Genomic DNA, 284,497 nt, shown 5'->3' on the forward strand with positions numbered 1-284,497 from the left:
TTCTTCTTACAATATACAACGGTCTTTTGTTAGGATGTGGGAAAGCAGGATATCGCAAGCGGAGCGTCGAAATTGCACCTCCCGTCGATCTTGGCCGGGACCTTTTATGGTCCACCTGGTAAAAAAAAAAAGAAAAAGGGAAGCCTCAGTACTAATCCAATGATTGGCTAAACCGTTTCGTGACGTCACACCAACATCGCCTCGCGAGGGTAATTCAAACCCATATCCTTCTTGTTAAAACCTAGGCTGTTTAGCAAAGTTGACCAGTAAATGACCGATGACCGGCCATGACCTGAACCTTAAACTTGACTTGATCTTAATTAAATCAATACTTCTTATAACATCGCCATTTAAGTCAAACCTCGGCGAATTTTTGCAAGATTCCCCGAGCCCCATAAAACGGGATTCACGGCGTTCCGGTTGCGGTGGACGCGCTTATGCTAATTTCCTACTTCTGCCAACAAGTTTTTTTTCCCCACCGGGGTGCTGCAGTGGTAAGACGCCCGACTATTGTCCGGAGTTCCCGGGTTCGAACCCGACCTCGGCGGCTGCGTTTCGATGGAGGCGAAACGAAGTGGCGTCCGTGTGCTGTGCGATGTCAGCGCACGTTAAAGATCCCCAGGTGGTCGAAATTACTCCGTAGCCCTTACTCTCTTTCCCCTTTCACTCCCACCTTCATCCCTTCCCTTACGGCGCGGTTCAGGTGTCCACAGAGTAAGTGTGACAGATACTGCGCCTTTCCCTTCCTGTGAACCAATTATTATTATTATTAACAAGTTTTACTTTAGGGCGCTTATTGTCAAGCGCGAAATGCATGGCGAAATGAGACTTCAGCTAGCGTTCCATGTGCTACGACTATCTGCCCCATCACAATGGCAGCAGCCGCTCGAAAATGATCGTTTCTGAGCAATTACACATTCGCACTTTCCAGCTAGCTCATTATGCCATGTACGCGTTAAACGCGATTCCACTAAGATGGATTGGAAAGAAGCGACTAAATCAATTACTATGTGGCTATGAAGGCCACCCTGAGACCCCCTGCCACCCCCACTTTATGGCAATAAATTAGCCTCTGTCTCTACATTCCGGATTCTAAAACTATAGTCCATACTACAGGTGTCCATACTAACTGGTCTAACTGGTTTAATTGGAACAAATTCCCAATTGAATTCCAATTGGGAATCCATTGTTATCCAACTGGGAAGCAACTGGTAAGAACTAGAAGTTTGTTGCTAAATTAAACCAGTTAGACCAGTTAGTATTTTTGCCTGGTGCACAGGTAACTGCAGCTGCTAACAATTTGCGCTGTCTAGAGCAGTTTCAAACGATATAGTATAGTTATGGCGCAGCTAGGTGGCTTCAGAGTCTATGGACATATTTGAACTAGACAGGACGTTGTGTCATCGTCACGAAGATGTCCAAAGAGTTAGTAATTAACCACAGTTACGAATTTGAGTGGACTTAGCACTTGGAGAACAGTTTACACCAGGCCAATGACATGTCCACAGCAGGCACCATAATCAAGGGGGATTACCTAGAAAGCAGCAAAGACCTTTTTGTTCGATATAATGTACTGCACACACACATTTGGGGTATGTGATAAAACGTACAATATAAAAGCTCACTTTTAATAACTAAGTCCTCAATGATTGCATGTGACCCCTTTGTGGACTTGCATATGTTAGTCTCTAATATGACTTATCTCATCATTCATTTGTATTGAACAGCTTGATTGCTAATTTACATGGGAAATATTTCCCTCATCACTCATTTGTATTGAACAGCTTGATTGCTAATTTACATGGGAAATATTTCATATATAGAGGCACCATAAAATAAGGCATTCCTCGCAGCAACAGCTTGGCTTTACTTAAAGCCTCGCATCACTGCCTTTACCCCAAATAATGCCAGTAGTTGCAGTCTTCAGTGGCGCAATATGGCACACTTGTTTGTTGGTGTAGAAATCATGCAGACAGTAAATTTTATGACAATTACATTTATGGTCCAAAATTGTATAATACAATTTTTTCAATTCTCATTCGATTTAAAAGTGCATGCAAAATCAAATGAAGCTCATCGTTTCATCCATAGTTTTCATATTTCATGTCAAATATTGAGTCTCTCACAATATCCGTGGCATTCATTTCCTTACAAAATGCTGTCCACGCAGTGATCCAGTATGTCAGGAAGAGCACCAATGGTTGAAATCCACAGTGATGTACTGCACTAGGACTCTAGATAGTTAAGGTCCAAGCTCTTTAATCCTACTAGTTGCAAATCTCATAGATCCGCATATACAAATTGTTATGATACTCGTCAGTGCAAAATTAGAGCGCAACTCTGCAGTCAATTTTGCAATATATGCTGAGGTGAAGTGTTTGAGACAGATGTTTCTATATGCAAGTAGTTCGAGCTGCCCCCCATAACCATCCTTGAACTGGCACTCAATCCTTTTCCAGCATCCACCGCATTTCGGTGAGTTCACCTCGAGTGGGGCATATGACATTGGCGCATTTCTGCTTTGTGCAAACACAGTTTATGTATAACTTGAGCATTTCTTAAGTGCCGGCATTAAGAACATTATATGACCTATGCTGCTCCCCTTTCCGACATTCCTGCTCAAGCATTTTCTTACCCACTTCCTTGCACAATTCAGTTCCACAAATTAAGAATCTACACCTCTACACTCTCACTGTATCAAATGTCCTCTCAAACCTAGATGCCATACAGTCGTAAGCTGTGACATCATCGCCTAACATGGATAGGTATAAAGCGCCTCATTTTAAAACAGGCTTTTTGTGTATGGGTACGGCATCCAAGGGCACCGGGCACAATTTCCTTGTCACCTTCCCATCCGACGGCTGCCCACTTGGCAGATGAATTGATGTACAACGTACCTGCCAACTCCCGCATGCTTATAGCATATATACTCCTGATTTTTCGTTTACAACACCCACTACCTTACACTTCCACGCTCCTCTCTTTAGCCGCTGCACACCTCACTCTCCAGGCGCCACGGCAGTGCCGTTCACACTGCTTGCAATAGCTTGCCTTACAATGCTGATACAAATCCCAGGTAGATTGCTTCGCCTTTGGGCATCAGATGCGTAGAGGTAATGGGTTCCTCAGGATCCCAACGCTGCCATTTGTCAGACTGTCTGAGATATCTATAATGTTCCGGACACGTTCCGGATGCCAACGGCAGGTTGCGGGAGGCCAGGCAGAATATCTTGTGTCCTGGTTAGGTTGACCAGAGTTGTGATATGTGACCTCCTGGACTGGCTGTGCCCTCCAGTTACAGCAGTGCCACTCACGGCAGGAACGGATGTCTGAACTTCACTATGAAATGGCATTTTGATTGGGTAGACAACAACAACAGACTTTACCACGATAGCATTAAAGCCCCGCCGTTAACTGAAAATCTGGTGTCAGTAGCCATCTGTCGGCAATGTGAGCAAAAAATCACCAACGTAGTGCTGGCAAGTGGTACATACGTGGCAGCTGAAATGGCTGCGCACCGACTGGATGAAGGTTTGCCTGACATTATGTTTGGCAGGAGCTGCCAACTCGGAGCTCTCCTTTCATATGGGAGTGCGATACGAAAAGCCTGCCAGGACCGTTGCATTCATGTTACCCCTAGGCCATGCAGGCGTGCACGTTCGTACAGCTCGGTTAAAGTGGCGCTTATGTGTGGGCCGGTAGCATACGCTATCGCATCATACCCTTAAAGATGGAGATAGGTTTCCCTCATAATTTTATTGTGTTTAGGATTGTGGCAATAGACCGTTGCCACTAAAGTAAACTGCACAGCTTTGGGACTGTTACGCACAACCGCATGTTGACAAAATTACTCAAACACATATATATATATGCAGCATAAAAAATTGTGGGTTTAAGCATGGCTTGAACCTATTGATAGAGCGAAAGCTGCGAGTGTTGCAGTGAATATTTCTGCGGACACCTGAACTTATAGTGCCGCCGTCACAACGTTCGAACGAACCTTCTGTTCTAGTAACTCACTGTTGTCGTTGTTGTTGTTGTTCTCCTCTAATGTGATGGCACATACCCACACAGGGGGATCGGCCAAGAATTGGGGTGCAGAGATATTAGATTTTGAGACGTATAACTACATCGGAAAAAAAAAAATAATAAATGCTAGGGAATAGAAAAGGAAATGTAAATATGATAAACCAAAATATATGAGTAAATACTAACGCACGCAGAAGGAGAATAGTAAGATTTATATGTACTGATTAAAACTTCAAAGCATATTAGCCAGGTAGACGTTTTGTTTCTATTAAGAAGTTTTGAATGGCTTTGAAAACATACCTGTGGCTGTACCCAAGCATGGTGGCACCGAACGATAATAAAATTTGGCTGCTCAAATTAAGACCCAGCTGTTGTAATGGCTTCTCTAAGTACCGCTTTCTCATCATGGTAAAACGGCGGCAAAATATCAAGAAATGGTCTATTGTCATTCGCCTTTACCAACTACCAAGTTCTCTCTTCTTCCTCTTTTTATTCTTCATCGTTTTCTTCGTTTTCCATGGTACCACGCTGACGGTTTGAAAACTTACAGTAGTGTAGCTTTCGCTACTAAGGTCATAGATGTATAACGGTGCAAGAGATAATTAAAAGGCAAAAAAGAAATGCTTTTTGCAAGACAATGGCAGGAATAAGGGCTAGCCATTATGGCTTCTTCTGGATGACACCATTGTCTGCAAGTATTCAAAAAGTGACTCCTGGGATGTCTCTTTTTGAAGCAGAGCTTCCCAGCTGGTATGATCTAGTAACTCTGGTTAAGGTCACCTTGACATCATGCAAATGATACATTCTATCCCAGATATATCAAATTGAGAATACTTCTTTGAAAATTGCATGCAAAAGAATAGCAGCTTTGTTCGTGTTTGTCGAACTGCTGTTCAGCAGACATTCAATATATCAAATTGTGCTTTGTGCCTCTGCAAAGGTCGCAATTCTCCTAGCAGCTCTTTCAACGATATAACTTATTGCCCACATAGGGTTGGCTGCGGGGCCCTCAGCCCCTGCTGGCAGTGCTAATGTTGTAGAACCACTTTGACGAGAAGGTTGAGTCTGTTTGAAAGTGGCATTCGGTCTGGGCACGAGTGCTAATAGCTTCCTAGCCTGGCGCGTTTTCTTTTTATTTCAACACTACTGTTATGCAGAAAAGGCAACGTTTTGTCACATGGTTGGCATACTGTGGAGCCAGCACTGCTGACTAAATGCTTGAAGTGGTTCTCACTAACTATAGCTGCTTTATTGCTGAAGTGCAACGCGCGAATGAATTGTACGGGAATTTCAATTGAGTAATTTGAGTTATTTAATTGTACTTAATTGGTTCACAGGAAAGGAAAGGCACAGTATCTGTCACACTTGCTCTGTGGACACCTAACCGTGCCATAGGGGTAGGTGGGAAAGAGGAAAGGGGTGCCATAGTGGGGGGCTTCAGAGTAATTTCAGTAATTTCAACCACCTGGGGATCTTTAATGTGCATCGACATCTTGCCTTCAGTTATCAGTACAAGGATTAGCCCTCTAATGATTAACTGTGATGACTTTCCCAAAGTGCAGGCTATAGCAGCTTTAAGTGAAGCGAGCTCAAACTCCAATGGCACTTCTGTTTGGTTTGGCCTATGAGGTTTAATATCCCAAATGTTAGCAATTCAGGCTATGAGATGTCGTAGTGGAGGGCTCCGGAAATTTCGACCATGTGGGGTTCTTTAATGTGTACCAACCCAACGCCACACAGGTGCAAATGCCTTGCTTTTCGCTTTCATCAAAAAGTGGCCGCCAAAGTCAGGATTCAATCCCGCACCCTTGGATACAGCAGTCGATTGCCCTAATTACTGCTAAACCACGACAGCTCCAACTTTCGGTACCTGTGACATGCGGCACTAGACACAAACTTCGACGCCCTGGTCTGTCCTCAAGTTCCACAAGTGCTGCAAACCATTGGCCCAACTTTGAGTGCGTTGGTAATGCCCTATGTGTATACAACTAGTGCATTGCTAACATACTCAACATTGGTTCACCTGGGTCCCTGCCACATATTCGACGCATGCATTCCCACCCACAGAGTGGCATATGAAGGCGCGAAAAGTGTACTCCCCTTTTCGATGCCTGGTGAAAGGTTTCTGCTTGGCGTGCGGGTGTGCGAACGTCGCCTCAAGGATCGATCAGCGAACTTGCAGTGAGCGGTGCTAACAGGCAGTGCAATGCTAACATAGGTGCACCATATTCACACAATTCTGGAATACATAAAGGCTCATCTGCTGGAAAGTTTTATATATCTAATTATCAATATGCCAAATCATTTCACGATTAACTTTGTAAGTTTAATATATCCAGGATCGACTGAAAATTTGCATAATGTCATATGACATGCTCAAAAAGTATGGTGAAGGCAGTCTATTTGTTAGCAAAGACAAGCACTTGAAACTGATAGTCTGGTAGAGACAGCAGGTTTCCCCAGTAATTGAAATTTCTATAGGGAAGGTAGGGACAAGTGGTGCTAGCTTCGGCAGATACCAGTGTGAAATAAAAACTTGTGAATTAAGCAGGTGCTTCAGAAAAACAAGGGCAAGTGTGTATAGGAAAATCACTGAGCACAGTGCATTGTCCATTACAAACACCAAGTAAATGCCTTGCAAACAAGCTGTTATGTATGTATATATGTATATACAGACACACACACACCTATACACACACTATGTGCCTGCACCGATACCTTAATGCATGATGAGGTCTGGTCTGTTTTAATCCAGCTATTGCCATCAACAGCTACAGAGTACAATATTGGCCAAATCATATACTGTCATTATCACCTCATGTTTATCTTTATCCCACAATGTTTTACCATTGCTGTTATTCTGCTTTAATAATAATACTTTGCAACGTCAAGCATTTTTCACAGAAGCAGCAAAAGAAGACATTCAACAGACTGAAAACCATATTTATTTGTTGTATATATCTTTTGTATATAATTAAGAAAATAGAATATTTACAGAGGACACAATCTCAGACGTAAATGTTTAACAAGCACTCTGAATAAAATTTCACGCTGCAAATGTTCCCTTTATGCTGCATGCAGAAACTTAATGATAAACAAATAGAAACTAAAAAACAAATTACGATGTGGTCGGCCTGAGTGATGGATTTCTTGTTTAACAAGCATATATTAACAACACACTTGAAACTCTTCACCACTCTCCCCATATGATAAAGATGTGCTTGAAGAGAGTTGTATTGCTCCTATGAAAATAAAACAAAGTCCATGGCACTAGACTTGCAGCCTATTCACATGACACAATTGATTTGCTGTTGGCTGAAGGGTTGTGTATGCCTGTGCATAAGTTATTGTTATCACAAGCTTTTGAATACCTATGTAAACAAAAGACAAGTAACATAGTATGAGCACTGCAGGTCCATTAACACCCCAATTATACAAAGCCTTCATCCGTAGGATATCAGCAGCTATCCCCAGTTCCAAACAAGTGTGGCTCCAGAGCATGTCTTCACATCCTCAGTTGAGAAGTGAAGGCAGAATTGCAAGCGACATCTTCACAGCTTTTCTACACCTGTAAAAGAGAAGCAAACAAAGAGAAAAACATGCATCACATAAAATACGAGGAATGTTCCCATGCACCTGCCTAACATGGGAAACAGTTATGCCAGACATAAGCCTTCATAACTAGTACAGAGTCGTCCACTTCTAGCTAAAGCATGACCACTGTCTTCAGAGCGCCACTGCGTCCAACGTGGCTGCATGTAAAAGCAAAGTGATACAAATACAGAGCAACCCGACAGTGGTGCTTTGCATAGCCTGCCACTTAGCTTCACTGCGCCACCAGGTCATGTTCCATCTAGAAGTGGCGATTCTGTACACATACAATCGGCAACAAAAGATCATGCACGTTGTATGTGATGAAAATAAGCATTATTATTATTATTATTTTATTTTTGTTATTGAAAAAGAAAATAGAAACAAAAAAGATTAAAATACTATGTTCGAGCTGCTGGTACACGAGGCAACTGGGCCATGAGGCCATGCTGTAATAAAATTATCCCCAAGGACACACATCATATAAACTTTTGCCAGCAGCTGTACGTGCAATATATGTGCATCCACATGCATGTAATTTGCATATAGGTCTACAAAAACTAGCTTTCTATCACCTCAACAAAGCTTTGGAATCCGGCACCAGGCATTGGCCTGTTGAACAACCCTGTTGAACAACCCTGTTGAACAACCCTGTTGAACAACCCTGTCTCCTGTTGAACAACCCGGCCGCATATATACTGCTAGGTACAGAGCCTACATCGCTCTCTCCTCAACCTCACTAAATCAGGTAACCTTTTTTTATTCAGTCAACACTTCCTTTTTTTTCAATGAACCTCTTTTGATGAAAAGCTATAAATAGTGCTGATAAAAAATTATACTTAAATAAGACAACACAGACTTTGTAACTACTGATGTGAGAATCAATATATTCTCTTTCATTTAATTTATTTTATTCTCAGGGCTTTCGCATTAAAGATGGGGATGGGGGCAGTGAAACAAAGGCAAGTTCAAGAAGAAACACAATACAAAACAATACTGTTGAAAATAGCTAAAAACGAAAATGCAATACAAAAAAAAACACAGGTATACAGGAGTCAATAAACAGCAACCAAGCTTTACTCTGTCTCTCACTACAGCAAAACTTGTCTTACATAGCATAACTGTAAAATGGCATCATTAAAATTTCCAGCTTTCATGTATGAATGTATTTATGTTCAAAGGGTTGTGCTATTCAAAATTTCGAATAATTTTAAATCAGTATTTGCTATTCAACTCAATTTGCACTATGCTCTCACTATTCAAACCCATAGGTCTTCAGAAATTATGAAATTCTCATCTAAACTGGCGGCGAAACATCACAACGTTTCGCCACATCAGAATCTTCGAGCAGTCGCCATGTGCGTTAATGTGCTCTTTCACCGCTGGACTGACTGCCAGCTCGTGGCAAAAACCCATATGTGATAATGGAGAGTTGTAGCATAGCGCGATCTACGATCCATGACCATGATCCTCCACCCTAATCCGTCACCGCATGTTCTGCTGTACAGGCCCAGATTTCCTTGACAGTGCCAGATGACACCACATGGTGGACGGTGGCACGCAGGCATGCAGCATCAGAATCAATCAGTGTATGAGCACTAGTGCTGCGCGATAGCGGGTCACGGTGACGTTCACGGATTGAGTTACACTACAACTCTAATTCACTGACCGCCATCACGAGATGCCTCTGCATGCTATAGTGTTGGGAAAACGAAGCACAGCACCACATGCACATCAGTGTGCCTAGCAACGAAGTAGTTGACAAAAGGCTGTGAGCCTCCCTGGCTGCGACCCTCTCATTTTAGACCACCATACACATGTACATGGAAGCATCTCAGTTTATTGAGGGTGGCAGAAAAAATGATGCTCCAAGGGGAGGAAAGTGTAACAGAGGGCAGCAGAAAGTAAGGTAGGTGGATGAGGTCAAGAAATTTCCAGGGGTCAAGTAGATGCAGCTAGCACAGGACTGGGTTAACTGGAGGAATACGAGAGAGATCTTCATCCTCTAGTGGGTATACGCCATCTGCTATTGCTGCTGATGATGAGTGTCCACGGAAGTGTCACACCTTGCTGAGGGTGGCGGAAGGGGCGATTTCGTGCTTTGCGCTCGCTGCTGTAGTTGTTTTGTGACAACCTCTTTGGTCAATCTGAATTTGTAGTTTATTTAAGCCACAGAGATTAAGAAAAAAACATGTGACAGGAGCACTTGGCTTGATGATGAAGCCCACCCAACCGCATAGCGTACACGTAATGCGCAACATATGTGGCACTCTGCCGAGTTCGTCAAGTGAAAGTAAGCTTTTACGTAACACACTGTACTGCAACCTGCCCACAACATGGCATTCAGCCAAGTTCGTTGAGTGAAAACAAAGAGCACTGCAGCTGACCCCACAACGTATGTGGCACTCTGCCAAGCTCGCCAAATGAAAGTTTTTTCGAAACGCAACAAAATGTCACCGGTCCCGCAGGGAGGCACTCTGCTGAGTTCGCCAAGTGAAAGTTTTTCCAAAGCACTGCACTGCTACTGTTCAGCAATATGGCACTCTGCCAAGTTCACCGAGTGAAAGCAAGGAGTACTGCAGCTGCAACCACAACGTATGTGGCACTCTGCCTAGTTTGCCAAGTGGAAGCTTTTCTGAAATGCACCGAACTGTCACAGGCCCCACAGTGAGGCACTCTGCCGAGTTCGACAAGTGAAAGCAAGTTTTTATGAAACGCAGCACTGCTACCACCCAGCAATATGGCACTTTGCCAAGTTCACCGAGCGAAAGCAAGGAGTACTGCAGCTGACTCCATAACGTATGTGGCAGTCTGCCAAGTTTGCCGACTGAAAGCAAGGAGTACTGTGGCTGGCACACATGTGGCACTCAACTGAAGCAAGGAGTACTGCAGATAGCCCTGTTACTTATGTGGACCGCTGCCAATTGCACTGAGTGAAAGCAATAAGTACTTAAGCTGTACCCACAATGTGTGTGGCACATTGCCTAGCTTGCTAAGTGAAAGTTTTTCTGAAACGCACCGAACTGTCACGGGCCCCATAGTGAGGTACTCTGCAGAGTTAGCCGAGTGAAAGCAAGTTTTTATGAAATGCTGCAGTGCTACCGCCCAGCAATATGGCACTCTTCAAGTTCGCCAAGTGAAAGCAAAGAGTTCTGCAGCTGGCCGTGCAACGTATGTGGCACTCTGCCAAGAGTTCACAGCGTGAAATCAAGGAGTACTGCAGATGGCCCTGCAATGTATGTGACACTCTGCCAAGTTTGCTAAGTGAAAACAAGGAGTGCTGCAGCTGGCCCTACAGCATATGTACTCTGCCAAGTTTGCTGAGTGAAAGTAAGGAGTACTGCTACAAACTCTGCAATGTATATGTGGCGCTCTGCCAAGTTCGCTGAGTGAAAGCAGAGTACTGCCACCAAGGGGGAAAAAAATTAGTTGTGGTTTGCCTCTGGTTAACCATAGTTGAATAGCGATAGCAATGGCGGAAGCTTCTTTTGTCTGCTACATTATTCATTATTCCCCTATCACGCCCCATCAGTGTAAGGTGCTAAATTACTGGGGCACTTAAGCTCATCCTTTGAGAGCATGACGCGAGAGTGTAAGCTACCAGCTCGCATATAAATGAAAAGGGTTCAATGCTGCTTCAATCAAACGTGGAGCGAAAGCATTAGTTGCCGGTGACTGAGCGTTCTTCTTCTTCTTCGTGGCTCTTCAAAGGTCAAACGTGGCCCTTTCCAGGATGACGCGATGGGCCGAAACCTGGCGCAGTATTGCTATCGCAATAAAACTAAGGAGGGAACGCGTGGCGCTACCCTTGAAGCCTAGCCATAAAAAATAAAAGGGAGCGAGTCGTACCCCATGTGATTAGACCACATGATAGCATGCGTTGATTTCTACTACCACTGCGCGGCGCATGTGAGCGAATCGGCGCAATGTGGGGTCTGCCACACGTGCAGCACTGGAATCAGCGCAGTAAAACCTATGCATACCCATGCTCATTACAGCAGACAGTCGCACGCATGTGCCAGGGCAGATGCGCGCAATAAAACATACTGACATCAGAACATTAGGGACTAACTCGGAGAGAGAAAAACGGGGAAGGGAACGGCATTATCGGCACTTGGCTTGCGAAGATTGGCTGCGTGACGTCACGCTCTCTCCCGAGTTTTTTTTTCTACCTCCATGACTGCCGCAGGCTCCGAAATGTACGTGGTACTCTGCCAAGTTTGCCGAGTGAAACAAAGAATACTTCTGCTTGCCCGGCAACGTATGTGGCACTCTGCCAAGTTCACCGAGTGAAAGTAAGGAGTACTGCAGATAGCCCTGCAGTTTATGTGATACTCTGCTAAGTTTGCCTAGTGAAAACAGGGAGTACTGCTGCAGGCCTTGCAATGTATGTGGCACTCCACCAAATCCGCTGTGCAAAAGCAAGGAGTACTACAACTGGACCCCCACGTATGTGGCACTGTGCCAAATAAAAGGAAGGAGTACTGCAGCTAGCCCAAAAACGTATGTGGCACTCTGCCAAGTTTGCCGAGTGAAAGCAAGGAGCACTGCTACAGGCCCTGCAAAGTATGTGGCACTCTGCCGAGTTCACCAAATGAAAGTAAGGTGTACTGCAGCTGGCCCTGCAACATATGGCACTCTGCCAAGTTTTCGAAGTGAAAGCTTTTAGGAAACGCACTTCGAACTGCCACCGGCACCGCAGTGAGGCACTCTGCCGAGTTTGCCTAGTGCACTGTTACCGCACATCAATATGGCACTATGCCAAGTTCACAAAGTGAAAGCAAGAAGTACTGCAGCTGTCCTCGTAAGCTATGTGGCCCTCCTACAAGTTCGCCAAATGAGCAAGGAGTACTTCAGATGACCATGCAATGTATGTGGCACATCTGCCATGATCGCCAATTGAAAGCAAGCAGTACTGCAGCTGGCCCCACAACATATAAGGCACTCTGTCAAGTTTCCAGAGTGAAAAAAAGGAGTACTGCTGTTGGCCCCACAATGTATGCGACACTCTGCCAAGTTTGCCGAGTGAAAGCAAGGAGTACTGCTGCAGGCTCTGTAATATATGTGGCACTCTGCCGAGTTTGCCGAGTGAAAGCAAGAAGTAAGCTGCAGGCTCTGTAATGTACGTAGCACTCTGCCAAGTTCGTCCGGTGAAAGCAAGGAATACTGCTGCAGGATCTGTAATATATGTGTCACTCTACCAAGCCAAGTTTGCGGAGTGAAAGCAAGAAGTGCTGCTGCAGGCCCTGCAATGTATGTGGCACTCTGCCAACTGTGCCAAATGAAAGTAAGGAGCACTGCTGCAGGCCCTGCAATGTGCGTGACACTCCATCAAGTTCGTCGAGTGAAAGCAAGGAGTACTAAACCTGGCTCCACAACGTATGTGGCACTGCCAAGTATGCAGAATGAAAGCAAGGAGTACTGCTGCAGGCTCTGTAACGTATGTGGCACTCTGCCGAGTTTTCCAAGCGAATGCAAGGAGCACTGCTGCAGGCCCTACAATGTATGTAGCGCTCTGCCAAGTTTGCCAAGTGAAAGCAAGAAGTACCGCTGCAGGCTCTGTAATGTATGTAGCACTCTGCCAAGTTCGTCCAGTGAAAGCAAGGAATACTGCTGCAGGCTCTGTAATGTATGTGTCACTCTACCAAGTTTGCCGAGTGAAAGCAAGAAGTACTGCTGCAGGCCCTCCAATGTATGTGGCACTCCGCAAGTTCGTCGAGTGAAAGCAAGTACTACAGCTGACCCCACAACGTATGTGGTACTGCCAAGTATGCAGAGTGAAAGCAAGGAGTGCTGCTGCAGACCCTGCAATGTATGGGACTCTGCCAAGTTTGCCGAGTGAAAGCAAGGAGTACTGCTGCAGGCCCTGCAATGTATGTGGCACTCTGCCAAGTTCGCCGAGTGAAAGCAAAAAGTACTACAGCTGACCTCACAACATATGTGGCCCTGCCAAGTATGCGAGTGAAAGCAAGGAGTGCTGCTGCAGACCCTGCGATGTATGGGACTCTGCCAAGTTTGTCGAGTGAAAGCAAGGAGTACTGGTGCAGGTTCTGTAATGTATGCAGCACTCTGCCATGTTTGCTGAGTGAAAGCAAGGAGTACTACTGCAGGCCCTGCAATGTATGTGGCACTTTGCCAAGTTCGCCGAGTGAAAGCAAGGAGCATTGCTGCAGCCTCTGTAATGTATGTGGCATTCTGCAAAGTTCGCGAAGTAAAAGCTTTTCCGAAACACACCGAACTGCCACTGGCCCTACAGTTAGGTACTCTGCCAAGTTTGCCTAGTGCACTGTTACTGCCCAACAATATAGCACTTTGCCAAGTTCACCAAGTGAAAGCAAGGAGATTGGAGGAGGTTTCCCTTAGAAGGATAGGAGCTGGAGCGGCCCTTACCCCGTCGGTAAAATGCCGATGGGAATCGCAAGCAGATATCGGACCAACAACATGCCCGAAATGTTCCACACCAGCTGCAGAAGTGGATGTTCGCCACCTGCTAAGGACTTGTGCAGGGACAAGGGCATCAAGGACACAGGTTCTGCACGAAGTGGGACTAACCATAACAAGGGAAGAGGACTTTTCTAAATGGCTCACCGACAACGCTAAGAGCGGGAGCCTGCTCCAGTTCCTCACGGAAAACCATTTACATGAGTTTATATAATATGCCTTATGGCAAGCTTGCGTACAAAAAAAAAAAAGCAAGGAGTACTGCTGCAGGCCCTGCAATGTATGTAACACTCTGCCACATTTGCTTGAGTGAAAACAAGGAGTACTACAGCTGACCACACAACATATGTGACACTGCCAAGTATCCAGAGTGAAAGCAAGGAGTGCTGCTGCAGACAATGCGATGTATGGGCACTCTCCCAAGTTCGTAGGGTGAAAGCAAGTACTGCTGCAGGCTCTGTAATGTATGTAGCGCTCTCCCAAGTTCGCCGAGTGAAAGCAAGGAGCATTGCTGCAGCCTCTGTAATGTATGTGGCATTCTGCAAAGTTCGAAAAGTAAAAGGTTTTCTGAAACATACCGAACTGCCACTGGCCCCACAGTTAGGTACTCTGCCAAGTTTGCCTAGTGCACTGTTACTGCCCAACAATATAGCACTTTGCCAAGTTCACCAAGTAAAAGCAAGGAGTACTGCAGCTGGCCCTGCAACGTATGTGGCACATCTGCCAAGTTCGCCAAGTGAAAGTAAGCTTTTTGAAACACAATGTACTGCTACCGCCCCTTGAGATGGCACTGTGCCAAGTTTGCCAAGTGAAAATAAGTTTTCCCGAAACACACTGAACCACCATCTGCCCTGCAGTGAGGCACTGTCTAGTTCACCGAGTGAAAGCACTTTTTCCGAAATACACTGTACTGCTACCGCCCCACAATATGGCACTCTGTCAAGTCTGCCGAATGAAAGCAAGCACTGCAGCTGACTCAGCAACGTATGCGGCACTCTGCCAGGTTGGCCAAGTGAAATCAAGTTTTGCAGCTAAAGCTACACTAAGCTAGTAGAAGCAGGTTTCACCGTGCCTGCCATAGGCTACAACTGGGCATGCTCCATAACCATGGCATCCAGATGCGCCGTTCCAGAGATGCTCTACCACTGCGCCGCGCTGGTCTCCACTGCTGTGCCACCTAGTGACGTCACGTGTCTCGTTATGCAGCCTCATTGTGCATAAGCAAAACGTTTGCCGATCCACTCCGCTGCACCGAGTCCCCTTCATTGTGTCTGACTCCATATGATCACATGTGCAGATAAACATAAAAGCCTGAGCATGTGTGCTTGCTAATGAGATGCGCCATAGATGAAGAAGCGAACAATGCATGCACGTACAGTAAGCAGCACCTTCGGAGACTGCGAGAAGCCGCATTGGATGACCCGGAAATCATTGCTTGTCGTGAGGGCACCCGACAGCATACAAATAAAACTAAAAAGGCTAAGCGTGTGTCCGAGATGTCAAAAGAGCAGGAATAACATCTTACCAAGCAGCGTCAAGATGCAGAGCGACAGAGATTCCAAGCCAAGCTTTCGCTACGTATATGTTGGCCTAGCTGAGCTAAGCCATTGCTGAATTTTTTTCCAAAAACATCAAACCGCCACCGACCTCACAGTGAGGCACTCTGCTAAGTTCGATGAGTAAAAGCAAGGAGTACTACTGGTCCTGCAATGTATGTGGCACGCTGCCAAGTTCGTTGCTAGCCATCACAGCCAGAGCTAAGCTGTCAAAACAAACTCTCCACGCATACGCTGATGCGAGTTTATTGTGCTTCCAAGGTCAAATGGGGATGCACCAGCTGAGGCACAAAACCGAAAAGGAAACATATCTAGGTCCACATACGTCTTTCCACAACCCTCGGAAATTGAATGGCAAGCCATCTTCAGTTTTTGCAGCGAGGGGATGTGACTCCGAGTTGGCCAGGGGATGATCAGGGTAGATTCAGCAGAACAAATTGCCTTGGCAATCGTGAACTAGTAATAAAAAAAGATATGAATTGGTTTATAAGAAAGCAAAGCCACAGTAACTGTCATACTACTGAGTGGACACCTGAGCCATGTGACAAGGAAAGAGGGTGGCCGTGAATGAAAGGGATAAAGGAGTGCCGTGGTGGAGGGTTATGGAAAAAATGTTTTCAAGGCTCTTTAAACCACTAAGGTGCGATGAGGCGAAAGCCTTTGTTTAAAATGCCGCTGATTCCTGCTTTACTTCATCTGCTTCTGTACGCTGTGTGGTGTGGCGTTTGAGGAAGTGCCAAATAAAAGGTGCAGCATGGACACCTGGATCGGACGCCTGGCAGGTTCAGCTTCGTAATGTGTGAATTGCCTGGTGATATCTTCGGTCATGACTAGATGTGATGTCATGATGATGTCACATCCGTTCATGGTCGATGACATCACAACTTCGCAATATCCCGTGGAATCTCACAAAGAAGTGTGACACTTCTTGCGGACGGACACCCATGAGCTTATTAAGGCTTTCACCTTATAATCTGGACCACATGGTGAACTTTAAGGTGTGGTGACACTGCACAGCACACAGAAACCTTTGCCTTTCACCTCCACTGAAACGAGGCTGTTGCAGTCAGGTTCGCACCCGGGTACTAAGGTTTAGCAGCCGAGCGTCTTAACCACTCAGCCACAGTAGCTGGTAGACTGGTGGTGATGTAGGGTTGGGTACAGCACCTGAGCGGCCAGGTACTGCTCAATGCCCTGTGCTCTTTCATCGTAGCCAAGTCGAGGCCTGATGGGAGTTTCATATTCTCCGGCATGATCAATGGTGGCAGGACGTGGCTAAGGTTCCGGCAGTGGTAGCAGAGTAGGCGTATATTGGACATGCGCCACATGTGCACTTTGCTGAAAGCAGTGCACAGGCATCGCTGGGATGGTTTGGGCTTGGCAGAAAGGCAGAACGGTTGCGACACAAGTGCAGGCAGGAGAAGGGCACCACTAAAACATGATGTACAGCTCCGGTGAGGTGCTGGTGGAAGTTGTACCAATCTCCGTACATGGGATAGTACACCACATGGCGCTACGAAAATGCCACTGACAAACGTATCTCTTAGAACAGCCATTTAACGGGACAAGACTTACAGAACAGCAGCACAGATTTGAGAGGAAGACGAGGATACACCATGCACTATGCATGTTGGCGGCTGCAGAGTGCCAGCAGTGTGGCAATATCAAGGTCAACCACCATGTCGCAACATTTCATTACATGGAGCTCACAAATACACATGCTTTAACCGGAGTAGCACAGGGGGAATAGAGAAATTTTTTAATTTATAGGAATTCACTACATCGAAGTTCGCTATATGCAGATTTAACTATAGTTCATCATGCCTTGGGAATTCTTACAAAGCTATGTTCACCCAATGGCAAAGAAGCAAACGAGGCCATGTACGTTGTCATGCAAGTGTGAATTAGCTCACCATGCACTGATGCAAATAAATGAATGCACAGCTTAGACCACAGAAAAACATCGAACCTGTCATCATGTTTTAGACGTCACAACCGCAGCCCTTCTGTGAACTGTCCGCTCAGCATCCAAGACACAGGGAGCCGCTCTGCATGTAGCCAACACTAGAAAGGGTGGCACAATTCCATTGAAAATTCTTTTCGGAACAATGAGAGGCATGGGTAGCCTTTAGGAGCTGTTAGGATTTTTCACTCTTTCTAACAAGCTTCGAAAACGGTGCGCACCAAAATTGATGCCTACTGAGCAAGCATTCCACCAAAAGGAGGTGTGCAATTAGGCTCAAATTACACAAAATTTGACCTCAAAACGTATCTTGCAAGGCAACATTTTTCACCAAAGCAACGCATGCTGCGGAGGACAAATACTGGCTGCAGCTTGATCATGATGCAGCAAGGCACAATCTCATGCATGCACATGCCAGCAGAAAAGCCACAATACCTAGTATGGCTGCACAAAGCATGCACGGAACAGCATGTAAGAAAGCACATCACATTCTCAAACAAAATGTTGCAGGCAAATACACACACTTGCAAACAAACAGCTCAGTTGCACATGGGGCACGCACATTTATATATACTTACTATGCATCAGCTACACCTCTTCACATCAGTGCTTTGTAAAAAAAGTGTGAAGAGAACGTGTCAGATGTGCCATTTGGCCACAAAATTTTCATCTATGAAGTGCAGTACCATAAATTTAGTGTAAAGCTTTACAATTCAGCAAACGATTTTCATTCATTTTAGGTCTTCCTTCATTTCGGCTAGCTAGCTATTTACTGCTGTTGATATCTAGCCTCGAATGCAGATAAAAAAAGCATAATAAATTCAATTCACAAGAACAGTTTCACCATCAGGAGGGCAAGTATCTAATTTTCACGAGGTGATATAAATACTTGCTTTATAAAGGATTTAGCCAGTCAATCAATCAAGTCGATAACTGCACATGCTGCCTTGGTTGTACCAAGTGTTCAAAGACAAACATGCACTTGCATATATTCCTTATAGGTTAGCTTTCTACTGTTTATGTTCACAGCAATCTGACCACTCACCAGTAATGTGCACATTTCATCCTCACTGCTGCCTTTATAAGAAAAAAGCAGAATTGGTACAGCACACTTCCATCAGTCATAAAAACAGTTGAATCAACACTGAGCATCAAATGTACGCCAGGTTAAATCGATTATACCGCGAAAGCAGGGAAGCTGCAGTTCCAATTGTACATGTGGCGCCATCTGGGAGATGCCGCGACAGCAGTTTAACCATGGCCTCTGCGATCAGCTGCATTGCAAGAGTGCCCTAGATCTTAGAGGCCGCAAGTTTAAACTGACTTGTGGCATCGTTAGGGATCCGTCCCGTCAAATGGTGGATGCTTAACTCCGGTTATAGCGGGCGAGAGTACCTGCCAGTGTCTCAGCGGTTACTCGGCTACTGACCCCGAGTACCCAGGTTCGAACCCGATTGATCGAAATCTGCTCCAATAGTTTTTTTTATTTAGCATGAAAGTGTTACCAGAGGTCATTGGTCAGTCATAGACTTTATCACTTGCTCTGTTGGCTGGCTAACTTGAAAAACCCATCAGGGAGATTCGTGCATTTGAGCCGCTACAGCGGACCGAGTTTAAATTACTCGCATGAGGCCACGTGGTTGTGACTTCGCAAAACAGCTTAGCAAATTAGAGCGATGGCACAAACAAGATCGGACAAAATTCTTGTTCAGTGGTGGTGAGCACATGAGTGCTAGCACACTAAAAATGCTTCTATCCTCATTGGACAGCTGTATGCCTTTCCTTTGTAGCTGTTTGGTTGCACATGGATGGATGCTATAATGAGTAAATTACTGCCTTGTCTCACAAATGGCGACACATCAGCCATCAATGTTCCATCATCATCATAACAGCTACATACTGCCTACACCTGCTACGGAAAATGTCAACAAGTTGCAACACAATTGTTGGATTTCATGATATAACCCTGTGCTAACATAAAGACATTTTTCTGTAGTTTTTTTTCTGCATTATTTATTTTCCAGGGTGACGTTCTAGTCCCTTTAGGACCGCAAAATAAGCTGAAAGGATTCTACTCAGCTGAGGTTACAACTGCGATGCCGCAGTGCAGCTATCTCATGCCGCAGTGGTATAAGTGCCGGGTTAGGAGGCACACAGTGCTAGAACAGGAATAACAATGTGCACTACAGTGCTGAGAAAACTTGCATGTCTGTGCTTCTATCCTCTTCCTAACTGACATGCGCACACACAAAAATGCGGATACACAGTCCCTAAATAAGCTTGACAAAAATTCAATGCGGAACGACTGACTGTGTAATGAAACAGTCCGCTATCAGCAATTACAGTATGATTGATGACAAAGTAAAGGGAGTAAACCAATGAGCAGACTTGCATAAATTTGGGTGCTCAGGGAAGGTAGAAAGCCCTTCCCTTGAAGGAGCCCAAGGGTTCTATGCATTGAAGTTTGAAAACTGCTGCTATCTGCCACAATGCACATCCATTGTTATTTAGCCCTTTCCAATTTTTTGGTCGCACTGAGAGCACGCTGGATGTTTACTTTTTCATTCTTGGACTGCCGATGTTATCAGATTTCTTTTACATGGATCTAAATCGCTGATGCTCACCAAATGCCAGTACCATTTTCCATATATCAACTATGATAGCTTGTACCCAGCAAGCCAGAATATCTAAGACATTTACAAATACAGGAGGCTGTAAAAAAATGGCACTTCATATTTTTCGATTAGGTGTTGATAGTGATTACTGAATTTCTTTAATTCATGAACTTCGATAAGCAGCCTGAGCTGCTTATCGAAGCACATGATAAGTGGGATTCAGCCTTCTTCATTAATTTTCATACGCAGGTGGCTTTGGGCCAAACTGTTAAGACCCTGCATGACAAAACACTGCCACATCTCTAAAAATATGAAAAATAGCCAGAAAACAGACAAATAACCCAACAAAAGGGGCCAATACGTACATGGTCCCTCGGCTGAACTCTCATCAGGGGTGGTGTGGCTTCGATGGCGCCGGTGCTCGACGTAGGTCTGCCACTCGATGATCCAGAAGCTGAGTGTGCCCACGGTGGCCGACACCACCAGGATGAGCAGCTGGTATGGTAGCAGCAGGTAGTTGGAGTAGAAGAAGGCAATGGCAGCTGCTATCGCCTGACACGGTAGAAGGAAGGGACAAAACAAAATTACGACTGTCGTCTTTTCATATTGGTACTGTTCGGCTTGAAAGTGAATGAACAGGCTAAGCAAAGAGAAAGTCCACAAAATGCTGAAATAAAAACTTGTAAGGATGATTACGGTACTCCCCAATACAAAATTTGAGCATGGCTACTAAGTGTTTTGCGATATATTGAGGCGAAGAATTTCACAGATGTTAGCATGTATGTAGGTACAGATACAAATCACTCTTTATTTCTCTCGCAAGCCAAGGAAACTTTCTTATAATTCTCTTTGGCTCACGACTTACGCCTGGCTCCCTTTTGTTTGGTTGCACCGGAAATGGCACCACCAGCGACACGGCTCAAATGCCGAAAAGGTGCATAAGAGTGGTGCACTAAAGCTTTACTCATGTGCTATGTGCTCCCTGCCATAGATGTAGGGGGAACCAACTGTACTTTAATGTTATTGACAAATTATTTTATTTGCAGTGTATACTGGCATCATGACTGGACATGTCTTATAAGAGGCAACAGCTAGTTCCAAAATGTCATTCACTGTGGATTTGATGTGCATGACTTTAGGCCTAGCAATGCCTAGAAAGTGGCACGTCACTGCAAGAGGCGCATCACTAATGTGACTGCAATGTATTAACTTTTAGGTCGCAAACAAAATAGTCTATTGCCATTTGTTTTATATATCAAACTATTGTATAACAAAATATTTGCCATATCGTTCAAGTTCAATATATGCAGATTCGACTGCATATATAGTCAGCTATGACCATAAAGCATAACCAGGAGCTCACAATAGGTAATCTCTGCCAGGCACTTTTAACCTACAAATAGCTTTAAGTGGGCTCTTCAAGATCAAACACTCAAATGGCTCTTTTTACTTAAAAATTTTACTATAGGCAGAATATGAAACAGATGAGAAGAGGAATTTTCTAATCAGAATTGAAATAAGACATTTTCTTGAAACTACGTAGGCCGCTGTAAGAAAACTAATATTACACAATGTTTAATATGTCAGTAACTAGTAGCCACTTCAGATATGCAGTAACTAGCATACCCTTCGAGTAAATAACAGCTATGAAAGCTACGTCAAGTGAGGCACATATAGTGACTCTGCTGAGTAATAATGAGTGACTTGAGTGAGTCAGTTGTTAGCGAGCAGGCATAAGTAGATTTTCAAACAATGGCACAGCGTGCCTCCGCACTGCACACAGCACCATCAGTAACCTGCAGTTTGCACACTTTCGAGGCAGAAAACTTGTACATCTGGACAGGTTTGCATTGTGAGGTTAGATATGTGTCAAAAAAAATATTGCTATGTTACTACATAAAATGCAAAGTTGAATTTTGCTTGCACTTGCTATTTCGGTGGTCGCCTTTACGCCACTTTCACTGCTTCTGCTAGACAGCTGAAGAGCATCTGCCCTGCAATTTAAACTGTGGAAATGCCACTTCAATTAATATATTTTGAACTAAAAAGTGTGCATGCAAAAGTGGAACGAACACATGGAAATTCAAGCTGGTGCTCACAAAGCTAAGCACAGCAGTTCTCAATCTTTTTAAGGTTGAGAACTCTGAGCAGCTTTCTAGAGATGCTGAGAACTGCTGCATAGCATATGTCCCTTCCTGCCTAAAATGCATGCAGAAAAGAGTATGCAAATATGCAACAACCCTCATGAAATACCAAAATTCAATTACATTAATGACTAGCTGAATGTTAAAGCAGTTTGAAATAAGCAATTGCAGGCAGTCTCAAAATAAAGGTGGAGGTTTAAGCATGCACACTTCTCAGGGAGCCCAGTCTGCGAACCCCCAGCATGCAACAAAGTTGTTTATATGGTCACAACATCATAACATACCTGAATGAATTTGAAGATGGCGAATGCTGGTGCACTGTCATCCGAGTACACAAATCCAAGGATGGAATAGATCTGCAAGAAAGTGATTATTCCCCTGAGACAGTTAGAATGGACGAACTGAAAGTAAGTGCGATAGAAGTGTTGGAAATGTTGAAGTGAGACAATTGTTGACTGTATATTCCTAGATTTTTCAAAGGCGTTTGACAAGGTTTCTCATCAAATGATTTTTTTGAAACTAAGTAAAGTTAACCTTGATGTTAACATTCTTGCATGGCTGCATTCCTTTCTCACCAACCGTTCATAATTCGTCAAAGCTAATAATAGTTCTCCCTTCACTTCTCCCGTTCACTTGGGTGTGTCACAAGGCTTCGTGCTGGGACCTTTTCTTTTTCTCATCTATATCAATGACTTACCCAACTGCGTGCGTTCATCAATTAAACTTTTTGCAGATGACTGCGTCATATACCGCGAAATTAACAGTGACTCTGACGTAAGTCTTCTTCAGACCAATATCAACAATGTTCTCAACTGGGTTAACAAGTGAAACATACAATTTAACACTAATCAATGCAAGCACATGCGCAATTCTCGTCATAATACTGCATTGCCTTCATATCATCTTAACACTAGTAACCTCGAATCTGTGCCGCTACAAAAATTTAGGCGTATATTTCTGCAGATCTTTCTCGGGAGAAGCATGCAGACCACGTAACCAATATAATGCTAATCGCATGCTGGGCTACATACGCTGCAATTTACATCTTTCTTCCCCCTGAGCGGATGAAGTTAGTAATTAAAAATGCACTGCTTCTGTCACTTATTGAATCAATGTCAAGGTACACCCTTGCGTTTTCATCTTTGCAGTCATTCAGGCGCTCGTAGCTAATCACGTAAATGCTTATTACAGTGTCATAAATCAGTGTAGTGATGCACTAATTAAGGCACAAGAGAGGCTCCACGCGTGTTGCCAGCAACCGCACATATCTGCCATGCTGCAATGATGTGCTATCTTTGTAACAGACAGACCTGAGTGTTGTAACAACTGTCTCCAAATCCGAGCAGGAAGCTGCCCACAAAAGCAAGGTAGAGGCTGCAAAAAAGAAAGAATAAGAAATTACATCATTCAAACAAAGACATTGTCATAAAAATAAGGAATAGACAGATAAAATGTTACCCCTTGCAGCAAAATTCCAGTCCACTGTATATTATCGAAAATAAGTGATTGTGTGCAACAACACAGGTAGACTCAAATCAGGTAGCACCGCCAGACAGCACTGCACTTTACAATGACATGGGAACAGTTTCACGCTTTTCACATACTCAACTCGCCATTCTTGTTTGCAGACACCCTGACTCTCGCAGTGTAGCCTGCAATGTAACTTCTGATAGTTTTAGTGAAGCCAGGTAGTAATATGCATGTACGCATCTGCACACACAGCATCTGGCTTATAAGCAAGGAAGCACGGGAGGCAGCAAAAACAATGGGCCTGCTGAACAATGTGCGAATAACAATGTATTCTCACAGAAAACAACAAAAGATGGAAATAACTATATGAACCTGAGAACACACATTACCACCACCACCTGTAGGCTGCCACTTTTCAGCCTCCAATGATCACATTATAAAAACTAATTAAGCTTTTATAATTTAAAATAACTGAGCTTGCTCCTTGCCAGCAAGATGACTGGTTTAAAGAAGCATGGCCATTATGGTTGAATTAGAAAAAGGCACAATCTTGCTCAGTGCAATGTATTTCAAAAGAATACGCTGCAGTAGATTTCACTCAGAGCCGAGCCCTGGTCGCTGCTGCAGTGACTTACTAAGAAGGCCTTCTTCCGTATGTGTTCTTGTAATGCGGAAAAACAGCTCCTAACCCAACGAGGCCTTCAGCATTTCCCAAACCAAGCACCTTACACCTGCTAACGTAGTAACAACACGTTCATAGAATGTGAAAGGTCGTTGACTGCAAAGTCATGACCATAGGTTTGGAGAGTCTCTTTTCAGAGTGTTTGTTGCCTTTTTTTGTGAGCTGCATCAAAGTATAGAAGGGACGCACTTGCTCGTGATGTAAGCAGGCTCCGAGGTTGGTCCCAGTGGTGAATTTGCCGGCAGGTTTATGAAGATTGTGTAGAAGGCAGCGATGTGCACGAGGTAGCCGAGAAGAATGATGGGGTCCCTACCAGCCTTGTTGGTCCGCTTGCCCAGAATACTGAAGAGCAGCCCACCTGTGTGGCAACCGCACGGTTTCTCACAGGTGTGCAACAAATGCCTTCAGGTGTCACTCAACATTCCTCTCTCAATTGTGCCACATCTTAAAGGGAAATAAAGTTCTAGAATTCAAGTTATGATGACATGCTATGACTGACTCAAGAGTTACCTGGAGCTTTTGTAACAAGCTCTCAGAACCATCTCAAGCCACACATGAAAAATGAATGTAGAAAATAACTTTCAAGATGAATCCCTCCACATTTTAAGGTAACATTGATAACATATTCTGGCGAGCACATGTTTTTGTTTGCTTTTTCATGAACAGGAAGGCTTCAAAAAGCCTCAGTGTGGTGATTTATTTACGTAGTGACTTCTCATGGTGTGAATAAGTCAAAAGATGCACAACGAAAGTCCTGAACACAGTAGCTGGCCACACTGTAGGCCCATGAAAAGCCGAGAGAAATCGCGTAATTTATCACCTGGGTGGATGAGAATTTCTGCTGTGAAACCGCGGCACGTTCTTGCAAAACAATGAAAATGTGAACAAAAAATTTTTTTTACACCATAGGTGATCAGCTGTAATAGAAGTTGATGGTGTGAATTGGTGGCTGCAAGCTTACCCAGCACATGGGCTGGAAATGGCGCCAGCTTAGGGTCAGCTTCTTTTTCTTGCACACATACACATCCAATTAACGAACCTGGTTTTTTACCTAGCAGCTCAAAGTAGTTAGCACGTAGAAGATGTGAGTTTATCCCTTCTTTGTGTCTCAAATCAAGAATTGTAGCTTTCAGAACAGTAAAATGCCAGCTAGCTCATGAAAGTTTCTTTTGACATATGGCAACACGAATGAATGTTTGATTTAATTAGATGGTCAACAACAAAAAAAATGACAAAAGACCAACATTAGGCACTAAAGGATGTTACCAGCAAGTTCTGGCACCACCTGCGTGTGTGGCCCGCTTCCTACCTGTGATTTCTCCAGCACCAATAAGAAGCCCATTGATGCCAAGAAACTTGGAAGAGTCCTTGCCAAAGCTTTTTGTGAAGCCCAGGCAAGATCCATAGACTCCGCTGAAGAAGGACAACTCCAAACCTGAAAAATTGTTCTTGTTTAGCCATTGGCAATGGTGCACATGAGCATATTCAAAGACAATCAAGGTTCCATGCCAGCTAAAGAATGTTCTAGAAAGGAAGACCTTTCTATGTACGCCAGAGTTCAAGCTATTTATGTATAACAGGTGACAGAGTAGAATTTCCTGCTGAAATTATTATCGAATTTTATTTTCTCCCACTGCAGATTATAGTATACTAGTATACTATAGCAATTACGTAACCACAATTTTTCTTAAGAAAATGAGACGATGTTACTGCATTCTGTTCACATGAATGATAAGTTTCTTCAAAAAGATTGTAAGGAGCAACGGTCAAGCAGTGTTACAGCAAGAAAAATCCAGGATGTGAATTGCTACGCTGATGCGCAACCAGTTAATTTGAACTTGGCATTCTCTAAGAGAAACTAAAAAGGAGACTCACCGGTGTAAAAAAATGTAGCACTGAGTATGAGCATCTTGCTTGTCTTCATAAGCTTCACTGACTGCACTGCAGAGAAAAGCCACTTTAGCACAACTCCACAGTAAACAACAAAATTGTAGTTGCACTGTTTTCAAAGTTTCAGAACAAAGTATTAGTGCACAAACATTTCCCTGAAAGTTCAACAAGCCTGCCTGAGTATTTAAATTAGCTGAATGCATTTTTACGCTTTTTTTTGCCTCCTTTTTTGCATCTACGAAATTAGGAGTTTGCCTAAGCAGCAGTTAGGACCTCCTACTTTACTCATTTTCTAACTAGAAGGCACTAAAATATGTTTTTATCATTATTTTAACAGACCTTTTACCATGTCAAATAAATCAGTCTAGACAGCGTTTCTATTCCCAAACGACACATTTTCTCATCCTTAACCTTAATGTAAATATATATGTCCTTCAGGTTAGTCTCTTACAATGTTCTTAATCCTTTAAATGGGGCCACGTTGCCTGTACTTACATAATGCATCAATGAAGCCTGACTCTGTGTTGAGCTGCCTGGTGTCCACTTCTGATGCGGGACCACTTTTGTCGTCTCTGCAAGAGCGGTAATCAGCTAGCCATTAGTTCTCAGATTAAAATATCTTTATGCAGCAAGAACAGGACTAACAAATGAAGAACAATAACAAAGTGTCAGCAGACAGTTTTGGTGCTAGTTTCTCACATAAAATAAGTAGTAATCTTAAAACTCAACATTAGTGTTCCAAGGTTTAGCCGCTTTCTCATGAAATCAGCACTTCTTGAGACATTTCTTGTTTTCCATGGGACCCATGCAAAACGACACTAATTTTCTACTATATCATTTGAAAGAGTCAACATTAATCTGCAAAACATTTTAAATGTGACAAGCAAGGTATTAGAGAACTAAGCACTTCATTGCCACCAAAGGGACGGCGCAGAAATCTGCCAAGTAACACTGATAACAGCCTTGTCTCGAATTTAAGCATGCTCATTTGCTGGAATGCCAGCACTATATGCTGTAACTCTTTAGCCATACCTGTGTGCCCACGAGCAAATTTTTCATAACCCTGATTCTACACCCACAATAAAAATTAAGGATGCTACCAAAATCTCTTTCTCTTCTAGACTTTTGCAAGCATGGTATAGAGCAAGAAAAATAAACCGTCAAAAGTCGCAGTATTCCCTCTGAAATTGGCCTCTCTAGTGTTTAACATGGTGCTCAGCAAATTTCAGAGCAATAAGTTAAGCTGCAGCGATTGCGATGCCTCAGTGTTAAAATAAGAGCTGCTCATAAAAAGCATTGCGAACACCCACTGGCAGACTCCTCATCATCATTCTTGTGCTTACATTTCAATGTGTCCCTACTTACGTGGTGCCCCCTGTGCACGAAAAGAAAAGCGTAAAAAGTTAATCTGGGCGTACTTTTTCCGGCAAGCTAGTTCACCTCACACAGTACACACACACAAAAAAAAAAGAGTCCATGACTATGGGAGAGGAATGATGAAACAGTTCACTATTAATCAGTACGTATACAATAAATTTCTTACAAAGAGGAGAAGGGGGCAATAACTGTCTCTCTTCTAGGCTGTCAGCTGAACCACATCATTACGAAAGCCACAAAGAAGTATGAGTGAGGGAAGGAAGAGAGATAGCAGCATCACAGTGAAGGCCTCCACTTAAATTTTAGCCCTTTTTGGTTATTTAATGTACGCCAACGTCACACCACACGGGCAGGTTTGCATTTTGCCACCACCGTAATGCCGAAGCCGGGATTCAATCCCACAACCTTGGGATCAACCGCTCAAGACAAAAGACACTGCGCCACTGGGGCGTGATACCACTAATCATCAGTTCCCCATGGAATAAGCATTTAGGGCTGCCATACATGTCCTGAAGGCTCCAATACAATGTCTAAAATTGTTGCCATAGTGTGACGACAGCAACAGAGCACAAAGTGCATTCTTCATGCACATGTTTTCTAGTTGGTACTCACGTTTCCCGCTGACTGTTTCTGCGGCGGGGGATGCCACCTCCCCGAAGCAGCAACAAGAGCAGCATGCCAAGCACTCCGATTCCAGTCAGTGCGCCGTAGACCGTGTATCGGCTGTGTTGGTCAATGTGCTCACGGCCCTGGAACTGGATGTACACAAATATGTTGCCCCAGATGAGACTGAAATGCAGAAAGAAAAAGCAGAGCAGAGGCATTTTTGCATTGTCTTACATGCACTACTCTGAACAACCTTTTTTGTGCGTGTATGCGCATATGTGTGTGTATGTGTGAGCACTATGTTTCGTGGTTTCATTTCCAGTAGTTAAATTGACAATAAAATCATGAAAATGAAGGCATATCAAACAAAACTGCTTCTGTCACCAAATTTTCATGAGCTGAAAATGGTGTCTGATAACTAAACTCTCAAGAAAACAAAAACAAGAGTGTTATACCTCGAAGCTTAACTGCAAAGTAACCTATGCTGTGCCCACCACATTTGTGGGCGTGACTCGAGCACCTTCAGCTTTCTTATGCACGAGGCGCAATGTCCTCCAATGTGGGTGCGACAGAATATGCAGAGGTCTGAAACACGGACGCCATCACATATTAACCCAAACATGCAAGATAAATGGAAGGTGAAATCTGAGAAAATGTGCTGATTTGTTTAAATAAGAACTTTACACAAACAGAATCGGTAAAAAGTGTGATCGGTACTTTCAAAAACATTTTGGGACTTTACATGAAAATGTGAGGAGCAAGCGGAAAGATTATAATTATCAGAGAGGTTGGGAATTTCTTCTGTGGATTCTTGGCATGATCCTTTGAATTAATCCAGAAATTTGAAAAATTTCCCTCGCTGCATAATAAATAGTTCTTCAAGGGGACACAACATACAGCAAACGAAACCAATGAGTAGTAATGCCGCAGAATTGCGTGTAATAATTAACAGAGGTGAAATCCCATGAGTAATGCCATAAGTGGGCATATGCAAAGGGGTGAGATCCGCAGCAAGTAAGAAGAGGGAGTCAATTATCAGATCAAGACACTGATGGGGATTTCCACTGGTCGCTCTGGAGCATGCGTTCTTGCCCCAGGATGACAATTTTGAGTTGCACTGGTCAACCGGGATAGGTTGCACGTATTCCGCTGGTCGTCTGGAGCTACTCGAGGCAAGGTTAGGCGCTCTATCTGCAAACCAAAGTTGGACCTCACCGGAAGTTCTAGCCGGTGATGTCGTCACTTCCAGAATTTTTTGGCTGTTTTTAGCGATTTTTAGAGATATCGGCAGAGGACACTCGGCATCACCGTTTTTTTGCGCTAATATATCGAAGTGCGTCTATTGAAAAACGTCTACAGCATTAAAGTTATGCGAAAGCAAGTTGCAGAAAGCCGCACTCCTGCATATTTATCAACCGCAACAATTTCGCCGCAGGGATGCGACTTCAACTTGCGGAACTGGCTCAGCATTACTTCCGCCGTGCACTCTGCACGTTCCGCTGGTCGACCAAGGGTGATTCGCTCTGTAGCAGTTTAGGTCGCTCTATTCCGGTTCGGGCACCCAGCTCCAATCGACCAGTGGAAATCGCTATGAGTATAGAGGTGCCTGCAGCCTGATCATAAGGAGCAGGAACTGCTTCCTCTGACGAGCAAAAGCAAGCGAAGATGGTGCATTGTAGTATAAACAGCATACAGGCACACAGAAGCTGACTACTGAGAAACAGTGCTTGACGCAGAAAATTATTTGACCAAGCACCACACAGACATGGCAAAAAGATATTGCAACCTCTATGACAGTACAGACTAGAAATTCAGTAAAAATTAAAAACCATCACACACAGTGTCCAATGCACTGCTGCGCTACATTGACATCACGATGGGCGAAGATGGGTGAACTTGAGCATATTAAAATTTTACCTCACTTTTATTTATCTAACTTAAGTGCTGACTGCTAGATGTATGAGAACTATCTATAGAAGTTTTTACTTTTCCATGGGCCAAACCTTTAAATTTGTTCCATATTTGAGTTTCGTAAATTAGCAGCCATTACATTTCCCAATATAGTCAGAACAAATTTTTGTAAACTGCTGCAGGTTTTATCGAGGCAAATTGCCAAAAGAATAACTGGCATTTCTGTCACAGTTAGCAGCACAGGGCTCTTAGCTAAGCCCCAACTATCAAACACCCTCAACATAGTTAACACGTTCAAAACAGCCATGATGATTCATTTTATCTGCTAGCATCCTGCACATAAGCAAGAGGGAGTGAAAAAAATACAGAACAAAGCCAATATTTACGAAGGCGAAAAAGCCCTCATTACCTGCTGGATGACAGAACTGGAAATCATGTCCAGTTGGAATGTTCCAGTTTCCAGCTGGAAAATTTATGCCGCCAGTCAAGCTCAAACTGAAAATTTCCAGCTGGAATCTCATCCCCTTCAAACTGGAAAACAGCAGTCCAGTTGGAAACTCAGCTGGAAAGGTGATTTTCCAGCTGAAATGGGTACACCTAAATAAAGTCTACCGAGTGTCTATTTTTCATGCTGGAGGGCAATCAAGTCCCTGCCTGCAGCATACCTTACTGTCACACGCACAAAATCTAACAGAGGCATGCAATCAATCTATTGCAGTGATTTAATAACAATGCTGCATTCCACCAACATGGACCAGCTTTGATTTGTCCTCACTGTTCCTTTAAAATCCATCAGCAGTACTCCTCCAGCAAGATTTCCCACAATGCAACACTGACATGCACGTACTGTGCGGTAGAAGCCTGATACATAGAACTAGGTGCACTGCTGCGTATGACTTGGAGACACTTGCTGCCAGCTCACCTACACTGCAGCATGGCCCAAAAGATGCCACTATTCCGGGACATGGTGGTGCCATCGGAGTTGATGGTCAGGAAGTTTCCCTGGCCCGTCCATATCACTGCACCCAGGGGGAAGCGTCACTTTTCGCATCTTGACACCAGAGAGCAAGCTGACGTGAAGGTCAGTGCAGGACATAAAACTGTGCTCTGTATTTATGCTACTATTGTATGATATTCTCTCCCTGGCACTGACAAAGTGTAATCTTCTTTTCTTTTCATATGTTTTTTTTTTGCTTTCTTTTGTCAAATGTTTCTTCTTAGTATTTGTTTCAAGTTCTATTTTTTTTTCTTAGCATTCTATTTGCTCCAGTTGTTTGCTCCATTATCACATTTAGCAACCAGGGTAACTTTTTTAGTCAGTACATATATCGCATATCCCTCTATAACGCCCAGCAGGCACGAGGGGATTCACCCCACTGCACTGTCTGAAGATGCGAAGGGTGTCGAAAATAAACAAAACTAATAAACCTCACTATATAAGATCACCAAAGGCATCACTGCAAATAGAGGTCTGTAAACAACCAGAAAAGAGATGAGTTTGCTAAAAATTAAGAGAACTAATTAGCGTAACACTAAAAACCAGAACACTATTACGGATGAATATTCTGCCTAAACGTTAGTAAACAGGCTTTGTAAACTTACAGACAACATTTTCAGTTACTACAAGTCAGGTATGTTTATGATGGCCCATCATATGCTGCCTACACTATAAAATGGCTAATTAACTATGAAAAGCATAGAAAAATATAAGAAAACTTTCACCACTCGTTTCTCACAGCTAAGCTTTTTCCACAATTTTCTAATCACTGAGCAGCCAAGAAAGATACCATTAGTATTAATAAAGCCTCAAAATTTCAAGTCGAGCTTAGTCTCTGAAGATAAGGAAAACTGAAAATGCAATCAGCTACTGTGCAGTGCATACTCGTTCTGCCAGTATCAAGAGTAAAACTTACTTGCAGCGCCCACGCCAATGGCAACGGATGCAGCGTACAGGCCCCATGTGACAGGAAACAGGAACTGAGCTATGAATATACTGAAAATAGGGGAGGGGGGAATGTGTACAACATAGCAATAAGGCAGCACAGACATCTCATGATGGATCTGCCGTTATGACAACATACTGTATTTGGGCCACAAAAGTTGCATGTCATGCAAAATGCCTCTAAATTTAAAATTGCATCGGGAGATTAAAGCAGCTTTCTGCACACTGACTGATGGAACTAGCACCTGTCCCTTCCTTCACATTACTGCGGCAAATAAAGAAAGAAATAAACAAAATCATACATACTTGTACGTGACGGCACCAAACAGCATGGTATACTTGGGGCCGACAAAGCTGATGATTGACGGTGCCAGCCAGTTGGAGATGGAAAACACAGCATAAATAACAGCCAAACTGCAATAAAGAGAGAAAAGATGCAAGAGAAATAATGAGCACGCTAGTCTGAAATACACCAGTTGTTCCCAGAAAAGGTCCGATGGAAAACCTAAGCCATCGCATTTTGCTGCGGAAGATGGCGATGATAAATTTTAATCAGCAGCACGGTACAAGGATCGCATGAGGTGGGTCAAGCACTTTTTCTTGGGAGTTTCTCCCCTTAGCAAGCCAAGCACCATGCTAGGAGAAAATTTGCACTTAATGAAAAACTGGTGTCAGCACTGGGGACTAAACTGTCTAAACCTGCATTCTCTTCAAACATGGAAGATGTGCTCAGGCACAAACATAAACATGAAAAAAAGTTGTAGCAAAACAACAACAGTGACATTATTTAGCTCGGATAAGAAACAAGAAAGGATGAGCATACACAGACACCATCAGTATGATCGCAGGTTTTGTGTATGGCTTAGAAATGCTCAAGAAGGATATGTCTTGCTTAAAAAGAAAGAAAGGGACCATTGGCTAACTGTCCCTTGCTGTTTTGTGAAACATGAATCAGGGCCATACAATGAAATTGAGCTGGCACTGCCTTACTGCATCTCCTCCCAAGAGTGGCTGTCTATGCATGAGCGAGTAAAGTGAAAGAAAGTCCTGCCGTGCAGTCTCCACTAACACTCAGAGTATAGAAGGCAATGGAATAGACTAACTACAGTGCTAACGGCTTTAGTTTACTCTTCTTGGATAGTTCAGATAGAAAGAATGGCCACAATAACTGTGGAATATGCTTTGAATTGTACTTTCATTTCGATGCAAGAATAGTAACGGTAGGACAAAATACAGGCAGCACAGTATGCGGAAAGTGAATGTGGGCACAATTTTTCTATAAGCACAATAACTTTTAGGACAAAAAAACAAACAAGCAAACAAACAGTATGAATGCTTACCTGACATATCCATCTCCCGTGTAGCTGGGATCTTCATCGTGAATACTGTCTAGGACGACTTTCTGTAATGAAAAGAAAATGTAATGCTTTTTAATGAAAAACCCTCCAATGTAGACAAAGAACTTCTCTGCCATACCTATCAGATTATTTGTGCTTAGCAACAACTGATAATTTTTTTTTTCATATCCACTTTGGTTGTGCTTATTTTCTTAAAGCACACTACAGTTCTTCAGCCCCAAAACTTGATACCTTAGCACTTTTCTTCACTACAAAAATTTATTTCTGTTTGTTCATTGTGTGCAAATTCTCTCATTAACTTTTAAAAAATGTAAAAGCAAGAGACAATGAACTAAATCCTGCCCATCATGGATAGTTGTGGACCACTTCCCCTGCAGGAGTATATGCGTTGTGCTAAGTGGTAACAAAATTGATCTGTTGTTCAATATTAAAATTACAATATAGCTCTTGCCAGCTTCCACGCATAAGCAGAAGAATTTTAGCCATACATTTAAGCAGTTACAGATAATTAGTTTATGACAGATAACAACCCCATATGTATGCTGGCTAACACTTATAGTCAAACATAAAAACATCATGACATAAATTTTGACAGTTGTACAAGTTCAGGTGCATGTCAGCAATAGACTACCACAGCACAAGAAAGCATAAAATAAAAAGAAGGGGTCAAAGCACACTTTAATAGGTGCTCTACAAGTTTCTGATGCAATGTATTTTGTGCCCTCTACCAAAATGTGCACCAGAGTATAAGTTCACCATCTGGCTAATTAACGGGGAAATGCATGGTCACTGCACAAACTGTGCTAATTGTCAGCCACTGAAAGGAGATGCATTTCTTCGTCCCTGCTTCTACACAGCTACAAGACACAAATTATATTTTTTTTTCTGTGAACAGCCTGTGTAGGGCTGTGAAAGGCACTCAGATTTAAAAAAAAATAAAGATGGTAAGCTCAGCTGAAGACGCTTTCAAGGTGCCCTTTGCATTGTCTTGTGGCCAACCATACCATGTGATCTGGTGTGAGTGGTACTTATCGTGCTTGTTTTGCCACCGTATTGCTGTCTTTTCTGTCAGTTAGCCATGAACCAAGTAGACTAGGCAAAAGTCCTGATTCAGCTTAAGAACAATCTTGTGAAACAGAACATCACACCACTGTAATAAATTCAGCAGAGAACACATGTATAGCCCATCCCAGATGCACACGCATACACAAGCAAAAAGTGAGCAAAAGTATTGCAAGTAGGGGTGTGTGAATACAGAACAGTAACTCTCGAATCGAATATCAAATTGAATCAAGAGAAAAACCCTCAAATATCAGATCAAATATCAAAGTTTAGAGTAGCACCTTCAAGGGGCCTTCATTCAGTTTTCAAGAGACTAGGAAAAGCATGCTCGAATTATCCGAAAGTTCAAATTATCGAATAACACTAGCAACTTGGCTATGACGTCACACCAAAAGCTTTCATTTTGGACTTGGAAAACTGAAAATATGGTGCCATTTCGTCATATGACATCATAATCACGTGGTTCCACTTCTATCCACCATGTTGAACCGTGACATCATCGGCACCCGAGCTTGGCAGCCATCTTTGATTTGTGATTCCGTAACTATGCCGTCATCATCGGGAAACTATGCGGGATTATGATATCATAATTATGTGGTTTCACTTATATCCCCCATATTCAAATATGAAGTCATGACTGGCACCCTACTTGGACCATCATCTTGAATTTGAGATTCCGAAACTATGCCGTCCTCTTCGATTATGACATCATAACCACGTGGTTTCACTTGTCTGCCATCTTGAATTATGATGTGATAATTGGCACCCGAATTTGGCCGCCATCTTGGATTAATTAATGATGTCATCAATAACCATTATTGACCGACATATTGGATTTATAAGTGATGTCACCAATCGCCAATGGGGTTGTTATTGGTTTTATGGGGCCGCCATCTTAGATGTATCGGTGACGTCATCGATCGGCGGCCATCTTGAATATATCAGTGACATAGCCAATCACCAAATGGGTTGGTATATCGATTTACTATGGGGGCCACCATCTTGAACTTCACACTGAAGGGGCGAGAAATGTGATGAGTAAGAGCTGATGCTCTTAAAATATTCTCCCTCAACCACACCACACAGCCAGGTCACCAAAGCCGGGACCCCATCGGATCTAGACTACACGAAGGTGTTGGGAATTTTATAGGGGAGGTAGGTCTTAGGAGGCGAGCCAGATGGGCAGCGATGGCGGTGGCGGGCAAGTGTAGGCAGGTGACTGGAAGGCTGTGTGGCATTGTGTCAGGCAGTGTTGTATATTATTTGTAGATATATGGTACCGGTATGAATGAAGTTTGTTAGGTGTCTGAAGAACACGCTGAAGAAGCAGGTAAGGCTCCCAAAGAACCACGTGGTGGCGCTGCTGCTGGATGGATGGATGGATAAAGCTGAACCCTTTGAATCGGGCGGCGGTGCCACAGGCCGCCTAGCCGTGAGTAGTAACATTGTTTGGACCTATTCTTGCCTTGCTTTCAGCCACCAATTTTTCCTCCATTATCCTTAAACCCCGATGCTTTGGCTAAATCTGCCCCATTGCCTTGAACTATAGGACGGAGCCCTTTACAGGAAATTATTAAGTGTTCAGCCGTTTCCTCATCCTCCGCACATCTTAGTCCGCAATACTCCTGTCCTAGCCTCGAGCAACAATGAGCTGCCGCTAGAATGATCGTAAATGTTTTCCTTTGGCTATTTCCTGCTTGAAAGTTCTGTACATTTCCAATGCTGATTTGGTCTCCATCTCTGTTTTCCACAGGCCCCTCTCTGTTTCTTCGGTTGGTTGGTTGGTTTTGGGTATAGTGTACCTAATCTAGTACACTATAGTTTTGGGGGGGGGTTAACGTCCCAAAACGACTCAGGCTATTAGAGACGCCGTAGTGGAGGACTCCGGAAATTTCGACCACCTGGGGTTCTTTAACATGCACTAACATCACACAGCACACAGGCGCTTTGCTTTTCGCCTCCAACGAAAAGCGGCCGCCGAGGCCGGGATTCGATCCCGCGTTCTTGGGAACGGTAGTCGAGCGCCGTAACCACTGTGCCACCCCGGCGGGGCCTCTCTGTTTCTTTAACCTTTTTCTTAATTGATAATTCCTGGCTGGTTCCCCTACTGCTGTCCAAATATTTGCTTGCAAATTTTCTTGTCCGCCTGCTCCACCTTGTGTCAACATTCTTCATGTAGAGGTAGCTGAAGACTTTCCTAGCCCACCGCTTTTCTCCTATTTTTCTCAATCGTTGCTCAAACGCTATCTTGCTGCCAGCTTCCCTGCTCTCAAAAGAAGACCATCCCAGGTCAACCTGCACACTCTGGTTTGGCGTATTCCCATGAGCTCCCAAAGCACCGTGTCCCAAAGCAAGCCTGGATGAATGGATGGAATATAGGAGCGTCCCCTTTGAAACGAGGTAGCAGTAGCTATCATGCTCATTTTTCTCCCTATATTTTTCTCCCCCTGCTCTTGACAGGACTCCTGACAGGAAGCGCCATCTGTGGCAGAAAAATAGAAAGTGGGAATATGAGGGCAGCGCCAGCCATGTTAGATACATGGAGCGTTTTTGCCGCGTCAAGCCGGCGTTTTTCGCCCGACGGCGAGCACTCGGCGCCCGGCGTCGGAAAAAAACGGGCGCCGCCTTGCTGCGGACGCGAGCCAATAGAAGCGCGGAAAGCTGGCATTTCCGGTTTGAGCGGCCGCTAGGGTCCCTAGAAACTCTACGGCTATGCTACGGCCGCTGTCAACATGACCGTCATGGCCGACGATGTGTGCGGCAGTACAGTGCCGGCAGTTTGGCCGCAGAAATGTAATTATCAAAAATAAACGCTTTATCAGGCACGGAATGTCGCTTTTTTTGTGAATATACGACCTACGCTCGGATCGTAATGTATGTTTTCTCCTTTAAGAGAAATGTGTAAAAAAAAAAGAGAGAGAGAGAGAGAGAGAACCGTGCCGCTAGTATCCGAGCGGGTATTCCGAGGTATCTTCGTTCGTTTGAGCACGCCAAATCCTTGTGCGACCTATGTACGCTTTCTACATTTAGCATTGGAATAAGCCTCTTCGCTATTTTAACACAAGGGACAGCATCGCTTCTCTCACGTACCTCTCTTGGTTATTTCTGCTCACTGATCCATGTGCTTTCGCATCAAGGGATCCGCGGAGGCGCTCGCGTCGCTTCGTCCTTCCATGTATCTCGAGTAGAGCACTGCACGGGCCTGATTTTTCGGCCCAGGCCCAGCCCGGACTTATGGCATGGAGCATGACATGGGGCATGGAGCAGGCCCGAACCGGGCCCGCGCTTCTACGACTATACGCTCGCCTCAGGCCCGGCAAAGACAGTCTGTTCGAACACTTTAAAATGTGCAGTTAAGGCGAAATAAAATGCTTAACTCTTCTATTCCATCATAAGTGATCTAGTCCTGATTGACAAGTAACAGCTATATATAAAAGAGTTTACATCTAGTCATGATTGACAAGTAGCAGTATATAAAAGAGTTCACATCCAAAATAGCGCGCAACAAGAATTTCAAGCCCGTAAGAAAAAAAAAAACATTGTAAAAAATGTATTAAGTATTCTTTTTTTTTTTATCGAAACAGCGCGAAATTGTAATAAATAAACTGACAAATAGTATAGTGTATGCAAAAAGCTCTGAGGGAATTATCGTCTCTTATCCACTTGTAGATGTGATGTTTGTGAACCTTTTTCTTTGGTTATGACTATTTTATGTGCATTTTTTTAGTTTAGTACTACGTGTGTACTTTTGATGTAACCAATCCACTCCTATCCAAGTACTGAATAGGTTTGATAGTAGCGTTAAATAAATAAATAAAGAATGCTGCATAAAAGATACATAAGAACAAGTCAAGATGAGAGGAAAATCTTACACGAGATATTCTACTCAGCAGAGTTAAAGCACAGGCTGAAGCAAAGGCTTGGTCAAGAAATTTTCGGCATCAAGCTACCGTGATCAATGCACGTTTAAGAAGTATGAATAACCAACAAGTCCACCCAAGACTAAGCAAAAGAGAAACATTTTGTAATTTTAATATTTACTGTTTATTAAAAGAACTGCATTCATAAGAACGGTTCTGTTTTACTTAGCTACTAATTTGGCTCAGAGTTTAAATGGTTTGGCTACTTTTAGCTTCAGTTCTGGCTCTTTTTGAAATCCTCCCAGCGACAACCATGGCCGGTAGACAGTCGCCGACGCTATCAACGCGTCGGAAACATTTTTTGTTTGCTTTTAGTTTCGAACCGCCCAACGTTATGGCGTCATGGCGTCTTCACAGTACAGCGTAATTGCCACAACTGCCGCCTGCTAAACCTGATAGCGAATAGGGTCTATAGAACGGCATGGTTGCAGTAGTTCAAACGTGTCTGGAACCAAAAACTGTATGTTGCTGAAACACGGAAGACATTGTAAGGCAAAACATTTTATTCTTTGTTTTGCGATAATGGTGAACCTACAATTGTTGTCAAAAGTGCAGAGCCCAGGAGTTCTGCTGCTGGGCCACTTCGTGAGGCTTGTAATGCATTTCCAATGTTCCGAATTTTTTTGATGACAAAAGTATTTGTCCTACCCTCTCCAAAGGGAAGGACCTCCATGGATGGATGAAATATAGGAGAGTCCCCTTTGAAACGGGGTGGTAGCAGTTGCTATCATGCTCATTTTTTCTCCCTATATCTTAATTATTGTTTTAGATTGGTTAACTATACCATCATTCCACTAATGCTCACTCAGGGCCACTAGACGGCACAGAAGCAGACCCCCAGAGCTCTACACTTTTACAAAGGATGTACCGTCTTTGCCAAAAGTAACCAGGCAGCTCCGAAGGCTGGCGGAGCAAGCACGCGGCCATGTGGCGGCGTTGCGCTTGCTGTAGCTAAAGGTGTATCCACACGACGGACCACGGACTGGTCCGCGGACCGGTCACGTGGCGTCGATCGCGCTCGGTCCGGCTAGGTCCGGCCCGCAACAGCATCCACACGGCGGGCCAAAATAGCAGCCGACAAGCCGGACCGCAGGGCCGGTCGAAGGTATACACTATTTACTTCGCCGTTTCGCGATGCACTCGTTGGACACTGCCTCCGATTTTTTGTTTTACATTATTTCCCACTGCCAAATTTGGCGTGCATTTGGGCAATATTCAGGTACGGCCTTCGTCTATAGGGGCTTCATATAAACATGGACGCACCTGTGCCGCCCTAACAACGTACCTAAGTTGACAGCGTTCCACTTAATCCGTTTAATTCCAGATGCGAAGATGAAGGTGATAAGGACCACATCAGCATACGCGGACGCCTTAACTGTGGATCGAACTTAGTCGCAGTTAACGCGAATAGCAGCTCACCACTGCTGCACAGCGCGCAACCGTTGCTATTTAGGCGATCAGCATAACAGAGCTGCGGTTACAATTATCCTAATTATTTGTAACACCGTGCGTGGGGTTACTTTCGACTCGGAATAGTGCGCTCATGCATCGCCCTATCCGCCACGTCGAGGCGTGCTACAGCAGCGGCGGATATCTCTTACGTCAGCGTGCGTAGGGAAATAGTCTTTCCTATAGAATAACAAGCCTCACATAAAGGCGTAACCGAACTGACCACTTCGGGAGGATCACTGTGATAACAAGTTTCTGCATAACAGCTGCCGCATGTGCAACGCGCCGGCTCACCCGGTCTTCTTATAAGCTGTCTCCGCTGCTAAGGCCTCGCCCATATATGGCCATATTTTTTATTTTTTTGTTACAAGACAGTCGGCAAACCTCTTTTTTTTTTTTTTTTTTCACTGGGCAGGCCATTTACAACAGTGCTGGTCAAACCGAAAGCACCGTTCGCGGTGGCTTCGATGCGAAACAATCTATAGGCCTAGTGACGACTAGGGAGTATTGCGCCGTCGTCCACCGCGCTTGTGGCGGCACCGCTCCGGCAAACTCGTGGCATTCGGCGTCGGACGTGTTCATTTGGGAACTTTTCTTTCATGATGTAGCTGGGGTCCGATGTTTTTTGACGCTTTTCACTAAACACGCCGCTGTAAAACACTCGTCCGGGACGTGGCGGGGCAGCAGTACGTAGTGCTACACGTACCGTGGTACGCGGTACTCGAAGGCTGAATAAAAACACCACCGTACGCCACTCTAGATACTACCTATATTTTACTTGGTGCTCTTCAAAACGTGCTCAAAGTGCACTTTGTTGATGTGGGCTAGCTCATGCGCTTTAATCGGGCGCAAACGCGGCTCCTCCGTTCACAAACACCGCCAGGTCCGCGGTCCGCGGTCCGAGAAAAATGCCCAGCCATTTTCGCCCGCTCCGGTCCGCGGACCTGGCGCGGACCTCATAAACCGGAAGTGGAACGTCACGTGACGCTTGGTCCGCGGACCAAAACAGGTCCGTGGTCCGTCGTGTGGATAATCGGTGCTCGTCAGCTTCGAGGGTAAAACAGTTAACGTAGCTTCGCACCCTCACTCTCGCCTGTTGGATGAGAAAAACTAGGCGCTGCGGTTCCAGGCGTGCGAAGCCTGGTTGTGCCCAGCGAGGGCGCTCAGTATAGCGACGGGCTATCCGCTCTGCTCGGCAACTGCGGAAAACAGAAAAGCAGGTGATAGTAGACACTGTGCGCTCTTGTTCGTTTCTAGGACGAATATGTGCTAGGTTTGCCAGACAGTGTCGCCCTGAAATGAGGGTTCCGCGAGCGAGAAAGCAATCATGTGCATATAATGGGTAAGCGTGAGGAAGGTTTCATTTTAGTTCTTTACTTAAACCAAAACTTACCTACAAGCAAACGCAAAAATTAGTTGCAATCAATCATTGCACGTATTTTTAAACTGCTACCCCGAGGGGCTGACACAATTTCCAGAGAGATAAGGTGACTTTAAAGGGTTCGCAAGCTTTCTCTATAGTTACGACCCGTAATGTGGCACATACGCAAGGCACCTTGAAGAAAGCATATTGAAATTTCGAGGTGCGATGCACAGGCGTATCAAACACACAGGAAAGCGCAATTCTGCTGGTGCGTTTCAGCAGCGGATTACAGAACACAAGCACGTACAATTATACAGCGAGAAACGCGACATATCTGCTTCAGGGCAGTTGCCAAGAAGAGCGAATAGCCCCGTCGCTATACTGAGCGCCCTCGCTGGGCTTAACCAAGCTTCGCACACGTGAAACCGCAGCAGACACATCATGCGCGCCTAGTTTTTATCATCCAACGGGTGAGAGTGAGGCTGCGAAGTTACGTCAGCTGTTGTACCCTCGGAGCTGACGAGCACCGATAAGCCACAGCGAGCGCAACGCCGCCACACACGGCCGCGCGCTTGCTCCGCCAGCCTTCAGAGCAGCCTGGTTACTTTTGGCAAAGACGGTACCTCAAATGAATAGAAATGAAGCATAAAACGTAACTTGACAGCCACAACTCAACGAGTGCCTCTGAATGTGAAGGCCTCTTTCTACGTGAAAGCGAGCACTTAGGAGCTGAAGGAGCTGGACGGCTGCGGCTCCCACTCGGTCGGGGTAGTGGTGGCGGTAACTATGTCCCTCGTTTCCGCGATGGAGCGAGTGATGCGCCCGAGCTCGCCGGCCGCCTCGTTCCTCGTGAGCGACTTCTCGACCGTGCGGATGGTAGTCCTAGCGGACACCATCCTGCGGTTGAGCAGGCTGTTGAAGTACTTCTGCAGCACGTCTTCCTTGCCACGCTTGGCGCCGACAGGCGCTACAACCGCCGCTTCTTCGGTGGGCAGCCCTGGCATCGTCGGCTGCTGCTTGTTCAGCAGCCTCTGTAGGCGCGTCAGGAACGCCTGGTCGTCCTCGGCCACGACCACGGGAAGCTGAAGCGGCTTGCGGGTCATGGGATATGTGATCACCTGCGAGTAAGGGTCGTCCGGCGAGGCCGACGTGATGTTCTCGTACAGGATGGCGATCTTCTTGTCGCTGTCCCAGCCCGAAGGGATTAACACGCCGTCCTTCTCGACCACCAGCGCGGGCGTCTTGAAGGGGAAGCCGTAGATGCGGTGCACGAGGTACTTGTACAACAGGTCGCAGTTCTTGTCTTCCTTCACCGAGGTGTAGAAGAGAGCGGTGCCGTAGCGCAGGCAGAACTTGCGCACCGCCTGCTGGATGAAGTCGAAGTGCTCATCCTTGAAGTCGTAGTTCTTCTCCAGCGTGCTCATGTAGTCGGTCTTAGTGATGACTACGATGACGTCCAGACCCAGGTTGTTGGTGAGCGTGTCGTCGCCCAACGGCACACCGGCATCCAACCCGCTGTCGTCGCCGACGGTGACAGAGGTCCTTCGCAGAGGCGAACTGACCCCTTCGATCTCGTCTCCGGGCTCGATGTAGTCTTGGAAGCGCCGCAGGATCCGCACTCTGTTCTTCTCGGCTGTGTTGGGCGGAAGGCGGAGCCTCGTCAGGTGCTCTTCTAGTAGCGTGGCCCAACCCTGCAGCGAATCGAGCAGGGTCCAAGGCGTCGTCATCGACGCCGTCAGCAGCACGGTCGTGTTCTCAATAGTCTCCTCAGTGAGCACGAACTTGAGGAGGTTGCGGTGCCAGGGGTCTCCATCGAGAACCCACACGCCCAGTCGAGTCTGGTCCTCGCAGAACTCGTCGCGAACGTTAAGGTAGTGGTATTCAAGGCCCGAACCTTTTTTGGGGTCGTCGTTGCCCTGTAGCTTGGCGATGAGGGTTGTCTTGCCGGATTCGTTGTCGCCCAGCACGAGAAGCAGCTTGTGCGATGGGAGCTTGTTGGGAAGGCTCGCCTGCACTTGCTTCAGGATAGACGACCAGATATTCTGCCTCTCGTCATCCTCCTTCGTCGTGCCGTCCGTCTGGTTCTGAGTCGCCGTAGCTTCGCTGTTCCAGGCCATGGGGATGGTTTTCTGGTCACCCGGGCCGTCAAACAGTCAAGGAATCGAAGGGAAAATGCTGCCACCTGCTACTGTATGCATCGGTGAAACAACGGACAGCGCAGGTCAAGGCGCACAAATGAATGCAGACATGCGGCTGCTGGCTGGCTCATTTATATGCCGCGAACGATTGCGCGCTTTTATCACTTTCGTTGTAGCACAAGATGCGCCGAGATTTCTCTCGAAAGATTTCAACCAAGCTAGATTGCTTCTGCATTGTTCCTGGCTGTTCTAGCTTCCTTTTACCACTTTATCTTGAAGTTTTTTCGCCGACTTTAAAAAGCTCGACGACAAAAGATCGCGTTTGTTGCTATCGGCGCCGCCGAGTTCCTGATTATTATTTTTTTCAGTAGCAAGTCGGCCTAATAAAAGTGTTCCTTTCGGTGCAACCATGACCGTTTCTTTTGTTTCCACCACCAAGTGACAGTAATAAGGAAATGGTTCCTGCACGTCATTATACATTACAGTGACGCCATTATATAACTGCACCACCGCGGTGTGACTGGTAAATTAATTGCGTTTATGACAATATCCTAATGAGTGCGTGTGAGATTACCGATGAGCTAATTTTAAAGTAGTGATTGAGCGTCAGTGACACATGATTGTATGCGAACAAGAATTCGGAATCGCTGACGAGCCGTGAACACTGTGACGTCATACCCGTAAAGGCGGAGCTTAAGCGTCGATCCTCCAATTTTGTCTTCCGCGATATTGTTAATGCTGTGTAGCTCTGACCGACTGACCCGGAGAATCGGAAAAGCTGTTCCCTTCCACGTTAGCTGTGTGTGCGTAATAAGGCAGGTAAAAAGACTAAGGAAGTATGCAATGAACGCAATTTATTCGCGTCGAAAGTAATCAATCCCGACATTTGGTAAGCATTACTTATCGCTATAAAGGGTCAGAGATCACTAGAACTCCTTCGTTATCGATGACAGCATCGATTGATTGATTGCTGAAACGAAGTCGATGTGCGCTCCCAGTGCTTCCCATTCATCAAGTGCTGCAGTTTATTACGAGGCCGCAAAATCAGCTCTTCATTGGGCCCCGATTGCTTTCTCTCGGATTCAGGTCAGCAGAATCTAGTTCTCTTATATAGGGAACCAGAACTGACTAGGTGACGCTGTATATGTTCCGCAGCGCGCCTGCAGTCGCCAAATACACTGCAAAGACGTTGCAGTCACCTTCTAGCCCCGGCGTGCCAGCCATAACAGACAGAGCTGTGACCCCCAACTCGCGGAGCGAGGTCGCCACAGCGGCGGGTTCAAGGCAGAGGGGACAAACATAGAGTTACGTACTCGAACAGGCTTTATTATGCCCGAGTAATGGCAAGGCACAATTAACACTCAAATGGCAACCGACGTAGCGAGCGAATGGGGGTGAAATGGGGTTAAGCGCACGCGAAAAGGGGAGAGGAACGTTCTGCTCACCACGCGTGGCTTCGCGCTCACGGCATGCTGCGGTAGGTGCGTACGATGACTGGGCGCCTCGGTGACGGCGGACGGTCTCTCCGGCGGAAATCATGAACCGCGCCCGTGCACGATCAACCGCCGAAAGACCGGAGACAACTGAGAGGCGCGCACGTCTCGGACTGTGGAGGGTAGGTCTCCGATTTACGCCGGGAGGAAAAAGGGAAACCCGAGGTGGCGTCGCTGCGGCAGACTGGGAGGCATTGGGGGTTGGCCGGTGTGGCCTCCTCGCCCATCCTCCCTAGCAGCGCGCATAAACTCGCGGGATAATTACGCGCAGCCGTTATAAGGTGCCGAGTGCGCAGTCCGACTGCGGTCGGCCCAGCTCGCGAAAACTGCATCGCAACGCTCTATATACCCCGCACGCATCTGGTACCGAGACAGCTGATAGGCGACCCCCTTTATTTGCGAGCGCCTCAGGTGGTAGTTCCTCTCAATGTGCCGTGCTTCTGTTCGACGAAACGCAGAACGACACCGCTGGAGCGCGGAGCTTAATTGCGGAGGTGATTTTTTTTTTGTTTTGTTTTTCATTAGGCTTCCACATGGCGCCCATCCGCGGCGCCGGCAGCCATGCTTGAGGTGCACGGAACAGGCGAACTCCAGCCAGTCCTGCCCCGAAAATGTACTTTCGTCGTGTTACGGTGGCTCGCGTGCCGTATTCATGTGGTTGCTTCGAATCCCTATGCATCGGAAATCGGGCCTGTAGTTGTCGAACGCGAAAGCTCCATGAAAATGCGCCGTAAACAAACGCCACCGATGGTCACATGAGCTGGTTAGCGCTGTTCTAAGGAGTGCCCCCTTAAGGGCCGCTGCCGTACCCGCCGTCCCTCCCTGTACAAAAAAATAAATGTTTTTCATCATCATCATTGAGACGAGGTCGCTAAAAGGGCGCAGCGACGAACGTTGTTTGTGGATTCTTTTTATTTCGGAATAAAAGTTCGGCCAACGGTGACAACCGTGAAACCGGAAAGCTGCTTGCGGTTTAAGAACACTAAAGGGGAAGAGGATGAGATTAGATGGCTGTGGCGGGCCTGCGGTGTTGCAATTATTCTGAACGATGTATCTGCGCAGAATCCTTGATTTCCATCTCTATGCTACATATGTAACCAAGACATGAGTGTGCTTTAGATTTTAGCCTCGTAGTCACCTGCGAACGTTTTCGACGAGGTGCATCCGGGATAAGCGCAAGAAGGGCACCAATTAAACTTGGCCTAAAGATACACATGAACCATATGTGACCAGGTATTTTGGACCTTGAAATGAGTCCTTGGGGCATAAGCTTTGCTTCGCAGTGATGTTGTAACCACCTTGGCGATAACTTTTTTCTTGTACGCTGCTTCTTGCGTAAGGGCGATAAGCTCGTCACCTAGCTCGGCAACCTGCCAGTTTAACTCGGTCACTGCACCGTACGCGCGCTGCGCTTACAGATGCCAACACGAAAGACAGACCAAGACATGGACGAAGCGCGGACTACCCAGTATCGGCGACAGACTCGCGCGTGTCCACTCTTGTCAACACGCACGGCACACAGTGCAAAAATGAACCACCACCATGTACTTGGCCCAGTTTGGTGCCTTAATGAGCGACCATTAATCGCAAATATACAAGGGTATCTTTGTGCAAAAAAATATATATTTTTCTAGCATGGTAACAATAAGGCTTCTAAATTCCGGCTGTCCGATTTCACGGAAACGCTGCTGCCACTGACCACGCGCTTTGAGTGAGCCTACTGCTTTATTAGACCCGTTTCTCGACATCGGCTCGAGCAGCTGTCCATCCGAAGTGGAGTTCATTTGTGACGCAGTTTTCGGCCGAATCTTCCGTGCTCGTGCATTCCAAGCGGCAGTCTGAATGTGCCGCGCGAACTCGTCTGCTGCGTGCACTGCAAGCATGGCGGCCAGCGGAGCGGTTGGGCGCCATGTGGGTGCCAAAGAATATTTTACCTATTTTCCTGGCCGTCTTTCGCGCGTGTTCAACCGGTCGACAAAGCATCCCATATTTAGAACCACACTTGCGTCCGACTTCATGAGTTGCAGGATGCAGCGCAGTAATTTTTCCGCGTTCTTTCTTCAGTAAAGTTAGTCGGTTCTTCGTGTTCTCTTACGCTCTGAAATGGCTCCCGTGATATCAAAGGAGGCGGAACATGTTAATAGAGAGTTTTAGCTTGCCGTAATCCGCGATCCGCTACCGTGATCCGCCACCGCGCGTTCCACTGCGCATGCCCAGACTCCCTTGACGCCGATAGATGGCGCCACATACTGGATGTCGGCATACAGACCTGCCGCGTCGGGACCAACCAGCTTGAGCGCCCCGCCCACGCGCGGTAGAGAGTCACGGTGGCGGATCGCGGATCACGGTAAGCTAAATTTCTCTAATATTCAAGGAATGTCTCAACGAAACACAAATCATCAAACTGGCCGGAAGGCCTCTAAAGGAAGCAAGCCGAATAATAAATGTCTTCCGTGAAGAGGAAAGAAGGTTACGCAGTGTCCGGCGTATATCGGTAGACGTCGACAAGCAGAGATGAGGCAAGCGGCTTTTGCGGACTCTTTCTTTGCGCTGCAAAAGACATCCGCGTCTGAACACTTGTTTTGAACAATTCGGTGGAGGCCACGAAGTCCGTCTGGGAAACCACGTCTGGCTGAGAGCGATGTACGCCTCGAATTTGGCAGAGTATGCAATGCGAAGGGAAGATAACCGATGGTCGCTCAAAATGGATTCCAAGGGAAGGAAAGTGTTAGCATGGGGCGGCAGAAAGTTAGGTGGGCTGATTAGGTTAGGACGTCTGCAGGGTGTCAAGTGGATGCAGCTGGCACAGGACCGGGTTTATTGGAGGAATATGACAGGGGCATTCATTTCCCAAGGACGATGACTCGAACATTGGAGTGTGGAAATAACTGGTCTTCACTTACGAATGCATTTCTTTCAACCCGATGGAACAAGCAGCAGCAGCGTGTTTAGCGACAGCGGCACATATTTTAATGTTTTCTCTCGTGTTTTTCGAAATTCGATGAAATTAACTTCAGCTTATCTGAAATTATAAGCGGATACCTATTTCGGTGAGCTGAATGTCGTTTATGCAGGCTGTTGAAGCTGCGAGATGCGTATTTCAAACTACACAGATATGCCACCTTGATGGATCGACACTTCGACGCCATTTTCTTTTTTTTTTTTTCTCCTTTTGCACAACAAAAGCCCAGTTCGCAGAGCAAGAGCCGTCACCTCCTTTCCATTCGGACGCTAGATTGGCCCCCTAAAGTTTCTGCGGCCTCGTAATGAACTGTACCACCGACAACACTAATGGGTGGGAAACACCGCGAGCGCACATCAACTTCGTTTTAGCACTCACTCAATCTATGCCTCACCATACAGCTGCTGTCATCGATGTCTCGCGATCTCTGATCTCTTATACTGAGAAATATAATGCCGGCCAAATGTCTAGCTTCATTACTTTTGACGCAATTCAATTGCGTTTATTGCCACTATGTTCACAGATTTCTGTCCGCAGACCGCGTCCCAGATAGCGTCGGCAGGCCGCGCCAGCAAAATCGTGTCCGCAGCAACTGTGAGTAATTGAGAAGAGGCAGATGTTAGTGAGTGGTGTCAATCGATATAGGGTGACGTAATGTTGTGCTCAAAAATAATTAGGCCAATAAGTTATTTAGGTAATTATTTAGAGGCAAAAAATGCAAATCGTGTCCGCAGAAGTTGTAATTGATTGAGAAGTGGTAGAGGTTAATGAGTGGTGTCAATCGATAGAGGGTGACGTAATGTTGTGTCCGAAAATATTATTACGCCACTAAGTTAATTAGGTAATTAATTAAAGGCTAAAATGTAAAAGTAAAGGCGAAAATGGTCTCATTAACCAATGGCTTGGCGCCACATTTGAATGTATCAAATACTATCAGCCAATTAAGGTGACGTCACGAAACCTGAAGTCGAATCAAAAAGGGCATAGCAAGGGATTGGCGCGCAATTTGAAAGTACCAAAGACTAAAATGGGTAAACAAGAATTAAGCAACTACAAGCAAGCAAAAGCAGCATCCGTGCTTTCGCATTACTCCAATGCAGATCGTCTGCAGTGCTCTTTAATTTTTAACAAGCGCATCTCTCTATTCTCACACACACTCATCAGCATATTGTTATAAACGCAATTAATTAACCAGTCACTCCGCGGAGCTGAATTTGACGTCACTTCATGTCACCTGCTGTTCTACTTCTGTATGGCGAAGGAGTCGGCTGCCTTACTGCCACGTGGTGGTCACAATGGCGAAGGAAACAAAAGAAGCGGCCATGATTGCACCGAAATGAACGCTTCATTGGGCCCACTTGATAATGAAAGAGGCATTCAGAAACTCGGCGGCGCCGATAGCAGTAAACGTGATCACAATTGTCGTCGAGCATATTACAGTCGGTGAAGAAACTTTCGAGATAAAGCGGCCAAAGGAAGCTAGAACAGTGTAGTAGAACAATCAGAAATTGCAATCGAGTTCGGTTGAAACCTTTCGAGACATATATCTCGGCGCATCTTGTGCTACAACGAAAGTGATAAAAGCGCGTCTCGGCTACTATGAGAGCGAAAAAAAAAAAAGAACAAGATCCTTCTAAACGCTGGAATCAAAATGATAAGGCTGCGCTCCAGCGGTTGTTGGAAGAAAAAAAAAACGTCACAATCGTTCGCGGCATATAAATAAGACAGCTAGCCAGCCGCAGTCTGCGTTCATTTGCGCGCCTTTACCTGCGCTGCCTGTCGTTTCATCGCTTCATAAACAGCAGCTGACAGCATTTTTCCCTTGATTCCTTGACGGTTTGACGGTCCGGGTGACCGGATAACCGTCGCTATGGTCAGCAATTCCGACGTGACAGCGGCTCAGAACCAGGCGGACGGCACGACGAAGGAGGATGACGAGAGGCAGAATATCTGGTCGTCTATCCTGAAGCAAGTGCAGGCGAGCCTTCCCAACAAGCTCCCATCGCACAAGCTGCTTCTCGTGCCGGGCGACAACGAATCCGGCAAGACAACCCTCATCGACAAGCTACAGGGCAACGACGACCCCAAAAAAGGTTCGGGCCTTGAATACCACTACCTTTACGTTCGCGACGAGTACCGCGAGGACCAGACTCGACTGGGCGGGTGGGTTCTCGATGGAGACCCCTGGCACCGCAACCTCCTCAAGTTCGTGCTTACTGAGGAGACTATTGAGAACACGACCGTGCTGCTGACGGCGTCGATGACGACGCCTTGGACCCTGCTCGACTCGCTGCAGAGTTGGGCCACGCTACTGGAGAAGCACGTGACGAGGCTCCGCCTTCCGCCCAAGACAGTAGGGAAGAACAGAGTGCGGATCTTGCGGCGCTTCCAAGACTACATCGAGCCCGGAGACGAGATCGAAGGGGTCAGTTCGCCTCTGTGAAGGACCTCTGTCACCGTCGGCGACGACAGTGGGTTGGATGCCGGCGTGCCGTTGGTCGACGACACGCTCACCAACAACCTGGGTCTGGACGTCATCGTAGTCATCACTAAGACCGATTACATGAGCACGCTGGAGAAGAACTACGACTTCAAGGACGAGCACTTCGACTTCATTCAGCAGGTGGTGCGCAAGTTCTGCCTGCGCTACGGCGCCGCTCTCTTCTACACCTCGGTGAAGGAAGACAAGAACTGCGACCTGTTGTACAAGTACCTCGTGCACCGCATCTACGGCTTCCCCTTCAAGACGCCCGCGCTGGTGGTCGAGAAGGACGGCGTGTTAATCCCTTCGGGCTGGGACAGCGACAAGAAGATCGCCATCCTGTACGAGAACATCACGTCGGCCTCGCTGGACGACCCTTACTCGGAGGTGATCACCAAGCCCATGACCCGCAAGCCGCTCCAGCAGGAGCCAGAGGTTCTAACCGATGGTGACCAGACGTTCCTGACACGCCAACTAGCGCTGCTCAACCAGAAGAAGCCGATGCCCGGGCCGTCCACCAAAGCGGCGGTTACAACACCCATCGGCGCCCAGCAGACGGCTGAGCTTCGGGGTCGCTGCCAACTCAGTCGCAGGAGACTTAGTTAGCTAAGCTGATCCAGGTGGATGGCGCCAAGGGAGGCAACGAAGACCTGCTGTGCACGACTTCTACAATAGCCTGTTCGATCGCAAGACTGGGCCCGGCAGTGCCCGTATACGAACGACAGATCTCTCGCGAGGAAGGAGGCGGCCGCCGAGCTCGAGCTCCGCCTGCAGAGGAAGACGAATTGTCCCAGACGAAGACAAGTCCACTTGTCGAAACGTTGGCTCGACCTGCAAACTGAAGTTCTCCCTCAACCCTTGTTCAGGGCTCTTCCATTTAGTCTTGTGAGCAACACGAGGGATACCGGAATTTTGCATGCTGACGAGAGAATTCAGGTTTACCTTATACTTTGTGCATGTGAAAATGTCATTGGTACAGTAGCCGGAATGTAGCGGAAATAAAACGCCTTGCCTTACAATGTCTCCCGTGTTTGAGCAGCATACGTTTTTTTTTTTTTTTTTTTTTGTTTTGGTCCCAGACACGTTTGGGCAGACACTTCAACCTATGCTCCTATTTGAATTGATGTTAGACACCACGCGCCACATATATACAACTGAAAAAACGTTAGAGGACAGAACTCATGAACGGACCGGAAAATTTGTAAGACACACCCCATTTTCGAACGTGGGGGTGGCCAGCAAAAAGCAGGCAAACCAACAACTAGCATCTTAGATTTTAGCTCGCGCCTTGATGCAGACATGCGTTTGTAGCTGGTTTTGTTAGCAGCGGTATTTTTTTACCGATGCTCGCAACAGCAGCAAATATGTGCGCAGCAACTTCAGCGCACGATTTTGCCGATGAAGACTTCATAATAAGCATTCATTCAGGTTCGACTACCATCGCGACATGCTGTTTTCTGCCGGCCACCCCTGCTTCTGAAAATGGAACGTGTCCGGCATTCTCACTATCGGCGCTTGTGTATACGGGACCAATAGCGCCGCGTATCGCAGTTTTTTTGCTCCGATCATGTGTTACTTGTGCTTCAGAATCGTCTACCGTTGCAGCCGTTCACCTGGCCCTCTGAAATTTCAACGAAACATTAGTATTAATCTAGTGGCATAGTAGTAATTTATATCATGTGTTGTGGAAACTGGCGATATGGTAATTTCCCAGTGCTCGCTGAATGTTCCGCCCTTAAAATGTGTCATGAATGTGAATAAATATCGGATATGCAAAACAACTGCCACTACCTTGAGTTCCGTCGAAGCTTCGCTGAAGGCACAAATTTTACTTTTTCGGCTATCGACTCAGTGTCAAGCTTTAATGCGTAAAGTTACAGGAATCTTGTGGAGGACAGAATTGCACTCGGTTCTACAGCCTTGTGTTTCAATAGTGCATAGTCATAAGCAGATTTAAGCTCACTAGACACGGACATTAACGATCCAAGCATTAAATGGTTTGGCTTGGTTTGTGGGGTTTAACGTCCCAAAGCGACTCGGACTACGAGAGCCGCCGTAGTGGAGTGCTCCAGAAATTTCGACCACCCGGGATTCTTTAACGTGCACTGACATCGCACAGCAACACGGGCGCCTTGCTTTTCGCCTCCATCGAGAAGGTGCCGCCGAGGCTGGGATTGGATCCCGCATCCCTGGGCACAGTAGTCGAGCGCCGTAGACACTGTGCTACCCCGGCGGGGTAAGCATTAAATGTTTCTTGCTGGTTTTCAAGATATACAAGGCAACTCGATCGCTAGTAGCATACCGCTACTTGTTTGCAACCATTGCGAATTTCACAAACTTTAAATTGCACTCACATGCATCAAAAAAGAATGAAGTCAGTTTTTAATAGTATCAAGCGCAAACCTAACTGTACCAAAGCATGTGACATCAATGCCAATCATACACCAAATTTTTCATGTTTTTTTTTAGAATGTGAGGAATTAAAATGAAGTGCTGTGTTCAATTTAACATTACGGTACGAAATCGGATACCTAGAATGGCTAATGCATTATTTTCTGGTAGTTATATATTAAAGTACTCCTAAGTATGTATAGCAGAAAGACCGCATTATTAACGATTACTAATTATTCAGTGACCGTTCCTCTTGCGTACAGTGTGATAGTGGATCCACTACTGGACGAACACCATATTTTCGCTATGTCTCTATTCCGATAGCCTAGCTGAAAACCGAGTTTTCAAACATCCCCCGCGCAGCTGGAAAGTACAACGACCTACCTTTAATCGCGCAATTTGCAGCAAGAAATCAACTAAAGCGCAGACAAAATAACGAGTCCAAAAGTATGCCATTTATATGTGAGGACGAACCATTATGGAAATCACCAGCACGTGCTTTTATTTCGCAGGCTTTAAGCTCGGAAAAACATATGTAAGCGAACTTTTCCTTATCGCGAACGATGGAGTATAGTGATTTCCGCAGGTACTCCGCAACTTTGCAAATCACATTTATTGCGTAAAGTCAATAGTTAGTAATCGTTAAAAACTAGTTTAGTCAATTAAGTGTAAAACACCAAATTGCATGTGGTGCTCAAGACGGCTGGCAGCTGTACTCAACTGGTTTCCCTCACCTGCCTCAACTATATATATATTTTTTTACGCCCGGTGCATATGTATATTCAACAAGGTTGACGACTGGGCAAGTTGGTAAGGGTTCATACTTAACCAGCCAAAGGACGAGACACAGGAAAGAAGAGGACAGGTAAGAAGAGGACAGAGTCCAACCTTGTCCTGTCCTCTTCTTTCCTGTGTCTCGTCCTTTGGCTGGTTGAGCATATGTATATATCGCGCATTTCTGAGGGCTCGCCCTTAGGCGTGGCAATTATAAGGAGAGAGAAAAAAACAAGGTGATTGCGCGGTGATTTCGGCAACATGTGAACAGGGAATAAATACTGCGGAAGGAAGTCGGACTTTTACAATCAACGCTACGCGCCAGCTACGCTGCTTTATGTCGACAAAATATTTTAAGACTGCATGTTACAGTGACTCATACGCCGCAAAACAAAACTGTACAGAATCACCGACTTCTTTGGTGTATTAAGAAATCCAGCATAGTTGCAGATTGCAAAAAGCTGTAGGGCATTCAGCAATAAGCGGCATTCGCACAAGAGGTGCCATATCAAACTGCATCTGAAACCGCTAGGCGCATTCACAAGGGCCCGCAGAGGAAAGAGGAAAAAAAAAAAAAAAAAAAAAAAAAAAAAAAAAAAAAACGCTCGCGTAAGGTCTGCAGTCGAGGCGCTATAGCTTAAATCACATGACCAGTGCGCACACAAAGCTTCATCCGAGAGAGTTCTGCAGAGCAAGCAGATTTTGTATTTCAGACGCGTCTCGGAGATTTTGAAACGGAGCTCCTTCACGTGGATTCTTTTATCTCCTTCAAGCTGCTCGAGCACAGCGCAAATACAACTACTGTGTAGCTGCTGCACTGCAATCGCACTGAGGTGACTCACGGAGAGCGTCAGGCGCTTGTCAGACGCATGCAGGTGCCTCTGAATATCTCTGACTGCGATCATGTGCAGCTGTCCCTGCTGAATGTTTGTTTTCGCTTTCCCGCACGTCTGCAGAGGCTTCTGCTTTGACGGTAAAATCAGACGCGATCTGTGAAAAGCCCACAGCTTTTACGGATTAGTTGCATGTAGTCCTCGCATTTGGACACAGTGTATTCTGTGAAAGATTAAAAACTTCACTCTGTATTGTATGAAATAGTAAAAGCTTCACTTTATATAGTGCTGCGAAACAAGCGTGAAATCGAAACGGTAACGTGGGTACATCGAGTGTGCTCCATCTTCCACAGGATAACAATAAAAGGATATTACAGTGAACAAAAAAAAAAGCCAAAATTGGAAATTGGAAGCAGCGGAGAAAATCTGAATCTCGCGTCGAGCGGTGCGCTAGCATGGATGCAGAATTTCACCCACACATTTCCGGGGAAAAAAAAAAAAACAAAAAAAAAAACGAACAATAATAATACAAAAATAAAAAAACAGAAACAACCCACCCTCCCCCACAGGGCTTACTATTCACTTGAGGAACAAAGCGTGAATTCAGAAGTTGTAGACGGCCTGAAAAACAGCTAGCTGCGTTAACATCAAGCTACGATGTACGTAACTTTACCTTCAAAAAGAGCTGTCACGTGACCAGCTGCTATAGCCTAAATCGCACACAAAGCTTCATACGAGAGAGTTCTGCAGAGCAAGCAGATTTTGTTATTTCAGACGCGTCTCGGAGATTTTGAAAGAGACCTTTGTCACGTGGATTCTTTTATGTCGCCAGTTACCCCTTACCAGCCGGCAAAAAAAAAAAAGAAAAAAAAAAGAAAAAAAAGCTTTACGTAAATCGTAGCTTGATGGAACAATGTATTTAACCATTTCTGATACGATTTACAGGTTTTGCACAGACACATCGTTCCTCAAATCAATCATTAAATGTTGGCTGATTAGTCTTTACTAATTAATTACTTTTGCGGAGAAAAAAATATGCCGCATATAGGTCAGGCGACTCTCAACAGTCCTCGGCTGTTTGGATACCCAGTTGTAAAAAACCTCAGAAACGTGTCAAAAATACGACAAAATATTCTGTAGTGTAGTGTAGTAGATTTTTCTGGAGTTCAGCACTTAGCTCTGTAATTCTGTCGTAACTACACAAACTCTGATGTTACTACACAAAGATACGTTACCACAGCAGGTTTCCTGTCAAAAATGACACAGAAATTCTATCGTGACGAATTAAATTTTCTGTACATTTTATTTTAAGACTGGGTATACCGCACATTTCTCAAAATTTCAGTAACACTTAGAGGGTCATCTGGCATATAGAGAGATCGCTTCAATTACCGGGCTCGCGGCATTCGCGTACGTATAGCGTTATAAGGCAATGGAATCTTTCCACCAGCTCTGCTAAACAAACGGGGCACAAAAGGTTTCCAGCAGAGATCGCGCGCGGGCCGGTTATATTAATGGCGTGTATCTGAGAGCACTTCAACATTCAGGTCAAGCGATGTTGCATGCATATACATACACACTGCAGAAGCCTATACGAACTTGTCATCTATATAATATCAGACGAGGGAGAAAATATATGAATACGCCCCGAAAAGCACGCGCTCGAATTAGCGCGCGTGTATATACAGATGACACGTGCATGCCTCCCTTTGATACACACACGTAAACACAACCACGCGCAAAAGGGAGTCATATCCGCATGCACCAGCAGCATCCACACGGGGTGTGAGAGCCGTGACACAGATGTACGAGAAGGCGAATCCCTTTCGCATTCCCCCCAACAAAAACAAAAAAGCGATGCGGAATTCCCGACCGCGCGGAATCTCGCTTCTGCGCAGTACATACGTACCCATGCGCGGAATGCGTCACCTTCTTTCCAGCCTGTCACTGCAGTGTTCGAAATATTGGGCGCGCAAACGGGTTAATTGCATGGCATACGCTTGACGGGCTCCTTCGTCACGTACCACACCCCCTCCGCCGTGCATAATAAGCGCTCCAGTTATACGTCTCTATAAATGCATGCCGCGCTGAGGAAACTGTAAAGCTACACGTGCGGTTCCTGATCGAACGAGTAGGAGAGGACATGTGAGCGAAAATACCTCGTCGTGTGATGAGCTGTCAGTGATTGGCCGGCTATGGTACCGCTTCATTGACCAGCGATGAAGGAACAGCGGCCAATCATCATAGCGAATGATCGATACAGCGGCTTTGATGCGCAATCCAATGACCAGAGACGGACATATATCTAGGTTAAATATAAATGGGTGGATAACTAAGGCACATGTAACGGCCCCTTATAAACACTAGCGTGCCCCCCCCCCCCCCTCCCCCCTCCGCGGTCGACGAAAGAAAGCAGGCAACGAGAGAAGCGTCCCCGTTGAGGGACAGTAATTCTCCGATTACGTACGTGTGACAAAGCGATAGCATAGCCACTACCCGTATAGACACCCATGTCATGTCTGCATGCACAGAGTGACCCACCCACTCCCGCAGACACCCTTTGTATGTTTTAGTTGACGGTACGACCCCCACGCAATAGCTAACGCAAGTCGCGACTAGCAGTTCCGTGCTGTTCGTCACGCAGATTCTAATGGCACCAGTTCGGCACCTATAGGGCATGCATATTGGAAGCCCACAACCTTTGCTTCAGAAAAAACCGTCTCACCGAGTGTGACAGAGCCACACATCAGCGCCGGAAAAAATGCCTCAACGATCTCCTACAGTGCTAATGCATATTAACAGTGCCGCCACCTCCTATACATACCCCTATCACGCGCAATTCGATCACAAGACCACGACGAAGTTCCATTCTCGCCGAACAGAAAGGATCAGCCTGCAAGTATGGTTTCCCATAATCCTCTACGCATTTTCACTGAGATGCAAACCACTACTGACTCGTTTTCCTTAATCTTTTAATTAAACCGCTTCGTTTACACCACCGATTTCTCTTCTACTACGACTACTACACTGTTAGGATGCCTCGGCTTAACCCACACGCCCTACAGGTAAAGAAAACCAGCGATACCGCGGACAGCCTTTAACTGCACGCTTTTAACGACTTGGGGAAGACGGGCGCAAATGCCGAACATGTTGCGTGCGTGCAAGGGGCCTTGCGCGTTTCTCGGAAACAGGTTTAACGCAGTGCTCAAGATTCAGTGGCCTGTCTCAGGTGAAATCTTACGAAGCCTTGCATGTTACAGTCAGCGGGTCATCATTAACTATTGCCCCTTTCTTCTGCAGTACATATGTAAAAAAGAAAAAGATAAGGAACGCCTAGGAAGTCCTTGCCCAAGTGCAAAAGGTGTAGCTGAAACTTCGCTCTTTCAAAACCGACAGACGACAGCCGAGTAACGACGCAAGGAGAAAGTGCGACTGCGATTTGCAGCAAACTCATTTTCTGCCCCATCTGGAACCTGATAGAGTAAAACTTTAGCTCCGAATTGCAGGCTACGGCAGTTATCGGCCATGGGTGCGCAAAAGTTCTCGCGACAGCCGGCACGAATTAAACGGATTCTACACACTTTGCCGAGAGGAGGAATCGCGAGCTCGGCTCCAGCATCGCCCAACGTTAACATCCACGTGCACGGTGCGATTATAGTAGCCATAGTAACCAGGAAAGCGTATCAACGCCTACTCTGTATCGTATACCCCGGGCAGAAACGAAGGAATGCGCACCGCTGCACACGAGTACAGCACGCCACATTGAACCGCGTCCCGCAGGACTTTGACGCACTGCATACTAAAGCGCAGCTGTCGCAGCAACCTACACAGCGACTGCAGAGAGTTTCTTTGTAAGTAACACTAGATAAGACGTCAATGGGCTCAACTGTGAAGCGAACCATTATTTGCCTTTCTACTTTTCATTTCCTGTTTCAAATCTATCTCTAGCGGCAGTTGTATATCTACTGCATCTCCTATGTTAAAGCGAAAACACTACTGCCCCGTTACACGAAAAGCCAGCGTTCGTGCCCGAGATACGACGACATAGCAGCACGCCCGGCAAGAAAGATGGACGACGTTGTCAAGCGGCCGCATCGCACTACCAGACGACGAGTCGAGCCCCCACGACGCAACATTCGGGTATATATCCAGACAGACCATCCTGCGACTGACGTCACTGCCGCTTCCTGCACGTGGTGCCAGGGTTCCCGATTCTTTTTTTTTTTTTTTTATCACCATCGCAGCTCAACCGTTTTCCGTAGAGTGTTCCGGGCGGTGTTATATGGTTTATTGTTGCATGCAGCATACATCTGTTAGTCATGTTGGAGAATGCTAGCTTGCGACAAGTATTCGAACCAAAGATGCATATACCTCAAGTTGCCTGCTTTCAAATCGAGGTTTCGGAGAACGCAGCTCCGAGCCAAACAAGTATTCCCAGCAGGTAACCATACTTTACGTGAAATAGGGAAACAGGCACAGCAGAGGAAATGTAAAAAGCTATACTAAGAAAAGAAACACCTTTAACCCGCGGGGCTATAATGGTTTGGTTTGTGGGGTTTAACGTCCCAAAGCAACTCAGGCTTTGAGAGACGCCGTAGTGGAGGACTCCGGAAATTTCGACCACCTGGGGTTCTTTAACGTGCACTGACATCGCACAGTACACGGGCGCCTTGATGGCTTCGAATTTATACACGCAGGCAGCCTTTCAAAAAAGTGTCTCTGCCGAAGTTTTTCTCCGTTTCTGCTGCCTAAACACCGCGGAAGTCGAAGGAAAACACACACACACACAAGCTGCTTTCGTTTTCCACTGCACAAAGCAATTTCATCTGACGGTTCCAATCACCTGCACGGTATGTTCTAGACTAGACACACCATCATCCCCAAGCCTTTCGCACGCCCAGAGAGAGAGAGAGCTAACAGATGCTAATCGCATGCAGAAACAGGCCGCGATCGATACGACGCCAATTAGATCGCGGGATCGAATTTCGGCAGGATTGTCGCATTTCGGTCCACGTGAAACGCAAACGACGCCTCTGTATCAAACTGCGCGTTGTTATGGCAAATGTTTACCCTCAGACTGTCGAAACTAATCCGTTAATTCGGAGCATTCCACAACTGAGTCAGATGCTTGGGGCCCTATGAAAACACACACGCTACCGCTAATCACTTTGAAGACATTAAGGGCGCCAGTGAAAGCCGAGGGGAGACGCGATCAGATAGCGGCGTGCAAAGATAAGGGATTAACAGCCCGCACCGGAAGCGCACTACCGACAGTGCTGACCTTCAGCCGCAGATAAGAAACCCCATTAATGCGAATGTTTATCAGAAAGATCCGCGGAAAACATATATGAAGACTTTGCGAGGCGCAAAGTCTTCCCGCGCCCACTCCTTTCATCAGCATCCCGACTCCACCGCAGGTGGCTTCCAGTGAACGTCAAAGTTACTGCGTCTCAGCTATAGCTGAAAGCTTCTATAGCGACAGCTCATTTTAATGCGTTACACATGCGGCGCTGGCGACATTGTAACCGATGTTACACAGCAGCGCAGAAAGCCACTCAGAGAAATACAGCAGCGTGCTGGGCGAACGCGCGAAGTAAGGCTCTCCACTTCTGCGTCCTCTGTGTGCCACAGCTACTAGCACATGTGTCACTGTTCCCCCATCTGCAACATCGCCATGAAGTTCGGTGTTTGTGCAGATTCAAGGACGGGGAGAAAGGTCGTACACGAGTTAAAACACGCGAGTCCCAGCAGCGGGCTGCGGCCAGCCTCAAGGTCAATCGGGAGGTCGCTTATGGTATCCGGTTTCCTCCGCAAAAAGTGCACAACGCCGGTGCGCTTGGTGCTTGGCGACGAACGGGCTGACCACAGCGGACAACAAGGGCTGAAGTATAGCGGCGCAGTAACTTTTCGGACAGCCCAGGGCGACGAACCGGCGTCCAGGGCCACGCATATAGCAGTCGCTTGAGGGGTAACAGATCGTCATCCCACGTCGTAATGGTCACCGTTGATCTGTTGCTGACCCTGCTGACGCCTGATTCGTTGTCGTGCCAGTCACCGTTGAACAAAAATGGCGACGCCGAAGTCAGGTTCACTCTCAGGATCAAGTATCGAGGAATTTGATCCGATGGTTTATGCTCTACATCAACATACATGGAAAACATGCCTGCCAAGGTCCTGTTGTGGCTTTCCACCAAGCCATTTGTTTGGGGGTGGTAGGACGTCATATGTCTATAGCGCTTAAGATTGAGTGAAGCCGGCCGTAAACGCAGCTCTGCGGCAAGAGAATGATCGATCGCTGCAGGAGCGCCATGACGCAGGACGATGTTGTGCACAAAGGATTTGGCGCGCTAGGGCAGCAATCCGTCCTGACCACAATTCAACCGTGCCCTATAGTGAGAGACCTCGGGAAACGGCCAAGATCCATGGCCGCTTGCTGGAAGGTGGCCTTTGGTGGCGCTATAGGTTGCAGAAAGCCGGCTGGTTTCAGGGAAGGAGACTTCCGGCTTTGGCAGTCGCGGCACGCTTTAACGTAACTACGCACTGGTGGCAGTAATGTGAGCCAACAATACTACAACGGAATTACTGCGAGCGTACGGCTGACTTCCAAGTGGACGGCGGACGGCTCATCGTGAGAACCACTCACGTTTTTTGGCATAAATCGGAAGGCACAAGTAGAAAGAAACCTCTCCTCACTGCTGTCATATATTGCGTTCATAAGGAAATGTCACCTCGCATAATGAAGGACTGCAATTCATGGCGATCGAAAAACACGTGGAACGCGAGCATTGCAGCCTTCCAGGTATTAGCGGCGCCGACTGAGGGTCCGTCCTTCGAAGTTGTGCCGGGAATGCGCTAAAGACAAAGGATGGGGTAACCCGGCGATTTCTTACGAAGCCGGGTCAACGGGAGCACCTGATAAACAGTCTGCATTCCTCTAGGTGCTGGCGACCCGACTTGCAGGCGACCGTTATGTCGTACACTGTTGGAAATGGAGGCGATTAACGGCTGCAATGAGGTCACATAAGCATATCTTAAATAAATACGAACCTCACCTCAGCAGTTCAAACCTTATTTTCGGTCTGCCCCATACACGCGCCTTCTCAAGAGTTTACCGCCATAGTGTTCGGCGCATAGCTGTGCAATCCCCGCATTGTCGTGTAACTGAATAAGCAGGATGTCGCTGATGAAAAGAGTATACCTTCTAACGAAACATTCTGAGCCCCCGGCGTCATTTCCCAACAGTACAAAAAAAAGAAAAAAAAAAGGCGACAAATATATAATGCCGCAAAAGTATCCCTGAGCGAGAAAAAAACAATACTGCGTTCCAAATCGAGCGCAAAATTCGTAACAGCGCATCGGGCTTATGTGCACCAGTTTCACATCCAGCTGCCGTACGTTCGACACTGGACCTGGGCATGGTCCGGGTCCAGTTTTTATTACTTCTCGATCGGGAATCAGCCGGTCGTTTCCAGTTATATATGTGCACTGAGCTGTCGCTAAAGTACAAGTTTTCATCTACTAGGTTTTTGACCAGCTTTGAGTATTTAATTTAGCTGCAATGACATATGCTCCGTTTCATACATCAGGTGCAATGCAGCGAAGGCTACGCAAGTAGTCCGCAAGGAAAAAAACAGAAAAGGAGGCGTATCAATACGCGCTCGGTTTGTGGCCGAGTGGTTTCTGCGGAAATGGGCTCTATTACGAGCATACACGTTTGCAATAACTTGCTTAGCGTGCCTGGACATCTTCGCAGTGCGGATCTTATAGGAAAGAAAACTCCGCTGCGAAGAGGCAGTCGAGGTCGCTGCGTTGCGCAGTGCGGAGGGCACAGCTGGCAGGGTTGAGGGGCAGCGAAAACGCGACACGAACAAAAACGACAAACAAAACATACAAATTCACTGAATCCGATCCTTTCTCTCTAAAAAAGGTGCTTTTTATCAAGTCGATGGCAAATGTGAGATGTATTAAGCTCGCAAAGCAACAATTTTTTCCTCTCGTCAAGAGCAGGCACTATTTTTCATCGCGGATGCGGGGAGCGCAAACAAGAGCTCTAGCTTTGGCAATGTTGCACTTGATGTATGAAACGGAGTATAGGTGGCACAGCAGTCCACTGGCTTCTGAAGTCCCTGGCTTCCATTGTCTGGGCCAATCAGCGCGCAGAACTATGTAGCCAGCTCTGTGCGTCGATCGGCAGGATCAAACATCTCTTCACCCACGCAGCGTGTGACGTGCGCGCTGGTACAACTCCCTTTTTACTCCCAAAGTGGGGTAAACGCGACTGAGCACACGGAGTAAACTTCCATAGAAGCCACTGTCCGTCCATCTTTTGAGATCCCAGCGCCTATTCCTTTCATGGCGGCCGTAGGAAAACCTGCTGGAGTGCTGTATAGATGTCCTGATGTGATGTCACGTGGTGTGATATCACGGACACACCTCCGCTGCGCAACCGCGAGGAAAACAGCGCCGCCGGCTACGCGCGCACCACACCTGCAGAGGGGAAGCGCGGCGAGTCATGTGATATGAGGTCACGGACACGCCTCCGCAGCGCTACTTCACGCCGGAAGATGACCTTCAGGTCTGGCATAGGAGAATAAGAGACTATAAAAGTGATTTTTTTGAGTTCTGGGGGTTGTATAAAGTGCGTGGGCGAAGAGGACAGACTATCACGTACGAATATTCCAGATCTAGGTCGAGATCAATCAACCTCCTGTTTTTGTTTCTGACTGAATCTTTACATGTTCACTTTCTTTAACCACAAAACAACGCTGCAGGTGTGCGACGTCGTAGCAGTAGTTCAAACTCGCTGGGCTACGCTTCGACAGCTCACGGACACTGTGAAATGCCTTCTTGCCGAATAGAGTTAGCCTAATACCTCAAAGTCTTCAACAGGCCTAGACCGAGTGTCGCTTTATTTTAGCCTTCTTGACCGAAAGGAGTAACGGTATTACAACGTTTTTGTACATATTGAGAAGGCATGCAGTCCCGCGTAGCAGCACTACGTGCCTCAGTCAGTTAATGTACAATATACAGGTACAGTCTTTGTTAAAAGTGTAGAGTCCAGAGGTCTGCTGCTGAGCCACGTTGTGCGGCTTGTAATGCATGTCCAGTGTTCTGAATCTCTTGATGGTAAGATTTTTGTTCTACCCTATCCAATTGGAAGGACCCCCACAACTGGTAAATCAGCGCCACTACACGATTCAGAAGCACACCGCCTGGGCTCTCCACTTTTGACAGAGGCTATATATACATGACTGAGTGTATCCTGCGAAGGAAATATTCAGCACGTATCAACAAAAAATGCAACATACAGTTAAACACAATTTCATCAGTGAATTTCCAATTGAAACTGAGTGGCTAACTTGTAACTGACTGAAACTCGGTAGAAAAAGTCCCGAATTGTCTATTTGGATCTTGCAACGATCTAAATCGTTCGGTCCAAAGCCATTTTTTATTTTAAACTCAATAGCCATTTTCGCAACGCATATCTGCATGTTCAAAACACGATCGATATATGTGCGCATGCGCCCAATGGGAACGTTCTCGTGCCTCGACTCGACATAACAAAAACAAACCTCCCAGCAAAATTGCGTGCACCGCAAGAAACACGCCCACTGTGTATACGTGACGGTACGCGATCTGGGGCAAGGTCGGTTAGGAGAACGTCACAAACTACGTCGTGTCGCTGCACCCCAGACCGGATATTGCATCCACAGCAGGAACTCTCACAAGGGATTACCCGCGGCAGGTATTTTCCGATACCGAAGGCTGCTCACAGTCTACCATTCGACACCCATTACTGGGCGACGTCGCCTGCAGGGTTTATTTCTGGGAGTAAACGCCACATTAACTCCTCTGTCCACTGTGTGTCGTATAGTGTTCCTTTGGAGTGGTTTCTATTCCGCCATTGCTTCGCCTTTGTTACAAATGCGCGCTATCTGACTGCACTGCAGTGTCCCGCCTTCCCGATGCCTCCAGTAAGAAGAAAATGGTGAAGTTTTGGATAACGACGATGTCGGACCCATATGCTCGAGATAAGATAGCATGGTAACTGCTGATGTGATACCAACGCACAATGCATATTATACGAACGAAGTGCTATTCTTCCGGACCTTACCCGCACGAGGCAAGTACACATATATACGAAACATTCCTTATCACTTCTCCACCTCATTTTTTTTTCTCCTGGAGCAACTATCTTGGAAGTGGGCGTACTCAATAGAAAGCTATAGTATTTACGATTACGAGGGCGTTATCGATAGGAAAATGTGTCACACGCGTAGACCTACTAAAGCAGGTCCCATTTCTTCGCTTCCATTAGCAAGGTCCCTGAGAGAGATAAGAGTGAGCGGCGGTGATCCAAGAACGTCATCTTCTGTGAAGTGCAGAAAAATACCTCATGAACGAACTTTAGGTATACTTTTCAAACAATGTTCGCTAAATTGGAATGAGCTAGTCAGGTCACTTTTGATCAACCGAAGTGATTTTCAAGCATTCATAGCGCCCCTAACAACACGTACAGGGTAGGCTCTTAGGGTGAACAACCGAGCATGAGGTTGCTCTCTTCGAAACGCCATTGTGTCCGACAGCGTCACAGAAAGAAGCAAAAAAGCGCAGGCAGTGAAGGTGATGAAGGTGGTTCTTCGCAACTACAACTTCGCTTCCATGCGCGGTCGGGTTGGACATCATGGGGCTCGAGCGAGCAGATCAACCGATCCTGTATCGCATAATTTGAAAACTCCCGGCACATGCATTCTGTACAACGCAGTTTTGGTAAAATGCTGCGATTTTCTTGTGAACACGCTTCTGGCATCGTAAATGGGAGCGTTTTTTTTGATGCTTTTAGGCACCTATTTTTTTTTTTAATTAATACATGCTGGACGGCACAGGCTGCCAACTTCTGTAGAAAAAATTAGTAATAAGACTCGCTGCTTTTCGCATTCAGGAAAATTTGCGCGTTTATTTCTTCTTGAAAAAGCTGTACCTCATCCAAAATGATGCATTCTGACCCAGGAAACGTTAATTTGGTGTTTTTCAAAGAATATACGCACATGTTTGTTTAAACGAAACTCGGGAACTCTCGTCGCTTTGTAAATAAAGTCCAAATATCGCCTGTCTGGTGAGCAATGAACACGCAAACACATGAACTTTCGGTGATTTCAGAAACATTTGCAGCGAAACTGCAGTCACACAAAGAATGACGCTTTCACATCCTCATGCGTAAGCAGTCTTAAGTGTGTCTACCTTTTTTTTTTTTTTTGTTATTGTCGAAATGTTTGTTTTCCTTTACTTTTCTACGAAACTTTTGGTTCTCTTTTATACTTGGTTCATATACTCGCTTTGTCGATTTCTGTTCCTAACACGTCAGAGAGAGAGAGAGAGAGAGAGAGAGAGAGAGAGAGAGGGGGGGGGGGAAGAAATAACATTTATTTGCACTCGTCTAAAGGTTGGCGAGGATTCGAGGCGCAGCTCTGTCACGGACATTTCCTCCCCCTCCGCCGTCGACCTGGTTCTCCTGTATCTGAACAGCGGCCAGGGCGAGACGGATGACTTCACGTTGTCCTTTTTCGGACATTTGAGTAGTAGCGCCTCCCAGGACTCATTTGCTCTATCAGGTTAACCAAATCTAGGACACTTCCATATCATGTGGATCATGTCCGCTATGCCCCCGCAACGTTTAAACCTAGGGCTGACATTTTCCGGGTGCCACTTGCTGTAAAGACGGGGGTTCGGGCTTGTAGTTTACGCCACATAACCTCATCGCTTTTGGTGAGTCGCTTACATGCTTTTGGAAGTACTGCATTATCTGCAGCACCCTACCGACTCCCCGTTTTCTCTAGTTGTTACCGAAACGCGTACCGTCCGCGCATTGTGCAGCATCTGCATACAAGACGTCTGCCCTCAAAACGGCTTCCAAGTCAAAATATTTTCCAATTACACAATGCCCACGGTATATTACATTATTTACATACATTATCCACCTTCCTTGATTCCTATATCTTTACGTCACGGCGAATAATTGATCTGTTCGAGCCTAAACCTAACCCTGGCCAATACCTCACCGCGGGTAAATTCCTTAAAAGGCAACAACAATCGCGCTGGCCCGCGAGCAGCCACGTCTGAGTAAATAGTGGCCGCCCACATTGGCTGATGGCACCTCGTTACGCTTCGTGGAAGTGTCGGCTCTTCTCATATATACTATAGACTCAGCGATCCTATACCTAGACTGCAGACATACCAAATGACAGACACCACGACCCAACTTATTGGCCCGCCCCTTCACACCGCTGCCATCTGTTCCGGTACGGTGCGGAAGCGCGTCCCTGCCTTCTTCAGCGGCAGGGACGACACAGATGTGGAGGACTGGCTGTCCTTGTACGCACTTGTGAGCTCTCATAATCAATGGACTGGTGGCACTAAGCTCACCAACGTTACGTTTTATGTAACCGACGTCGCAACTTGTGGCCCTGAAACCACGAAGCAGATATTTCTACCTGCGGGCGGCTCTAAAAACTACCCCGCTCTGCCCAGGGATTTCGCGCGCGCCTGAATTTATTTTTAGACGAGGCTGACAAGATCAAGCACACTTTCAAGGGTATCGAGGGCGATAAATTTCAAATGTAGGTCCTCAAAAAAAAAAAAAAAAAAAAAAAAATACCCGAACGGTGTCTAACGGCATCCCTGTGTGTCAGAGACAAAAACAGCGTCTTCCTCACTTGCTGTATCAGCTGCCCAAATTACGCACTTTTGAGCCCGACTCTTGATGACTCTCTTCGAGATCAGCCTGTCTTTCTCCAGCACATCAAGCAGATTATGTGGGAGTACGCCGCCCGCCAGTTATCCTCGGTTACCTTCTTGGCCAATTCCGCGCGGAGCAGGTTGCTGAGATCTTGCCTTTCGCAAATCTGCCCTCATCGGTCCCAGCTGAAATGACAACTGCCGTTGTTTCTGCCGACTCGTCATTCAGCACCGCCTTCACTCGGTCACACCTCGCACATCCTGTGTCATCAGATCCATCGATCCGCGGTCTATATGAAACCATGGCGTACGCAAGGTAACCGGCCAAATGACTATGCCGTAGTTGACCACGTGGCTCGATGGAGCCGCACTGGCAGATCCGGCCCTCACGACCACCAGCGCGCAGCGGCAAACGAAATTCCTATCCCTGAACCCGCCTATCCTTCCGTTTCCGAACCCCTATATTCGACTCGTCCCGGTTCCCACACTCCAAGCGGAAAACCATGGGCGCCGCAGTTCCGGAGGCAAAAAGTACGCCGTCAGCGGCAGTCTATCCTGCAAACATCAGTGAAGAGTATATTTAAGGTGTTTCACCCAATGAGCTTCCTGACACTGGTTCTGCGCGGTGTCCGCCTGTGCCACACACTGGAAAAAGTGAAGACTCTGATGTCACTGCGGACCGCCAGCACTGAACTTATTCGGCCTCCACAGCAGCGTGCACAGCCCACCTCATCATAGAAAGCGTCTTTTACGTAACTGAGTTCATCGTTATATTGCTCATGATGCCATCCTAGGATGGAAATTTGTACAAGCATCACACCGACTGTACACGTGCTCGCATTGATATGTCGCCACTGAGTGACGTTCTCTTGGACACATCCCCTGTTCCCACCTAGCATATCCTCGTTAGCAGAAGAACGCTCGTTGCCTTTCTCCACCACTTTATAAACTTCGAAGAAAGTCGCTTGGGTTAAATAAATTCCGGGGGTGCACGTAAGTCTGCTTAGGTGCAGTAATGCGAAAGCATTGCAAGTTCTGTCGCGCCATCTGGTGGATTTGCACGACACTATACTAGCGCATCTCGGCCGCACTCGGCTAGATGGCTTGCGTTCACGGCATATTTACATATACAGTTCATGAAGACGTCGATGTTCGCTGCACAGCGCGACAGTGTGTTCAGGTAGGAACTTGACGAAGACGACGGTTTTATTACCGCACAGCGCGAGAGTGTGTCGAGTGTGTCGCAGCTTCACATGAGGTGTGATCGGATGCGGCGATAGTATAGGCTGCTACGAATGCGACACTACCTGTGGCCTTTGGCGATCCAAGATGGCTTTCCGTCATGCAGACATTGATGCGAAGACAATAAGACAGTATTTTCGCTATTCCGCTGGCAGTGTTATTGACGGCTTCTATTCACAAGACCCAGTGCCTGAGTGGCTTTCGAGAATGGAAGCATCGTTACGCATGCGCGAATTTGAATGAATCATGCAGCCCGAAGTGAGAGTGGCGGGATGTTTTAACCCCCGTTCTGTTTGTCGCGTATCATTTTGTGTGCCTAAAATGAGGGTTTGAAAGTAAAAAAAAAAAAAAAGTGAGACCATCAGATGCTTTTTTTTTTGTCTTAGTGCGCAAGCAGTCATACGGACACCAAAGGGAGCAAGAATCTTGCCCCTGACTCCTGATTGGCCCGTCAGATCGTGACGTTACAGCCCACGTGTCCCGGCGCGGATCATTCAAACAGTGCTTTAGTACGGTATGCATCGCGGTCTAACCAGGTTAAACCCTAGACCTGGAACCCTAATACTTGTGCTGCTATCGTATACTTTGCACGTGATCCGTCAAGATGGCGTCTTTTCACCCGGGGCCATTGTAACATATCATCATCATCTGCCTGACTATACCCACTGCAGGGCGAAGACCTCTCCCATATTTCCCCAATTAACCCGGTAATTGTAAGATATGCTTGGCACTGAAGCAGAGGTCAGTGCCAAAGGAACAATTGTATTGGAACAAGACGAAGCACTGACCGCTCGCTCCCAGAAATGCTGGCCTACGGAGCAGCAACGTTTTAGTAAAGTAGTAGTAGTCCTCATTATCTGACTCGCCTCACTAAAATATACGAAGCATACGTTTAAAACCAGAAAGCCTTTGAGAAACTGATCCATGCCGTGCCTCTATCGCCCGCAAGATAGTTATCCGTACTATAAGCGTGAAATATAACGCGAACTACAGAGTTTAGAAGAAACAAGGTACATCTGCTGATGTACAATACTACTAGGACAGCTGATTTTCATTTAGAAATTCGAAGATCACTTTTTGGAAGCGATAATGAATTTGCCTGTATTTTCACTCGAAAAGATAGCTAGCCTTCGTGTCTTTGTGCCGACGTTTCAGTTCTGTGCGCATTTCATTCAAACAGTGTAGCCTTTCACGAGTGCAGAAAGAAGGCTCAGGGGGCAGTTCGCTAAATCGAGGATTTAGTAAAATTGTAGATTACCCAACCGCGGGTTTTATGCGAGGGAGGAGGCACCTAAAGTGTATTTAGAAATTAATAAAGAAAAGATGAGAGAAAACGATCGGCTTACAAGGAGACAATGTGGTTTCGTTTTGTCAAACTGGACTATAACACATTTTTGTCTGTGATCAAGGGGCTGTTAGGGGATTCAGGGAAGCGGTCATAGCCATGTGTGGATGTCATCTGGGAGGCAAATGCGTCTGCGCAAACCTCGGACGTCGGTATGCTTTCGAAATGGCTGCCTCAAAGTGTTTTTCTTTTTTTTTTTTTTAAATACTCGCAATATCTTTTAGGCAACTGGGGAACGACTACGGCCACTTCTTTTTCCTTGGCTCATGGCACATACCCACCATGGGGATTGGCTAGGTTTCAGTGAGGATAGCCTAAATTACTGCATATACTTGATTAGTTTAATAAATCAACGATAGACTTAAAAATAGAACCTATGCACGATCATACTTATAGCAGCGTCATCTTTCTCTTTTATGCCAACTAATTAAACCGGGAACTCAGTGCGCCACCACAGAAATTAATCTCCGACACAGGTTGTTGAGAGGTCGTCTTTCTCAATAATTTTCTCCGGTGACAGTGACCTTATGTCATCAACAGCCCTGGAATCCCGGCTTACAGACATAGCAAAATAGAAAGAAATCGCCACTTCCTTTTTTACTATTCCACGGCTCCTTCTCACATTGTCACACGTGGCGTGTTCGATCATTACGAACAGTTCACAGTTCAATTTCCCGGATACTGCGATTGCAAGCCTCAACAGAAGTTGTTTTCTTCTTTCACGGAGTCCGCAGTGTTTACAATTCGTCAAGAAAATGCTCCTCATTTTTCTTCTCTCGTGTGCGCTATCGATACACATATGTAGCGGAAGCCGATTTTGTGGCAACGAACAAGACCGCTGCATTTTCACACAAACCGAAACCCAAGGAGGCCCCACGCACGCTGAGGAATGCAGCACAACTTCCAGACAGGTTGCGCGCGGACCAGGCACGTGACAACAGAACTCGTCTGACACGTTTTAATGGCAACAGGTACGCTGACCGCGCGCACGACCACATGATTTCGTACACTCACGTTCGCGTACAAACTTCGACTGACACACGATTCCGTAAGTGAGATCGGGGAAGGCACACTGCAGGACTTTCGCAGGTGTTTCGCGTCGCCCGCGAAGCGTACTCCTTTGACGGCACCCAGAAATGTCACTTCCAGATGTCATGCGCGCGCTCCCGTAGAATCCGTAATTGAAACGGTGCTTTAGGCGCCGGGACATATTCAAAGCCTGTAAAAATCTGGAACGATCGAAGCAGAGTATCGTGCAAGATCTGTTACCTGTATTAGACCACCCGTCTGGAATGCGGTGAAGATGAACATGAAGGCGAAGCCCAAGAGAATGACGTTGAACATCCACACGTTCATCGTGGCAGGTGTTTAGTTTGTACAGTACTGTGGCGAATTCCAGCGGCGGCGACCGGGTGCGCTTGACCTGAGAGAAGGCAGCTATCAACACGGGAGATGCCCCGCAAACTGATCAGCTGGTCGTCGAAGCACAACGAGCAGTTTTCGAGCGCCGGGCATGCCTCCCCAAATGCGGTCGAACGCCTCCAGTCACGATAACACATGCACGCTCCGAGCTTCGTCGCCCTGACAAGCTCCGATACCCTGCCGCCTATAACACCAACAACTCTGACGCCACACAGGACGTAGAGCGCGCTCTTATGGATTTTGCCGTTTTGTTTCAATTCGTGTTTGTTCGGGTTGTTTTTCTTTTGTATTTCTGCCTTGGCTACGCACTTAGCTTGCGTTGGCTTGGCCAGGTCTTCATTTTATTTTCTGAAGACTGTGCTCAGAAATATTTTACTGTGTGCAGTATAATCAAAATATAGTAATGAAACTAAATAAAATAATTAAATATTTATTGTACTTTTTTAAAACAGTCTTACGTCATCATGCTCGCATCGACTCGTTCTGACTTTGACACGGGTGACACAGCCAGCCAGCCATTGATTTGTGCGCTTTGGCCTGCGGTGCCCGTCGTTTCATCGCTTCATAAACAGCAGCTGACAGCATTTTTCCCTTGATTCCTTGACGGTTTGACGGTCCGGGTGACCGGATAACCGTCGCTATGGTCAGCAATTCCGACGTGACAGCGGCTCAGAACCAGGCGGACGGCACGACGAAGGAGGATGACGAGAGGCAGAATATCTGGTCGTCTATCCTGAAGCAAGTGCAGGCGAGCCTTCCTAACAAGCTCCCGTCGCATAAGCTGCTTCTCGTGCTAGGCGACAACGAATCCGGCAAGACAACCCTCATCGCCAAGCTACAGGGCAACGATGACCCGAAAAAAGGTTCAGGCCTTGAATACCACTATCTTTACGTTCGCGACGAGTACCGCGAAGACCAGACTCGACTGGGCGTGTGGGTTCTCGATGGAGACCCCTGGCACCGCAACCTCCTCAAATTCGTGCTCACTGAGGAGACTATTGAGAACACGACCGTGCTGCTGACGGCGTCGATGACGACGCCTTGGACCCTGCTCGATTCGCTGCAGGGTTGGGCCACGCTACTAGAAGAGCACCTGACGAGGCTCCGCCTTCCGCCCAACACAGCCGAGAAGAACAGAGTGCGGATCCTGCGGCGCTTCCAAGACTACATCGAGCCCGGAGACGAGATCGAAGGGGTCAGTTCGCCTCTGCGAAGGACCTCTGTCACCGTCGGCGACGACAGCGGGTTGGATGCCGGTGTGCCATTGGGCGACGACACGCTCACCAACAACCTGGGTCTGGACGTCATCGTAGTCATCACTAAGACCGACTACATGAGCACGCTGGAGAAGAACTACGACTTCAAGGATGAGCACTTCGACTTCATCCAGCAGGCGGTGCGCAAGTTCTGCCTGCGCTACGGCGCCGCTCTCTTCTACACCTCGGTGAAGGAAGACAAGAACTGCGACCTGTTGTACAAGTACCTCGTGCACCGCATCTACGGCTTCCCCTTCAAGACGCCCGCGCTGGTGGTGGAGAAGGACGGCGTATTTATCCCCTCGGGCTGGGACAACGACAAGAAGATCGCCATCCTGTACGAGAACATCACGTCGGCCTCGCCGGACGACCCTTACTCGGAGGTGATCACCAAGCCCATGACCCGCAAGCCGCTCCAGCGGGAACCTGAGGTTCTAGCTGAGGGCGACCAGGCGTTCCTGGCGCGCCAACTTGCGCTGCTGAACCAGCAGGCGCCGACGCCCGGGCGGGCCACCGACGCGGCTGCGGCGGCGAGAACACCCGTCGGCGTCCAGAAGTCGGCTGAGCGTCGGCTTCCGGGCTCGCACGGTGTGCCCAGCCCGGGAAAGAAGGAGACAGAGTTCGCCAAGCTGAGCCAGGCGGACGGCGCCAAGGGAGGCAACGAAGGCGTGCTGCAGAATTTCTTCAACAGCCTGCTCAACCGCAAGACGGGGCCCGGGAGCACGCCTATCCGCACGGCCGACAAGTCGCTCATGAGGAACGACGCGGCCGCAGAGCTCGAGCGCATGACCCGCTCCATCGCGAAGAGCAAGGGCCTCAACCCCGCCGCCTCCCCTGCGGCGCCCGCCGCCGCTGCCACCACCCCGACCGAGGAGGCTCCACCGCCGTCCAACTCCTTCAGCTCCTCTTAAGTGCTCGCTCTCGCGTGGACTGAGGTATTTGCGGTTTGATTGGCGCGGGAGCGTTTCACAGGGAGATGCAACCAAAGAGCGATGCAGCAAATGCTTCTTGAAAGGTTTTCTTGCAGCCATTGGTAATTGCTATGATGTCACAACCTGTTGCTATGATGTCTCAACTGTTGACCTGCTAATAGCTGCTAGCAGGTGCAAAGCAGTCGACTGCGATGTCAGAGCAGTAGGTTGATGCTTTTTAGTTGGAAGATATTCTTTGAGAAACGTTTGCTGCATTGCTCCTGGTTTGTGCTTGTGGTGGAACTGAATCTGGAGACAGGGATGATTGGATAGTGTGGCAAAGAACAAGGGACAAAGTAGAAGCTTTGTGGTAAAAGAGGTCTAATTGTGAGAAATTACAAGCAATGTAACCTTTGTGGCAAAACTACACCGGCATGAAAGAAAGGAGAAATGGTCACTCGCATAGATACCTAGCCTATGCAAAGTGACAAACGTGCCGTGGTTCTAGGTTTGTGGCATGGAAAGGGCCTCCTCTGTATGCTTCTCGACGAGACATACAGCAGAAGAGGTCTGCCTCGTGATATGTCTGCTCTGGTCACTTTGTTTTTTCTCATTGGGAAACTGTAGGCGCAATCTATGCCACATTATCTGAATCGGCAAAGCCTCCACACGGTCCCTTGCACCTTGGCACCATGCTATCATTCTTGCCATCAGATTGACTAGCCCACTTGTAGAGGCGCTGTCGGGGATGGTGCGCAGAGGACTGCAATGTTTGCTTTCTGCTGCTGAGCATTGTATCTAACTTTTGACCGCTGTGCCAGTGCATTCAGAGGCTCAAGTGTCAACACTCATTGAGTTGTGGCTGTCTAGTTCCCTTTGATGCTTCTTTATTTATGTTTAGTTAAGGTATATCACCTACTTCGCTTCACTGTGCAAATTTGTCAGCTGGCTCTACAAAAACTGTTCACATTCCCTTTCACAAGATTTCAGTCTTGTTAACACGAGAGATACCGGGTTTTTGCACGTTGGCAAGAAAGCCTTCTCATCGATGGGCAGCTTATCTTATGCATGTGAAAATGGCGTTGGTAGAGAGACCGGCATGTAAACATGGAAATAAAATTTTCCAAATTCAGTTTTATGCACACAAGAAAAATCATCGTTGCAAATGTAGCAAAGCTGACATAGAAGAAAATACCTTGGTTTTACAACTTCTGCTGTGTTTGAGATGTGGTTTGAAAAATACTTTGATCTGTTCTTATTTGAGTTAAACTGTTTGCATGCACAACAAGTCTTGCAAAAGCTTGTATCTTCGCATGATGGCACACCGAGAAAACAATGCTGTGGTGTAAGACAGTGCACTGCTAACAAAAAAAAAAAAAAAAAAAAAAAAACATTTGAACTTTATTTTGCTTGCTCTAAAATTTGCACAAAAGGTTAATGAATCTAGTGCCATAATAAGCTTTATTTCTGTCAGTCTGTTGGAAATTGGCGATATGGTCATTCGCCTTATCGAATAATGCTTGTTGAAATTTTTTTTTCCTTTAAAGTATGGCATGAATAAAATTTCCTCCTTTAATGAAGACATTCAGCGTTATCAGACATCATGTAAATCTGTACAACTTTTGTAACATTACTTTTGGAGCAGTAAAGTTGTGACAAAATTCTTTAATAGCAAGACTGATCACCTGTTTTGTCATGTTCTGAACATTTGAGGCTTTTAGCATAGCACATAATGCCTTGGCTACTGTGCATGTGGAGATTGCTTTTGCTGCGCTAGTTGGTGGCACCTTGTGGCGAGCTGCATCTAAGCCTGCTGCACATGAGCCACAGAGCACAAGCACACTGGATGCACATGCTAGGTAGCAATGTCAGAGTGGTTTTGTTGAAGGCAGAAAAAATTGCTTTGCTGTGAACTCAGTGTCAGGCTCTGATGTGTGCAAAGAAATCAGCAGAGTTCACCTGACTGCAGACATAATCCTAGCTGTGACAAATTATCTACGCATTAACTGCTTCTTGCCAGTCGCAAGATATGCAAGGCAACTTGTGTACTGGAAGCATATTGCTTCTTGTCACAAGCACTGAATTTGACAAAATTTCAATTGCACCGACCTTCACTAAACAATGGAGGCAGCTTTTCACTGTACATGCATGCCACAGTGTTACGCAACTATGGTCGAATCAAGAACAATACAAATCACGGGGATGCCTTTCTTTATGCAGAATTTGGCTAATTTCTGTAGTAACTATAAATTCTTGTTTATGCCTGGGACAGTAAACGCTCTAGTTTTGGCTCACCTTTTGTGTAGAAAACTGTATGTTGCACCAAGAACCTGTGTGGGTAATCGGCTAAATTCAGTTTGGTCGTCTCTTGTGTTAAGATTTTTCAGCACATACGTGTCTATGCTAGATCTGGCCGTGTTTGGTTGATGTAAATGCAAAACGCTTTGATCCAAGACTACAGCAGCTGTTTTAAATTCTGTTCATTGGTGGTCTCGCCTACTAACGCAAGGAAGTCCAGGCTTGAACTTATATGTCCGAAGGGTGGTCGCTGCAGTGTGCAGGTCAAGAATCTTGCACTTGATGACTGTGTTTGTTGACTGCCTCGAAAGCAAGTTCCTTCATGACTTCCAGATCCAGGAACTTCTGCAAGCACCTCTGCTTGCAGTGAAAAAAGCTTGTTTCATGCTGTTTTTGATTCCTCTTTGTGACACACAAAGGAGATTACTGGACCATTTCAGAAAAGCTTTTAGCCGTGTACGACTGCTTGAGACAGATTATTTGTTGTAGAGGGAACAAAAATTTTGTTGTCTTGGAGCACTCCTTTCTGTGGACTTTGCTGTAGCAGGGCTTAACTAATTCCAAGGTGTTTATGCATGGGCCCTGGAAACTTCACAGACAGTGCCGATATATATTTGTTGTGTAGTGGGCTCGTCACAAAATACTGTCTCTTGCTGCCACAGCTGGTAGGAGAGAATGAATCGCACAGCGAAAAAGATCTCTAGAAAAGAAAAATTTATTGTTGCTTTTAATCATTGTTCAAGTGCACAGTTCACGTTTCCACTAATTTAACTCTTTCGGAAAAAGCAAGAAGGAATTTCTTGTGCACTTAGAAGCTATGTTGGCCGTTCACGCGATCCACAAATAGCCAGCAAGCCATTTGAAACTATGCATGGCATCCTATGAAGAAGAGCAGCACCCAGTGCCACAAACACCGTAGCGGTCTAGTTGGACGAGCTGTTGACAAGGGATGGTGCTTCGTGAACATAGGCCAGGTTTCAGAGAATGAAAGAGCTTCATACATCACTGCACTGCCTAATTTTTCAAGCAAACTAAACTGGGCACGTGCTAGGAATCATAGTTAATGCTGTCGGATTAGAAATTGGGCCCAAGTATAGTGGTAAAATTTTCATCTGACAAGAATGATGTTTCACCATACCCGTTGTTGGCAAACGCATTATGAAAGCCCTCACAAGCAAACATAATGCAAGATTGTAACCGTGTGCTGGATGTAGGTGCACGGAGGCAACTCTTTTCTGGCAGAAGAAACTGGTCTGGGATTAGTACCCGTGTTGTACGCCAGATTCTATGCCATGTGGTGAGCACTGGCAGTCGATTTTGCAAAATTGACATTTTCACAGGGCTAGCTTGTTTTATTCAGATGTGATCAAACATGTAAAAATATTAACACTGTGTGCCGCATTCAAAATGTGAACTAGACTTTCAAAGACATAGGCCAAAACACAAAGTGACAGAACAATCATTCCACTTTAACTTTACGGAACAGAGTTCGACTGCTGTAGATCTGACAGCAGTGCCTTAGCAGTGAAGTTCCTCATGACTTGTGTCTTCACTGCTTCTACGACTAACACTAGAATCAAATTTACTCTCAATGTAATTCTAATCTTTACGATTAGTAACTATGCCTTGCCAGTCCTCTTGGATCCAGACCTTGAGAGCACGAGATTGGACCTTGGACCCACTGGATGAATACCATATCTTTGTCGCACGTCTCTCGATTCTCTTAGTTCCAAAACGGGGTCAAAACATCCCCAGCACCAAAAAAATTGTCGATCCCTCCCTTTCCCCCTAAGCTGCATTAGCTGGAGCAAGAAACTTCAACCAAAATGCAGAGAAAATAAGAACTTCTAAATGTTGTTGTTTCTATGTGAAAACGCCTCCTTATAGGTTCGCCCGAGACGCATCGTACTTGGGCAGCTCGAAAAGGGGATCCACAGCAAGCACTTTCAGCCACGTCTTGACATTGCTGGGTGCCCCGGATGACAGGTTAGCCTGCAGCAGGGCGCTCCACAGGGCGATGTCAGCGAGGCCCGGTGTGGATCCTAAGATGTAGGGTGTTTTGCCCAGTTGGGCATTGAGAGCTTTGAGGACTGCCTGTTGCTCCTTGTTCTTGCCATGGATGACACCATGGTGGGCTAGCGAGAGCCAGTGGTCCACATCGGTTACACTGGCTGCGTCGGCCGACTCGTACGAAGGGCTCAGTAGGCGTCCGAGGTATCTGCAACAATAATGTGCCAGGCACGGGCTAAGGATTAAAAATTCTCACCTTCTTGCCACATCTTGCAAAAGAACAATGGTGACAAGCAGTGCATGGCATGCTCTGCAGTAACCCACTGCTTCACACAAACTATGCACAATTGCACTGGTAGACATGCCCTTGAGCACTGTGCGAAATTTATTGCGAGTGTGTCCCTAATTTCAAACAGGCAATAGGCACAATGAGGGTCTTTTACAAACCCCGAGGCCTTTTTGAGGCTGGTTTTGTGTTAATGTTACAACTGCCGTGCAAAGTCGCTGTGTTCAGGGCATCTTCTATAATAACACTCATCTTCCGAACACAAGGACGTGGGATCAAATTCATCCTGTGTTCTGCAGCATTCACCTGCTTGCCGCAAGCAGACCGAATGCGTTCGCAGCCATTTCGATGGTGGTGAAGTGCAAAAGAGACCCGACACTTGTGCGATGTCACCACACGTTAGAACAACTCGAGTTGTCAAAATTCAGTCGAAGCTTCAGACTACAGTGCCCCTCTCTTTTCTTCTTTTACTTCCTCCTTCACCCCTCCCCCTCACAGTGTGGATGAAGTGTCCACCAAAAAGTGAGACAGTTGCTGCACCCCTCCCTTTCTCTAAATCTCGCTTTTCTTATTACTTCCTCACTACACGGCTGAATTGCCAATCAAGTCCAGAAGATTGGTGTGCCTGCTGCTGCCACATGAACACACGTGGGCTATCGCGACAAAAAGAAGCAAAAAACAGCAGCACAGTATGGATTGGCATTAGTGTTACCACAAGCTGGAGAAGTCACTGCTGCTGATGTGTTCAGACTGTGTGAGCGGGTGCCATGATCTGGGCATCCTAAAGCTGACGAATTGAAAAAAAGAGGTAATCCCAAAACATTTATTCCAACCCAACGTTTCGGGACCAACTCGGTCCCTTCATCAAGGCTGACTTGATGCACATGCCAGCTGCTGTAGCAGGCAGCAGCCTTCACCTCCCCTTTCCCAGCACGCTGAGTAGTCCATTGGTGTAAACGGAGGATAGCGTTTCCAAATTTCTATTCAGTTGCCGCTGTGAGTCTGATGAACCGTGACTAGATGTGTCACCTTTTGAAAGGAATGGGCTCTACGGCCAGGCTGCTAACCTTCTTGAGGGCGATTCTGTAGTTGCTGCGTTCACAATGCTCGGCGAGTGGTTGCTTGCTAGACGTCTTTTCTATGCTGCCTAATTTGCTGAGTGAGGCTTATTGTTTCGCCAGTACATGAGGCCGGCCACTTGGAGCAAGTATGAGATTTTGTAAATGATGCCAGGTTGCTTTCTCTAGAATTGCAGTCTTTTGGTCATGGTAGAAACCGGCCAATGCTGAATGCAGGCCAGCACCTCAATGGTGCACCTCACTTGGAGAAGCAAAATGCGAGGGCGCTTCATTGTTTCTGTTCTGACTGGCTCCTTCGTTCTCCGAGCCTGACGACGCGAATCAAGTTGAACAAAGGCATATGTGTAGCTTTTCCGTTGGCGTAAGGTTTCTTTTGTTTTGTTTCAAGAACACAGCCAGCCAGACTTCTGCCAAAGATGTTCTCGTTCAAGAAGAGGTGATATTTAATATGTGCAAGGTCAGCTTGGCCAATGGGGGCCATGGCTAATGTTGTGCTTGGGCTGCACGAAGCGGTGCCAAACACACATCTGTCCAAGCATTTCACCCTGGAGAAGCCAAGTGAAAGTCGCCAGAGGAAGCTGAAATGGGCAAGCTAGAGTTGCCCTTTGTGGATGGAATGCAGTGCCTCTAAAAGAAAGGTGAACGCACACCAGCAATGCAGCCGAACTACCAGACCAGGGAACAAACCCTGCACTTTCTGCGCAAAGGAGGAAAAGACAATATGCGCAACTCCACTAATAGATTCTTGCATCTCAAAGCTCCCATGGGGATTATGAGACACTGCAGTGGAGGGATCTCAGTTAACTCCAAACACAAAGGGCCATTAACAGGGGAAGGTATCTTATGGGTTACTCTTGGAGGGGTCACAGTTTCACCAGGATTTCTAATCAAGAGGGGGGGAGGGGGGGGGGGGGCATCTACATTTCTAGGGGAGGGATGTTGAGCATAGAGACGAAGTAGTAGTCACAAATGGTAAGTGCAAAAAAAAAAAAAAAAGAAAGAGCAACTTTGTAGCAAATTCAGGGAACTCCTTAAGAAAAGCGAGGGAAGATAAGGAACTCACTAGGCGGGGCACCATCTGAGCCACATATTTAGTGCACACTTTTGTCCACCATTATTTTGGTCTAAGAAAATTTTTCCTTCGGGAAAAGGGAGGACTACCCCCTCTGCCCTCTCCATAACTCCGTCAGTGGTTTTTAATGCGCATTTGGCCGGGAACTCTCGGTGCACACGCTTAAGGCCAGACAGTAGCAGGCAGCTCAAGGACATGTGCAGAACTGATTTCACATTCTTCTCTCTTCCTTCCTCTGTGTAAGCATCGCCAAACCTAATCTAAGCATCAACCCAAGCATCACCCAACCTTCCTTCCTACCTTTCCATTCCTCTGTTTCTCTCTCTCTCTCTGGCTGCCACGACACTGTGCAAACTTGTGGCCTAGGGTGAGATAATGACTGGAAGCAGCAATAGCAACAGCTTCAGAGACAACAGGTCAGGTTATAATGCTGAGCGTGAGGAGTAAGAAAAAAGAAAACTTCCAATATGGCTGCCGTGCAAAATCAGAAATAGTGGGCAAGTTTTTTAGGTTGTATATTTTACCATCGGCGAGGCGTCAGAGGCGTCGCAGATGCTTGCCAAACTACAATATGGTGAGGAAGCGGTGAGTTGTGACACCATAGTTTGGATTCCAGCTTCGTAAGCAAGAAATGGCCTGTTCGAAATGCACTGCTGGATGGCGAGTGGATGCGAAAGCAGGTATAGAGATCCTTCCGCCACATGATGACAAACCAGTGACTTCATTGCATCGCGCTCTCCATCGTGGCACGAAAAAAGACAGTCGAGACATACTTTGTCACCACAAATATCACGTCCTCAAGTGAAATGGGCAGTTCTCCGTTACAACATAATTCGCAGAGAACTGATCACAATTCCATAAATTGTACCCGCCGGGGTGGCACAGTGGTTACGGCGCTCGATTACTGTGCCCAAGGATGGGGGATAGAATCCCGGCCTTGGCAGCCGCTTTTCGATGGAGGCGAAAGGCAAAGCGCCCGTGTACTGCACGATGTCACAGGACGTTAGAGAAACCCAGGCAGTCGAAATTTCCACAGCCACTATGGCGTCTTTTACAGCCCGAGTTGCAGTGGGATGTTTAACCCCACAAACAAGTCCATAAATTGTGGAAAACCTTTTTGATATAGCTGTTGCTATGCACAGAAAAAACAGATACATTATACTAAGACAATCTACCCTGCAAAGTGACATATAGTTAACACACCTTCACTGAGCTAAGGAGTGTTTTAAAACTTGGCCCTTCGTTTCGGCTTTTGTGAGATTTGCAACAGACCAAGGCAGTGCTGGCAAACGGGCACACATCAGTCAGCCACAGTGCACCGTTTCGAACACAGATTAGTGGTCCTGCACGCTTCTCTTGTTTTCAGCTGCGTGCATAATTCTCTGCGCGAGAACTGCGCTCAGGTGTCACGCTGCATGTTGTGCAGTCAGGTATCAGCGCGCCGGATTTGGGCAGGGGCGGCTCTGACCCCATCTGTACGTCATTGTTGGTGTGATAAAGATCTGCCAGTGACTGACAGGTGCCCTTACTGTGACACTGCACCTGAGATCTGTGATATGCGTCACTTGTTGTGGACTTGCTCAGCAACGGCTCCAGTTAGACAACGGCTATTCAGGAAGGTGGGCCTGCGGTGGAACCGCGATTGTGATTATGAGAAGTGGACAATGGACAACCACTGCAAACCTTTGCGAATACCCAAGTGCACATGGACTTCACTCCTTCTTTTAACTTTTTATCTCCTGCATCCCAATCCCCCTTTCTCAAATTATGCCTTGTGGCAAACTTTTCGAAAAAAGAGAAAGAAAGAAAGGAAAAAAAAAAAAAAAAAAGCTTTGTCGCACGTGATGCAACCTCTTTTGAGAGGGTACCAACGCTACCGCGTCACACCATCAAGGAGGCAGGAGAAGGGAAAGCACTAAAATAGCCACTATCACCCTGTTGTCATGCCGAATGCAGACTGCCATTGCCCAGTTTTTCAACAATTAAATATACCACAATGCAAGCAGTTCAAATCAGTTTTCTTTTCTTTTTTTATTTCCTCCATGTTTTTCGAGGTCATTCGCTGCTACGTTTTTTACGGTCCCTTGATACTAATGAGCTTTTCTTGCAGTATGAGAAGAGTATAATCCATCGCAACAGACTTTTGAGAAGTTTCGCCATCTCACCTGATGAGGTTCACCTCTCCCACTATGGCAGTCTGGAGCAGTGGGCTCACCATGACCTCACAATCCCAGTCAACTGAAACAGAATTTAAAAAATGTGAGCCCTGGATGTTTACACTAAAGCACAGCGTGGATGTATGGCTCTAAAAAAGCAGACGAAATGACCACAGCACAATAAGCTGAGAAAGGAAGACATTACAATGCTCTCATCTAGGCCTTTCACGGAGCACATCTGAACGATTTGAACTGAACTTCTCTAATAAACAGATACTAACTTTAAACTTTCCCTTTGATTTCTAAGGCTCACTTTACCAGACATTTTCCCTTTGCCTTCCTTTTTTTTTTCCGACCTAAACAGCTGCTTGTTCATTTATTTATAGCCTGGCTCTTAAGACAGGCTTAAGTAAGAGCTGGAATGAAAAAGCAGCAATTACAGTGCTTTTTTTTGTATGCTTGATGTTACCTCAATCCATCTTGCACGTCACAGCTACTGTTCAGCTATTAAAACCAAAACAGCATGAGAAAAAATTCATCTCTGAATTATTGACAAGTCTCAGGCAACTCCCAAGTAGCAGTCTATATTTAATAATGCAAAAATGTGAGCTCGGGCAGAATGCAACTTGGCTATTCTTTTATATAGATACTGTTATATAAATAAGATTATTGAATGGAAAGGCAGAGAGGTCGGCCAGAAAGTTGAGTACCTGACCTGCTACTCTACACCAGGGAAGGAAAAAAGGAGAAGGAGGAGGGTCCTGATGGGTGACGATGTGATGACAAGAGGTATGAAACAAATACACGGGCACAGTAGCTTGTCTCACAAGCGCAAGTTCAATCCCGTGTCGCTCAAGGAATGGCAAAAAGCCTGCGTTTCCTGCAGATCTTTCCATTTGTCCCGCCAAGAGCCCAGTAGTAAATCCTCTGAGAGAGGCCTGCTGTCCAAACACTTCAAGGAAATGGCGAGCAATATCCTTTCGCACGCATGCACTGGACACACCACTAATATATGCTCCATGATCTCCGTAATACCACAAGTGGAATATTCCGGGGAGTGTGCCTGTCCAATTAAATGCAAGTATTCGCACGTGAAAACCATGTTTAAACGCAATCTATGGATGAAGCATCCATGATGGTGCAGAATTCCATTCGGAACAGGAAATGACAGTGTCTGATCTAGACTTTTGAGACATATGTTTCAGGTGTCTGGCTGGGCCCAGTAATCAGCTGCTGCACTCCTCATACAGCTCAAAAGAAGACGCGTGGTAAAATGGAGAGTTACATCATCAACAGCCTAACTGTACCCAGTGCAGGGCAAAGGCCTCTCCCAAATTCTTCCAATTAACCCGGTCCTGTATTAGCTGCATCCACTTGACCCCTACGAGCTTCTTAACCTCATCCACCCACTTAACTTTCTGCCACCCCCTGCTACGCTTTCTTTCTCTTGGAATCCAGTTTGTTACCCTAAGCGACCATCGGTTATCCTCTCTTCGCACTACATGTTCTGCCCATGCCCATTTCTTCTTCTTAATTTCCACTAGAATGTCGGTAACTTGAGTTATTTCTCTGACCCACTCTGCACGCTTCCTATCTCTTAATGTTACCCCTACCATTTTTCGTTCCATAGCCCTCTGGGTTGTCCTCAACTTAAGTAGAACTCTCTTGGTTAGCCTCCACGTTTCAGCCCCATAGGTGAGTACAGGTAAGATGCAACTGTTGTATACTTTCCTCTTGAGCGATACCAGTAAGCTGCCAGTCATAATCTGGGAGTGCTCGCCAAATGCGCGCCATCCCAATCTTATTCTTTTTGTTATTTCCTTTTCATGGTCCGGATCTGCGGTTACTACCTGTCCTGAGTAGACATATTCGCCAACTACTTCCAGTGCTTCGCTGCCTAACGTAAAGTGCTGTTCCTTCCCGAGGCTGCTGATCATTACCTTAGTCTTTTGCATATTGATTTTCAAGCCTACCTTTCTACTTTTCCTGTCTAAGCCATCAATCATTCTTTGCGGGAGAGTTACAATTGAGCTAACTGGTTTCAACAAAACCAGGATTCTCTAAAAGCACACAGATAAATTAACAAGGGGAAATCAGCGGCTTTTCATTTCCAAAAACCAAGACTAGTGTGCAAGCAACCCCTCTGTAACCATTCATAACTGTGAATTCATATATCTTGGCCCAAATGATTAAGTTTTCAGAATGGCTTCTGGTGTTGCACATACGCTGCTGATTGCGAAGAGTATATTTTGCGTGTTTCTTTCTAATAAACCTTCAGTTGATAGTCAGTGCCAGTCCTGTCTTCTTCCTTTGTCTCAGAGCTGTTATTCCCATCGTTAAGACCCACGGTATCCGCTCTTGGAAAAGGCACAACTGTATGGAGGCCAGTGCCAAGAGCGTTCTTTGCTTCAGCATCTGCCTGTTGCTATTTTGTCATCGCAGGTTTGCCAGCAAGCTGGCCAGGAATGTGAAAATGACAGGCTCCCACAGAGAATGAAATGAAAAGCAAATTAATGAATAATGGTGCTTTAAAATACTGTTCAGGGCTAATTGATTCACTGCAGAAGTCGGCAGAGAAAAAAAACAGCGCACACATAGGGCCTTTCTTGCCATCATTTAATTCCACGGTTTCGTGCCTGTTCATTTCTGTAATGAAACTGAGTTTAGAGAGAAAGCTTCACATTTACAATACCAATGAAGCAGCAGTGGGTCATGCACTTTTTAGCACTTTGTGAAAAAATAATATAAACTCCTATACACCATTTTATCACAAACACAACAAAGAAAAAAAGAAAGGAAAGCAAGCATTTGCCAGCGCACCTTTTTTCCAGACCAGGGTCAGTGCGAGGTCATAAGATGTGCGCGAACCAGACGGAATGCCATTCTCGGCTCCGGCAGCCAGAGAGGAGAGGTGTGACGGCAGCCCATTCACTGAAGAGTGCGTGTGGCAGGAGAGCAGCACCCGCTTCTGCCGGGACAGTAGGCGGTGCAGCGGCCACAGACTCCATGGCGGGTTGTCGGGTGATGCACTAACGACGACGTCAACGAGAGAACCGCCCCTCTTGTCTGCCACCGTTGATGCACTGGCCGACACTGCAGCCACCTGTCAGTTGCCAAAGGGATGGCAAATTTGGTCAGTGCCAGCCAAGGGTTCATCGAGAGCTCTTACTCTCACTGAAACTTCCCAACAAGTTTCCCAACTGAGCCAGCCACTATGACAAGCACTAGACCTGATAGATGGGAGCAATTTGCCATTCTAATACAAACTCTTGCATGCAAGAAGTGTTTTAAGTTCGCCTGCATCGATAGATTACTATGTTCAAATGACAGACATTATTTCCACTTAAAAAGAGCTTTTGTGTGTTAAACAAGGCTAAAAAAGAAAATAAAAAAATGAAATGCAGGTGTCGCCGTTCCAGGCCGTCTCCACGAGCAAAGCTTTGGTGCATCGCAACTGCTTCCACGCAGATTGTGAGGGTAGCCCGGGTAGTCGTTCACTTCCAAATAGAGTGAAGAGTTTCTTAGTCCCGAAGCAGTCACAAATCGGAATTCAGTGGCGGGAATGTATGGAAATAAAGTTTTCTTGGCCAAAAAACCAAATCATTAGTGGCTGAGGAAGCATCAACAAAAGGAGGAAGAGCCACGCAAATCTATTTTTACTAAGAACAGCATGCTTAGAGCATTGTCTTCAAAGTCCCTTTAGAAATAAAGGTACACAAAACCCATTATTCGCACATGTTTGCATGCAGTAATGGCACAATTTTGTTTCGACTGACAAGCTATGCACACTGTAGAGTAATAATCATGTCAACTTCTTTTAGGCTTTCCAGAAAAAAAGGCTGTGTCCTCTAATCAACGTGGCACCACAGCACGGTCACACCCAGGTAAAAAGTGAAGCTCTGCCATAGTGTAATGAACAAGCTTGTGGCTATCAAAATGCAGTGGTCTTAATTTATTTTCAGAAATTCAGTTTATGAGGTTTAACGTCCCAAAGCGACTCGGACTATGAGAGACGCCGTAGTGGGGGGCTCCGCAAATTTCGACCCCCTGGGATTCTTTAACGTGCACTTATAGCACATTGCCACCTGCTTTTCACCCCCCTCAAAAAGTGGCCACTGCAGCCAGCATTTGATCCCATATCCTTTGGTATAGTAGCTGTGCGCCGTAAGTACTACAGCACCTCAGCGGGGATATTTTCAGGAGTAAGCACGACATTTTAAATGCATTTCAGATTGTGTGAGAAGTGTCGTGTTAAAGCAGTTCTATTGAACTTCAGTACTCATGAAAACAAATTTTGTTGGGGCAGCATGAGTGGCTAGAACTTCTGTTATGCAGCCAATTTCAAATTTAACGACTTGGTGTTGGGAAATCAAAACAAGAAGAAACAGAGAAATTCAGATTTTGGTGCTGTAGTAACATTAAATAAAAATTAAAACCATCGCAATGAACCACACAGTTTCATCTCAATTGTTTTCTTTCTTTCTTTTTTAAACAGTACAATAAAAGCTGGTCTATTTTTCATTTATTTTTCTGCGGTTAAAATCCCATGCAAATTGGTGCAACTCAACCACAACCAAACCACAAAATTATCCTCATCTATAGTGAACTGGCATAATGTTCTTTATCACAGTAGTAGAACAGTGTTCTAGCAGCTCGTTTCCAGCGAGTCGGCTAAGGAACGCAGAATTGCCGTTATGTATACAAAAGCGAACAACAGCCCGCTTGTAATAATTCAGCTACAATAGGCAATTTCAGCGTCGATTATATAGCACACTAATTCGGTAAACCTGATTCCGAAAATATGCAACTCCATATTTTCATGAACCACTGTTTATAAATAACAAAAAGAAAAGAGCACAATGTGACGAAAACCGCTCACATTCATTAATCGCGTGATAACGCGTCTGCGCAACTACATGACGCAATGAAAGTAAGTTGCAACGTCGACCATAACCACAGGATGTGCACTGCTCCAACGCCGAATTACGCTTACCGCACTGACCATGGTGATAAAATCCTGCTGTTTATGAGGCTGGCTGGGTTTAATGTTCTCGACGAGCTTCTTCAGATGGCTCAACCTCTCGAGCAGTTGCTGCTGACGCTGCTCCAACTCGGCCACCAAATCTTGGGTATTATTTGGTACCTACGGAACAGAACTGGTAAGTCTTCTTTGTCGCAGCATCTCTCGCGGCAGTCAGCTAACCATAACCACGTTTCAGCAGAGTTTACGTACCACTACCCAGGATGTTCGTTCACTGTGTGCGCCAGTAAACGTAGTTGGGACGAAGTTGTGCTCACTCCGAGCGAGTGTATATTTAGATACAGCGAATTGCTATTTATATACAGATCGGAGGCGAGCAGCTTCTCAGTACTGTCAACTATCTATACAACAAATAGTTGCCCCAGCAAGTAAAGATAAGCAGTGTAAATAAACAAGAGACGCGCGGACACACGCTCGTAAACACGAACCGTGTAATCATGAGTACAGAGTGCGTCGGGTTGGCAGTGGCACTTACTTCGCCGTTTGGGACGTTCGCAGCGCAAGTTTCACCGTACATACTCGGAACACGGTACATGCAGGTAGGAATTTCGACAGAGGCAATCTCTTCGTAAATCGGTTTGATTCGGTACATGCAGCCAGCCGGCACGGAGGCCATGTTTAAAGGGACTGAGTGCGAATTCTTCGCACCTTGACAGGTGGCGCGCGTTTTCCCGCCTGTTTGAAGGGCGTGTTCTGATTGGCTAAGGAGGCCATTATTTTGGGATACCAGAAGGATTGCTTTTTTAATGGCTGATCTCGTTTGCATCGCAATTCCAAGCCGGTTGATTAAAGTCTTCCCTTTCACTGGCCGGTCTGAAAGCACGACCGCCATTTCACAGGGGAACATTAGCGTGAGCGGCGATCTTTCGCATTTTGAAACGGACATGGCGGCGGCCAGTTTGGGCCAATCAGAGGGCAGCCTGACGCCAAGAAGGGTAACGCAATATGTCGAACAACAGAGCTGTGTGCCGCGGTGTCTTGATCGATTCCGTGCTTGCGTGACGCGCGATTTTGCCGAACGGCATGGTGGTGGTGTGATTTGTGCGTCTAGACAGTGCGCTTGAACGCTTCGTCCTTCACTGAATGCACGGATGTAAACGGCGAAGCGACGTTGTCAATGGGTAGGTCACGTGATCCCAACGGCAGTAATGGCGGCTCGCAAATTGTAGACCCAGTATGGACCGTTTGCAGAGAAATCTCGAGCCCCAGGTAAATATCGGCCGCATTTCGGTCCGAAAAAAGCTTTCCTAGCAAGTTTGTGACGGCACCAAGGCCTTCCAATGTCCTCCCGGGGCCGGAGAGGCCGCGGGCGGCCGCCCAAGTCGGCGGTACTCTCGCATAGGCCTAGCTTGCTCAAGAAGCCTCGCTACCTGTACGCTGGCTCCAGCACCCAGAGCTCGCGCCTGGGTCTGCAGTTGCGCCAGTACGAGAACAGCACTCCGCAGCCCCAGCTCAAGCAGCGATTGCGGGAGAAATCTCAAAAGGTGCGCTCTTTCATTCAGACCGTGCTGGGCGGAGACGACGAGGACAATGACTTGGAGCCTCCGTCCAGCGACGAGAGCGACTACCAGCGCGCCGAGGACGAAGAAGACGACGACGCGGACTCCGTTGCCAGCTACGAGTCGGACGACGTGAGTGTCTACTCGCAAAGCAGTTACAGCACCATATCGAGCTCGACTCCAGCTAAGCGAAAATGGACGCGACGGCCTCACAGTCCAGTGTTTCTGCAAGAGCGCGAGATCCCGCCGCTGACGCTGCCCAAGAGCTCGGAGGATCTCATCCTACCCACGTGCCACATCATGCGCGCCCTGAGCATCTACGAGACTCTGCGCCACTTCAGGAACATCCTGAGGCTGACGCCGTTTCGATTCGAGGACTTTTGTGTGGCCCTGATGTCAGACGAACAGTCGGCCCTCCTGTCGGAGGCGCACATCGCGTTGCTGCGCGCTATCCTGCGCGAGGAGGAGGCGGCCGGCACGCAGTTCGGTCCGCAGGACCTCAAGGACAGCATCAACGTCCACCTTTACATGGTGGACCCGGTGACGTGGCCCGCGGTGCTGCGCATGTACCTGACAAGCGACACCGAGTACAGGCCTATGCTGGCCGCGCTGGAGCGATGCGAGTACCCGTTCACGGCAGTGGCCAGCAAGCTGAATGTGCTCGAGTTTCTGTGCGACCAGTTCCTGACCACGGCGCAGGCCCGCGAAGACATCACGAGCGAAGGCGTGGCTAAGCACGACGACCACTGCCGTGTGTGCCACAAGCTGGGGGACCTGCTGTGCTGCGAGACGTGCCCGGCCGTCTATCACTTGGCCTGTCTCGACCCGCCGCTCGAGGACGTGCCCACCGAGGACTGGATCTGCACTGTCTGCCAGGCCAACCAGGTATACACTAGAGGGCGTACGACCAGCAAGCGCTGGTGAAACGAGCTAGCATGTGTGAATGGAGCGAAGCCCTGCTCAAGTCTGATCGTGTGCATGTGAGCCCAACATGATGACGGATGTGTCGGTGGTTTTGACGTGTGGCTCCTGGAATGTGTGAGGTGCTTGCCTGCCAAGGCTGGTGTCAAAATTGTGAAAAGTTTTTGTTGGGCAAGAATGGTCCCGGGTTGTCCCAGAAGAGTGTGGTTGTGTGTGATTGTTCTGTCGTCAGCGTCGTATTCACATGCAGTGACACAACTTAATCGGTGCAGAGCATAAAGTTGTGCAGTTTACCTTACGTGAAGTATCTCTTATGAGGACAGAAAAAAACAACGCAAATGCTCGTAATGATGCTTGGTCTGCAGGTGCTTGGGATTGCAGCCCTGATCTACTTTTCACCGTAGCTGTTATGCAGTCACATATTATCAGAGCCGTGGGAAAATGTAAAGACCCATACATTACTGCTACGTATGCGTTGGTGGCCAGAGTGTGAAGTACTGTGCAGGCGCATTCAGAATAGGTTCCGTTTTGTTTATTCATTCTTGTTATAAAGGAATAAGGATTTGTCTTCCCCTAATATTGACTGCTGCAGCATTTTGTGTTCACTTGTGTCGTTCTTGTATGGCTTATTGTCATCGTGCTCCTATGCTTACATAGTGGTATTACTTGCAAGAGGGCAATGCACTACTTACTATTTGGTTAGTTTAGAGTCCTTGCTAGTTGCCATGGTTACCCAGCAAACTTAAGGTGGCCTTCACTGCATGACATGCAGTGAACATTGGCTAGTTTTGTCAATGCTGCAGCAATACTAACATTAGTGGCACATTTATTAAAATAATATTTTTTGGCACTGCATGCTTATTCTGTTCATAGATGGAACTATTTTAAAACTTATTTTTTCCTTACAGAAGCGTATGACACTGAATCGTGTGTGGTGTGTGCATGTGTGCACCTTGACTTGCCTGTATTGCTGAATTTTTCGCATTGCACTTCAAAACGGATAGGTTTGGCTGACAACATTGACCTTTGGAAAATTTCTTCTAAGGACATATTGTAGCCTGTAATATAATGCAGGTATTTCCTGTCCAATCACTCACTGAAAATTTGTTTCTTTTTGGCAAAAAGCAGGCTTGACTTACAGCGTCAATCAGCACATTATGGAAAGGCTTTGTCACCAGTTTTCTCGTGCTGTATTGAAGATTGGTCTGCATGTGTTATTTGGAAGCATTTGCATATTTGCGGCTTCGTAGTTGCCATTGGGCTGTTGAAACGAAGCAAAACTACACGGGAGAATATTATTCACTTATCTTCACTTATTATTGACCGACCAGGTGCAAGCAGACTCCACAGGGTGATCTGTATCTGCTAGTGGCTCATTTGTCTTTGCAAAGAAATGTGCATGCAACAAAAACTACACCGTTAAAGATGAGTGGTGATGCAGCGTGCCACGGCAGCTTGTGCAGTGTCGTGACAAGTAGTCAGGTGGTGAAGGGACGTATCTTTTTTAGCTACTGTTGCAACTTTCCTTCGTCTTGTGCTTGACTCTTGAGTAGCTGGAGACAGCTGATAGTGAGCAACGCGTTCGTTGGCAGACAAGGGTCGCAAATGTCAGCTGTTTCTTATCGGCTTTTCTAAATGCGTTCTTCCAGTGAGCAGACCTCTGCTGCCTGTCCACCTTCTGCCCCATACAGTTTGTTTCTTTGGTATTAAGAACACACTCCCAACTCCTGTGTTACATGAAAAAAGCAAGAGCTCTTTAGAAATTATTTTGCAACAGTCAAAATCGCAGGTGCATTAACTAGTTAGATGATGCATGGTGAGTGTGCATGCATCAAAGGTTGGGCAAAAGTTCATGAAAGCTACGTTGCTAGTAAAGGGTTGTTGCTGGATGTCTTTTGTGGTGGATGGGGTCCAACCAGCAATCTGTAAACAGTTCCTGACAGTGAGCCAATGTTGCTCTGCTGCGAGGGGTCCTGCCTTCCTATTCTAGCACATGTTTTGCTCGTTTGTTGCTGAGCGTGGGAAATTTGATGTTATTTTAATTTTCATCTGTTTGTGAATATAGCTCTGATTTCATCTCAGTTTTGGTAGGTTTGTTTGGATGTTTCACTAGTTATCGATAGCTTGCATTCATCAGCTCGGGGCACAGAGCTTAGCTTCTGAGGCATATTCTACAGCAGATGGTGATAAGTGTGTTAGAAAACAGTCTAGTTTCTGTGCGGGCCAACAGAGATTAGTTGTTCAAGCATATAACAAAAAGGCACTCCGCTGGCCTTGCTAGCACTGCTTGGAGTCGATAGTTAAAGTACATTTGTTTTGCTCCTTGGAAAGTAAAGCTTCAGGCACACAGCCTTTGTGCATCTCGTGGATGTTACTGAGACTAGCAGTAGCGCTCCTCTGTAATTCGTGCCTGCCTTTTGTTCATTTCATTTTTTCTTTTTTTATATACATATATATATATTACACATTGCTCTAAAGGTGGCAATTGTTGAATCATATATGTATTAGTAGGAGCAAAGTACTTGGATCAGCCTACATATTTACCATGTGCCACTAGCAAGCCTGTCACAGATCTATGATTGTGGACATCGTAGATCAGGCTGTTATGATTCGGCTCTGCAAAACGGTAGTCACATAAAATCTGAAAGGGGGTGAAAATTCAGATCAATGCAAGTTAGCGCTCTCTTTTGACTACGCCAAATGACTGCCGCACCTTCTAAGAGCAAATCGCATCTCAATGGTCTTTCACCCTGTCCACGTGGAAATTCGCCAGTACCACTAGCCGTGTTTCGTGCATGCCACTGGACGTGGTGCAACGTGGTTTAAACAATATGGGAAGGGGACAGAAAGAAAGAAAGAAAAATTTTGCAAGGCAGGACCATGACATAGGAGTCCAGTGCACTCTGCAAAAGATGAAATTGCACTTTTTATTTCTTTTTTCTGCTCGTGTTTCTGCACACAATTCATCCTTCCCTCCCAGCGTGCAAACAATTGTTCGCAATATGCGCCCTCCGTACGCGTCCATCTCGACCTCCCTTGTGTGCGGCATGGTGCACGGCGCGATGCTGGGGAACCGACACTGCGTGTAGCCGGTCAACCAACTTAAGGTGCGAGGGTGGCGGGATCGTGGGGTCATGACGTTGCTGAGGGTAGTTGTGACGTCACGCCCGCCGGCTCACAGTTGGGAGCGCGCTACCTCTGACCCGGCGGCCGCTCAGAAAACGTAAAAAATACAGCCATCCGCTCAAAACTAACCTGAATTATGTGTCTACTAGTGTAATTGTGTCTTAAGAATGCGGTTGTGGTGCTTTCTCAATATTTTTGGATATTTGTTGAGTATACCTTTAAAACAAATTTTTTTACAGCCGTGCTTTCCAGAGCCTGACAATTGCTAGAGCATTGCAGATTTTCGGCTAGGGGATGGTCGAGGCCATTTATGTGATAATCCACTGCATGCTTGTGACTGAAAATTGTTGCGCGGCGTGGCATGCCTGTACCCCTCTAGCTTGATGTGCCCTTGTGTCGGTGGATGAAAAATTAATGCTGGGTCAGGGAGAAGGTTAGCGTTGTATTCCTTTTTTTACTGTTATTGATTTTCAGTACATCTGATGTAACAAGTTTGGGGGCTGCTTTTGCAAAGTTGCAAAACCACTACTGGAAGCATTTTCTTTGGCCTGCATGAATTTCTTATTGTAAACTAAGTCTGGGTTCATTCACCTAGTGCGAAAATTGGGCTATTTCCAAGTCTTCAATCTGGCCTTCTGTTGTGAAGAAGGCTCACACTGCAAGTGTGATGCAGATTTGTGTCATGCAGGAAAACCAGCTTGGGGTCTCTCAAGAAGGGTTACTGGATCAGAGTAAACACTTAAGTTTTTCCAGACTATTTCCAGTGAATTTTGTGGTGTGTAGTATGGCTTTGAAGAAAGTTGCTTCTTGTAGTTGTTTTCCTTAACCCCTGTGCCTGTACCTAATTAACTTTTTTTTTTCCCCTCCTTTGCAATGATGTCTGTAGGTCTCTGGCGTCACGGACTGTATATCAGACATCGAGAAAGGGGGCCTTCTAAGTCGACAAGAATGCTTGGGCCTCGACCGGCATGGCCGGAAGTACTGGTTTCTCTGCCGGAGGGTCTTTGTGTGAGTGGTTCTTTTTCCATCCTTGCATTATTCAAAGGATCCCGGCTTAGCACGAAACTAGTGTCATGCCAGCTGACACTGCGTGCGTGCCATTGCGGGCTTGCACTTGGCCTCTGGCAAGTAGTCGTAGTAAAAGAGTGATGTTGAGCCTTGTAACTCATTCAGGAAATGTGTACTCACACAGAATGTTCATTTAGGCAAGTTGGTAGACGTTTATAATTGTAAAACAGCGCGAACAACGGTAGACAAGAACGAGAAAGATACTGGACGAGCGCTGTCCCGTGTTTTTTCCTGATATTTTTTGTTCCAATCTACAATTCTACAACCCGGCAGTGATCGTGCCACTCATCGCAGTCTGTGTCTGCCAAGCCAGGAAAGCATCATGGTACGGGAAGTTAGGAGTGACCCCCCCCGGAAGCCCTTGCCATCTGTGGGTTTTTGCAACCGTCCACCGGGCACAGCAGAAACAGCGCTCGTCCCATGTCTTTCTCGTTCTTGTCTACCGTTGTTTGCGCTGTTTTACAGTTGTGAACAGTTTTCTTGTTGTATCTGTTCGGATGCAAGTGCTTCATTTTCATACGACCGTCTTGCACATGCTCGCCCCTCCCTTGGTTGAAAACGAACTATTAGTCCCACCTGCGCATGCGCAGTTCACGGTCACTGCGATCGGCTCAGCCGTGGCTGAACTGTGGCTGAACGCGGAGGCCACGCGCAGTTCGTATTTGTGACAGGTAGGTAGGTATGTGTGACAGATGCCTTCAGCTGTCACGCTCACACATCGCCACTTCGCAGGCCGAAGAAACGTCTGAGTCTCTTAGGGGTTCAGCCTCTCCTCAGAGGGCACCACAGCTTGCGAAAACAGCGGATTAGCATCTCCTAGGATGGCTCCATGATAAAAATAGTGTGATTCGCGGACTGATGTACTACTTTGGAATGAAAGCCCCCAAAGTGGCAGTATTTGTACGTGGAAGATGGGTTTTTTTTTTTTTTGCTTTCTTTCTTCTTTTTTTTTTTTTAACCCAGCAACAGTAGTAGCAATGCTTGTAAATAGGAACTGGGAGTGAATTGGTGTTCGTGTGCTCATTTTAACAACTGTAGCATGTCGCGAAATGTTGCTGTTTCGATATGATGTGTCACGGTCTAGCAACACTGATCTGCGAGCCATGTTGTGCCATATTTGCAGGGACGGGGAGAACAACGAGGCGTTCTACTACTCGACACCGACACAGCTGGACGAGCTGCTCGACGTGCTGGACGCCGAAGATCTGGAGCTGGACCTGTGCCGGACCATCGCCGAGTTCCGCGAGGAGATCACGCGGCACATGGAGCTCACCGAAAAGCTCACAAACTCTGCCAAGGGGAGCCGGAAAACCTACCTGGATGCAGAGAACGGTACTTAGACGCTCTAATTTATTAACAGCTTTAAATTTGCCGAATTACAGGACTGTGCGACACTTTAAAGTGTAATCTGGTAGGGGAGTGAGATCAATTCAGTTGCACGGTTGGAGACATTAGACCACAACCTAACCGGGGAGCCACAGTCTCTCAGAGTACGGTTGTGAGCATTCTCTTGCAAAGTACCAACCCGTTCTCCGAACACTTCGTGCGGTGCCTTTTGCAGCGGCTCTGGCCAAGGTGCAGGCTGAACGGGCAGTGCAGCGAGCCAAAGAAGAAGAAGAAAGAAAACAGCGGGAGGCCCAGGAAGCGGAAGAAAGGCGCCGGATGGAAGAAGAGCATGCGGTAAGAGGCTCCCAATGTGGCTTGATCTGATCTCTCAAGCCTATTTACTTCTCCTCTTGAAGAAAGGACAGAAACTGCGTATGGATTGTCCATATTCACGTCTTCTCTTCAGTCGATGAGTAAAGAACACCTGGTCTTTGGCTTGTAGACAGGCCTGTTCGCTGGCCTTGGGTGAAAGGTGTTGTTGGCAAACTTGAGACTTCTAGTGAAAGACGTCACCTTGTATGCCACTTGCTTGATTTTCAGTAAAAGTACAGTTTCAGTGTGGCGGTGGTTAGTGTTGCATTAGCTGAATAAGGTTAGTCAAAAATTTTTCACTGTGGAAAGCCTTTCTCACTTATATGCTTCTGTGATCCCCAGGTGCATAGTTTTGGCGGGAGACAGACACTATCTTTTCACTTCTAACAACCAATTACATTTTTTTGGTTGATAATAATGTAATGTGAAATTAAGAAACGGTGCGAAATAAAAATGATGGTGCAGGATGATAGCTAAGGTGTTGCTGGCTAGTGTGCTTGCTTTGCTCATGCATTTTGTTCAGCGTCTATTGCAAAATAACTTTTTAATAGGGGCACTTCAGTTTGGGTAGGTTGAGCTTAAAAGGGGTCACTTCTTTATTTATTTTGCCCATGTTTGATCAGCTTGAAAGCCCCCTGGTGATGTAACGCAACGTGTACCTATGTGGCAGCGTTGTCTAGAAGGAATAACGTGAGAGTCCAATCGCCAGAGGGTGAAGCCACTTTAGCTTTCTGGTACATGCATTGCTTCGTCACATTATGACCTTCTTTCAGAAGTAAAGACAATCAAAATGCGTTTGCTTACAACCTGCGTAGGAAGGAGCTTGTGGCATCAGTGGAAGGTTTTAGTCCCAGAGGTGCAAGGTTTCGAAATCCGTTCACCTTCAGCAGATGGGTAACCCTCATAATGTGTGGCAAGGCACAGAGTGCTGCTTAGTGTAAAACTTCTTGGGTCTCTCGTTTTGAAATAACCGTATGTGTGGATTGAAATGCCCTTATACCCTTATACATCTGCAGGCGCTGGCAGCAGCCCACCTGGAAAGCGAGACACGGCGGCTGTTCAACTCAGATGAAGATGGCTTGCTCATGCCAGCCCCGCTCACATCCGAGGAAGCATATGCCCGCCTGAACGCGGAGCATCAGGAGGTTGTCGAGGAGGAAATGAACATCGTGTCACACACAAACATACTGGGAATGGACTGTGAACAGGAGCACCAGGCAGGCCTGTTAGAGCAAAAGCTAGAGCCGAAGCTGGAGCCAATGAACACAGAGACGGAACCTGTTCCCATGGAGGCTGAAGAGGTGACTACAACCACTGTCACTACAGTGGTAACCACCATGACCACCAGCACTAAGACTGTTACAGTGGGTGAGTTAGAGTCGAAGTGTTTTATATTAGAATCTTGTGTGCCGCCTGGCTGGCTGCATTAGTTTCTTTTAGGGACCAGTGTGCTAGTGGTGCATTTTACTCTCGTTTCTAAGTTGGGGGCAAGAACCGAATATCGAACATCGTTTTTATTGTGGTGTGTCTTGAACCCGAAATATTTCGATTTGTACTCCTTGCATGGTCTTCTTGAACTAAGTTTACTATTCGATTTGATAAATTTGTCGCGTGTGCTGTGCAGTGGGAAACGTTTTGGTGGGTCTGTCACATTTGTGAAGCAAGGCACATTCACATTGTCTCTATGTGCGTGCCTCTGTTGGTCTGGCGGCTAGCTGTGGCGTTTCATTTACAGGCACTTGTATTTTCTTCTTTGTCATGCGCTTTACTGACGCTTGTTCCTTTGTCTTCCGTGGTGCAGTGAAAGTAAAAGACGAGATGAAGGAAGAACCGGTGGAAGCTGAAGCTGACCCCAAAGCACCCGAAACCAAAGACAGTGAAGAGAAAGATGCCGATTCGGGAGAGTCTGGAGTCAAAGCTGAAGACGGGGCGTCGGCCGGCAACAAGAAGTCATCTGAGGAGGAGAATGCAAAAAAGGCTGCAGGGAAAGGGGCTATCAAGGACGAACCCGAAGGTAGACACCGTTGCTCTTGCCTCGTGTGCTCTGGCCTCATCTGGTGGGAGCTTGTACAGGCAGTTGATATGCTCATGGCCTGATATATATGCTCATGACGATCTCAGCCTCATGAGCGCAGGTGACTTTCGAGTTGGGTTGGGGACCTGCAGCCGTAAAAATTGTGTGGCGGTATAATTTCTTTCCCCTTAAGTCGGCACTAATTTTGGTGTGAGCACTCTCACACTGCTTTGAATCGGTGAACTTGAATCTCGCTAATAATGTTGGTTACTATTTTTGAGATGGAACTGCAAATAAGCGTAGAAGCAAATTGTCAGAGCACCATTGACTTACAGAGGAGCAGTATTGTGTGTTTTACACCTGCAAAATGACCGCTAGAATTAGCCAGGCTCTGAAGCTCATTTCCTTTACTACTGCTATGATATGTGGCCCTAACTCGGCCCTTCTTTTTGCTTGGCAGGCCCGCGCTCCTCTATTGTGACCCGGTCCAAGACCGGGGCACTGGTCCCCCGGAGCTTTGCTTATGACTCGACGAGGTCCTCAACAGGGTCCGCCAAAAAGACAGGGGGTGCCTCGGATGGTGACAGTGACTCGGTGCTGGTGCTCACCAAGGACGGGGAGATCTCGAGGGTGACGCGGGGCAAGGCAGGCAGCGGTGCAGTGCCGCTCAACTCGGGCTCGCTGCTGTTCAAGCTGGGCATGGAGGGGAACTACCGCAGCTTCACCAACCAGTACAACAGCAACACTCTGGCCCTGAACAAGCACCAGCATGCCGAGGACAGAGACAAGCGGCGACACCTGTCCCACAAGTTCTCACTCACGACGGCCTCCGAGTTCAAGGTGACGGTCCGGACAAATCCGTGCTAATTTTGCTTGGGCTGTGGTTGCAGCTCTTGTTGATGAGGGTTTGAGAATAAGGTCGTGCGAATGTTCGAAATTCCCTTGAAACTTGAATTCACGAGATTTTGCTTTAAATGTAACCGTCCTGCAGGTAGTGACTGGAGGGGGGGGGTAGGAGGGACGGTAGCAGTGGCAGTGCTGTGATCGACTGTGGCGTTGTTGTTCCAGTGGGGCGGTGCAGTGCACGGGAGCCGGGCGTCCCTGGTGGGCACCCTGCGGCAGACGCTGCTGCAGCTGGAGAGCAGCATCCCCGCGGCGCTGCTCCACCCCAACTGGGCCATCCACCGGGGCAACTGGCTGCGGGCCGTCAACATGTGCACCTCCCCACGCGACTTCTCCCTCGCGCTGGCCATCCTCGAGGCCTCGGTCAAGCCCGTGCTGTTCAACGCCTCCTGGAGCGACTCACTTGGTACGCTTGACCTTCCCTCATGCGATCGGAGCAGTTTCGGGGCCCTATGCAGGTGTCTGGCGGTATTCTGCTGCCCAAATGATCATAGGTTATCTAGTTAGGGAGATTTTTGCCTCCAGTGGTGTGTGCTACACACTATACAAGTTTTGCAGTTTTAATACAAGTTTAGCAGTTTTATTTAGTTTATGGGGCAGCTCTTTTAAACATGAAACAATGCGGAGGAGGGGTTATTGGGATCATGAGAATTTATTGTTGAGCGTGTCTTATGTATGTGACTCTGTGACGGCAATTACCCAATGGGGTGGGGCTGTGGTTAGGGCACTTGACTGCTGTGCCCAAGGATGCGGGATCAAATCCCTGCCGCGGTGGCCTCTTTTTGATGGAGGCGAAAAGCAAGGTGCCTGTGTGCATTAGTTAAAGAACCCCAGATGATCGAAATTCCCAATCCCTTCACTGCGACGTCTTTCATGGCCTGAGTCACTTTGGGATGTTAAGGGGAGCTGGGTTTTTGTGGCCAGAAATGGGTCAGAAAATTGGATGTTCGATCTCCTCACTTTTGCGATCCTGGTATCTTTCCACAGCTACTTCCGAAGTTTCGTTGAAAAATACTGCCTAATTCGCGTGTTATAGCGTTCCAAAGACGAGAACCTGCATGCTTGGCCCTTTAAATTGAGGCCCTTTAACTGCCGCATACTGGCACCCTAATCGTGATGGTGCAGATGAGCAAGTGATGCCTAAGCAGCTTTCAAATCTGGGATAGATCGCGCTGTGAGGCAGTGCCGCGACCGGCTGCAGTGGCAGTCTCGAAACGGCGTCCCGTGACACGCAGAATCTCAAACTCTGTTGAAATAATATTGCTTCGATATGTTACGCGGTGCGAGGCGAGAAACGACTGCTTATCACTAGTTACAGGCCGACTGCATTTACAGCATGAATGTGAGAATGGCGATCGCACACCAGAACTTGGCAACTTTTGCGGAGGTCGCAATGCAAACGCACTTCTCTTAGTGGTGGCCTCCGGACCATGCATTCTTTCGAGGGCAATTATATTGATGGTAATTGATGCATTGGCATCGGAAGCCAGTCAAAACCCACTTTAATCAGTTACTGTTAGCTTTGGTGCTTAAAAAAGTTTGCCAATACATTTTTTTCTTTTTTCTCAAAATTCCATTTTTGAACATTTGCCATTTTGGACGAGCTATATCAGTGGTTCTGTATCAGCTATTGTTATGAATCTTTTTTTTTTCTAGAAAGATAAACTCATCCGCTGTGCAATTTAACTCTAATCCACTGGCTGGTTACGAAAATTTTCAAAATAAATAATTCGTCTAAGTTGCCAAAATGAAAATTTTATCTTTCAAGTTTGACGAACTTTAACTTTCATCTAAATTATCCTAGAATGCTCATTTATGCTTATTGCACTCCTTGGTGACTCTAGATAATTTAGAAATAGAAATCTTCTCTACAGGATCTTATGTTTAGTTACCAAGGCTCCTCCAAACAAAAGACGTGCTTTCTTTACTGTATCAAAATTTATTTGCTGTAGAAGAAAAATGTTTGTAGTTTTGGAATCAGGATATTATAACTCACAAACTCTGACAGTTTGTTGTAAATCTATTCATAAATAGAAAAATAAAATTTAAGACCAGGGTGCCCCTTAAAACCCCATAAAGCAAAGCAATCTACGACAATAGTTAATCTATAAGCAGTTTAACCGAGGAAACTTTTAATACTGATTGCAGTTTTAAAGACGCTTAAGCTTTGTGTTGACAAAAGTGGCTGCACGGTGCACAGCGGACGTTCAATACTGGCCTCCAGATGTTTGCTCATAAAACCAGGCTCCCTGTTGTGTAGTTGTCACTTTGCATACTGTGGCTTGGGAACTTGATTGAGACTTTCCCTCGAATAAGGCTTAGGATTTAAAGCTGGAAAGGAGTAGAGCACTTCAGGATGCCGCCGCATAGAAAGGCCTGCGAGGCAAACTGTCCATGCTTCATTGAACGCTTCGTTGTTGGCGCTCTTGTTTTCCTTCTGTTGAGTGCGCCCTTGTGCTGCAGGCCATACGCACCTGTGGCGGACTACAGCAGCCGAGCGAGAAGAAAAAAAGAAGCTGGAAAAGCGAGAGCGGCGGGAGCTCATGGAGGAAGAAGTGGACCGCAGCGTGTGGGTCAAGTACACGCTGGGGCTCAAGCACCAGGTGAGTTCTGCCTTGCTGTGGAATATTTGTCAATGGCTTCATAGTGTGTGGCCAAACGTTGAGGGAGGGGATTAGAGATTTGACCATGCAGCCGTTGACCTTTTTGGTGACTTGTGACGTGCAGGTGTGGAAGCAGAAGGGTGAGGAGTACCGCATCACGGGCCAGGGTGGCTGGCAATGGCAGAGCTGCACACGCCAGGTGCGCCACGTGCCGGCGCACACAGTGGGCCTGCGGGCGGGCCCCCACAAGGTGGTCATCGCACTGCAGCGAAACGCCGAGCCCAGGGCCAAGGTGGCCACCACTACCGAGGTGAAAGAACTGCCTCACTCAGCGCTTTTTTTTTTTTCTTTTCTTTTCTTTTTGTTTAAGTTCGGCGCAGTAAAACCCATGTGGTACGTAGCATTAAGTGGGGAGGCTACCCTTGAACACCAACTTCATTTCCTGAGATATTTGAATGAAATTTCATAATTGTATGAATAAGTTTCATTGAGCTGGGCTCATTGGTTCTCAAGTGAGAGGAGTATATTAAGGGGGGAGGCTACCCTTGAACACCAACTTTTTTATTTCTTGAGGTACTTGAATGAAATTTCCAGGGTATGCTCATAGTACACACATTTGAAGAACTACCAAGTTTCATGGAGCTGGGCTCATCGGTTCTCAAGTTAGAGGAGTATATCAAGATAGTTTACATAGGTCCCTAGGGGCGGGCCTGGAGAATTTGCAAAATGTGCTAGCAGTGTGAAATTTGTAGTGGTCATTCCTGGATAGTTTCCCCAGGGCAAGACAATTCCCTTTTTACAAATTTCCTCTCTGAAAAATTTTAGTACAGCCCCAAATTTAGTGTTCAAATTTACACCTGACTTAACGATATTTTAATTGACTGCCCCTAATTACACATGAAATATTTTGAAAAAAAAAAATGAATTGTCTTGCCCTCAGAAATTTACTTAGGTATATAACAAAAAAAACCTCATGAAAATCCAATAAGTGGTTCTTGAGCTATGACTTTCCCTAGCAGCCACACCGTGCAAAAAATTGATTCTGAGAAAACGGCTCTCAAAGGTTAACAGAACAATAACTTTTTTGTTTCTCAAGTTATCATGATGAAATTTTCAAGACAGGCTCATGACATTAACAAATGAAAAACCACCAAGTTTTATAGAATTGTGCACGCAGGTTCTCAAGTTACAGAAGCATATCAAACTGGTTCGAATAGGTCCTTTATATCAAGCCTGATCTGTCGATCCTGTGCTCTGCAAGCCGCGACAATCGGCATTTACCCCTAGCATGATGGGCGGCGCAGACGCAGCAAGCGGTTTCCCGGTTTATCTATCGCGGCATCTCGCCGGAGGAACGAGGAGCGGCCCAAACGCGACAAGCGACTTCCCGGGTTATCTTCCGTGGCATAAGCGCCGAAACGAACAGAAAAAAAAAAAAAGCTAGCCAAGTCTGCACTGAATGCGTGTCGCACCTCGAGGCATCGTGAGCGACCACGCAACGTTTATCACGTTGCACGAAACCGTTCTGAGGGCACGACGAGAGATCGTAAATCCGGCGATCGCAAAAATGGCAAAAGGCGAACAGAACGTACGAAGTACAAAGACAGTCAACGACGACAGCAAGCAAAGAGCCGTAGCAGACGACGCGGGGATGTAGCCGGTGGAGACAGACGCGTCAGCGGCCGCAGCAGCCAATAGTAGTCGCCCGATCCCCCACGTTCTCGCCGAGCGCGCGCTTTGCCCAATCGCAGCCTTGAATTCGAGCTCAGGAAACTTGAAAGCCGCCATGAGGCTCCCAATCGGAAGCATCGACCGCGCCGCCGTCGCCGCCGCCGAGGGTGGCAGAAGAAAGTGCAAGAATTCACAAGCAAAACAAGACCAAAATGGCGGCGCTCAGTTCAGCGGGAGAGGAATGGTGCGCGCTTGAAGTTTGGGAATTTTCGGCGCTTGCTCGCTGCTTTGCGGCTGCCGCCGCTTGTTAAATAATTAATTTCGAGTATTTCTACGGCGAGTTGGGCATTGATAATTACAGATGTGGTAGTTTATAAGACATACTACCGGAATATATAATCTTCCAAAAATCGACTGTTCCGTGATTTTTCGGTTTTCAAAGGTCGCGTCCCCCCTTAAGATTGTTTACATAGGTCCCTTAGGACAGGCTTGGAGAATTTGCAGGGGTGGAAGTGCTGCTCCATATGCTCTATTCTGCTCCAAAACACAACATTGCTCCAAAACTGCTTCAAACTGGCTGCCTTCATGTCTTGCCATCAAATTTAGCAGCAAATGGAAATATTTCACTGCGCCGGGGGCAAAGATATAACGCATCTTGCACTGGGCTTAATAAGAAAATATTTATAAGGGAGGGAAGCATGGAGCATAGTGAAATTTTGTTCGCAAGTAAATTTAGTACAATTATTGGGAGGGAATTAATTCCTATAAATGATACACTGTGCTTGTGGCATTTGAATCGAGCAAGAGCAGCAAGTGAAGCAGATAGCGCAAACTACTGTGAGCCATTAAGAAACTTGTCCAACTGCAAAAGACTGCATGAGTTATTCTAATGCTTTCGCCGTGAAAGCAGGAGGTACTTCACCATCGAGCCTCTTTGTCAGTGACTAGCATGTCAGGCCTACGGCAGGCAGAATCATACTTGAGGCGTAATGGGTTGGTACGCAAAAGGTGTCAATCACTAGGAAGTTTATCAAGAGTGTTGGAAAGCCATACAGGGCCTATTCCCAAGATGTTAAAAATGAGCTCCAGCATTGCTCAAGCAAAAGAATGAACTATATTGGCAGGAGGCAGTGAAGCAAAGAAGATGAAGGATGAAAAGGCTATCCTTCAGTCGGCCATCTGGCGGGCGCCAGATGATCGACTATTTGGGCCCACTTTGCAGTGCAGCACGCCAGCACAGTTTTTTAACTGTCTCTGTCTAAGATCGTTGATGTCTAATAACACCCCTGTAAATTAGGGGTGTTGAAGGCTCAGTAATTTGCTTGCCGTTCAGCACGGCTCACTGGCAGCCTGTGTGAATAAATTATTTACAATGCAAATGGATTTTGGCAGTTTATTTGTGGTCGTTTGGTTTTTCGACCTTGGGATAAATCAGGCACCTTTCTGGTCCCTTACGAAGTCTGAATGGACAATGGTTTGACTATATGAGTGGGCTGGGCCTACAGCTACAAAGAAGGCTGCCTGTCCAAATGTGGGTGCAACAGGTCAGAAAGAGGTCTTTGGTTCTTTCCTGCTGCTGGGCTCTTGAATGCATATGAACTTGTGGCTTAAGCAAGAAGCTTGACACCAGTTGGCTTGCTTGTGAAATGTGGGTGAGTAAGCTCCCAGTATCGAATGTGGGACAAGGACTTCACTCGTAACTCTGCGAATCTGTGTAGGCTGCGAAGGAAGGAGGGGAGAATGCCGAGGTGAAGAAAGAGGAAGGTGCGGCCGGTGAAGGTGCAAAGCCGTCTTCGGAGTCGGTGCCCGAGACCACGAGAGAGGTGAAGATAACAGGCGAGACCCTGCTCAAGGCGATGCTGGCGTCCCGTGCCATGGTCGTGGAGCTGGTGGACGTCTCGGAGTCCCTCTCGTCGCCTGTGCGGACTCTCTACCCTAAGGTGAGTAGAGACGGAAAGGGGCTGCATCAGAGGAGCATGCCCGGCAGAAGTAGGGTCATGATTCTGAGAGCTGTAATGCCGGCAGGTGCCAGTGTTACGGCTTGGATTTCAGGGAATGGTGTGGCGCAATTCAGGCTTGTATTTTTATGTGAGGGAGAAAATTTTAAATTTGTCAAAGCCTCCTGCGCTTACCCATGCCGCCTCTTTCATGCAGAAGTGGCTATGCGCTTTGGCGTGACGGCCCAAGGCCGTTGTAATGTTGGCTTTCTGCAGGCCACAAGCCCAATGGATTAGCTCACTGTGGGTACATGCAGACCAGTGAAAAGATGAAAGTTTATCCTGTGTTCGTAGTTTGGTTTGAAAATCTGACGAGAGATGCTTTTTGAGGCTTCAAAGGAAATCAACTTAAGGTCCGCTTTATTACGATAAGACAGCATTAATGACTGCCGTTTGCCGGTTCCCGCTGTGGATCCTTGTTTTTGTATTATGTACTCTTCCTGCTAGTCACTTGATCACTAATCCCTTAATTTATGCCTGTGTTATCTCACGCATGCTCATTAGCATACAGTCATAAGCTACCACGTTACGTCAAAGACGATCCAGCGTGGATAAAAACATTCATAGATATGAGTCGTATAAACGTGCCTGCGGACTGATTGGTGACGTGTCTGACTCTTCATCAATGGGCCCCAAGTTCAATTTTCATGTGTCCCTCCCATGTCAAACCAGCTGCCCGACTTGGCACGTCCGGTCAACTTGGCCGTGTCACCCGTCAACTACTGTAATTTGCGATTAGCTATTTCATATCTTGACGGCCACTGCAAAACGGTCACCTACTTCACTCTGTCGATTTTTGCAGGTGGCCAAACCGACCAAGATAGATGGGTTTCTGGAACGGCGGTTGAAGCTGAAAGAGCTGGAGGACAAAATGGCCGAGTCTGCGAGGACCAAAGCCGAGCCACACGTGGATGTGGAGACTGTGGAGTCTCCGACCAAGGCTGCGAAGCCCCTCATCAACGGCATGGTGGTCACCGAAGAACCGGTGAGCAGTCGAGACCACTGCTTGGGGTGCTATCGGAAGCACTCATTTCAAACGTGGTGTCAGCAGCTTGCAAGGAGATGTAATATAATAACTGCATTGAATGCAGTGATCATGAAAGCCTGCTGTGAGTAAAGGGTGCTTTGTAAAGGTAAAATGCTACTTTGAAGTCGTTTTCCCCTGGACTGCTGATTCGCGTCAGCAAGATTTCAGAACATAAATGTGTATCCTAGACAATCATCACGGTGGAAAAGGGTGTGTGTCATTATTAAGAATATCATGCCCGGCAATGCTCGTATGGAGGGAACTTGAAAAAGTGTAGAACACTGAAGTTCTAAGAATTGGGAAGTACCGAGACCCGGCAACGCAAACCAGTTTAGGCTCCTAGTAAAGAGTGTGCAAACACTTTGTGGCTACATTATGGCATCTTCCTCCCAGGCTCTGGACATTGCAGAAAGCGTGCGGCGTTGCTATTCCCCCGTGTGCCGTCTCAACCCAACGAAACGTGGTACGAGTGGCTGCTACTCGGCCGCCTGTCGTGCCTCCAAGGTGCTGATCGTCAAGGTGGTGGCCGACCACAACCGGACTGCGTCCACTGCCCCGGCCACCCATCATGTGATGGCCAACGGTGATGCCAAGCCAGAGGTCAAGGAAGAAATCAAGCCGCTTGTGAAAATGCAGAGTGTCTTGAAGCCGGCCACTCAGGCAGACGAGGTAAGGGAAAAAAGCTTTCCCTTTCTCGGCCGCTTCTGTAACCCGACATGTTTTCTAGTGCATATGGGAGCCTGTTATCCATGAAACTGGGCTATTCCAAAAAGGTTAACATTGGAAACGAGCGTGATGGCATAATTGACACTTCCAATCCTATAAACGGCAGTCAGCATTTTTTAGCACTAGGTAAAAAAGAGTATCTCTACTGTTTCTTGACTTGGATTCACATTTGCGTAGTCCTTTGCCCAAAGGAAACTTACAATGCATCTTGTCTGGGGTTGGTAATATATAGAAGGCATGCCTTAGTTGTCATTGCCATTGTACTCTTTGTCCCACTGCATTTATCCCCATGGAGAAGTCATTCTTACAGAAGCCACAGGTTGGGGCCTTTGGTTCTGATTATATACAGCGGCCGCAATTCCTTGCGCTGAGATTCCAGTACTTGTTTGACTGGGTCCTCTCTCTGCCTGCAATTGCTGTTACCTCTCCACGTGACATGGGTACATGCTGCTCAGTTGGAACTTGTGAAGTTAGTGGTCAGTACAGTGCTAGCATTCGGTGGAGGGGTGGTTGCTTTCGGAACACAGCGTGAGAAGAGCCTGGCTGGGTGCAATTACAGTGAAAGCTCGTTAATTCACAACTCGTTAATTCGAAATAGTCATCGTGGTCCGGTCCGCAGTGCATAGAAGTCTATGCGCATAACAGCTCGTTAATTCACTCAAAAATTGGCGCCGCCACCCATAATTCGAACTGCGCGCCGCCAAGCGGTGCTGTTAAAAACCATCGTTGGAAGCTTTCACGGCAGAACGATAGATGGCACAACCATCGGGGCGCCGCTAGGGTGCTGGAACAAGTACTAAACAGTCTTTCCTGCCGCGACTCCTTCGAGGAACGACGTTTTAGTGTTATCGACCACGGTTTCGTGTTGCATTTCGTGAGCCCTCGTTTTGCACGCCGCTTGTTGTGAGCTTGTGTCCGCGAGATGTGTTCGCGTGGGAAATACTGTGCCAAGACGGTGAAGGAGAAAGTGGCTATTTTACGCGAGGTGGATGAACGGAAGGCCAGCAAAGTGGAAATCTCGAAAAAGCACGGGATTCCACCAAGCACGTTGTCGACGTACGTCCGAAATAGGAAGGCCATCGAGGATGCCTATGAAGCCGAAGATTTCGCCAGCAACAGAAAAAGGCTTCGGTTAGCCAAGTATCCGGAAATTGAGACCGCTGTGATCACGTGGGTGAAAGAAATGAGAAGCGCTGACATTCCACTGAGCGGCCCAATTATCATGGCGAAGGCGGCCGATTTCGCCCTGCGCTTGAATGTGGAAGATTTTGTCGCCTCCGAAGGATGGTTTCACCGCTTTAGAGACAGACATAATCTTGTCTTCCGGGTGTTGTCAGGAGAAGCCAAAGAAGTGGATGCAGAAACTTGTGCCACGTGGCGAAGCGGTGCTCTGCAGCAGTACTTAGAAAGCTACTCGGCACATGATATATTCAATGCTGATGAGACGGCTTTGTTTTATAAGCTCCAGCCCGACAGAACAGTAACATTTAAAGGGGACAGCTGCGCTGGCGGCAAGCGAAGCAAAGAGCAGATTACTGTTCTGGTCGCCGCTAATATGACCGGGACGGAGAAGGTCCCTCTTTTTGTTGTCGGCAAGGCACATAAGCCTAGATGTTTCAAGAACATTAGGACGCTGCCGACGGAATACTCCGCCAACAGCAAGGCATGGATGACGGGCGAATTATTTAAAAAATGGCTCTTGAAATTCGATCGGAGGATGGAGCTAGGGAAGCGTCAAGTTCTCCTCATTGTGGATAACTGCTCGGCACACAAAGTCGACGCCGAGCTGAAAGCCACAAGGCTCGTCTTTTTGCCCGCCAACACGACTGCGGCCTTGCAGCCGATGGATCAGGGGGTGATCAGAAATATCAAATGTTTCTATAGGCGCCACATGGTCGAGCGCATGACTTTGTGCACTGGAAACCAGAAGACCAGCACCATCACATTGCTCACAGCAATGCACATGTTGGTGCGTGCATGGGAGCAGGTCACGCCGTCCACAATTGCAAACTGCTTCCACCACTGTGGCTTTGCTGCCGGAAGTACGAAAGAAAGTGGCGACGATGGGAGTCCGGAGCCTCTGCCTGCGGCTGTGCGTGCTGTGCTGCAGGACGTCAGTTTTGATGATTACGTTGCAGTAGACAGCGATGCAGCAGTGTGCGGTGCCCTAAGTGATGAGGACATTGTCGCTGAAATTGTTGGGGAGCAGTCTGTCCCAGAAGAGGCAGAAGACGAGGACGACGACGAGGAGCAAGAGCCCGTGCGTCCATCCGCGGCAGAAGTTATGGGAGCGCTGAATGTCGCGCGCCTTTTCTTCAGCTTTGAAGAGGGGGAAGAAGACTCCCTGCATCGCATTCGCATGCTAGAAGACCGAGTGAGTACGGTAGCCCTCAGAGAGAAGAAGCAGAAGATGATAACAGACTTTTTTGCTAAATAAATGTTTTTCGTGCCCTCCGGGCATCAAACGCCTTCATTTTCGCTCACTTTCATTAGTTCGAATTTTGGTTAATTCGAACTGGCCTGGCGGCCCTGTGGAATTTGAATTAACGAGCTTTTACTGTAGCGTGAACTACTCCATTGCAGCGGGAGTTCTCAATTTGAGAAACCCTACCCGTCTTGGCTTGCTTTCTGCCTGTTTTTGTCAAATATAGGCATGCAAAAGCATGCAGATGCATCAACATTAAAGAAAAAAGAAGTAGAGAAATACGCCAGAGTTCAGTACTTAATGGCTGGCTGTGTAATAAAACAGTCTCCTGTTTAGCAGTTGAAATATGGTCAGTCCTAGGATAATAAAAGTAATACCAGTTTCCATTGGGCGAACAGGAGCACTTTTAGCTGCACTAAAAGTGCTCCCGCGAGTTTCAGCGCAGTAGCGAACAGGAGCAGTAGCGTTGTGTTCTATTGGCAGAGGAGGCGTGCTTTTGGCGTCCCGAGAGCAGTCCTTAGTGCTCCGTCGCCAGCGGCGGAGTACCGGGAGAACGGAGGACGTCACGTGACCTTTTTGACGTCGCAACGGGATACGGGCAACGCGAGCGCAGGAAAAGTTTGATCGCCTGACGTCATACGCTCCCCCTCGCTACGCTGCTGTCCGGGCAGTGTGAATGCGAGGCGGGAAAAGTTTGATCACATGACGCCTGACGTCACGCGCTGTACCTTGCTACGCTGCTCTCCGAGCAGCATGAATGTTTCATTGGGGAGACGAGAATGCGCGTCCCCAGTGCTCTTGTGCGCTGCTCTGGCTGCTCGTTGCTCTTACTCCTGTTCGCCCAATGGAAACCGGTATAAAGCTGGGCATTGATGAGGTGCACACCATGCACTCTTAGCAACTTTAGGGTTCCACATAACCAGATTGAAAAACCCCTGCCGTGCAGAATGTCTCACTAGCCCTCTCTTAGGCTTTTAGGGTTCTGCTGTGAAAAGGGGAAGAGAAAACAAGAAACGAAAGCACAGTCTGGCAAGTTTCACTGCTGCCTGTCGTGTGTTTCGTGTGTGCTGATCACGAGGCATTGCATGTTTTGTAGGTCAAGCAGACAGTGGTGGAGCAGACGATGACCACCACCACCACCACGGTGTCTCGAACCACTGTGACGACCACCAGCACGACTAGCACTGTGGTGAAGCGCGAGCAGGAAGAGCTGCCCGAGGTTCCCGAGCCGTGCAACGACGTCGAGATGACCACAGTTGCAGCCGAGGAGGTGGTCGAGACAGACGAGTCCGAGCACCTACAGGTCGAGACTGCTGCGGAAGAGACTGTGCTCACTGAGCCTGCTGCGGAGGAGGTTGTCTGTGACAATGAAGTACCCGCATCTGCTGAGGAGTCTGCCATGCCTGCCGAAGATCTGGCGGCATCCGTTGATGAGGAAATGGGCAGTGCTGCTGAAGAGAAGCCGTCTATCTCCGTTGAGGACAAGACATCTGTTCCTCCGAGAAATGACCTGTTTGCAGCCAGTGAAGAAGGGCTGTCAACTTTGCCCCCTGCAGAAGGCAGCGAAATGTCTGCAGAGGGAGAGAAGGAAGTTGTACAGGGTGCACAAGTGGATGGGAAAGTAGCGCCACCTGTTAGCAATAACATTGACAAGACAAATCTAACCTCAGAAGCCTCTGCCGAAACATCAGGAGCAGCACAGTCTCCTTCCATAACCCAGCAGGCTGCTGCTGTTTCAGCCACTGCTGCAGTCAAATCTGAACCCGAAGACCCAGCCACGAAAGCCAAGCCTTCCCCAACAACCACCACCACAACCACGATCACAAAAGCAGCTGTGGCTGCAACAGTTGTTGCTTCATCTGCAGGCGATTCAGCGGTGACAAAGGTAGCCGGGGCTGCCGTTGCGGCTGCAGTGACCGCGTCGAGGACGTCGACAACCACGTCTGTTGGGGACGGCAAGGCCGTGAGCACCATGGTGACGACAACAACGAGCAACAAGGTGTACCTGGGCAAGATCACCAAGGTGACCAAGAAGGTGAAGAAGAACAAGGGTACGCTGCCCCCGTTCTGTCGCTTCCAGACGTTTGCCAGCAAGCAGCGTAGCATAATGGTTCTGCCTCAACACGAGCTGCGCAAGATGGCTCGAAGAGGCTCTCTTCGGGAAGCCACTGGTTTCAGGTGGGGGCTGCTGTATATGTTTCACTTCACTTTTGTGTGTGTGTGTGCACTGCAGGGAAGCTGACAGTCTTGTAGGCTTCTATATAAATTTCAAAGGGCTATCCTGGCACGTTGTCTCATGAAAGTGCATTTTCAAAATACGTGCCACCAGTTTGATTTTGTTCGAAAGCACAGCTTTCCTGGCAAACTTGGATCTTGTGCAACTCCAAACGCACCAGTAAGCAAATGCTCGAAGGGGGTCACGCAATAGCAGGTGAGTAATATTATGGACGACTGGGAATATGGACTGCTTATTGCTTTCTGTTTCTATTGAGGGTGGGAATTTTGAGAAGTATGTATACGTCTGTGTGTCTGACTGCAATAAGTTTTGCACAAATCGTGCGGAAAGTGTCGTTCAATGATGTAATGGGCTTATGTGCTTTCCTGGCCACGATTCTTCAGGTGACATGGTTTATATTTATGTCCTGCAGTGGAGCCATATGGCCTGAAAACTCTCAGCAAGGCTGCACGTGGATATCAAGAAACATTTACAGTCAAACCTTGCTACAGTCGACAACCGATTTTTTGGACATGCCCAGGACATACCTTATAAAGTCAATGTATTACGCTGCTCAAAATTTCGGACACTCAAGAACGGCTATTCGATTTTTCGGACATTCCAAGTGTCTGCCGGGCCAACTGCCCCACATTTCGAGCGGTGTCGCCGCCAACTTGTTTGTTTACTTTTTCTTTTGCTGGCCTCGTAACCGATGCCGGCCTTGCGTACCGTTCCTCAGCTAAACTGACACTGGATTGAGGCTATACTATTTTTCTAGCAGCTTCCGTTTTCAATACAACGTCGCTCCTCGCTGCCGGAGTGCTTTTTTTTTTCTTTCTCTCTTAGCGTAATCACTTTGACTGCCTGTTCCTCTGTGTTTGCCGTGCTTTTCACGTGTGTTGCAGAGCGTACCCAGTAGGCCTAGCCATGGTCGTGCTGATGCGAGAACTACGTTCTGTCGCTACTGTGGCTTGCATTTAATCGAATCAGCTTCAGTTCTTCAAGAAGTTGTTCCCAAATTTTATGTTTTTGTGTGTGTGTGTGTGTGTGTGTGTGTGTGTGTGTGTGTGTGTGTGCAACGCGGCAGCAAGAAGGCATTCAACGGAGTCGGTGTTGTGATCCAGTAGTTGGTGGTTGTGGTGTGCCTCGACAGTGGGAATACCTACTTTGTCGATTTGCTTGGAGCACTTAGTACGCTCGTCGATGCGTGGGAGTCTGTAGCACCCACAACGCTGCGCAATTGCTTCCGCCACGTGGGATTTGTGCTGAATGACAAGTCAGCTCTCTTGGACGAGGAGAGCGTCGTCGAGCAGCTGTTAGGCAGTGAGCAGCTCATTCACGACCTTCGCACTGCTGGTGTCGAAATTCCATCGGCCGTCTCAATTTCACAGTTCACAGACCTAGACCACGAGTTGGAACTGTCGGAAATTCTTATTAAAATTAGAAATTATTCGCCAAGTACTTGCGGAGTCTGAGAGCGACGTCGACGATGACTCACTTGCAGCAGCGCAGCCGACGCAAGCTGAGCTGATGCAAGTGAAATTCAGGAGGACCTGCTGGCATGGCAGCAGAGCGTGGTGCAGAAAAGCATTCATGACTTTTTTCGGCCTCAAAGTGAATAATAGGCAATAAATTGAGCTTTTTTGGTGCACGTTTGTTTTTTCGGACATTTTCGTGGTCCGTTGAGAGTCCGAAATATCTGTCGTCAACTGTATAGGGAACCCAAGCTCAAGTTTCGCCGCGCGATGGCAGCGCCGCATTCCTGGCATGGTGGCGAAATGTGAAACGATGGGACGTCGCCGGAGCAGACGCTCCGCTAGCTTCCTGTGCACGTGCGGCGATCGAGTTGCGCCTGGCGGTTATTTGGGCATACAAAAACGCTTCCGCTGATGCGAAACGGAGGTACTAAGTAGCATTGTGTCATGGGTAGCCACAATAGTAGACGAAGCACCAAAAGACGAAGCTCACGTGTGGAACTTTGCAGATTTCATTGGAAGCGTTTCCACAAGACCTGTTTTCCAACTGCATGACAGCATTCTGAGAAGTCTCGCGTTCTTTGCGGAAACGAAAAGGGCCAATTTTCCCCTTCTCCATAAACTCAGAAATGTTCGACAGTGGACAAAGACGTCTTAGAGAGGCATCAAAAGAGTACAATGGTTTAACACCATCTATACGAAGTGAAGGGGGTAGAGGATTCTCCTGCTCTTCGCTCCGCGCGTGTCTTGCTTTGCCGATTTTCTGTGCTCTCTCCCTGCTTTGCGAGTGCTCTGAAAGCAACCAAATCAACAGATATCCAATGTGCGACGTCCGCGATCGATAATGATGTGTGAATGTGCCCTACGACCAAGAAAATATCTAGGAACGAGGCCTTTTTTTTTTTTTTTTTTTTTTTTTTTTTTTTTTGGGGGGGGGGGGGGGGGTTGAAAACATGCTTGGCTGAGCCGCTTTTACAGATTTCCGCAAATTGGCCAATAAATGAACCAACATTATTATTATTCATAACCAAGATATGTTGGAAGTGCAATACAAAAGCGATCCTAGCTATGGCTCGATTGACACTACTCGCACGGAGCACCCTATTCGCGTCACAGGTTTCGTAAATGCAAACCAAATATAAATAAAGCACAACCATTCAGTAAGAACCGAAATAAAGCACGATTGTAGTACAAGCTTGGATTTCACCTTCCTTCCGAGCCAGCGAGCCGGTTATGTCGCGTGCAGCGCGCGGGCACGCATGTGCTTTTGAGACTGCTAGCGTTCGTGCCTTTGAAGAAACATCTCCTTCGGACTATAGCTTATTCTTCTACTGCAAGATTTGCTTTAGTAACATCGTAATAATAAAAACAAAACCGTATATAGATCTCATGCTATAGGGCAAAACAATAATCAACAAGCGAGCAACTTTATCTCAGAGTACTGATAATACTTCCGCAGTTTTTAAACATCTTATATACGACAATATAGTTGCATAGCTGACTTACCTCGAGATAAACTTCCTTCGTTTTCGCTAACGTGGGAAACGCATTCACAATCAATATTTACTCATCGCCGTCTGTCGTCTGCTCTACAGTGCTGACGTGAATAAAAATTTTCTAGCCTATAATTACGTTTCCTCCATGGAAATACGCGGCAGGTTGTCCAATAATTAAGACGGAATGCAGGCGGAATGTTGCGATGCGCCTGCGGGGGCGCGTCAGGGCGCGTGCTCGTTCGAGAGAAAGCGCGCGGCGCACGTCGCGAAGGCAGCGAGCCGAGCCGGCGGCGTCCCAGTGTGTGTTTTTCTGCCACAGATGGCGCTGCCCATCAGGAGCCGCAGCGCCGCCCAGCGATGCTTTGGGAGCCTATATGAACCTCAATGTAACGAAATTCACGATTTCTGTCCTATTGAAAACCTTTCTCTTTTTTTTTTTTCTTTTCTTTTTTCGATTTAACTAAGTATTTTTATGCCACACTTTCGATTTAACTAAGTCCTCGCGCATGGCATGCATGTATCAGCAGGTGTATTGACAATGGGATGAGAACTAAAACTTAAGCTGAAACACACCGCATTTCGCACCTGCCCTACATCGACGTCAGTGTGAGGAGAGGGTTCAATACGCCGGAAGCAGTCTTTTTTTTTTCTTTTTTTTTAACAACAGTGGTTCGTCCTTCCACCCATCAATCGTCAAAGAAAGCAGGTGGTCAGCAGCAATCATGGCGCATGCTTTTTGCATTGTTCGCTTCACCAGGCATTTGCTGCTACACATGTTGCAATGATTTTGGGGCAGCAGATGGCACCCACCCCAATTGCTGGGTGATAAAGGGAAGGCACTGAGCAAGCAGACCAGTTGAGCAAGGCACCCGTAGCACTCCTCTCCCCCTTTACCTCACCACTGCAGATAAAGCACTCTGTGAACTTCCCAGTGCGCGGAATCTTGGAGCCCTGCCAAGAGATACACTGGACTGCAACGGGCCCGGCTGCTCCGGCTGCTCGGTCATTTTTTTTTTTTATTTCTTTTTTAAGTTGTGGGGAGCAAAAGTGGGGGGCAAGTTGAGTATGCGTGTAAATACGCACATACCTGACGTCGGTTTGCTGTCACCCATTATCCTCCTTATATACAAAACAACATTCTTAGTTGTTAGTGCTATTATTGCTAGAATTTCTTGCTTACTTCTTGAATTCGTAATTTAAAAGTTCCCATCTACTAGCAGTGTTCCACTAACTTGTTACTTTATTTGGGCAGCTAAAACATAAGAACCTCGATGAAACTAAATTAACGATTTAATGAAATTTTCGGCTGCAAGTAGGACTTTGTTATATTGAGGTTCGACTGTACATGGAATTAGCATGCAAAAATAAAAGTCCCCCAAGCATCCATCATCAGCAACGTCACGAAAATTTTCACTGGGTGCTCTTTTCTTTACAGTTGTTGACTGAAAAATCGAACCCCTGATTATTTCAGACTCTTTCGCGGCACCGCGATATGCTCCATAGGACTGCAGTATATGAGCACCTTAAATTTCGGACGCATCGCGAATAGTTGTTTGGACTTCATTCATATTCGCTGTAGCAACGCTGCCAATAGCCAAGTTTCATATAATAAGCATAATAGAACATCATTAATCAAGGCTTCAAGGGGGTCGAATTCCGATAATGAAGTGAAATTCAGGCTAGAAAGGGACATACTAGAAGTGGGGCCCATCCGAAGCAGTAGCATTTTTCATTGCCCCACTGCATTTTGAGGGTACTTCACTGCACAGACTGCGAAAACAATGTGGTGAAGCATCCTCAAAATTTTTTTTTATTTTTTTTATTTGAAAATACTGCAGCAGTTCAGCCAACAACATGCAGTGTCACTTTTGTGTCTGGACATATTCTAAGCCTGTGAATTCGGCCGTGGTGTGCAGAGGGCACAGCCATTGAACACTGGTGCCACCTGTCGTCTGTGTAAACATTGTACGGTGAGACCATCAAACATCAGAATGGATACAGAACTGCTCTTTCCTCCACCATAGCAGCACTCGGAAGTTTATGTGCGGGATTTGTCTTTGAAATTTGATTTTGAAGCAATAGCTTCACTACGTGAGGTTAACCTAAGGTCACCGTGTGCTTCCAATGACCTTCAAACAGCTTTGAGGTCAAGTTACAACTGAAATCACAACCATTCGGATAGCTATGTTCCTACCAAAGGTCAAAGTCAAGGTCAAAGGTCAACTGACATAGGAAGCAGTTAAACGTGAGCAGTTGCGTGACATCAATCTCGAGTGTATATATAGATAGAAGCGCGCCATGGACTCTGAGGAAGAGCAGCTGAGCAGCCGTGCTCGTTGCGATCGTCGGTTGGCTGCATCTGACTGTCCAGAGGACATTGCGTTGCGAGCTGAAAGTTTGCAGAGGAGAAGAGAAGGGACTAAGGCCAAAAGAGCGGCGAAAACGCCAGAACAACATACATGCGAAATGCTAGCCACGACGATGTTGCAAGGCGTGATGACGAGCAGTACATATGGCTGCCACCGTCGCTTCTGCATCAACGCCGACAGCAAGAACAATGGCAGAATTCAGCCGTCGCTTCACCAAAGCTAAACCACAGCCAATTTTTTTTTTTCTTACGTTTTTGTTGTCCTTAACAAGTCCAAAAAGTTGGTCGTCGACTGCAATTGCTCAGCTTTCTCTTTTGGCAGGGTTGGGCAGTCCTCTGGATTAGATTGCTCTAGGAGCATTGGTTACACTTGCAGAGTGCAATCTGTGTCTTTTGATTTGCAGCTACACGGCAAAGATAAACCCACAGAGCTGGCCATACGGAGTCAGCCCACGGCCCTGTTTCAAGACTACCTGGCGGTATCGGAACCAGATGCTAACCACTATCCATCAGGTATGCGCAGGGTCAAAATTTTTATTTTTTTTTTTTGCTTGTGTAATATTGGTAACTTAATTTTGTAACTTATTTATGGTGAATGCTATTAACTGATATGATGCAACTTTTCTTACTCCATGGCATGGCATGTCGTACCACTCGTAGATCCAGTTCCATTTGTTGTCTTACTCCTTGGAAGAGAGCATTCTTTCTTTTAATCTATCGATATTTATTGTGCATAGACTTTAGTCTGGGGACCGTCTGAAAGCGTTCACAGAGCAGATGAAAACAATAAATTCCAGGGCAAAAAGTTCCTCGTTTTTTTTTTCTTCGTCACCTGTGAACATGAGTTGGTCACCCACAGTCTGGACATCAAGCCACAGGATGTGCAATTTGCCCTTGAGATCTGTAGTTCAGTCTGTCTTGTGAACGTACCTTGAAGATTCTGAATGGAATCTGCTATTTGGTCTCCATTTTATGCTTCAACATAATGTACCTTCTGCTTGCACAAGCGCTCAAAGGACAGATGAAAGGGTACATAGAGAAGTAATAATGCTATTCTCCCTGTTGCTTTTCTTTTTCTCTTAAAGAGTATTATAGTGAGCCTTTTTTACCCGAGTTGTTACTTCCACTTCATAGAGAGAGATGCGTCTGATGGCCATTAGCGTCACTTTGTGTCGACTCTAGTTTTATTGCTAACCATGCCCAAAGTGGTGCCACCCCGACACTTTGTGTCCTCCAGTGTTTCTGAGTGCTTCACCCTATTTGTTGTGCAGGTGGCGCTCCAATTACGTGTGCTGTGGGCCAGCCTGCGGTGGGATGACCTGCAGGCCAAACCACCACCAGGTGGCACCAACACCCTGACGACTGAGAGCGATGTGCAGACCACCGAGCTGCTCAAGCGGCGGGACATTGGCCCCTTCGGCCTGCGCTCCGAGTACCTGGTGCGCCGCATCACGGTGCCCATTGACTTGCCCTCTAAACCCCGAGGTACGTTATGAGCTGCATACTTGTCCTACTGGGGGGGAAAACATTAGGGAATGGTTAGGGATAGCGAAGGTCTACTTTGACCCAATGGGGAAAGAGATTAGGGAGCAATTGGGTTAGGTGCACCCGGCAAAGTTTAGGTGTACTTTCTCACTGCCAGTGCAGCTGCAAGCTATCTAGCCGACGTTCATGCCCTAATATTTCACTCTTCTTGACCTAATAGCGATTTTTAACCAAATGATCGCATATTGTAATCATGGTAAAGGGTTCTTGTAAGGGTAGTGCGCACGGGTAAGGATCAGGGCCTGCTCTAGAAACAGCAGACAATGTTTACAACTGCTGTTCAGAACTAGTCTCATTCGTTCATATAGACAAATCCTGTTTGCCTAGATGAACCTTTTACCCACAGGCTACTGAGTGGAAAGGTTGTGCACCAGAGTGCATGCCTTCCCCGCGTGTGCAAAGCTCTATGCACCTTTTGGATTGGATTGCGCTGACCACAAGAGCCAGCCAGTTTGGCGTCCAAATTTTCTGGAGGTTGCCTTTCGAATTCTTGGTGTTGGAACATTCTCACGACCGTGCAATTGTTGCCACTCTTTGGGTCTCGGGGGGAATTGGTGACATAGAATGAGTCTGTTCTGATGGTGTGCAGAGAAAGTGACCCCCCAGCGGACAGGTCTGAGGGAGCGTCGACGACCCGAGTCGCCCCAGCACAAGGGACCCAGCGTCACCGAGGTGTGGGTGGCCGAAGAAGACTTGGAACTGTGGGAGATTCGGCAATTCGGAGAAAAGTGAGTTCTACTGCACATTACCCAAAAGGATCGGGCCAAGAACATGTGGCTTATCCGCTGTATCTGTGGCTGGTGCAGGATCGAGAAGCAGCAGATGGCGGTGCGGGAGAAGCTGGCCCAGGTGCATGCCCAGCAGAGTGCGGACAAGATCCGTGCCCAGATGGAGGCCCAGTTGAAGCAGCAGCGACTGGCCATGCAGCAGAAGAGGCTGCAGGAGGGCGGCACAGCAACAGCTTCGGGGGGCACCAAGACCACCATACCGGGCACCAAGACCATCACTGTCACCGTGTCCACACCACAGGCCGCCGCCAATCAGACGCTCACCAAGGTGAGGGTACGAACCGGGTTGTTGTCGTTGTGTTGGGGTCTTGTTTTGTTTTTATTGTTACTTGCCTAGTTTCACATAGGATTGATGATGTCTGTCTGCATGCATACTTTTTACTTTCAGTTAATTTATCCAGTACTTTTCCTTTTTTATTTTTTTTTTTTTTTTTCTTTTGACTTCTAGATATGCTTCAATTCAGGCTAAAATTTCTCTCCAGTAAAGCATTATCTTCAAATTTAAAGGCTTGCTAATCCGGATGTAGCTCACCTGATACTTACTCATCATATGATTTGCTCAGGAAGTGATCGTTGAGATGAACCTTCTCGGGCAGTGATGCCGACCGAAAAGGTAGTGATGGCAGAAAGGCAGCAGGAAACCTATATTACACTGTACAATGTTGGCTGCGCACATTTGACATGCGTGCTTCGGCAGGCATGTCGGTGGCAGGGAGGTCCTGTCGCTGAAATACATAGTCCAGCTGCATTATTGTTTGTGCGTTCAATAACTTAACCTTTTGGATAATTCCAAAGCTTTAGAGCACTGCTATTGGTCTGCCAACCCTTGGCTCAGCGTTGGTGGCGAGGTTGTAGCTGGCGTACAGCGATTGAAGTAGAGGATGAAATGAAAGAAGTGATATAGTGAAGTAAGCATGAGGAGGAGGGCATGGGGGGGGTGAGGTCAGCTCTGTATGCAGCTTTGCTGTGAAATTCTCTGCCTACCACCAAACCAGAAGAAAAGCACTGCCGCTGTTTGGCACTGCGTGTGTTGTATGGGATTACCTTATAAGGTTCAGGTACTTCAGTCGCTGGGCTCTAATTTCACATTACCGAGTACAGTGCAGTCCACTTAAGGGGGGACGCGGGTCTTAAACTGGTCAAAAATGGGCGAAAAATTGATTTTGAGAAAAATGCATTTTCGGAATGTCTGTACCTTTGAGCACTAGCCTTCAAAATATCAACACTGAATTCGATCGGGAAATGCGGTAAAATCGACTTTTAAAACGCCACGGGAGCCTCGAAATGGCCAAAAAAAGGGGTGAAAATTGTTCGAACTTCCCGCGCGCGCCGCGGGTGAAGCAGCCGGCTGGCCGCCGCCATCTTGGACTTGTTTTGAAGTTTGTTTCTTTGTGCGCATTTTGCGACATCTCCAAATGACGTCGCTCAAGCAGAACGACCACCGTCGCGGGTTTTCCGAAAGCCGTTTCCGGTCCGCTGATTGGCTGGAGCGCGCGCTCGCGAAGCGAGCCCCTCGTCTCGCGCTTCCCATTGGCCAGCGCGAGTGACGCCGTTTTGTTTGTTTGTTTGTTTTTAACGTTCTTCGTCGCGGCTGCTGCTTCGCTCGTTCATGATGCGCTTTCGCGATCGTTTTCGCGATCGTTTTCAGTCGTTCCCGCAGCCGATGCTGGTCTTTAGACGTAGCTCGGTAGACGTAGCCGTATCAGGAGTGTATTGAAAACGGAAGCGCCTAGCGAGTGCGCGTCGAAGAACGAGTGCGGCGGCGCGCTGCCAGGGTCGCGCGGCGTGTTCTCGACCTAGCTGCAGCACGTCCGGCGGCATATAATCGTTTGCGAGCGGTTCAGAGGCATCAAAGATAGCATCGATAGATTGAACTGTTCAGCTGATACTCATGGTCCTCACCAACGCTACCACTTCGTTGCTTTTTTATCGCGTCGCTTCAGACGACAGGCGAGCCTGACATCGCGCCGTTGCCCGCGTTCATTTTCCGCGGACGACTTCGGTTTCTTTGTTTCTTTTTCTTTCTTTTTTTTTTTTTTTGCAGATTGTCTAAGTAATCGCGTCGCTGCGCTCAAGGGGTGTGAAAGTTCGAGCTTTAGCTCCAGCAAGGGACTCCGCGTGCGGCCCTGCATGCGCTGTACAGCAAAGTAGCAAAGTTTCATTCTGCAACATTAGCAAATTTATTAGGTCATTCCAGTATGCCGCTGTGCTTCAGCCTTAAACTTTGTGCAGGTTTATTAATATTGCAAGACCGTTTTATCGTAATTTTGAGTATCTGTTTGCCTTGAAGGGCACTGCCACAGGCATATGAAGTTGTAAATAAAGCTTCTCCCGCTGGTTCTAGTGGCGGTATATTTAGACTTTGTGGCAAGCTTTTACCAGTATTTGGGGAGGGTACTGTTATATGTTTAGTATATAGCCTTCCTCATAAAGAACAAAGCCTCACAACGATTCCATTTATATTACCATAGCTGCAGTGTAGCAAAAGTTAAAGGTTGTCTCAAAATGCAAATACGTTTTTCTCAGTGCTGTTTCTGGACACTGCACTCAGCCTTACTGTGCTTTTTCTCTACATTGTCGCCGAGTGACAATGACAAATTTAGCACCACTGCAGTCATATTGAAAAGATCAGGGGGTGATCCAACACTTACATCACTCTATCGAGATTTTTTCAAATTGCCATTAAAATAATATTGCATGTCAAAAAATTTTGCTGATTTCCTAATGGCATACACTACCTTGGCCATGGGTAATGGTGATATTTTCAGTTTTAGTTGACATATTCAAAATCCAAAGACAGTTTTGGAAATGGGAAGAGCATGACATTTTTGGTGAGAAATATCACAGTGAGGCTACTGATTGTTCAAGTTATAATATGTGGTCAAACTTCAAATGCCGTTTTCTCAGTTTCATATTTTTGGTCGATCTCTACAGTCTTACGCAGGGTTTTGATAACTTCTTTTTAGTTCACACAAATAACTTTGGTACTATTTTCTTCAGAGAGAAATGAAGTACCCGATGACATTTTTAGTTTTTTAGTTTAGGCAATGGATAAATGTCAATTTGAGATTAGCTTAATGAGTTCGTTTCAAATAATGCAGCCTTTTACTCTCACCATAATATGTGAGAATGACACGCCTTTTTGAGGAAAACGAAGGATGTCATCGGGTATGGGAAGACTTTGGCTATCAATCTATGTAATTAAAAGCAACGAAATGCAATGAGAAAGTTCATTAAAGCTGCGTAAGAAATTCACTAATTATGCTCTGGACTTTGTTAGATAACTTTTGATCTAATACCACCAGCTCAATTATAATTACATTTTTGAAATCAGGAGAGAAAAACACATCTGTGTGCAAAGTTTCGTGAGATTCTAGCCATAACTAAAAAAGTTAGTTTTAAGACCCTCGTCTCCCCTTAAAACAATACCAGATATAGCGATACATCGCTTACAACAATTAAATTCTTGAAATTTATCATTTTTCCCATTGCCCCTATGTAAAAATAAACCAGATATAACTATCGATTATAGGCAGTACATCGGACACAACGATAGCTTTATTGCCACCCTGTAGGTGTTCACCACGAAAATTGGATTGAATATTCGATAAAAGATAAAATATAAAGAAGACAATGATGTGAAAACTCTACACATGCAGCGAAAACAGAAGGAAATCAGCACTGTTATCACCGCAATCGCAGCCGCGCAAAGGGTGCTGCTGCGGCCGTATCGCCATCGTCGATTCTGAGTCCGTGGAAGATGGCGGCGACCACATTGATGGACAGCGTGATAGCTCACAAGATGAAATGGCAGATTCATCGGGATTTGTGGCAGGAGGAGGAGGAAAAAACATTTATTTTTTCTGAATGAAGAAAACTGCAGAAAAATGCTGAAATTAAGTGTGCAGATATTGATGACATGCCTCTTCTTTTCAAGGCTAACAGTTTCTGCTGGAAGACCAGAGGCTTAGGAAATTAGGTCTAAGCAAGAGTCACCGTGTGACACCCAGCAAGAACTAAAAGAGAGAGAGACTCCTTGGGGGTCCTCCTTGTTTATCATCCCTGTGTGTCCTTGAAATCCTGCAGCTCTCCCTGAATTTTAGGCCAAATATTCTGTGCAAAGCCTGCACACTACCTGTGAAATACAAGCATAGATGTCCCAGTAGTGTACTCTAGCATCAGTGGCTTTTTTCCAGCATTATTTTTCGTTCTTGTCAGCCAGAGATAAGACATAATCCTGCAACGGTGATTACCATATTTCGAGGGGAGACTGCAGAAAAGGACTCGTGGATAAAAAAAGTCTGTCACTTGCCCAAGCTTCGGAATATGTTGCAAGGGTGCCAAGGTGGCACAGGAGATTCGTTTCGTCCTGTCCCCCGCACTGTCTCTCTCTTCACTTTTCAAGGATGCTTTCGTGTTACACCCGGGGCTTTTTGTTTTTTACTCCCGTCCAGGTGGCACTGGTGTCGGCTGGGGGGAGCCCTATCAAGGGCACCACCCTCACCAGCCTGGTGGCAGCAACTCCTGGCAACCCCGGAGTGGGCCGGGCCGTGCGCCGCATCTTCACCACACGTCCCGCGGGTGCCGCCAACAGCGCAGACGGCACCGCTAAACTCCCCATCAGCGCCAACACGCCGACTCTGATGCCCAAGACCACGGTGGGTGGGCCCCAGCAGATCGTGGTGCGGGCCCCAGTTGCGGGCCAGACCCGGCCGGCAGTGATCGCAGTCAGGGGAGTGGTGCCCGCGGCTGCCGGCGGCACCAACGCAGTCATCCGCCCTCTGGGAAACCCAACGGGCACAGCAGCGCCCGTGCGGGCCCAGATTCAGATCATCCAGGGCCCCAACGGACAGCTTCAAGTGCGGGGACTCATGCCGGGTGAGTGGTGGGGCTGCCTTCTCTTCATCAGGATCCCAGGCGGTGCTAGCCATCAGCCTAATATTGGCACTGCATTGGTAATGCACTGGCCCTATGTAGGGCCGGTGCGTTACCAGCACAGCACCATTATGTGGCGACAAAGCAGGGTTCTTGGATTAGCTGCTACGGAAGTGGCTTACTAACTGGTAGAAAACCTTTGGAATGGAATATCGCATTTTTTGCAATGTGGCTGTTGGAGGTGATCGTTAGTGCGTGACTTTCTAGTTTTTCAGTTCACAGCAGCCAAGGCAGGGTCTTCTGTGAGGCCAGCTAAGCACAGTACTTATGAGCCATAATTGTTGTCCTCCACTGATTGATATTTAAAGCTTAATGAACCTCAGTGCCTTACTAATTTTCAATCTAATGTCATGGCACTGTGGCCCGCTTAGCTTTGAAGGGCCAACCACAATTTTGAGGCACAGTGCATGTGCGGGTATGTTTTTGCCTTCTTGGTCAATTATGCTGCATCCTCAACTTTTCTCACAGGGCAGCAACTCATCCGGCTGCCAGACGGCCGCCTGCAGCTGCTGACGTTGCCTGTGCAAGCAGCGCCGGCAGTCACCACGACGGCGGCAGCCGGCACGGGGGCAAACACGACACAACCCCAGACCATCCAAATCGCCACCATTCGGCCAGCCATATCCATAGCTCCGGCCACGGGCGTGTCAACAGCAGTGGCTACTACTCCAGCTGCAGCAGGAGCCACGGCTGTGGCAGCCGCAGCCGCAGCGACACCTACCGTGGTTGCAGCTCCAGCACCTCAGGCGGCCGTCTCTGTGGCACCGGCCGGCACAGTGCAAATCGTCTCACAGCCGTCACAACAAATCAAGGTTAGCTGCCCAGGATGGTGGATGCTAGTTGTGAAGCAGTGCCATTTGTAACAGCTAACAACAAACAAGGATGCACGCTGCCTTGTATTTTTGTATATCCACTTGATCTTTGTGCTTTTCACTGTAGTCCAAGTGTGGTGGATCCTGAAAGCCAAGTAAAATCATCTTCCTATTTTGTTCCAAGCCTCCCCTTCACACCTAAAACAGTGAAACCTCGATAGTTCACTTTAGGTTAATTCAGAGTCCCAGGTAATCCATAGTGGCAGCCTGCACCTATCCAGTTCATTCGAAGAATGGAGGTGCTGTGTGGCTGTGCCCGGTACCAGTTTCACTGCAAAATAATCGATTGACAGCCCATCGGAGCAGCAGAGGGTGCCCGAAAGCTTTGTCGATGCTTGATATGCGGTGCTGCCCAAGCCCCAAAACTCTCAGCACAAAAACAGTGTTACGGCTTGTGCACTGCGGAAGCGTGCGTCTGCAGAGGAGAAGATTTGCTTCTCTGCAAGCCATTCGTGGGTACCAGTGTTACAATAATTTCCACTTGCTGCTTCGTTAACGCGCGGCAGGGCCGAAGCCGGTATGTGCATTCATTGTTCCTCTTCGGCACGGCCACAGTCAAGGCGTAATGTAACGAACCGAGGCATTGCCATCGAAGTACCTGCCACACTTAGCGGAAGTGTGCATGCCGTGATGCTGTGGCTAGAGGGCTAGGTTACTGGCATCTCGGTTTTTTCAAGTACTGTTGCATAAAGTTTGCCATCTCGTTTGCACTGGCGGTCACTCCCTCGGGCAATTTTGTGAGTAGCACGAGAGCAACTTACAATAATAATTTTGGGGATGTGCGCACGTCATGGAGTTCGAAACTTGGAAGGCAGGGTGGAACGCTGTTTCGCTTGTGATCTCTGCTAGCAACCTAACGTGTGTGTAGTTTATTGCTTTAAATTGTCTGCATGCCGCGATGCCATCCTGTGGGAAACAACAAAACAAAGGGCAGTTGCAGAGCAAAGTGAAAGGGGCGCTCAGTGCATTCACACAATGAAGCTTTGTGCCTGTGCTTGAGTTGTTTTTTTTAACCCGGCTCACTCGGAACATTTTTCACAGTCTCCGTGCCTTTGGATCGAGGAGGTTTCAGTGTACACATGTTACTCTCTTGCATTAGGCTCATTGAACACTTATAGGTTCACTCGCTCGGTTCTGTAGCTCGCACTTTGCAATGGGCCGACTGGCAAAACGTGCACCCTTCTGAGGGGACTGTGAACAGGAGAAGAAAGACTAGAATACAAGGCGATGCGTGTATAGTCCGTACAACAAATGCGGCGGGGGAGCTCTAGTCACTACAAAAACCGGCTCAGAAGCGGAAGTCGCCGCATTTTCCCTTCAGGGAATGCCTCTTTTAGGTCGCAGTGTTTACACCAGGGAAAGGTTTCTTGTGCAAGCGCCAAGTTGGGCTTTCTTTAAAAGCAACCCACAGTGTCTTCTCTTATGCTCAAAGCTCTCTCTGGTGATGCAGGTGCAGCCCACCGTGGTGTTGTCAACTGCTCTGCCCGTCAGCTCAGCCGCGGCTGGCGGTGCTGCGGTGGTCTCCACAACTCAGGCAGCATTGGCGCCCAAGCTCATTCAGATCAGGCCGCAGCTGACCACTGCTGTTCCACAGCAGTTGCTGCAGACACAGGTCAAAGGTCAGTGTGCCTGCCATCAACCTGCATTGGCTCTCACACGGGGCTTACTCATGTGTTCGAACTATGGCGAAGTTGCGCGGCCGTGAAGGTTGTGGGAAGAAGTCTGCTCTCGACAAGATGTTACGGCACCAAAACACCCATTCAAATTAAACAAATCTTTGGATGGAGTGCCATCGCTCGACAAGCAGTTTACCTATTCATCAACAGTTCCTTAATTTCTTCATCCGTCGAAGTGCTGATAAATATAGAGTCAGACGTTGCACACTCACCACAGCCATGGTACTGAGATGATGACAAGGCGATGCAGGTGTAAAAACATGCACTCCATCTCTTGTCTTAAATTTCCCCTATAAGTTCTTTGTTTATGTGGCCTCTTCATAGAAGGTGCAACTGGCCTGTACTGTTATTTTTCTTCTTTTTTTTTTCACAAGTAGTACAGTCGAACCTGGTTATATCTGTGGGGATTCACAATCCCCTTCCTCCATTATAGCGCCCGCGCGTAATTAACACGCGTGATTACGCGCGCTGGCAGAGAGGTTGGCGGAGGAGAGGGCATGCTGGCCACCCCCCGCCGCCTCCCGGGCCTGCGGCGACGCAGCCGCGGGCTTCCCTCTTTCCTGCCGGCGTAACCGGGAGACCTCCTCTCCCGTTCCGTGTCGAGAAGCGCGACTGTAGCAACTCGCTCGGGCTCTTCGGCGAATGAGCGCGCACGCGCGCGGTTCATGATTTCTGCCGAGGAGACCACCGCCGTCACCGAGAATCGCGCACTGACCGTAGGCACCGCAACGGGATGTGAGCGAGAAGCTGTGTCAGGTGAGAAGACTTTTCCTCTCACCTACTTGACGCGCTTCCCCATTAGGTGGTTGTTATTGCACCCCCGTACGCGGCTTTCGCTCGCTACACGGCGGTTGTTCTTAATTGCTATTCTCTTGCCGTGTACTCGAGCAGTGCAATAAACTGTTGTTCGAGTACGCAACTCGGTGTTTGTCCCCTCTGGCCCGAACCCGCCGCAGTGGCGATTTCTCGCACCGCGGGTTGGGGGTCACAGCTCTGTCTCCTAGGGCTGGCACGTCGGGGCTAGAAGGCAACTGTAGCGTCTAGTCCCCTCGTGGCGCATTCTTGCGGGAGTAACACCCCCATATATCGAACCCGGATATATAGAATTTTGGTTATATCGAACTCGCGGAATATCCCCTTGAAAGTCCCATGTAAAAGTATAGGAAAGCCGCGTCATATATCGAACTTAATTTCACCGGTCGTTCGATATGTTGAACTCCGCACCACGCACTGGAAAATGTGCCTTCCCCAAAGATGATCGCATCACCCTTGGCCGTTTGCCGCGTGACATTATTAAGCCACGCGCGGAAGGAATGAGAGGGGATAGTTCGGCGACGGCTGGTCTGGGCAGCGCCACGCCCATTCCCCAAAGGCGCGCGCATCTGCAGTTATCCTTTTCCGCGCGCCAACACATGACGTTTGCAAGCCATGTGCATGGGTGCGCCCACCCTTTTGCCGAGCTATCTCTCTCCTTCAGCACGCACTACGCATGCGCCAAGCCAGCTCAGCCAGTTTTCAGACAGGCGTCTGATGTTTTCTGCAACATTTGTTGCGAACCCTCTGCGCGCGGCGGCTGACGTGGCTATGGCGCCTGCGGACGTTAAAAAGCAACAGCTCTCTCTCTCCCTCTTTTTTTTTTTGCGAGTTATCTTTTATCAACGTAAGCACGCGTCACAGCTGCTGCGATCATGAGGCGTGATAAATCGAACCAGGCTTGTGCAATCAAGCCTTCATGGGCACTCTGCCAAGTTCGCTCCCCGCCACCTCAGGAGCTATCAAAAGATAAACGCGCCCCGACGTTATCGCTGCGCAGCATCTTGGCACGCTGCCAAGAAATGAGCTGTGGATGAGAGGACCGAAACGAAGTGACGCCCGCCATCGACATGCAAGCGAAAACGCTCGCGATTTCTGCCGCGGTGACACAGAAACCTTGTTTTGGTCTGCCGCGGTGGTTCAAGCAGCGAGGGACGCAGTTCTAACAAGTTTGAAATTTTTCCCTCTGTCGTTGCCGCTCGTCGCTCGTCGCTGAGATCGGTCAATCGCTTGCATGTGAGCGAGCTGGCCGTAACGCTTTCTTTTTTTTTTCAAATTCTCGGGTGCAAAAGTGGAGGGTGGGTTCATTATGCGAGTGGGTTGATTACGCGACAAATACGGTATCGTTTTTTCGCATCGTAAGGGCCGTCAGAAGCTGATTTTTGTATATCGAATTATCGATATATCGAACTATTTCGCGATCCCCTTCGAGTTTGATATATCCTGGTTCGGCTGTATTGGGAATGGCAGGGAGCGGGTTAAAAGGACAACAGGGGGTATGTGTGTGTGTGGCCCCTTGAGTTATCTTGGGATTAGCCATGAGAGGGCTAAATAAATGCTGAGTGGCCTGTTTTACACAAAATTAAATAACACATTTGGAATTGCTTACAAAAATACAAGCTCCCTGAAGATTCCTTCAGTGTGACTTGATTATTGTTTCTTTTTTAAGACCCCCCCCTTCTCTAAAACTTTCCCAACATCACTAAACGGATCAACAACTTCGAAAAGGACACTTGGCAAGCGCAGAAGGCAAAGATGGTGCTTCCTCCGACAATTTGCAGTTTTGCCAGCGGGGCGGCCCCTGGTGCAAGCGACAGCGGGCACTGGCACGACTGCCACCACTGGCGTGCGGCTCCAGGCAGCGACAGTGAGCATTCCGGGGCTGGCCGCTGTGGTGGCTAGCCCAGCCTCGACTGCAGGCACAGCAGCTACACCCGCGGTGGCCGCCAAGGCAGTACTGGCACCCGCCACCACCACTCCTGTGAAAGGTGGGCAGCTCTCTTCCCCGCACATTAGGTGCCAACAGTTTGGATGTAGTGGTGTGTGTGTTTTAGAACAGTTCTCCGAATAGTATTTGCTGTTCAATTGAATTCGCACTGCACTTTCTCTATTTGAACTATAATTTCTAGTCTATCCAAACTGTCAGCGAAAAATGCAACATTTCCAAATGACTTAGGCCTGCAGCTTTTGCACGGTAATGCACTGACGGCTGTCAAGAGCCACTACCGCGGGCCCTGTGGATACCAATGATCCAAGGAAATAGATGCTGGACACGAGCTGATGATATACTTCCAACTTTGCCTTTTATTGGAACAGTTGAGAATTAACCACAATCGAAAGCCCTGTGCCAGTGTTCACGCCTAACATCTCTCTTCATGTTTACGTGTCTTTGGTATCTCCTGATCCCCTTGACTGTTGTGTTTGTCCTTGTCGATAGTTCCCGGAGTGTTCTCTAGCATGCCCACTGATCCTGCAGCACCATTAACAACTGCAAGATGTTTAAGCTGCTTCTCATTGCCTGTCTCAGCCATAGCTCCCGCTGCTGTAGCCGTTGTGGCAAGTAGCGTGGAGACGCCGACTACCACGGCCACCATGGCGACGGCTCCGACCAAGCAGGCGGAGCCCTCCACTCCGGTCAAGTCCGATCCGCCTCCAGCCTCGCCCGTGTCCTCGCCACCAAATTCGCCGCAACAATTTGTGCTCACCCCAGCAATCACGCAGCAGAGTGAGTGGATCCTGTTTGTGTCCTGGTGTCACAGCGGCATATTTTCGAACTGTAAACAGTAGCGCATGAGATAAACTGTGCCACTTAGTGAAAAATGAGAGGTTTGTGAGTATAGGCAAAACCACATTTGGCAGCAGCCCCGAATATTGTAGGTTCTGTTGAAGCAACCAGTTAGTGCTCTGGTCGCAAAGGTTTTACGAATTTTGAAATGTTCAGGTTGGCAGGTATGGCAGTACCAAAAACATGCCCTCATAGGGTGCTGTTTCACTATTGAAACCTTCGGTATGTTCATTGTGTTCTCGTGGTGTGCTCTTTGACCAACCTGCTGTTGCACCGCTGACGTCTTCGGTGTGTTCATTGTGGGGCACTGCTGCGTTGTCTTGGCGCAGTTGTGCGGCAGGCCCTGATGAACCCACAGACGTCCCCCGAGATCCAGCAGAAGCTACTGGCCCTGCAGCGACACCACCAGCAGCTGCAGCGAACGCCTGCAGCAGTCTCGGTGCCGGCCAGCACTGGCCGCAGCTCTTCCTCCTCGTCATCATCGTCTTCCTCGTCGTCCTCCTCCTCTTCATCATCCTCCTCGTCGGGTGGCCCCACAACATCCTCCCCACCGACGGCAAAGGGCAAGACCGAGCACAAGGATGAGGGACAGCGGTAGGTGATACCACCTTCCACGGGAATTCAAGAAAAGGCACAGAGTTGTAGTAGTTTGTGCCAGCCACGATTCCTGAAAAGTGCTTCTACAAGGTTGTCCCTGAGCTGTAACTTGGAGTGCTCGCACAGTCTCATGCACATAAAGCCGAGAAAGCATGTACATCTGGATGTAAGGCCCGCCACTTGGCTGAACTCAATATATAGATGACAGCAAACTTCCAAGACTGAGACCTTAAAACAGCGATGACAGTCTTGCCACACATAATCATAGCCATTTCAGAGCACTTTTGTCACCTGTTACATAACAAAAAATGTGATTGTGCTGTGTGCTGCCAGTGATAAAAACTTCTCGCTAGAAGAAATATTTAAGGGCAATTGTATGATGTGATTCAACTTTACCTGTGTGTGCAGCATTTGGTTTTGCACTTCGCATTCAACTCTTTCACTTTTAAAATAATCACGATGGTACAACAGCGCAGCTACCACAAAGGGAAGGCTGAGGCAAAGCAAACACTGTCTCAGTCTTCCCTTTGTTCGTGTTTTCTGCAGTGTTGTTCCACCTTGAATACATACCAACTTTCCTTGCTAAAATGATCACCTTATCTTTGTAGTCTTTGAGTTTGATTTTACTTTTACTGTGGGTGCAGGCCTCTTGGGGATTGGGCTTGAGTGGGGGGCTTCGGTGGCTGTGTCACATTCGCCAAATAAGACGAGTGCCGCTAACGGCTGAAAATATCGGTACTCGATGGCTGCTTCTGGACCTCCTCTCTCTCTTTGTGGTGCAGTGCGGTGGTGTGCCAGCAGGTGCTTAAGGGCATAGTGGACAAGATTGAGCGTGACGAGAAGACGGTGGGTCGGCGGCAGCGGGCCAAGGCCAGTGCCGAGGAGCGCAAGGCACGGGCCTCGCAGACCAAGCTCAACGACGTGCTGGCACGGCAGACGGAGTTCCTGCGCCGAGAGATCATGCGCAAGCGGGCACTGATGGAGAAGGAGCTCCAGATACAGATACAGGTGGGCCTGCTGTTTTGACCCCCTCCCCCCCCCCCCCCCCTTTTTTTTTTGTTCTTATTCATTTATGGCAAGTAGCTTCGTGCAGGCACCATCGCAGCAATCCAGAAAAATTTACGCGTGTGCACAGTACAGTTGAAATTTATGCAGTTGTTTTGCGCTTGCAAATATCTACTTGGTATTTTGTTCTGCGCTGAAACGGAACACATGAATGCAGCAATATTCCAAAAAGCATAGCATGGCTGGTAAGAACCGAAGTGCAGGAAGGTAGACTGTTATTTGCTGCATTCACGTGAGAGACAACAGGCGGGTGTGTATGATGCTAGTTCCCGAAGTTTGTAGGATGCTAGATCCGTGGAAAAATGTTCTAAACTGCGGTACACCTGCCCATCTCGCTGCACTTGCTTGCCTAGGCAGTACTATTGTGGTTTGTGCTCTTTGTGGATCCGGCATCAATAGCAGCAATACATCAATCAATAGCAACAGGAACAGGGCCTGAGGGAGTTGGGAGCAGAGTTGTGTAGCCCGCTGAGGTCAAGCTTGGCCTAATATGCTTCGCAACATGGATATGTCACAAGATGTAACCTTGTTGTTAGTCTACCATCAGACAATAACCTCCTGTTAAAATGAACATGTGCAGTAAAAGCTCGAATTATCGAATGGCCTCGAAAAAATTGTCAAGATTACCATTTGCATTACAGTAAATTTAACGGTTATGCTCATGACCATTGATTTCCAAGAGGATATTCAAGCAGTTCGATGTGCCTGAGTTCATTGTTTTCAGGTTCAACTAATAACACACAGCAACATTTGTGTGCTTTAAGCATGTCATGGCCACCAGCGCATTCATTCTGGCAGTTCAGACTATCTGTCAGGCTGGGTCAAGTTGGTTAGAAGTGGGAGGGGTATTTTGGCGGCGCGAAGGGTCGCGGCTGTTGATGGTAATCTACCTGCTGCTGTCTAATTGCCTTTGCTCTGTAGCTGGTTTGGGATTACTTCTGGAGTAATGGCTCCTGCCTTCCTGCAGTCGGAACTCCAGGCGGACCTCAAGCGGCGAACAGTTGCGGCTGCAGCAGCAGCAGCAGCAGCTCCAGCTGCACTGGTCACTCCGCGTATCCCACCTCAGGAGAAGGTTGCCCAGGTAGGTACTCCAGGCTGAACAGGGATTCCAGTTCGATTGGTGCATAGCGCTAAAAAGACAAGGACACAGTGAGACGCACAGGACGGGCGCTAAAGCGCCCGTCCTGTGCGTCTCGTTGTGTCCTTGTCTTTTTAGCGCTATGCACCAATCGAACCATCACCAACTCGCCCACGCTTCCACTCTTCCAGGGATTCCAGTTCAGTACCGCATGTCAGTGAAGGCTGCATGCGCTGCTTTTGTAAAGCACTCGTGCTTTCGAACATGTTTTGCGATGTGCCGACCAGTTGTGAAGCAACAAGAGGCTCCGAACATTGTTGACCTTCCGCCGCTGAAGCTGCATGATTAACTGCTGGTCTCAAGGATTCTTTTTCACACCCAGCCGCAGCAGCTGTATTTCGATGCAGGCAGGAGACTTGGGAGGCAGAGGGGGTGGCCGGTGTGCCCTCCCTTCACCATCCTTCCTAACAACGTGCTTGTAACCTTGCGTGATAATTACGCGCAGCCGTTACAATGGGATAGGGGATGCACGTGTATCCCGACAAGCTTGAAACGTCATTTTTGTTTGTGTTGAGCTGTAGGCACTTGTGTATACTATGCAGTGTCAGTGCATGGTGATCTAAATTTGCGGAGCCCTCCAGTACTGCGTCTCTCAGTCGCTTTGGGACATTATACCACAATTACCAAACCACTGCATGGTTGAAATACCGGAACTCCCCACTACGGAGTCTCTCATAATCAATGCGATCACTGGAATGAGCAATGTTGAATCAGTGGTCTGCTGAAGCTGATCTGACTGCTGTTTTTTTTTTTTTTTTTCTTCTTCTTCTTCTTCCAGGTGATGCGAACACTTGAAAGTAGCAAACAGCAGGCTGCAGCTGCAGCAGCGGCTGCAGCGTCGCGCAAGCGGGCCGCCGCCGCACAGTCTACCACCAGCGACAGCGACATCTCACCGCCAGCACCAGCCAAGCGGCCCAAGAAGCAGGCAAAGGTGCCGACTGCACAGCGACCGCCACCCGCACCATCGCACCACCGTGGAGGCAGTGGCAGCAACTCTGCAACCCCAGCCGGCCATGCCAAGCAGCGCAGTGGTGGTGTGACCATGAGCCAGCACAAGCTTTACTGCATCTGCAAGAAGCCCTACGACCCTTCCAAGTGAGCCCAGACTCCCACTTAGCATCATCTTTCAACAGCCAGCATTTTCCTCAATTTGTCTTTGCTTGAATGCTGTCGTGGTGTCAGCCACCCCTGAACACAGATGTAAGCGAGGTCATTTCGTGTTGAACGGAGTGAGGTCAAGTTTTAATCGAAGAGGGCCACTGTCAAGATAACAAGCTGCTTGAGCTTCTGGTTTGTGGCAGGTGGAGAGGCGTGGTCGTGCATTGCAGCGAGGCTTCATGCAGATGCTTGTTGTCATACATTTCAGCTGCAGTTATGGAAATCGGGGGCATGGGTGCTTGGGCCTGTGAAAATGGTGATGTCTAGTAGAGTGCTGTATATAGTTGAACAAGCGGGAGGGCTTGCAGAAACAGCTGTTTGTAGGAAAAGCGCATATATTTAGCTCGCTCTCGGCCAGCTGGTCCTTGCGTCACAACTAGGATGCATTTTAGCCCACTTTGGCATAACGATTGGGCCGCTGACTTCAAAGTTGCTGAAAATGCTTCCCCTTGCAAAGGGAGTGGTGGCAGTAGCTGGTCTCATTTGCTGTAAGGCAAATCGCTCACAAGAAAATCTTATTGGTCTCGTGGAATGCGGCACCTGTGGACAGTTAATCGGCCGCTTCTGGCTGAAGGTGCCACGATGCTTTGTTGAGGCCTTTCGCTCACCTATGGTTAATGCAAGTGGCACTACTGAAGGAGGGCCCATCTCCACGTGCAGGTTCATGATTGGCTGCGACTTGTGCTCCAACTGGTTCCACGTCAAGTGCATCGGCCTGACAGAGATCCAGGCCAAGGCCATGGACAAGTACGTGTGCAGCGAATGTCGGACGGATCACAAGAGCTCCACTGAGGAGCTGTACTGCCTCTGCAGGCAACCGTACGACGAGTCCCAGTGAGTAGTGCCCCCTTTAGGGCTTCGGGATATTCCCGAGTGCTTATCGGTGCAGCTTGTGGGCATGCATGTCGTCACTCATTGGTAATGGACTTGTACCTTATAAAATGTGAAGAAGGCTAATGCAGTGAAATCAGAGGCTGAAGCATATGCGCTGCAAAATTTTACCATTATGTACCACTGGTGATGTCTACTACCGCACGAGCGTTCTCTTGCGGACGAGTTGGTACATGTGGACATTTGAGCAGGTTAGTGTGCGTTCGTACTAGGCATAGCATAGTGGTGCAGAATAGATTGACGGTGACAAGGAAGGACCTGAAAGGGCCAGAGCCAAGCATGACGAGCAAGCTCAACACATGTGCAAAATGACGCCCCGCTCGTGCTTTGTGCTAGCGGGGCCAGGATTTGTCTCATCTCGAGAACCTTTCTTCCTTGTCAGGTTCTACATCTGCTGCGACCAGTGCCAGGATTGGTTCCACGGCCGGTGTGTTGGGGTGCTGCAGAGTGAGGCGGACTCCATCGAGGAGTACATCTGCCCCACGTGCCAGCGCAACAGCAACATCAACCAGGCTAACCTCAAGCCGCTGCAGCCAAAGGACTTCGACAACCTCAAGAAGCTGCTGCGCAGCTTACAGGTAGCGATGCACTCTCTCTCTCTCTCTCTCTTGTGCCTTACACAACATTCCCTACATTCTCTGCATGTTCATTTCCTGCAGTCAGTGCTGGTCACATCAAACTCAGAGGGGATCACGAAATAATTGGGCATGTATTGTTACTTTGGAATGTAAAGGATGAAAGTAGGCAAGCTTATCTGTAACCTAGAAGCATGTATACAGTAAATATGCATTAGCAGCCTGCCTTAGCAATGTGCCTTCTGCCGGCGTACCGTGAAAACGCACACGTATGCCAAGGTTTATCCCCATTTTTATGTCGGATTTATGGCTCGTACTTCCATACTTTTCCTGTTCTAAGCACGCACACCCCCAAATTTTGGGGAAAACATTTTTCAAGTGAATCTATCACTCTCTTTTTGCAAGAAAGAGTGCGTAGACAGGCCAGCCAGCACGCTTGCTCACTCGGTCATTGAGTCGCAGCCTTCACAGTCTCGAGGTAGCTTGCCGTGTACGGCGCGATCTATAGCATCTTGCGTTGCTGCACTCTGACACATAACTAGCAGCATCGAATGCCAAGCGTCGGCCAAAAGAAGCAACCCCCGATAACTCTATCGGTGTGTTGTCATATGGACCTGGAATTGGCAGCCTTACATTCAACGGAGCTCGGTGGCTTTCACAGGTATCGCGTGCCGAGTTGCTGTTTGGTGCAGGCTGTTTGACAGCTGTGATGCAAGTTTGAATGAGTTTTAACAGTGTTTCCGCAGCTTGAATTTGAAGCGAACTGTAATCGTGTTTTTCGAAGATGTTCGATAATAAAATGCTATTTCTCGCACCCGTCTCGTGAAGGTACCATGAAGCCAGAGATCAGGCTATGAATGCCGAGACTTCTCGGGAATTTGACAGCTCCAGTTTGATGGCAGAGTGAGCAGGTGCACTTGGCAACCTTGGAGGCATTTTTCCTTACAAAAAAGAGGGTGCTCTGGTTCATGTGCTGTCCTTTAAAAAAAAGAAATTTAAGAATAGGGAGGGTGCTTAAATTTGTGAAAATACGATATGCAGTCAACGACCGATTTTTCGGACCCTCTAGGAAACGCAAAAACATCTGAAAATTCAGGCAGTCCAAAAAAATGAATGCATAAAAAAGACGTACCATTTTACAAATATTTCTTGGATCAAGACAGTCAAGGACGAGGTATTAGGCTTCCGAAACACCAAAGCATGAAAAAGAGCCGTTCAAAAACTCTATGCAGCCGACATGTTTATTATGCATGTGTCATCACGGCAGCTAGCGTTATTGCTGCAGTATCTTAAAGAACTTGTCGATCCTTGTTTGGACGGCGTTGTGTTGCATGCGATCATATTCGCCTCGATCTGAGCAAGAGTCATGTCAGCGCTGTACACCGATGAAAGCGTGAGGAATGCTCACGTCAACTCTGCGCTCGTAGGCGGCGCAGACGTTGGCTCCTCATTCTCAACATCGGAGTCTTCCGAATCCTCTACAACCTGACGGACTAGCTCCTCATCGGTCAGTTCTGCACAGAAGTCGAGCTCGTTGTCAGCGTCGGCAAACTGTTCAAAAGTTATTTTCGTTGGTATGGAAATCCCAGCAGAGCGGAGGTCGTTGATCGCGTCACCCATGGGCGGGCACATGTCAATCACGTCACATTCAGGCAAGTCTGCTGCCTCTGTGGTGAGTGCGAAGCCCGCGTGGCGAAAACAGTTGCAAATGTCTTCCTTCACTGTCTTCCATGCGTCCGCAAGCATTCCGATAGCAGACCGAAAATCAACATTGTAGCCTTTGCCGCTTTCCGCACACAACACCATGCGGTTTAGTACCTGTGAACGGCACAAAAGATTCAGGTTGTGGATGACGCCTTGGTCCATCGGCTGGAAAATTGCAGTCTTGTTGGGCGGCATGAACTCTAGCTGTACAGCCTTCAAATTCTTGATGTGACCATGAGCGGCGCAGTTGTTAACGAAGAGCACGACACGTCTGTTCTAAAGTTCAAACTTCCTGTCCAACCTGGGGACGTAATTCTCAAACAACTGCTGAGTGACCCATGCCTTTTTGTTAGCTTCGTATACAACACTGGCAGCGATGCCCCTTTAAAGCACCTCGGGTTCTTCGACTTCTCGATTACAAGCAAGGGAAGCTTCTCGCTGCCAGACATGTTGCTGCCGACGAGAACGGTCAGCTGCTCTTTACTGTGCTTGCCACCGTGGCATGGGTCATGTGGTAGTTTGAAGGGGGAACGGTCTTCCGCCCCGCTCCTACTCCGCAGGTGCAGCGTCCTCGCTAGCGACCCGCGGAGGGGAACAAAGGGGACAAAGGACGGGGACGACACATCAGTGAAAGCTCGTTAATTCACAACTCGTTAATTCGAAATTTTGGATAATTCGAAATAGTCATCGTGGTCCGGTCTGCAGTGCATAGAAGTCTATGCGCGTAACAGCTCGTTAAGGGGGGACACGGGTCTTTGGGACCAAAAAATGACCAAAAAACCGATTTTCTGAAAATGGCATTTTTGGAATCTGTGGCTATCAATCTACAAGTTCACCAATTTTCTTCTTCCAGAAGTCAGTATTTTCAGCATAATAACGAATTGAAATCATCGCGCGGGCTGAATTTGCGCAGCAGCAGACGATAAAACGGCACATTTTTCGTTGCGCGCAACTGCCGTTCCGCCGGACCGATCTCGGCCATGTTAGGCTCATTTGAAAGAGCGCTTTCTGGGTTTCAATTTCCCGCCGCTAGCGCTTGTCTGCCCTCAATGGCCACTGAGAAAAATAACCACAAAGAAAAACGAAAACGCGGCGTCTGATTCGCTGCTGAGCGCACGTGACTGCAACTGAGCCATCCGATTGGCTGATTCTATCGCACGTCGTCTGCATGCGGCGGGCCAGCAGCCGTTGAAAGCGTCCGAGACGCCATTTTGTTCTGAGTCGAGACCGAGGCGAGACGATGCCCCTCAGTAAATTCCGCTCGCGCCACAAATTCGGCGAAAAGAAGAAGAGTGCGCGCGGCGACAACTTTAGGAACCGTCCTGCGGCACCCGAAAGCTCCGAGGATGTGCAGGAGCCAGCGGCAAGTCAAGAAGTCCCCGCGGACGAAATAGGCCTAGCGAGCTCGGCGGCGCCTACGCCCAGCGGACGCGTCCGCCACGACACGACGATGCTGCAGCCTTCGGACTTGATTGAAAAGAAAAGAAAAGCCGAAGGAATGCTGCAGGAGCTGGGTTCAACCGCAGCGACGAAGAGGAAAGCGGATTTCATCGCCACTTCTGACGCCCGTCTTCTTGACGCGACCGGCGGTTGCCGTGCGGACGATACGACGTTCACTGTTGTGAGTTTGGAGTCGCTGAACGAACTGTTGTCTGCTGTGAAGTGCAAAGTGTGTGGCGGGGATGTCCATATTTCAAAAGGAAATCGTGAATATGGTCTAGCCGTTAAACTCTCTCTCGCGTGCGTGATTTGCGGGGACATTTCATCGGCATGGAGTTCGCCGCGCGTGCAAGGCAGCCAGAAGATAAATCCGTTTGCCGTGAGTATCCTTGCTGCACGCGCGATGCAAAGTACCGGACATAGGCAAACGGCGCTGAATGATGTGTTTGCGGCGATGAACATATCTCATCGTGGCCTGCACACGAAAACGTGGCAGGACTACGTAAAGAGTAAGCTGACGCCCGCAGCAACACGCGCAGCCGAAGGAGTGTTGAAAGACAGCGCCCGTTCTGTTCGGCAACTCTATAACGAGTTGAACCTTGACAACCCCGGGAACATTTCTGTCTCTTTCGATGGTTCATGGATGACCCGGGGTCATTCATCCCACATCGGTGTCGGCGCCGTAGTAGAACTTTTTACTGGACTGGTACTCGACTATGTAGTTTTCAGTAACTTTTGTGCTGGGTGTGAGCGTGGGCCCAAAGAAGGTGACCCGTCCTATGAGGCGTGGAAAGAAAGCCACTTGTGCCAAAAGAACACGGACAAAAAGTCCGGTGAAATGGAAGTTCAGGCCGGACTTGTTTTGTTTGAAAGGTCACTGGAGAAACATGGCCTTAGGTACACGACCATGCTCTCAGACGGCGATAGCCGCACATTTCTTGCATTGCAAGAATCAGCTGTGTACGGCTACATCGAAATCAGCAAAGAAGATTGCACAAACCATGTGCAGAAGCGGATGGGAACGGCCCTACGCAATGCAATTGCCAAGCATAAAGGTGATGCAAAAGAGAGCTTGAGTGGCAAAGGAAAGCTGACAGGCGACCTTGTCACCAAGTTGACATCGTATTACAGCTGGGCCCTGAAGTCCCATGCTGGAGATGTTGGGGCAATGCATAAGGCAGTGATGGCTACCTATCATCACGTAACCTCCAATGATACCGTGTCAAATCACACCCTCTGCCCGACAGGCGCAAACTCGTGGTGCCGCCAGAATGCTGCTGCAGCCAAGGGAGAGCCTGCTCCCAAGCACAGATACAGTTTGCCACCACATGTGTGCAAAGCACTTTTGCCTATTTATGAGCGTTTGGCAGACCCAAAGCTGCTGGAGCGGTGCCAGCAGGGAAAAACCCAGAACAGTAATGAAAGCTTGCACTCCCTAATATGGTCACTCGCACCAAAGGAGCGCCATGCGTCACTGTTCTCCGTTCAAGCAGCTGTTGCGGAGGCTGTTGTCCGCTTCAATGCAGGAAACCTACAAGCATGCTCAAAAATACTGAGTGAGCTAAATATGAACCCTGGCGTCCAGAATATCAGGAGGATGGCTGAGAAGGACAGGCGCCGAACAGCCGAATCAGTACGCAAGCGTGCCTCTGCGGAAAACATACATCGGGTACTGAAAAAGCGGCATTCTAGTCAGCCCAAGCAGTCAGATTACATGCCTGGTGCATATTAGCTGTCTGCAAGTGTAAATATGCATATATCTTTTTGAAATTTTGAATAAATTGTGCCTAGTTTGTTTTTTCCCATTTTCTCAAAACTCAAATTTTGGACACTTGGCTGGTTTAGTTCGTCGATATCTCTGCATCTAGGACAGATAGAGACGTAATTCCTTTTTCTAAATAAAGCTGAAGGTGCAGTGAATGCAATGATCGAAGCAGAATTCTTTATTCAAGCTTCAAAAATTTTTTATTTTGCCAAGTTAATTGAAGCATGATAGGCACGTCTTGAAGGACAACTTTCAAAGTGCAGCAAAATTGCTAATAAGGGTAAAATGGAAAAACTGCTTTGATCATTGCACTCTTTGGTCATTGTACTGTACCGCCATGCATTAAAAATGATGTTTTATAGAGGCATTTTTTTTGCGCGGAAGTACTAATTAAATGGATAATTAATACTATTATCTCGGGAATTAACTGACATAGAGAAAAACAAGTTACATTTTTGAAATCAGCATAAAAATCTGAACAAGAGGGTATGATTTTATCAGGATTGGCTTTAAAATAATGAAAATAGCTCTAAGACCAGTGTCCCCCCTTAATTCACTCAAAAATTGGCGCCGCCACCCATAATTCGAACTGTGCGCCGCCAAGCCGTGCTGTTAAAAACCATCGTTGGAAGCTTTCACGGCAGAACGATAGATGGCACAACCATCGGGGCGCCGCTAGGGTGCTGGAACAAGTACTAAACAGTCTTTCCTGCCGCGACTCCTTCGAGGAACGACGTTTTAGTGTTATCGACCACGGTTTCGTGTTGCATTTCGTGAGCCCTCGTTTTGCACGCTGCTTGTTGTGAGCTTGTGTCCGCGAGATGTGTTCGCGTGGGAAATACTGTGCCAAGACGGTGAAGGAGAAAGTGGCTATTTTACGCGAGGTGGATGAACGGAAGGCCAGCAAAGTGGAAATCGCGAAAAAGCACGGGATTCCACCAAGCACGTTGTCGACGTACGTCCGAAATAGGAAGGCCATCGAGGATGCCTATGAAGCCGAAGATTTCGCCAGCAACAGAAAAAGGCTTCGGTTAGCCAAGTATCCGGAAATTGAGACCGCTGTGATCACGTGGGTGAAAGAAATGAGAAGCGCTGACATTCCACTGAGCGGCCCAATTATCATGGCGAAGGCGGCCGATTTCGCCCTGCGCTTGAATGTGGAAGATTTTGTCGCCTCCGAAGGATGGTTTCACCGCTTTAGAGACAGACATAATCAGAGGGGTAAGAAGACTCCCTGCGTCGCATTCGCATGCTAGAAGACTGAGTGAGTACGGTAGCCCTCAGAGAGAAGAAGCAGAAGATGATAAGACTTTTTTGCTAAATAAATGTTTTTCGTGCCCTCCGGGCATCAAACGCCTTCATTTTTGCTCACTTTCATTAGTTCGAATTTTGGTTAATTCGAACTGGCCTGGCGGCCCCGTGGAATTTGAATTAACGAGCTTTTACTGTACTCGAATGCTATTTATTGCACTTGCAAATAATACAGAGCATGCCGGCTAGCTATACATCAACAAGGTTTTCCTTGGAAGGGCAAGACTACGTAAGAAGGGCTTTTGACTCACCGGCTGGGGAATGGGGGTGCGATTTCGGCGGCGGACATTTGAATGCGCCGTGAATATGGCGGCCGGGATCTCCCGTGCGCGCCGCATTCTTCGGGCGAAGCCATACCACGGCGTTTGCCGCGGGAGGCGGCGAGAGCGTGCAGTATTTACCGGTCGCTTCGCCGTTGGGAACCAGAAGATGGGCGGTCGTGCACGACGGGTCCTCCCGTGTGCGCAGCGTACTCCGTGCCCGCTATCCCCCGGCATTTGCCGGGAGAGGCGGCGGGAGACGACCGCTCTCGTTGCCGGCTGGATCCAGAAGCTCCGTCTCGTCTTCTCGCGGCAACCCGCGTAGACGTCTTGGTGGCGCACCCATCGCTGGTCTCCTTCCCCCAAGGGGAGGTATTTACCTCCTCTCCCAGCCGGCGCTGTCACGACGCTCGGCGGAGTGGTGGTGACCGGTCGCGGCGAGGGGGGGTGGGAACTGGTTTTCCACATCCCTCCCTCCTTAAATGTTCACCTATGGTTGTCGAAAGCTGCTCCTTGGACGCCATCCGTGAGGTAAACACCAGGCTTAGCAGGGCGATCCAAACGTTGGTGTCATCCGACGAGCAGCAAGGTGAAGGGGCCCCCGCTGTCCATCGGCAGGTCCCAGAAGCCAGCGTGACGGGAGGGTGTTGTTCCCGCTGGCGCGCCTTTGTTGGCAGGTAGGGGTTAACCTCCTCTCCCGTCAAGCCGGACTGGTTCCGTGAGACTCCAAGCTTCGGTGATTCACGGCCGCAGGGCAGCAGGCAGGAACGTAAACAATGGCAGCAGGTCCAGGTGGCTTCACTTGATATCTGCACCCTCCGGATCTCCAAAAAGGTTGAATAAATTGAGCAAAATGACCATTTGGTAAAATGCGGGCCAATGCGAGTGCCAAACAATTTTATCCGGCACCGCACTGCGTTCCGTTAATCCGAACGAAGCACGGGCATCCGCGGTTCGTTTGCCGGCATAATAATCTGGTTCCACGAAATTTCCGATTCTCCTTCTCAGCCCAAAAATACCAAGTTCATTTGAACGAAGTTAGCTTTCTCTAATTAAGCGAGATGTTCGGCTACAGCCAGGTCAATATAAAACAAGCAAAACGCATTTGCGCATGCTGTATGCCACGGTTACACTGTCCTCCGACGTGCGACAGGCAGCTCCCAAAAAGAGCCTTAAGCCTACTCGCTCTGGCGCTAAGGAAAATAGCTAGAACGCAGCGCCGCGAGGATGTGCATCTCCGCCAAGGAACCCAGGGTGACCCTACTCGCTCGCTGCCATCCAAAGGCAACTTCTGAGCGAATGGCGCACACCGCGTCCAGCAGTGTCGGAGCGCCCCGGCGCTTTCCGGCAATCACGGCTGCATTACCAGTCAGCCGATTGCGGCACCTGGCTCCCAGAGCCAAAGAGACAGAAGAGGGAATATTTACAAGTTACAACTATTTACAAGAAAAGTAGGGCCACCGTCCCGGCTGAGGCACTCACTCGCTTCCGGCGTGCTGTTCTCCGTGGACGGCTCGGTCTCGCGCTCCATGTCCGGACCTCGTGGCTGCACCTCTCAAAGGTCTCGGCACACACAAACACACACAAATAAATGCTCCACACACACATACATACACGCACACACACACACACACAAATACATGCACGACCATTTGTTCTCGCTGCAACTCCTCCCACCTCGCCGTCAAGAAAGCATATTAGCCTTGCTAGCAATAGCAATGTCGGGTCAGGCCTAATGTTAAAAGTCCGGGCAGGCACTCCACGCCGCGAACTGACTATCGTCCTTTGTCCCTAGGGAGGGGTAAGTAGCTCAAGTGCTTCTGCACGAGAGAACCACGTTGAGGCGCCATTGTGGTAGTATGAAGGGGGAACGGTCTTCCGCCCCGCTCCTACTCCGCAGGTGCAACGTTCTCGCTAGCGACTCGCGGAGGGGAACAAAGGAACAAAGGACGGGGACGACACATAGTTAATACTCGAATGCTATTTATTGCACTTGCAAATAATACAGAGCATGCCGGCTAGCTATACATCAACAAGGTTTTCCTTGGGAGGGCAAGGCTACGTAAGAAGGGCTTTTGACTCACCGGCTGGGGAATGGGGGTGCTATTTCGGCGGCGGACATTTGAACGCGCCGTGAATATGGCGGCCGGGATCTCCCGTGCGCGCCGCATTCTTCGGACGAAGCCGTACCACGGCATTTGTTGCGGGAGGCGGCGAGAGCGTGCGGTATTTACTGGTCGCTTCGCCGTTGGGAACCAGAAGATGCGCGGTCGTGCACGACGGCGGGTCCTCCCGTGTGCGCGGCGCACTTCGTGCCCGCTATCCCCCGGCATTTCCCGGGAGAGGCGGCGGGAGACGACCGCTCTCGCTGCCGGCTGGATCCAGAAGCTCCGTCTCGTCTTCTCGCGGGAACCCGCGTAGACGTCTTGGTGGCGCACCCATCGCTGGTCTCCTTCCCCCAAGGGGAGGTATTTACCTCCTCTCCCAGCCGGCGCTGTCACGACGCTCGGCGGAGTGGTGGTGACCGGTCGCGGCGAGAGGGGGGGGAACTGGTTTTCCACAGTCACCAGCAAAAGCAAGCGTTCTTTCCGGCAACATCTTATAAAATAAGCCAGTTTCGTCGCAGTTGAAAACATTGTCAGCAGAGAACTGTTGCAACAAAGACTGCAGTTTTCCGTTGCGTACTGCTCAATAACTTCATTGTTGACGGCGCTGCTCTCACCGCACACCTTCTTGAACTTGAGGTCATTCCAATGTTTTAAGCTTCTCAGCCACCCATCACTAAACTTAAAGTCGTCAATGCCCACAGAGACCGGCAACCGCTTTGCAGTCATTGAATTAAGCCAAACGATGAGGGCTTCCTCAAGCTTTGGGTGAACACCTTGGCTTGCATTCTGTTTTTTGGCACCAGATGGTTTTTCGGCCACTTCCAGGATCTTGCCCTTGTTCTTGAGAAAATGCGAGACTTTGCTTTGCTTGGAAATGCCGAAATCCTTACCCACGTCAGCCTGCGATTGTCTGCTCATTACTTGTTTAATAATGGCTGCTTTCTTCTCCATCGTTAACTGGCGGTACTGTTTTCTGCGCTTCGATGCCATCGGCAAGGACAACAAGGACGGAGTGGGGGCCATCGCGGGCAAGCAAAATCCTCTTGTTGCAAAGTGTCGGAAGTACCTAGGCCTAGCGTCGCAGAGCACACGTGACACAATACGTAGCACGTAGCAAAACCATGCACCAGCTTAGCGAAACACCATGTGGTCTGCGATGAGTCTGCGCAACGAAAAGACGAAACGGTCGCGGTGTCAACGGCGCTTCCGGAAACTCCAGAAGAGGCGCTGGTGAACATAGCCAGCGTGGCCAGACCAAATCTTTGTGTGACGGCTAGGTACGGCTAGTTGTTCAAAGCTGTGACATGGTGCGCAGACTGGGAGATAGCCAAAATGGCGGCTTTGTATGGCGCAGTTGCGGTTTCAGACCTTCCGTCGCGTCAAAAAGTCCGAAAAATTGGATGGCGGGGGGGTTTCGAGCATCAGAAATTTCAGATGCCCTTATACATTGTTTCTGGGCTCGTGGCGGTGCCGCGAAGCCGTCCGGAATATCGGGCATGTCTGAAAATTTGGCCGTCGTCGAAAATTCGGTCGTTGACTGTATAGAGCAGTTGTAATACAATCCATAATATACAGATGATTTTCGCAAACCTTTGGCTAGCTAGGTAGGCTTCCCTGCATGAAGGCAGCGTTGCAGTGAAAAAGAATTGCCTGTGGTTTAGCGTAGGGTAAACCTAGTATGAAGTGATAGCTTCGGTCGAGCCGCGCGTTGCGCCTCTTATGTATAATCTAGATTGACGTCAGTGATCATGTGTCTCGCTACACAACCGTTGACATGTTAAGCTAATTCCCACGTCAGTTGTCCTTGACTTTGACAATTGGTGGGAACATAGCTACCCAAACTGGTTACGGCTTAAGTTCCAGCTTGATCTCTAAGCTGTTCGCATAGTGAAGCTATCGCTTCAATAGGTACTCCAGACAGCTGTCTACAACCAAACCACATGATGTCGTCGCCACGCAGTTTTATGATTCCTTCCCATGGCTAACGTTGCCAGCAGGCGCCCAAGGCTGCTGTGCCGATCTGGTGGCCTCGCGCGGAGAGTGACCACGGGAGTACTGCTTGGAGAAGCGCTACGTGTAGTATTGGTGCATGCTGTTCAGTATAACCAGTCTTCCACCGAATGGGAGTTTGTTACAGGTGAACAGCAATGGTTTGCTTTGGCTGCTTTTGCGCTACATTTTCCAAGGCTTGCGAAATGTAATGGTTTAATACATCCGGGACTGGCTGTATTACTACTCTGCACAAGGCACTGTTGTTGCTAAGCCTGAGTAAATGCAGCATAGTTTTGCTTTTTCATAGAGCCCCAGAAAGAGCTGTAGCAGTGTGCAGTGCCACATCTGTGCCTTTGTCTCAATTGCCGTGGGCCTTTTTTCTTTATTATTCTGACAGACTCACAAGATGGCCTGGCCTTTCTTGGAGCCTGTTGATGCAAAGGAGGCCCCAGACTACTACACAATAATCAAAGAACCAATGGGTAAGTCATACCACGTCAACACACAAGAGGCGTGCATATTTATTTATTGTGCCCCCAGGTGCTGCGGCTTTACTAAGGGGGTGGAGGCCTTCAAGGAGCACGCAAGTGCTTTTTGGAAAAAATTATTCTTCTGTTTTGTTTATCGGGATGTCCTGAATAAAAAGTGCTAGTGACAGCCGACGCAGCCACAAATTAAACCCACGACAATAAAAACACGCCCGTACTCTTTGCTTTTGAGAGACTGAAGTTTTAGAACAGGGACATCCTATCGGTTAGGGAAATAGGGTAATAGCGGGCCACGAGTGCTCATGCCCAGAGTGATTACCGCACCCCTCGTCTAGCGATCCGCACATTTTTAGCATCACTCTACCTGATGTCAGCAACGGGCCCCGTGTGACAAACGCAGCTGTGAATGGTTGTTACAGCCAATGCAAGCACAAGGAGCGCCAACATCGTGATAAGTAAGAGGGTTCTTTCCGTGCCAGATAGGTCGTGCCGGCCTGTCAGTGCTGTGAGCCAAGGCGGTGCTAGCCGCTGGCGGCGGAAAAATGCTTTATTATTGCTTCTTCACGTGCAAAGCAGACCCTTCGATACAGGACAGTCAATAGCGAGTAAATTTTGAAGATTTGTTAGCCAGTACTTACATGCTGCTGTGAGTGACAATATGTTACACACGAGTTTTTTCATACATTCACTTAGCTGCTGCTGCCCAGTGCGATCACTCGATGCCTGCAAGCTCTGCTGTTGAAGGAGTTGCGCAAATGAGCTTGTGGGCTTCAGAGCGTTATGCCCCTGTCACGCGGTCACTTGTAAGGCCTTGAGAATTAAGGTTCTTTGCTCCAAAGGCGGTTGACGCGCAGCTACACGGCAAAGTCTGAGCCCTTTGTGGTAAAGGCCCGTAGCGGGAAAGGCGGCCGTCAGCAGCCTTCAGCTTCGTAAAGGAGCAGCCCGAACCTGAACACCACGGAGCGGACTAAAAAAAAGGAAACAGAGAAAGAAAAAAGTTGACACAAATATAATTTTTAACATTATATTTAAGCCTAATTGAAGCTACTTAAGGCTGGTCCACATGGAACGATTTTCCCGCGGCAAACCTTGCGAACAGCCGCCCGACAGCCGTTTGCTGCTGATCAAGCCGGCTGCTGCTTGGAGTCGTGCGTGCTGGTGACACAAAAATAAAAAAAAAACTAAAGAAAGTGCTAAATTTTGTTGTTCCCATTAATAATGAGCCATGTCAAAACTGAGTCCTTCTTGACAATCGCTAAGCCGTGTCGTGTCGCGGTATGGAAGTGACAATAGCATTGCAAGCAAGTTTCTGCTCACAGCCAGCTGCCGCTGTTGCGACGCGGCTGCTCCGGCCCGCTTGCACGCCACCTCCACTAAAAAGTGAAGCCGAAATTAATCATATTTTGCTTTTATTACTACAGAATGAAACTGAGAATTACAGTTCTATGAGTAGACCATTTACTATAGCCCGAAGGAATTTCATAGCGCTGTTTCATGTGCCATCGGTGCAAAACAAAACAGGCCTAGCGACGACTAGGGAGCAGCGCACAGCCAGAACACTGTTGTCCGCCGCGCTGGCGGGCGGCACCACTTTGGTAAGGTCGCGTCATAAAGTGCTGTAAGCATTGTGATTTTGCCTATTTTGATGATGCAGCCGAAGCGGGACCTTTTACGACGTTTCGCTCAACAACACTCGCTCAAACCCAGAGTGATGCGCCTGCAGTACTCTGTTGCTGGCAGCGTCTGGCGTACTCGAAGGCTGTATACAAGCGCTGTAGAGCACCATTTTAGACACTGCCTATTTTATGTGTTGCGCTTGAAATGTCATTTAGTGTGAAAAGTGCGTTGTTGAAGCGGACCAGCTCGTGCGTTTTCTCTCAGGCACCGGCGCTGCCAGTTTTTCGCTGCATGTGGCACGGCGACGGTACATCGTCGTTCCGCCGCGTCTGATGAAGTTTGCAGAGAAAGTTCGCTCCATGTGGGTGGCCCTTTAGGCATTAACTTTGCATTTCAGTCACTTTTAAGCATCTCGAGTATTGATAGAAGAGTTCGAACGTTTCAACAGTCGCATCGACATACGATGTCTCCTTACGATTTCGCATTTTGCTTTCACGTCCTGGGTCTCGTCGCTCATAGTTGTAACACGCACGTTCATCGAACACACCCTATAAAGATTTCTTAAAAGTTCGCGCAAGCAAAGTATGCTTCGCACGCGGAACCAGGCCGAACGACGAGTGCACGTCTACCATGGTCACAATGGAAAGGAAAAAGGAAAAACTTTTGTTACTAAACCACCGTGTACTAAACATACGCTTCACGCTTCAAACCTTAAGAATCTTTCTATATTAATAAGTCAGTTACTTTTCCTAACATAAACAAGGCCAGTCTTGCACACTTATCATTCAAGCTGAAAGATATGGTCTACTCCAATTTTGGTAGCTTTTACTGACGCCATTTCAAGCGCAGCGGTTGACAGCCCTTGGGATTGCCGTTTGACAGATGGCGCTCACGGAGAATGCCCATCCTCATCCATCTTCTTTGCACTTGCCGTGTAGCTGCACCACTTCTCCTTTTTAGTTTTGCTCCTTTAATGCAGTAAACACCTTGGAGAAGTGCCATGTGACTGGGGTATAACAGTGATGAAATTCGAACCTTTATTACAGCATTGGTGCGTTCCGAACTGCTGTGTCCACTGCCTCTTTAATGCGAAACTGGCTAGGCCTAGCGACGACTAAAGCATGCAGGCAAAAGCGCAGGTCGTTGCCAGTGCGTTTGCAGGTGGCGCTGTTGCCGAAAGCCCCACACTTATGCAAGCATGCCATTGTTGCATGAGAATGGCAGGTAGTTCTTATAACATTACTGCTTTGTCTTCTCTTGCATGAATGTGAAGTTAAAGGGACACTAAAGAGAGAAAGGAAGTGGGTTTACATCGATAGAATGCCAGTTCCTGATTACAAAAAGACCACTCTTACTGAAAACAGAGCTGTTATAAGGTAGTAAAGAAGAATAACAGAAATACAGGTATCGCCACCACAGCCAAACGGCCGAGGCTCGCAACTACAAATCACATGACGCGCTAGGGATCCCGGAGGCTGACAAATGCGAATTACGTTGCATGTTTGAATGCGGTAGTACGTTTTTTCTCAAACATGATAACACGCTTTTATCATACGTAAACGACGGCGAAAAGACAACGTAAACGTTGCAAGGCAAATACAAAGATATACTTGGAGGCGCCCACTTCAGTTTTGGTTATGTTTCGGCTCAGGCATTTCGTGCGCACTCGGATAGTTTGTTTGAACCTGCAGCGCCTGAATTACGAGCTTGGAGCAGCAGATGCGCCTTGATGGTTCCCATTTGAGCATTCGGAGGCACGAGCGAGTGAAATCCGCTACCGCCGACACACTCCTTTGTTCACACTTCCGCGCCAACATATCGCCGCCGTTGCCGCTTCAACTGCGACCTGACCGCTTGACTGCAGCTACGTACGCCACGAAAAGCATACATATGCTAAGCACCAAAGGAAAAACGCATCATCATTCAATTGTTCACTAACTCATGGCACATCTGACCAACATATACTGCGTCAACAAGACCTTCAACGTGCTATTTGCAGGCGTCGTAAACAAAAGGTGCATACTTGCCGCTCATACCAAGGAGAGCGTCGATATATTGCGCTCGTCGCCCGGCGAAAAAAAGGGCCTCGGGTAAAAAGTAAAAACTAAAATAACGAAGCACCAGAAATACATTACAAAAGGTTAAAAAAATATCAATTTGTAAAAAAAAAAAAAAAAAAAAAAAAAAAACGCCAGTAGCGGTAAGACTCGAACTCGCTACTGCTTGCTACCTTGGAACCTTGGAAATATTTCTAGTTTTTATGTCATGGCCCCATTTACAATTAAGTGTTTCTGCTGCCGGTCTAAAAGTTACAACTTCTTGATCATCGGCGCATGCTGCCTGCTCTCACGTCTTGCAACTAATGTTCTGGATGCCTATGCGCACTATATTGTGCACTGGATCCATTTTAACATGTGGAATTTCACAGCGCTGGCTAATGTAGTGGCGCCGGCACTTCGGTCATGTTCTGCTACCGTGGACGTAATTTTCGCTGAACACGGAGCTGTAGCACAAACCTTGAAGGAAAAAAGTGCGACGAAGCTTCAAAACTGACAAGCGCAGCAGCGAGGACACTATTTTGCTGGTAACTAAATCTTATTTGTATGTAAACATGTCAGGAAGCGTTGCGATGACCGAGGGCTCGGTTTGTTTATACACAGTGCAAGAAAGAGCGCAAAAGCTTGAGAAACATGTAAAGTATTGCGCATTACAAGCGCTCTGTTTTTTTTTTCTTCCTTTATGGGCCCATCGCTCGGTAAATTACTCTCTTCATCGTTTTATTTATTTCGGCTGAGGCCGTCATTGCGAGTACGCTGTTGCCATGTTGGCCCTTGAGGGATGCGACGCCGCGGGCCGCGCCGGCTCGCTAGCTATCATGGAGTCTCCGCTTAGGTCATAGTGTGCGTCACTCAACTCCGACTACGTAGTCGGAGGGCACAGTTTGAATTCGACCGGCGGCAACAAGAAAAAACCTCAACTTCTTATCGCAATATCTCACCAATTATTCGATTTTTTGCTGCCGGATATGCGGCGACAGTGTCACCAAATGTAGTTTATTAGATTTTCATACCATCTTTGACTGTCTTTAGTGTCCCTTTAATGAAGCAAAGCAGCACTCAAAGGAAAAAAAAAAAAATGAAGTTTGTAGCGGTCCGTGTTTCTTGCCACATTTCGCCCAATCCGTGTAGGCAGGAGCAGACCAGCATTCAGGAGCGCACACATATGCACATCCCTGTACAGTTTCTTTTTTTAATGCTCACCAGTTAATTATGCGCAAACACACTGGCAGTGCCAGGGTAAGGCGGTGCTTCGTGGAGATAAATTTGCGTGAACAAATATGGCAACACCCATGCTCACATGCTGTAAAGTGTCTATGCAGTCTCACTGTCTAAAATCAATTAAAAAGAAAAAAGAAACAGCTATACACGGAACATATGGTTGCCGATCTGCACCGAACCCTCTCTTTTCTGTGCTGAAGGGCACTTTTAACTGCCCGAAAAGATGCTCCAAAGAGACTTTGGCATATCGTGCAGTGCCATCTTGTGGGAAAAGCTGCGGCCATACATCTTCCCATTTTGGCTCTACATCCTTTTTTTTTTTTTTTTTTTTTTTTCCTGCAGATCTGCAAACCATAGAGCGGCGGTTGCAGACTCGCCACTACCAAAAGCTGAGCGAGTTCATTGGCGACATGACCAAGATATTCGACAACTGCCGCTACTACAACCCACGCAACTCGCCCTTTTACCAGTGTGCCGAGGTTCTTGAGGCCTTCTTCGTCCACAAGATCAAGGTGTTCCGTGAAAGCATCTCATGGTGACCCTCAAGGGGAAAGGACAAACTTTCACCGTGACAGAGACCCGCACTTTGCCATGGCGCGCAAGACTCTTGTACAGTGGAAGCACGCGTGCACCGATGACTTATGTAAACAGCCCCGAACTCTCTTCTGTGCACCGGGCTAAACACGTCGCTTCCTCGTCTAATGTGCGCGGCTGGGCTTTGCGGATTGTGCTGGACGCTGTGTGTGAGGGAACAGACTCTACCTCCACCCGTCACAGCACCGGTCTTATTGCAACTGAGTGCTGAAATTGTTGTACATAGTGTAGAGGGAGACTTCATTGTCATTAGCCAACTGCATTACCACACGCACCACCAGTAAAAAAAAAAAAGTGTTTTCTTTCGTCCTCTGTCACGCTTATGCATGAGCAGCAGTTTGTCTTGAGATTTTTATTTTTCTTCTGCGAGCGCAAATTTGTCACAAAAATGTCATTTTCTGTTTGGTCCCCCGTTAGAATTAAATGTTGATACACAGCTCATCCCCTCCACCGCCCCCCTCCTTAATATTTCCCATAATTTGTTTTTAAACAATGTGAATACTGAGGGTGAGCTCGTTAACTTGTAAGAATATGTACAAAAATGGGGGAGGGGAACATTCAGTAGTTTTGTATAACAGTAAAGGATGTATGTGACCGTGTATCCTTTCCTGGCTTCAGATATCTCTTGTACGACAAACACTTCCGTACTTTTTTTTTTTTTTTTTTTTTGTTTAAGTTGATGAACTGTGTCTATGCATTTTTACAGAGACATCCTGTTATCAACAGTGGGGAAAAAAAGCTTGCATTGGACTTGTTTGCTCCTAGGGCGTTTTTAATTTTTTTTTTTCAAGGTTTGTACATTGTGGTAGGAGTAAATATTTATTTTGTGAAAGAACAAGTCTGCATGTATGCAAACGATGTAGAAGTTGGTCAAAACCTCTTCACACAAGACTCCTGCATTTCTTTAAGACTTACAGGAGACCTACAAGCAAGAAACATTGTTGAAATCCGTACATTAGACAGATCACTGTTACTATAAAGGGCAACTACGAGCAGCACAGTCGCCTCTTTGCTTTGTGCTTCCACTTGCCACAATTTTTTTTTTTCTGTGTGTGCCATTTTGTTTGAGAGTATGTTAGAAACCCTCTGACACCTGCGTTTACCACTACAACTATGCTATTCCTTCCACAAAAAAAAAAAAAAAAAAAAGAATTTGCGCAGTCATTGCAGGCTGCAAAAATCTCTGCTGACGAGCACTTCGGTTGGCGATCGTCGCACTGAAGTGTGTGGATGACATGCGGACAACCTGCGGAGTGTTTTGCTTGCTGCAGTATGCATTTGCGCTTTTCCCCAGAGCACCTTTTCATGCCTTGTACATATAGCCATTACCATTTTTTCTCCATCTCGCTCGCCTTTCCACACATTGCATCGATGTTCGCGCGCACTCACCGCAGCAAGCAAACCGCGCCGGCCTATGTTCTGGAGAACCGTGAAGGAACGGCACTGACCGCTCGCTCACAGTTTGCATGCAAAATGCCGGCTCACTTTCTTGGTCTGGCCGGTAGTTTTTAGCCATTTGTGGCACTCCGAGGAAGGACACGGGGTAGGGAGGGTCAGCACAAAATCTGCGTCACACAGGAGTGTACCGAGAAATGTGCAGGGTATGTTGCACGTAGCGAGAACACCCACATTAGTCATTCACGTGCTGACTGTGGCTCTGGGCTGATACGCGAAAGTCTGCAGGCCACCTTGCACCACACGGCCCACTTTTGTACAGTACGACGGCGGCTCCGGTGTGCATGTTTACTTTGCCCAAGTGACAATGTGGGTGTTCCCTAAATGTGCTAGGCAACCTGCACATGCTGCAAGACAGCTAAAAGGCGACTCTGCTGTGTTGCGAGATGTGTACTGTAAACATGTTATTTGTATGAAGACAACAAAAAGAATAAATTATATCAAGGAAGAATTGACCACGTGTTGTACATGTAGCTGTTTTGCACCACAGACTACCACCACTTGGCTGTTCCGATGCAATGAAGCTCTCTACTGTGCCATTTACAAATTGTGCAAGACATCACGGTGTACTGCTTTCATCAGCAAATTCAGTTCTTTGCAACTTCTACTTGACATTTTGTATACTAGCAGCCACAGTGTACGACTAGATTACATATACCAGTAGTGAAGCCGTGAACTCGGTAGTGCTGCCACATCAAAAACGACGTGACTATATCGATTTTAATTCACAGCTTCGTTTCGCGTATATTGTCTGCAGTTTTGTCATAATTCACAGATACATTTGGCCAACTGCACACAACGGGTACAAAGCTTATTGTTTCAGCACTCTTAAACCACTCAAGTGATGTTGACAAATTGTCCCTACACGAACTGCTCATGGAACCATCCCTTTTTTTTTTTTGTAACAATCTTGAGATCTCGTGGGTGTCCGTGACGAGAAAGATATGGTAAAGGTTAAGGATTAAAAATTGTGTAGTCTAATGAATTTATTTTACTTTTTTTCCCAAAAGGAAGCTTAAACTTGAGACTTTATTACAAAACGGCACACAGTAGTAGCGTCATGCAAGCGTGGTCTGAAACGAACATTTACTTGTGTGTCAAGTTTTTTTGTTAGGAGTGAATAAACACTTAACACTTAAAATTTGCACATTCACATACATAAATGGTAGTACACATCAGTCTGAACGTGGTTTTTTGCCATGAATGAAAACATAATATGCAATGGCTATGGAACAAAGACTGTACGTGATTAAAGTAACAACCGAGACTACAAAACCATCCTCCAGGCATCCAACGGGCACTTCTGCTGAGAGGTCGTTCAACTGCAAGAGAAAAAGTAGTGTCTTTCTTTCATACAGTGGCATTGCCTTTACTATTTCTGATAAATAGCTAGCTTTATAAAAAATCAAGCACAGGATAGAGAACTTACATTGGCAACTTTAAGTTGCTTCCAGAGACATGTACGCTCCATGTTAGCTTCATCGCATGGCAGGTGATGAAGGTCCTCGCATGTGTCGGGAAAATCTGCATGCAAGCGGTGACGAAAATTCACAAGTGTGCACAATGATGAATGAACAACAGCAGGGGACATGGGAAGTGCCCACAGTCAGTGAAGCAAATTGTTTCTGCCGATTCTTGAGGTTGCCAGACTTTTTTTTTTTAGAATTTGAGGTTGTTTGAGCTGATTATGTTTTCATTATCAGCACTACTAATGCACATCAACAGCTTGTAGCACTCATCTTATGCTATAGTCTGCAGTCTTTTTCTCCACGGCTAATCAAGAAAAATGTTTTTAATTGTTTGCTTGTGGCAGCTTTCCTGTAACGCTAGCAAATGAACCATGCGTAAATAGTACCCTGGTGCAAACATTGTAGCCAGCTGTTTTTAAGGACAATCTACTTTGATTCTAAAGCCAGCATATTAATATGTTAGCTAATTAGTCCTGGCTAAGTTTGCAGAGCGAGAAAAATACTGCAGACTAGGCCACGCTGCTCCTGACGGCTACTGTTTTCGCGAGGTCAGAGGATACAGTCTTCTTTAAAAGCTTGGTATATTTTCTAGCTTCAAACAAATAAAGACTGCACAACAGTTGTGGCAAGATGACCTAATAGGTAGGTCGCTACGTTTTGTAACAATTGCAACACGAGAAACTCCGTCACGCTATTTGGCACACTAGAAGTTAACCAAAAGGTGCCAAACCTAGGTCTAGATGCCTGAAGTAGATGGAAGGTGGCTGCAGCGTGACTTTGGCAAAGGGCCCATCCGTGAGGCAGTGCTGTGCCTTGTGGTAGCGCATGTGCACGGGCAGTGCAGCCAGTGCTGAGGTTTCGTTCACCGACAGGAAAGCGAAGACATTGTGACTTTTGGCCTGGTGGGCCATCTCCTCAACATCCACCTTTTCATGGAGCCCAAACTGCACAGAGCACAAGGGATGTAAATGGGCATGGTCTCTGACCATTTCATTAACACACGATGCCTGAGCAAATGAACAGCGTGCACAGTCCTTTACTAGTATGCAGAACTTTATGACGACTCCCACAAGGATGAGAGAGAACTGTTCTTTTAAATTGCACAATTGCCTTCTTGTTCGGACACAGAAACAAAGTTTGTTCTGGGAGTGCACAGAAAACAAGTGTTCCTTTTTATAACAAAGTTTGTCTCCTGGACTACACTGATAAATCGGAGAAAGAGAGGATTAACTGATAAAGCAATGTGAGAAATTGACATGCTTGTCCTAATCAGTCCTGTCATCCCCTATAAAAGATTGAGGTTTCCTTTATATTGCTCATAACTGTGCATGTGTGCATCACGTACGAAGGAAGGAAGAACTGTAAACAATAGGAACATTTTCATAACTTAATTAACAGAAGCATTTTAAACTGACCGCTTCAATAAACTGTGAGTTCCTTTTCACAGCTTTTTTTTTTTTTTTTTCAAAGTACACTTCACCAAGTACAGATTCATTTCAGCCAAACTTCACATATCCTTCATTGAAGTGTGCGCGCGCGCGTGCGTGTCAAAAACTGGCACATTTTCTTGCAGAAATAATTTGACACCACGTAAAGGAAACAAAAACGCTATTTCTGTATCCACAGCGCTGAGACACCTGAGGATATGTTGGCTTTCTCGCTAAAGCAGTTATTTCGCCTCAATATCTTGCACTAATCGTGCGTGATCGGTACGCGCGGACTCTCCAAGCTGGCTTCCCCACACGAAAGTCGTGCATGCGGTAGTGCGTGCTTGTAGTCACGTGAATCACTTCGCCGAAATAACAAGAAACCGAAATAACAAGAACCACGGACCAATTCAACGAGAATTACCGTGGCATCACTGTCGTCGAGGAGCCTCAGCTGATGCGCGTCGACAAAGGCGCCCGCTGGAATTGTTTCCACCAGCAGGAGAGTTGGGGGGCGGCCCTTCACTTTCAGTCGGTTCCGCGCGTGGACCACGGTCTGCAGCTCCCTTTGCAAGTTGCAAGAGCGGCACATGCAGAAAGGTTTAAAGCGTTCTCGGATCACAATAGAGCAGCAGTTTCTGCACTTCTGGATACTCAAGGATCGATATAAATAATCGTTACCTGTGGTAACCCGTCTGAGCTAGGCTCCTTTCAACAATGATGTCCGGCTCTTCTTTGCAAAGTTTTGCACCATTACTTCCTTTCGTCTTGCTTGCCGCCGCTTCGGCGATTAGGCAGCCCGAAAAGGCCAGCACGATGGCTAAAAGCGCAGCGAAGGCCATCTGCACAGCATTTAGGAAATGCAGCGATGCTGCATTCAATGCTTCTTTGTACTAGTTCTTTTTATGCCTTTCCTTTAGCAGCGTTCGAGCTAATGTTGCTCGTTTACCCGTTTGCCATCTGGCTGGCCATCTGGCGATCTGGCGTCATATGTATGGCGGGAGATTCAAAAGCTTTATCGGACAAAACGGACTAGAACATCCTCAATAAAGCGTTAGAACCACAGTCTCCAAATTAATCGGTAAAAAGCGAATAGTTGCACTAGTATGCATATCTCTATTGTAAAAAATAATAATAATAAATAATGAGTCCGCTTGAGAGACAGGACATGAGAGATGGCCGCTGGGACTTGCAGCACTTACAGTACAAACGACGAAAAGTTTAATTTTAGAATATTCGACAACTTTGACGTCAGCTAGATTATCGTGTCCTTACACAGACTTTATCAAAACTTTATCATTGAGCATCATCGTTGCCGTATGCTAATGTCGGTCCGCAAACGGACACAGCTTTGCGCAGCTGCAAAATGGTCGTGGTACGTGGTATAAGCGTTATCGCCTCCTGTATTCCTAATCAAAAGAAGCGTGGAAAGTGCACTTTTACGACGATGGGCGTGCCGAATTTTAGTGGGTGTGCCCAGCAAGTTATATAACATAAGTCGCAAGGTACGCTCAAGTTCATTCGGCAGCTGCAACAACGTTCCATATGTGAGTACCTCTCTCTGTCCAATATTCTGCTAGTACTTGCAATTGCATTTATGCATATGACTATAAGCGAGCCTTTTAATGAAAAAGTTTCGGTAACGGAAACGCTTGATCTTTCAGAACGCAGCATCCTTCATGCATACTTTCCTCTGGTTACAATGAAGCTACTCCAATGGACGTTTTTGCTACTTGTAACGCACGTTTACGCCGTCAATGTGTCGATTCAAGACAAAGATGTTGAAAAATATTTCAAAGAAAAGCTAGATGCCTTCAAGATAAAACTACACGAAGCTTTCGAACGAGCCAGATTGCAGCGCCACAAGAGAAATGTAATAGCTCCAAACAGTCCTGATTATGGCGGTAAGTTTCGGTTTCAACTTTTGTTTTGGCGCGTCTCTGTACTCAGTACCTTTGCCACAAGTTGTTTTAAACATGACTTTGCTCGCGTGTGCGGTTCGTAGTCTCTCCTCAAGACCACCTGCGAGTCATAGGTACAAAGTCGGTCGACTTGGGCATTCACCTCGGAAACGTGTCTTACTGGGAGCCAACCATCGTCGCTGGAGCGACGTTCGTTGTGGTCGCAACTCGCACCGGACAAGTTGAGCTGTTCCGTTGGACCAATGGTCGCTACGTCGCCTTTACTGGAATCAACACGAGCTTTACCACTACTAAAGTTAAGGTATGCTCTTGTCTCCTGCTTAACTATTAAAATTGTCGTTGAATTGTGGTCACAGAATCGTTACTCATCGAGACTATCTGACGCGTGACCCATAGTCCGGATGCTCAAAATACTGTTAGGGCCGAAAAAGAAGCCTTATTAAGGAGTCAATGAAATATTTAATCTAATATTTGTAAACTAGCATTGCAAACCAGCACTTTCGCGTTTTGTTTTTTTGTTTTTCCCTCTTTAGGCATTCGTGTACGGCGATCAGCTGTGGCTAGTTTGCCTACATCAGCAACACGGCGCACGGGAACAGTTCGTCCGGCTGTACCAGCTTCACGGCCAGCAGCTAGTCACCAAACAGACCATTCAGTTGGGTGGCGAATCCGACATTGATGTCGTCCGTGGTGCCACCGCCCACTTTCTCGTGACGTGCATGTTCAGAAGCTACTCGGGATCTGGCACATCGTACAATGGAAAGCTTGTGTAAGTTTTAGGCGTAGTGTACACAGCTCGAAACGCCCGCAACCCATAAATTGAGAAAAACAAGTTGGAAAAAAATCTGTTGTACAGCGTCAGTGTCCAAACACCTTGGCCTCCGACTGGTAATTTTCACACAGCACGTATTTGCGGGAAAACTTTTAATGTTCCCACCAAAATGTGCCCGCTGGTACGTATATTCAAGCCTTCGTAGTGTTCCACGCGACTTATATTCAGTCATGCGCAACTCTATAATCTGTCATTTCTTCAAAAAGCATGTGCAATCGAATCTCATTCTGTATAGTGTTCAGGTGCCTTACTTCAACCTCTAAATGCGTGCTCAAATCGTAACCTTTTCACTTTTCCTCTCAGCCTTAATGAATTCCTGAGCTCCCTGTGTCTTAGATTCTTTGTTTTTCCTTTCTGCAGCCTTTACCAGTGGAAGAACACTCAGTTTGACGCAGTTTCCCAGCACTCAGTTGTTGGAGCCAAATCTGTTGTTGCTTGGAGCATGGATGGGCCTCTGTACATTGCAGTTGCTCAGCAAAGGGACAATGCTGGCGAGTTCTTTCTGGGCTCTCCTGTGTTCATCTACAATCAGAGTTAGTACAGCCCAAGTTCATTTTTGGTCACTTTAGAATAAAGACGGGCAATTTTGTGCCATTCGTACATGCATCGCTAAAGAGTTCAAGTGCAACGCTGTTGCACATGTGTATTTATGCTGTCTTCTTTCTACCAGCAGAAATATACTTTCCTTTTAGATGCATGCCTATAGCTACTAACTTTATTTATTTTTTCCACAGGGCGTGAACATGAGTTGAGCTATGTTCAGGTGATCCGGTTTTGGCAGGCTTTCAAGGTCAATCACTTCACAGTTGCTAGCATCCATTACCTTACCTTCCTCACAAAGCAAGCAGTTTTTCTCTACTGGTATGCTGGTAAGTCAAGTCCCTTCATGCAGGCCAAATTTTCCGGGTTTTTTTTTTTTCTTAAACAAAAAAAAAAACTTGCTTCATTTCACCTGTCTAATGTAGGTGATCAGTTCCTAGAGTGGCAAACCCTTTTGAACACGGAGGATGCTGAGGATGTTTCAGTCTTCACTCTGCCAAATGGCGAAGCAGCCATAGCAGTTGTGCGAAGGGTGAGTAGAGGAATCGTTTCATCAAGAGCTAGGCGCTTAGCTATGCTGCTTGTGGTAAGACTCTAAATGTCCTTGTCAAAGCTCCTGCATTTTGCTGAGCTTGTATTGCCTTCAAAAGTGCTCCACCACATTCATTAGCCTGTTCTTGATGTCGGACAAATCAGCTATTAATCTTCGCTTTGCTCAATTCAGGCTGCCTATAGTATTCATCAGTCTGTCGGCATGTACTGAGCTAGGTTTACTGACATGAGTTGACTGTCCAGAATGCATATTCAACATAATGAACCACACATAGCTGCAAGAAAAAGGGAAGCATGTTCAAGTTTTTGCTGCTGAAAGCTAGCTCTCGGGCTCTTTGTGGGATGTTTCTGGGATGCTTAAGACTAGTGATCGGCTAAGATATTAAGCTGGAGTTGGTCATCACTTATCATTAGGAGTTAGCCTGCACAGATGTGGACACTCTTATCTTGTGCACCCGAAAGGAAGCAAAAGTTAATGCATTTACTCTTCTATGCAATTATTGAGCTAGGGCGTAGCTTTATACGGTCTGTATTCAGAGTTTGCGGCGTTATCGAGAGTCTCTCCATCTCCCAAACCTCGAATCATCTCCTTCAGCATTCTTAAGCATTCCAGTAATATGCGTTGTGGGGCTAGTTGGTTCATACTCAGATAGGTTTTATGCGCACACAAAGACGACACAAAAAGACAAGGGAGACAGGACGGAGCGCTCCGTCCTGTCTCCCTTGTCTTTTTGTGTCGTCTTTGTGTGTGCATAAAACCTGTCCGATTCTTAAGCATGCTTGCTTCTGTATGTTTCACTCTTCCTCAAAGACACGGTTGAATAGGCATTGCCTTTCCAGATTTCTGTGAATGACTAAAGTGGAGTCCTCTATTCTAGCCTTAATGTGCTTTAGCTTTGCGGAGCTTGCAACATTTTTCCAGATATCATTCTCGTGCCTCTCGGCTCATCTGAAGCACTTGGCAATTCTTTCACAGGATGAAGTGATGTTCTTCCTGGAAACGGAGTCCTCGACGTACAACTGCACATTCACACTCAAGATGTCTGGCATGGCTCTGTCCAGTGTAGTGTTCCAGTTCATTGAAGGCTACTACTTCATGTTTGCAACCCAGGCAGTACCGTCGGCACCCCAGCCACCTCAGCAGCTAGTCCTGCAAAAGTATAGCTTTGGTAAGTCATCACGGCACTCCAAGTTACTGCCTGAAGTCAATTTCATCGCACGACAGGCTGCTGACTTAAATTCTGGTGGTCAGTTTTTTCACTACTCTGGCACATACACAAGTGCTAGGGAAACCTCATTGTTTTCTAAAGCTGCCAAGGAACCTCCTCCAGGACTCCTCATTCCTTCTCCAGATGCAAAGATGCCCAAGAGATGGTATTATTCAGTGGTTAGTTTGTAGAATGGAAATGTGCTGTAAGCTGTAGTACTAGTGACTGGTCCCAAGAGGGCAGGAAGTTGGGAGAGGGTGGTGTAGCGGTATGACAGCCTGTTTTAAAGAGAAAGCCTTTGTAGGCTCATGACTCGCCAGCGTGTCCGTCAGCGAGAAGTGTCACTTCGCAAGATTCCGTGGGATGCCGCGAAAGAAATGCCATTTAACCTCTAGGAAAAAGATCCTTGCTTCAGTGAGAATCTAACTCCTACGTCTCCGATCACCAGCTGAGCACGTTAACAAACTGCTAAGCCACACCAGGCACTTCGGAAATGTATCTTGGTTCTCCTTGTCTAGAGTCATGCCAATGCAGTTGCCATGGAGATCGCCTTTGACGTCATGGCCCATCTTAGCAGCGTGAAATCATTGGAGTAGGTGGCGGTGAGATGAGTCGTGGGAATAAAATGGTGCCGCAATGAAAAAAGTCTAGACAGTATGCATGTCGAATTCGCTTCAAACGCTTCCGGCTTGTCAGGATGTCTCGTGGGTATGACTGTGGCGCGAGATAAGTGATGCCACCCGCCAATTTTACACTCGAATGAGCAGTGCAATGAACGCGCGTCAAGGAACGCTAAAGTGAGTCTTTATAGGCTCAAGAGTATCGTTTGTGCATGCATCCGTCCACAGAAAGTGTCACATACACAAATAAACATTATAAACCTCTAATCTCGGATTGTCAAATCGTTTAACAGGCCCCCGAAAAATTGGTAAGCAGTTGGCCACGGTTCAGTAAAGATCGCGCAAAGGACTAGGCAGCCATCGCGCTATACAGGCTTTTACTTCATCGCACTTGTAGTCTAAAGTGCCCCATAGAACTTTTATCAAAGTACTCTAGAGGACTCAATGGTTCCATGGCAGTTGTTTCAAGACATCCTTACTCTTTTTTTATGGTCCACAATTTTGTAACCATGTTCCTTCCAGTTGCACATGGTAAACCGGATCCACTCCTCGAATGCTTGCACAACCTGGAGGCCTCCCTTTCAAGGCGGAAGCCCCATGTGGACCATCTGGCAGCAAACATCGGACGTGTCTGGACTTCCAGTGGGCAGAAGCCACTTGCCACGGAACTCGTGGTTATTGATGGTCCGGTCAGGGTCACTGGCTCTGTGACCGCCCCCAAGGCTGTGATTGTTCCTGGAGCCCAGAGGGTCCCTACCCTTGCTCCATCGGATGTTTCACGACAAATGGACGAGGTTGAGAAAGGTGTAGCCAAGATGGAGAATGATCTCAAAAATGTTGTGTTCAAGTCCGTGCCACAGACTATTCAAGGTAAAACAATGGTCACTACTATGCATGCTTTGAGATGGGGGCAAGTTTCAAAAGGGATCTAATAAACAAAGTAGTGAAAACTCCTTAACGTGCAGAGATTTGCCATCAGTTTACATTAATCACTTCTGCCTCTTAAGGCAGGGTGAGACTGCTGAACTGCATTGAGTTCCTCTCTCTTTATTGTCAGCGTGAAAGTGTGTGGAGTGGAAATGCTAGCAGTTTCAAAATGGCTTTGTGGCAGCCCCTTGCTTGGCTTCCATGGTTCGAAATTCCTAACTACATAAAAAAAACAGTGCCAATGATGTATGCATAGAGCCTTCTTTCTGCTTGCATGTTTTGCATCCTCTGTGCCATGTTTGTTCAACTATTTTCTTGTTCATAAATGTGCACAGGAAACTTGAACTTCGACAAGCCTGTTCGCTCTTCGGCATTCCATGCTGGTCTTCTTGTGGACACTACATTGAATGGCGTACCAGTCGCTGACATGCTGGGGAACACCCTGAAAGTGACGGGAAATCAAGTTCTCAACATTCCAGTTTCGTTTGGTGACCTCTATGCGAACAACCTGGATGTCCATGCTATCAACGGAATCAATATTTCAGGTGTGCTATGCATTGCTCGGTCTCGTTGGTCCAATCACATCTTGGCTTTAAGTGTTCTGAAAAGACTTGGGCTCCATTACTAGAAATTCAAAGTTTAGCATAAAGCAGCAGAAGCTAAATAATAAAACATGCACTGCATTCAGTAACACTTAAGTAGCTGCAAATCTGCTGCAATGCTGGATTTTGCCGTATTTTAATTACGGCAAAATGCAGAAACGTGTATGCTGTGGTGCTGTGGGATGTTGGCAAATATCTCAAAGATCTATGCTGGTCAAAACATATTATGAAAAAATATTGCCAATCACTTCTTTTTCCCAAGATGAGCGTTAAAAATTTTGCACACCCATTGCTTGTTTGCTTGCTTATGAAACAATTATCCTTCCAACCATAGAATATACCTCTGTTATCTGGTATTCCTATATTCAATAACTAGACCATACAGCTACAATGTTTTACTGCCTCCTCTAAACCTGTTTTTCTCATGTCTGGATCTGACATTTGTATCATTATTACATCGCTGCTATTTGCCATGATTTATTGTTTCATTTGTCTCTTGTTGAACTGTGCATCCTTGTTACATTGTCTCCTGGCTACCTATATTACAAGTGCTATTGTGTCCCATCCTACTAAAATCCCGTATGGGTTTGCAGTGTGCAGTGTTTATAAGTAAAAAAGTGGTGGTCTAAATCCAGAGGCATCCACAGTGCCCCTTACCTCTCCATTTAATCTGGTTTCTCCAGGAAGGGTTTTATATCTGGAAGTTATTTGCTTAAAACGATCGGACACATGCAAGTACTGGCATGTTCAGTGTACATGCTGAAATCTGTTTTCTTCTTCCTTCTTGCTTCTCCATTCAGCTGTTATGATGACCAACAAAGATCAACTTATCACGGGCAGTCTCAAGTTTGGCCACGTCTCATTGACGGACCTCAACATCCAGATGGGCCGCACAATCAATAGCATTGACCCAGAAAAAATAGTGACCACCAACACTCCGCAAGTGATTCATGGAAGGAAAGCATTTGCAAGGTTACGTGTGCCTGGCGACCTTAAGGTTGCCACTACAACCAACAACGTAAGTGCAAAAAAGAAAGTACTGAATGATCATTGGCAAACACTCATAATTTTCTATTGTTTGTATTCCCATCAACTTTTCTTCACAAAGCTTTTCTCGATGTTCTAAATTTAACTGTTCTCTTTCAACACTTTGTCCCTTCTTTTTTACATGCTTGCCAGTGATAAACATTTAGCAGCCCTGTTCTTAATCCTGCAGAATGATCTATCTGCATTTGTTGGTCACCTCGTTCCCCTGCAAGGCATCACAACTGTGACTGGAGAGTGGACTTTCGAACACCCCTTCACTGCTGGGTCAGCGCTCAACCTAAAGAACCCAGTCAATGGACTCTACAGCATCTCAAAGCTGTACAGTGAGGCAGTCGACAAGCACAGCCACCAGACCATTCACGGTATGCCGGCCCTATTTGTTTATGGTACTGTAGCGCTACCTTTCTGTTCCCATTTCTTGACAAGTTCTTATTCAGTGCATACCATGCAGTCTGCATCCACGCTAGGCAAACTCGTGCAGACTGCATACTGTTCTGGCTTCAACTTCAATGTCAGTGTTCCAGACTCTTCTTTACGTTCCAAAAATTGCTTCTATTCCTTCACTGGACATGGTCTGATATGGCTTGTGCCATGAAAATTCTACTCTTTTCCTCAGTTTTACCTGGCCATATATTTACCTTGTATTTAGACTTCCAATTGATGGCTGTTAAACTGCAGTCAATTTGAAGTGAGCAATCGTACAAGACTAGGCATGCATAATTTCGGATCTGTGCTGCTTAATGTTTCGCTATCGGGTTATTCACCTGGTTTTGTGTACGCTTTTTTTTTTTAAATTTCTCGTTTTAGGGCCAAAAACGTACAAGGCACCAGTTGTGATTCGTGGCAACATGGAGGTCTCTGGCACCCTCAACGGCATCCGTCCCAGCCACGACCTGGTCACGCTGCACACACCGCAAGACATCTTGGGCACCTGGGTAGTCAAGGACAGGCTCCACTTCAAGCGCAACCTCAATGCTGCCTCGGTCAATGGCCTGGATATTGCTAGAGACGCTGTCCTTAGAAGCAAGGGCCCACAAGTAGTCTTTGGCAGGAAAATATTCGATTCGGACGTTGTCGTAGCAAAGGACATTGCCATGACCCCGGGCAGCACAATAGATGGTGTCGACCCTTCAGAGCTGGGAAGAACGACGGGTGTGGAGACGGTATACAACTCTGCAGTCAACATAGAGTCGATGGTTGTCATTGGAAACGTGGTAGCTCACAAGGGAATCAATGACCACATGCTAAGGGACCTGCAGAACCTGATATGGCTGAAGTCAGCTGACCAGGTATCCACAAAGTTATTCATCTTCTAGACGAGAGGAGAAAAAAAAACTAGCTATACAATCGAGATTCGTACTACTCTCGGCATTGGGATGAATGCAGTTTTAGATCGCTGAGCTGATCTCCAAGATTATTTCACTTGTACTGTACACTAGCATTTTCCCGCACAGACACTTCATGCTTGATACTTTTGTTACTCGACTTTTTTTTTCTTGTATTGGATTGCTTAAACTACTTTCAAAATGTTGTGTACACTACCCAGCTGCCTATGACCTCAATTAAAATGCGTCACTGAAACTTCCTTGCTTTTGTAGCACATCAAAGCACCTGTCGGCTTCAAGAATGTTCATATGGACAAGGACCTTGATACAGAAACGATAAACGGTATCAACCTTGATGAAGACCTGATGAAAACTTTTGGAGACGAAGTACTTGAGGGACCTGTGGTGTTCAGGGATTCCGTCCAAGCAAAGGAGCCTATTGCTATAGCACCCGGCATCAAAGTAAATGGCATAGATCTGTCGGAAGCTGCCAGACTGGTAATCACTTTCTCTTATTCATTTTATTGAGGTAGCATATAGCTTATCGCATTTGGACAGCCATTGAAAATTTTGAAGTGTTGCCACTTTGTCCTTCATAAAAAATTTTGTGGGCTGTATGACAGGAAGCGATGCATCACCTCATAGTTTCGTTTAGATATGTTAAATGTTTGGTTGCACTGGCACTGGTTGCTTTTTTTCTGTCCAGGTGTCCAGAGCTCATCAGAATACAGTTGTTCATGGTGACGTATCCTTCCCATCAGTAGTTGTGCAAAAGGACCTCCACTGTGAAACTGTCAATGGAAAGGGCCTTTCCAAGCAGTTCCTCCTAGTAAATGGTGAACAAGTTGTGGCTGGGGTGCCGTCTTTCATGCAACCCATTTCTGCCAAAGACATCATTGTGGACTTTGTCAACCCATCTCAACTCAACGGTGTTCCATTTAAAGAGTTTGTGGATGAACTAGTTTTGCAGAATGCTTCTCGCCACCGGCTCATCATCAACAAACATTTCAGCAATGGTCTAGAAGGTAAGATTATCATTGCTGCTTGAATGATGTTGGTTTCTTCATGGTCCATATGGTTGCCCGTTGGTGCTGGACATATTGCATGCGTGGTTTAGAGTCTAATCTTGGAATTTAGCTAACTTTAGTGAAACTGAATTCTCTCCCACTTACATTCTCAGTTTAGTTTTGTCAAAGTTGCATTGACCAACTTAAATGTTTTATTAACACTTCTAGTCATTGTTACTGTTAGTCACTGCTTTTCTGATGCGGTTTAACAACCGCAGCACCATTTGAGGAAGTCTGAAATTCACATGTGCTGCCCTGTCGGTGTTGCTGCACTATTTTCAAGGTTGACAAAATCCTGTCGGCAGCAGCAGTATTTCGATGGTCCAAATAACTCAAATGTGCAGTGTCATGTGGATGCACGTTAAAAAACATCAAGTGGTCTACATCCTAAGTCCTCCTTCTCATGAACGCCACTATGTTGAACCCCACATACCATTCTCCATTCCCAGCCCACCACTTGCAAAGCTATGGCCTCGTCGATGGAGTCAACGTTGAGGAGATGGCCAGCAGTGTGGTATTGCTGAACCTTCCACAGCAGGTGGATGGCATTAAGGTGTTCCAGAGCCGGTTGCGCCTCGAGTCTCTCCTTGCGGATCAGGTGAACAGTGTGGACATCAGGGAACATGTTCGCAGGGTTGTCCGCCGCAATGTTCAACAGGTTATATCTGGCAAAAAAACTATCCTTGGGTGAGCTCCTTCTTTGGCATTGTTTTCCACATTCCAAACTTTCCTGCTCCAGTTCTTCTCTCAGAATGAGTCTGCTTATTTTGGCAAATGCCTCCTCAGTCCCCTCTCGCCCCTTCTCATTGCTCATCTGTATTTGCGGTCTTAGCCATGTAGTTGCAGTATAGTTCGCATAATGCACACAGCTTTCATGTCTGAATATTTGCTTTAGAGGGGTGTTCAGTACCGAAAGTACTGTCCCATCATGTATTGGAACTTTGCACAAACTACTGGGTGTGTTGCTTGTGACGAACCATGTAACATCAACTCTTTCATCACATCAATCTGCTACGACTTTTATTTGTGCTCTGCTCCCCTGTGCAAAGGCTGTCCGCTCACTTTACACGGGTAGCCAGCAATTCTTGAAAAGTAGTTTTCTTTGCTTGTAGTGCACACTGTGCTAGGCGGGCAAGGTGGCTGCTCACAACCACCTCTGGTTGGATTTTCATTTCCTACTCTTTTAACGGTTTGGCGTTTGCCCTTTCTAGGAAAGCTTTCGTTCACGGACACGTCACAGCTGGTGACCTTGTAAATGGAGTCAATATGAAGGACCTGTATGGACGAGCTATGTCAAAGACACGGGAGAATCTGATTTCTGCACCTATGACCTTCCTGGGTGGTGTAGAGGCTCGTGAGTACACCACTGCACGTGTAGAAATCTTATTTCAATGTCTTGTCACACGTTACATACTCATAACTATGAATAGTCATTCTGTGCTGTTTACAATAAGCTTTCAGAGTTTTTTTTCTCATTTATACCTACAAAACGGTGGCATCACGCCTGCATGATGATGATGCAACCTTCAGCCTTCCTTGCTACATACTCGTGCAACGATGTTCCATACCAAACCCACGGCTTTCAAGAGAAGGAGAAATGACCTTGCCTCGGCCTTGGCATGACTTGGCTAATGGGTAACCGATGTGTGCAAAGAAAGCTGATGGCAGTCGCCAATGGCGGGACCCTGCTATCTTAAGATTTGTTGCTAACTGCTGTCTGCTTTCATCTGATGCTGCAGTCATGCTGAAGTGTAGCTAAATGAACTGAGAAATGGAAGCTTGTCAAATAAAACCTCATTTTCCCACTGTGATGTCCCTCATAGCAGGTCTCTCTTCAAAGTGTTCAACTCCATATACAGTGCCATACTAATCCTTTCGCATCGTTCATAAAGTATAGTGAATTTCTTCAAGTGACATTTCTCTCGATATTTTGCCTCTGTTCACACCTCCGGTCAATCTGCCGCTTCTTGCAGGCCGCTTGCACTTGTATGAGCCAGCAAAGCTTGATGGGCTCGACCTCAAGAATGTGGTGCAGCTACGAGACAATGAAGTCCTGGGTGGCACAGTTGTTTTTAAAAACCTGCTCTCTGATGGAGACATCGTGATTCACGGTCTCCTGAATGGTTGCAACATCACCAAGGTGAAATGGCAGTGTTTCCTCTTGTATTCTGTTGTCTGAAGAGTCTTCGAAAATTTAATTGAGCTCAACATATAAGGTAGCCACTAACGCCAAAAATCGCAACCACTCCTTTTTTTAATTGCTTGCCAGTAAAATTAAACCCTACCTTATTTCTAATTCAGTCTCTGCAGGGATTGGCCCCTCTGACCTCGGCAGTGTTCAGATTTTTGTGTTGATGTTTTATTCCCAATGGCACATACCATTTGACAGTCCATCCATTAACAGCTGCTGTTTCATCTGCTTTCGCCTTCACACAGTGTATTCATCCACGCAAGATTCAATAAGTGCAGATATTTGCTGGTTTTAGCATTTCCTAGACACCTAATTCATGTTTTCAAAATAATCTGCTGCCATTTTTGACGTGAATATGTTTTAACTGTCGCTTCATACCTTTCCAGCCTTTGTACAGCAATTGGTTGCATTTCTTGTGCAGGTGTTTCAGAGTAACATTCAAACGCTAAAATTGGCTTTGTCCAGCTTTCTGTGCACACCATTTGAGTTTCCTTTCTCCTTTCTCGTCTTGCTGCAGCTCTACAAAGACGCCTTGTACAACAATGGAGTGAAACAGACGGTATACAATAGGAAGCATTTTTCAAAAATGATTGTCAAAGGAAATGTCCACGTGCTCGGGGATGTGAACGGAGTTCAGTTTGATGCCCTCATCGGGAACCTTGTCACGAAAGATACACCACAAACATTGGATGGTCCAGTGACGTTTGCCGGCAAAGTGGCTGTCGACTCTCTCATCCTGTCTGGACCCATCAACGGTGTCAACTTGACAGACGTGCTGCGTGACGCAGTTACAAAGTCTGCAGAACAGGTACAGCAGCTTTTCAGTCCCATTTTCTGGATACTTGCTGCTATTTTTACTCTGAACAGCTCTAACAGTGCTGAACAGAATTTCCTGCCTTTGCGCTGAACTGGAGTATGTTCAGGCACGCCAGACTCCAGGTAGTAACACTTGGAGTTTGTTTATGTTAACCGAATAAGCATTGCTGTTGCTGCAGCTTAGCTTGCTTAGTTTGTTTCAGTATTCTTTCCCTTGAGTTCTGTCAGCTGCATTGTACATACGATCAAAAAGCACTCTGCCCTAGTCCTATTAATCTTGTTATTGTTTGGGCTACCCTGATTCTTTGCAATGTTTCAGGTGATTAGAGGGACGAAGACTTTTACAAACCAGCATGGACTGGTCGTTTCCAACACTCTCCATGTCCATGGCAATGTTCAGTCACGTGGCCCTGTGGGTGGAATCAGTATAGCTGATCTTGCCAGCATTGTAACTGCTCATGGCCGTCACGTCATTCAAGGCAAAAAGGTTGTGACTGGTACCTTGACTGCTGACAATGTTATTGTCAAAGGCAAGTTTCTGTTCTCTTATAGGCAAAACAAAATGTGCACTAGTGTACCCAATTTGGTTAGAAAATGTTTCCATCCACATGCATCATTCTGGGAGCAAAATTTCCATATAATTAGATGACCTCCATGTATACTTCATACTATTAGTAGTTTTAAACCATGAATCGTCATTGTATATACACCTGTACAAGTACATGTGTTTTATAGTGGGCTACAAGATAGAGAACAAAACAAGGACTGGCAATGACCAATTGCAGTCATGAGAATTGAGGTGGAAAAATTTTCTGGTTTCTTCATTACTTAATGACTGTTTGAAAAGTACCTTCTTTGTTCAACTCTCCAATTTTAAATTGCACAAAGAGGAAATTTCCGTGCTGAAATTAATAGTGCAGATTTTCAATATATATTATAGATTATTATGCCGGTATTACTCAACGTGACAACGCATCTGCTAAAAAAAAAAGATTATGTACACTAGTGCCTTGATAAAAGCCAAATGCCCTAATGCATGCAGCCATTCACATTACCTTATTGTTTCCTTTTCTCCTCAAGGAGGAATGACTAATTCAGTTTTCTCCTGTTCATCTAGGCAAGCTGAACGGTCTCCGCATACCTGAGGACTTGGTTCTCTCGAGGCTAAAGCACCAGCACATTCCGGGCAAGGTTATCCTCGCTGGCCCAGCTGCCATCCAGGGCAACCTGAACTTGAACAGGGTCAACAATCTCTACCTGGAGCCACTGCTTGCAGAGAGGGTAACTCTAAACTCCGACCAGAGGATTAGGTCCAGGCTCGTCTTCCAGAGGGATGTTCCAGTTCACGGTGGGTGCAGTAAAAGAATTCCACACCTGTGCATAACTGTGTGCATGTGATATTGAATGGTTTGTACACTGCTTTTCTGGAAGATGTTTGTGCAAGCTTTCACGTGATGGAATGCCACTTGTACTGCTTCAGCAACTTGACATTGCACTTGGAATAATAATTGGTTCACGGGAAAGGAAAGGCAGCATCTGTCATACTTGTTCTGTGGACACCTGAACCGCTGTAAAAGCAGGGAGGAATGTGGGAAAGTGGAGAGAAAGAAGAGCAGTAGTGGAGGGCTAAGGAGTAATTGACCACCTGTGGTTCTTTGACGTGCACTGACATCGCACAGCACACAGACAGCACTCCGTTTCGCCTCCATCGAAAAGCAGCCGAGGGTGGTCGGGATCGAACCCGGGTACTCCGGCTCAGTAGTCGGTTATCTTAACCACTGTACTACCGCAGTGAGCACCATTGCATTAAATATCTGCATTCTGCAGGTCTTGTACAGCAGTCTTCTGAACACTGACTGTGTGCTCTATTATAGGAGACATGGGAGCTGAACGTATCAACGACATCTTGAGGGAGCATCTGGTCACTCAGTCTGGCGAATATCAGTTGTCTGGTGCCAAGACATTTGTTCAGGATGTAGAAATTGGCGCAAACCTCAATGCCCTGTCAGTGAACGGATTCAACCTGGTGGAACTTTCCAAAGACATTGTTCTCTCCAACAGGCCCGAGGAGATACCACATTCCACGGCAAGTTTTTTTTTCTGTTCCACTTCGGATGCACCCTTGTAGCTTGTATGTTTACCCTTTGCATGAATGCTGCACTGTCTTAATTATTATTATTATTAAGCAGCATTAGTTGCTTCTTTTCTTAAACGATTTCTACAATCTAGTACCCTGAATTTCAGTTTACTTTCACTTAGTGTCATGGCGATGCCAGTCATTGAATTCTCCTGCTTTTACAGACGTGCACACAATAGTAGCAGTTACACTACTAGTACTAATTCCTTTCTAATGTAGTGACCGAAACATTGTGCAATGTCTTGCCTTGAATAGCCTCTCAGCGTTTGCTTATTCTCTGCAGGTTTTCTCTGCACCCATTGAAGTGGTGGGACCAATGACTGTTGTGGGCACTGCAAATGGCATTGATGTCCAACACCTGAAGCAAAACTTTGACCATGGCAAGACCACCTGGCGACAGGGTGCCCAGCATGTGGTTGACAGTCTCAAGCAGCACGAAGCAACCCTCCAAAAGCAATATGCTGCTTACAAAGGTTTGTTATGAATCTGTTTCTTCTTGTACTATGCACGGGCGGCTTCGGCACTTCGACACTCGCGACAGTGCGCACAAAACGAACCACTTGATGAAACTGCAAAAAGTTGTCATTGCTTTACTTTCATCGCAAATGTATACAAAACTATGTTCTAGGCATTCGCTAGATAAAATTGTCGTACAAATGGTTTGACTTTCAGCAGTTTCTTTGGGGCCATTCATTAATTTGAACATTTTTCCTTCTCTTTCGAAGGCCTAAAAAGAGATTCTACACTAACAATCTATAAAGAAGGACCTTGCGTCCTTGCTTGCACATACACCCAAGTTATACATCTAATGTTTGCAGCAGCGCCTGCCTATTTCCTTAAAAATTGCATGCCAGAACTCTAAAATGCCAGAACAAGCAGCATTTTGAAAGAAAAAGCGGTAGTTAAATTTCTGTGCTTTTCAGATTTCACTTTCAGTGTGCTTTCTCATAATCTCGTAAACCTGTTTCAAAGAAAATTAACTAAATCGTAATGATGATAAACTGGGCCTTCCTCATTACTCCAACCTTGTACCGGCACCTCTTCATCTGCCAACCACAGGGCAAGCCACGGGTTTTGCCTACTTCAGGGCATTCCAAACTCTCGACATTCCATCTCGAAGAATCCTCAGCGGTCCAGTGGCACGCTCTCTCAAGTAAGTCCCGCCCTGCGAAAGTTTGCCACCTGACTGCTTTCATGAATGCTTCATCTAATCTCTCGATTCAAGTCGTGAAAGTTGCATAGCCATATTAGCGCCAAGAGGCCGTTAGAACACAAGGGCTGCTTTAAGAGAGACTGGAAAATTTCATCATTGGTTAAACAACTCTGTCCACACTGCATTTCATTCATTCATTCACGCTTTTATTCATACACCGGGATGTACAGAAGGCCAAAGAAAAAAGCCGTTCTATAACTGCTTGAGGAGCCCCTAGCCCCCCAAAATGTAGTGGAAGTGAAAAGACACAAGGACTCGAAAAAATGATTACAGCCTAGTGATAACAAAGAACTTGCTTATTAGCGTTAAATTTAAACTTATTAGGAGACTTGGTAACATATTTTTTAGCATTTGTATAGTGTAGTTGGTACATTTTGGGACTTTCCAGTGTTCTGTGCTTCTTTTGGGATGTGCCAGACTAATTTGTGACAGGCCTGCTATAGTCGAAGGGAGAGATACTGTTTTTCACTAGAATAGTATGTGTGAGACAATATGTAGCTGTATAAATTGTGAGATTTGTGAACTGTTCTGCCTTTTAACTTGCCTTTTAATCTGAACACCGTTGTTCTATGCATCTTACTTAAACTAACCTCACCTAGCTCATTCCCAGCTGCTTGTTTAATTTGCTGCATCGTTTCAAATTGTATCTGTTCAATGCAGTTGGGTTATTTCAACCAATTGTATTTCCTGTACTCATCATGCAGCTCCCTCTGGAGTGCAGCTCCTGCAGACATAATGGTCTTGTGGACGGCCTGGCCCACCCGCTGCCTGCATGGTGGTGAAAATTGTTGCGAGGAGTTCTCGTCGGAGGTGCTGAGAATAGAGCCAGATGGCACGCTCTCCAAGGGGCAGCTTGCCTTGCGCCGTCGCTACTTTCCTTTCTCCTCTCACTCGGCTGCAGAACAGCCTGGCTTCATAGTCTGGACCAATAGCACATCCAACAGATTGGGGTGAGCTCTGGTGCCTCCACTCTAGACTGCCGCCACAGAAAACCATTTTGCATCAATGTGACGGTTACGCTTTTTACTAATCGGTTCTTTTGAATAATATAAAAAAAATTGTAACACCGCATTCTTCACCTCCTCTTTCTTCGTCGGGTTTCTTTAGCTCTGGAGAAGATGCGCAACTTTGACTTTTTTTTTCTTTCCTTGCTCAAACTAGCCATGCAGCACTCTGCACACAGTATTAAAAAAAAAAAAAAAATTTCCCGATGTTGACAAGCTAGGCCTCTGAACAGAAGCTTCCTAACTCCACAACCCCATTGCATGGATGCACCCCTGTAGTTTACTTCTCCGATTCCAGGTGCGAACACTTGGGTGTGGAGGAGCTAGTTGCAGGCCTTCTTGATCCACGCAGCCAGCTTTTGAGCGACCAGCTTGTCAAACTGGAGCTGAGGGTACCAGCGTCGGCTTTTGTGAGTGATGTCAAGATGTTTGAATTCATCGGCAACACCTACCTCGTAGTTGCGCACTCTTTCAACAAGTACCTGTTACCTTCAAGCAAAGGTTAGTATGGCATATATATATTTCTTTCATTGGCATTAAAGCAGTAATAAGCATTTTAATCGTTGCTTAATTTTCTAAATTTACGTATTTCCTACCACTACCTGGTATAGCACGACTTCAGAATTCGGTTCATAGATTAACTTGTAAACTTGTTTTACAGGTGGACACATCGACGTCTACAGGCTTGCACGAGGGGAAAGACAATGGAAACTTCACCAGACTCTCAATGCAACTGGTGTGGTCTTGACGGACATTGTAGAATTTGGAGGCGCGATATTCCTATCAGCTGCTAGAAGCTGGAAGGCAACCCAGCGATCAGCCCAGTCCACTGTTTACACCCTGACGGAAGCATTTGATGCAGTAAGCACTATTCAAAAACCTGATCTTTCTTGCTGAGAGGCCAGCAGTAGCATGAATGAGAATTCATACTATTACTATTCATACGCTATTACTGCACTGAACAGCTGTGAATTAAAGTTCGCAGCTGTTTATTGCAGTAATAGTGTCTGGCTGGTACTAAGCAGTTGTGGTGTGAAATCTTGCTAACTCGAAGCAGTTCCTGAGAATTGTCGGTGTTCCTGTACTACAAGCATCATTCATACCATAGTCCGAAAGTTCTGCACAACACTCAACACTCTCCTAGCATGCACTGCTTGAAAAGAACTTTTGCTAAACATTAGTGAAATGGTGTGGCCTGTGCCACACCGTGAAATTATTCAAGGAATCTGGTGTCCCATCTTTGTCCCTTGCTGGTGTGTCATAGTATTTCCCTGCCCTGTTCCATGCAGTTTGTGCCCTTGGCAGACTTCCCCACATCGCTGGCTTCTTCAACCCTGTTCCTTACTGTGGACAATTCGCTGCTGTGCATATTCGCTAGCGAAAAGGCGGCACTGCAGGACCAGCACAGTTGGCTGGATGTCCATACCGAACCGGTCAGCATCTACAGATATATACAGGGTCGTTTCGAACTCCTTCAGAACATCCCCATGCATGGGGTCAACACCATGGAGCATTTCAAATTTTCAGGTATTTCGACCTTTTCTTTCAGTGTCACGTTTTAATTTCTAAAGTGAAGTCTTTTATGTCAGCTGCAGTACTAGATTCCAAGCAGTATCTTTGAGCAATCCTTGACTGCAGCAGTTATAAACAGCTAGAGAATATCTTTACCGTATATGAATCTTGGGTAAAATTTTTTGCAAGTCTTCTACAGCTTTCTTAAAGGCCATTCTAATTCATGATGTAGTCTTGCCATGCCTACATTTTGCATTGCTTGCATGGACGCCTTCAATCCATTTTGAATTCGCTGCCATACATCCATTCTTCCACTTATTCCATAGCATATTAAGCGGATTTTGACCAAAAATATCCACACTCGTTTCAATCCAGGAAAACAGGGGACCAGTTCGACACTTTCACCGTATACATCATATTGAAGAACAGAGTAAATCTGGAATGTACTGTAGACTCCCGAAGACAATAACATTAAGACATTGCAAATTGGGTTTCAGCAGTTCATAATCGGTTTGCACTGTGCTGGAGGGTACCTCTAAATTCACTTGACCTTGAACTGGCGTCATATAATCTCTCTCCACAGGCGACATCTTCCTTGTGCTTGGCAGTCGACACCTCAACGCAGTGGCCATCTACCAATGGAAGGGTTACAGCAAGTTTCAGCAGGTCCAGACCATCTCTGCATCTCCCATGGCTCTCAAGTCCTACTGGTCTCGCTCGGGCCGCCTGTTCCTCACAGTGGCTACAGAGTGTGGCAAAACTGAAGTCTTCCAGGCCTCTCAAATTAGCTACTGCATTCGACCAGGGGACTATGTGGACCATACATATGGTCGTGCCCGTATAATGTAATTTTTTCGCATACAGAGAGCGCTACACATGCTAACCAGTGTAATACTTGCACAACTATTCTAGTCATAATATCATGTCTGCGTTTCCTCTGAGGAAGGACTGTTTAGTACCGTATGTGGCCTACACTTCTGCTGTTTTAAGTCTACTTATATTCGTTATACTCTGATTGCCTAAGCAATGCCACTTTTTATGCGTATACATTAAACACTTCATGCAGCTTTTGCTGCAAAATCCACGGCAAGTAAAACTTGCCACTGTTATACTGTGCTTTAAGCTGCTACTTTTGGCCTAATAAACCTTGTTAAAAGTTTTATTCCTTGGCAGGATATTTTGTGGTCTCTGTAAAGCTAGCTTTTTTTTTTTTGATGCTACAGCATTTCAACATTGACAAGACATTGTTATATAGTAAGAATTGCAAATGCAAAATGCCAAGCAGACTTATCTTCAAGACACAACCCTTCACTAGAGATCACTACTCGGCTCTTTAATGGAAACAAATGTTTAAACCGTGGTAGTGGATGGCTCTAAAATAATTCAAACCACAGTCAAGAAGTGTCACCATTTTACCTCGATTGCAGTACAGCTACATATACATATATTACGGTGAGGCTACCCAAAAGTAATAGAAAATAGTATGCCTCTGCCCGTGCCAGGAGTACAGCTACAGTTGGGACCGGCAACTGAACGCTAATGCCACTAAGTTAACAAGCACATGGGCAATGAGGGATGCTGTACAGTAGGGTTCCAGCAATTTTAATCTCCCTCAACATGTACTGAAACCACATTGAGTGCATTATATTATGTTTCATCTCCATAAAAAAAAAAACATGGCTGCCGCAGCAGGGTTTGAACCTACATTGTCAGGCAGTGCACTAACCACTAAGCCATCATGATGGGGCTGTTGTAGAGTTGAAAAATATTCCAGCCTATATAAACTTCACGTCACATGTATAAAACATTTATTTCACAAATATGTACAAGTAGCTTAAAACTAAACTTCAGCCTCATCCCCAAGCATGGGACTTCGCATAGTGCAAGGTCAACTTCCCATTGGAGCCAAAACACTGAAAAGAAACACAACATACATTTCTGCAGATATTTGTGACCATCCCAAGTGCTGTTCTTCAAGAAGGCTATACAAGAACACTTACCTCGTACAGATTGCTGATCTCTTCGTCCAAAGCTGGAGCAAATGCCTGGTTTATGTACAGGAACTGTACAAAAGATAAAGAAAATTGCAGCAACATAAAGCATCTCTCAAGGAACAAATTTGGAGCTCCATGTAAACTTTTTTTAGAATAGTAGTACGGAGAGTGTGACACCTGCTGTTTGTAAATGTTGCGAGGACTCTATTACTCCCAACGCCTGAATGCTGAAGCTCACTTCACAAGCAGTGCTGCAAGTATTCGAGAAAACATGCTTATGGCAAAAACAAGCTGCACAACGAATATACTTTGAAACTAGTGATTGGACAAGAGTGGATGCACTCATATTGGCATAGTGCAGTGAAGCACAAAAATGGAAATGGCAAAAACAAGCCCAAAAGCCATAACATTTTTCGATGCCAGTCGTTTATGTGCTGTCAGTGTAGCTCTTCTCTCAAGATGAAACATACAAACAACCTAGTAATGTGCCACGTTGAGCATCAATATATTTGTTGTGCCTTTCTGCATGACCAGCAATCATACCCACTGTCTATAGACCTTTGCATTTTGGGCTCTCTGGGTGCTGCCATATTGTTCACTGGACAGCAGTGTGCACCCCGCGCAAGCACTGTGGAAGCTGCAGCTAAACTGGTTTTAGACTGTCGAGAGAAGCAGAATTTCGACAACTCCCTCGCCTGATGCAAAGGTCCATACAGCCATCTAACAAAACCTGCAAAATTGAACAACTTGGAGCAGGGATAACATGACATGCAGATACTGCCACAAGAGTCTTAAGAGTAATTATAGTAAGGCATAAAAAAAGAAAAAGGGAACCTTTCCCACCTATTTATTTATGGCCCACACTGCCTCTTGTAAAGTTGGAAGGGGGGGGGGGGGGGGGACAGATTTTACTTGAAAAATATATTGCAGATCAAGCACATAAAGGAAAAGCATAACAGAAGAACAAGAACACGAGCGCTCCAGACTATGAAAAAGAAAGAAAAGCACATGGAAATCTATAGGTGATCTCATGCAACATAAACACGTGAACACATGAGCACATGCGAGGCAAAAATCTTTGTTACAGTACTCGACTCCAACATTAATACCAACAGCCAAAACATAACGAATAGTGTCCAACAGGCTTAATCATTTTGGAGAGGAATAAAATGCGTCGCTGGAAGAAGGCTGTACAACAGCGACAGACAAGCAATTCCATTGCTAACTGATCTTGGAAGGAATGCCTCTTTTTAAGCTACAGTATTATACTCCCGTCTATAATGTCCATGGCTGACACATGCAGGAGTGTAACGAGGTATAAAAAGATAGGTACAATGGGAAATACCATTCAGTGAATAATATATTGCATGAAGCAGCCTTAAGCAAAACATTGTTCCGCAGTGTTCCAGTGCTTCTCCTTTCAACGCTTCATAGGCTGGATTGAACTAAACTGCCTCTTTTGTACTGGTCCACCTAGCACATATTGGGTCACTATTGTTTGCATGTTTTCTGATTTGTTTTCGTGTATCTTTGGTTAGGAAACCAAAGATGCACATATGTACACATGCAGTTGCTCTCAATTCTTGACCGGGCAACCTGTGAATTCCACTCTGTCCACACACATACATGCACATGTGTACACAATAGTTTTCATCTGTGCTTCAAAAACATGCCCATTCATGGCGATATCAGGTTCTTTTTCTTTTTTTTTTTAATCCTTTCATCAATTAAACCACACAGTGCTGTGCTGCAGCAATCTGGAGGTTTGAAGTGCCAATAATAGCAAGAAAGCTTACTGTGCCCAGCATGCTGTCAAGTGCCAGAGAATGTAGCTTTTTAGAGGGAAAGTGGCCCTCCCTAAAGACTAAAGGGCTTTATTCTTCCCAACATAACAAGCACGGCAACTTCTGTGACTTGTTTCTGGAGTTTGTCTGTGCTTGTTAGTACTTGGAATCAAGCCGCGGTCAAAAGTTCCAGCAATGTTTCAGTGCTCACCATACCTGATGTTTTAGAAAAAAGTGAAGTAGCCGGACATCTAATAACAGCAGATTACTCGGATTATGGGGTTATGATTTGGTTGGCCGCGATTCGAGACGAGGATGCTGTAACCATCAAAAATTGGAAGAATATCCTAAACACTAAAACGTCATCTCAAAAGAAAAAGCTGTACGACTGCACACAACCATGCCACTGGCATGTCTTTCGCAATTCTATACCCTTCCCTATGACTTCGTAGGCCAAATATTTGCTAACAAAATCGAATGGCCTGACAAAGCGACCTACGCAATCAAAATGCGAAGTACGTACCAGCGACTCCGAGTGGTCGAGCTTGAGATACTTTCTTATAAAGTCCGCAATGTCCATGATCTTTGACGCTGGTGCAACAGCCCACTTTCTCTTGACCATAATCGGCGCGTCGCCTGTCGCCTTCAGCAAGACATCAACTGCAAAGCGAAAGCATACCAATATCATACACAGGCGATCTCATACATTGACAGCCACATGATAAATGCAGATACGTGAAATCAGTAAGCTAAAATGTTTTGTCCGGTATCTCGAAAGTGACCATCGCTTCTCGGTAACTATATGCCTGTCGCACAAGTTTTACTACCACCAGTATTCTCAAATTTCGTGCTCGACAGAAGCTGACGTAGAAAACAAATGTCACAAGATTTCTGTGGGGGCGCAAAGCAACTGCTAAGTTCAAATTTGAAATCACCGTACTTTTTTTCTTTTCACTGGTATTAGTTCCACTTGAATCTACGTGATCCCTATGCCCTTCTTGCTTTTCGGTCGAGGCACTAGCCTCTGAAGTGTCTTCCACAGCGTTGTCAATAGTCGTAGACTCTGCGGTAGGACAGCCTTCAGTTTCTTCGGACATGATCACACGACTAGCGTAACCTGTCAAATCCCCCAACACGACTAAACAAACTAAACTGGCTAAACACCATCCTGAGATTGGATAGCGCCGGATCTGAACGGCCCCGGCCCGACCATGGAACTTGTAGGTAGCTAATCTTTAGCCAACACAAATCGTCTGTCGGCCATGGATGGCATGGCTGCGGAAGCGGCAGAAGTTAGTGTGGACGTTGTTTTGTGCGACGAAAACACGGAAGAAGGCGACACAAATGTTGATTCTGCCAGTGCAGAACCTCCTATGTCAGATTCTACCGAAGATGACTTCGCTTACCAGCTTCCAAGGTTAGAAACAACCTTCACAGACTTCCTTGGCCGTGCCAACCAAAGCGCTTGCGCCTCCAATTGTTATTGGCGTTTACTTTATCTCTGTTATTTGAAATTTTAATGCATGTTTCAGGAGATGTGTGGGTGTGAGTGTGCCTGCATTTTATGTCTCACTGATGAGACAGTGCGAGACTGTGTGCTGTTTGTTTACTGGCGAAGGCGTGCTTGTAAGCATTCGAGATTACGTTTTTAATTGCCAGTCATCGAAACGGTCGATTTGTGAATGGTTACTCCTAACAGAAGTGTCCGTACTGTTTATACTTTTTTGAGGGAACTACTGTACCGGAGTACCCCGGCTCGAATCCAACCGCCGGCAGCTGCTTTTAGATGGAGGCGAAACTGAGTGGTGTCCGTGTGCTGTGCGATGTCAGCGCACGTTAAAGAACTCCAGATGCAGGGCTTTAAGTCAGGGGGATCTCGTCGGGTTTGAGACCCCCCAGCAGTATTTAAGAGTGGTTTGAAACCTGCCGCGCTCGAATGTATAAGTACTGCATGAATACAAAGCAGCTGCCAGTTTTTATTTTTGTCAAAGGTTTTCAAAACATTTTTCTCTATTGTTTCCAAAATTTCGCAGTTTATTAAGAACCATTAACACATTTTCTCAAACCCGAGACGGAGAAAGATAATTTCTCCACTTTGTACAAAAAGATGTGCGAAGCAGGCCACCACCAGCTTTCTTTCTCTCCCTTTATTTCCCTTTCCACCTGTGCTCGAATCACTGCAGACCCCTCTTCAATGGAGTAGTCAAAATTTCCTGAGCCCTCCACTACAGCATCTCTCATGGCCGGAGTATCTTTGGGACTTTAGACCGTACAAACCAAATCAAACCAGAAAGGCATTTTACTTTTGTATTATACTATTTTCACTGTTGATCCTCTTCCTCATCCCTCATCTCATCTCTCACATGTCACCCCTCCCCCTTTCCCACCTCACATCTTGAAGGACACCTTGGGTCCCAGGTCAGGGTTAGCGACCTGTCCTGATATGGGCAGTACTGCCTTTTCCTACCCATAAATGCCTGGGCCACCTGCCATAAATGCTAAATAAAGTATTATTATTTCCTTTAGGTGCAGTTGAATAGCACATTGCGGACTAGTTGGTTGATCGTCACAAGGTAAAACAGCGCAGAAACCACACACAGGACGCAGAAAGGTGAGACGAAAGGCACCTGTGTTCATCTCACCTTTCTGCGTCCTGTGTGTGGTTTTTGCACTGCTTTACCTTGTTTAGGTGCAGGCCAGCGTGGTTAAACTTTTCTTTTTTTCTGAATGTCAGCGTACTGCCCAGGCGGAACATTTACTGCAGCTAGAGTTCTTAGACAGAACATTTACCGCTGTTGGTGTTCCGTTCGTCATGTATCGGTGCATTACTGCAGCTGCTATGCTGATAGGTTTGTTTTTGGGTCTGGAATAGTATGTGTGTCTTTAAAACAAACCGAGTACTGCTTTACTGCTTGTTTTTGTTTAAGAAATGACCCATTAACTTTATTTCTTTACGTTCATTTCTGGCTTGCAGTGGGGAAGCCATCTACAGGTCACACAGCAGTCGTGTGCACGACAACATAGTGAAGGGTCGGATAGGTCCAAAGCGACTGGACCCAACTGGTTCGGCAGAAGAGACTGAGCTGATCGAATCTCTGAGGAAAGACAGAGCAGAAGCCCTCAGTCGTGTGGGATCATTCAGGCCGTGAGTGGAGGGACTGCATTATGTGCTGAAATTTTTTTATCTGAACATCCATGCATATGTTTGCTTGCAATTTTTGTGCAATATTCACTGTCCGGTTCTTTCTCTTAAAGTACTTTTAGGACAGCTTGTGATTTTTATTTGCTTTTTTACGTGTTGCATGCCAGTGCTAATTGGCCCTAACAGCAAAATCACGAGGAGGTAGAACTGTGAATGAGCAACTACAGTAGAAAAGTAAAAAGTTAAGTTTACTGGTGTTATCCAAGTCACCTCAGGCTAATGAGGAAAAACGCAGTACTTTTAAAAAAAGTCAGATGCTAAAGTGCTTGATGGTGGCTCATTTCATTCTGTCATTGCATTGGTTAAAAAGCTTTCTCATAAGTGTTATATATTTTTTTTTAATTTACTGCAGTGAATATTACATGCTGGGTTTTGTTCACCTGGTGTTAAAGGAGTATAAACGCTTAATTTTTGGTTGCGTGTTTTATTCCTTGCATTGATGCTTAAGGCATTACTATACACGGATCACCATATGCTATTTCCTTACAACTGCTAACTAATCTGTAGTCAGATCTCTTTTTTCACCTGTTTAAAATGGCAGTCTAATTTGTCCTTTGTCGTTTTGACTCACTGCAAAACTGAAGCCAGCTGGCCTCAAGAACAGGAGTCAACAAGTGTAGAAGCAGGTCGCAGTTATTTTCTTCCTTCACATAACCTGTACTTAACTTTGCCATCACGCTGCTTTTGAAATGGAAGCTGGAACAGCTGAGAAAAATTTAATTATAAACCATTTAGTGGTCATAAATGAATATCACATGGTGATCCATGTACAGTCGACGTCACTCTTGTGTAGAGCGCTCGGGAGACACATGTCCCTGTAAATAAGGCTAGATATCTCCGCAGCGTTTAGGTTCTTGCGGCAACACTCGATTGAAAGTGGTGCCACAGATGGCCGCAACCAAGGTAGACACTAGCACCTAGCCCAGAAGTCTGGAGTTGGAGTCTAGTTTCGGCTTTTGTAGCCCGATATGTCTTGCTCGAGCGCTCTACACAAGGATGACGTTGACTGTACGTCTTACATATCATTAACAAGAAAATGAATGCAACCAAAAAATTCTGTCTGTACCCGTTTAAGACTCTTTTTCGTCGGTGTAGTTGTTTTGACTAAGCAATACTAATATTTTGATTGGTAATTAGCTTAACGCTTGTCACAAATTATTGCACAGTTGATTGATAGGTTGGTTAATGTGCAGGCCAACCAATGAGTGCCCGTGACCATGCACATATAATTAAAAAGCCCACCAAATTTTGCAGTGGATCTGTAATGTTTTCACTTCCGATGTACGTGAACCTTTAGATGGTAACAAGGATAGCCGTCCTTGCTCTCTAGTAGGTTTGTACAGGCACCAGGGTCCTCGTAACGTGGCTTGAGGGATTTCGAACAGCCATTTATCTATTGAGTTCAAAGCAGATGATCGATTCTTTAGAAGTAGCAGACATGTTTTGTATGCATAGCAAGAAGCCCCTACACCAGTCCTCATCAAAATTATTCGTTTTTTCTTTGGTTTGAAGCCTCTCTCCTCATGACAGTGCTATTATACTAGAAGCTGCGAAGTTTCAGGGGGTGCAGTTCGCCCTTTTCTCACATGGTGGCTGCACGCACCTGTATGTATCCTGCGTTCCTTCGCACAAGCTATACTGATTCAAAGCAAACCGTGCCACGCATACACAATTGGAGGCAGATATTGGAAGCCGCAAGCATGCACCTGCCATTTTGTATAAGCAGTTGGCAACATGGATGTAACGAAGATGCTTTTTAGTTGGCACTTGTGGCCTGGGGACATCATATCTCTCCATCCGATGACGGAATTTATGACCAATGACTCATGTTTTTTTTTTTTTCAGCGATGTTTCTAATGCTGCCACGTTGAAGCTGAAAAGAATGCACTGTGGTGGGGCCGCTTAAGTTAGGTGCAACTCTAATAGAACATGCTCTGACGCTAGCATGTGAAAGCTGTTGTAAAAACTTGTGAAAATTACTGAGCACAGTGGGAAGCTTATTGATGGTGCTCTGGTCATAGTCTATGTTTGCTAACACCACAATGTGGTGGTTCTTGTGGTTCTTCTTCACAGCATTGATGTCTTGCAAGCATTATGGGAGGAAGAAGAGAAAAGAGTAGTCGTCACTAAACACAAGGTAAATGTTTTGAGGTCTGTTACATGGCAGCTGGCTGATAAGACAGCTTGCCACCTGTGTCTGAAGTTGTATGATGCTTCCTGTTCCTTCGTCTTTCTTTCTACGTGGTCACCACTGTCAGATAAGTTTGCCTTAATGGCTTTCTAGTTGTCCAGTGCTTGATGTAGAACATGCTGTCGCCTTTTCAGGGTAGGTTTACACCATCACGCATGAAAAAGTTGCAAGAAAGCTATGCACACGCACAAAAAAAAAAAGGGCACTCATCCTATGTCCTGTCTTGTGCATCTATGTATGTGTGTGCACATAATTTTTCGTGCTATTTTTCATGTCTGAAAGCTTGCTCTTGATTATAGGCTGGCAGAAATTATTTATTACTTCTTTTTGTCTAGTTGGATCAGTGCAAACAATGCTCACATGCTTGCACACAATTGCTGCTTTGATTATATTGCTTTCCTTCAAATGGATTACTGCTGTTTATAAAGTGCTCCTACTTAATCGAAATGCTTTTTACATTGCAACCTCAGGCTTTGTTGCATTGAAAGTACAGTAAAACCTTGTTAATTCTAACTCTCTTAATTCGAAGGTTTTCTGCGGTCTCATATTTTTCAATGTGAAATTGATTGAATAATTGAAACCGGAGGCCTGGGCTAGCCTGGTTAGTAAGATTTGAGGTGTAAGACGGCATTGTCTAATCCCTATTTTGCCACAAACCCAGCGAAACAACGGGTTTTCAAAGTAGCAGGGCAAAAGGCCCCTCGCTTTAATACTCCCCCTCCTTCTCCCTGCACACCCTGCACACAAATATGATCCACGGTACACCTCGCAGACAGTCGAAACGCGCGCCTGCAGAGTAGAAGAAACGCCTTGACTTCAACACAACAGCCATACCGTTTCCGTTTTCGCGACCATCAAAATTGCCGCCTGCAGAGGAGAAGACAGCCTTCACAACAAAGCAGTGGGCATATTGGTTTTTGTCACGTGCTTTTGCCCCCATTCCAGCCTCTTCATAGTGATATCGCGTGTGTCGTGCCGGCTTCTGTGCTGTGACGCTGTTTTGTTTTGTGTTTGTGTGCGTGTGTGTGTGTGTGTGTGTGTGCGTGCGCGCGCGCATGCGTGCACTGCAATTGGGGGATGGCAGCTACCAGCCGTCGTGTTTGTTTTGTTTGGGCTGTGTGGAAGTGAAAACGCCGAAGTATAAGACTTTAAAACACTGCAGCAGAAATTCTGCTTGATCCGAGAAGCAAGCAAGAACATATGTTCCAAGACGAAGTTGCAGGAAGGCACAGCGTGTCTGTACTGACGTTGTCCACAATGCTCGAGAACAACACAAACCTTCGCCTGGAGGCCTGCGGCAAGCTGTGTACAGCCTTTAATGGTGTGCTCCCTCTGCTCGCATACTGAGGGCTCAGGCCAGAGCTAGCGGAAGGACACAGGCAACATTCACCGTGCGCTTACGCTTTCACTTCAAGGAAAGGGAGGACATGTTTGTTATGCAGTAAGCTACATTGCAAAATGCTGGGCCAATCCCTAGATCTCAGTACAGCCCATTGTCCTGTTACATTTATGATCACAGCGCCGTGTGTGCAAAAGTGCTGATGCGTTCGTGGTGGATCAAGGTCACTTGTGGATCGTACGGCTAACCAAAGGGTCATATCACTCTTAATACAACACGAAAGAGGATGAGGAATATGTCGAGCACGTCTCGACAACACAGGTCGCACGTTGATGGCTTATTGCACATTGTCACCGGCAGTGACAGAGGACTGTACCAAATCAGGCTCTCCCAACTCAGGAGCATCAGTGTGACAAGTGTGAGCTCAGGACTCCATTTGGCCCTGGACTTAAGCAAACTTAGTACAAGGTGCACAGGCTTGCATCTCTTGTTTGATCCTCATGCTTGATCTCTTGGAAGAGGGCGAGGCGGGGGAGGGGCAGGGATCCTGGAGGGAACACTCGACACAACCTCCTGCTGCCATGTCGGTGGCGGGGTCTCCATTCGCTTCCTGCGTGCTGCCTCGTGTCAAAATAACGCTCAGTATGTCACTCGGAGATGGTTCATTGGGGACAGGGACCGATGTGGGAAAAAAGGAGTGTGCTCAGGGGCCACATTGCCCACAAATACATAAAAATAGGATGAGGCACTGATTATTACCTTCTCATTCCCATCATTCCCTCGACCTCCCAAATATATCCCAGAGCAGGTGGCCAATAGGTTTTAGATGTCGACCTTTACTGTTGGCATCTTGCAGGGCCCTTACCTGAAATTCATGGGATTAAAAGTTGGAGATCAGACTGTGCTGGATCCTCTGGAGGCCCTGTTTCTGCTCGAGGCCGTAAGTTGCCCGCCTGTTTTCCTTACTATTTTTGTTATTCCAAAATTTTCTCTCCTTGAAACATTGTGAACCATATTTTTAGCCTGGTGACCAGAGCTCGTTTAACTCCATTGCTTTTCATGTCATGTAGCAAAAATGTGTTCAAATTGTTGCCTTCCTTCCTTCCTTCAGAACCAACTGTTACTCATGCGTGCCGGTGTTCCCATGAGCATCTCGGAAGCTTATGAGCTTCTCTTGAAAGATGGTGACCACTACGACAAGTATTTGGTGTATGCCCACCTCATGAGGGCTGGATACATAGTGATCCCATACAGAGCACAGTGAGTTTGCTTTTGAATTAAAATTTTTCAGCCCACTTGTAGTCTCAGGGTTCGCGCTGTTCCGTTGAGCAACTTGGAAAATTGCCGGGAGGTTTGAAATGCCTTAACATAATAAACATTTACTGTATTGGGTCTTGGGGGCTCACTTATGCTTCTTATCTAGACTATGATAAAGAGGAGCAACACCCCACTTACAAGTAGAGTACAGTTAATTCTGGGCATCCTTAAGCAGCGAAGCAGGTCACATGACAGTCACCGCGAGCCTGCGGTCTGCAAGGCTGGCTTCAAAGCATGACGGTCTGAACACTTATTGCCACTTTCTCTGTTTGACAGTGTTGTCACCTTTTAGACAAGCCTTCCAGACGAAAGGTCATATTAGACGGAGTTCACATTCATCTCATTATGCAGTTTTATAATGTCATTGCGAAGAGGGGCCTAAGACATGCAGCCAACCCAGGTCTGCATAGAAAAATTGACTGTGGGAGCACCAAAAGGAGAAGCACTCCTTGCAGGAATATGGCGCGTGGTTTGGTATATCGATTGTTCGGCTGAACAGGAGTTTGATATGCTCAAGAATAACTCCTATACTTTTGCATGGGATATTCAAGGGGTATTCTGAGAGTTCAATACAAGCAATAATTTGATATATCCAGACCTGGAATCGACTGTAATATCTGTGTGACCCTGTCTTTAAACCTGTAGTTTGACTGGTCTTCGACCAGTCACGTGGGTTAGTCGGAAGCACAAAATAGAAGCAGTAAATGCGGGACTGGGCATTTTGGAGTTGCTTACTACTGGTAATTAGAGCCACAGTGCAATAACTTGTAAATTGTTGCACATTTTCGATCCACTGCTAGCTGAAAGTACTTGTAACATTCTCACTGCCTTTGTGTCTGTGTGCTCGCTTTGAGACTTTCCGCTACGTCTCACAGTGGTCTGTGTGTCAAAGGCTCAGCTTCGCATGCACTGCCCACAGCTGTTGCAGTAGAATGCTGTTTGGGCAAAACTCATGTATGCAGCGTATTTGCTTAATACGGTCGTCAGTCCAAAACAGACGCACAGCGTTGTAAAATCTGTCCTTACTTCCTCACTCCTTAACATCTATTTGTGTGAGTGGAACGCTTAAGGTGGAGGAAAATTGTTTTGCAGCTGGTTGGGTATGTGCACAAAACAAAGTTATGCTTCCCACCAAACTGTTCTGAAGGTCTGTTAGGTAATCCATTTTTGATTAAATGATACATGGGGGAGGGAGGGGGGGTGCTTACTGCAGCTGTTTTGGTGCCAGTGTTAGCCTTAGAACATAATAGTTTCAAAGTATTGTACAGTGAATGTTCTTACAAAAGCACACTTCAATTGTGCCGAGGAGTTTTTCCACACGTTCTCCTAATTTATGGGTTTCTGTTGCGGCATGAAGGTGACCTAAGTGGTATATTCCACAGCTAAGTATAGAGGCCTTCTACAAGGTTCAGTGAAACGTGGTCATGTGCAAGAGACTGGTGTTTTCTGATTGCATTTGCGATGCAGCTAGCTTACCATAGGTAGTATTTCTAACCTCCCAGGCAAAGTACTGAAGAAGACACTGTCACAGCAGCGCCAAAGGCCGGAGCTGAGGCAGAGAAAAAGGATGCACATGAAAGCGACGACGATGTAGTCTGCTTGGACGACTCCGATGACTCGGACATCTCTGTCGTCAAGGTAGTACCTCCGAAATTTCCGAAGCTTGATCCCTCAGTCACAATCACGCCCGTCACCAAGCCAGAAAAGTCGCCGTCTTCCAAGTCGCAACAAGATGAATGCGACCTCTCCTTTCCAAAGTATGTTGCCGGGGAGCTGCTGACCTTGAAGCGCCCCCCAAGGCACCTGCTTCCTCGTAATGTCTTCCCTTCAAGAGAGTGGTACGAGGTGCATCCTGACCAGTGGAGCCAGGAGGACGACTCCTTCAGGGACAGGTGGAAAGGCAGAAGCGGGCCCACAAGTTGGGAAAGGCGTGGATTCTTCGGCCAAAGGGATCCAGAAGTAAGTGACCCGCAAACCCAGTGCCAGGGCAATGGACAGGCGTGGCAAGCACCGAACACGTCGTGGAGCTCTCCAAACAGATCAGGGCCAGTGACATCCAAGCAGAATAACCGAGGAGGCCGAAGCTGGAATGATGGCTGTGCAGAGATGTCTCCCAGTTACAGTGACAGTTCTGTTCAAGCTCAGCACCAGGGTGGTGGCAGAGATGCCCACTGGAACAATGGGCCGAGGCCGCCGTACGATGGGGCTTATCAGTGCAGGCCTTGGTTAGGAGGGCGTCAGCAGCCAGCACCCCCTTGGAATTCCGGCGACTTCCAAGGAATGGCTGGCTTGCAGAGACCTCCTCACTGGGGGTCCAGTCAACCACCCTGGCTTGCTGCACCACCACCCCTGATCCGCCATCCTCCACCACTGCAGCATTCGAATCGACCTTGGAACTCTCAGGAGAACAGTCGGCACGCCCCTGGTGAACAGTACGGCTATTTCACGCAGCCACAGAGATACGAGCCGCCATGGCAAGGGCAGGAGACTCAAAGGCCCGGCTCAGATTTGTCCTTCCACTCTGGACCAGGCCGGCCAACCCGGCAAAACCAGACACCGTATCGACGGCCGGGGCAGCAGAGGAACGACAGGTACTAGGCATGTTGCACTGTCGGCCTAATATATTATGCACTTTCAGTTAGGCTGCCCAGACTGGCAAAAGTGGACTTGCATGGATGCTCAGGGCAGAGGAACGACAGGTACTGCATTCGTTGAATTGTGTGCAAAAAGTTTGAACTTTAGGTTACCTCATGAATTGAAAGAAAGCATGTTTTTGCTCAGTGAATGGTATGACACTTATATCAGGCAGATAACTTAATATTCTCAATTTTTATCTATCAAAATACGTACTCTTGATTGGCTTAGTAGTAAGTAGGGTACCTGTAAGAGACATTGACACAGACCAGGGTCAGCCTACATTGATTCCCAAACAGCACTTTGATAAACTATAAAGAGCCAGAAAATGAAATGCAGATATCACTGCTGCAGATTGGGTGATGACATCAGGTAAACATGTTAATCATTAGCACATACCTTTGATCTTTTGAGGCCACACAGCCGTCTACTGGTATTCAGGGTTCACAGGATCGGTAATTATCTCTGCGTTCTTATCTAGCAAGTGTGAATTAAATTTAGAGGGTGTCTGCATCAGAACTATGTTCGATCCCAACCATGGCATGCAGATACTGCGAGACGTCAGTGTTAAATAGCCCTGGGTGTTCGGAATTGTTCATAGCTTTCCACTGTGGCTTCCCTCATAGCTGATGTTGATTTGGGATGTTAAACCCCCATGAACTAAAGCCAAACATCAAACATCACGATTGCAGTCTCAGCCTGGCCCATACACTTGGGCCCTGAGAGAGTGGCCTCAGTGTTAGTGCACCCTATTCTCCAGAAAATCTGGCATCATTATTATGAGAGAAATTATGAGAATACCCCTATCAGGTGCTAGCTGGCAGGTGTCATGGCCGGGCTTTATGATGTCGTGGGACTGCATGATACGGCTGAGTGCGAACTTGGGCTTCTTCTTTGCAGCAGGAGGGCGCAATGAAAATCGACCCTCTGGGACCCTTGGATTCCGAGTCGCACTACTTGTGTGCCATTGTAGGCTTATTCGTGCGAATTGGTTAAAAAGCAAGGCTTTTAATCTCTGTGTTGAGAGTTCTTTCACGTAATGTGGTAGGTTACGAATGCATGCTAATGAGTATGTGAGATAACTGAGGCACAAATAGTAAAGTCCATGCATGTGAACTAGAATCTGCACAGGGAATCGGCAGACAGGAGCTAATAAATGTGTCACGTCGTACACTGAACGGTGCAGCATGTCTCCCCAATTTTTATTTTAAAAAATACTTTCTGGCTCATAAAAGCTTCTCTTTCAGTGATAATAACCTTTTTCTCATTAGAACATCAATACGGGCTGTCTTCAGTTTGTCCTTGAAGGGTCGTTTAAGGTTTCACAGACACTGGACTAGCATCTTCTGTGTGAAAATGCTGTGCGTATAATGTGCACGTGTGTGAAAGTGCGCGAGGGACTTTTAGTGTGAGTGCATGTCGCTTCATCCCTGTCATCTTTGTCTGGAGTAGCCTACCAGGTCGACGTGTGCAGTTTTTGTGAAGGAGTGTCTTCTCCTCTTCACAAGCACTGCCTCTCTGGCTCTGTCCCGCAGTTGGGTCTGCCACAGGCGGCAAGGACGGCCACATCGTCCCAGCCCGTCCCGCCGAGGCCACAGTGGTGGCGCCTCGGACGAGGATGAGTATCCGTCGGCTATGCCCCATTTGACCGGCAAGGAGACTAGCTGGGCGGATCTCAAGTCGGGCCTGGCCCAAGCCGAACGCACCGAGGCACTTCTCGCTGGTGAAGGTGCAGTGCTGTGGAACAGCTCAGCTCAGCCCGTGATCATGCCTACCCAGGACCTCTCGCTACGTGAGTCCCTTACTTCTGCCCTCGCCAGCACACTGCTTCTGATAGTCGAGGTGCACGAGATGTAATTCATTGTAATGTGACTGTGATTGGTCAGTGGATGGTGTGACAACAGAAGACCACATGGCACGGCCGAGTTCTGCCAATTCAGGTTTCTCCTTCAATATGAAAATTCGTCCAAGAGTCTTGGGCCTCAATTCAGGCTCGCTACCCCTAGGCCACTCGGGAGGCTTGATTAAAGCAGGGCTTTCTTTATATTGATGTCTTCATGTCTCACAAGTAATCCTTTGCATACAGTTATCAGCTACCATATTGATAGCTGATAGCTGTATGCTAAGGATCACTTGTGAGACAATATATGCACCATTTAAGGGACTAGTCACTAAGCGAGTAGCAAACTGCATGTATGCGAACAAAGAACCGCAAGGGGGGCCGTAGACAGGAGAGGCGCAAACACTGCCATGTGGTACCATTATTAGCGAAGCTTAAGTGTCCACTTCCTCAGGTGGACTGAAATTGGGGAAAGTAAATTTTAACAAAGAAACAAAACTTGGGGGGGGGGGGGGGGGAGCTCAGCTCTGCTTTTAAGGTTACGATGCGACAGTGTTTAATGCCACCCGTTTGCCGCCACCCTTGCAGATTCCCGTCCATGTCGCTTCACTTTGCTACTCGCTTAATCAGTGCTTCTTTATTTATTATTATTTTTTGTGCATCTATTATACCATGAATACTCATTAGCACATGGTCGTAAAGTACCGCATTGTGTGAAAGCTACCACTTTGACCAAGCGGTATGAATTCACTTGCCTAGCCTGGGGGAAGTGTGTCTAAATGGGAACACAAAGGTCCTAAAAGGCCTGATTTCGATCCTACCTTTCCATCTCAAAGGCATAGTCCGAGTTCGCAGGCACTGCCTACTCGGCCACGTCACGTGGTCTCGCGACGTCACGCAGCTCAACGACCAGCCAGTGGGCTAGAAGTTACCTGCCAGTGCCATGCTCACAACTTCACTCGGAGTGCTAAATAGCTGCACTGATGGAACAGTCATTCGTTCCACCAACGGACAACCATAAGTCCGCCTCGCGCGGCAGAAGCCCATATGTGGCCCCCTCCTAGGCCGGGGGGAAATCTTGGACTCATTGGAAACCAGTGGGTACCGGGTGGCAGCGGGTGGCAGCGGGGATCGAGCCTGGTGCCTCCCAAATGGGAGGCAGATGCTGGATTTCTCGGAGAACGGAACAGTTAACACTGCTACATTAAATATGCCCGCTGAAAACAGAGAAGCACGTGACAATGTCACGTTCAGATGTGTCTTGAAGGGGAAGCAGGTACATTTTCTGTGGAAGTATCGTCGGGCACTTATGACACTTGCTAAGGTGGCGAGCCACCTGTGGAGAGGGATCATGTGAAAAGCAGTGCCATCACGGTGACGCTGATGACATAACACTTTTATGGAGGGTTGCCATAGCTTTGTCTTTGAGCCTAACCATCTTCTTTTGGCGTTACCTATGTATGGCCAGTTTATGCATTTGAATGCATTTGATTGGCAGGGTAGGGCCCTTATCTGAAAGCGGAATTTTTCTTTTCAATTATTAAATGAAATTTTCAGTTATTTATCAATATCGCCATCACTGTTACTTGGCCTATGCCTCGTCATTACCCTCGTAAGACAGCACTCACCTGTACTGCAGTGAGTGCTAGACAATTAGACAACGATAATACAGTAGGATCCCGCTATAGTGAACTCAGATAAAGTAAAGTGAAACTGTAGCCCCAGTTCATCTTCCATAGACAACTGTACATTTTTTTCCCCCTTTATAGTAAATACATTTTTGGTAAAAACAGTGATAGTAAGTTACATCTTTCCGCGGCGACGACTTCCCACAAAGTGACATGCACGCGCACATTATCTAGATTTGCGTGTCAAATATATTTTTTTTTTCCCCAAAAAAGGGAGGGAAACGCCGAGTGTATTTTTTTTTTTTAAATGGCTTTACCACTAAGCTTAGTAGCGTTTAGGAGAACCCAACCTTAAGCAAGCCTTGGAGCCGTTAGGTAAAGCACGCAGCACGTAGGAAAAAAAAAACATTAAGCTGTCTACAAACATGGAAAGAAAGCAACACAGTCCATTCAGAAAGTAAAGGAGAGTAAAAGTGCTGTGAGAAATAAAGAAGGGAAGAAATGGCCGAACATTCGCAGGACGAGGCAGTGGTGGCAAGAACTGGAGGTGCGGCGTGTATAGTTTTGCAGTGCTTGACTGCCGTGCGCGTTTTTTTATTTGAAATACTGCGGACCATGCATGGTCCTAGCAGGAGGGGCACATTCAAACATTTTGCAATACATGAAATGACAATCCTATGCATAGAGAAAAAAAAAAAATAAGTAGACAATCAATCAGAATTGAAGATATAGACAGGCATTGCAACACAAAACAAACCAAAACTCATAAAATAAGGAGATGACGTTCCAACTCTGTTGCAAAATTGCTGGACAGAAAAATATGAGCAGGTAAAGCATTCCATTCGGATACAGTTCTGGGGAAGTAACTATTTTTAAATGTGTTTGTGCGGGCGAAAATTTGTGCCAGTGAGTGTTCCTGCATATGTCTGGTTCTCCTCGTATAATGAGCTTTGACGCATTTCGGCAACTTTATTTTTATTTTTTCTTGTAGGCAGTGATGTGTACTTTACTTAGTGCCCAGTGGCACCCGTCCACAAACAAAAATTGAATCATGCGTGTCCTTGTCTTGGAGAGCAGGTGACAAAAAGAAACTGTCTCTTTTTTTTTTTTTTTTTTTTTGCAAGAACTTAGCAGAAGAAAATTTGCGACATGAGAGAAGTATGTCTTCATTCAGTTCTTGCTTGCACCGCAGCGGGCATTGTGTCCCAGCTTGCCTACCTGGAGGAGGTGGACTGGGTGAGCGGCAAGTATCCTCAACAGTCTGAGAGCTGTCCAATGCTTGACACCTTGGAACCCGTGGCTCCAGATCTGGACGTGTACCTACCGGGCACAGCGTACAGCAAGAGGAATCCAGGGCCACCCGAATGCAGAGTCTCTGTGGTCAGGTAGGCCACGCGTTGCCTGGCGTAGTTGCTTCACTCCCTTGACTAGTATACAGTATTACAGTAAAATGCATCATATGCAGTACAGTATACAGTACAGTCTACACTACAGTATCCAGTAGTCTAAAGTACAGCCTACAGTACAGTACAGTATACAGGATTGTGCACCTTTATTGTGAGGACTTTGAGAAATTTTCCTGCCTCCACCACTGTTTTGTTTGCGGTTAAACTATGCACGGAGCTTGCACATCGCGGTAACTTTTGTGCAGCAGCGTTTGACTGTGGTTCCTGCCTGTTTTGGCCATGCATAGCGCAAACACGTTAGCGTCTGCACTGAGAATGAACCACCAAAGGTCACTAAGACTAGGCTGCCACCAAAGAGCAATGGTGGGGCTATCTGTTTGAAAGAAAAGCGCCAGGGCGAAAAGGACATCTAGGCGATCATTTTCAGGGCTTGCGAGTCCCCTGCAGGTGACAGATAGCACACCCACTGCGTTTTGATGGCGACCTGCCATTCGCAGCTTTTGATTCCTTCATGTCAGTACAGGCAATTACGTGTTTGCATGATGTGCAGCCAAACCAGGTAACTATCATTGTCAAGCTTACTACAAGACAAAAGTTGTCGCAATGTATTAGCTCTTTACCCAGTTTTATTGCAAATGAGCCAAGATGTTGAGGCGGAAAATTTTTTTTTAGTTTTCACAATAAAGATGCACAATCTGCATACCATAGTTGCACAAATATTCCATATTCTGGAATTAACCCACTGTTTTAAAGGAAAATTTGGCATCAGTTTGGTTTAGTTTGTAGGGTTTAACGCCCCAAAGCGACTCGGGCTATGAGAGACGTCGTAGTGGTGGGTTCCGGAAATTTCGACCACCTGGGATACTGGCATCGCACAGCACACGGGCGCCTTGCTTTTTGCCTCAATCGAAAAGCATCCGCTGCGGCCAGGATTTGATCTCGCATCCTTGGGCACAATAGTCGAGTGCCCTAACCACTGCACTACCATTGCGGAGCTGGCATCAGTTTGGAGAAATGCCTGATTACACTGGTAAATATAAGAAGGTTTGAGTATTTATGGCAGAAAGAGTTGTTTTTTTTTTTTATTCGAGATGTTTGCCACCAGGCATAGTGAAAAAGCGAGAGGTCAAAATTCCATGTCATACGTCCACCTGCTCGCGTGCATGCCTACCCAAGCATCCATCTCTCCATATTTAACAAACACATGTGTTCAGCTGGTACCACATCATTGGTTTTACAACGTTGTTTACCTCAAAGCATATTTGCTGTTAGGACGACACAATATGGTTGTCTTGCGATAACAGACAGCACCGGCCAGTTGCGGTAAGGTACTGGGATATGTTGAATATCACCTCTGGAGATAAGGTGCAGGTTTTCTAGCCATTATTCAAAAACCCATAGGACAGTTGAGAGTGTGTGACAGATACTGCGACTTTCCTATTATCAATCTACTATTGCGCACACGGCACATGTGACTGGGAACATGTGGCTCTTTAGAGGTCAAATTGTGGAACCAAATGTCATACATACTCTGAAATTAGCCGGAGGGGGGTCATGATAGGAGTTTGTACAGTTGAACCCGGATATATCGAACTCAAAGGGGATCACGAAATAGTTCAATATATCGATAATTCAATATACAGAAATTGACTTTTGATGCTACTTGCGATCTTGAAAAATGATACTGTATTTGTCGCTTAATCAACCCACTCACATAATGAACCCACCCTCTACGTTTGCCGCCGAGAATTTGAAGAAAAAAAAGCGTTAGTCTTTGTTTCGGTCGTCGCATCCGCAGTTCATTTATTGGCAGAGCGCCAAGATGCTGCGCAGCAATAACGTCACGGTGTGCTTATCTTTCTACTATTGTTTTGATAGCTCCTGCGGTGGCCGGGAGCGAAGTTGGCAGAGTACACGCGATGGCTTGATTGCACAGCCTGGTTCGATTTATCACACCGCGCTTGGAGCGGGCGGAGTCCACTGCCACAAAGTCACTGGAAAGCATGATAGCTGCAAATGTCATTCAAAGCAAACAATGCTAAAAGCTGGTGTCATGATTGCAGCTGCCCATTTTTGTTGCTTCATAGATGCAAGGATGGACGACTCGTAAAAAAAAAAATCTGTTGCTTTTAACGTCCGCAGCCACCATAGCTTACGCTACTCCTCACGTTCAGCACGACAACAAGAATAGTCGACTCTCACAAAAAAATATATATATATATCTGCCGCTCCTTAATGTCTGCAGCCTCCATAGTTTACGCTACTCCGCACGTTCAACACGATGACACAAGACGTCGAGAGGGATGCGATCGTCTTCAGGAAAGGCGCACCTTCCAGTGCGGGGTGCGGAGTTCAATAAATCGAACGACCGATAAAATTGAAGCTCTATACTTTTATGAGATTTTCAAGGGGATATTTCCCGAGTTCGATATAACCAAAATTCGAATTATCCAGGTTCGATATATCTGGATTCGACTGCATAGCTATCACTCAAAACGGACGTCTATTAGAAAATCACGAGTCTGAAATTCCTTACATGTCATTCTTTTTTCCAAGCTGCCCTCGTTAATGCGTAATCTTTCCTTGCTTCATGGGTGGCTTGTACATGGGTTGTCACCAGTGCTTGACATGAAGAGAATTGAAAACAAGAGAAATAACTGAATCATGTCCATGCCGGGACTGGAACCAATAATCTTTCGTTCTTCAGCCATGGACACAAACCACTACTCTGCGCCAACTTCCCGAGAAAGAGTCCGTCATTCTCTTTGTCTAGTGTAATGACACTGGAGGGAGTTATGGAAAGGGCCGTGGCGGCAGTAAGTAAGGAAAAATGTTTTATTTTAATGTAGAAAAATAATACAATAAATAACTAAAATTTCTAGAGAATACAAAAGTAAATAAAATAATAAATGATATAAAAAAAAGCACACCATTGAGAAGTGTTGTAAGTAAAGTAAAAGTAAAGTTGTAGATGTCTGAAAAGCAACACAGTGCAGAACGAGTTTATAACAGAGCTAGGCACGGAACTTGCAACGCTTTTGCATTTCTGTACATAAGTTCATTAAATGCACCCCTGTAAATATTTTTATTTACTATCTGCTCATTAGCTGGTAGTCAATACCCAGTGATGTTATTTCCCTTTTCGGCAGATTCGGCAGTGGCGCTCCCCGCCTGCTAGACATGATAAGGCGGCAAGCGACTCCGACCGACAGCGTACCCCTCGTGTTTGCAACAGTGGACAGCGGCCAGGTGCAACTGAACGCATTGGACGTAATGTCGACACCGCGGTTTGTTCCAGGACCATGAACAATGGGGAGGGGGAAAAGTGCATACACCTTAAGCGTTTTACCTGAAGCGGAGTCCCCTCCCCCGCAGAGTGAGTGCTGCCATTCCAGCTTCACTCCCTCCAGCTTCGGCCAGCCATGCATCATCACCGCCATTGTCGAGTGCAGCCGCCACCTCCTGCGCTAGCCGAGGTGTTCAGACGTAATTATACATCTTGTTATGGTGTAATTATATGTCGTAATTTTTTGATGTAATTAACCAAATGTAATTATTTGATGTAGTTAATTACATTGTTATGTAATTATGCAAGTGCTTGGTGGAGAGGCAGGGTGGGAACCATCAGCCTTCATTATCAATCCTTGAGAGACTGGGAGGGCATTGCAGGCTGGAAAGCTGCTTCGTTAAATTTTTATGCCGATTTCTACTGGTCGCTCCGGAGCAGGTTTTTTCACTCCGAGATGATGGAATTTAACTGGTCGACAGATAGGTTGCACGTATTCCACCGGTCGTTTGGAGCAATTTGAGGCGCTCTAGCGCGAACCGCTGGCCAAAGTTGAATCTCGCCTGAAGTTCTAGTCGATGTTGGTGATTCTGAAGGCTGTGGGATTTTTTTTTTTTTGCTGTTTTCGGCAGTTCGAAAGATATTGGCAAAACACACTGGGTACCAGCGCTTTTTGTTTTCTTTTTGTATGCATATTTCGAAGTATGTTTAACAAAAAACGCCTACAGTGTTAAAATTGTGTGATGTAGTGTTTTAGGTCGTTCTATTCCAGTTCGGTTGCCCAGCTCCAACCGACCAGTAGAAATCGCCATTAGTCTGTGCTTGCTATACTGTTCATTTTCGTAGAAAGTTACCTTACTGCCTTTGGAAGGGCACAGACAAGGCAAGCAAGCATGCAAAAGCAAGCAAAGAAGGCATTGGTGTCTGTGAGTTGGCTTGGGTGAGAGGAGTGTGGTGCGTCTTTTTTTCTCCAGCTTTCCCTAGATGTGGTGTTTGTTTTGGCTGGAGCATTTGTTTTGGATTCACCACCAGTGCGGGGAACTTGTGTTCTTGTTCCCCACACCCGCCTGTGTGCCTCACTGCTCTGCATTTTGCATAATTTATTGAGGCCTTTTTCATTCAGGATATGAGTAATCATTGCAGTTTATAGTTACGTTTTGGTACCCTCTGAGCTAATAGGTTGCTATTTACGTTTTGATAGCTAGTAGCTTGCATTGAAAAATCAAAGTGTTGGCACGTTTCGTTCTCTGTTGAATCTGTGTTCGTTCCATCAGCTTGAGAAAACAGTGTTGAGTTCATGTTCAGTCAGATGTCAACTGGCTTCTTGGTGAAAGACTGTTTTCCTGTAACACAGATTTAAAAACCATCAAAGCCAAACGTTGGCTATCCCTGAAGTAGAGGGCAATGAACTGGGTAAATACAGGCTTACCGCTGGGTACATTCGTACATTTTGTGTCACTTTTGTAAAAAATTTTTTTTTCTGTGCAGGAAGCAGAGATCAGTAGATTGTGATCAGATTTTATGTTTGCTTAGATTTGTAGACCATTATCTTAAGCTACAGTTGTCAACACCCTCAGTATATATATTTTTTTTTTTATACACCATTTTTTTTTATTGTTATTTCAGCAGAGCAAGTACAGCATCTGCTGCAGGGGCAGAGGCTGCACTTGCACTTAGGCATTGCTTACTAAAAATGTAGCGTATGTTGCTTGTGTTTAATAGTTTTGTTCACGCACTTTTGCATACCCGAACTGAGGTACCATAACAATTTTGGATTAGTTGCTGCCCCGGGCAAGATGCAAAGGGAAATGCAGTTTACGCTATAAAGTTGACGGTTGTAATGGTATGCAGTTTATTTTGCTGCCTGTTACTGTAGTAGAGGCTGTTGGCAAAACCTTCTGAGCCCACAGTAATGATTGTAGTAATGGTGGAGGTTTCAGAACTTGTACAGGCATGCAGTCAGGAGTTGCCACCTATGCATTAAAAAAAATGTAAAAGAAGAGAAAGAAGAAGGTGCACGTCTCTGTGCGTGCTCTAACTTACAGAGAAGATTATTGAATTTTTTGGATTTACAGTGACCTTCCTGGACCCTTTCCAAATGAGGGTGTTCGACATCATTCACTTGTCAGCGTAGCTGCGAGTGATTTGTACAAATGTAAAAAATTGAACTGCTCTTGCACTTAAGTGCAATCCAACATGAGCGATTTCACATCTGCTAGCTGATGTCTATTCCTGTACAGAGCCTATTTAATTAAAGTGTCCATCACAACGCACAACCATCCATGTAACTATGAAATAAAATCTAGAGTAGCGGTTTTGTGCTACCAAATGTAACTTTTAGAACTGGGGGGCCCTGCACCACGTATCCGTAAGGCCCGTGCGCGCCGCGCATTCGAAGGCCGCGCCACTATCCCAATGCCCCCTGCGCGGTGCCTGTTTCCCTCTCCCCGCTCGTTCGGGGATAACCGGTCCCGCGCGAGGGGGCTATAAAGGAAGCCTCGCGCCGCCGTCGCTTCTTCTTGGTCCCTGCCTCCTCGTTCCTGCTTCGCTCCTGCTTTGCGCCTGGAGCTTCTGCACGGAAGACGACCCGCAGGCTGCAGCCGCCCGGACGACGACCTAGCACCGACTTCGACGATCCCTGTGAGATTAAAGATGTTTGTCGTGCGCATCCCTCGGGCAGAGAAATCGCCCACAACTGGCGCCCAACGTGGGGCTGAATTAGCACCCATGTGGACGATTTCTCTGCCCGAGGGATGCGCATGACAAACATCTTTAATCTCACAGGGATCGTCGAAGTCGGTGCTAGGTCGTCGTCCGGGCGGCTGCAGCCTGCGGGTCGTCTTCCGTGCAGAAGCTCCAGGCGCGAAGCAGGAACGAGGAGGCAGGGACCAAGAAGAAGCGACGGCGGCGCGAGGCTTCCTTTATAGCCCCCTCGCGCGGGACCGGTTATCCCCGAACGAGCGGGGAGAGGGAAACAGGCACCGCGCAGGGGGCATTGGGATAGTGGCGCGGCCTTCGAATGCACGGCGCGCATGGGCCTTACGGATACGTGGTGCAGGGCCCCACAGAACATGTGATTGTGGTTGGATGTGTGCGCAGGCTCGACTTACTTCATATTTTACCAGCCGATGTCGGTGTGGAGTGGATGCTTCCTTTTGTTGTGTCATACATAACTCATCCGAAAGCAGTTCCATAATGTTCACACATCAACACCCTTTTGCCTGTGAACAAAATTACCAATGCGGTGAAGTTTGCAATGTTCTGAAAAGCTGAATTTTTGTGCATGATGCATTTCCGCGTGCTGTAATATAAGTTTTACACTGACCTTTTTCAGACATCTGTACAGGTGATTCATTTACATTGTTTAATAGTGCAGTAAAATCTCGTTAATTTGAGCCCCTTTAATTGAAAAAATTATAGTAATAATTGTTTCACAGGAAAGGAACCACGCAGTATCTGTCACGCGTATTGCCGTTCCCTGAAAACTGCAGCAACGGAAGTGCTGGGTGAGTCACTCGAAAATAAAACACAACCTTACGTTTTGGTTTTGGTCGGGTATGAATGCGCAGTACGGAAACTGAAATGCAGTATTAATAAAATAGTTTTATGGATTAAAATTACTTGCTGTAAAGAGCGTAATACATCGGTGGCGTACGTCGCACCATCTTTGCGACATTGAATAAATTAACTCTAAAAAATCGGCGCGGCGTAAATCTGTAAAAAAAGCTGTTAAAAGGCAATTGTCACTAAGAGCTGTTTCTGAACGCAACCTGAGGGTAATACACACTCATTGAAGACAGAAATTGATTACAGTGAAGGTAATATAATAGTGTAACAGTTGTCATACTGTCACATCCTGACTGCGTTCGCGGCTGGTTTTGCTGCTGTTAAGAACAAAAAACATGGTATTGTATTATGCAACCTAAAGGAGAACATAACCCAGTAAATGTGGTCATAATTAATTTGAATGTTGTGAATTTAAAAAAATTAAGAATTGTACCTATAGGAATCGAACACGTCTTACAACCAGGTGCGTGGTGTTAATTCATTGCGCCACAGAAGCGACGGGTAGTGCGGTTTTTAAATGCGTTATTTGTTTTGATTCAACACACTAAAGATGGCGCAATGGACGCAACTGTCAGAGGATTTTTGCAAGCAATTTTAATCCAGCAAACTATTTTATTGTGTATACATTTTAGTTTATGCACTGCAGTGTATACTCAAAAAAACATATAGCTTTATTGACTTCCTTTTTGTTGTGTTTTATTTTATAGTGATGCCACCCGGCACTTCCGTTGCTGCAGTTTTCAGGGAATGGCAATACGCATCTGTCACACTTTTTTCTGTGAACACCTGAAGTCCCTCAGGAAGGTGAAAAGTCAAATCGGCTTCAGACACAGTTTTTTGTGAGAATGCAGATAATGAGGCTGCAGCACTAAAAACGTCATTTTGGCTTCGGTTCATGTGTTCACCGGAAAATATTACTGTGATGCAAATCGTTTTTGTTAGTTTCCTTAGGCCCGTTCGATAATTCGAACTTTCTATTAATGCAAAACTTTTCCCTGTTTTCATGAAGGCCGATTTAACGAGAGTTTATTGTAGCGAATTGTGAGTGTATTAGATGTGCCACAGTGGATTGATAAAGCATGCATAACTGTCGGATACATTTCAAGATTGTGCAGTTTGTAATTACATCAAGAAAGCAATTTCTATAAATATGTTTGTTGCACATCAGCTCGTTTTTTGGTTGTCTTATTTTCAAAACACAAATCAGCTAGCGCCTTATGGGCATTCAGATTTCTGCCAGAACCCCCTCTGTGGCTAATAACGGCAGCTTAGGTTGGTAACACAATGAGTCCACTGTTCACTGTAGCACTTGTTCATGCCTTGGGATGGCAGGGAACTATGTGTGTGCCTAGTAAAGGATAATTGTCATGCGCCATTACAGCTGGCCAGTAACAAGTTTTGAACCTTTTGAGTCAACTTTTTGTAGCGTTAGCTACACTGGCCGAGGTTGAGCAGTTTGGCGTTTCTCCTGGAGAGCCGTGCTGCGCGAGGAACAGTGACGTTACACAGCTGGTGCGCCGAAGCCTCGGCCTCCGCCGCGCGCGCGCCTCGTCGGTCTGCGCCTCGCCGGTCTGCGCATTCCAGAAGAGTGACGTCCCGTGACGTCGAGGAGAGCCTCAGTTCGCAAGTCAAGCCGACATTTCGACGCGGGCTCATGGACTTGTCTTCTTCTAGGCCTTGGTAATTTATACAAGGCCAACGTGCACTCAAAAAGTGCGTGTTGTATGACTGGCCACGTAATCATGACCACTGCATACGAAGCTTATGAGGAAGGCTAAAAAGAAAATATATAGCGTCAACACATATCGATCTATGGCAGTGGATGCATGCAAATTTTGTCTGCAGCTCTTCATACAGACGGCACTGCATTTGTATTCGCACTTTTGTTTTCTTTATCCGGCAGTATATATCTTCAGACATTTTTTGTTTGCTTTGAGACGCGTTAGCTGCCGAGAGCTTTTGGCAAACGCGCCGCAAAAGTTGCGAAAAGAAGTGCGCGAGGCGCGGAACCCTGAGCTCACAGTGTAAAAATAACACCTGCGCGGAATGGGAGTTGCGCCTTTCGCAGCGCGCGCTCCTTGCAGCATGGGACGGAATGCAACAGAAACAGTACTTCTGGTCGTATTTCTTCGGAATTCGCCGCGTGCGCGTGCACGCGGTCGTGGGCCGACCGCGCGTGGCTCCATCTTGCCTAGACTCCGAGATGTGGGCCACGGTCGCCGCACAAACAACCGCACGCACGAACGTTCACGAACAGCGCGACACGAGAGGACGCTAGGCGAGCGCAGCAGTGGCAGCAGGTCGCAGTGTTTTTATCGTCGCGGTGGTGATCGCACGGTGCGGTGCACGCATATGTTCTAGCCGCGCCGGACGCCGCGTTTATCGTCGCTGCCGGAAGGAATCGCAAAGCGGCGCGACACCGACTCCTGCCCGGCGACTCGGTGAAAGGAAGCCCGAAAAAGAAAGCCCGAGGTAGCGGCGGGGCTTTGTGGCTGCTTCGAGCTCGAGGCGAAGAAGAGAGCGCGAGGAGAGAGAGGCAGCGAGCGAAGCAAGGCTTGGTGGAGAAACCAGCGAGGCGCTCGGGGAGTTCGGGCCAGGCGCTCAGGGAATGCATTATTGTCGCGATCTGTCGATGCGTGCTCAGCCCAAGAACCAGCCCGCCACGAAGCGCGTCGTGCTCCACCGAAAGGTAAGCGGCGACAGCCCACAGCTAGCTTCGTTGGTGGCTAATGGATGCGCGGCCCTTGCAGCTGCTGCCTCTCGATGACTTCGGAATACTGCTAATGCTCCAGACCGCCTGGCCGACCCTCCGAGGTGAGCCGATCGTTTTGGACTTGGTCGCGGTACATACATGACTGCCACGTACTACATACTGCGGGTTTCGCTCAGAGGCGCCCGCGCGCTTGATCGGCTGACCCCCCCCCCCCCCCCCCCCCTCCCCCGGTGCAGTACCGTTGTGTGTTTTTGTTTGCAAAGCCATGCGCCGCCATTTAAACACGTGGTGGTCGTTGTTTTGGACACCGGTTTAGTATTCTTTTGTGCCCGGCGAAATTAAGGTTATCGCGACTAGACGCGCTGTCAGCTTGGCTGCTCGTGTTTGTCTGCGTGACAGCGGTGCATGCGTCTGACACGTTTATCGCACCTTGCTTTGTAAATGCGAGGTTCGCAGTACGTAGACCGGCTGTAGATACAGCGTGCTACTACTGCACCTCTGGGATAAGCGAACTCAAAGGCCGGTTGTCAAGGGCATGCATACGTTTGCCTGTCAAGTTCACTTTTGCCGAGCGTTTTTTTTTTTTTTTTTTTTTCTAATGCTGGACGTGCGCGCGTGCTGGAATTGACTGGTATTTATGCGCCTTTCCTTATGCAAGGTTATGTTCACGTGGCGTGCCTCCGTCGCAAATCGTAAATATCAATGGCACGTGAGTCACACCATATGTGCCGGCAAGCACGATCATATGACACCCTGTGAGCAGCAGGTGTTCGCCCACGAAACATTCACCGCTGAAAGAAATACTGAAGGAACAGCTGCTTCTTGCTGTTACTTTTGGACGCAGTAAACGAAAAAAAAAAAAAAAATGCTGGTTCATGCTATGACAGCACGTAAACAACGGTGCATTGATCTAGGCCGTAGTTGCTTCACCTGGCGGTGAAGATTTCATTTGAGATCAAGAAACGGATTGAAGTCTGGCCTGGTTCCAGGACATGTGGAGCGTGCCAAACTTAGAAACGGCGCTTTTTCATTTTAACCGCCTCTCGGGGGAGGGGAAGCTGGCTTTGTTTTAGTGGTTGGTTGCTCAATTGTTTGTTTTAATCGTGTGTGTCGTTGCTTGATCTCACAATTTGGAGGAAAGAGAGAAGTTAAAACGGAAAGGCAGGGAGGTTATCTAGGCGATGCCCAGTGGGCTACCCTACAAAGGGGGAGAAAACACTCTTTCCACCCTTTTGAAAAACTGTATTCTTCCAGTGCGCTTGTCCTAGCGCTGATAGACCGATAAAAATTAGTGTTATGTGCTGTCTCCTTGAAACGAGTGAAAGTGCATCAATGTACGTGCCTCTTTCAATTACCATCTCCCCGTGTATGACACCATAATGCACGTGCAGACACTACCGTTCTTTAGGAACTCTTTTTGTTTACAAACACTTCATCCATTAATTCTCCCACATAATCTATTTACTGCTTTTTTTTTAGAGGTGTATTTGGCAAGCTTTTAGGTCTGATCAGCCTCGAAGCTGCATGCATATCCTAACTCTTGGCGCATAAAATGTCACAAAGTAGAGCATTGAAGGAGGGGCCACCGCAATTGCTTGTTTACGTTGCCCAAGAGTGTGAGCCGGAATGAGAATAATCCATTTCTCCAGGCAGACGTGGCGTGGGCATTTATCTGATCCAGTTCTAATGACCTCCATACTTTTCGCTCCTCTTTGCTTTTTCTGTGGTTTTCTTCGCTCTGTAAGATAGACTTCTCATTTCTTTTTTGCTAATATATGTGAAAGCAACAGATTGAATTTGAAATTATGTTTACTGGCTGCAACCGACGGTCGCTTTTTTGACCATTTCAAATTTTTGCTAAAAAGCCTGCTTTTAACACGGCGCAAAGGGAAAAGAAATACTGCTTTCATTTTGTTTACAAAAATGTGAAATTCCTCCTCTCTGGACAGTCGAAAACCAGTTTCACTGTAGCTTCCACAGTGCTGGTGCGGGGTGCACACAACTGTCCAGTGAACAGTGTGGCAGCGCCCAGGGAGCCCAAAATGCAAATGTCTATATACAGTCACATAGGACCTTAATGCATCATTAAGGTTTACAAGTTCAGGAAACAGCCTTCACAGAGCTGCTGACATTGCAGTTATTGGGTTTAAAAGATCATGCAGTTTTCTTTTTAATCTGGCTTTAAAGTGTTGCAATATTTAACTCTCACCACATAAGACATAAAGGCAATACAAAATCAAGGACAACAATTTGCAGGATTGCGAATATGTGGGGAAAAATTTTATTTCTGCATTGCCTGATATTTTTTTTTTTCTTTGAATGGCACATGCCTTCACAGCTGAGTAAACTTTATTTTAAAATATTTTTTTTTATGTGAACCTGCATTAACAAAAACGAAGTTGCAACAGCCAAATCACCCCAACTGCTCGACGTTTTAATTATTCATTTTTGCCGGGTTGGCAAATAGCTGTCATGTTCAGTGTGTTCCATTGAAGCTTTGTAGACATTGTGGCAATTTCAACTTCAAACACTTGAGATATAGTATACTCATGCATAATTTACTCTAATATGTATTCTAATGACCGCAAAAAAACAATTCAGCGCTGTCATTTCTTGTGCTGTTGACAGCATTGTGACCGAGCTGCTAACTTTTAGCATTTTGCTGGCATCTCAATGTTTACATGCTTTGCTTGCTGTGCTTTCCTTTTGTCCATTAATTGCACCATCATATCCAGGCTACCCTTCTCTCTCTGTGTGTTTGGTTTTGTGGAGCCATTTTTGCATTATCAGTGCAGATTTGCTCTGGTTGACATTACAAACAGTGCTCATTCAGGCATAACATATCAGTGGCACTGTGTGTCTCTTTACTGGAAGCAATGAGCCTGACTGAGGCTTGTTGTCATATTTGTTCATTTGATTTAAATTCTGCTAGTGTGTCCTTCCCTTGTAATGATGCGCAAGACACGAATAAGTATGGATTGTCAAATGGAATTCATGTGAATCCAATCAATAATACATAGTTCAGTTCATTATTCCTGTGTTATTTCCTATTTAGGCTCGGTAGCGGAACAGTAGCTATTATTTTTCAGGTTAGTTGAACAAAGTAGCCATTATAGTGCAGTTTACTGTTTCCTCTTTATGAAGGCATAGCTGTCCGTTTCTAAGAAAGACTAAATGCTCAGTTTAGTTCCAAACCTTTTTTTTTCCAAACCTTTTTAGCGTTGGCTTTTGATGGAATAAAAAGTTATTGCTCATAGAAGGATGAATGATACAAGTTCAACTATGCTTATCAGACAAAAGCAAGTAACAACTTTGGAACTAATATATGACCTTGCATCTATGCATAGTACTAACATTAACTTGTGGTGTCATTCCCAGGCTACAACAGGAAATTAACATTTGATCGCTCAGCATGCTCACATAATTCTGGATTAACGTGTGGCATCAAATAATTCTGTAGCTGCAACGTGAAACTATCATTCGGCTATTCGGCGCTGTTGTGTGATGCAGGATCTAACTAGTTGCATCAGGACCGGTTTGTCGTTTCCTGGTTGTAGCAACCTGACGAATCCAGACTAACCTCTCAGTTGCAAGACACAAGAACTGTCTTTGGTGCAGTTTTATTGGCACCAGTTGGCCCGTCCTCTGAGCTGGCATGTATGGAAGCAGGAAGTTAATCCGACCCTCGAGGCAAGGGTGTCGCTAACGCCCTGTCTGACCCACTTTCGGCAGGGCCGCCGGTGGCTTGCTCTTGGCTGTCGCCAGTGTTGTTTTTATTGATGGCTGACGGTGATAAGAAAGGCCTGTGCTTATCGGCCACATGCAGTCTACCACCCCCCTCTCTACATTTGTTTCACTTTCTCCACCTGCCTTCATCCCATTTTAGAGGTCGTTGTTCTGAGCAAGGCGAAAAATGAATGTCGTGCTCCTGTAAAGGTCGTTTATAAATGACCTTTTGGTCATTTGAGACCTTACGTGTGTTGCCGAGCAAGCATGGAGGTCTGCGATCCTTTTTTCTTTCTTTTTTCGCTCGTCCTTATCTCGTTGGAGCTGCCGTCTCATGGTCGTTAGTAAACTGATCTACTTGCAAAATTTTTGAAATGATACACATTATGGCTTGACGGCTTGCATGTTTTGGAGAACCTTGTAAAATTTTCTCCCGCACTTTGAACACACACACATTTCTTTTTTGATGAAATGAACTCCTTGTCAATGTTCTTCACGAGCTGTACTTTTTGGCTTTCATATCAGGAGCATATAAGAACTTATTAGGCAGCTGTTTATCATTCGGCCGTCAGCAGCTTTAGTGAATATACCGTATAGCCTGAAAAATGTAATCACACGGGCAAAATTTCAGCTGCAGCCAATTTTTCGTTTCGGTCTAGTGAATGTATTTAAATAGTGTACACCTCGCCCTTTCTTTTTGGTATGTGCTCAACTTAGTTTGCTTATAGAGTCTTACTCACATCTGGCAGGCTTCAATTAATAATGGGTTGGCACTTGATAATATTAAAACATCGCACAATGTGAGACTAAAAAATTCTAATGAAGTTTAACTGACCTCACATATTATGTAGATTAATGGCGTCACATCCATAGTGTGAACATATGAACTACTCCACTTAACATTTCTCATATAACACACTAAACCTCGTGCTATGGGCCATTAATGTGCAATGGTAGCCTATGTGCCATTAAACCGAACTAAACTAAACACTTATTTTAGGGAATCAGGTTCTTGTGAGTGTTGCTATAGCAAATGATAAGTATAAATGTTCTTAGCATAAATGTTCCCGTTCTTGGAAACTTGTGTGCATTCTCCCAGCAGCTGTTGGAGGACAGCTTTGAATAACCATAAATGTATATCTCTAATGTTGCACCGCTGTAAGTGTGAGCCTTCTAGAAGCACTACACTGCTCTCTGTCTCGAACACTTAGATAAACACACTGAACTTGAGAGAGCGTAAATAGATTGGTGGGTTAGGTGACAAAACCCCTCAATGCTCTTTGTGTAGCTTTATCGTTACAGCTTTCCTTCTTGGCCTTGACAGGTTTATTTTATTAGAGTGGTGCGGCAGAGTGCCCACACTATTCTAAAATATCCATCAGGGTTAATATTCCTGCACAGTGAGTGTCGTGGCTACTTCAGGAGGTCAGTTGTCACTAAAGCCAACTGTGACCTCTTGGCAAGCTGTCACAGTGTTTCCGCTCTGTGTATGCAACAAAGGGTTTTAGCATGAGTAATTTATATTGTCACACATCATTTCGTTAGAATAGTGGGTGAAAAGTGTATGGACTTGATAAGAAGCTGTGGATTGTTGCGTTTATGTATTCTATTTATTTATTTATTTATTTATTAATACTGTAAGCCTTTACAGGCTCATACAGGAGTGGGTCATAAAGCAAACAATCAAGAATTAAAGAGCAGCAAAATTACAGAACAAAGAATGAAATGGAAGTGGAACAGCCCAGCAAGCAATCCACACACAGTACGATTGGGGAAAAAAGAAAAGCGAAAAAGAGAAACACGGACACCAAAGTCGTAATGAACAGCTGGATATTCACAGTCAGTCCTATTCCTACAGAAGGGCCCTGATTTTAGTTTTAAATAAATCAACAGAATCAACATTCACAGTTTCTTCTGGGAGGCGGTTTCATGCTTCAATAGCACAAGGAAAGAATGAGTGTTAAAATGTGTCACAACGCGACAGAAAGGGTATGATGCATCTGTGATGATTAATTCTGTGTGAATGCTGAAAGGGTGACACGATGTACTTCGTTTTATCTATGTTTATACACTCGTGATAAAGAATTAAAAGGAACTTCATGGTAGAGGCACGTCGTTCTGATATTAAAGTCTGAATGTTTGCTTGATTGCATTGTGTAGTGACGCTGTCATACGGCGAGTATCTGGAGTAAAAAAACAAAAAACAAAAAAAAAAAAACAGGGAGCCATACGTTGTATTCTCTCTTGTTTATAAACGAGATATGATTGGTGCGGGGACTGTATGATACCAGCATACTCAAGTATCGTCTGAACGAGTGTTTTAAAAGCAGTTAGTTTAACGCGAGGTGGTGCTGTAGTCAATTTCCGACGCAAGAAACTGAGCTGCCTGATTGCCTTTGTGCATGTCTTATCAGTGAGAGTAGCCCAGTTGAGTGTGCTTGAAAAAGTCACACCTAAATATTTCACAGTGTTTGACCTTGTGTTAGCTGTGCCGAGTAAAGCTGATACATGCTGTTGACATTGAACTCATTACCCCATTTTTCACACCAATTCGCAATGTTCAGTGAGAGGTTTAGCCTGATTTGATCGTCCAGGGGCTGAACAGTTGTGTACACAACACAATCGTCTGTAAAAAGATGTGCTGTTACTCCACACGTGATGGGGTGTCATTAATATACACCAGAAAAGGCAGTGGACCCAAAAGAATTAGACAAGTTTCACACTCCTTTCTCACTGACGTCACATTTCTTTTCCTCTTATAAGGCGGCTCTTTTTTTTTTTTTTTGGGGGGGGGGGGGGGACTTTTTATTCAGGCATTGATTTCTGGCATTTTTAGTAACTGTCCTTTTACCATGAAGTTGGTTATACATTTGGCTCATGTTTAATGTGAAATATATATCTCACCGGTCTAGTTCGAATTAAAACTAATATTCAAGTGTTTCTGCAAAGTGAGAACTTGCAAACTAGTATTAAATTTTTCCAGAGCATATATGAGGGCAATGTGCACAGCTGAAAATGTAAACTTAATCTGTTTTGTTATTGTAAACTACTGGCTTCATCTGACATTGATAGCAGAAACATCCGGTTTTGTGAATGAGCAAAACCTTTCTTCCGATCTTGAAATGGATATTTGTGCAAAGTTGAAGCTCATTTTCTTCGCACTATCTTTTACATGATGCGTTTCCTGCAGTCAGCTGCAGTGGATTCGTGGTGTTTATATCGGGATACTTCATGCCATGTTAAGATATTCAGCTTATGTTCTGGGTTGTTACTGCAAGGTTAACATAATTGGAAAAGATGAAGAAAAGCAATGTCTTGCTTGCTCACAACTCCTGTCAGTGTTAGCACTGTTGTCAACACTGGCAAACTGAAGTGGCTCGCTATACAAATTTCATTTGTCATCAGCCACAGTGCAAGGTCAAGCTGCTGAAGAGCCTGCAAGCTGCAGCTCCTCCCTCCTTTACCTCACGGCTCTTGTGCGCCTGTGGATGCAGCCATCTATGTCATGCGAGCCACTTCCTGCCCCTGCAGAAACCTGAGTATAGCTACCTTTGACTGGGAGCTCTCTGTGGGCTGTTTCCTAGCTGCCTATGGGCTTTCTGGTTTGCAGGCACCGCTGTAAACGTTGCATTGTGGAAGGGTGCTTTTGAGGTGGATCTACTCGAAGGTAACCCTGCTGGTTACAAGGCCAGGCTACTTTTGCTGGATGTTTTGCGGCAGGCAGAGCCCACATTTCAGACCTCCATCTGCTTCAAATTCGTCACCTACATTTATCTCTGTGAACAGAAGGCTAGTATAGAGTTAGTTATTGCACATTTGTACCTACTGGGCACGGCTGTACCGGTATAAAGCGGCATTCTCTGATATTGGGTCATCTTCAGTTCACTGGTACTTATTATGGATGTCAGGGCTAAAATCTGATTTTCATTATTTGGGGCACACTTGCATAAAGTTACTTTTTCACTGAGTTTTTCTTATCACTGTCAGTGCTTCTCTTATTATATGCCCTTATTTGCTAATTTTGGTTGTATCTGGACAAAAATAACAGCTTTCACTTGTCTTATAAATGCAAGCATTGCAAACTAAAGTGAGATATGCGGGGCATGTAGGCCTTGTGAGGCTCGCTGTAAAGATATGTTTTCAGCAGCCCAGTGGCAGCTAGAAATTGTGTAGTCCTAATTATTACGCTCAATGCCTCAGCAAGTTACTGTCTGGAGAATTGTAGGTTAAAACTGTTTTATTTCATTTTTGTCCGGCACCTTCTCTGTTCAGGCGTTCGTTAGTGCATTCAAGTTCAGTATGAGGAAATTTCATGTCAGTTGGGCAGGTGTGAAAAACAGCCACTCTTGACTGGTGCAGCAGTCAGTGTGGCACCTGTAGAGACATGCAGGACTGGTTAAGGCAACCCATGCATACACAGACGCGGGGAGTTGTCCTTCGCTGCTTTGCTGATGTTGACGGACGTGAAATTTAGAAGACTTTGGTCCTCAGTGCAGTGTCGGTGCATGTTAAGGAATCTATAAGCATTCGAAATTCATCTGGGCCCTTTTACTACAGCAGCTCTTCCTCCCTGCATCCGCTTCCTTCTTCATTCCTTTCCCTCGCGGCAAATTTCAGGTGTCCATTCTTAGTGAGACAGTTGGCATACATCTTCACTTTTTTTTTTCGCTTGCGCAGAGCCAGTGCTGCATCCATTCCTTCTGTGGCCCAGCGCGGTGGGCGAGGCATTGGACGCCTGCGGCAGTGCTGCTGCCGTTGGAGCTGAGATCTGAAGTGGCACTGCAGACAGAGGAGTGAAGCGCTGACACTGGAGAGCTCGGGAGAAGCAGCAGCAGCGGAGGCGATGGCGGAAGACCACGCAGATCTGGAGCTGTGCCCGCTGGACATCGATGACATCCGGAGCAACCCTAACGCTCCGCGTGACTGCGACGATGAGGAAGTGCGTGGCGGGCGTGGTGAGGCCACATCGGCCATTTTCTCGGTGGCCATGGGCCTCAAGCGCAAGAAGGTGGTCAGTGACCCCGTGCGCAGCCCTCGAAAGAAGTTGGAAGGTGAGAAATTTTTGAGCACTATCTACAGCTTTGCTGGTGAGGCAAGCTGATGCTGACCTGTCAGGAACTAAAATGGAGTTGTTTTTTTTTTTTTTTTTTTTTTTTTTTGTTCAAAATTAAATTTCACCACTGTGCTATCACTGCAGCAGTTTACCTAGCATGTTTTAACTGCCAGTCAATCGCGCTGTGCTTTGCGTGGTGTCTTCTTCATCAACTTCCGTCCATGTGCAATGAATCCAGAATATGCCGTTGTTGCATCAATCATTTCAGGTGCATTAAGCTGTCGTAATATTTATAGTATGTTACCACTAAGGTCCTCAGTCATGAATTTGGCCTATCTTTGAGGCTTGGCCTTGAAACCCCTCGGATCGAAACAGAAGTTAAATCTGAAGGGCTAGGGCACCTGTTTTGCACTTGGCCCAACCATGCTAAATTCCCCCCCCCCCCTTTTTTTTATTTTTTGTTAATGATTGTTGCATCGACCAAATCAGTTTAGCTGTTGCAGTCCCTAGCTGTGTTTGTGGATGTGGGCATGTTTTCATATTTCGCAAATTAGTCTACTATCCGTTGTTATTATTTTGCTGTTGTTACCTTATTGCTGTTCCTTTAATATTCGGTCCCATATGTGTGTGCTCACCCTCACTCCAGAGGTTCCACGGCCCCTGAGCCCGTCGGAGATGGCGATCCTGAAGTGGAAACGCGCTGCGCGGCAGGCACTGCACATGGAGGACCCCTGGGCCATGTTCCACCTGGAGCGGTTCAAGGCGGAACGCGTGCGACGCTACCGCTACAACGCTCTCAACAAGGCCTGGCTCGAGGACGAAGCCCTCGTCAAGATGGCCCCTGATGTGAGCGCTTTGGCTTTTTATTAGCACTTTGTCCTTGTGTGTGTGCATGTGCACGTTTGTGGTGGGAGCCTCTATACTTTTAGAGTGCGTGGATTGTGTATCGTTGTCCTTGTATAGTCGGCGTAGCATGCCACCTGCGACAGCTGGCAGCAGGTGGTAGAGTGGAGGGATGGTGATACCCTCCCCACATTTACGTGGAGGGGAAGAGGCTTGGGCTATGTGGTGAGAGTAAAGGAATGCGCATCTTAAAGGGGCTGACATGGAAAGAAAGAGAAGGTTACAATGAGGGCTGAAGAATGCAAAATATGAACGTAGGGCTACAAGAAACTGAAGGGTGACTACCGCTAAAGGAGAAGGTTATGACAAAAATGCAGGAATGCACCTTGAATGGGAATGAAGGTGGAAATTGGTGGGAATGAAAGCTGGAAGCATAAGGGGCTAAATATGGCAGGAGCAGGGGAGAGGGGTCGCACTCACTTTGCACTGGTAAAGTGAGTTGATGCTGATGCTACTTGATGCTGCTACCTGAGTTGGCAGCTACCTGATGGGAAGGTGAGATGGGAATTGAACCTGAGAATCGTGCATCCTAAGTCAAGCATACAACAATCCCCAGGCCACGCAGGTACATGCGGATCAATACGGACCACTTGGATAAAGTAGGGTTTCACATCTCTGTTGGGTGGCCTTTTGTAATGTGATGGCTTATGACCGTACACAGTGTATCTGTGAGGTGATAGAAGCACAGATTAAGAAACTAGCGATTAAGTGAGTAGCGAAGTGCAGCTGGTATAAAGGTGACTTTGTGGGAAGCATTGAGTAGGCTGTAACTGCATGTATCTAGAGACATTTCTCTCTCAAAGTCTTTACACCTCAGCATATTGCAAAACTAAAGTAGTTGAGCTGAATGGAAATTTCGCATTACTGAATATTGGAAATATCTGCCGATTTGTTCTTTGCCTTTCTCATGGTCTGGGTACTGTTAATTTTTGTTGTTTTATAGCATTTCACAGCAGCAGGAATGTGCGTAAAATATTTACCCGTACATCTTATCATGCCATCATCATTTCTGCATTTGCTATCTGCTGACTTGTGCCCTTAAATTTTTGTTCTTGCAGCCCTTTGGACGGGGAGCCATGCGAGAATGCTTCAGAATGTAAGTAATGCCAACCAAATGTCATTCACTATTTGCAAGGGCATCTACGCACAGCTTGGGCACACTTGTATGCAGATGGAGGAAATATTTCTAATTCCAGTTTTATTTTGCTGTTCGATTTGCATGCCTAGTCCATTTGTAACAGCTCTTGCCTTATTTATAGTGCAAAGCACAGTCATTGCCAAAAATTATGCAGTTATGTTGAGTGGAAATGTGACTTAATCTTCTAAAGTTTGGGGGGCCACTTTATTTGCTTGGTGCGCTAAGTGCAGCACTTGGAAAGTCGCAGGCCCCAGACACTCAACCTGGTCACAAGCTGTGTCACTCTTTTCGAAACAACTAGAACAGTTACGAGCATCACATGAAACTGAGTACTGCATATGTTTTTATCATCCTGTGTGTGCGAACAGGAAGAAATTGTCCAGCTTTGCGCCTGCCCAGAATTGGGCACATGCATCCAACTATGTGGCCAAGCGGTACCTCGAGCCTGTGGAGCGCAGTACCTACTTCGACGACGTCCGGCTCCAGATGGACGCCAAGTTGTGGGCCGAGGAATTCAATCGACACAACCCTCCCAAAAAAGTGAGCGGATCCTTTTAGCACCTGCAAAATTGTTCATGTGGTGTAGAAACAGAAGAACATATGTTTAAGACAGAAAACGAGATAAACCATGGCGACTGCTAATATCCAGAATCCATCGTGCTTGTAGAGGAAAACAAAAATGTTTTTGTCACTCCAACGTGTAGTTGAGTGTGACTAGCTCAGTGGTGACTTCCAAACTTATTTTGGTCACCCCCAAAATTTTGCATGCTCATGCATTTTTTGTATGCGGTAGGCTACATGCATCCTTGGAATTGCTTGTGGAGGACTCATTGTTTTTCTCAGGTGCTCTGGTGTAGCTAGTTATCAAAACTACTTGCTTACAATTCACTAATTAGACCGAAACCTGAATTTGCTTGCGTTGTTTGGGACCCGTTTACTAAACACAATATCACCCGTTTAGAAAAGGTACAAAGAAAAGCTGTGAGATTCATTTACTCTAAATTTTCTCCGTATGACTCACCCTCTGAATTAATGCAGGTTAATGGTATTGAAAGTCTTGAGCAACGAAGAAAAAATTTACGCTTGCATTTTCTTTCCGCGCTTTGGAATCGAGACCTAGCTATTAACCCTTCACCATATCTGTCGCTTTTATCATCGAGGCATACACGCCACCATCATCCTAATTCGCTGACGCCGTATTTCGCACGAACTGATTTATTCAAGTTTTCATTTATTCCTCGCACAGTAACCGACTGGAATGATTCATTATTGCCTTTCTCCACACGTTGATGTTTATTACTTTTGTTATTATTGTTTTTTGCCATGTTTCCACCCTGCTTGGACCTGTATAAGGTTCGCAGTATTGAATAAAGGAAGGAAGAAAGAGGGTTTCTAGTTGGGCTAGTTGGTGACTGACATGTTCAAACATTGTTGCGCTTAAGAGAAACCGACTTAAAGAACGACACGAAACACAAGAGCGCTCTTGTGTTTCGTGTCATTCTTCACGTCGGTTTTTCTTAAGCACAAGATGTTTGAGCAAGCTAGTTATCCAGCACATTTATGAATGAGTGGCTCTGCGTGTGGTGTGCAGGTGGACATATTCCAGGTCTCGATAATCGAGTTTGTGGAGCGGCCGGGCAGCCCACTGTACCACATGGAGCATTTCATTGAAGGCAGTTACATCAAGTACAACTCCAACTCTGGCTTCATCAGCTCCCAGGCCACACGACTCACTCCACAGGTGTGTGGCCATCCTTGTTATTGGAGGTGACAAGTGTCCAATCTTGTGCTTGTGTACTTTCTTTTCTTTTTTTCAGGAAACATTTAATCTATTTAATGTTATTGTTATTGAAGCTTTTCCTGTATGCTTTCTTTCTTAGATGCCTTGCAATAGCCGAATTGCTGTATGGAAGGAAAACATTATTCTGTTTTTTTATGCTTTACACCAGCTAAAGTATTGTTCCTGTGATTTAAAAGAAAAAAAAATGGCATCATTTCTTTAAAAAAAAAAAAAAAAAAAATGTTCGTTAGGGGGTTAGTTCAAGTTAGCAGCAACTGAGTTTGTGTCTGGTTGGTTTGGTTTTAAGGGGATCAGAATCCCAAAGTGACTCGGGCTGGGAGGGACGTGGACAATTTCGACCTCCTAGGGTTCTTTTAACATGCCCCGATTTTGCACAGTACGTGCACACCTTGGTTTTTGCCTCCACCATAAAGTGGCCACTGCAGCTGGTATTAAACCCCTGTTGTCCGGTTTTATCCCAGCCGCAGTGGTCACTTTACGGCGGAGGCAGTAGATCAGTAGTTGAGTGCTCTAACCTCTGAGCCACTGTGGCAGCTGGTTCGTTGTGCATTACACGATTGCAAAAGTGCACTATGTGTCCATTTTTTGCTGTGGTAACTTGTTTCCTAAAAAAATTATAGAAAGAAATGCCTGCTTATGCTGGAGGATAAAATGATGTCAAAAGATCAGTATATTGGTGCAAGCATTTCGCAACAGGGTTACCAGTGATGTGCTGCACAATGTCTGTGCGCGTTAAAAAGCCCCAGGTGGTTGAAACTTTCCGGAACCCTCCACTAGGGCGTCTCTCATAGTCTAAGTCGTTTTGGGACGTTGAACCCTACAGACCAAACCAATTAACAGTAACGTTCATGCTTATAAAAGGGTGAGCCAGTTGATGCGTATAAAGTTAGCGTAACTCTAAACTTGCATGGCATGTTCATTATTTATATTGGATAATCATCATACATGTAGATGCTCGCCTCTACCTGATATTTTTTTTAGGTTTACATTGCAAAATTTCAGTATATTTTTTAATTGGGAGGAATGCCGTTTAAGAATTCTTTCGTTTGTACTCTTGTGCAAATGTCGTAGTGTTCACGCGAGCTGTCTCTGTTTCGCCACCGTTACAGGCATTCAGCCACTTCACCTTTGAGCGTTCGGGGCACGAACTGCTTGTCGTGGACATCCAGGGAGTGGGCGATCTGTACACGGATCCGCAGATCCACACCGCACATGGCTCCGACTATGGCGACGGCAACCTCGGCATACGCGGCATGGCCCTGTTCTTCCGGTCACACACGTGCAACTGCGTCTGTGCTGGCCTCGGCCTCACCCCATTTGACCTGGCGCCTAGCGAAAAGCTCGTGGGCACACCTGCCTCTGCCATTGGCAAGTGTCCTCTTTTTACTGTGGACGACTGTGGTGGTCCATGCGCGTCTCGTACATGTGTGGCGGTTGCTGGGGGCCACTTCACCCCTACCTGTAAACTGTGGCACGTTGCATATGGAACAGGCGGTAGAAATGGGAGTGGCATTCATAAGTGCCCGTAGGTGTGTCGGATTAATTCCCCACATTGCTGAAGCATTTTTTTCCTCCATATTTTTCAAATAGGTGAAGAAGCTGCCGGAGGTGCAGAGGTCAGCTCGAGCATAGTTCGTTACAAATGTTAACCCTAACGGTTTTTATAAGAGACCTAGAATTCCTGTGATCATACTGCTCTATTGGTAGGGGCTGAAAGAGTTCTGAATTTCTTTAGTGTATGCACCTGATTATTTGTGTGTGGTTTTGTTCTTTGAAGTTTAAAAAATAACTTGCCAATTTTTTTTTTTTTTTTTTTCGGCACTTGTAAGAAAACTGGCCTATTAATAAAAACACATTTCTGCGATGTGGAACCGTTAGTAATAGATTCAAGTGTTGCATGTCGAGGCATCCAGACCACTGCTTTGCCACGTCCCATAAACACTGCAGCATGGAAGTTTGAACTCTACTGTGTGTGGTCTTCATTGTAGACTGATGGCAACAAATAAGAGGGCAATCGTTGTTGATTGCGTGAGCATTATAGGGGATGGCAATGTAAATTAGACTAAGACACCTGGAACCCTTTCTGCGCTTCAAAAATGCGCTGAATCAGTTAGCACAAAACCAGGTTTCAATCTAGCGCAGTAAAATGTAGATACGTTTTTGCATAATACATTTTTCGACATATTTCTTTCTTCTGGCCGACGCTTTGTGGAGGCAACGCATGTGTTTTTGTTCTCGCATGTCCGCGTAATCAACGGATGATAGCAACCTCTCATTTTATGTCTCACTGCAGCCCAGGGGGCCAAGACACGGCTGCGTGGGCACGAAGAGCTGTGCGTAGGCATGTCTGAGTATGAACGAAGCCATCTGGCGGAAGCCTTTGGGCCCCCAAAGCATCGCATTCGCACGTACAGCAGCCCCCCAGACTTCGCACACGAACACAGCGTACCACATGTGGTGAGTGAAGCATAGTCGACCTGTGCTGCTGTGTGATTCTTAGCAAGTTTTTTTTTTAGGCCCATTTGATAATTCGAACTTTCGGTTAATTTTAACATTTCTTTTTTTTCTTTTTCCTTAAAAGTAGAATTATCGAGAGCTTATTGTATCATATTTGTTGATCAGAACAGCAGTGGTGATGATGTCAGTGAAGCCAGCAGCCTCCCATGGGAATGTGATTTTGTGCTGGAAGATAAAAAATTAACTTTAGAAAAATTGAAAAACCGAAAAATCAGACATCCATCAGCTTGGTGCGATTGTGTCGTAAAAAATGGCAATATGGTCATGCAACATTGATGTTTAAATTTGCAATTCCTTCTTTTAGTGATATTTCAAAAGCCTTCCGTTAGTCATACACTATTACTAGAATACTTCTTGCAGTCTGAGTATTAACTTTGTATTATCAGAGGTAATGCGTAAATTCAGCTGTGTTTAGCTCAGCTTCGTAGCATTTGTTCGAATTTGTTCGATGATTGCAAAGTGATTCGCGAAGTCATACATGGCAAAGGCCTGTGCTGGTGCACGGCTTTGGCTGGTTACCGGATGTGTCGATTAACTGTCAAATCTTAACAGAGACCGAGAACTGTGGTTGGCACATATGTATAGGCCTTGGCCTTGTGCACGCAGCACTTTGCAATGCCTGCCTTTACTGGTTTCAGCTGCAGCAGCAGGACAGTGGCTTCCGCAGCCTCAGCAGCGGCAGCGAGGACACCATGGAGGACTACTCACACGACCTGGAGCTCGGCAGCGACTCTGAGGACACCGAGACTCTGCAGCACCAGATCACCAACGGTTATCTGCCTGCCAATGGCCAGCACCTGAATGGTGGAGAGCGGCCCAGCGCCATACCCGCCCGCCTCAAGCGGCGCCAACGCTACGACTCCGAGAGTAGCACCATCGGAGAAGTGAGTGCACTTCACGCTTTACTTTACTGCAGCGTTTGTGTAAATGAAGACAGGCATCCACTGCACCCTGCGTTGTCTCGATAGCAGGTCCAGAGGGATTATTCACGGGAGTGGGTCGACGCCATTAGCAGCAAGAAATCCTTTAGGGGTACAAATGCCACTTTTTCTTTGAGCTGTATACAACTATAGAGGCCAATTGCCCGGAGACTAGTCTTGCTAGAAGGTGAGTGCTTAGGCATGGTTCCTTTTCACTCATGTTTATAGGGCTGATGTTCTTCGATAACACTTTTGCCTTAGATAGCGCGCTTGCTTTGGCAGGAAGGCTTAACGTCTGTGTTTTGCGGCAAAGCACTTGTCAGTGGTCTGTGCTGGCAAACCTCGAAGGAGCAACTTCAATTTGTGGTCACACTGTACTTCACGACTAGTAAATATGTAAAGAGTGGTGGAGTACGGAGGCACTGTTAGTGTCCCAGGTTAGTGCGTCCCTTTCTCATTCACGAAGTTCCGACATGTCTTTGCTGTTTATTCAGGCGTCGGCATGCTGGTGTGATGCTTGTGAAACAAGAGCGCATTTTTACTGTGCATTTTGTCCTGAGTGTCATTGTTATGTTTTAGTGCTCTGCAAGGGATAAGAAAATAAGAAAAGTTACCATGCTACTTAATGAGCTAAACTCAGCAAAGCTGTTTCCATGTTGCTGCCCGCCTTTTGCTAACAGCTAAGACCTAAAAACATTGCACAGTGCACAAGCATTCCCAACGGGTGTAATGTTCACATGCCTGATGCTGGTCATGTGAAGACCCATGACTTCACATGATCACTGTTTTCACTGCAAAAAGTTCCCAGTGCAGAACTTCTGCCAAAAATCAGGTTGTTTTCTAATTGCCGGAAAAGAAGGATGCCTCAGTCGTTCATAGAAGAGGAGAGCATAATGTTTGCTAGATGGCCCGAGATGGCATGCTTTCACGTCTTCGTTGGTTTTTGTACTTTCATTATGGTCCACACCAGGCTTGCCAAATCAGAAATAGGAAACCCACAACAGGAAGCTCCGAAACCCGCTAAAAACTTCTGAATTCTATGTTTTCACCGAAAAGGTAGTTTTTACACATTCCGTTTTATTTCGTCTGTAAAGAATATAACCTGTCTTTTAAATCTATTACGAAGCACTTTTAGCACTTTTATGTCTTTTGACTAGGAACATAGAAGAAAAAAAAATTCTTTTCTCAAGAATATTCCATCTGTCTTCGAAAGCACTCCTTCTTTTGGAACTACAAACTTCTGTCGGCAGGCACTTTCGCTCGAAAAAAGATGTCTACTTCATCTTAATTTGCCAAGCCCTCTGTGCGTAACTGTCTGCTTGTCCAGCTGGTTCTAGGCAGGATTGCAGCTCTGCTGCTAACATGCACATTCATGTTGTATCGCTCTTTTGGGATAGTATATTTATGAGCAGTTCTTAGTTTCAGCAGCATTTTACTCTGCCTTCCGGAGTCTAGCTCAAATAATTAAGATGGGGTTCGTCATCTGTGTTCACATTAGGTTCCCTGTTTACTCTTGATAATGTTCAGGTGACCAAAGATACGTCCAACTTCTGTGTTCTATAGGAGCAGCATCAGCATGGAGAGAGCAAATTTGTCAGCTCAAAGAGGTGTTCTCTTTAGTAGTTCGCATCTTCTCAGAATGTAGCTGTGCTCCCACGTCTGTTTCAGTCAGCGAGAATGGGCTTCTTTCATTGCAATGGACTGGCAGCAATTTCTTCTCTTTGGCATTCGGAACTTCCAGTACGCAGTCTCAAAACTTAAGGACTCCTTCCCAAACTTAAGCACATACATGACAGGTTCTAGTCTGCCGGACCACATGCCTGACAACAGCAGACTCGATGACTGTATTTGAAATGTTGAAAAAAATAGATGCTTATCGGGCATGTTTCGATATACACCATCTTGCCATCTCAGTGACGTCATGTGCTCAAAGCGATATTCTAAACAAAAATTTCAGGAGCACTGAAAACTGCCAGCAAAACCTAAAAACTGGTAAAAATCCCACCTCCCGCATTGCAACATTTTTGCCCGCTAAACAGTCATAAATTTAGTGGGAAAACTGCTAGCTTGGCAACACTGGGCCTTCACACAGAGTTCCACACCACTTAGTGGTCCATTGGAGATGGCATGTGCACATATTTTTCCCCATTCACCTTTTGAATATTGTACAAGCGTACTCGGGGCAGGTGTCCACATCTCCACATCGCCTGATGGATGGTTTTAGTCCATAGGGACCAAAGTTTGAGAGGGGGGGGGGGGGGAGGGAGCAAAGCGGTTTGTATTTCACACTTGAAGCACCATGGCATGCCCATGTCTTTTGTGCTCAGACGACCTGTGTTATTTCAGGAGCATGAGCGTGCCGAGTTCCAGCGGCTGGTGGCACAGCGCGCGCGGCCATCGTCGGTGCTAGACGAGGTGCAGCTGCGGCAGCTGGCCAGGCAGCAGCTGGGGCGTCCCCTACACGAGTCGCAGCGCTCCATCCTGGGCCAGATCCACCTGGAGATGGCAAAGTGCCACGAGAACGGCCGCTTCGGTGACACCACCCACCCGGAGGGCAAGTGAGTGCTCACAGCTATGGCCACTGTGGAGACACTTATCTAGGATGTTGGCTCTGATTGGCTCGTCCCTCAGTTTTCGGTGTCTGCCACGGTCAGCGGATGGCATTAGTGGAGAGAGGGAAGTTCCCTTCTCCACTCCTTGCACAGTGGCAGTTCTGTGAGTGCCAACAAGGCACCCGCACTCACCTATGCACACACTGAGACACACCGACATACAGAATAGTTGGGGTCTGAGTACACCCCATTTTGGTTCCGTCTACAAAACTTGAGGAAATGCGCATTTTGTGCAGTTTAACAGCAAATGCATTCCATTGAGCCTGTCATTTGCAAATAATCTTTGAGTGCTCCTAGCCACTGCTCGCAACCAGTTATAGTGACACCTTTCGGCACGTTTGTAGCCGCCTCCTTCTCGATGTCAAGGCGCAGCCACAAAAAACTTGTGGCTGCGCCCTCTCACTGCTCTCAAGAGACTCATGCAGGACTGGGTGTGGAGGGGGCTCTCACAATCAGGTTTAGTTTTTATTTTTGCGTCGACATGCGCTCACTACAGGGGTTCAAAAGGGAAAGGAGCATCATTTTTGACCGGCGATAACTTCGGTGTTTGTGCAGGAAGCCAAAAAATGTTGAGTTTTGGAGAGAATTAATGGAGTACCAAGTATACCGTGCATTATCTGGTTTTAGTAAACAGTTCTTTACGGTCCCTTTCAAGACTGTACTATGTGATTGTAAGTTTGTCGACTCCTAAAAAAAAAAGTTGAAGGTCCATAAATATAGAAAAAAAAAAAAGGTTTTGTTTCTTACAGTTGTATTTAATCCTGTGTTTGGCACATTATATAGCCTCAGCCACTTGCGCACCCTAACACGTGACTGCAACATGGACAGATTTACCGTATTTACTCGCATAATAATCGCACTCGCGTAATGATCGCACCCCTGAATTTTGAGGTCAAAATTCCATTTTTTAAATTCCCCGCGTAATGATGGCACCCCGAACATGGAGCCGCCTGGTGGTTGATCTGCAGTCATCCCACAGCGAATGCATTCCGACGAGTTCCCAACCTAGTCTAGTAACGTTGGAGTTCCCATGATTCCATGCTTTGCGGCGTTCGCCATTTTGCAATTCGGCAGCGTCGTAGCGTGCTTTGTGTTTTTGTGCGAGTTTACACCATTTCACCATGGGGCGGTATGCCAGTTACACCGCCGCGTTCAAGCTCAAGGCTGTCGACTATGCACTGGAGCATGGCAACCACGCTGCTGGTAGGCATTTCGGCGTGGACGAAATGAGGATACGCTATTGGAAGAAGCAGCGCGAGAAGCTGATGGCTACGAACAAGACACGGCAGGCTTTCCGTGGACCCAAAACGGGCAAGTTCCCTCATGTTGAGAGGGCGGTCCTAGAATACGTGAGGGACCTGCGCAAGGATGGTTGTGCAGTGTCATTAGAAATGATACAGACGCAGGCGCGCACAACTGCCAGGAAGCTGGGAATCACCGCAAAGGATTTCCGCGCTAGCTCCGGTTGGACGACTCGCTTTATGCGACGGAATGGACTTTCCCTGATGCGGCGGACGTCGTCGTGCCAGCGGCTCCCAGCCGCGTATGAAAGCAAAGTGATAGACTTCCATCACTTCGTCACTAGGCTTCGCGAAAAATGCGGTTACCTCATGTCGCAAATTGGAAACGCCGATCAAACTCCACTGACGTTCGACATGCCCCGGAATACAACTGTGAACGAGAAAAGTGCTCGGAGCGTCCTTGTGAAGACTTCTGGCGCAGAAAAACAGCGATGCACAGTCATGCTTGCTGTGATGGCCGACGGGCGGAAGCTGCCACCATATGTGATCTTTAAACGGAAGACTATTCCGAAGGGAAACTTCCCCCTGGCATCCATATACGTGCACAGATGAAAGGGTGGATGACTGCAGACCTGATGGTCGACTGGATCAAGACTGTTTGGGGAAGAAGACCAGGAGCATTTCTGCTTCCCTCGCTTCTGGTTTTGGACAGTTTTAGGGGTCACCTTGTGGACAGCGTGCGTGCCAAGCTGAAAGAGCTGCGCACGGACATTGCAGTCATTCCTGGCGGCCTGACTTCGCTGCTGCAGCCTCTCGACGTGTCTTTGAACAAACCGTTCAAGGACAACGTTCGACGACATTATGCTGAGTGGATGGCGATGGGCCAGCATGATTTGACGCCGAGCGGAAAGATTAGAAGGCCATCCGTGGAGATGCTGTGCTCGTGGATCACAGAAGCGTGGAGCAGTATCCCCGACGAGGTAGTGGCTAAGAGTTTTAAGAAGACAGGCATATCTAACGCTTTGGATGGAACGGAAGATGACTTCCTGTGGGATTGTGAAGATGCTCCCAGCGACGACACTGCCGTTTCCGATGAGTCGTGCAGCAGTGAAAGCGAGGATGGCGAGGATTCAGACTTTGATTAGAGTACTGACGAAAAAAAATAAATGGGCATTGTGCACTCCATGTGATGCTTAATGTGCGTGTTTATTGCGAAGGTAAGCCTTACTCAGTTTTTATTTTTGGTTCTAATCGAGATATATGTTCTAAGACGTCTGACCTGCAACTTGTTTGTGTTTTCGGTGCTCAAAACTTTTTTGTAGAAAATTTACCCCGCGTAATGATCGCACCCCGAAATTTGCGTCAGTATATTAAAAAAAAAGTGCGATCATTATGCGAGTAAATACGGTATAGCTACGTCACAATGCCCGGCCTAGTGTTTGTGGTTAAAAAGCCTCATTAGCACGAAGTCTGTATTCCGTGGTTAGTAAGACCAAACAGCCACTTGTGCCATCAGTAGGATTCGTGTCGGCCAGCGGCGAGGTAGCTGTTGGGAACCCAGCCCTGTGATTCGCCATGGTGCTGTTTTTGGCTCACCATGAGAGCCACCCTACCGACTCTGCCAAATGCAGGTATGACCAGCAAGCGGCCGTGTTCCACTTGGAGCAAGCTGCCCGGTGTGGCGTTCTGGAGGCCCTGCTTGTGCTGTCCAAGGTGCACCTGGGGCTGCCTCATGACCTTCTCGAGGGCTGGACACTGCCGGTGAGAACAGCATCATACCTACTGGACTAGTTGGCTCAAAATCATAAGGCCAAAGTTTGAAAACCTGAAAACCTTGGACTTTGAGTTCGGGTATCAATTTTGGTTTTCATGTACGGTTTGCAGGAGAATGATGAGAACATGTCAAAAGGTGTCGAGTACCTGGAGCAAGCTGCAAGAGCCGGAGACAGGGGGTCTATGATTGCCCTGGCCAAGGCACTGGACTCGGGCCAGGGTCTTGGCACTCACAAGTATGCCACCTCAATGCACTGGGATTCTTTCGCAGGTGGCTGCGAACGGAAGGAAATGTTGTTGCTGGCTGTCACGCAGGCGGCGCAACTGGCAGGACGCGGTGATGTGGTACAACCTGGCAGTGACCACGACGGAGAACGATGAGGGGGGCGAGTATGACGGCTGCATGGATGACCCCCCATACCTGTTGCTGGCCCGGCAAGCCGAGCTGTACCTGGAGGGCGGGCACGGCCTCCAAAAGGATCCGGCCACAGCCGGTCAGTACTCGTGGTTGCTCGAGATTCGACCCCCTCAGCTTGCATCCTGACTGGGAAAACTTTGCTTGGCTGTTTAGTCGTCGGTTTAGTTGAACTTTCAAAGTAGAGTCTCAGTTAAAACTTGGATGTACAGTAACCGACTAATTTTTCAAGCGGAAATAAGTCAGAAATGAGGATGCGCAATAACTCATTAGCAGCTTTCTCACGAACTTCGTAGTTAAAAAAAAATTAGTCCTGGTCTGGCCCTGTCCGGGGCAGTCGCTCTACCAACTACTAAGCTAAACAGGACGGCCAGCGTTTAGATGGTAGTGCGAATAACTTGGACGATATTTAGGAATTTCCTTAGGAACCATCAGGCACCTGATAAAATCGTGTGCATATTCGCAACTAATGTTTCGGACCCTGTGGAGCACAAAAGGTTAATTTCCAGGTTAGAGTAGGTGCTAGCAATGAAATAGAAGTAACTTTCTTTTACCAAATGCTTTACAGTGTGATGAACACCTTTTTAGAAGGTGGGTTGTTGGCAGAATGGAGGTGATAAGTCTGCACCCATAGAAAAGCAGGCTTTGTTTTACACTGCTGCCACACCACACATTAAAAGCTTGGTACGACTTGCGTGTGCCTTGAACGCTGTCATGTTCCCATTCTTGCTCTGGGGGAGCTTCAGCCATCGTGCCTTCATTTACCTCACTGGTTGCTCCAGGAGTCCCCATTAAACCTTAGGAGCTGCAGCTGCATGCTGCAAAAACGTACATATTGCAAAGGTGAATATTGCATAATAATACATAATTCATCATCATCATCTTCATCAGCCTGACTATACCCACTGCACAGGGTGAAGGCCTCTCCCAACTTCTCGAATTAACCCTGTTCTGTGCTAGCAGCATCCACTTGACCTCTGCGAACTTCTTAACCTCATCCGCCCACCTAACCGTCTGCCGCCCCCTGCTACGCTTTCCTTCCCTTGGAATCCAGTTTGTTACCCTAAGCGACCATTGGTTAGGATAATACATAATTATTATGCAGGAAATATTTATAATTAATGTTAGCATCCAGAGTAGCAGATGTGGTTGTAATGCAAATGCATCTGTACAATACTTGGATTACACGACAGTTTCACACAGTTTCCTGAAATTTGTCTAGATTTTACTCTTGACGGATCACCTTGCGGTATTCACCTGCGACATCTGAATAACTTAGTTTTAATTTTTTCTCTTATCTCTTACCGTTAAAGTAGCTAGCGGACCGTTTTCTGTGACTTCTAAAGATCAGTATAGGTTACTTGAAGTGTTAAGAAAACTGCAATATAATTGCTGCTTTTTCATTTTAATCCGTTGCAATGATAAATTCAGCCTGCCTCAAGAGCCAGAAGCACAATGGACAAAGAAGCAGCGTTTAGATAGCAGTGTTTCACATGCCTCATGTGACTTTTACTGACTTCAACATTGTAGCCATCATTAGGCCATTGTGACTGAAACTCATGGAATACAAAATTCATTTGTACCTGATTTATTGGTCATAGGCGAATGCCACATCATGATCCACATACATTGTCTTGCGCACCATTGCGAAGAACACATGCAACCAATATTTATACTTCGTCTCGCAAGATGTTAGCAGTACTGCGAAAGGCAGAGGCACCCCGTTTCAAACAGGATCACGCTCACTGCAATAGGCAATTGTGCTCCTACGCGCCTCTCGCCCCCCAAATTGGCGGGTGTGACAGTAGGAGCACAGTTCTCTAATATAGTGCGCAGTGGCGACAGGCACTTAGGAACACAATTGCAAGGGCTCCTCTGCCTTTCGCAGTGCTGCAGATATCTTGTGAGACTAAGTATAGGTGTCTGTGCACTTCTAACTGAGCTTACGGGTAGTGTTATCTCTCTAGAAGTGCACTTTGTTAAAGCCACGCAAATCAAGTGGCATGTCGCAAAAGAAAGCACTAGCAGACTTTGCTGGGTATGTCTGGAGCGTTGTTGATGATGATGATAATGTCACAAGAGGTACCGTCAAAAAAAAAAACGCATGCACACATTTAGTTTTAATAGTACTGGCACTGTTTTTAATAAATCGGAACTCGTCGCAGTTTTGTTACTACAAGTGGCGTAGTAGTTTTCCGCAGTGCAGCCTCAAGTGTTGCTCGGGATGTGCACCTCTTGTAAGGGCACTCAACTTGCTCGCTTGGTGGGAGTGTAATGCAGCAGACAGCAGACCACGGGCCGCCTTGGCAAAATGCTGCTGCTTTTTAACGCAACAGCATTAAAGGCCCCGTTACCAGAAAATGCAGCGTCAGCATTGTTGGCATCATCATTAGCGTTGCGAATGAAAAGTCACTAGCATGGCGCTGGTAGAAGCGGCAGCTGGCATGGTCACGCACTAACTGAAGCTGCCAATCGGGTCTCTCCTTTCACGTGGGAAGGTGATATAATGAGCCTGCCAGTAACCTTGCATTCATGTTAACTTTAGGCCATGCAGGCACTTTCATACAATTTGATTCAAGCGGGGCTTTATATGTGGGCTGGTAGCCTATGCTGTCATGTCATACCTCTAAAGGCGGAGCTTAATGTCCCTCATATTATTATTATTATTTTTTTTTTTTTATCTTACTGTACTTATCTTCCATCTTCCACTGCCAGTACCATAGTCACAAGTTTGATCTAGGCCACGGCAGTGTCATGCTGTGCGATGCCTCCACACGTTATAAAAGACCACAGGTGGCCTAATTTATCCAACGCCCTTTACACTTGGCCCCCCTTGTAGGACGCACACTGCTTCAGGAAGCTGAATCCAAAGTTTTTCAATTTTGCAGCTGCCTTATTTGCTTTTTTTTTTTTCTTCCAGGGGAGTTGTACCAGGAAGCAGCAGCAGCCGCCACGGCTGCCATGAAGGGACGCCTGGCCAACAAATACTACCAGTTGGCCGAGGAAGCACAGCAGGAGGCATGCTAAAATGCTGCTGGTCTCCTGCAGCCAGCTGACGTGTCGTGCCGATTTCTGGATTGCTTGTCGTTACACGTCCCTTTTTTTTTTTTTCCTATGTCTCGGTGTTCTTTGCACCACCAGTTCAATTCTCAGTCATGTGTTGTCTGTTTTGTTATCTGCTTTTGCGCTAGAAGGTGTCAGTGCTGACCCTTCGTTTGTTATTCTTTGGTGGGGCCGGTCACTGAAGGGAACGCTAACGGCTTGAGAGGTTTGCTGGCCTTTGGCAAGCGCCGAGGGCAGCTGTTGTCTTCTGACAAAAGCATATGCACTCATATGTGTGTACCAAACGGAAACAAATCTCTGTGATGTCTTTTTGTTTTGGTTTTGCAAATGGTGAAATTTTGTTGGCCGGTGCAGGAAGCATTTAACTAATTTGCTTGGACCAGTGGTTCACATGAATTTGGTCACTGTCAAATATGCAAGGCCCTGAATAAACGCCGTGTGGTAAAGCAGTTAAAAAAAAAAAAAAAGAATGCTGCCTGCCACTTGCTTGATCGAATGCAGCATTTGGCACTGTGACGAGTTAAGGGTTAGATGAACTCACTTCTGCCCTCTAGCCCTGTGTGGCTGATATTTCATTTTGCTTCTTGTAAGAGTTTGCTAATATGTCTGCAATTTTGCCATGATCTTTATGCATTTCTTGCTTGCCTGTGACCTGAACTTGTATTTTTTTCGTTGTGGCCTGATCATGTATTTTTCGTTGTTGTTATGTCAAAGGAGATGGAATGCAAGTTGATCAAGATCTCTCCCGGTGCTGTTTATCTCTTGTTTATTTTTATTTTTTCCTAAGCTGAGGGTGACCTTCAGCCTAGTGACTGAACGAGTCAGTGTGCAGGAGAATTGGTGAGCTGAGGGTGTGTTTGTTGTAAACACCTTTCTGGTGACAAAAAGTTCTCTCAAGGAGCAGACCATCTGCACAGTTTTTTGGTGGTGATATAGATTGGCTTATGTTTCGACATAGCTTGATCACTATCTGGTTGTGTGTTGTCACTTTGTGCTCCTTGTCACGGTGCTAGCTCCTAGTTTTGTGCCAGCTGTAGTCTAGCGCTGGACACCTTTTGGAAATCATGGACGGTTCAAAGAAGCGAGGTCTGCGTTTGTGGGCTGGGCATGTAGGACTAGATGCTGCTCGCTGTACACAATAAGCAGCTTTCTATTGTAGTTCCTTGTGGAACTGGTATAGTGTGACACGAGCACTACTTTTGTGCAGTGCGGTGCATTGATCTGTCAGATTTAGAAATACATATGGTAGAACACAGTGATTGTTGCACTGCAATGGGCTGGTAGTACCATCCATGACATCTTCATGCAAAGTTCCCGAAAAACATGGAGTGGAGGTGGTTGTGCTAACCATCTTTGGCACTAATGTGGCACCACTGAGAATACGAAAAGATAAAAAATTAGCTATTCTTTGCTTCAGCAAGCGTCAAAATATGTTAAAAAATGTATCATCTCTTAAATGTGAGCACCTAACCTTAAGAGCATTGCGTAAGTGTTGCCTGTTGCGGCGATTATGGCTCAGATCAGAATCACTTAGTCAGGGTTGCCAGATTAGCATGCCATACTCTGTCTGCACTAGAGCAACAGACTGTCAAGAGGTGTGAAAACGGCTGCCAACATGGTCAGCAGGAAAGGGTGTTGCTTTCACTCCAAATTTGGTACATTAACTCTGTGGCTTGACACTGGAACCAGGCAGTCAGGTAGTCTGCATTTGCTCAGCTGTGCCCAGCCCAGACAAGCACCGTTTGCAACCTTGTAGTGCTGCGTGTACATAGTGTACACCATTTCGACAGTGATAGCAGTGTTGCTTGCATCACAATATTTTTAACTGTGGCAATACATGTGGTTGTTACTCTGTTGTAGATTCTAGTTTGTCAACAGCAGAGAGGCCATTCTCGTAACATGTATTTTTGTGATTACGTAAACCTTCACTTGTTCGTGCTTGTGCACATCTAGCTACCCCGAGTGGTTCTCCTGGCCACCAGCCGGACACTCGGCGAAGCTGTGCTGCCCCCTAGAAAGAGTTGCACAATTCTGGAAAGCTTGCACATTTTGTTGAGATTGCAGTCGTTATTGCTAAGTCTTCCCGTTTCCAGTTTCGTGCACATATTGTTCCCCATGTGTGCAGCATTGTTGAGAGTATAAAGGTGTTACTCACTGAGGTTGTCTATTTCTTTTTACACCTGGAGGTGTGGATTTAAAACCTGTTGCGAGCAAGTGCAAAGAATACATCTTTTATTCGTCGCACAGGTCACCACTTACAAATGCAACAAACACAAAAAAATAGACGTGCTGAGGTCGGTTGGCTTGATGTGATAAACAGCGTAAAGATAATGTGCTTCTAGGATGATACTTTTCCGTTTACGCATTGATTTAATGATGCGCAGTGGTATTGGGGGGGCTGCACTCTCCACTCACCTGGGAGTGTTGCTACCTCAGCCAATGCCGATTTTAGTATGAAAGCATTATTTTAAGTCATCTCACTTGCTCACCTTCCCCCCGCATGCTGCATGGGTACTGCGGCTGCATTCTGTCCCGCGGTGTCTTTTTAAACGCTATTCAACACTGGAGATGTCTTTTGTTGTTTTTTTTCGGACGGCAGTCAAAGGTTTAAGATGCGTGAATGAGGCCAGAATGCAGTCTTCCAAGACACTTGAATCCAGAGCTAGACATGCTGTCACAAAGGCATGCTGGCACATTCATACAGCATGGTTGGAGTGGGGCTTTACGTTACTTCTCGCATCATGATGCTCCTCAAGAGTGTTCCTCTACCACACTGGGTGATGGTGATAAGACAGCGATATCGCTTACACCTAACAAACTGCACCAAAATAGTGCTTTGGCACATTGTACTGATTTCAACCACATTAAACCTGTGCAACTTTTTTCCTTTTCCCTCGGGGGGGAGTTCTTGTGCTGAATTGGCTAAGCAGCCATGCAGACACCGTTTTTGTGGCATATATTTTTGCACAATATATGAATAAGTGCTCCTAATAGGGGCCTATAATGTCGGAACTGTGGGGTTAGGAGACTCGTCCAATATTGCCTGGTGGGAGCAGAAGGAGCTTATTGGTGCAAATGGAGAATCGTCTTGAAGTTGCACAGCAGGAACAAATAGCTGTAACCAATTATTCTACTACTTGCACTACACTGCATGATACATAAATTCTACTTGTTCCAGATTTCGTGAGCAAAAAAAAAAAGGGTTTTAGGCATGGCTTGAACCTAGTGATAGAGTGAAAGCTACAGATGTTGAATTGCAGCGATAGCCTCTAACACCGCCTTTTGAATCCATTTCTTAAGTTGTGTTTTGTGGAAAGGAAGGCACCTTATACTTTTGGGTCGACACCTGACCAGATCAAGGTAATGTTTTCATATTTTTTCTAGTAAATTGTAAATTGGTATACGAAAGGAAAGGCGCAGTTTGTCAGACATGAGGGGAGGGAGGAATGTAGGAGTGGAAAAGGTGAAAAGGGTGCAGAGTGGAGGGCTCCGGAGTAATTTGGACCACCTGGGAATTTTTATCTGTTGTAAGCCGTCATGCACCGCTTCTTTCTCTCCCTTTTCTCTAGTTTCCTGTTCGCACGAGGCAGCGGAGGTGGCTTAGCTACAGAGCCAATTGCAGGCCCGTGCATTTTCTTTTCCTTCTTCAACAGCCACAACAGCAACAGGTGAACTCGGCTCATGGGGGAAGGGGAGGAGGGTGGCTGATCCTGGCCCTGATAGGGCTGAGACAGGTAGGTCACCGCCGCTTGTGGCGGGGGCTAGCCTGCCACCGATTTTTTATCTGTTGTATAAGCCCTCATTGCACCCGCCACCGCTTCGGTGGTGGACGACGGCTGCTGCGGCGCGCCTTTCTCTCCCTCTTCTTTTTCTTTCTTCTCTATTTCCGCTTCTGTCTGCACGAGGCAGCGGAGGTGGCTCAGCTACAGAGCCAGTAGCAGGCCCGTGCATTTTCTTTTCGTTCTTCCTACAGCCACAACAACACTGACATCCCACAGCACACACCTCTTCCTTTTGCCTCCATGGAAACCCAGTTGCCAAGTCTGTCTGTAGGTTTTGGGGAAAGGAAGGCACAGTATACTTTTGTGTGGACACCCGTTAATTAGGTCAAGGTCACTTGGTGAAATTTACCAGGCAGTGGCTAGGTGGCTCTACCTAATGTGCAGTGAATTTTTCACTTTAATTGTAAACCAATTTATAAGAAAGGAAAGGTGCAGTGTCAAAATCAAGGTCAACCAGGCTTGCATGACTACTGCTTTACCTGGTGTAGTGAAGCTTTCGCTCAAACCCTGTGCTTAGTGTGATGCTCTTAGGGTAACAATTGGTTCACAGGAAAGGAAAGGTGCAATATCTATCACAGTTCTGTGAACACCTGAACCCTGCTGTAAGGGAAGGGAGGAAAGTGGAGGGTAGTGGAGGGCTCCGGTGTAATTTAAAATGTCATTTATGGGAGCGTGTGCATATGATGTGCTCTGCAGCTAGAGCAGACAAAAAGCAGTGCTGAACAATTGGACATTACGGCACGGGATACAAGAAAGCTACAGTCCAGTGTACCCTAGGTGATTACTTTGATGCTTCTCAAGACTATGTAGTGGCCCAGTAGCTTTGGCATTCGGTTGCTCATTCCAAAAGTCAGGTTTGATATTGGCTGGCTGCACATCTGTATCTTGATGGAGGCCAAATGCAGAACATGCATGTGTGCTGTGCTGTGGCAATGAACGTAAAGGAATGCCAGGTGGTATAAATTGATTTCGAGCCAGCCACTGTGGCACCTTTTCAGTAGCTCATAAGTCACTTTGGGATGTTGAACTCAGCAATTTACCTTTATCGCCCCGCAGCGGTGGTTCAGTGGTTGTCACTCGACTGCTGTGCCCACAATCGATGGGGAGCAAATCCTGGCTGTAGCAGCCACAATTTTCAATGAAGGCCAAAAGTAAGGCGCACGCGTGGTGTGCAATTAAGTACACTTTGAAAAAGAACCCCAGGTGGTGATGGTGGAGTTTCTGAAAAGTAACTAAACAAGCACACAAAAGCAATCACTGTTTTATTTTCCTCCTTAATTTTATGTTTATAACAAGATTACTAGACTATGATGAACCAGTGCAGCTTGCTTGATACTTTGGTAAGATACAGTATAACCCCACTATAGTAAACTCTGATATAGTAAAGTGAAACTGAAGTCCCAGTTCATCTTCCATAGACTACTGTACATTACTCCCCCCCCCCCCCCCCCTCCTTTTTATAGTAAAGACATATTTGATAAAAATCGGCTATAGTAAAGTGCGTCTGGCCGCGGTGATGCCTCCCCATGAAATGACATTGCCGCACGCATGCTACCTAAAATCGCGAAGCAATAAGTTTTTAAATGGCTTTACCACTAGGCTTCGTAGAACTTGGGAGAAGCCAACTTTACGTAAGCCTTAAAGCCGTGAGGTAAAGCATGCAGCGCATAGGAAAAAAACAAAAGTAAAGCTGTCTACAAGCATGAAAAGAAGGCAGTGCGATTCGTTCAGAAAGTAAAGGAGAGTAAAAGTACAGTGAGAAGTAGAGAAGAGAAGAAACGATTGAACATTCACTGCACTGTGCAGAACGAGGCAGCAGTGGCAAGAACTGGAGGCTCGGCATGTGCAGTTTTGCAGCACTTGACTACCGCGCGCATTTCTCATCTTTGCCTTCTTGCTGACAGAAACAGTAGAAGATGACGCAGTGTTCATGCAACGCTTTGGTTTTCACATGAAATCAAACTCAGTTGTATTCATAGCTACGTTGCCCTCATGCTTAAGAAGTACTTTCACAAGATGTAAACAAAAAAATCTCATAACTGAAAAAAATAGGACAAAGAAACAATAAGAAAGAGCTGGAAGGTAGTAAGTCGCCATTTAGTTACCAAAAGGCAACTTCAGGTGATCACCAACCACTGGTGATTTTTTCTGGTCCCAGTGATTTTACTATAAAGGGCTCCTACTGTTCTCATTAGAAATCAGCTCTATTTCAAAGCTGTCACTAATATTCTCGTTCCCTCACATTAAGAGATCAGCAGCTTCAGTGAACATTCTCTCGGCGCATGCACTGCAGGGAAAAGCAGCATTGTAATATGCGAACTCTTTATGCACTAGCTCATAGCTGCGCAGTGCTTCGACACCAGTGCTTGGCTTGTTTTAATGCTGCAGACTGTAGCCAATGTGCTCTGACCATTTGAAGAGGCTCGCAGTTTTCTTGAAATAGTTGTGTTGGGCATGATACTTTTTCACGCCAATTTCTGCTTTGCAAGCCGTACACCAAGACGGCAATGCAGTAGAGTTTTGACTGTCAAGATGAACTATCGCGTAACGGGATATCTTGAGAAGTACAAGTAATGCCAATAACAGCCATGGGACACAAAGCTGGCTCACAGTGACTGGATTTGAACGCACGGACTCCTTAAGCTGTGCACGGAGAAAGGCTGAGCACAGGCACTGCCGCGGCTTGTAACAATTTGAGCAAGCCAGTGGATACTAGAGTCAATGGAGTGCTGGAGCAGTGATACAACAGTTGTGGTTACTGCAACGCATTCAAGATGTGCTTCATTTGATACCAGTGCCGCAGGTGTCCACCGGTTTCTTGATGGGCACAAGGTTACTACCCCATTTATGCTCAACAATGCAGCATGCAATGCTTGGCAGCAGTGTATTTGCTCAACCCACAGTCAGTGCCAAAAACCTAATAAAGCTGTCTTCATAGAACGGAGGCATGACCGTTAGTACCCCGTGCCTAGTTTGTTTCAAAAAAGTATTCTCAAATCGCTACCATTAAAATTCATTTGAAATATCTACGGGTAAGAATGGTTAATGGTAATAATCGAAGAATGCTTTTTAAAACTAAAAATGGGGTACCCATGCATAGTTCCTGTATAACATGATACAACTGTATAACTGCTAATCTCAAGGACGCTGCATTGATCCTGGCTGCAGCGGCAGTGTTTCTACGGAGGTGGAATGCAAGCCTCAACATATACTGCACACTGTCAGTGCATGCTGTTGAAAACCCAGATGGTCAATATTTCCAGAGCCTTCAATTACGGTACCCCTCGTAGCTGATGTCTATTTGAGGCGTTACACCCCATAAATCAAACCAACCTATGGTACTAATGACGAGAAATCTAGATGCACCCCAGAAGCAGATTACAATTTTTGCTCCTTGGAACTTGATATTGAAGGGAAAGTTGAATTTGTTCGTAGACATGTTCTTGTTTGGTGGACAGCCCTTTCCATGCGCCTAATATTTTGGTTACATTGTTAAGCAGTTAAAGGTAGTCAGTGTCAACTTAACCCAGCTAGTTTTACAAACCAGAAAAAAAAAAAAAGTGCAAGGATGGCAAGGACAAAAAGACGCCTTAGAAGATGGCCCAAGCATGACTGTGCACACTGGTTCTTTGCAGCCAGTCTTGCTAGCAATATTTGTGTTGTGAAGTTGGGGATGTCAAAGCTGTACTATCGTTTATAACTTACTCCAGGGAAAAAAAATGCTACTGATTACCAGTAGTCATTACAGGAAAAATAACTGCTTAAACCAGGAATGTCTATGTTCATTACATACAGCTCTGATCCAAGGGCATCGTTAGACTGCACATTAAAAGGACCCAAAGAGATGGAAATTATTCAACAGACCTCCAACACAACATTACGATTTTATTTCATGAACCAAAACAATTCATTCAGAGGAACGTCCTTTTTCGCATTCCATGCTTAGAGTGGAGTTCTTAATGCAAAATTTGTGTTTGTGACCTCGCATTCCTACCAGTGAAATTTGGGCAATTTGGTGTCCTTTCTGTCTTGAACAAAGCACCTGGTAGGAAGATCACTATGCACTCTAGTCCATGGATGATTGTGATTTACATTCTGTATCACAAGCACACACTCACAGTTCCATCACAACACATACTTGCCAACAGTAGCTACAAATGCAAACATAATGCTTATCACGATACAACAGCTGCACAGTAGTGATCACTCCTTCCTTGTTTTCTTTCATTTGTGGCTTTCCAGAAACTTTTCCACAGCTCTCACTTCTCGCTCAGTTCGAATGTAGTTGTTGATTTCAGAGTCTGAAATGTCGGCATCACCGTCCTCACTGTCCTTGGATGGAGAGTCTGTGTCCTGTTGGAGCGGAATGCTGGGCCCTTTCCTGCCCTTGCGGAACGTTCTGAAGATGGCAACAGAGACATCTGTGGCCGTCTGCTGGTCGCTGCTATCGTCTGCTTCTTTGGTGCCATCGATAGCCAGTGATGCCGCGTAACGGATCACGTCCGGAACATACACGGACGCATTCTTTTTGCTCAACTTCTTGCCTTTCAGCCATGGTATTTGAGCAGCCAGCTGTATGAGCACCTGCAAAAGTAATTTACAGCATTAAAACTGTGAGAGGCTGCACAGAGTAGCACGTCTTCCCACGAAAACCAGTATTGTAGTGCAGTACACCAAAACAAATGTTTGAGAGTGGTCTCAGAACAGCCATGGGCGGCGTTTATGCCTAGGATTTTCATTAACGCAACACAAGAAAATCCACTAACTGTTACTGCCTGGCTGGTTGGAGCTTTAAGGGCAAAAACAATAAGGGTGCGTGCTTTTGTAATATTCCCCTTGCAGAATTAAGAACAATATGAGGCAGTCTGGTTCAGTACTGCTTCGCTGGATTAAATTAAACATGAATAAAAGGTTGCAAAGATGAAAAATATAGGAAATTTGGAAGGAAAAGTGAGACCAAACCTGCAGAAAAAATTTTAAAGTATGCTGGAGAAGGCTCAAGTGAAGTGAGCAGAAGGAAAGATGGGAATGCTGAAAACCAGATGGAATAAAAAAGTAGAAAAAAAAAATTCAGCAGAGGCACTTAGGACCGCCTATGCGGATGATGCCGAAAGCCGGCTCGCGGAATGCTCTGCCGCGATGACCGCTCCTTACACTTCCTCCCACGACACGCGCCACCACGTGATGCTCTTCGTATTCCTTCTGCCGCTTTGACTGCGTCTTCTCCACTCATCCTCCTCCGTGGACGGCTCCCACTGCACGCTGGTGAGGTGAGGTTGTTTTATGACATACGTTGGAGGTGCATATGCTGTCGGTTCGAACTCCTATCACAAGCCAGCCTACAACTCCAACCTGACTAGCACCTGACTTGATTTGACTAGGACACGCATGTTAAATGGGTAGCGAAATATGGGTGTACATTGGTGATGACACATGCCGACACCATCTTTATGATGGGTGCCGGCATTTGTTGCCAAACCTAACAATAGCACCAGATGCATTTTCGCGTAACGGGGCTGGTGAGGCTTGTGCCTTAAGAACGCAGAAGGTGACAATGAAGTACTTGTACTGCCCAAGCGGTGCTGAAATCATTCTAATAGAAAATTAAAAATTGCTCCCGTCAGCTGCTTCGGCTGCTACAAACACAAGACCACATCCTGAACCACTGCAGGTAAGCATTTTTTTTTTTAATTGGTTCTCAGGAAGGGAAAGGCACAGTATCTGTTACACTTGCTCTGTGGACACCTGAACCGCGCCATGAGGGAAGGGAGGAAGGTGGGAGTGAAAGTGGAAAGAGAGAAAGGGGAGCCGTAGTGGAGGGCTACGGAGTAATTTCGACCACCTGGGGATCTATAACGTGCACTGACATCGCACAGCACACGGACGCCACTTCGTTTCGCCTCCATCGAAACGCAGCCGCCGTGGTCGGGTTCGAACCCGGGAACTCTGGCACAGTAGTCCAGCGTCTTACCACTGCACCACCCCGGCGGGGCTGCTGATAACAATCCTTACCTAGCTACTTTCAAACTAGCCCAGCGAGCTGACGGACACCACAAGTAGCTTCGGCGTGGTGCACAAGCTTCCTGCTTATAACCAGAGGCAGGCGGCAAAGAAAAGCACTGTGGGTGTGCCAAAAGCAGCTCGTTTCTCCTGCCGAACGGGTGTTATGGCGCCGTGATCGACATGACTAACTTTAGTGCAGGTTGTCTATAATATAGACAACTTGATTACTGACAACTTGATATAGATAAGGTTAGTCGTGTCGATCACGGTGCCATAACACCCGTTCGGCAGGAGAAACGAGCTGCTTTTGGCACACCCACAGTGCTTTTCCTTGCCGCCTAAGATTCGAAAAATTTTAAATAGGGGGGGAGGAGGGGGGGGGGCATAAGAATGTCAACATTTGTACAGAATGGACAGCAGCAGTATTTACAAGGACTATGCATAAATGCATCATAAAGAAAGCCGGGGGAAGGTCACATGCTCCCTTTGGGTGACATCCCCAGAAGCTCGATGGTCACAATGAAGATGCTTAGGCCGCTTAGAAATTTCGCCTCTGCAGCTAGTGATACAGGAAAAAACAGTTGGTAAGCGAAAATGGCGGGACAAAAAGTATACATGTTGGTTTGAGAGAACCTAGGAGGACTGGAAAGCATGCAATTCATGCAGCTAGGAGATCAGCGTACGGAGTGTAGAATGAAATTACAATGTAGGTATGGCTTGACTTCCAAACGACGACGACTAGGGCCCTAAGAGTAGTTTTTAATGCACAATTCGTAGTCCACGCTGTCCATAATGCCCGCATGCGGGTGGCATGTGACTGCGTAACCGTGTGAATCTGACATGCCTGCTTGCTGGTTATGGCATATGGCTGCTCAGAACGAGGACGCGGTTATCGCGCAGCATATTTTTCATCACACGGAACAGAAAAAGCTGCGCTGCTCTGTTTATATTACGCAGAGGATCATTAGGGAATTGCAGGAAAGTCATTAAAAAAAAATGTGTAACGCGAAATAGACTTTTCTCACGAGCCTGGCAACCACTTGCAGGCTTGAGGCATGTGAAAGAAAAGAAAAAATGCTTCCATTCTCTGTATTGATTTCAACCACCTACCAGTAAAAAGTGTATAACTGAACTTTTACTAATGCGCTGTTTTCTTGCAGCCGAACAATGGCTAGAATGTAACGAATGATTTGAGGTCCCGTAAGACATACGAAACCATAGTATGGTTGCTCCTTTCTTTGTCGTACGAATGCTGACACATGCCCGCTCATTCGGAATCACACACAGGCTAAAAATTAAAAATTGTAGTTTTTGCTTGACTTCCATGACCTCACATCGTCTGTTACATCACAGCTATCATTAGACTGTTGAAGCCAAAATCAAAACAGCACGGGAAAAAATTCGACTGTACAACCCCTTCATAGTAAAGTCATTAGAACTAGCAAAAACCTTTACTATATCAACGTTATCACTATATCAGTTGTTGGTGATGGAATGGCCCTAAAGATGATGTCTGGTAATTAAATGGCTACTTAATAAACATATCTTGTTACTTTATATAAAAAAAAACATCCAAAATACCTTCCATCTCTCTTATTGTCTCTGAGCAATTTTCTTTTTTTTTTTTTTCAGTTATTAGATTTTTCTGCTTTGTGCAGACACAAAACTAACGCATTCGGTATCGCGCAGTGCAAGAGCCTGTCACTGTAATTTCTGTGAAAACCATGTACTGCGAATGAAGGCAAAAACAGGCTAGTTCGACTCCAAAATAGAAACGACTGCCGTCAGTCGTCAGAAGCCGCTTCTTGCTTTCCTCCAGCGTTTTAGTGCAATGTATGCTACGTTGTCTATGCTTGGGCACCGGGAGCATAGCTAGAAAGCGTTCCTCGAGAGAAATAAATAAATAAAAAATGTCTTGTCCGCGAAGGATCCGAATTGTGAAAAGGACTCTCGGCCTTATTGCGAATTGCTGCTCGCGGACTGAAGCGAAGCAGCGGAAATCACTGACGTAGGGCCACGTCACAGCGAGTCGTGAGAGCGATTCGCGATTTGGTCCGCCGTGTGAATCCACCTTAACCGGCGTCATGCCGTCACATTGTGGCTCTGTTCACGGCTGGTTTTGCGGCTATTAAGAATTAAAAACATTACATAATGCAACCTAAAAGGGAACACATCCCAGGCAAAAATTTAGTAGCTTAATTTAACGTTGCAATTTAAAAAAAATAAATAAAAAAAAGTTGCTTTACAAGATTCGAACAGATGTATTCGCTCAGTGGTCAGGTAAATAGTGTCAATCCATTGTGCCACTGAAGCAACGAGTGTGGCAGGCTTTAAATGTGCTCTTATTCATTTTTACAATATTTCCGCTATCCGTCGCCAGGTGATGCTGCTCAGAAGATCTACGATTAGCACTAGGTGCCCACGGCAAAACTACAAATGAGGCGGTAGATATGGGCTGGGCATCTTTCGAAGTACGAGAAGCTCAGAGTAAAATATTATATGAGGAACGCCTGAGGAAATTGGACAGTAACAGATGGGCAGCTAAAGTATTTAAATACCTGTACTTAAAAAGCGTTGACTCACAATGGAGGAAAAGAACTAGGAAACTAACTAGTAAGTATGCTAGTCACAAGGACGGAGAAACAAAGAGCATTAAGCAACAGGTGAAAAACACAGAAGGTAAAAATTGGATAAATTCGATGGAAAAGAAACAGAGCGTGGAATTATACCGAAAGTGGAAAATGCAGATCAGGAAGGAAGATTTCTTTGATAACTCAAGAGGCAGTGCCCTACTTTTTGAAGCTAGATCAGGGTGCCTTAGAACACGCAGCTACAAAAAGAAATTTAACAATGGAGGTGACGCATGTGCCATATGTGGTAACTCCAGTGAAACAATTGACCATATTATACTCGAATGTAATGGTATCCATCTGGAAGTTGATGCAGGCGCAATCACTGTTCCTGAAGCTCTGGGGTTTAGGGATAACAGTAGCCGGGTGAATAAACCGGCGGTGGAAACTAGCAAAAAACGACTGAAGGATTGGTGGCTTAAAAGCAGAGAAGTGACATAATGTTAGTAATGTAGGAACAAAAATTTAATAAATAGAATGATGGTTTAGTTAACCATTCTAAATCAATAATTAAGATATAGGGAGAAAAATGAGCATGATAGCTACTGCTACCACCCCGTTTCAAAGGGGACGCTCCTATATTCCATCCATCCATCCCATTCCATGGTTGAGAGAACAGAATCACGCCACTGGCAGACGTCGCATGGCACGTTTTACAGTTCACAGCTGTTGACACGTGACTGGGTTCAATCTCAATCCCCACTACCTTAAGGGAGGGGGGCCATATCCACAGAGTCCATTACAGTGGATTGGATACCCGCAGACACTTGAATTTTCCACTGCAACTTACCTTATTGAGTTCGCAAACGGTGCGGCAGTCTGGCTTCGTATTAGGCAGGCTGTGGCGCTGACAGAAGGCTGGATAGCTGGTGCGTACGCGTGTGGAGATGTCCAGTGACTTCCATGCGGTGAAGATCAGGGCAGGTGCGACGCAATGGGGGGACCGGCCTTCCAGGAACCAGCACAGGCGCAGCGGTTTCAGCAGCGCAGTGGCGCGCGATATCACCTCCTTGCGCTCTTTGGCCTCAAGCGACTGTGCGACCTCAGGCAACAGCTCCTCCACCCTGGCATGGCCAACTTCCACACCTGTAATCTGTGCCGAACACATCAAGATGGATGAAGGATTTCTTTCACTGCACTTTTTTTTTAATTCATAAATACGCTGCCAATTCTTGTCGCCAAGAAAGGTGACAGTTGGTGTACAAATTTATTTTTACTGACACAAATTATGGCTTTGTCGAAAAAACTGAACCAAATAATGCCTTTTGCCACAAGGGCACAGTTAATGCCATTGATTGCTTAACGCCTCAGATTTTATTCACAGTTGTGCGAGCAGCAACATTTTTGGCATGAAATGAATTCTAATATTAAACCCAGAGTGCCAAATGAGTCAAATATATTTCAAATACTGCCAAGCTAAACTACAGATGAAATAGTTTACGAAACACGGCCAAAAAAGGAAGCGAATTCATAAAGGTGTGCGATTATCAATTCCTCGATGCAAAGCAAGTTTGAACAATAAGCTACAGCAAAAACATTTTCCGCTTATCATTACCATAGCTTAGTACAATGCAACATCAGCCAGGCAGGAATCATGTAGTAATAGTGCTACTGCTAGCAATAAACTTTTTTTTATTTTTTCATAGTCTAATGCATTGTTTACAATTCTTTTGGACAAGTACTGCTATCAGTAAAAACAAGCCTAATTTTAGTTTGATTTGAAGTTCACATGAAAAAAGAAGTTTACTGAATGCATAGATGATTTCCGATTCCATTATGTTAATAAATCATCTATTAAGTTATAGAATAATAAGTTATCAGTTAAGTTACAGGGTCGACGCTATGGGGAAAGAGCGAGCTAACTCACGTGATGAATGCTGGAAGATACTGTCATTTGGGAACGTTTCCATGTTTTGCCGCTAGTTTATATGAGAAATTCATACTTTCTGAACATGCAGTCGTGCTCCGTTAATATGACCCCCGTTAATATGGACGACCCGAATTATGGACACTTTTTCTGGGGACGAAACCTTTTCAATGTATTTATGCCTCGTTAATATGGAAACTCGCTGTCTGGACAATGGACAATGGACAGGGGAAGAATGCACGCGCCCTACTTGGGCCCATGTATTTTTGTCTCGTTAATATGGACAGTGCTTGAAAAAAAGCAGAGGAGTCCGAACGCAAATTAAAGAAGGGCGCGCAGCTCGCGAACCTACGCGACAGCCGATACGGCGGGGTGCCTGAACGAGTCCTGTGAGGTTGGAAAGAACCAAAGCGAGCGTGTCGCCATTTTAGGGGGGGGCAAGAGCGGAGAGGAACGTACGCAGCAAACCGAGGGTCAGCGTAAGAAAGACCCCGAAAGGGGGGAACCAGGAGATTTCTGGGTGCAGCGGAAGTGCACACCGCAGTCGGGAAAAAGCAACACGTGGTCGCAATAAATTCTGCTGAACGTGAACAGAGAGGCCGGTAAAAGCGTAATAAAGAAATGACGAAATGACAGGAAGAAAGACAAGTGCCTACAGTGGCGGTGGGAACTGAAGTTTTCTTTCCCAAAGCACAATGTGTTCCATGAAGCCGTTAACGCTTTTCGGTGAGAGTTAAGACACACTTACAAATTAGAGCGACAAAAGAAAGGCGATGTACGAACACGCAACCGGGACCGGGCGTCCCGTCCTGGACGCGCTTCCCTCTCATGCTCCTGGTTTTCGTCCCTGTTGCCTAGAGCACTGTACTGTTGCGCTGCCGAACTGCCAAACTTTGCACACTAGGCGGTCCATATGTCGGCTTCGCTTTGAGTCAACGATGCGGCCTTGACAAGGTCTGAGCTCTTCGTAGTCGGCTAGCCGTCGTTCTAAACTGTACTTCAGCTTGCAGTCTTTGTTTTATAGGAACACATAAAAACGGCGCCAAGAAGATGGGATGTTCGATAGCCCTCTGCATAGCAGCTTGCCAACTTGACTCCCTTGCTTCCTTACAGAAACAGTACAAGGCAAAAAAAGAAAGAATCAGAAGAACGGAAAGGCAGAAAGGGTAACTAGGCAAAAACGTGCAAAGCATCAGGAGCCTGTAACCCTCAACTTTAGTCTGGCTTTTGGCATGGCGGGAGTTAAACGAAAAAGAACCGAGCTGAGCGTAGGTGCGAAGAAATCTGTGAATACAAGCGGCAAAAGCCATCTCAGTCAATCCAAGCCATGAGGGACTAGTATCGACAGCTAAGCTGTTTCCTCGCCTCAGGAGAATCTCAAGCAGCTACTCAGCGGCTACTTTGCTCAGTGAAAAGGCCATTTTGGAAGTGGCGGTGAGTAGAGAATCAGACGCTGATTCATCGGCCAGTGAGGAGTTCGTGCTCGAAAGTTCGACCAACACAAAGCCCACCATCACGGGTGTCATGGTAAGCGAGTCGCTTCAGACTGCACAACAATTTTTCGAAGACAACAATGACTAGGATAATGCACTCAAAATTGCCGGTGTTCTGTGAAATTTTGAGTCCAGTGCACACCGTTATGTACAAAAGCAGTCGTTAATTACAATTCTTTTTTCTCAATAAAATCCTTTTTGTTTTTATTCATGACTCATTATTACGGATGACTCGCTTTATGGACAGTTTCGGTCGGAAACCAAAGAGTCCATATTAACGAGGCACGACTGTATAGGACGTTCAAGTGATTCAAAGAGTGGAAGTTCAGTGCGAATCCAACTAAATAGCAAGTACTATTTGAAAACTATTTGAAAACTTGCACACCCTTCGTCTACAATATTATCTTCACACTGCTCCTGATGCAATAACACTACCAGCAAGGATGCCCAACCGCCAAATAAACCACGAACAGCCTAGTGCCATATCACCTCCATTCTGAGCTACAAAAAGGGAGATGAAGTGTCCACAAGTGTAGAAGGTTTGGTTTGATCTATGGAGTTTAAAGTCCCAAAGCGACTCCAGCTATGGGAGACACCATTGTGAAGGACTCCGGAAATTTTGACGATCTAGACTTCTGGTGCAGTGGCATCGCACTGCCCACGGCAGTTGGCTTTTCGCCTCCATAGAAAAGTGCCCGCAGTGGCCGGGATAAGTGTATAAGAAGTGCTACATTCTTGTCGCTTTGGAGATAGATTACTAAGGCTGACTTTTCACTATAGCAGATTTTAACTATAAAAAGAGAAGGTGCAACCCACCTCCCTGACCATGCGAAGTGCTTGGCATAGGTGAGTGCTCGAACATTGAGCGCTGCTGGTCAAGGTGTGCAGCAGTACGGACTGGTTGCTGTCCCGCAGTACCTGCATCGGACGAGGTGCACTTGTAAAGGTGCCGAAGCTTTCAACCTTGGCCACCAGCTGCTCTGGGTAAGTTTATCCGAGAGCAACCATCATGGGAACCAGAGTGCTTGGCATCATGGGATTGACACAACAGTGACAAAGGCTGGCAGGTGTCACTAGTACAAATAATACTGAGAATATTAATGCACTTTATGAAAGGCATCATCACCCCAGTGTAATGAATTAACAAAAGTGAATACGTAGCATGTTGCAAGTTAGATGAAAATCACTGAATTCCACACATCAGTATGTGCGATACTATAGTGGCACATTCCAATCGGCTTCGATGCCGTGAAGAAGTCAGGTTTACAGTCAGGAAATCTAAATCTATGATTGGAACAAAAGATGGGATCTTAGTTGAGTGGGCTGGGTAATGCACTGTGAGGCAAGTTTTCCCCGAACAATGATGGAAACCCAGGGTTCGACTTCACGTCACCCACTGAATCTTGAGTTTCGGCTTTCGGAGCAGAAAAAAAAAAAAAAAAAAAGAAAAGAAAGAAAAAAAATGTGTTGTGGATCGACGAGCAGGAAATTCCACTAGTTACTAATGATAAACAGCAGTTACTTCGATAACATAAGCCAGCTGCCGTGGATGTTCATAATTATAAGCCACATTTGAGAAGTGCAACTTAAACAGGCTATCTATTCTTTACCAGATAAAATATACCAGAAAAGGAGAGGCAGACGATTAAAATGATCCCTGCGGCACTCCATCAGTGGCCTCAAAGATGCACATAAGCAGTGATAGTTTCTGGCATCAACAGTTTAGATGCACATGATAATATAGCTTCCACCATAGTGTGAACAAAAGTCTCCCTCGATACATCAGATCACATGTTGTAACCTTTTAGTACTAACAACGAAGTTGCAGCTAAGATACTACCATCCATGGTAGGTGTACAAAGGATACACAGAAACATTGTGCAGCAAGTCTGTGAGCAAAGCACAGCAGTTTTCAGTTCTGGAATTCCACTGACCCATTGGCGTAGGCATGGTGTATAACTAAGCAACGACCAGATTCTGCAGGACGATCTGGATTTGAGCTAGTTGCTTCATGTCAAAGGTGAAACCACAGCCTAATTGAAAAAACATACACACAAGGAAGAGAACAGGACACAAGCCTGATTCTGCAGCAGGTTGATTCTGTAACCAGATTCTGCAGCAGATTGATTCTGTAGAATTAGCCACATGGCGCAAATGGCACAGCACACCCACCACTGCGTGCCTAACAGGCAAGACAGATAAGGCTTCTAAATTGTGAGGCCCTCTAGCCAGGTCATCGAAACAAAATATTAAAAATATATAATTGTGCAAGCATCTCCTATGAGTATCTGACAAGTGCTCTAAAGAAACGGTGGGCAGAAACGGTGACCAGAAATATTTTACCAAGATGTGGTGCACTTGGTGGGATACAACAGCACTGGCAGGGTTTCACCACAAGGTGGAACTTGTTTATTTTGTGCAATTTCCAACGGCAAATTAAGATTGCAAATCCTTCCTCATTTCTTCAATGTACTTCTTTAGTGTTTTATTTGCACTCAGGCAAGATCTTTTCCATTTCCACCATAATCTCATGACACTGTTTTTTTGCCAGTTGTCCGTCCCCTTTAGTGGAATAGAGACAACAAAGACTTTAATGCATTTTTTTTCTATGGAATAGTGTGCAAAACCATTCACATGAATCAGCAAACAGAATTCACTTACATCGGTTAAAGAGTTCATAACAGAATGTTCTTCCTCATGCAGTTTAGGTTTGAGTTTCAGCCACCTAACAATGACTGCGACATCATACATTCGTTTCGATCACGTGAGTGATGAAAAAAACTGAGAAAAAATAATTGCTTATTCTTTTTCTCTTACTCTAATTTTAAGCAGGTTTGTATAAAATTTTGTGCCAATCAATGAAAAAAAGCAGCAACTACACTCCAGTTTTTGTACACCTCACGTGACCTTAACACGTGTGTGACATTACAGTTGTCTTTCGGCGGTTGAAGCCAAGGCTGCAAGTGAGAAAAATTTCAATTATAAATTATTAATCGGTTTTTCATGCTATCCACGTGGATATTCATGTTTAGTAATGTGCAGCGCATCATTTCACAGACAGAATTCTCAGCGAAAGTTTGCTGTCTCCACTCCTTTTCACGAACGATTAGCAGTCCACAGTGCAGGATGGCACCGAGAAATCCTCGTGGCACAGAAAGGCACCAACAGCGCAGCAGATCCACTTCTGCAATGCGGAAGTGACTACACTTGACCAAGGAGACTTTTTCAAGTTTACAGCCACAATTTAGCACTGAGAACCAGCAGGTATAAGTGTCCGGAGCGAGATATCTATAAGCAATTACCAAGAGGCCAGGGCTTCTCACCATTCATGGTGAAAAATTTTGAATTCTATAATTTCAAGTAAGAAACATGGCTGACAATCATGATGCCCAACAAGGTAAAGTTTGAGAGCAACTGTTAACATATTTCGTTTTGCAATAACTTACATGCTGAGAAAAAGAATTAGAGAAAGAAGTGTGTGCGTGTATGTGCACGTGCATTTGTGCATGTGTGTGTGCAGCTTGTAGGTGTCTGCTTAAGTGCTTCTGTGCTGGGTGTCAGTATGCAGCCCAATAGTAGGTTTCCTCACATGTACCAGTCAAGTGCAAAAAGATATATGCCCTTTGGGGTTTGAGCACAGAGCCAGAAAGGGTCTAATCTGCCCTTGCCATCCTCATGTGCTCTCATTCCAAGAGTTAATGACATTACACAAAGAGCCATGAACAAACACAGCACTGTATTGCATTTCCTCAGGTAACATGCACCTGGCATCTACCAACAGGTCTGCAACCTGAGAGTGGGCCACAGCAGATGCGCGCACAGACGATTGGTGCATGCAGGTCGGTGCAGCAGAAAACCTCTGGTGCGAACAGCTGCCGATACTAGTCAGCAGTGGCTGTTACTCTCATGGCTTCGGCCGCATGCCCTTACCCTGCCTTCCACCCTCGCCATAACCTTCCTGCATTGCACTCACTCTTCAGCTCATTCACATGTGCGATGCCAGCGCACGTTAAAGAATCTCAGGTGGTCGAAATTACTCCGTAGCCCTCCACAATGGCCCCCCTTTCTCTCTTTCCATTTTCACTCCCACCTTCCCTTACTCAGGTGTCCACAGAGCAGGTGTGACAGATACTGCGCCTTTCCCTTCCTGTGAACCAATTATATTAATTATTATTATTATCATTCACATAGCACAACCCTCAGGTTGTACAGATTGTACACATTCTTTGGCCTTGGCAATAACCTCCTCCTTCGAAGGCAGCCAATGGTGCTTACCTGACAAAATGCCGCAACAACACCTGAAGGATTTCTGACGATGCCCTAGTGCACAACCTTGCACCTGTTCTGGTGACACCCACATGTGGCACACAGCTCTACTAATCTTTTGATACTTCTCAGTTGTTCGCTTTCATTCCTGGAAGGCCCAATACCACAACAAGATGTAGTCCCAAGAACAACGTTGGAAGTAACTAAAAACTTTTTTTTTTTCTTTGCCACAACTATTATCGCCAACTCCAAAGGGCAGAACTGTTGCGACTCTTCCCACAGAAGCGTGTGAATACCTTACTACACTTGACACTGCTTGATGCAGCAGTTGGGGGAATGTGCATGTCAAAACATCAGTAGAACTTCCTTCATAACCAGACGATAAAAATGGATCACATTACCAATGATCTGCCCTGCCTACTGATGTCCACAATGACGAAATTTTCAAAAGTGACGATATAGCTACCGCAACAAAATTCCGCAAGAAATTCTCCAATCCACAAGTTTTCAAGAAGAACCACAAAAAGCAAGGGACCCTAATTATAGCTGCTTCGAAGCGTAATGCGCATCTTGCAACACTGCCTTTAGAGTAAAAGTTAACAAAGTGTACCTTTGAGCCAATGCAGACCGCACTCCACATCAGACCTACCTACTAGCCCATAGAATGTCACATGGTGGTGATGACACACAAATGGACAAGTCGTGGAGAACTTCAAGAACCACCACTTCACTTGATGGAGTTAACTTGCACCCACAGAAGAGTTTCAGGGAGGTGTTGCTATTGCGCTTGCTCATGAAACTGCAGCACTTCTATTGATGTAGCACAAAGATTAAACCACCTTAGAAGCAGTCATTTGAAGATACAAAATGAGTCATGTCCCCGCCAGAAAATAATGGCATTACAGCAAAACACAATTCGTTAACCAAATAGTTAACCATGCACTGACTGCGGCACAGATGACCACTTAGCCTGAAGTGACGTTAAATTGTAAATTATGGGCTTTAATATCTGAATGCCTGAAAGTAAAACTCAGGCTATGGCGGACATCACAGTGGAGGGCTCTAGATAAAGCTGGACCAACCTTGAGGTCTTGAGCACACGGTGAAATCGCACAGCACATGCATATTCTTGTATTTTATCTCAAACGAAATGGGGCAGCAATAGTGACCTTAGGATCATCAGCAAAGCACCAAAGCCATTCAGCCACCACAGTGGTCTTCTTTTTTGCTTTTGTAGCGAAAGTTACATTGGCCGTGAACGAGGAGTTTCACTTGGCGGGAGGCACAGAGCCACTGCCTAGCAACCGCCGCAGCTGGCGGACACCATGCACTCGCCGTGCCATCTGGCAATCGAGAAGCAACCAGAAGAAGTATGCTAGTCTTTAATGCAACAAGATAGCTAGGCATATTGAGTAGCACATCTTAATTCTCCTTCTCTAGCATGAGGATGATAGTGGTGATGATGATAGGCTAGTCAGCGGTGCATTTCAGGGACAGGTTTGGATTGGTTGGATTGTATTTGACTGGAATTAACTGTACTTGACTGGACAGGATTTGATTAGACTCGATTGGTTTGGATTAGATTGTGTTACACTGGATTGGATGGGATTAGATTGGATTGGAGAGGAGTAAGTAGCCCAGCACCAGGCACACATGCTTTCGCTACATATATCCTGGCTTAGCTCAGCTAAGCCACGGCCAATCTTTTTTGCAGTACCCTCACCTGATAGCAGCAGGCCGCGGCAAAAGCGAGCTGCTGCGTCAGTGGCATTTGCCCGACGTGCTTGTTGAAGAAATTGCAGGCCTGTTCTCTCATCACCGGATCCATGCCAAACTTGGCACCCTCCTTCTTTATCCAGTCATTGCACCGGAGACGGTTGCTCGACAGGTGGCAGTGATAGTGGGTGCCTCGCTTGCTCTTGGTTCGAACCATAGACAGAGTAGCAGTCTCTGCTGAAGGCACATAGCTGAGGCCCTCCGAGTTAATGCCTTGAGACACACACAACGCAGCACTATCCACAACAACTCCACACGCAGTACACACCTGGGAAATCTGCGAAGAACAGTTAAAGAGAAAACTCATCACAGGCCTGTAACAGTACACGAAGAGAAGCACGACCAGACAAAGAAGTGATTCGCAAGAATACTTTATTGTGATTCCCAATCACTTCTCAGCCCACGTTCTTCAAAACAAGGCACATATCTTAAATAGGCATATTTATAATGTTTACTTTTCCATCACGCCTCGCCAGGGTGGTGCAGTGGTAAGACGCCCGACTACTGTGCCGGAGTTCCCGGGTTCAAACCCGACCACGACGGCTGCGTTTCGATGGAGGCGAAACGAAGTGGCGTCAGTGTGCTGTGCGATGTCAGCGCACATTAAAGATCCCCAGGTGGTCGAAATTACTCTGTAGCCCTCCACTACGGCTACCCTTTCTCTCTTTCCACTTTCACTTCCATCTTCCTTCCTTCCCTACGCCTTTCCCTTCCTGTGAACCAACTATTATTATTATTATTATTATTATTATTATTATTATTATTATTATTATTATTATTATTATTATTATTATTCCATCAAAAAGATGATGGGGGCCGTGAGTAAAAGCTGCAAAACAGCTCAACAAGAGCCCACGGTCCACTCTACAAGGCGATACCAAGGCACATGTGAATACACACAATGCAAATGTATTGTTCATGGCTGGACAAAAAAATGAAAAAGTTTAAAGCTGTTAACATTCATAGCAAACAAAGTGGCGTAGCTCGCTAAAGGTAGTGCGACGTAAACCAATTACATAATCATTAAGCTCATTAAGGACAGTAGGCAGGATGTGGGACAATTTTTCCATGCAATAATTGGCACGAGGAGTGACCACCTTCCAGTATTCAGGGTAATGCATAGTATAGGAAGTCGTTTTTATTTGAAGCTCAGCTAGGTTGTGGAAAAAGAAGCGGTTTTCTTTTAATTCACGGTTAAATGCGACACTCAGACTATAACGGTACAATTTCCAGACAGGTATTACGTCTGCTTGAAGGAACATATCATTAGTGTGAGCATTATATGGTAGACCAAAAATTTACCTAAGTATCTTTTTTTTGGAGCATGAACACCTTTTCTAAGTTTGTTGAGGTGGTAGTGCCCCACACCAAAAAGCAAGGACATAGGTGAGAGAAAAAAAGAGAATCATAGATAAATTTTTTTTACGCCAAATGGTAGTATTGTTCATCTCGAGAGCACCCTAACGACACTTGACAGTTTAGCGCAAATGGAATCGACATAGGATATCCTAGAGCATACTTTGCAAAAAAGTGAACCCAAGAATTTTAGTACTGGTTACTTTTTCAATTTTTGTGCTGCCGCACATAAGATCTGGCGCTCAGATCGACATGTTTTGATTTCAGTCTGAAAAGCATGGCTTTAGTTCTATTAGCATTCACTCCTAACTGATTCGCATGAAACCATTGCCAAAAGATTTCAAAAGCAGAGTTTGCTATGTTGGCACACACAGTCTGAGGCTGAAAAAAATATGCAGCGTATGGCATGTATTTAGCTTCAGTGCACATATTTACAATATCATTAATATATATATTGAAAAGAAAAGGTCCGAGAATGCTGCCTTGAGGAACCCATCTTTTACAGTCGGCATCATTTCACTTCAGGCTTTCAACACTCAATGCCGATAACCTCCCCAGTGCAGCACAGGTTATCAAGGAAGCCAGTAACACTAAGAAAATCAAAACCCACTATAAGCTGCTCTCAATGCACCAAGGAGATGATTTGCGTTAGCTGCTGCACCAGCAACATGATTTCTATTTTTTGTTCTGCTACCAATCAACTTAAATTTGTGTTAATAACACCAAGAGAACTCAAAGATCACTGTTCTGGAAGATAATATAAAGTAGCTGCACTCAAGAGGTCAGCGCAAAAAAGTCACTACAGTTAACTTCGGAAAACGGCCAGTAGCAGCAATATCATTTTGTGACCACCTTCTCTACTATAGCAGCCAAGTTTCTAGCAAAAGCAGATTCTTTACTGTTTGACCATGGCAGTATACTGATGTGGGCATCCCTTTAAGAGCCACAATCACCACCAGCTTCATTTGGTGGCGAGAACTTGTCCAGTGTGTGAGTACAAAGGAAGTCAAATAGCACAATTGCGAAGCACGAGGCAAAGGTTAGATAATCAGGGTGCTAAAAAGTTGCACTGAAAACAACCTTACTATTACCACTCTCATTACTGTTGCCATCATTGTCAGCAACTGAGCTTACCTGATGTAAAACCGAATGCACAGCATTTAATTGCGATTATCTCTGTACACGTGTACGAAAATGCAAAACACCAACTGAAGTTATTTGATGCTGCATTTTAGCAAAAACTCTCCATCATGGTCAGAGGTTTGAATCCGAGTCAAGACATCCGACTCAAGCCAGCAGGCACCACTATTCTGACCCTTTTTCACCAAATGTCAAAGACAGCTATAATGCTGTCTGGGAACATATCATTTCATGAAATGTTTCCACTTTCTTTGAAGAGTTTATTGCTTACTCACGTTGCTAGTCAAATGGCTACACCGGAATGCACAAATTGTAAGTGCTCGTAAAGGAAGCTGAAATTCTGCCAATATGGAGCAATATCATCTTTGTTACTCTGCCATGTGAAACTCAAGCTTGAACACACTGAAATTTGCCACAAGAGAGGCTGAAGACGTAAAAAAAACAAATTCATCAGAGTAAAACAAGAAGACAGCTACGAATGCGTGGTTTGACTGTGTTGGCATCCAAAATTTTGAGGAACAGAGCCATGATTCGTCTGAATGATGGTTTGGTTTAGTTTATGGGGTTCAACAAAGCGACTCAGGCTATGCAGAGATGTCGTAGTAAAGGACTCGGGAAATTTCAACCACTTGTGGTTCTGTAACATGCACTGACATCGCACAGCATACGGGCACCTTGCTTCTCGCCTCCATCAAAAATTGGCTGCCACTGTGCCCGGCATTCGATTCTGCATCCTTGATAACAGTAGTTTAGTGCTCTAACCACTGCGCCACCGCGGCGGGTTATCTTAATGATGGGTCAGTAGTACTAGTGATAGGTGGTACACAAGATTCCTTAATTTTGAACATAACAGGGGTAGTGGTCCTATGTAACTGATAAGTTTAAAAGCCTGTTGTTGGAGAAAAATGAGGCACTCGACCCTTCTGTTTAATATTCTCAGTAGAATTAAGGAGCTACTCTAATTGGAATTTCTCACAAATCGACAGAGCAGCCAAGGCATAGATGTTCCTAAGCAAGCTGGTCGCAACACAGGTGTGGTCAGGCATGTGCCACTGGATGTCTATGTCGTAGAAACAGTATTTATTTGAATGCTGTTCAATCAAGGCACTTGAAAAACTGAAAAATGTGTGACTGTGGGCCGCCTAAATTGGATGTCAGTAGCATGTGCCAGAAGCGCAATTGTCGCTTAATCACTACCAGTGTGGCAGTTGTACAATGTTTAACAACTTCAGTGACAGTTGCGTCAGTCATACTCAGAAAATGCTCGAGTCACAAAACTAAATCACGCCAAAAGACCTCTTCTCTTAATCTGTGCCGAAATCTGGTTTACTATCAACTCCCTGTTCTCGTTTGTGTGTGCTTGTATGCATGTATACGTGACCTGCAATCAAACATCAACTCGTCTAACAGTCCGTGCTCTTGACCATTATCTGAACTCAGCGGTCTGGTCAAGGACTGCGCATAAACACACTCACACAGACATGATAATCAAGTTAAGTAAAGCACTGGTTTTGTGACATGTGGAAGAGATAGTGCTTCCATAATGCGCTAGGTAGTGACCGATTTGTAACCGAAGATCGTCCTTAATGGCCGACTTCTCGAGATACCCATTATAATCATTTTCGGACAGCTCACAACGTTTGCATTTATCTCCACCACACAAGACGCCAGTTTCGGTCAGCTTTCCTCACGGCCGAATGAGTAAAAGGTTTAGAGAAAGCTCGAGTGATGTAGCTTTCAGAACGTGATCTTTCATGAAGACATCCTGAACCATGAAGTCGTAGACTCAAAATGGGCCCGTGAATGCAGCATTCACTTCGTAAAACGCAGTGAGTACGCCTGCACCTCTCATTCGCAGTCACTGTAGCCGGTTGTTGCCACGAGCTTGAAAGAGGCCTGTATCACAGGGGTATTACGATGCAAAACAAATGCACATTCAGCAGCAAAATAAAAGACCGCGGGCTAACAACGCACACAAATAACCAATCTGTCACATACTCCATCTCCGCTTTCGTCGATCACCGCCGACGCACCGCACGAAGGACAGGCAGCAGAGGCCATCTCGTAATGCCCAGGGGAGTTAGGATTGTTCCGTGGCGTAGAAGTGATGAAGATGACCACTAACAACCTGTCAACTTGTTTCAAAATCGGTTTTTCTGTTTTTCCAGTGAACGCTAACTAGACGCTTTTATTTTATGATAGCGCTGCCATTTCTCCCGCTGCATTGTTTCGAACCATGGAGGAATTGTTTTGTCCAAGTGAAAACTCCTCAACAAAGCGTTCACAATTTTTAACTAATAATTCTTCGTGTTAAAATTATTGGTGGTAAATTTTGTACGCAAATAGAAGTTGTTCTTGTTGGTTCCTGTTCTGACGTGGGGTGAGGGTAGGACCGCAGCAGGCGTTGATAGGAAGCGGTACATTCAAACGATCATCGACAACGCCTGGTTGCTGGGATGGGAGCGGCTAAAACTCGCCATGAATAATGCCAGTGTTGCCTGGATTTTTGCTGGACAGCCGCCCTGAATCCCTAGCAATCCCTAGGTCGGATTGTCCCTAGTTGGGGGCACGGCGTGCCGGCGGGCCACCGCTCATCGCCCGCCACCCACCCTGCTTGGGGATGCCGCCGGTGCCGCGGCGGCGGTTTGGTGCCGTGGCTTTTGTTGTAGTAAACGAGACTGTGCCTGTTGCACGGACGGGTGCGATCGAACTGACTGGCGTGCGCGCCATGAACAACTCTGGCACATCTGCTGCGGCTTCGGTACAGAAAGGTTAGTGCCCGGTCTGTGAAAAGATTTTAGTTGTGGACAAAGCATGCCAATGAAGGTGCCGCCATGTTCAAATTTTAGCTGCCCGTTTTGCGTGCAATGTTCGTGGTTATATGCTGTCCGCTTACCGTTCTTATTTGTCACATACTGCAGGGATTTGTGCCAAGGTATGCACTTGCAGCACGCGCCAATTTAGCACTGTTGAAGGCGAGCACTGCACTGTCTTATGATGCTGCTAACTGGCGCTTGATGCTTTGTCTTCTATCAACCAGATACTCACGGCACTCGTCAGTGATTAGCTGCTTAGGGCGACGAAGCTCATTTTATGCTTTTTACGTTCTTGGCCCCGATTCTCCATACGCTGTTCGTTTTGATCACATCCTGGTAAAGTACTTGCCCATGATATCGCTCGAGCATCACTAGCTTGAAACTAGTGATACATATTGAGCACCAAAAGCTCGAAACTAGCACTGAACCTTTCACAGCTAAAAGCGGCAGCTATATGGATGATATTCTGCGTACCCTTGATGAAATTTTGCCTAGTTTGCGTCGGGTACGACAAAAGGATAAGCTCTGTTGAGACAACAGAAATGGTAACGTAAATACCGTTTAGACAACTCCATTGTAGCACGGAGACCACGTAGCGGTGCTTCGAAGTAATGAACTCGCTACTGAGCTCCCCTTTTGTGTGTGTGATTTTTTTTTTCCTGTACCTTTAGTTTCTTACACTCCTCACTAGAGCCCTGCACGGGTTGGATTTTCCAGCCCCTTCCCTGGCCCACGTTTGAAGACCATCCCGGATCCATGGTTCCAAGCCCATCGGCAATGATTACATGGCCCGGACCCGGCCTGCGCTTCCACGACAGGGCCTGTGCCAAACCTGCAAAGTAAGTCTGAACAGACGCCTTAAAAATGTATTGCTTAACTAGCACATAACAGTAAATCAAGATGAGAGACAAACCTTGCAAAATATTCTTGGTAGAGAAGGGCACAGCTAAAGCACCGACAGAAGCAAAGGCATGGTGAAGAATATTTTGACAAGACATTTTATGTAAAGCTATCTAGCACAATGTACATTTAAAAGGTATGGATTACGGGCATTTTAACTATGACTCCTTATAAGCAATTGGCTCTTGGTGCAAGTTCTTTGCTTAATCACCTACAAAAAGACTGCCCCTGGCAACTTTGCCCCAGGAACATGAGTGGGCAAGGGCAGAAAAAAACAAAATTTACATATTCATTGAAGAAATCACAGCCACATTGTCACATCTCTGTGGAGACGAAAAGCGGTAGTGTCTGTTCATCTGTTCATTGTGCATGTATATGTTATTGGATATGTAAAGATTCCTAAAGCAATAAGCTGTTATCCTACAGCATTTATTATAGCGTAGAGACATTCTTTGGGGGGGGGGGGGGGGGGGGGGGCAAAGCAGACAGTCAGAATTTTTATGAACAGATGGCTGCCTGCCGAGCAGTCAATTGAAGGTCCTTGTCCAGGGGCTGTTATGAGGCTTCAAATGTCCAGCCGTTAGCGGTAACACAAAGGTTAGAAGCTACCCTCTTGCTCACTGATTGCTGAGAAATCCTAAGCTGATGGTGTTGAGTACTTCAGTAGGCACGTGCTTATGCAAACGGGCTGTGTCATGCATGAAGCGGGAAACGCATGTGAGCGAAAAAGTGAGCGAAGCGACAAGGCGGCGCGGCGTAAGCGATCATGGTTCGCTCCGTCGCCTACTGGGGAAGACGCATGCACGCGACAGCGCGAACCGAGCGAAACGGCGACAACGCTCTGTGTAGGTTGTGTGGCTGGCATTTGGCTGGCATAGTGGCTTAGTAGCTGGCATTTGGCTGGCATAGTGGCTTAGTACACCATCAAAACTATTGCCAAATCCAACAACGGTCATAACGATTGCAAGAATTAACGTTATTTTGCGACAACATGGCAAAGTAAAATGTATTTACAGCAAACAGTATCGAATGTGTGTGAACTTGCACTGCTTGCACTGTAATCGGCACGAATAGTCACGTGACCCCTTGTTTCTATTGTTGTTTCGGTTGCGATTAGACGTTCTTTGAATCCTTGGCTATCCACCATTGTTCGTACAAAGCGAAATGTTTACGCGGTAATGCACAGTCACAATGCAACACAGCAAAATAAAGAAAGCATGCGAAATGAGCGGCAGTGACGTACGCTCACTTCCGGGCGAACGAGCGAAATTTTCTATTTCGGCAGATCCGAGCGACGAGCCAAGCGACACATGCATTTCTGTTCGCGCGAAGGCTTCGCGCGACGCGTGCCGCCGTCGCGTTCGCGTTCGCGTGAGTTTTCGCGTGCATGCGATTCAGCCTTGACAGGTTACAGCACTTCATAACACCTCCATTGTAGTACAGTTCGCTATCGAGTTTTGAGCCTTTCCTTTTTAACTTTTTTCACTTGTGTCATTGAATGCAGCCCGGCATGTTCGTACTAAATTACTTGGACAAAACACCGAGTGTCACTGATTAAACTCTGTTTACAAATGAGCTTTCTCTCATTCTCTGTCAACCTATGTACTAGTAGTGGTTTATTCATAAACCACCGGAATGATTTTAGTGCTGGAATTCCATCTCCAAAAGAAGCCATACACAGCTTTACCCAGCCTGGCCTCGTTCCGCCACTGCTAGCTGCAAGCCCAGGCCTGCATGTCAAGGCCGAGCCAGGTCCTGACCCATAAAAACGGCAATTTTCCAGCCCGGCCCAAGTTTTCGGGCTGCCCGAATTCATGCTCTGCTCCATACACTGTTGAAATTATTTGCCGAGAATAAGTTCTCAGCAGGCAGTACTTTGGTAATCTTTGTTAGGAAGAAATTACATGCCATAATTTTTTTGCCCTGGAAACTTGCTTACACGACTACCTCAAAAATATCACCCAGACGTGTCCCTTGCCTGCAGTCGCTTGCTGTACAAACAGCATTGCAATTTATTTGCTGACACTATGGCGCATGTAGTACGAAACAAAAGGAGGTCATTATTTGCTAGAAGATGATTGTGAAAGTATGAAAAATTTCAGTCACTGCTATTTTCATGGGAAAATGTCGCATGGCCTTGTATAGCCAATTAGGGCCAATTGATGAGAAATTTTTGCTCAAGATTTCTGCCAGCAGAGTAGGCACTGCTGTCATTTCTAATAGCTATTTCGTTGTTCATTCATTTGCAGCGGCACCAACATGTTCTGTTGTCTGTGTTTTGTGTGCCCATATTCTGTTCGTTGCTTTAAAACATTTCTGGGTAAGTGCAGTCGAGACCGCGAGCATAGTGTTGGGTGAATTCACCACGCGGCATGACAAAAGGAGGCAGTGTGGTGTAGAGGAATCCACTTGCGCCAAAGACAGAGACTGCAACCATGCCAGACAGGTTGCCAAGACATCGAACGAGAAGCCAGACTAGCCTATTGCCGAGAAGCTTACCAAAAGCGGAATCAAGCCAAGACTGAAGCGGCAGCTACAAATGCGGCACCGGCCGATGGCTAATGCTTTTGACTTGGTTCAAAGAGAGCTGAACCTCTGCAATATTTAATATTTCATAACAAAGGCTTCAAGGATTTGCCTCAAGTGATTCCAGGTAGCCCTGCATGCACAAACCTTTGTCACGGATACACCTGCAAGAAACAAATAGTGGTGCGTAATTGCTCCAAGCGATGTTCTCTTTGTTTTCCTTTTTAACTTGATACCATAAAAAGCACCCTGTGTGGCAGCACCTGCTGACTTGGTCATGTCATGTGGCCTTGTGATGTCACACAACCTGGCGGACAGTCATTGCAGTGCTGCGTCACCTTCCTGCCACTTGCCAGATACATGCCCATAATTTTTCATGGATGCCAGATTTTCTGCAGTATGGGACCCATCACAATATTTTTTGTTGCCAGATTTCAGTAGTGCAGTGTTTCGTGACTTTTTTGTCACTTGTCCGGCAGCAAGACACATTTATTGCCGAGATATTTCGATTTGAAGTTGAAGAGGTCTGTTTTCCTTCCAAGGGATTTAGACTTGGGAAAATGATGCAAACGATGGTGTAAACATAGACTCCGTGATTCTTGATGCATAGCGAGCAGCGCAATCTAGCAGCAGCTGAAATTAAAGCTACAGTTCGCCAAAGCCGTCTATTTGTTTGCACCAGGCATAGATCCTGAGCTTGACTGCAAAGTTCTCGCAGTGAATCTTGACCTTTGCACCCACAGAGCATGCGGTGCTTTTTAGAGTTGAGGTCACTTGACTAACAGGATAGAATGTACGAATGCCGGCGTGGCGGCAAAGTTTGTAGCTAGCGAAGCTATGGATGCGGCCACTAACATTGCCGAGCTACCATCACGAGTGACGAGTAAAGACTGCTACAGATGGTCTTTTTTGAATAGCAGCAAGGCGTGAACAATGCATTGTGGCAGAAAGTTAAAAGAAAGAAGGGGTACACAGGGCCTGTTTTGCTCAATTTATTTCGTTTCCTTCACTATTGTATTTCTTAATATGAACCAACTTAGCTCCCTTTCGTTCAATGCTTCCTTGGGTGCCTGCACCTTATGTGGTGTACTCTAACGTCGCTGCCCTGCAGATGGCAAACTGATGTGCCAGTAAGGTCTGTGCATGCACGCTGGGACAGCAGAAAATAGAGAAATAGAAATATTACGAGATAGTTTGGCAAACTCCTATGCTTATCATAGATATGAGACATCGGTGACACTATTAACAGCCAGCAAAAGCATTCAGCACACTTGGGATGCAATTGCACTACACAAGTAATGTAATGCGAGAGGTCTCAGCTGTTCGTGTGGCGCAATGGCTAAGACATTCAGTTAAAACTCCAAAGGACTTAGGATTAAATCCTGTTCGAGGCCGTTTTTTTTTTTTTTTTCATTTTTTTTTTCGCTTTTTTTTTTTTTTTTTTTTTTTTTTCCCCTTAAGCACCCATGCAATTTAAATCTTACTTTTTCTAGCCTTTCTTTTCTTTCCCAGCTCCACTCGGGTCTGTGCAGGTTTATTCTGCCCAGTAAGTTGTAACTTAATCCTGTGTGCATTTCATACCAGATTTTTCAATAGAGAAGCGCTTACTGAGGCATGAACTTCATCAGAGGAAAACTCTGATGCTCCGCACTTGTAAACCAAAGCATGTATATCAAAAATGAAACCATGTGGTGATGCCAAATGCATAGCTGTGACTTCAAAGAACCAAAACGCCAAAACGAAACTGACTGCCTGTGGCACTGCCAAGCGCAAATTTATTTTTGGCTCCCATTATTTAGCCTGTCTTTTTGCCATTTTTGAAACAAAAGTTAACAATTCAAACATGCAACCATAATACATGTTAGGCAGCCTCCGGGATCCCTTACATGTCATTGTGCATGCATTTGCGATTTCTGTATTTCTGCAATGCCTGCATTTCTGTTCTCTTTTTTCTACCTTATAAGAGTTTTGTTTTCAGTGAAAGTGGTGTTTTTGTGATTAGGAGCCAGTATACCATCGCTGCAAGCCTACTTTTTCTTTCAGTGTTCCTTTAGCACTACTTGCAGGTCTACTGCAGGTCTTTCGTATTGCACTCTGAACAATTTTTTACCCATGCTTTTCATTAAGATTTTCGAAGCATGATGGGTTGTAGCGAATGGATTTGATTGCACCTGAAAACTTCAAACACAAATTGAGAGCGTGTAATTTCTCTCTTTTTTTTTTTTTTGCTCACTGCGTGTTCTTTGCGAATGATGAATTTGACCACTTGCTTCACGAGGGAGGGCTCGAGGACGTTGAAGCTACTTTGATTGCCCGTCACTAGGCACAGTTATAGCAGTCTCGTAGCTCACTGGGTGCATGAGGTATTTGAGGTTACTACTCCTTATCGCCATAGACACCAGCAGGCTCAGCATATGTATCTAGGCATGCGGCTTCTTGTTGGTTGACCCCTATCATTTATACTGCGCAGTTTGTTGAAAAATGGAAGCGTACAAGTTGACACAGGAAATGAAACGCCATGCAGTCCTCATCGCACTGGCCGTGCGCCACAGCGACTTGGAAATTGCCAACTTTCTAAATGTTGCGAAGCCTTTCGTTAACAAAGTGCGGACAGAACTAGTGTGCTGTGACGGTGACGTGGCATCTGTGGCGAAAAGGAAAAAGCACAGTCAGCGGTCAGACGTCGTCAGAACACCTGATTTTCTTCAGAGGCTGCAAGTCATCGTGAGTGACAACCCAGAGAAGTCAATGTGGGACATTGCAAAGGAGCTCGATGTCGTAGAGTCAGCTGCCAGGCTTGCTGTGCACGAGGACGTGAGGTACCATTTCTGTGTCATGAGGAGGCCGCAATTCTTTTCTGGTAAAGCTCGGGAGAATCGTCTGCTCTGGTCCAAGCGCTTGCTAGGCAAGCTGAAGAGCCTGGAATGCTTTTTTTTTTCTTTCAGATGAAAAGAACTTCGATCAAGACCAAAAAGCTAATTGCCATAATGAAAGATGGCTTTACGGAAGCGCTAATGAGGTGCCGACAGCATTGCAGACAAAATTTCTGTCTGTGATGGTGTCAGCAGCCGTCGGCAACAAGGGTGATGTCATGCTGCCACACTGTTTTGCAGAAGGACTCCGCGTTAATGCTGCCGAGTACGCAGAGGTGCTTGCCACCGTTGTGAAGCCCTGGACTGATACTGTTTCGAAAGGAAAACCTTGTATCTTTCAGCAACATTCGGCTCTCGCCCACACCGCCTGCGTCACCCACGAGTGGCTGGCCAACAACTTCCAATAACCACATCACTCCCAACTTGTGGCCTCCTAGTTGTCCAGATTTGAATACACTCGGCGTCGTTGAGAGAGAAGCCGACAAAATGCCACATAACACAAAAAACTCTTAAGGTCGCCACTGCGAACTCAATGGGCAGTACCTCTAAGAACCACCTGATCCGTGCATGCAGCCATTTCCGAAGCCGAATTGAATTGGTTATTGCTGCAAGTGGCGAATTCATTGAGTAATGTGAAAATAAACAGTAAGAGAAATATCTCCTAAAGTTTGGTGAAAATATATATATATTTGCTGGAGATATTCTCTGCCTGAAGCCAACATTGCATCCTCAAATGCCTCGTGCACCCGGTATATTGCAAGATATGTGGCTCGAAAGTTCAGGCACAAATCAAAATGTAGTACTTATTCTGTATCTAATTTTGAGCAAATTATGTGTGCAAAAAAAAAAAAAAAACAAATTCATCTCAAATTTTGACCACCGAGGTCTTCTTTATACGTCTGCAGAGCTTGCAAAGCTCGTAAACACGCTGGAAAATTCGATTTCTTTAAATTATTTATTTCATTTCAATAATTGAGATTAAGACAAGCAGCATTCATAATTTTGCGATGTTTTTGAAAAGCCCAGAGGTTCCCGAGCCTGGACAGAAAAATTGAAAATGACAGAAAAATTACTCTTCGCATAGAGAAGTTCTACGTCCAGATGAGGTTCTGTTTTTATGTGAAGTCACTAAACTAAGAGCAGAGCTCTAAACCAGAGCAGATAATGCACCTGAAGGTGAGGAGATGGAAAAAATTATATTCTAGGGCTCTGTTTAATGACTCTGCCCGCGTCTTGTGTATTATTTTCAAATTTAGCAGCTTAATTCATTCACGTGCTCGTAGTTCAGTGACATTTTCATATAATTCTGTAGTGTTTCTTATGTTGGTACCATATGCTTGAACTATTTATATTCACTTAAAGGGGTCATGACAGCTAAAATTTGAGCATAAACTGATTATTGCATTTCACTCCATTCACGTTAATTATAAATCCTCCAAATTTGAGATTTCAGTGCAGTAGATAGTTTATAATGATTTTTTATTATTAATAGCGAAAGCAGCTTTATGGTTTGGCAACCTTGGGCGCTGACGTCACACGATATCATCCCCATGTTTTCTGCTATTCATGGTGACTGCGGCACTCTTGCATGCATGCCGTGGATTGTGGTCACTGAGAGCCTTTTTCTTTCTTCAGCAAAAATATTTCATTCGCATATTTTTTTTTACTTTGGCAAGCCTTCACTATAGTGCGCAACCTTAGCGATCCTTGGACTTGTTTTGGGCTTCGTCTAGAGATTGTCGAGAAGGCCAAAATAGATGTGCTCATGCTGTATTATTTAAGCATACAATCTGAAGCACATTATTCTTACGTTTTGAGAGTTAGCTTGTTTAGCAACAAGCGCTCCCATATATAAAAAGGTACATGTCCAACGTTTCCTTCCTGGTCTTAAATCGGTAACCAATCAGCAACACAGTTGATATGAATCGAAGTTCGGTTTACATCCGGCTTCTGTTTTGGTGAGCAGTCAAGGTCGACAAGTCTCGTTCTGAATGAGGCCAATTTGGGAAAGCGACCCACGGTTTGCCTTTGCAAGTGTGAACATCGGTCAGTCTGAGCGGTTCCTTAATCGCACACCCTTTGCAATCCTCAATCGTGAATGGGCCTTTAAATTGCACGCTGGTCACATGTTGGTTACAGTCAGTCTGCAGTAAAACATCTTCAGAACACAGCGGGCCTGTTTGTAAGCAGCACAATTTCTGCTGCCAAGAAGGGTAGAAAGGCCTTTATGACTTATTGGAGATTTAATTGACCACATGCTCTGAAGTTTCTTCAAAAAGCCGATATTTCTGCTATAAAACATTAACATTTCTGCTCCATAGCTGTTTCAGAACGTCTGTCCTGCTTTCTGCTCCATTTAGCTGCTCCAAAAAGCATATTTGCTTGCTCCAAGAGCTGCTCTAAACACCTATTTTGGCCACGCACACATGGTACTGCTTTTCACGAGCCCCTGTCCAAAAGTGCTGGAAGAAGACAATAACGATGCTATTTTGGGGCGTACTTCACGCAACTTCAGCACTCAGACTTCGACTACCTTGAAGGAAAGTCATCCTTGCCACTTAAGAGTGTTCAAACGTGGACTAGCCTCCCTTGCGCTTTATAATGGCGTTCGCACCCTGACCGCCTACTTACTTGTCCCTGTGGGCCTTCTCGATGAAATCCTACAGGCACTTCATGATGAGCCCACAGCTGGGCGTCTAAACTTTATTTTACTCTGAGTCGCATTCAGGTTAAATAATATTGGCCCATATTGGCCTCGTCTATCTGCTAATGTCACGCACTATGTCAGGAGTTACTGCGACTGCTAACGCCACCGAACACTGCTAACAAGACTGCAGGATATACAACCAAACCAATCACTTGTGAGGCCATTTCAACAGATCGGCATGGACTTACTAGGTCATTTCCCGACATTGACATCTAGCAATAAGTGGATAATAGTAGCAACTGACTACCTGACTCGCAACGCCGAAGCAAAGGGCCAAAGGCTTCTTCAGACTAATTATCGTTGTAGAAAGCGAGAAGCACAGCATAATATCTGTCGTGTAAAAAACCCACTTCTCGTTGTCCGTGGCATTGTCCTCCTTGCATGCATTAACAGTCAGTCGGCCTGAAAGTTAAGCCGATGTAACTAGTTTCTCGCTTTAATGTCAGCACAGTAGCCTGCCGCGCTGTTGCTGCCGGCTAGGAGCGGAGAAGCAGGTCAACTCTATTCCACCTTGTGTATGGCAGGGAGCCCGAAAATTCCAAAAGCACTGTGGAATCTACACTGCAGAAGTGCGAAAGGCTGAGCGTTGCTGGTGCACACGGTGCATCCGTTTGCTCTCATTATCATTATCAACGAAATGCACCATTATCATTGCTAATGCCGTCATTGTCATTATCACTAATTGCAGCGTCATTGTCAGCGCTACTATCGTCGCATGTGAGACAACCGCAAGCTTGCCTTGCAGCGCCGGCTGAGCACTTCGCCATAGATGGTCCAGCGAGGTATACAAGTACATCGTACTCAAGTGCTCCAACACCAGATGGATGCTTTGAACGCGAAGGTTGGCATAGGAGTACGGAATTCCACAAGCCGGCCTGTTGGAGATATTCCAGCTTGCGTGGAGAGAGCAGATCCATAACCAGGTTTGAGAAGCAGAAATGAAGAGATGGCACAGCGAAGCACGGGCGAAGTCATCCCTGGCGGTGGACTCCAGCACAAAACACACGATCGCTAATGAGAACATCTATGACAACACACGAGACAGCGGACGGCAACGGGTTACTCTGCGAGGCACGGAGTGGTTTTCTGCGCACAAGTGCTCCGAGTGCGACGCAGCCGATAAAACCATACAGCATGTTGTGATCGAGTGCCCGAAACTGTGGCCCTCCCCCCTACAACTGCGACATCAGCACTGATGGAGACTCTTTCGACAGCACTTGGTCTGCAGTCGATGTCACCACCCAAAGAGCACACCCTGGGTAGGGCAGTAGAGATGACAAAGCACCGCCTTGACTGGTGGCGTAAACGAAAAGTTGAAGGACTCCCCCCTTTTCCTTCCTCATTTCTTTTTTCTGGACTTTTGACCAATGCACAGCAGTTGGTATAGTTTTTGTTCTTTTTCTACTCCTTTATTTATTGGCCCAATGAAGAACTCTGTGATCCCTCGCTACAAAGGGGAGTGGCCGCATTAGCATCACGCAGACAAGGAGAATTATGATGTGTGTTTTAACTCATCCTCATGATAGACAAGGGCCCGCCGGGGTGGTGCAGTGGTTACGGCGCTCGACTACTGTTCCGAAGAATGCGGGATCGAATCCGGGCTTCGGCGGCCGCTTTTCAATGGATACGAAAGCAAGGCCGCCTGTGTTCTATGCGATGTCAGTGCACGTTAAAGAACCCCAGGTGGTCGAAATTTCCGGAATCCTGCACTACGGCATCTATCATAGCCTGAGTCGTTTGGGATGTTAAACCCCGCAAACCAAACCAAATCACTGTAGACAAGATATATGTGCAGTTCACGATCCCGGGCGTGGCGCAGTTGGTTAAAGCTTAGGCTGGCGATGCGAGGGATGCAGGTTCGATTCCCGGTGGATGCAGGATTTTTACCTTTCCGATGACATTAGTTTCGGTTTCAGGTGATGTAATTTGATTGAAAGCTATATTGTGACCGAACGAACGCCGACAGCATGAGCCATTAAAGCGCAGCTGCATCACTTTTCGAGAATTCTGCGACATTCAAGAATTTGACTCTCCATAAGCTGTCGGTAATGCTTGCAAAGTGTTTGTGTGCTATCTTTAAAACTGATGAAGTAATCAACGATTACAATTCGAGCTTCTCCTCACAGCACTGAAGGACTGCGTAGAAGCTAGATGATGACATCACGGACGGTAATAATTTTTCTTTACGTTACCTTCGCCCACATCATGCGGTGCCTTTTTTGACGCCATCAAACAATGTTTCTGGGCCTTCAATTTTGGTAGCCTTGTTTTTACTTCTCCCAACCAAGCCATTCTATGCGGGAAACATACTGGTGCCGTCAATGATGTCATTATGTGCCCCCCAAGCGTCGCTGTGTGGTGAGGAGAAGCTCGATAGCTGAAGCGGTTTAAATCGCTATTTGCGCCATTGTTTGAAACGCTAGCGCGAAGATATCTTGCATGCTTAACCTGGAACCTGTAATCGTTTGATTCCTTGAAACTCATCAAAATCTACAACTACAAAATCTAGCAGTTTCCCTTTAAAGGCTTTCGCCTTAATACAGTGCTCAATGTCATGCTGATGCCACATGTAACGGAAAAGGAAAGCCTCAGTGTCACTGCCCACCTTCAGCGTGCAGAAGTAGCCCGACGACTCGCCCAGCTGCGCATAAAAAGCCAGCAAGGCACCAATGCCTAACGTAACCTACAATGACAATGAAGATTACAAGCCAGCAGACCGATTTTAGGTTTGGATGCTGAATCACCATCGTGGATTTAATGAAAACCATAAATTTTATGCTGCTGTTTCCGCAAATCAAGTTCACTCATCTAGATGAAATGGGCTATGGAATTGTCCCCAGATGCTGCTGACAGCACCCCAGGGATGATACATGTCCAGAAATTGTATGTTGTGTGCCTAAAGCCCTATTATAACTGATGGGCACTGTGTTTATATTTTGCTTGATGTTTATTTTTGCCTACCTTTCTATTCAATGTAGAGCATTGGGCCGATGCTTCTTTGAGAGGGAAGTCATACCGTAAAGCTTTTCTTTTTTTTTCACGCTTTACGCCACCTGGACGCAGCTTTTACTCTTTTTGTTGTACAATGATGATGCACAGATTTACCTCGAATAATTGCCACAACACAACACTGCTTCTACATTGTTCTTGATCATTGTACTTGGCAGGTTTACCTCTGTTTCCTTGCTGCCTTTAAACTGAGCACTGAGCATTCTGTTGTTCAATGACCAGTGCCTTTGTCGTGATTGGCACCTTGTTGCAACGAAATAAACTCTGAAAGTGAATCCAGTGTGCAGATAATGCTGTCAAACAAAGTGCTGAGTTCTTTTTGGCTGATAGTAAATGATGGAATAAGAACACAAGGTTGCAAAGAGCATATGTAGGCTCTTGAAGAAGTTACCTGTGCTCCTTCTGCCATTAGCTTGTTAATCGGTGTGATGAACCACTAGTTTAAGAAACACTATCACCAACCAAATTATTCATTAGAACCCAACATTTCGCGACCAACTCGGTCCCTTCCTCAGGGGCGACGAAAGTTCGAGGCCCGCAGTAGCAGGCAGCGGCCTATGCTTGGCCAATCTGAAGAAGAATGTCTATACACGCGCCTTTATTCCAATGTGCTTCCCGCCGTCGAGCTAGCAGGACAAGAGGGTCGGTCAGCACGGAAACGACGAAGCGCCCTCGCATTGTGCTCCCATACGTGGCGGGCACCAGTGATGCGCTTGCACGCATCCTGCGCAAACACGTCTGTGTGTCGCACAAACCTACCTCAACAGTCTGCCGTTTTCTGCCGCTACCACAAGACCGTATTCCCAAAGAAAAATAACCAGGCGTTATTTATAAAATCTCGTGCTCCGAGTGCTCTGCCTCGTATATCGGCGAAACAAAAAATCTGTCGGCGCATATTGCAGCACAAAAATGACGCCCGGCAATTGAACTCGAAAAGCAACCCCCCTCGCCGAGCACTGTGAATGTGCCGACCACAAAATCACCTTTGACGAGGTGAACATACTTGATGTGGAGACCAATCCTTTCAAAAGACGTCGCGTCTTTTTTCGGTTCATCCGGCTGACAGCTGCAGCAGTGAACAGGAATCCGGGGACGCTACCCTGGCTCTGCTACACAATTGGACTTCGCCACGTGTGCCTGCTACTGCGGGCCTCAAACTTCAGTCGCCCCTGAGGAAGGGACCAAGTTGGTCCCGAAACGTCGGGTTCTAATAAAAAATTTGGTTGGTGATGGTGTTTCTTAAACTTTTGTTTCAAGTACCCAACCAGGCAGAGTTCCATCGAAGACGTTGTCGTTCAAATCAATGAATCACTAGGAAAAGCTTTAGGCCTTTCCAGTGGCGGCATCGTAAAGAACCGATGAGTGTGGAGGACAAGTCTATTTGCCAAGTCTGAACCTAGTCAGAGCCTCTATAAAGGCACACAAAGGACAACTTATAAGAAGTTATCTAGCTCATTTTGGATATGTTGACATTCATCCAGCAGTAGTTATGGCTGACTGCATGGCAGTGTAGCCTAGCCTCTGAAATCTGCTTCCAAAAATTGATGTCAACATACGCAGTTTACTTGTGCAATCTGCTGGTGTTGGCAATACCTGTACTTTTTTTTTGTATTTTGTATTTTCCAGTCTACAAGAGTTCTGTTTCTAGCTGTCTTTTTTTGAGACTCACTTTTGACAACTTGGAAAATCTTTCTTTTTGCAGAGTTCAAAACCTGGAAGGACCATATGGAAATCTGTGAAGTGGCTCATTTTGTTAGTGGCAGGAATGGCTCATCTGCATACCATGCAGGTTTTTGCAAATGCACATCTGTTTGTTAGCCGACTCTGAAAAATATGAGGGCTAAGGAACCTGTTCCACGTCATGTTCAAAATAGGCTGTGCTTATATGCCTAAGCTGCTTCTGACATTGCCATGGTGCTTTTGATTTTGTATACAAATGCTATCTGAATAAAAGGTGCCTACGTATTTTGTATGTTTAATGAACTCAAGCATGTGATGGCTCACATGCATGACATTGTTAATGATGGTCCCCAAGATACACAGCATTTAATTGATGCTAATTATATGGAGTTAGCTGCACGTTAACCCTGTAACTGCCAAATTAACTCCCGAAAAACATACTAACATCGCCAGGTTTAGTTGTAATGTTTTTCATACCATTCTAATTCAAAAAAGTTTCCTTCATTAGTAAAGCATGCTGTCACTTCGCCATCTTAGTTTTTTTTTTTTTTACCAGTGTATGCACATCGCAAACGGGGTCAGAGTAACTGTCAGTTACAATACTAGATTGTCAGCAAAGCTGCTGTCTGAACTACTTTACGAAAGAGCTCTTTTTTTTTTTTGAGGCATCACCGCCACCGGCACTCTTTGTGTGTGGCACTATCATAAAGTGACTTTTGTCATGCCAAAAATGTGTGCTAAAGACTGAAATGCGCATTTTTTTTCCATGGATAACTATGGCTCTGTAGAGTTGAAAATGCAATCAATGTATTTACCAAATCTATTCCTTTTTCATTGGCAGTGCAAGCAATGTAAGAGCAGGTTGGACAAGTGCCACTTGTCACTGGCAATACTGGCACAATTGCCAATGACAAATGAAGCTCCAAGATAAAGGACTAAGCCAGCATATGGTTTTGTGGATGCGGAAAGTTATGTGTAGTTAGTCAAGTTTGTACACAGTCGTCTGAAAGATTCTCAACATTTTTACAATGATTATTGCAGACCTGCAATGAGACACTAGAATATTCACTTTTACATAGAAAAGTGATGCTGCTTCAATAGAGGCAATATGCGAAAATGGCCGTATGATATGCAGCAGTATTAGTAGTGCACAATAAAGGTTCCCAAGAGGCTAAAATTGTGGCCCTCCTACAGCCTGGAAATAAAACCCCATATACTTTGCTGATATGCACAGAAATACTGCCTGTTGATAACTAGACATACGCTGCACCTACCTCCACCATCTGTGCTTGCCTTGGATTGCAATGCCTTATGTAACATGCACAAAGGGATTGTACTTTATTTTGCAATTAATTTTGCATGTACATTTTGGTGAACTGTCTGCAGCCACAGGGCCTGCTTTTGAGCTGCATAGATTGTTTTCTCCTCATGGAAGTTTACAGTTGACAAGTGTTCTGTTTGGTTTATGGGGTTTAATGTCTACAGGCTATGAGGGATGCTGTAGTGGACAGCTCCAGAAAATTCTGACCACCTGGGTTTTTTATGTGCACTGACATCGCAAAGTACAAAGCCGCCTTGCATTTCGCCTCCATCAGCTGCCACTGCAGCTGAGAGTAAACGTGTATCCTTGGGATCAGCAATCAAACTCTCTTATCACTGAGCCACCGCAGCAGGGTACAAGTGAACATGGCTGAAAACAGATCCACGACATGAAAAGTTTTCCCAGCTGGTGTACCTGTAGGCATAAGTTCAAGTGCAGAAACATTTTCTACAAGATTCTGCCTTGCAAACAAGCAACATTTGTGCACAACCTGCAAGGAGGCTGCAGTGACAAAGCTAAGGTAAAGCTTGGCCACAAAGCTGCACATGCAAAAAATGAAATGATGCATTTTGAAAAGCCCAATGCTCAGCTTCATTCAAAGATGTGTACAAAGCCAAAATTCCTTTCGCCAAACATGAAATCCATGTTTCCTGCACAGCTGTTGTGCATAAGATGCCCATCTGAAAACCGATAATCAAAAGTTTCGCACCTTGCTTAACTGTGAGGAATCCATTTTTATTGCATGCTTCATGCTTACTCAAGCTGTTGGGCTGTTCCTAATTCGTTAGCATTGTGCAAATTATTGCAGTGCAAGTTTGCCAGCTGGCTAATGTGCATCATTTAAAATGATGCACTCTAGCCCGCAACCAAGCTTGAACAAAACTAGCCAGGGTTCTTCAATAAATTTGCATTTCGGAAACACCCTGGAGCCTGAAAGTTGCAAGGAATGGCGATTGCTAAATGGCTTTTTTCAGCTGCACAGTGCCTTCAATAAGCTCAAGCTTATGACACTATTTGGCAGTAAAGTCTTCTACTGGCCTGATTGGTGCACTATCCACAAAAAAGCATTGGCACACGTGCTGAGCAAGTCTAGATTAGGAAATGTTAAATGGTTCACAGGGCAAAGCACAAGCTGCTTTATTCTAGGTGTAGGAAATTACCAACATTACAAAATAGTGAGAGGGTACGTACACAGGACAGGAAAGGAAATGGCTGACTAAATATTCTCAGCCTGTGGAGTCATCTGCCCGACTGTTGGGTCAAACGCTATGCAACCACTAGATAATTCCATTCTTAAAAGCTTGGGCTCGCCTCATGACAAAGGCATTAATATTTCTCTATTTTGCTGCATTAAATAGCCGTATTGCTGACACAAGCTGCAAGTCTGCGAAGTGTTCACTAGACAAACTGCTTTCAAGCAATGTAAACCGTGAACGCCACTACTTCTACCGTTCCACTAGCACAAGCAGCAAGCATCGGTGCCGGAGAGCTTCTAGCAAAGAACACTCAGAAGCATAAAAGTCGCACAAAAAAGTGCCTCGGTAGTAGTTAAACCGCTTGCGTTTTTCATTCCATAAGGTAAATAAACATGCGGTGCCGTTTCGAATGTCATCAGCAGAGCGAGGGGTGCAGACAAGAGTAGTAGCCAAAGGAGAAATCTTCCCTACCGTGGTGGCATTCTATGCCATCAAGAGCAGCTCCCTCGAATACCGCGCGATGGGCCCTACGTAGCCGCAGTGCTCATCAATGTGCTGGGCGAGGAAAAAAGGTTAATAAATTATATTAAAAGCGATGGAATTCGGGCAAAAACGGCGGTAAGCAGATCAGAATAGAGTTTGGACAGCCAGAGAAAAGCCTACATTTTTTGTCCTGATTCAACCTCCTTAGTCCCGGCGTCACCCATTCCTTGGCACTTAGGTGCACACTTCTGAACCTAAGCACAAAGATATAACTTTCATAAAGCACAAAACAACCGGCGCAACAAAACGCAACATCTCGTATAGCGGGAACAATCGCGCCGTCGCGAGGACGTGCGGCGGCCCTTTGACGTCTTATGTCCTTACCTGCAAGAAAAAGCAGCACCTTGGATGCGGGACGTGTTATTTATTAGCGAGGACCGTGAAACTTTGTAATGGGTAAACATTCAGGACGAGAAATCTTCAAAAAAGACGGTCACTTATGCGTCTCAGCGCAAAACATGGAGGCAGCCATCTTGAATGTTTTGGTTTTTTTCTCTTTTTGGTGTACATACACAACAGATGGCGCGAGACGCTACAAAAACGATAATGATGATAATGGCCGCGAATTTTGAAAATTTAATTTGCGCAGAAGGATGGCGTTTTTCGCTTAAATTAGGCGCAAATTCGACGAGTTTATAGGCAGACGCCAGGCATGAAAGGGAGATTCAGTTTGGCCACGAAAAAAAATTTACGCCATACATAGCATAAAAACAAATCCCACTAATAGTCATTTTCGACTTGAATTACACTCGGAGACAACTTATGGCAGTGTGGCCAAGGCTAGGCAGAAAATGCAAGATAGGCCAATGTTCCCTAGCCTTGGAAAAGGAGCCAACTCACCCCTAGTGACTTTACACTTTCTCTTCAATTTATCCCTTTCACCCGTCCCCTCGCCTTCCACAAGGCAAGAGGACCATGGCCTGTCCTCTTTCCTTTCCTGCCTGGCCTTGGCCACAGTGAGAGAAAAAAAAAAAAGGGGGGGGGGGGGGGGGATCCCTTAGTATATACATAAAATATACTGACAATGAAACATGAACTGATCGGGCAGCGCCTAGCTTGTCTGTGCGACCCTCCATAGCAGTTGCAGATCCTGTATGGCCCGAGAACTTGTGTTCCGTCCAAAAAGCAAGGAAAGGCACAAGCTTTCTAAACTGGTTTATTTTATTTCATACATACTGCTAGCCTCCTTTTGGAGGCTGTTGCAGGTTTGGGGCATAATATAGAAACAGCAAATGACAGGAATACTGACAATCCACACTTGTCTAATTTTTATATAGTTCTATATGGCAGTATGGAACAAGAAATGGAAAAGAAGGATATGATACAATACAATCACGCTGAAGACACATGTTTCACTATATTTGTACAGAGGTCAGGCTACACATATATAGGGTACTCAAGGAACAATTGCCAGCCGTGAACTGAACCCATCTAGTGATGAGCAATTAACCACTTCATCGGCTAAACCTTTCCATTCGCGGACCGCCAGGGGAAAGAAGGAGAACATGAACATATCACAGCGTGCTCGATACTCGACTAAATGCTTGGAATGACGCATTCTTTTGTTTCTCTGTGGTGACAGTTTAATAAATTTGGAAGCTGTATGCAATCAAGAACATCCACACCGCGCGTGCTGCATAGCAAACAGCCTTCGGATACTTGCCGTTGAATCAAACTATAATTGGAGTCTCTATAAAAGTCCTGACCATGAACTACAGTACTTTATGTTGCTTTTCACCTCATCTTGGTTTGCAACTTCAGGTTTAGGTTCATTGCACTGGCAAGTTCTGAGTGTAACTTGTGGGATTCGGGCTTGCTGCGGCTGCCCTTTGCGCGGCCGCCGCCCGCTTCCCAGTTGTTCTCCCCGTTCCCTTTCTCCCGCCTGAGGCGGCGGAGAGGGGCTCGAGCGACTTGTCACTGTCGTTCGGGCCACAGCTCCGCCCTGGCGTCCCAGTGACTGTTCTCATTGGCGCCTTTTGGCGGGAACACGGCACCGCTTCGACAGCCGCGCTCGCGCGACTGTCCGAGCGGAGCCCAAAGGGAGACCCCTCCGAGACATCGCAAGGTGCGTACGCAACTGTTCCTGTCTGCCGGCCTTTGTCCGCGCAGACCAGTGTGTACTCGAGTTCGTCTGCTCCGGGTCTTACCTGAGAGCGAAGCTCGAGCCTGTCGATCGTGATCCAACGATCCGCGACAGGCGTACCTTGCGGTGGTTGCCCACACTCTCTCAAAGGAACCCTTTGGTCACTGCGAGAGAGATCACAGCACGCCCTTGCGTGCTTGCGGCGCGCACTCCGTGTCACTTCGTGCGCGCAGGGGAGCCTAGCTCCTCGCGCGCTCCCTTGACACGGTGACTGCGTATGTGTGTGTATGTGCGTTTGTAAATATGTGTATATGTGTGCGTATGTGCGTTTGTAAATATGTGTATGTGTGTGCGTATGTGTGTGTGTGCCGCTGGAGGATGGCGTTTCAATAAACGTCTCCTTTGTGAACTTGGAGGTTGGTGTCCGTGCAGCGCAGTGCTCTCCTTCCTTTGGAGGTTGAGTGCGCGCTGCAGTGTTTCAGTGTGCGCGTGGTGACGGCTGATCGGGGCTTCGGCTCGCGCGACGCTCGAACCCGCGGTGGTTCGTGGCCTATGTCCACGTAGAAACCACAACTGGCGCCCAACGTGAATTGTCCCTGGCTCCATGAGTCGTTGGACAGCACATCGGCCGAGCCGGTCGCCTTGACGATCAAGCTCATGCGCCATGCCTGCCGCCCCCTGCGCGGCACTCGGCAAAGGCACTGAAACACGCTACATGGTTCTTCGGACCACCCTGCGGTGCGACCGTTGACCATATGCCTCCGCTGTTTCAGCTTTACGCCGTTGCGGAAGCAATGTGCGCGACGCCGCCGCTGCCGGCATCTTCGCACAACAGCACCCGTACCCCGCTTGCAGTCATTTCTGTTCGGGGAACGGCGAGGCGTCGGCCGGGCTCCCTCTGGAAACCGCACCGACAGCGCGCTCAGTTGGCTGATGCGGCTCCGTGAACTTGCGAGCCGGCTGGCGCGCCATTCTCTCCTGGTACAGCATTTCGACTTTTCGGTGCAGTATCTACAGGGGAGAACGAACGTGGTAGCTGACGCGCTATCCCGTGCCCCACTCGCCCGCGACAGCGTCTTTACGCCGGCGGGCAAAGGGCCGAAACAGCGGACGAGCCGCAGATCGGCACGGAGGGGACGCCCGCAGACGGGTTCCCCATTCCGCTATCCAGGCAAGCAGCGCTTCGCAAAGCAGGCGAGGGTGAAAGCTCTTTGTGAGCACATCTGAGACGCCGATGCCAGCGGAAGTTTTGCTGCGAACCTGCGGGGGGACGAAACCAGGCTCTCCTTTGAGATGACTGGGATCGTTTTCGGCCATGAAGAGCTACGACGGTCCAGCAAAATGACCCGTTTTGTCGCGATGTCAGCGACGGTCTCTGGGAGACGAAGCGCCGTTACGCTGCTTGTATTGCAGCGGGCGCAGCGCCGTTACGCTACTTGTATTGAGCGGGCGCAGGGGGGCACGAGCCAGCGTGTGTCGCGGCGTGCCCCGGGGATTCATATTTGCTGGGCCATGACGGGCTCGCGCTGAAATACATAGCCACGGATGATGAGTCCATGAACCATTTGAAGTGGCTATTCCCCAATGTCTGAGCGGCGCTCTGTTGCGTTTCTCTCACGACAAACCATTGGCTGGTCATCTGAATGGCTCCAAGGTTTTAAGAAACTGAGTCAATCGGTGACTACAGCCGGCATGAAGCGCGACATTTTCCGCTGTTGCCGTTCCTGCCATGTCTGTCAAATGGAGAAGTCGAGGGGTGACAAGCCACCGGGCATGACGAAACCAACTGACAGTGTGCGTCCGTGGCAGATGGCCACCTGCGATTTCATGGGGCATTTCCCCAGTAACAAGCAGGGGCTCATTGCTGGAGAATCCCCCTATGGGGAAAGCCAGCCGTGCCTACATTGCAGACCTGAAGGCCTATGCGTAACGGTCTGACGAGCTTGCGCTGGTGCCCATTGTCACCACAGGCAAGCGCCAAGGCACACCCGATGCGGTGGAACGCAGCCGTGCCCCGCACCGGTACAAGGTGAGGCGACGTTCACTTGTGTGATTGATGCCGGACGGCGGGCCTTTTCCGCAACCGAAAGCATACCGCCTCACCGAGCGAGCTTGCTCGTTCAACCCTACCCGGAAGCAAGGTTGGTCTCTACCTTTTCTAGCTCGCTCAGTTCCAGCCTTTGTATTTTATTTTGTTTTTGTGTCTCTCCACATTTTTCGCTTTCTTCTGTTTTTGTTATTGCTTCCTATCTTGTAAATATTGTACAGCGAGTGCCTTCTTTTGTACAGCGCGTCTTCTCTCCTCTTTCTTCTTGAAATTGCGAGGGTTGCTCATTAGGCAGCCCCGACGCGCGGCTTTTTTCGGTGTGTGTGGAAATGAAGTTGGGGCCGTTTGGGGACGGGGAGAACGATGCGATGCCCCTTTCACCCAAGGCCGCCGCGGTTGCGAAGGTGCTCGGGACAGGTTCGCCGCTGAAGGTCGGCATCACCCTTTGGTGTGTGAGTGGCTGTGCGTGTGCGTGCCCGGGCGTGGAGGCGACGACGTCGCGCCATGTGTGTTTGCCGGCGTGTGCGAAGCGCGGTGGAAAGGAAGCCCCGCGCGGTCTTCCCATGTGCGTCTTGGATCGCCACAGAGCCACGGACTTTCCACACCCGGGGCCCCTTCGGCGTGTTCGCTGTCCCTGCACCTAACCTGTACCACCACCGACCGAGATCGTTTGCAACCAAGGGTGAACGTTGGCCACCCAGAAGTCAACGAGCGGTGAGTCACCGCAGGCTCCCTGAGCTGCACCGACGATCTTTGGGACTTCTGTACATAGTTGTTCTGTACATAGTTGTGTTCTGTACATAGTTGTGTTTTGTACATGATTGTGTTCTGTACATAGTCGTTACTTAGCCTCCGCAACTTTGTACATTATTCTTCATGTCATCTTGTTCATTTTTTTTTTGTGCGCCTTGCTAATGTTTGTCTTTCTTGAGTGTCTGTCTTTTCGAGATCTTTCTTGCTGGAACTGAAGTGTAGTTGATTTGTTGCGTGAGGATAGCATTCTTTTCCTCATGCTGGGGACCTGCCGCGTGCTTTCACTGATGGGTAGGAGGGCAATTAAGGAGAGGAGGATGTGGGATTCGGGCTTGCTGCGGCTGCCCTTTGCGCGGCCGCCGCCCGCTTCCCAGTTGTTCTCCCCGTTCCCTTTCTCCCGCCTGAGGCGGCGGAGAGGGGCTCGAGCGACTTGTCACTGTCGTTCGGGCCACAGCTCCGCCCTGGCGTCCCAGTGACTGTTCTCATTGGCGCCTTTTGGCGGGAACACGGCACCGCTTCGACAGCCGCGCTCGCGCGACTGTCCGAGCGGAGCCCAAAGGGAGACCCCTCCGAGACATCGCAAGGTGCGTACGCAACTGTTCCTGTCTGCCGGCCTTTGTCCGCGCAGACCAGTGTGTACTCGAGTTCGTCTGCTCCGGGTCTTACCTGAGAGCGAAGCTCGAGCCTGTCGATCGTGATCCAACGATCCGCGACAGGCGTACCTTGCGGTGGTTGCCCACACTCTCTCAAAGGAACCCTTTGGTCACTGCGAGAGAGATCACAGCACGCCCTTGCGTGCTTGCGGCGCGCACTCCGTGTCACTTCGTGCGCGCAGGGGAGCCTAGCTCCTCGCGCGCTCCCTTGACACGGTGACTGCGTATGTGTGTGTATGTGCGTTTGTAAATATGTGTATATGTGTGCGTATGTGCGTTTGTAAATATGTGTATGTGTGTGCGTATGTGTGTGTGTGCCGCTGGAGGATGGCGTTTCAATAAACGTCTCCTTTGTGAACTTGGAGGTTGGTGTCCTTGCAGCGAAGTGCTCTCCTCCCGGTGGAGGTTGAGTGCGCGCTGCAGTGTTTCAGTGCGCGCGCGGTGACGGCTGATCGGGGCTTCGGCTCGCGCGACGCTCGAACCCGCGGTGGTTCGTGGCCTATGTCCACGTAGAAACCACAAACTATAGGCAGGGGTGTTGGAAGAGGAGGAAAGGCAGGGAGGTTAACCGAAGAAGAAACCGATTTGCTACTCTGCACTGGGGGAAGGGGGTAAGTGGATATAAAAGTGATGTGTAAAAGAAAGTTACAGAAATATGAAGTCAGTACTGTCACATCACAGCCATATCACGTCGCATCGCAGCAAAATCACAGTCTACCGATCAGGCCCGTGGTTTTCATGAAGCAGAGCAGTGCCTGGGAGGTCTTCACCGCAGACGATCGCCGCAGCCAATGGCATATAATCTTGATTTCTGTCAGCGGGTGTCCATATAGACACTCTAGTGCAGGGCAGAGAAATTGTTTTTCCGCATTGTATGTGGTCCACTCGCAAAGAATGTGGCCTATAGTCTCGTCAGACCCACAGGTTGCACATGCAGGGCTATTAGCCATATCTATCACAAACGAATGAGAATTTGTGAACGCTACACCAACCCACAGGCAGCACAGCAAAGTTGCTTCACGTCGGGGTAGGCCGTGTAGAATCCGGAGCTTCAGGTCAGGAGCAGGGGTGCCGAGAGGCCTGTTCTGCTTATGATATAATGACAGCACCACATTTAAGCTGCAGTGAATATGTTTTGTTAAGAATGTTGCAATAAGTGGGTACCGCACGGCTGCTGATTTATCTATACATAGGAGAGTGTCCCCCTTAAATGATACAGGGAAAGAAATAACCACATAGCAATCAAAAGGATGGAGGAAGGAGAGACTGATGACAGCATGCTTTCTTGCCACTGAAAAACTGTGGAATAATAGAAATCAGGCTAGTGCCAAGAGACGGTTGGTTGGTATCTGGTTTATGGGGTTTAATGCCCCAAGCATCTCGAGTCGTATGACATCAAGAGAAGTGGTTATGGAAAAACCAAGCACATATAACAGTAGGACAAAAAAAAAAGACATAACAGAACTTGCCCAGACATAACAGATAAACAAATAAACAGACAAGTGTAGCAGTATAACACCAAAGCATTGTGCCTTACAACATATTTACAAATTTGCTTCCATGTGAATGCAGGAACTTGTTATAGCCTTTTCAAGATCATGGAATCAAGCATGTTGCATGCAAGGGCAAAAGTGGCTGTAAGCGTGGGAAGGTAACACAAGCCGCTGACAAGGAGAAAGCTTTGAAACAGTTCACAGGAATAGGGAACGTAAGGCACAATGAGCAGGTACAGGTCTGGACAGTATCAAGGAAGTGACAGTGGCTGCGCACGATTGCGTCGCATGAATGTGAAATGTGTAGCCTCTCAAATGACGTCAATGTATCCATATGCATTTGCATTTTAGCGTGCTGTTGCTGTTTGTTTGCTTTTCTTTTTTTAGCGAAGTGGGGGCTTGACTATGGCAGGCCTGAACTGTTTGAGATCAAGTTAAATATTTATTTAAAGCTTTCCTGAGGCCTAAAACTCCATTTGTGTTGTATCTGTGGAAATACGATTTCCCATCATCATTCTGTTGTTCTGTAAACTGATGTCCATTTAAAGCAAGAATAACATCAGGAGGATGTGGCTGCTAATATTTAATTTCGCATCAGATGCTTAAGCTAGGGCAGCGCAAAATGCTGAATCCAGTCTAGTGCTCAATAATACTGGGTGAGAGAGAGAGAGAGAGATATATTTTAATGGCAACAGGAGATGTCTGCCTGGTGGTAAGCCTAGCATGCTACTCCTGATGAGGGTTGAGGGACGAAGGTGACAGTGTGTGGGAGGGGAAGGGGAAATAAATGAGAAAAAAAGAGAATCGGTGCTGGGTAAGGTTAGAGCATTGAAGGATACTGGTTTATATCTACGGCACTCACACGCCATGCACGACTATCCTACGAGGGTGTGAAGGAGCAAGCAGTCGGAGGTTGTAAGCCCAAGCCATGGATGACAATAAGGACAAGTGAGCGGATGTCTATACTATGAGGTAATGCTAATTTAAGCATCTAGATCGTCATCATCATCCTCAGCCTGACTATACCCACTGCAGGGCGAAAACCTCTCCCATATTCCTCCAATTAACCCGGTCCTGTGCGAGCTGCATCCACTTGACCCCTGCAAACTTCTTAATCTCATCCACCCACCTAATTTTCTGCCGCCCCCTGCTACGCTTTCCTCCCCTTGGAATCCAGTTTGTTGCCCTAAGCGACCATCACTTATCCTTTCCTCGCGCTACATGTCCTGCCCATGCCCATTTCTTCTTCTTGATTTCCATTAGAATGTCAGTGACTTGAGTTATTTCTCTGACCCACTCTGCACGCTTCCTATCTCTTAACGTTATCCCTACCATTTTTCTTTCCATAGCCCTCTGCGTTGTCCTCAACTTTAGTAGAACCCTCTTTGTTAGCTTCCATGTTTCAGTCCCATAGGTAAGTACAGGTAAGATGCAACTGTTGTATGCTTTCCTCTTGAGCGATACCGATAAACTGCTAGTCATAATCTGGGAGTACTTGCCAAATGTGCTTCATCCCAGTCTTATTCTCCTTGTTATTTCCCTTTCATGGTCCGGATCTGCTGTTACTACCTGTCCTAAATAGATATATTCGCCTACCACTTCCAGTGCTTCGCTACCTAATGTAAACTGTTTTTCCTTCCCTAGGCTATTAAACATTAGCTTAGTCTTCTGCATATTGATTTTCAAGCCTACTTTTTCACTTTTTCTGTCTAGGTCATCATTCTTTGCAATTCATCCCCTGAGTTACTTAGCAAGGCAATGTCATCAGCAAATCGCAGATTACTGAGGTATTCTCCATCTACTCTTATCTCTAACTGCTCCCATTCTAGATGTCTTCTTTCTTAGATTCTAGCATCTAGATGTCACTGCATAAATTGTTCATGGTTTTTTGTGCACCTATTTCTGCTTACAGCTTTTTCTTTGCTTGCAATGTAAATTATTTGTGTTTATTTGGTGAATCCCCCCTGATGCAATGCCCGCAAAGGCCCTTAGGGTATTTGAAATAAATAAATAAATAAAAAAAATATATGGGTGTGTAGTGCTAACAGTAAGTGCTGGAGTAGCTCGGTGCAGTAAGCAGCCAACAAGTGTGGCAGTTACGAGACGTAGTGTTGGGTTGAGTGCTAGGGTATTATAGCGTATAAGTGTGTATTGCAACCCAGATTCAATTTCAGTTTGGTGGAATGACTATATTCATTGGGTATAGGGTGTGGCATGTCCAGACGATACCAACGACAATGGCAACAATGTGGCCTCACAGATTGACACTCATATGTTTTAATTGTTGCTATAAATGTTTTTCAGTCACTTAACAAATTGCTATCCATAGCAGAAACGATACTCATGCACTGAAAAATAAAATGAAAATACTGAATATAATGCACATATATATACCTTGGTACATGTACTGTACATGTAGGGAGCCAAGGATGCGAAAGTTGTCCAGAATAAACGAGCGGCTGCGTCTCCAAGACTGCTGAAAGTAAAAACAAAAAATGGCATAGACACATGTAAACACTGAAATGAAGTGAGTGCTCTACCAAGCAGCATTGCATATGAGATATCAGCCCAAGTTTATAGTCTACTAACATGTATACAGCAACAAGGCAGCTGCAAGTGACCGGAAGGAAGTTAAGCAAGCTACCTTCCTGGCCGCATTTTGGCAGCTCGCTGCATTCGTTACTCTGGGCCTCAAGCGAACTACTGTATATTGTGTCATAGTGTATATATATATTTTTTATTTTTACCTACCCTATCCTTTCTCCCTATCGTTCACCTCTTTGATTTCCTCTACCCCTTCCTCGCTATCCACCGCCCCTGTTCAGGTGCTTCAGATATCAGATACCGGGGTTGGCAAACATCTTTTCTTTCCTTTTGTATATGTAATAAAATAACCACTAAAACAACAAATGCTGCTAATACTAATCATCTTAAATTAGAATCAGATAAGCAGCAAGCTGACACAGTATAGTGCCTACGTTGTCGTGTTGCGCTGTCGCAAGCTCCTGATAAAAAAAAAAAAAAATGTATTTGCGCAAAGCTTTGTTGGAAACAATTTCATTCCTTCCAAAGTCATTTTTGCTATACTGCTTATATATCGATACATGTTCTGATAAAACACACGAGTTTTGCACCGTCTTCAGATTGCTTTCCGAAGCTAGAAGGTGGCATCCATGCCACAGAGATATAAGTAATTGACAAATTGCACGCTAATTTCGATCTGTCATATCTGCAAGCTCAAAAACAATTAAGTACCGGGTTGCTGTTTACCTTAATTCACTGCTGAATGACACCTCTCGCATTGATTTCGCGGACAAAAATGGACACGACACCCACCTACCGCTGCACTCAGCGCACAATGTCAAAAAACAACAGCAATGACAATGGCTTACGTGAGAAGCGACGGCCGATGTCGTCAATCCAAAAGCTCTGGACGCCGTCGGCGACAACGAGGAAAGGGCCGAAAAGCCCGCCAGCCCGCCAAGAATCTGGGGACAAATTCAGACTCAACTAGGCACATAATAGTCAGCATTTAGGTACTTTGTAAAAACATGGCGTTCAATGCGTTTGGGGAAATCTAGGGACAAAGTTTTAGCCGAAAAAACCCTATTCATGGCGGGTTTTAGTCTCGCCCGCTGGGATTGGTTCCATTACAAACTTGCCTTGTGCTGACCTCATCGCGGTTCTCAGAAAAGATGTCTAAGAAATGGTCACCTTAGGACTCCACTACTTC

General features: G+C 46.4%; 11 protein-coding genes, 1 long non-coding RNA gene and 3 pseudogenes across 25 annotated transcripts; 8 read left to right on the forward strand and 7 right to left on the reverse strand.

The window, feature by feature from the left end:
* Nucleotides 1-6,958: 6,958 nt before the first annotated feature.
* Nucleotides 6,959-71,478, reverse strand: LOC146189065 (UNC93-like protein MFSD11). Of its 7 annotated transcripts, none has more exons than XR_014707629.1 (16): nt 71,034-71,477; nt 33,558-33,619; nt 32,524-32,631; nt 32,189-32,268; nt 31,198-31,294; nt 28,371-28,547; nt 26,877-26,953; nt 26,367-26,432; nt 25,801-25,926; nt 24,681-24,849; nt 23,650-23,713; nt 22,624-22,695; nt 20,561-20,747; nt 18,159-18,189; nt 17,587-17,665; nt 6,959-7,597 (listed from the first exon to the last, which is right to left on the reverse strand). XR_014707629.1 is itself a non-coding variant. In XM_084603994.1 (15 exons), exons 1-14 carry the CDS (start codon nt 71,118-71,120, stop codon nt 17,593-17,595), a joined length of 1,461 nt encoding a protein of 486 aa, XP_084460120.1. In that variant the 5' UTR covers nt 71,121-71,478; the 3' UTR covers nt 6,959-7,597; nt 17,587-17,592. The 7 variants fall into 7 exon arrangements, 4 of the variants coding, with proteins under 4 accessions (XP_084460120.1, XP_084460122.1, XP_084460121.1 ...); XR_014707628.1 differs by having other exon boundaries at nt 17,587-17,681; XM_084603994.1 differs by lacking the exon at nt 18,159-18,189 and having other exon boundaries at nt 17,587-17,681; nt 71,034-71,478.
* On the reverse strand, nt 41,971-43,628 carry LOC146189066 (cytoplasmic dynein 1 light intermediate chain 1 pseudogene; annotated as a pseudogene).
* LOC146189067 (cytoplasmic dynein 1 light intermediate chain 2-like) lies at nt 49,717-51,263 on the forward strand (annotated as a pseudogene).
* A 199-nt stretch (nt 71,479-71,677) lies between the features above and the next one.
* On the forward strand, nt 71,678-75,022 carry LOC146189068 (cytoplasmic dynein 1 light intermediate chain 2 pseudogene; annotated as a pseudogene).
* A 1,322-nt stretch (nt 75,023-76,344) lies between these two features.
* Nucleotides 76,345-88,181, reverse strand: AIMP2 (aaRS-interacting multifunctional protein 2). Of its 3 annotated transcripts, none has more exons than XM_084604002.1 (5): nt 87,771-88,181; nt 87,257-87,397; nt 85,075-85,357; nt 82,264-82,336; nt 76,345-77,869 (listed from the first exon to the last, which is right to left on the reverse strand). In XM_084604002.1, the coding sequence occupies exons 1-5, from the start codon at nt 88,179-88,181 to the stop codon at nt 77,533-77,535; spliced, it is 1,245 nt and encodes a 414-aa protein (XP_084460128.1). In that variant the 3' UTR covers nt 76,345-77,532. The 3 variants fall into 3 exon arrangements, with proteins under 3 accessions (XP_084460128.1, XP_084460129.1, XP_084460130.1); XM_084604003.1 differs by having other exon boundaries at nt 87,248-87,397; nt 87,771-87,942; XM_084604004.1 differs by lacking the exon at nt 87,771-88,181 and adding an exon at nt 87,488-87,698 and having other exon boundaries at nt 87,248-87,397.
* A 394-nt stretch (nt 88,182-88,575) lies between these two features.
* E(bx) (nucleosome-remodeling factor subunit NURF301 E(bx)) lies at nt 88,576-152,740 on the forward strand. Of its 2 annotated transcripts, none has more exons than XM_084603998.1 (31): nt 88,576-89,679; nt 93,728-93,849; nt 95,033-95,241; nt 95,471-95,589; nt 96,624-96,975; nt 97,409-97,621; nt 98,082-98,461; nt 98,690-98,930; nt 100,988-101,127; nt 101,252-101,437; nt 104,517-104,738; nt 105,598-105,780; nt 106,216-106,491; nt 110,070-111,151; nt 116,932-117,040; nt 117,799-118,012; nt 118,662-118,800; nt 118,879-119,134; nt 123,315-123,738; nt 124,264-124,607; nt 126,118-126,286; nt 128,938-129,144; nt 129,684-129,881; nt 130,271-130,535; nt 131,321-131,546; nt 132,571-132,684; nt 133,520-133,836; nt 134,560-134,733; nt 135,173-135,368; nt 146,343-146,427; nt 151,671-152,740. In XM_084603998.1, exons 1-31 carry the CDS (start codon nt 88,576-88,578, stop codon nt 151,865-151,867), a joined length of 8,463 nt encoding a protein of 2,820 aa, XP_084460124.1. In that variant the 3' UTR covers nt 151,868-152,740. The 2 variants fall into 2 exon arrangements, with proteins under 2 accessions (XP_084460124.1, XP_084460125.1); XM_084603999.1 differs by having other exon boundaries at nt 118,879-119,128.
* Nucleotides 137,809-140,828, forward strand: LOC146189071 (uncharacterized). The gene has a single exon (XM_084603997.1). The coding sequence runs from the start codon at nt 138,310-138,312 to the stop codon at nt 140,239-140,241; it is 1,932 nt and encodes a 643-aa protein (XP_084460123.1). The 5' UTR covers nt 137,809-138,309; the 3' UTR covers nt 140,242-140,828.
* A 1,647-nt stretch (nt 152,741-154,387) lies between the features above and the next one.
* PIG-X (Phosphatidylinositol glycan anchor biosynthesis class X) lies at nt 154,388-157,370 on the reverse strand. The gene is made up of 5 exons (XM_084604005.1): nt 156,955-157,370; nt 156,698-156,839; nt 155,577-155,790; nt 154,807-154,901; nt 154,388-154,699 (listed from the first exon to the last, which is right to left on the reverse strand). The coding sequence occupies exons 1-5, from the start codon at nt 157,113-157,115 to the stop codon at nt 154,553-154,555; spliced, it is 759 nt and encodes a 252-aa protein (XP_084460131.1). The 5' UTR covers nt 157,116-157,370; the 3' UTR covers nt 154,388-154,552.
* Nucleotides 157,371-157,663: 293 nt separating this feature from the next.
* On the forward strand, nt 157,664-176,950 carry LOC146189073 (uncharacterized). Its single transcript, XM_084604000.1, has 29 exons — nt 157,664-157,820; nt 157,938-158,177; nt 158,279-158,496; nt 158,729-158,964; nt 159,388-159,560; nt 159,762-159,896; nt 159,993-160,099; nt 161,096-161,288; nt 162,470-162,817; nt 163,210-163,419; nt 164,277-164,494; nt 164,693-164,885; nt 165,331-165,812; nt 166,122-166,346; nt 166,555-166,873; nt 167,365-167,602; nt 168,127-168,269; nt 168,889-169,055; nt 169,624-169,914; nt 170,242-170,452; nt 171,040-171,270; nt 171,797-172,008; nt 172,343-172,532; nt 173,119-173,212; nt 173,977-174,222; nt 174,575-174,777; nt 174,938-175,137; nt 175,566-175,803; nt 176,372-176,950. The coding sequence occupies exons 2-29, from the start codon at nt 157,976-157,978 to the stop codon at nt 176,635-176,637; spliced, it is 6,189 nt and encodes a 2,062-aa protein (XP_084460126.1). The 5' UTR covers nt 157,664-157,820; nt 157,938-157,975; the 3' UTR covers nt 176,638-176,950.
* A 605-nt stretch (nt 176,951-177,555) lies between these two features.
* Nucleotides 177,556-180,752, reverse strand: Atg12 (Autophagy-related 12). The gene is made up of 4 exons (XM_084604008.1): nt 180,507-180,752; nt 180,090-180,226; nt 177,789-177,851; nt 177,556-177,701 (listed from the first exon to the last, which is right to left on the reverse strand). The coding sequence occupies exons 1-4, from the start codon at nt 180,661-180,663 to the stop codon at nt 177,642-177,644; spliced, it is 417 nt and encodes a 138-aa protein (XP_084460134.1). The 5' UTR covers nt 180,664-180,752; the 3' UTR covers nt 177,556-177,641.
* Nucleotides 180,753-180,810: 58 nt separating this feature from the next.
* Tsen54 (tRNA splicing endonuclease subunit 54) lies at nt 180,811-200,787 on the forward strand. 2 transcript variants are annotated; one of them, XM_084604006.1, is made up of 9 exons: nt 180,811-180,983; nt 182,541-182,711; nt 184,842-184,905; nt 187,155-187,238; nt 187,410-187,558; nt 189,118-190,206; nt 191,785-192,041; nt 194,910-195,102; nt 198,273-200,787. In XM_084604006.1, exons 1-9 carry the CDS (start codon nt 180,829-180,831, stop codon nt 198,427-198,429), a joined length of 2,319 nt encoding a protein of 772 aa, XP_084460132.1. In that variant the 5' UTR covers nt 180,811-180,828; the 3' UTR covers nt 198,430-200,787. The 2 variants fall into 2 exon arrangements, with proteins under 2 accessions (XP_084460132.1, XP_084460133.1); XM_084604007.1 differs by lacking the exon at nt 180,811-180,983 and adding an exon at nt 182,116-182,177.
* Nucleotides 200,788-204,238: 3,451 nt separating this feature from the next.
* LOC146189076 (eukaryotic elongation factor 2 kinase-like) lies at nt 204,239-232,009 on the forward strand. 2 transcript variants are annotated; one of them, XM_084604010.1, is made up of 16 exons: nt 204,239-204,665; nt 204,727-204,790; nt 211,821-211,954; nt 213,093-213,466; nt 214,115-214,314; nt 215,430-215,467; nt 215,878-216,049; nt 217,101-217,250; nt 218,420-218,678; nt 219,604-219,767; nt 220,466-220,711; nt 223,094-223,305; nt 226,232-226,361; nt 226,485-226,609; nt 226,689-226,867; nt 229,709-232,009. In XM_084604010.1, the coding sequence occupies exons 4-16, from the start codon at nt 213,259-213,261 to the stop codon at nt 229,813-229,815; spliced, it is 2,190 nt and encodes a 729-aa protein (XP_084460136.1). In that variant the 5' UTR covers nt 204,239-204,665; nt 204,727-204,790; nt 211,821-211,954; nt 213,093-213,258; the 3' UTR covers nt 229,816-232,009. The 2 variants fall into 2 exon arrangements, with proteins under 2 accessions (XP_084460136.1, XP_084460135.1); XM_084604009.1 differs by lacking the exon at nt 211,821-211,954.
* Nucleotides 232,010-237,499: 5,490 nt separating this feature from the next.
* On the reverse strand, nt 237,500-256,465 carry LOC146189077 (transcription factor IIIB 50 kDa subunit-like). Its single transcript, XM_084604011.1, has 5 exons — nt 256,163-256,465; nt 251,616-251,945; nt 246,443-246,544; nt 243,057-243,359; nt 237,500-238,217 (listed from the first exon to the last, which is right to left on the reverse strand). Exons 1-5 carry the CDS (start codon nt 256,223-256,225, stop codon nt 237,858-237,860), a joined length of 1,158 nt encoding a protein of 385 aa, XP_084460137.1. The 5' UTR covers nt 256,226-256,465; the 3' UTR covers nt 237,500-237,857.
* A 208-nt stretch (nt 256,466-256,673) lies between these two features.
* LOC146189078 (uncharacterized) lies at nt 256,674-270,960 on the forward strand. 3 transcript variants are annotated; one of them, XM_084604012.1, is made up of 3 exons: nt 256,674-256,935; nt 257,672-257,819; nt 270,698-270,960. In XM_084604012.1, the coding sequence occupies exons 1-3, from the start codon at nt 256,785-256,787 to the stop codon at nt 270,732-270,734; spliced, it is 336 nt and encodes a 111-aa protein (XP_084460138.1). In that variant the 5' UTR covers nt 256,674-256,784; the 3' UTR covers nt 270,735-270,960. The 3 variants fall into 3 exon arrangements, 1 of the variants encoding a protein (XP_084460138.1); XR_014707632.1 differs by having other exon boundaries at nt 256,687-256,935; nt 257,652-257,819; XR_014707631.1 differs by having other exon boundaries at nt 256,704-256,935; nt 257,698-257,819.
* A 412-nt stretch (nt 270,961-271,372) lies between these two features.
* On the reverse strand, nt 271,373-274,650 carry LOC146189079 (uncharacterized). Its single transcript, XR_014707633.1, has 2 exons — nt 273,856-274,650; nt 271,373-273,747 (listed from the first exon to the last, which is right to left on the reverse strand). It is a non-coding gene; the product is annotated as an uncharacterized LOC146189079 (long non-coding RNA).
* Between the last annotated feature and the right edge of the window lie 9,847 nt (nt 274,651-284,497).

The sequence above is a fragment of the Amblyomma maculatum genome, chromosome 5 (assembly GCF_055883805.1).
Source record: "Amblyomma maculatum isolate TAMU_Amacu chromosome 5, ASM5588380v1, whole genome shotgun sequence".
Classification (NCBI taxonomy): Eukaryota; Metazoa; Arthropoda; class Arachnida; order Ixodida; family Ixodidae; genus Amblyomma; species Amblyomma maculatum.

Coding starts and splice junctions, on each gene's coding strand:
- LOC146189065 (XM_084603993.1), bottom strand. CDS start 71,120: ATGAACGTGTGGATGTTCAACGTCATTCTCTTGGGCTTCGCCTTCATG. Junction 26,433..26,876: donor AGGCTTCATTGATGCATTAT/GTAAGTACAGGC, acceptor TTTTCTCTGCAG/TGCAGTCAGTGAAGCTTATG. Junction 18,658..20,560: donor GAGTTCAGCCGAGGGACCAT/GTACGTATTGGC, acceptor TTTCTTATAAAG/GCAGCAGTGAGGATGAAATG.
- AIMP2 (XM_084604002.1), bottom strand. CDS start 88,181: ATGTCCGTTTCAAAATGCGAAAGATCGCCGCTCACGCTAATGTTCCCC. Junction 82,337..85,074: donor GACCCTGGTCTGGAAAAAAG/GTGCGCTGGCAA, acceptor ATTCTGTTTCAG/TTGACTGGGATTGTGAGGTC. Junction 77,870..82,263: donor GGAGAGGTGAACCTCATCAG/GTGAGATGGCGA, acceptor TTATTGTTGCAG/ATACCTCGGACGCCTACTGA.
- LOC146189071 (XM_084603997.1), top strand. CDS start 138,310: ATGCCCCTCAGTAAATTCCGCTCGCGCCACAAATTCGGCGAAAAGAAG.
- PIG-X (XM_084604005.1), bottom strand. CDS start 157,115: ATGGCCTTCGCTGCGCTTTTAGCCATCGTGCTGGCCTTTTCGGGCTGC. Junction 156,840..156,954: donor GCTCAGACGGGTTACCACAG/GTAACGATTATT, acceptor CAACTTGCAAAG/GGAGCTGCAGACCGTGGTCC. Junction 154,902..155,576: donor CTTCAGGCATCTAGACCTAG/GTTTGGCACCTT, acceptor GCTTGCATGCAG/ATTTTCCCGACACATGCGAG.
- LOC146189073 (XM_084604000.1), top strand. CDS start 157,976: ATGAAGCTACTCCAATGGACGTTTTTGCTACTTGTAACGCACGTTTAC. Junction 158,965..159,387: donor TCGTACAATGGAAAGCTTGT/GTAAGTTTTAGG, acceptor TCCTTTCTGCAG/CCTTTACCAGTGGAAGAACA. Junction 169,915..170,241: donor TTACAAAGTCTGCAGAACAG/GTACAGCAGCTT, acceptor GCAATGTTTCAG/GTGATTAGAGGGACGAAGAC.
- Atg12 (XM_084604008.1), bottom strand. CDS start 180,663: ATGTCCGAAGAAACTGAAGGCTGTCCTACCGCAGAGTCTACGACTATT. Junction 180,227..180,506: donor TACCAGTGAAAAGAAAAAAA/GTACGGTGATTT, acceptor TTCGCTTTGCAG/TTGATGTCTTGCTGAAGGCG. Junction 177,852..180,089: donor TCGACCACTCGGAGTCGCTG/GTACGTACTTCG, acceptor TCTTTTGTACAG/TTCCTGTACATAAACCAGGC.
- Tsen54 (XM_084604006.1), top strand. CDS start 180,829: ATGGATGGCATGGCTGCGGAAGCGGCAGAAGTTAGTGTGGACGTTGTT. Junction 184,906..187,154: donor TAGTCGTCACTAAACACAAG/GTAAATGTTTTG, acceptor GGCATCTTGCAG/GGCCCTTACCTGAAATTCAT. Junction 187,559..189,117: donor GTGATCCCATACAGAGCACA/GTGAGTTTGCTT, acceptor CTAACCTCCCAG/GCAAAGTACTGAAGAAGACA.
- LOC146189076 (XM_084604010.1), top strand. CDS start 213,259: ATGGCGGAAGACCACGCAGATCTGGAGCTGTGCCCGCTGGACATCGAT. Junction 216,050..217,100: donor GACACAACCCTCCCAAAAAA/GTGAGCGGATCC, acceptor TGTGGTGTGCAG/GTGGACATATTCCAGGTCTC. Junction 226,868..229,708: donor AAAGGATCCGGCCACAGCCG/GTCAGTACTCGT, acceptor TTTTTCTTCCAG/GGGAGTTGTACCAGGAAGCA.
- LOC146189077 (XM_084604011.1), bottom strand. CDS start 256,225: ATGGCCTCTGCTGCCTGTCCTTCGTGCGGTGCGTCGGCGGTGATCGAC. Junction 246,545..251,615: donor CCGCGGCCTGCTGCTATCAG/GTGAGGGTACTG, acceptor CGTCCGATGCAG/GTACTGCGGGACAGCAACCA. Junction 243,360..246,442: donor CACTTCGCATGGTCAGGGAG/GTGGGTTGCACC, acceptor TGTTCGGCACAG/ATTACAGGTGTGGAAGTTGG.
- LOC146189078 (XM_084604012.1), top strand. CDS start 256,785: ATGCCGCCGGTGCCGCGGCGGCGGTTTGGTGCCGTGGCTTTTGTTGTA. Junction 256,936..257,671: donor TGCGGCTTCGGTACAGAAAG/GTTAGTGCCCGG, acceptor ACTCCTCACTAG/AGCCCTGCACGGGTTGGATT. Junction 257,820..270,697: donor GCCTGTGCCAAACCTGCAAA/GTAAGTCTGAAC, acceptor TTCTTTTTGCAG/AGTTCAAAACCTGGAAGGAC.